Source organism: Tetrao urogallus, assembly GCF_951394365.1.
Source record: "Tetrao urogallus genome assembly, chromosome: 7".
NCBI classification, from domain to species: domain Eukaryota; kingdom Metazoa; phylum Chordata; class Aves; order Galliformes; family Phasianidae; genus Tetrao; species Tetrao urogallus.
In genome coordinates, this window is record NC_136820.1 from 1,700,270 (window position 1) to 1,988,627 (window position 288,358).

At 42.1% G+C, this 288,358-nt stretch overlaps 1 protein-coding gene across 2 annotated transcripts; it reads left to right on the top strand.

Annotated features, from left to right (window-relative positions):
- Positions 1 to 32,960: 32,960 nt before the first annotated feature.
- GLI3 (GLI family zinc finger 3) lies at positions 32,961 to 218,684 on the top strand (the record flags this gene model as incomplete). 2 transcript variants are annotated; one of them, XM_079538404.1, is made up of 14 exons in its annotated part: positions 32,961 to 33,084; positions 84,170 to 84,412; positions 130,906 to 131,011; positions 153,233 to 153,438; positions 159,634 to 159,780; positions 166,998 to 167,199; positions 181,087 to 181,303; positions 182,714 to 182,830; positions 184,088 to 184,228; positions 208,584 to 208,733; positions 209,303 to 209,467; positions 211,391 to 211,681; positions 214,866 to 215,193; positions 216,391 to 218,684. In XM_079538404.1, the coding sequence occupies 14 exons, from the start codon at positions 32,961 to 32,963 to the stop codon at positions 218,682 to 218,684; spliced, it is 4,731 nt and encodes a 1,576-aa protein (XP_079394530.1). The 2 variants fall into 2 exon arrangements, with proteins under 2 accessions (XP_079394530.1, XP_079394531.1); XM_079538405.1 differs by having other exon boundaries at positions 182,717 to 182,830.
- Positions 218,685 to 288,358: the final 69,674 nt, after the last annotated feature.

Here is a 288,358-nt window from a genome sequence, read left to right on the forward strand (position 1 = left end):
GCTTCTCAGTGTATCCGTTCAGGACAGTTACAGGCCTCTTCCAGTGGTATAGAGCACGATGAAAGCCACTAGACCATGTCTGTAAATTAGTCTCTGGTGTGGGAACAGTAACAATATGAGAGAAGTTGCTCAATTCCCTCTTTTTTTCCCTCTGTAATGGTTGCTGAAATGTGCTTAAAATTTTTAAAGCTGTTGCTGTTATGATAATATTTTATGAAGGCGTTTTTCTTTTCTCTAAACCTAAATATTGGACCTATTCTAAATTAACGGTGTCCCTTTGACATTCATGGTATTTATGGGCATGCATGGAGGGAAAATATATCCCTTTGCTGGATTTGAGTCAGGAGAATCCCAGAGGCATATACTGTACTTCTGAATTTCCTTCTGCTTTTCATGGCGGTAATTCTTGTGTCCTCTTTTGCATACATAATTGATTAATCTGTATTTTTAAGTCCTTAATACATTTTCTCTTTTTAATCTGGAGGCACAAAATTTCATTTTCATTGTACTCCCAAGGTCTCCTACTTCTGTTTTTGATTTGCCTGTCCTGATGTCTGTGGGAAGAAATGAAATGGAAAATAACACTTTTGGATTACTGGGATAAGGAGAGAATAATACGAGCAGAAAGAAGTGAGGAGAATCAAATGAAAGTTCAAAGATACAGACATGGGTTCCCTGAAAGAGAAGCAGGAAGATTTAAATTACACTTTGTTTTGCCAACATCTCTCTTGAACTGCAAGGAAGAAAAGGCATATTTCCATCAGTGCCCTGTTACCACAATTCCCACTGGGGACAGCTGAGTCTATGATCCTGCAAAATTCCCACTGGTAGAAGCCATACAATAAACAAATTCCTCAGATTCCCTGGCTGTACTTCCCTACCTTTTTAAGGTTGAAGGGAAGATCCATTAAGAGACTTAAGGGGTTTTCAGGTTAATAGTGTCCTTAGCATCCTCTGCTTTCTCCCCTGTGGCAGGTTTTGCAAGAAAACATGACAACTTTTCCCTGGATCATGACCCATACATCCTCTCTAATCGGTCTTCTTGACTTGCATATTGCATGGTTGAGCAACAAAATCCCAAAGCTCTTCATGGAATACACCCCTAGCAACTCCCTATACCTGGGTATGGAGAAAAGGCTGTCTTTGTGCCTAGATCCTCTCCTGGTGAGTTCTCATTTTGTGGGTTTCTGCTCTAACAGTTCACCATGAGCTCAGACAAAGTCTAGCCAACTCGAAAGATATGGCATAGTATTTTTCTAGGTATCAGCCCCCAATGTACGGAGAAAGAACAAGAAATTGAATGAGGCATGAGGAAACACAGAGAGGGCATTTACATCATCTTCCCACGAATGTGCTATGACTCAGATTGCGAAGAATCAGGTTCAACACTAACCAAGATACATTTTTTTTACATAAATTCAAAGTAATAATTAAAAAATCTAGTTTTGCAGTAATGTAAAAGTCAGAATCATAGATCATAGAATCACCATGATTGGAAAAGACCTCCAAGATCATCCAATCCAACTGTCTACCTTTCACCAATATTTTCCACTAAATCACGTCCCTCAGTACAACACCTAGACATTTCTTGAGCACCTCCAGGGATGGTGACTCCACGACCTCACTGGGAGAAATTTGAAACAAAAAATGCATGAATAGGACCCCATTTAGTCTTTATCACCATGTAACAATAATGTTTAGTCATCACAGCTGACATATATGGCTGGCTGTTCGGACACCATAACCCATAGAGGCCTTGGACTGTACTTTGGCCTACATCTTTCCTCACCTCTTAAAAGATGACAGCAGCAGCCACACCGAATAACAGCCCTGAGAATTTCCTCTCTTTTCCTTCTTACTTCTATTATGTTTGCACCTTCCTTCTACCTTCAGAAAACGTGCTGGTACAGTTTTATGGGGGCATCATGAGATGTATTGAACACACAATCTTCTTGGCAGAACTGGAATTGTCCTCACTTAACAAGTGCTGTAAATAAACCAAATGTGATGGAGGAGCACTGATGATGGTGGAAGAGGAGGTTTCAGTGGGAATTTTAGCAGGATTGAGGGACAAAGGTGACTGCCTAATCTGTAAAGTTGTTGACAGTTTTGGTTTGGGTTTTTTTGGCAACACCAAGTTGTAAACCTCTCTCATTGATTGATCTCTTGACTGTGATTAGCAGTTTGCAGGCCTCCAATATTACTGAGCAATTTTACTGACTGAGAAGTGGTCATTTTTTGCCTCCTAATGTTTGTGGTGCTGCTTGTACTTTCATCTAGTGATTTCTAAAAGCCAATGTATTGGTAGTCTCTGATAGATGAGCAGAGAGTAGGACAGTATGACCTGGGATATGGGATACAGAGGTGGCACATTGGTGTAAATATCTGTCCTGTGTCTTGTTTTATCCTATTTCCCCATTAAGGTGTCTGAAGGCATTAGTCAGTAATTTGTACTGTCAGCAATGCTGTCCGGCCTGTTAGCCAAACTGCAGAGCTCAAAAAGGAGATACTAATATCAATGGGCTTTGTCTTATGCATCAAGCTCAGCTAATGAAGACATCAGTATTTTTTTTTTTTCTAGCATGGATTTATTTGAACTGTTTAGCTACAAATAAACTTGCATGCTCCAAGGCAGTTTAAAATACTTCCAGGAACTTCTTCATGTTTCTCAAGCAGATTATCGAGTTACAAGTATTACATCATCAACAAATCTCTCTCTGGCTGACCGCTCTGCAAAACCCTGTCCTTTGGTTTTGCTATATAGGCATTTCTGAGTCGTGTGCAAGCTCTGCTAGCGTGTTCTCAGAGACTTTGTAATTCTCCATTGCACAACGCAGGGGTTGAATTCTGGAAAAGTTCTTTTCAGTAGTTTTTTCCCAAGTCCAGCTAAGTGAGCCTGCATCTGTCTGACTTCTGTGGTCTTCTCATGGATGGCTGGTGGTTTTCACTGGATGTGTTCCATTTCTCTATTATCTAAATGTAGAAGGAATATGAGCCAAGCTTTAAAACAAACGATTACTTAGTCACTCTAGAGGTGAAAGGAGGTTGGGGGAGGGCTGTTTCCCAATCTTCTTTAGTCTGACTTAAGTTATTTTTACCAACAGTAAATATCATTTCAGATGATTAGGTTTTCTTTGTAGGAAATGCCATAGTCTTTGCCCATGAGAACAAGCAAAACATCCTGCATTTTCTACCTGTCCCTCCTTATTGGTGTCAGTGGGAGGTTTGGGCATGGAACATGAACAGTCAGGACCTGAAGTTTAAGTCATTTACAGCTTCAGATTGAAATACGTTTACTGGAGAAGTCCAGCACGAAGGAGGTTATATGCTGGTTTTGATCTGCACATTAATCCCTCAAGCCAGCGACAGTAGGTTTCCATGCACACAGATGAATGGCGTATGACCTAAAACCTTAATGAAGAGCAGATTTCTGATGTTTTGGGGCTCAAGTAGGGACTGTGCAAGCCAGTCCTTAAACACTGACTGGTTTTGAACACAGTAAGTAGAAATACTGCTTCTTGCTGGTTTCAGTAACATTATCTCACTCCTAATAAGAAAGAGAAGGTGATTTTTGATCACATAAAGAAGTGTTGCTTCTTGTACATACTACTGAAGTAGATAGGGGCCTCAAGCCCAATACGTGTTAGTCCTGAGCTTCTTCAGGCCACAGAGTCTTCAGCTTGCATTGCCTGAGTCGCTTATTCATAAGTGAAGTCACCATACATCCTCACACAGACTTAAAAAGAGCAGTTGCTTTTCTGCTGCATCTGCAGAGCAGGTGGTTGAGGAGGGATGCTGAAAGAAGTGCTGCCTTTGCTGCCCAGCTACTGGCCTCAGCAGGTCACCTCATGTTGGTGCTGTCACCAGCAGCTCCCGAGCAGATCAGCAGCATGTTACTGCCCAGCTGCAAGAGAGGAGTTCCCGAGAAAGGAAACAGTGACCAAACGTTTCTTTCCCGTTCGAGATATAACAAACCTTTACACATTTTGCACTCATCTCATCAATTCTGTATTGCAAGAATTCCTCTTAGCTTTGCATGCCTAAGGGGTTTATCAAAGATTGTTTAGAAAAATGTTTTGTTTGCTGTTGTGGACAATATGGGGCTTCTTATGGAATACATATAAGTGTATAATATTTAATTACCGTGGGAAAGAAAATATTCTTGCAAGCAGCTCAGCCCCAGAGTGATTCCCCTAGGCTCTATCCTCCTTTCAGTGATGAAACTCAGTTGATTTAAAGTGGGACGCTTTCCTTTCGTGGAGAAGTCACACAAGACTACCCTACTGACTTTGCAAAGTTCTGTCTTTTGTTATCTCGCTATTTCCATTAAAAAGTTATCCTAATTGAATCACTCTACCTTTTGAGAGATTAATTACATTAAAAAGGCCCGGTGTTGCCAACAAAACAGAAAAATGCTTTTTTAATGTACAGTGGAAATCAATTATCCAGTATCTGTGGGTATAACTGAAAGAATATTACTGTAGTTTCATTTTGTTTTCTTGAGGGGAAGAAAGACTAATTGTTTTTTAAATGAAACGTTAAGCAGCACAGCTTACCAAGAAGTATAACGACAGACTGGTTTGATGTGTGTTGCACAGCTGGAATTAGAAACACACACACACACACACAAAAAGAAACCACAGAGCTATTAAGCTGAGACAGTAAAGTAGCAGTGAAATTGGCCTGGCTTTTCTTTTTCCACTTAAAGAAATTATTCACTTGGATAAACAGCACAGTCTTTGCAAATAAATAAACAACTTTTAAACAACAACAAAACAAACAAAAATAAAGAAACGGAACAAGGAAGTCGGAAAGAAGCTAAGCCAAACAGAAGAGTGAGAACACGGGGATCATTAAGTATGTGATTTCAAACAAAAATGCTGTTAATTAAGGGCAACGCCCAGCAGCAGGAATCTGGGAAAGAGGTTGAAACAAGAAGCAAATATCACGTCCTTCAAGTTTAATTAATTTCTTTGGACAAAATTCAAATAAGCATGAAAAAAAAAGAAAAAAGAAAAAAAAAAGGAACTTAAATAGCTAAAGGAAGAAAAATATTAGAAGCAAGAGTTTATAAAAATGCAAAAACTGGTAATGTTTTCTCCGGAAGAACTATAACTAGAACCTGACAGGTTAGGAGAATGAAGTTTAAACTCCTAGCATCTAAACAAAGGGGCTCTTTCAAAGTGTTTGTAGCAGCTGCACCACGGCTGCCTCTTGATGCGGCACAGAGTCATTTCATGGCAGCATACTCAGAAAAGTGGTATCTGTCTGTAGAAAATATGTGTTCTTTCCATGCATTTTAGTTGCCTGGGTCATCACCGTCTGACCATACCCCCAGCAAAGCTCTTCCCATCGGTTCAGCAATGCCCTCGAGCCTGTTTGCAGCTGGAAACAGGACCGGTGTAACCTGAGAAGAGTTGCACAGCGAAGTGCCCCTGGCAGAGCAAATCCCTGCCAGGACTTACTGAAAAAAGCAAAGGCGAAAGAAATTAGTCAAAGCAAAAGAATACGCATTCCCTTCCCACTGCGTTTGCTTTTTAAGATTAAAGTCTTCCAGTTCTTCATGCGCTAGCCCACCCCTTCAGCCCAAATTCATCCTACAGCTGTAACCAACTCATGAAAATGGGTCAACTGTGGACTAATGTATTTTTAACCTTTTTTTTTTTTTTTTTTTTTTTTTTTTTGCTTTAACATTTCCTGAGTTTTCCAACCAGATGTCTGACTCCCTTCTATTTCTACGCCTTCTCTCCTCCTTCCACCCCTAACACTTTCCATCACTCCCTAATGAACCCCTCCAGTCACCAGACACTTCCCCATCTCTGTGTTTGGAGCCGAATTTCCTTTTCTGGCCCCAGCAGTCGTGTTACTGCCCACAAGGTTTTAAGAGCTCTTCCCATTGTGAGAAATGGGGTAAAAGCTGCCAGGGAAGTAAGCAGACAGAGTGTGGAATATAAATGAATTAAGAAGCTCCAGATGTACCAGAGGTGCTGTAGATTGCAGGAGGAAGGAAAGAGAGAGTTTGTGTGAGCAGACACAGCAAACTCGTTTATGGTGAGTGCAAACCAGCATCTGCATGAAAGTGGGCTTCCTATAAAGACTGACCAGTTTCCTACTGAGTGTCCTCTGTGGATATTTTGGGCAGAATTTCATTATGCCTATTAAAATATTTATTAAAAAGTTTTTTTTTTTTTTTCTTTCTTTCCAAAAGACACCTTTTAAAGATGTAAAAAGAATGACTTTGACAGTTATGCCATTGTATTGTCTGATTGTGTACAACCATCCCTTAGACAGATTAGCTGCAATAAGTGAGTGCGTTGTGCATTAACTGCATAAATGAGTGCCTATTTGTGCCATGAGTTTGGCCATCCTCCCTCCAGGGTGCTCCTCTCTTCTGTAGGACTTAAGGATACTCAGTTTTATGGAGCGTTTGACTGAAAATATAAAGTGCTGATAATAAGAAAATATGAATGCAAATACAACTTTCTTGCCTCGAGAAAAATAATAGTGTAGTGAATTGCCCTGAAGATTGTTAACCAGATTCTTAAAAGTGCTTATTTGTATTTATTATTGTACACCCTGAATTAAACATCTGAGTAATGACACATCTTCATGTTAAAGAACATCCCAATGGTGGTATTTCTGTAGAAATGCTCACAGACTTCTAGAGACGATATTTTATCTCTCTCTTGTTTATCTGTGTTGCTTTTGATCTACTGTCTGACTAATACACCTCCTGAGGAGATTCTGAGCCAAACGTACTGCTCATGTACACGGATGCAGTGACACCGAAATCGGTTGTGAGTAAATTCTCTGAGTTTACTCATGAAAAACATCAGCTTGACAGTGACCAGTTACAAAATACATACTTGTTTTACTTCAAGTCTCTCTCACTGAAACCAGATTTATGCTGAGATAATTTCAATGAGTTCAGCAGAATTGTTCTGAATGCGCTCTGGGATTGCAAACACCAAACATACATCTTTCTAAAGAGTGCCTTTTTAGCACAAACACTCCAGAGAATTAAAAATAGTGGAGGAGGATCACATTGTTTTAGAAAAATTGAGAAATCTTGAACTTTTTAAAAGGTGAGGGAAAGTAAGATTGGCATTGAAATAGACTTGGTGGAATAAGTTTGATGTAGTAACTGATATCTTTTAGCTTCACAGCTATTGTGTCCAGCAGAGAGACACTCGGCTCTCAGTTGTACACTTAAGAAATTACTCCAGAAGTAAGGAAGAACGAGAACATTGCATTAATCCAATAATTCCACACCTTTACCAGGATAAAATTACTGTTTAATACATTTCAGCCAAAATTATGAAAATCACTACATGTTTGTTGTATAAGCAGGAACACACTCAGGCACTTCTGATGTTCCAGGAAAAAAAAAAAGCATAATTATTCCCTATAGAAAGGAGGGGGTTTTCAGCCCATGAATTGGAACCTCCATAAGCAGAAGCAGCTTCACCAGTAGTGTGAGAATAAGTGTAAGAGAGACTGATGGAGGCACAGTTCCATGTGTGTGCCCTCCAGCTCACTACAGACTTCACTGTGGGCCAGACCAAGATGTCCATTCTCTGCCTGACCCTAAATACACGAGGGTTTCCCATTCACTTTCGCCAGACCCTCTTTAAAGAATAAGTTTTTGTGTCAATCAGGCAGATTCGTGGGACTCGTGGGTTGCTTTTTGTCTTCAGTTTTGCAGATGAAACACAACTCTATGTTTTTGTCTTTTGCAGTTTGGCTAGGAGGGTTGATTGTCTCCCCTGGCATGCGAGGCTGGGGCCTGGAGGAAGGCCAGCTGGCTGCAGAGCCATCCAGATAAGACTGCGTCGCTGGTAATAACATGGGGAAAACAATCAGAAGTTATGGTAGGGATAATATCTGCCACTTTGGAAGGGTGTGTACCCATTTATTACTCATGTTCACAGCTTGGGTTAGCTTTCCATTTCTTGCTGTATAGCTGGAATTCAACACTAATTGAGAAGGACGTTTTCCCTCACATTTATCTCTGGTTACCTTTTCTCCAAAGCAGACCTCATTCCCATGATTCATCCATGCATCACCTCCAGACTCACCACCGCCTCACCCACCCTCACCACAGCCCTGTCTTGGACGATCATGGTAGCTGGCTCAAGATGCAGAGATCTGCTTGTGGCTTACACTGGGCACAAGGAGCTGGCATAGGCTTGCATTTGTAAAGCTCACAGCATCCTGAGGCTGGCCCAGCTGCAAGGATGGATCCCATGCACTGCACCATGTACAAGAGTGAGCTGCGTGCAGAGACCAGGGCAGCAGGGCCGCTCACATTCCTTCCTACCCCAGGGGCCCATGGCTGCCACATGCAGGACATGGGATGTTTTTCTCTTTACACACTTGGAAAAGAGGCCAGACCTCTTCCTTCCCTTCAGAAAAGGGCCTGTTTTGATCTTTTCCTACCTGGGACATAGGAAGACTTGCTGCTGCTCATCTGCCTCTGCATTTCAATCTATGCTGTTTGAAACTGGGGATCTGGAGAAGCTACAGCTTCATATTGTTACTGCAAGTCTGAACACATTTTGAATAGATAGCAGACCAAGTACAGGGCTATTTTTTGAAGTCTTTATTCATCTTTTCTGGCTGGAAGAAGCTTCCTCACTGATGTCTCCCAGACTTAGGCAGTAAAACACAGAGAGGCAACTGAACAAGGGCTGTAGAATATGGCCCACTGATCTTCACCCTGGCAGAAAGAGCAGAATGCAACAGTCAATCACAGTTTGATACCTGGGCTTATAAAAAGCTCTCTGGAATACTGCGTGTGAATGTATAATGCATCTGTGATTCTGAAGCCAACACATTTTCTCCCTGCTCCATGGAAATTGTCTTGGTTAGACCATAAAGTTACGCTGCTCTTTGTGTGGTATAAAGAATGTCAATACCAAAAGAATTTATGTACGACCCAAGAAATTCTTAATAAAGTGTGTGTTCTCTGGCTATTGCTTCTGTTCTTTACGAATAGAGATAAGGAGCGATAAAATTTCATCTCAGATCATACACCAAAGGTAGATTGCTAACTGTAACCTCCTTGCACAGGCTGAGCTGTGGAAGAAGGAACTTTGAATGGTTTGATATAGTGAGTGATATTAGACTGCTCAGATATCTGGGCTCAGCACACCCTCTCACACCCAAAATGGCAGACAAATTAATCATGCTTTAGCCTGCTAAATGGTATTTGGGGAGCACAACCATAAATTAAGCTTTTCTCTACTGCAGAACAATTCCTCCAACATAACACTGATAAGCACTACCTTTTCCAAGCTCTGTGGAGATGAGTAAACCCTGTTCATTGTCTTACTGCACACAGACTTTGGAGGTCTGCCTTGATGGGTGGAGGTTTTCTGCATATTTTGAACTGCTTGTGCTTCTCTTCCCTTCCATGTATGGAGATGGCAGGTAGAAGCTCGCAGCTTTGTGGTTGGAGCAGAAGACAGTGAAGATTGTTTTGCAGTGCTGCATTACCCTGGTTTCCTATACAAACAAAGTTCACTCTAATAGGCTCCAGAGTGTCTGAGGAGTAATGTCATTATTGCAGTTATCACTTCTGAGCATTTGGTAGGTTTTTCAGCTGCACTAAATGGAGGAATCTTATGTTCCTTGGGATTCTTCAGGAAGTAAGCATAGAAGACAAGGAACGGGCTTGTTGTGCTTGTGGTAGTCTATACTGCTGAGGCTTCATGAATAGGGTTCTCTTTATGTTATCATAGTAGGAGTATTGTATGGGGCACTTTTATCAGGCAGAGGTAAAGAGGGCAGATGCAAAAGTCACAGTCGAGGTCATTGGCTGCCAGGAAAGAGGCACAGATGCTAGAAAGCACTGCTAAGGTAGCTGGAAAGTCAGAGCCCAGGTGGGATTGTTCTGAGTGCCTGCACCTACCCTCTTCCAGTGAATTCCTTGCAGTCAGCAAGACAAAACAGCCCTGGATTTCCAAAGACTGATTGATCTACCTTGCCTTAGTCACCTGTTCCAGCAGGGGTAAATCACAGCTGTCAAGATTGTCGAGATGAGAAGTCCAACCTGAGTGATGAGCTTTTAGCTTCTTTAAGCGGAGTAAACATGAACTCTGCTACTAAGTATGAGTGAAGAAGCTCTTCTGAACATTGATCTGCACTGATCAAATGTTATCTGCATATACATGTTTAGAGGATGGAAACAATATCACAGCTATAAATTCTCCACAAAGCTCTTGTCTATTTACCAGCATTGTTTCTTTAGTTTCATGTTTTCCACACATTAGCTGATCTTATTTAAGCCTGGGCCACGGTGTGGGTAGTCATGAAGCTGTATATAGTGAAAGATAAGTAGAGTTCTCTCATCTGGTAATGATATGAATCTTATTTATATTTATATATATATGCTTTCTGCATATAAATTTCTTCTGCTTCATCTACAAAAATGAAAAGTACCCATCAACCTTCTTAAATTCACTTGTACAGCGTCCTCAGACTTTCAATTCTTCACTCAAACATTCCACTACATCGTATGGCTTTTCATGTTCAAAATCAAGATCCCAGAACCGTGTGAGCATTGGCTACCATTCTGCCTTTGCTGTATATTCCCTGCCTATGAAGCCATGAAGTAAAACTTCTTAGCCTAGCAGTTTCTATTTTTTGGCATTCTCTTCACCAAGGAATCTTTGCCATACTGAATAACCAAAATGAACTAAAGAGATTTAAGTTGTATTTTGGTTTTATTTTTTAAGCACATCTCATAAAGATGAGACACAAATTTATTGGTTGCAAACACCCTGATGTTACTTTATTATGATTATGCACCAAGCAGTACTGCATATCCAGAAAGCCATATTTAAATGAAAGTAGTTTAGATGCCCTTCTGCTGCCAGTCATCACATGGCAACAACATGCATTGCAGTTTTGACAGCAAGATCCAGATTCTACTGCCATACCACCAACATCCACCTCTGACATTGTGGGCCAACATAATAAAATAGGAGGCATTGCTTTTAGAGCAGCCCTCAATTAACTCTAGTAGTAATTGAAAGGAAGATATAAGGACAGAATTAATTTGAGAGAATGGGATAATAAATAAAGAAAAAGAAAAAGAAAAAGAAATCACTCATCCACACCGTGGCTACATCTTTTGAAAGGAAAAAAGTAAAGCTTACAGTGAACACAGAGTGGACATGCATTTATAGCACTTGTCATGCTTCCTTTAGATTTTGCAGAACTGATGAGTGTAAAATGAATATGTGAAACCATTCTGTGTGGCATGCATTTTTTTTTCCAGTTTCTCATATTCTTGATAACTTATTTTTTCATTTTGAGATATTCTGCAAGCTTGTTTTTTCTCTTTATTTGTGGTCTTTACTTGAAATGATTTTGATAATCATAAAACCATTGTTGGTCTCCATTGTTAAAAAAATTTAGTGCCTTTGAAGGAGCACTGATCTTACTGTGCTGGGTAAATGTACAGATCTTGAAGTGGTTCCTCCTGCCTAAAAATACTGTAATTCTTGTGATTTTTTTACAAAACCTGTGTTTGGTTTTGCTTTACTGGCCTGAAAGGCAGGACTATATATTATAGCACATCTTACATTGTTTTCTTTGTCTGGTGTTTCCCTGGTTGGCCAATTGCTGGGATGTGTCAGTACCAATAACAAGTTAGCACCAGCCTGAAATGTTTATTCAAGGAAAATTTCACAGACTTTCTGTTTGCTTGAGCACTGCAGGACTGAAACCTTTTAGGCTCAAGCAAAATAACACAAAGCTCTTCCAATCTATTAGGTATATTTTAGATTAACTTGCCAACAGTTGACAAATTGGAGACAAGTTGACAAAGTATCATAATTTCATAAAGAAAACGCTGTTCTCCTGCTCCTTATTCTCCAAGTAACTTCTTTAGGGAGAAGTCCTGCAAAAATACTGAACATGAATATCTACTTTAAATGTAAATTCAAAAGAATTAGCTACATTCCTTATGCCCATCCAAGACTATGGCAAAAATTCCACCAACTTCAGTGCTATGGAATGAAAGGTGAGAACGTTACTACTGACTGGAGAGACAAGATACGTACTTGACACAAAAGGTAAAAATGACTGCTGAGTCGAAATATGGTAGCTGCTCTCATTTAGGGCTTGAAAACTGCTATGAAGTTCATTACCTGGCAGCGTGCTTGACTTCAGAACACTAGTGATAGGGTTTGCCATTCACGGGATCATTGGTGCTGAAGGCAGCTGGTTTTGCACCACAGGACTCGTATACAAACTTCTACAAAGCACTTCTGTGACTTTGCATGGTGAGAGGTGGGTGGATCATAGCCTCCTCTTCCCAAAATCCCTGCATGCTTTCTTGTGTGCCTTTGCTCGCTAGATCTGGGGAGAAACAAAGCTAACTCATTGTAATATTGAAAACTGTCTTCTTAGTCTTTCAATTCTGGGCCTGAAATAATAGACAGGAAGAACAATAGTGTATTTTACAGAGTCTTTTTTTTTTTTAATTTTTGCCTAAGAAATTTTTAAAAGTAACATCAAAGAACTGATTATGAGGCTATTTTCAAAAGGGGGCCATATCTCAGGATCAGAACAGCCCATTCTTCCCAGGTTTTCGTGAACACTTTTTTTTTTTTTTTTGCAGGCAAGGAGAATGGAGGGCTCAAACAATCTGACGTAAATTACATGCAAGGAAAAATAACCATAGGAAAAATTAGAGGCTATGAAAGCATTTGTGTAGGTGCGTATGTATGCATATTTAAGCATGTGACTTTTGTCATCTGCAGTTACTGAGAGCTTTATGCAGGCACATATCACACCGGTGACAACGTGACCTGCCGTGAGTCCTTCGCCATCCCTCTGTGGAATACAGATATGCTGACTGCAGCTGAAGAGAAAATACCTAATCTGGTATAAATCCCAACTGTTCAAACTTGTTAGTGTTTCATGAGGTACTAATTTTCTACCGACAATAACTTTACATTGAAGTTGCATAGCATTTTTCATCCATCACTAGAAGATGTGAAGCTAGGTTTACTGCATTTCTGGGCCATAGCCTGATTCAGAACATGATACCAGAGGTCGTGGTGGGAATAAATTCACTGACAGTCCTTCCAAATTCTCATCTGGTGCGATACAGGCATTTTATTTGATCCGTTTGGTGGGTGTACAGCTCAGTGCCCCGTTCACAATAGGACTAAGCCAGCAACTGGTACAGAGAGATAGATGTGAGACTGGGAGATTAAGAGAGGTAGATATCGATAGATCACATGAGGTCTTGGTGGAAGAGCAATTCATGCCCCAGATTCACTAATCTCAGATGTTTCCTATCCAGTTATCATCAAATGTGTGTGAAATGTGTTGCACAGAATCTTTCTGCAAGGACAACTATCCACTGGGAATTGAAGATTAAGACCAGTAAACTGGCTTGGGTGCTGATGAGATTTGAGTCTGCACCCAGGTGGCCACGAAGGATAAACAAGCAGCTCTCAGGAACTTCTGAATGCATGTGGAAAGCTGTCTAATGGGCAGATGCTATTTTCATACTTTGCCTGGGACAACTGGGGATACCTGAGCAGTAGCAAAGCATTAAATCCTTACGAAAGAGACATTAAGAAAATAGTAAGCGTAGTTACGTGTAGCTAAAATGAAATGACTTGGATGCTCAGTTTTTCCTGTTGCAATTTAAAAAAAGCAGATAAATACCTTGAATTTGAACTATGAAAATGGACAAACCCCAGCTAGTACAGTAATTATTTAAGAGGCTGATGAAAAATCTGAAGACTGCAAGCTTTCCACGGTATTTGAGAATACTTTAACTTTAAAATATGGGCTAGTAGATTTAAGGCTTATGGGAAAAGAATCTAGTCATTTCCTAGGGGAGCGTCTGAATGCCATGTTTTACCTCAAAATGCGTATTTCCAATTCACTGCATCAACAACTGGGGAAAAAAGAGGGAAAAAAAAAGGGTATTTTGACAGATCCTTTGTGTTTGTGATATTTCCCACCCATGACTGACACAGCTACACCAGGCAGTGTTGGAGCAGGACTGGATATGCTAGGAAAACTGTCTTTTTTTTCTGATACAGATTATTTCATTCAAAGAACTGGTTTAAATTCTGCCAGGAGAAAAGTCTATAATCACCATCTCCTGCAGAAAGGCTTGTGACTTGCAAAATGCTGCTAAATTCTTTCATGTATAGCCCAGCCATGCAGTCTGGAGAGAAGCTGAAATAATTCCCTTGAGAGAGACTGAAAGTATCCCAGGTCATTTAGAGGGGATATTAATGATGATTTATCTAATTATAGCAATATAAATATCAGCACCATTAGCAATTCCTTTTCTTATTATAGTGTGGTAAAAAGGAGATAAACTATTTACGCTTGTTCTATGTGGATTTTTATGATTTTGGCGTCTTTACTGGCAGCAACTTGTTTGACAGACTTTGTTTTTCCCTGTGTGCTTCTTCTCTGATAATTTACACGTACATGTGCTCTTAAATAGCAAACAAAGGAAACTCCCTGTGCCTCTTTCTTGGATATATTTATGGTCACAGACTAAAAGAGCACACACACACAAAAAAGTTTGAGTTTCTTGGAAGAAGAAGAAAACATTCTTCTTATGAAGCTGACATTCGTAATAACAAAGTGCTTTAATGCAACTATATATTAAAATCAGAGAGGGTAGAAGTATATTGAACTGAAGCTTATGCTTAAGAGCTGATGGGCTCAGGCTTTCTCTGCAGCCAGCCCACAAGAACAGAAGATCCTGCAGAAACCAATGCTCTTTTAGTCCATGTGTAAGCCCCAGCTTTCCATTAGGAATCGCAGCAAAGCTAATAAGAATAAATAGAAAGGATATCCTTACATATTTAAGATTATAGGAGATAAAAAAATCACTGGGCCTCGACCCATTAATTTTATTGCAAGGCATTCAAACCTGCTGATAGCGAGGGTATAAACAGCTGGCTAGATTGTCTAGATTAAACAACCAGAGGAAGAGGATGGTGGATAAGAGATGATCTTCTACAGTGGAGAGACAATCCTGATCACTAGAGATCAGTCTTTCTTCCACTGAAATCTAGCAGGGTCCCTGAAGTTAATAGAGAAAGCAGACATAGTTTCCTCACTACGGATCACGGGAAATGATTATGTATGTTGTGGCCTGTGAAGGGCTATGGTGAGAAAATAGTGAGAAAAATGGAAAATTCAGACTCTTGAACGATGATTGCTATACTGAAAAATCCAGATATTTCCCAATAATTTTCCATTTTTTTTTCAATGCCAGTAATAACGATTAAAAAAAAAACCCAAACAAATAATGAAGTGAATTTAAAGCAAAACAAAAAATTGTGCTGAAAACTGGCATGTGTCAGTAAAAGGATTTTTGAAAATAATAGTCAAATTCATAGGATCAGTTTAATCTTAGAACATAATTGAAATGCAATGAATTACAAGCAAGAAAAAAAAAACAAAAAAACACAAAACTTTCCTGACTAATTCCCTGTCTAATAATATTTATGTAAGTTTAAGTGTGTCCCACAACATGATGATCTTGCAGTATTTTGTTATAAGTCTGGAAAGGTAAAAAGTTTCAGCCACACTGTAAGAAAAAGCATGATGTTGGTTCCAGAGTTTTATTTTAACGTTCAGTAGCCCATCTTCCAGTTTTCCTTCAAGAATGTAATAAATACTATACTGCCAAAGAGATTTGGTTTCTGCTGAAGAGCTGAATTAGATCAAATTCTCTTAGTCTGCAGTGGTACACAATACAGCTCAAAGCCAGGAGAAGAACTGGTTCTTCATTGGAGCAGAACTGGCTCTTTCCCTGCTTAAGAGCAATCTACCCATTTATCTTCCTTACATTTCCCTGTTTGTTTTACAGCTAGGGTTTTTACCCTGGACATTATATCCCTCCCAAATTCTGTGATCTCCAAATACAAGCTGTACATCTCACCTTTGGCCATGCACCCTTCTCTATGTCCCCAGCTGCTCCTCATGTAGATTTTGAGGATTTCCTCATGCTAACACCTCATACCCCTATTTTCCTTCCACCAGCTACCTCCTGAGACCTCTCTGCTGCACTGGACAGTCCTGCAACAAGCAGATTGCATGGGTGGGAGTGAGACATGCTGGTCAAGTTCTCGTGTAATGGCTACTGCTCCATGGATATTGCATAAATGCATAAATGCATAAATTGATGCTATTGCTCCGTGTCCTAGCACATCACTTGTGCTTCCTGGGGTTGCCTGGTAAGACTGTGGTAAAACACAGCAGATGTAGCCATTTCACAGAATTTTTCCCAATTTTCTTGTTGGCAAAACCATGTCATGATAGCTTTGTCTGCTAGGGGGTGACACTTGACTGGATAACCAGCAACAGCAGGCTGGGTGCCCGGCTGCCCATGAGGACCTGGGTGCCGATGCTTCAAATGATGTTTGTGAGGTGAAGTGGGGAACCAAAAGAATAAAAGATTCCAGCAGTGCTGAAGATCTCCAGAGGCTGAGTACTCACTGTCAGTGGAGAAGAAGTGGAGTGTGGTGCAACTGGGGGTGGTGTGAAGCTCGATTCTCGGTGTGACTTAGTATCAGGTCTTCTGCATTGAAGCTGCTGTCAGCACAACGCCTGTACATGATTGTGCTTTCCTTGAACAACAACTGCTGCAAAAAGGAAATACAATTGCAGAGCCTGGAGGCCTATATTTTTCAAGGCAGGGGCAGAGAAGAAGTGAGAACATAAGGCAGGCTGCAGAAATGCACAAGGATTGTAGGTGATGCTGTTTTGGGCAGAAATGCCCTGTGGCTGTGGTATCTTCTGTCAGAGAGATGGGTTTTGGCACTGACTGGCAGGTCTTCTGCATGAGGGAATTCCTCTTTGCAAGGATGCATCATAGACAAGTCTCACAGTTCTGGTTCTCTTGGAGGGCAATCTAGATGTGTGGAGAAGTCAATACATTTTATTAATAATACTTTTTGTCTTTGCTCTTCTTTCAAGTTTGATTCCTCTGAAGCAGACATGAAAGGTTTTAAGAAAGGCAAGTCTCTCCACAGAGCTGCCCATTTTCATTTTGTGGAGCTGAAGGGTCTTGGATGCTCTGAGCTTCTGTTATGTGCCTCATTGTCAAGGTGTTGAAACATTTACAATATGTTTCAAATGGCAAATGTCACCCTCTTCCCTTCATCTCTTATTTCCTGCTTGGTCTGACCATTCAGACAGGCGCAAGCAGAAAACTTGGTTGTTTTCTCTGTGTTTCTCTTCTCTCAAGACTTTTGCTGCTTGGGAATACATCGGAAATCTTTCTGTTCTTTTTGTTTTTATTTTTTATTTCTTTATTTTCCACAAGCAGAGCTCAAACAACTGTTAACTGCTCTTTAGGTTTTAACATTTCTTGACTGTCTTAATTTTGATGGGGGAGCTGAGGGTTTTCTTTTATTTTATTAAAATCATAAACCTGTGCCTTGAACTGTGAATCAGATTTTTTTTAAAAGGGCAAAATATACTTTTATGGCATAAGATGACAAAAATCCCAGGAAACAGCAGTTCTTTTTTTTTGAAAGTCTAAGAGTCATACCAATCCGAGCTGCTACCCTCAACTTCAGATCGTGCCCATCTGAACTTCTGTTCTACCTACTGTCAAAATTAACATCTTAAGATTATTAATTCCGAATGATAAATGGTTAGATGAACAGATTTTTCCCCATTAATTTGTTTCGAGTATATGGTAACACTTTTTACATAGGTTAATTTCCCCTGTTATTTTTGAAGGCTTTCATTATCCAAACTTAAAAAAAGTGTGGGGTAAAAAAAAAAAGAAAAAAAAAGAGACTGCAAAAATATGAAGGAATTGGCAACACGTAGGAAAAGAAAAAAGGGATCTGTAAGTTGAAAGAACCATATAACTCTTAAAGTGATACAGAGGTCTAACTAAAGATGCTGAGCCCTCCCCTTCTGTCCTGTTTATATGGCTATATCTAGGCCAAAACAGTGCAATATCACTATTATCGTACTTTCACAAGGCAGCTCACATTTTCCCAAGAGTCCAAAAGGAAGTCGCACGGGATGAAAAAGGTGGAATAATATAAGCTTTTAATGTCTTTGTTCAGATATGGCTGTGGCACATGCCTCTTCCTGTGTAGCCCTGAGCCTGTCAGCAGCATTGGTTGAGCAACCGTGCGCTGCTCATTTGGGGCAGGGACAGGTTTGCCCATTGGTATGCTGTGAAATCGCAGGCTCCCAGACTGCGGTCCTCTCTGCTGCAAGCCAGCACCTGTCTGCATCTCTCCGGTGTGCCCAAGAGCTTGGCAGGTCAGACGTCTTGTACCTGGCCATGAGAGCATCTGAGTGCCGTGTGTCTGTCCCAAAAAGTCAGGAGTACATCTGGCGCTGAGGAACAGATGCACAAATGTGCCCAGCACGGCCTGTGCAATCAGGGCATCTGTAAATTATAGGCGCTTCCCCAAAGCCATCCTTCTGCAGAGATTTCCAGGTGGAAAAAAAAAATACAAACCACTGAGGAAACTCAGAGATCTGGTGGCGTTGATAAGGTTGCCTTCCCTCGGTTTATAAAAAAGCTGTGAACTGAGGTGCCCCAAACCTTAACTACAGCTTTGTTTTGTAATAGGATGCAGAACGTTTTCAATGGCAATATTAAGGGGAGCTTTATCAAATGCTGGTGTCAAAGGCTGGTTGTTCATTTTCAGATAGTGAGCAGGCCTGTCTTCAAGTACCATTGATTTTTGTGGAACCTGTCAACTGCTTGGGGTAGCCTGAGCTTCTGGTACCTTGTTGAATCATCGACACTGGTAACAAATCTTTACTTGTCTCTGTTGTAAGCTGGGTTATGAAAAAGGTGTATATGAAGTATCTGACACTGTGATGGCAACAACTTAAAAACACACACTTTTCCTGAGAGCCAGACCTGCCTGACTTGATGCAAACTGGCTGCAATAATGCTCATACACCTTTTTTTCAGGCTTCTCTCATCAGGAGAGAGATCTGCATTACTGGAAGAAGTAAAGAAGGAGTCTTGTCAAGATGCAGGGTTTCCTGAAAGATATAGGAAGCATTAAGTTCTGTGCTCTTTGGCTACCTGTTGCTGCTGTTTGTGGACTATTCTGTGCACGGGAAGCAGGGATGGGGCACACTGGGACAACGAGGAGCTGGGGGTGAGGAGAGGCACCTTTCACCTCTGCCGTGGGCTCACGTTTTGTCCTCGGAGCGCTATTTGGTGGAGTGCAGTGACTTGGGTGAAACTTTCCTGCAAGTCTGTCGCTCAGGGAAGCCCGAGGTGCCAGGGCGAAAGTGAATCCCGCACACGGGGAAATCCCGCTCAGGGGATGCGTTTCCTCCAGAAAGCCCTGGTTTTGGGGCAGGGGAAGGAGGCCGTCCGGCTGGGGACGGAGGACGGCCCGAAGGATGGAACGGGAGAGGAAGAGAGAGGCTAGGGGAGCGATCGGCGCGGAGGGGCCGGCCGGGGGGGCCCGCCGCCGCCTGCCGGCTGTGGGCGGGCCGTCGCCGCCTTCGGGCCGCCGCCGGGGCGGGCCGGGCCGGGCCGGGGGATGGCGGGGGGAGGAGGAGGAGGAGGAGGAGGAGAAGGAAGGGGGAGCGGGGGTGTCATGCCGAGAGCGCGCCTCGCAGCCCGGCAGGCCGCGGCCCGACCCGCAGCCCCGGGCGCAGCCCGCAGCCCGCCGTCAGCGCCCCGCCATCCGCTCCCCGGCCGGAGCGAGTCCGGCCCGAGGGACGGGGAAGGCAAAGCCCGCCGGCTGCGAGGGGAGGGAGGGGGAAAGTTCGGTGGAGGGAGCGGGGATTACTAGGAGTTATCCCCAAAGAGCCTGGCCCCGCTCCGGGCCAGAGGGCAGCGCTCGGCGGAGGGGGCGGCGGGCGCTGCGAGACATCCGCGCGAGTCGGAGAGCGGCGGGACGGACAACTTTTCCGACACGTGAGTACCGCGCACCGTGCTTTCAGCTCCTTCTCGGCTGCCGGGCGCGGGACGGAGCGGGAGGTCGGGACGGAGCGGGAGGTCGGGACGGAGCGGGAGGTCGTCCCGAAACGCCGGACGCGGGGCGGCGGGGGCCGCTCGCCTCTCTTTTTTCCTTCCCTCCTTTCGCCCCGCTCTTTTTGTCGAACCAAATCAGAAATGTCAGTCGGTGCGAGTGAGTCAGAAGGGATCGGATTACAAGATCGCCGCGGCCGATGTCGGATCGGCGCGCACGCACGGGCAGGGAGGGCAGGGACGGGACCGCACCGCGCCGCCCCGGCTCGGCTCGCGGCGTGCCCCGCTGGCCCTGCGTGGGGAACCGCGGCCCGCTCGGGCTCGGCGGCGGCAGGTACGTACCCGGCGGGGCGAGAAGTTCTTTGTTCGCGGCCGCTCCGTCCCGCTCTCGGAGCACAGGGCTGGCCGGAGCCGACGCCGACCCCAACATGGCCCCGCGGCGGATCGCGGGCGTTCCCCGGCTCGGAGGAGGCCGGCCGCAAACTTTGCGGGGGAGCGGCGCGGAAGGCGCTGTCAGGCGGGAGGGGCGGGCGGCCGTTGTTCGCTGCGGGGCAGGGAAAGTTGCGTACCGGCCGGGCGGCGGCGTAAAGCCTTTGTGTGCGGGGGAGCGCGGGGCCGCGCTGCCGTTCTCGGGTCGGCCGGGCCGGGGGAGCCGCGGTCCCGCGGCTCCCCCGGCCCGGCCGACCCGAGAACGGCAGCGCGGCCCCGCAGCACGTGGCGCCCACTCCAAACCCCCACACAGCGTGAAAAGATAAAAAGAACCTCCCCTCCCCCCTTCCTCCCCCCGCCACAGCGGTCTGTTCTTATTACTATCATTTTTTTTTTTCTTTTCAACCCCTTTTGAACGCGATCCTCCGGTGTCCGTGGCCTCCTGCCAGTTTGAGCGCAGATATATATGCGTTTTCCAGCTCGAGTTCGCGCTGACGGTCCGTGCGGATGGCAGCGCCCGTAGCCGCAGGTAGGCGAGCTGCCCTGCCCCGCACGAAGGTCCCGCTGTGAGCGCTGCCCTCCCCACCTGACTCTCAGAGCTCAATAAAGCTCCTTTGTAAGCCTCAGCCCGCAGACTTGGTGTCTTTTGTGCGTCCTCCAGGAGCGGGATTTCTCCAAGACCTTTGAGATAACGTGGCTGGTTGAATGAACGCGTCTCTGAAAGGGCGCTCTGCCTCTGAGCGGGGTGTGAGTACCTGTTTCGGAGGCATTTTCAGTCAGCTGAACGACGGGAAATCACCAAGTTGTGCTGCGAGGTTGTTTTGAATTTGGTCTGCGGACAGATTATGGATTGAAATCTGCCAGAACTGGCCTTCAGTAGTTTGAATATTTGTGCATTTGCTTTGTAATTTGGGAAGGTGCCTCACTGATTGATTCCTATAATTATTTCACTTAGGCTCTTTATTAAAAATTAATAGTGATCTGACACTTTCTTAATTACATGTGTCACTATTATTTTGAAGGAAGACAAATGCTGCGTTTCAAAAGTAAAGTAACCTTAACATGTAGAAATTGCCACGACCGCAGCGCAGTATTTCAGAGGAAATATATATTCAAAGTAGTAGTGAATGAGCGTAGCAATGTAAACTGTAAGCAGCCTCCTGAGAGCTTGTTTATATAATGAAGCTTTGGGTTTAACGAGCTCCTGTGTAAATACTTTTCAGTTTGGTGTATAGCCCAATTTTAAAATAGCAACTGTGAGAGAAGGCTACGTTAAGGGGGAGGATTATTTCTTTTAAAAGCAGGATTATGTGATTCTGAATGAGTAAGAAGTATGCTCCCTTAGCGTATGTATATTCCTTTCTCTGCTAGGAAGTGGAAGTAAAATTATGGCTTGAGGTGCTGTAATGTGTGCACAGTTGCGTTCAGATAACTGCACATGCTGTTCAGCATGACACGCTGCTTTCCTGAGCATTTCCGTGGAAGTGCTACAAAACAAAGACATCACCTGCGTTTTCCTGCTTAAGTGGAGTAATGCTTTTGACTTGAGAATGCGTGCGGTGGCCAAGACAGCATTTACTGTTGTAAGCAACCTGCAGTTGTGAAAGGCACGTTGTGCGTTCTCAGGTGCAAAAACATTTTATAGCTGAGAAATTACTGGTTTGTATAAATCATCTCTGATTTGGAACTGTTGCTAGAGAAACCAAACTATTAAAGTTTTTAGATATCATTATGATTTGCACATCTTGTAGACTGCTTGTTCTTTTCTTTCTTTTTCTTCTTCTTTTTTTCTTTTTTTTTTTTTTTAACAGGACAATTGCATGCATTTGGTGGTGACCCTTAAAAGTTTAAGTAGTTCCAGTTACACTTCCTGCCTCATTTTTGGAAAGGCTATTTCATTACCTGTGCTCTGTAGCGTGTTTGAATTCCATACCATGTATTCAAGCAAGGAATGGCACTTTTTGTTTGTTTTGTTTTGTTTTGCAGACTGCTAGTGAAAAGTTTGTCATCCTTGCCAGATAAATAAGGAATCTGATGCTTATTAGAGCAGGATTTATTTGGAGTTATGGAAGGAAACAGTTTAATGATCAGCGTTGCGTGCACTCAGCTATATGCAGACAGTAATGTGCAAAGAAGCAGCAGACTTAAAGGAAGAGTGAATCAATGAGTCATGAAATCCTCAGGAAAACCTTAGTAATGGAATGTTAATGCTTTTAGACTATAGTAGATTATCTTAAAAGTCAGACTTTTCTTCTTTATGCAATTGTTGTAAATCCCTAGCTAAAGAATACTTTGAAGAAGGCTTAAGTTTTTCTGGCACTCATTTTCTGTAGTCATTCTGATTGTTTTGGAAGATTCAAGAAATTTTCTGCCAACTTGCAGTTAGGCAATTAAAATGCTAAAATGGCTACAGAGGAAGCTTTTTATTCAACAAAAGGTTCAGTTGTAATAATGGTTTCAAGTCATCTTTTAAGCGTAGGTTTTATAGACATCCTCCCTTCAGATTTTGTCGTTTTTATAAGGCAATTGATTTGTTATACTTTAATATCAAATAAAATGAGACAGAAATAAACAAAAATAGGGCATGGGTGCTGCTGCAAACTTTTCAAGTTCTCTCAGTGTATTTTTCATCTGTACTTTTATTTGATAGGTCTGTGGAATAGAGCTGTAGACTGGCAAAGACTTTAAATGAAATTTCACACTTTGATGATTTTTTTTTAACTTTGATATATTGACAGCAAAAGGAGCTGCAAAGCTTTTATATAACTTGAGCAGTAACGCCAAGCAGCAGTCAAACGTCTCTATGCATTTGTGTTTAACTGCAGAAGAAAAACATGTCCATGGGCAGTAGAGGGTTCTTATCAACTCCCTAATCCCAGATCCCAGCAAACCTTGAGGGCATGCCTCAGATCTTGCTGAAATCATTGTAGACTCTCACAGTTCGCAGATTAAATATGCTATGTGTTCCTGGCTCCAACAACAGTTTTATGAGCTCACTAAGCTTCCTGTTTTAAGATCCTTTTCTGAAGTTTTTAGGAGCTGCTAAGGGCAATGCTGTCTAGGGCAAGTGGTACTTGTTAATTTAGAGACACTTCAGATATTTCACTCTGTCTGTAAAAAGAGCCAGAATTACTGTTTTCGAATTGGAAGGTGAGCTGCACTGGAAAAAGGGACCCTTTAAAGTGTGATTCTGTTGTTTTAATGTGTTTGTCGGTACACAAGGTTACAAAGTTTATGTGAGGCTTGATTTGTTTTATGGGGGCTTCACTTGGACGGGGCTCTTTAAAATGAGACTTTTCCAGTTGTAATTCTAAGCACAATGTAGCTTTTAGTGCACAATTTCTGAGCCTCTTTTAACCAATTGTATTTGTAGCAGCTCATTAAACATACCTTTGAAGTTCTCATTCTCCTTTCAGTGTCAAAGAAGGGAAAACGTGTTCTGCCGGTGGTGAGTTTCAGGGAATCAGGTAGTGATCCCCGGAATTTGTTGGCCCTTAAGAACGGGTGGCATTGCACCTCAGCTTCCAGGTCCTGCCTTGTTTTCTAGCTGTTAAAGAGTTAACTCTTACGTTTTATTCGCTGTAATCATGTTTATGTATTTGGCGTAATAGTTTTAATTAAAAAGGAAAGTACTTATTGTCCAACAACATGTGTCATGTTTTTCCCAAGAGAACTTGAGCCAATTTTATGCTTAAAGGTTATTCAGTGAATGAAATTTTGAAAGCCCATTTGTCAAGGTGCTGCACGGTTTCTGTTAGTTTTCAACCCCCAAATTCATTGTCTGCATGGCCCAGTCATTAGTCATCAGTGTATTAGTGCTGCCTTCAGGCAATGCTGCCCAGTACTTCTTCACACCATTACAGCTCTAAAAGTGTGCTCCGCAGACTTGTAGAATTACTGCTCTGATTTCCGCTTGGCTGGGTTTGAGGTAAGTCCCCTCCCTACCTTCCAGCTCACTCTAATCCCTGCTTTCTTTTAAGGGCCGCTTTCTGCAGAGGTTTAGGGGAGAACTTTCTTACAGATTGCACTGGCACCATACTGCGGTTTTGTTGTTGTGTGCACTGTACGTGTAAATTAATTGAACCTGCGTTACCTTGGAAGCGTGTTAAATTAGCTGCCGAGCTGAAGAGTTGATTTGCTTTGTCTCTTTTTAGGAGCCAAACAAGAAACAAGACAGTACGTAGATCTTTTAAAAACACCTGCAATATCGTTTAGATTGCAACGAAGGACGAACTAATTGGGAAAGAACACATTTGTCTCCAAATAGTTGCCGAGTGTCAGAACTGATAAGATCAGAATCCACTGATAACCAAAGATCTAATGGAATAATTTGTTAGCTGAATTGGCCACTGTTATGTCAGTTATCTTCCTGCACTGATTACCTAGGCCAGTAATCCCTTTTTACAATGATGCTCAGATCGCTGCTGCCTATTTTTGGTGTCTGATATTTAGGTTAGGGCTTGAGGACCCAGCTACTTCGTTGGTGGTGTACAGCTGAACCATCCCCACAGCAGTGTTTCCTGTTTGGGATGAAATTCTTTTTCTATACGAATCTGTTAACGTCAAGAAAATCAACTGCATGTGAAGCGTGCTTCATCCAGCTGCTGAGAGAATGGAGCCTTCGTTAAATAAGATATGTGAATACCTGAGCAGTCAGAAACACAGATCAAGTTAGCGTCACTGCTGCGCAGCGTCCGCTGTTCTGAACTGCCTGTAATTAAAATGAAATTCTAGCACTACCAATCCTTAACTAATGGGTCGTGTGCTTTTGTTTGGCTTTTCAATTCACGGCCAATGTTTTCGCTTGGACGGTGAGACAGCTGCATAATTCTGTGCTTACCCGCTTTGAACATGGATGGTGGATTGCAGGGGAATTCACACTGCAGCAGGTCAGAGTTGTCCTGTTGTATTTTGTCAAGTTTCCAAAACTTGAAGGAATCACGATGCAGTTTGACTCCTACTGTGAGACAGGTGTAAAACCTAAAATAAACCATAAAGACTGAAGATAATGTTTTATAAAGTTCTTTTCGTGCTTGAAGTTCTTCTTGGCTATGGTGAGCTTTCCTCTCTCTCGTTAAAACATCTGTCTTGGGTTAGGATGTGAAATTCTGGATTGAGGTATCCCGTGAGTTGAAAGTAAGCTAAGTAGATAAATACTATTCCAGGAATGGGAGTGCTGATCACAGCGTAGGACTTTCATGAACATTCTATTGAACCTTTAATTTTAAGATGCTAATTTAAAAATATTGGATACATACAATCTTTTCTTCTCTCATTTGCATATCATAAGTTGGAAACAGAGGACAGATCTTTGCAGTGGTTGTATATGAAATATATTCTTCCTTGAGCTTAGTTCCCGTATGGATTGACATTGATATATAGCTCTAGTTTTGGTTCTAAAGAAACTTTCATCTGTTTGGATTGATGAGATAAAGCAAAAAGTGTGAAGAAAATGATCATGCCATTGGAATTTGTGTTTAAGTTTAGAGCTCTGAATTAGAGTATTTCTGCATTTTTCTGTGGCAGTTGTAGGGACTTCTTATTTGATGAACCAAATGAATCATAATGCAAAGCACACCCGCTACAGATGTTTATGATTTGCTTTACCAAGCTGTTTGTTGAAATATCAGCAAGAAAGAAAAGAAGAAAGCGTTGTATATCCTTACCATATATGCTTCTAATGCTAATAATAGTATCAACAGAAGAAGTCGTGGGGTTTGTTATCAACACAGCAAGACTTGCTGACTGTGTTTCTCCGTGCATACTCCTGTGCTTTCAGATCTTGAGCTCATGAATGCTCTAAATCAGGTTTCGTAAAACAAGTGTTTTACAGAGGGAAGCCGCTCTGCTGTACTTTAACTTTGTTTCAGAGTTGGTGCTACTGAATTCCTGAAGAAAGATACGGGCAAAAACTGAGTGTAGACCTAGTAGGGAAGCTTGAACTCTTAGTTTAGGCTATTGCTACAAGCAGTCTACAGGAGATATTTTTCTCCATGTTTATTCTTTCACAGCTAATTGCACTTTGACATAATCATTAGGGTTTCTCCTGCTCTGGACTTTAGAGTACAAGGATGTGTAGACCTGCAAAATAAGCTTACTCTTAATTTTCTACCAATATTGGTTTAATTGGGCAGGAGTTCTACTTTGCAAAGAGTATGCGTTAATGTTTTTAACCCTTATCTCGTCCCTTCCTCCCAGTATATTTACAGATTTGGAGGCTTGAAAAATGTGCAGCACTTTGTATTTTTTTAAGAAACAACATTTATTCTTTCTGTTTTCTGTGATCGTTTGTAAGAGGGTCAAAATTAAAATTAAAACCCACGGCCACGTAATCTAAATAACAACTACTTAGTTGCAGTGTTAACTACATGACTTGTTTTAGTTTGTGCTTTTCGTTGTAATTTTCGGTTACTAAATCCAAAGAGTCTCGAAGAAGAAATAGAATATAGATCTTAAATTTGAGGATATATTGTTTCTGAAATGAAAGGCCACTAAAATGTGCAGAAGGTTCTGGCTCTGAAACCCACAGCTTTGTGCTGCCTGTCCCCAAACAGCAGCTTCTGTGAGGTGGAGAGCTGAGCCGTTGGGCAGTTGGACCCAAATCCTTCAGTCCCTTTATCCATGACGTTCTACTTACTGGATAAGAAGCTACAAATCACTTTTTACCTTGTGGAAAGCTTGTTAGTTCAGATGCAGAGTTTAATCTGTTGAAGCGATAGTAAAAATATTTAATTGCACTCCTACTTAACAACAGGATAAATATCATCACAGGAGCAGAGATAATCTTGCAGGAGGATATGGGTGCTGTGTTTTAAGAACAGCTGAGGTGCTGCCTCAGTAGGAATTGTTACTCATCCTTACTGATACTACAGTATGTGTATGCTTTAAATGTTTTCATAACTTTCAGCAGTTCGGTTGATCTGCATCAGAAAGATGTAAGCAAATGTAGTTGGGAGCCAAGCAATTATTACACTTAATCAGTAGTTCAATGCACTCCATAGAATAATTTCTCACTTAGGATCTTAATCACGAGGATGATAATAGTACTGCTTTGCCTAGCTGATTGCCTTTGTGTTTGTGGTCCCGCATTATTGTTGCCACGAGCTATTTAACCTATCAGGAACAGATCAGATCATCATTAACCAGGCTTTAGGTCTGGTTGTTTTTCAGTCTTTAAGGGGGAAAGAAATCAAAGGAAAGTAACCTACAGGAAGAGACAGCGGATAGCAATGAATTTGGAAAGATTGCATTAATACGCGTGGTGCCCTATAACTTGGGGTATTTTTTAATTTCGAGCAACAAATCTGTCTGATACAATCATTTTGTTTTGTCTTTTTTCCAATTTTACTTTGCATTTCAAACAGATTTGGGCGAAGTTCACAACTGGCGCGTTTATAAATCAGGCATGTAAGTTAAACAGATAAATACTGTGAAGTGTAAGATATCTCTTCCACAGCTTATTAGTGACTCGATGTGTTTTTATACATAGTCAATGTAAGCCTATTTAATATCCCATTTATATCAGTCTTACTGTGACCGGTTGGCTCACCGGGGAAGAATCTGAATGAAATTTGCCCAGGAGTAGTTAATGAGGTTTGCAGAGCTCTGATTTAGCTCACAGGGAACTGAGAAAAGGTGAAACTATTTCAAAAATTTGTAGCATTTAGATGAGTTCCTGTAGCTGCTATAAAAACAGTGAAGTGTTCCAAGAGGTTAATATTGTAACTGATAGATATTTCTTAAAATATCTGAGTATTTTTTAGCAAGTGCTGTCGGGGGTAACTCTGTCAGGGCAGCTTTGCCAGCAGGTTTGGTGAAAAGCAGTGCTGAGATCTAGGTGGGTTTTGGAAGTTAAGTGTACCTGAATCAGGCCTGAATAAATCAGTGTGAAATAGCTCCCATAGAACAGCATGAAATTGTGTCGTGTAAATTTTGCGTTCGGATGGATCTGAACAAGACGGATTTTTTTTTTTGTATGCTTAAATAATCCCAAGGAACAGTGTAACCGGTTTTGATAAAATTGATAAAGGGTCCTTTATGGTTGAGAGAGGCTGTAATGGCCTGATTGTTCTTTGTGCCTCCCCTTGTGTTTTTCACTTTCATACAGTTGTGCTTTTCAAGATGTGCTGTGTCCCCAAAGACTACTTCCAGTAGTGCGGATCAAAGCGGTACCTATGAACCACCCTAAATACCCAGAGTCGTTTCTGAAAAATTAAACATGCTATGTTTGCTTGCACGCTGATTGGGGCACTCTGGTTGTTGATAGCAATCAGTCTGAGCTTCCCTACTGCTGATGTAATGATGATGAATGCTGTGACACTGCTATTTCAGACAGCTCTTCTCAGCGGATGCAAACCACTTGTTAATGAACTGAATACAACTGCAACGGCATCGAATGAAGCAGCGAGAAGCTTTTTTTTTTGTTTTTTTGTTTTTTTTTTTTAAACAATGCATTAAAAGGTACCTCCTCAAAAATGTACCTCATAAAGGCAGAGTTAAAACCAACCTAACATGCAAATTGAGAGTTTCAGATGCTGATTCCTGGCAGCTTATATGGAAGCAGGGTAGTCTTGTTAACGGTCATTGAGATTGTTTACATGCACAAATGTGTGCGTGATCAGGTCCTTCAAATGAACTTATTGGCTTAAAAAAAAGAAAACAGTGGCCTGAGAAGTAATTCAGGCAGGAGCTGAGCAGGGCAGAGCTGAGGATTCCTTGGAAAACCGCAGTGCAATGCTCAGAAAGGGTCATGTTTCCTGCTCTTCTGGGGAGAGGGCTGCTCCGCTCATTTCAGTTAGTTGACACTGTGAGTAAATGCACAGAGACTTTTTTTCCCCTCCCCGCTATATTAATACGATTGTTTTACTACAGTGAGGCACAGTTTTATGACCAACATACGTCGGAGCGGAAATTGTATCATTTCAAACTGCTTGAAAGAATTTTTTGTTCCAAATACATTGCCAACATATTGCCATTGATGCTCCATTTAGAAGAGACAGTTTTCCTTGTGTAATTAAGCTTGTTCGTGTTTTTTTTTCTCCAACTAAACATGCATTTGTGAAAGTTTGCATGCATGGTTCAAAAAAAGAAGAGACACACCTGCAGGCAGGTTGCTATTTTGGGAAGGATTCGGTTTAAAATGGGGGTCTGGAATTTAATTGCGCAGGGAGGTCAAGCTTTAGGGATATTAGAAAAGGTTCAGGCATGGTTGAATGGGGAAAAGCCATGAATGTTTGCTTTCAGAAAGGAATGTTTATCTCTCTATTTACTTATGAAAGTTCAGACTTTCGCCCATGCACCTTTATAGCGGTTCATTGCTATTCATATGCACATGAAGATGCTGGAGAGCCGACTGAAACTAGCTCTGCTTTTTAGAATAAGGAGCTCATCCCTGCTGAATAGAAGTATATTGTCTCAAGCCTAGGGGCAAGAACTGGGAAATCACTGACCCACGTGCTGGCAGGAGCCCTGTATGCTGTAAAATAAACCACATCGTATTTTAATGTGCAGATGAGGTCAGGCTGGCTGATTTTCAGAATGCTTTTTGATAGGGATTAGCAGCCAGAGTGGAAATAAATTTTCACATTGTCCCAGACTTTCTTGCTGTTTTTTGTTTGTTTTTCTTCCTTTTTTTTTTTTTTTTTTTTTTTTTTTTTTTTTTTTAGATTGCAATTCTCATATTTCTGTACAATTTCTGTAAGAAAATAAAAAACGGGCAGAATTACAACGATTCTAAAAGAATTGTCCATCTTGTTTGTGCTTTCGACACAGGCGTCAGCTTGTGTTTGAGACAAGAAGGTTTTTTGGGGCACCATATTGATTTCCAGTTGTCTGTCTCCGTATCAGATGGTGAAACACACCAAGGCACACATCTCAGATCATTGGTCCTGCAGTCTTTCCTGCCTTTACTTCTCCATCCATGCCTGTCGCCATAGAGTTGGTGCAGCACTGGAATGTAGCTGGAGCTGCTGGAATTCTTGCAGACACCTTGGAGCATAAGAGGAAGGAAAGCACAGGGGAAATGTATGCAGCACTCAGCCAGGGATGCAGAGAGTTGGACCAAAGAAGAAGGTTTACTTGCACAGCGTTCTCTCTTCAATGCTGACACTAATAAGAACAGTCTCCTGTATGTAAACTAAGCAGACATGAACCAGAACAGGTACCAAGAGCAGATGTTTATATTAGCACATTGCCAATTCTGCAATTTTCTGACCAAAAATCCACTTCAGCTGCTATTTTAGAGCTGTGTTCTGTACCATTGTCTGCAGCGGCAGCATAAAAATGGAAGTGATAGAGAGTGGTAGGAGATGTGGAATGCTGTAGACACCTGCCAGCCTTTTCATGAACTTCAGTAGTGCTTCATGCCACTGCTGGCCTGGTGAAATGGAGTGAATTATGTGGTGTCTTCCTTTCTAGTTAGGTAGCGAGTACAAGATTTCCTTTTGTGACTCTGAGCCAAAAGACAGAGTCCTGTGAACTCAGGGCTGAAGAAAATGAGGGCCACATTCTGCAGCTTTCTCCTCCGAGCTCTCACACAGCCAAATTCTTTGATGTAAGTGGAAGTGCTGGCTCAACAGATGCCTTGGCCCTTTAAAAGGCAAAGCAGAAGAAAAATAACCACAACTGAAAACGTAGAACTTTTAAAACTCCTTCAGAGGGAGCCTAGAAAACTGTTCTTAGGGAATACCTAATAACTCAGCTGAAGGAGGTGAGAGCATATTGAAAGACCAGATTGTGCTGTGGCTGGAGAATAGCTGCTGGCAGATTTTAATGCTTGTGTCACCAAGGCTGTAGAGAGAATGGTCATGTTCTGAGCTGGGTGAGAGGGAAAGCTTAGCAGTAGTACCATCTTCCCCTTGCATTGCAATGGTCTGAACAGCCTGATGTGGATGAGAATTGACCTTGGCTGTGCATTATCTTGCACAAGATGAAGGAGGGGAAGCATATGTGAAATTTGGAAAGGTCCTATTTATAAAGCTTGTATGAGATATACCCAGCAATGCTCAAATATTGAGGAGATAAGTGAGGACTGTTGTTAGCTCTGCCCTGCATGGTAAGGAGGTCACCTTCTATTATTTCTCGGGTCGGTATAATGTAGCATTTTAACAGGTAGAAGTACTCTTGAATGTGTTCTGTCATGGCAGGCAGAGCTTTCTTACTCCTGTTTTTAGCCAGAGAGAAGCTCAAAGGAGGACAAATGCTTTGCTGGAGGCTGGACCAGTAGGTCAGTGGCAGTGGGGCTATGCTATCTAGTCCAGTTCCCTGGCCGTGCTGCCTAGCTAAATAATGATTCATTTAGTGATTGGGCTCCTCTTTGATCCCTACTGTATAACAATGAGGCTTTGGAGTGTTTTATTGTGCTATTAAAAAGAACTCCTACTAGGGAGGTGGAAAAGGGGAAGGTTTACTAGACAGCTGTGTTTGTGGTGAATTGGCTTTGTAGCCTTTTTTTTTCTTTTTTTTCTGACTGTCAGAATTGAGGAAACAGGTTGCTAATGTAATTACGCTTCATTACAGTTCAGTTTGTGGCTTGTTTTGAAGCCTTTGTTATTTGAATTCTTTTAAATCTTGCTCTAGAGCAGCACAACTTACTTCCGTTTCAGACTCATTTAGCTAATGACTGCAGTGCTGTTCATTTATTTATTATTAATTTTTGTTGACGTTCAAAATACCAGAGCATGAGGACGTTAGCTCTAGGAACGCTGTGTGCTTGCTACCAGCTATTTATGTGCAGCTTGCTTGGGAAGATAGGTGTGCATTGGGTGAAGCTGCTGACGAGTGCTTGAAAAAGTGAAGTGATCCAAGGGATATAAAATGAACATATTGCTGGAGGTGACACTGAGATGAGTCCAGAAAGGCAGACAGGCACATCTACAGAGCCTTCCATTTCCAGAGTTTGCATACAAAAGAAAGCAATCTCATTAACTGCCACTAGCAATAATATTTGCCTTTCCCTGTGGTTTTCAGGGTGTTGCTCCAATGCACTTTTGTTTGAGTTAGATTTCTGAACAAACAAAATGAGAGATGTTTACACAAGTAGGACAAGAGCAGAGATAGACAGGATAACTGCAGTGTGTTCGGATAGTGTGCGAGTTGAAATTTAAATATTTGGCTACTATAGTCAACATGAATGTCTGCTTGATTTCTTCTGCATTATTCCAAAGTGCTGTGGACGTAAGTGCTGTGGATGAAGTCTTCAGCCCCCCCCCACTCCCTCCCCAGACATCTCTTAAAACCCCAGAAGTTTGAAAAAGAGGGCCAGCCCATCAAGCAGTAGAGTGGTTTGTGATGCTGATTCTTTTTAAAGAAGAACAAGCTTGTTTTTAGTGTTAGCTTCTCCTTAAATTTCTCAGGAATTCATGCATGCAAACCTGATTTGATGGGCATCTGGAAATGTCCTCTGGGCTGCTAATACAGCCGTGCTGCAGGCTTTTCTTCAGCTGAGAGATGTGACAGGTCTTGAGCTAAGCTTTCCAGTGGTATTTAAAGGGTATGACTTTCTTGTTTCATTCAGGTATTAGTACAAGAAGAGCTGAAGTAATGAGAAGTCACCATGGAGGCGCAGTCCCATAGCTCTACCACGACAGAGAAGAAAAAAGTGGAGAATTCCATCGTGAAATGCTCCAATCGAACAGATGTCAGTGAGAAAGCTGTTGCCTCCAGCACAACTTCCAATGGTGAGTAACAGCAGGAATTTACTAGCAGCCAAACCTACAGTAATTTTATGTTCACTGCATTCCTTGTGAATTGAGTGAGCATTTGCACCTGGATCAGTGTTTGTTCTAAGTAAAGGCTAAAGAAAACAAACACGGGGGGTGGTGGTGGTGGAAAAGTGATAGGACACAGTGAGGCCTGTTTTGGCATCAGGTGACGTCTTTTTCTTCCAAACGTTCTAATTTGAGATGTAAATGTGCTGAGTTATTTTTAATAGGAAGTTCCTGTTTTTGGCGTTTTAGAAATTGTCTTGATTAGCCTGGCAGGGCTTAGGAGTGCTCTGCATTTTGCCATTGAAATCTTTTTCACTAGTTAGATTATTAGTTGTTACAAAAGAGACAGAAGTAGCCCTGTCTAAATTTATGGCAAAGGATTTTTGTCTTCTCCTTTTACAAATAAACTTGCTCCTCACAAAGTGCAGCCCCAACCTCCCTAAAGTTCTTTAACAGCCAGCAATAAAACATTATGCTATGAGTGTATCCCTCCATGAGTTCGTTTCAAAATTGTGAACGTACAGCTTGTCAATTTGCAAAAGCAGAGTAGTTTTCTTAATTCTCCACAGAGATTACCTCACTTGAAAATTTTATGTATTTTCTACTTCTCCAGAGAATGTGTGAGCCCAATTCCAGCCCTTTCATTTTCCAGTTTAAGAGAGCTGAGAGTATTAATCCATACTAGTGAAAAACTCCCTTTGCAGGCTAGGAAAAACACTACTTGAAAAAATGTCATGAGAGTTTGGCCCTGTAGGTTTTGGATAGCTGCAGGTTAACTATTGTTTTTTTTGCTTTATTTTTTTTTTCTTTTCCTAAATTAATCCAATAATTGCTGAAAGTGGAAAATGGCTTTCTGCATATTTTGGAGAGTCCTCGTGGATCCCTGGCAAAACGTTTTCTGTCTACCCGTTCTGCTTCTGTCATTCTCACTTGAATATCTGGTCTTGTGATCCTGGTTAGTTTTTCACTTTGATAACTTGAAGAAAGGTTTGTACTCTCAGAGAAACATCTGTGTCCAAGTGGAGTAAAGTACAAAATCCACGAATCCTACAGCCATTCGAGAGGGAAATCTCTGTGGGTCAGTAAAAAATAGATGGCACAAGTCCCAGCATCCTTGTGTGTGACTGGACTTCAGATTCAAAGCAAACTCAGCACCTGCTGACCTAACAGTTTGGGTTGATCCCCACGAGAATATAGAAACTGTTGAACAGCTATGGAAAAAGTTGCATCAGTTTTCTAAGGCATATGAAATTAGATCCTCAGCTGGTGTAAGTCATTGTAGATCCGTTGCTGTCAATAGAATTACAGAGGTGCACATTAGCTGAGGAGCTCCCCATTGTGTTGTTGGCTTTTTTTTTTTTTAATAATAGGATTTTCCGCGTTGGCCCAATTTCTCAAACAGATGCACACTTAAACACATATGCATGTTCTTTGATGTCAGGGGTCTGTACTCAAGCTCAATATTGGCACACATCTCTCGACTGTTTGGGCTGGGTTTAACCGTATCATCAAGCATTTAGATTAGAAAGCTAAGAGTAAACTCTACCTAATTCTGACACTGGTGTACTGAAATCCTTTGGTCAGATCATTTTCTCTGTCGATTCTATCAGCTTAATGGGAGCATTAGTTCTTAACTACCTGCTGCATCTTGATGGTGTATTTTACTGCGTGTCAGGGTCATCAAACTCTCAGGAGTTGAAAAGATTCTAGATCTAATGAATACCATTTTTTTGTCACTGTGATTTTCTCCTGTTAATGGACTGAGATGCTCATGTGGTACACATCCTGGGGCCTGAGCTTGCATTTGTTTAAGGTAGTGTCAGTTACCTCTGTTTTCAGTGAGTGAGAGCCGATCTTGCAACAGTCTTCTTATATTTGGGGAAGTCACCGGAGTCTCCAAAGTTTGGGTTTATAATCTACTTTCACACATAACCAAGTAAACAGTTTCATAGGGATGCACAGTTGGGATTTAAAGGAATAAAAACTTCTATTCCTTCCTGGACATGAAAAATTTTCTATTGGTCTAAAGGCTCTTTGGAACACATACCAAAACAAAACCTACCACCAACGCTTTAGGAATTTAAGGATGAGCTGTATTGTTGCAATGTTTTGAAGTTCACTTCTTGCAGATGTGATTGTCGTAGTAATGAATTCTGGTAATAAGGGACCAATTTGCGTGAAAGCTTGAGCTTGCCTCACGTTTACATCTTTTATTCTTAATGTTGGAAAGAATATTACTACAGGAATACCATCAATTGATACCAGATGCCACTCCTAGAAAATATGCAGTTTTTGCTGATTCAGTGCCTCTTTTTTGTAGAGGGCTGTGGATTTATTAAATGGTTGTGATTTGCATTTGAATGCTCTGTTTAACAAGGTAAGATACCCTTAAAAGTACGAAAAGACTGAATGGTCTTTGCTGTCTTTCTCAGAAGACCACTATGCTTGCCAAGCAACATCTGCCTGTCATACAAATATCTCCTCACAAACACGTGTAATATTCATGCTCCTCCTTTTGGGCAGTGCATTAATTAGCAAAGTTTGCAAAGTAACTTACTTGAGAGATAGCTGTTGGAGACAGCTCTGCTGTTTCCCGGAGTGCTCAGAACTTGGATCATAGGTAAGTTGTTGGTTATGGGTTTCATGAAAAGCTTGTCATCATGAAAAGACGTACCATTAATTGCAAAGAAAATACCATTATTTCAACAGCGTCCACAAGTGGGTAATGCACCTTTTAGTAGAAACTATTTTGAAATGAATACTGGGCATGGAAACCTTCCAAATCTTACCGTGTGCAAACTGGTTATTGAAGAGCATGCTGTAAACCTATGTGCAAGGGAAATAAGTTGGGGAAGACGGAGAGAAAGGCAGTTATTGTTAACTCCAACTCTGCAACAAAGGTACGAGGCCTAGGCCTGTGGATGCCCCTTGCAAGGCAAGTTCACCCCGTAGGCTCGAACAATAATCAAGCTTGGCCATAGTTTACATTAGCCACTTCTGAGTTACTGTGATGACTGAATACAAGAAAGATTTCAGCTGTACTCACCTAACCGCACTCTTGCTGTATCACTAAGATGCTCGCGCTGCGTTAGATAAGGCTCTGCCAGCATTTCCATTATCAGCGCTTAATTTCAGAGATTTATAACTAAGCCATTAAAACGTGCTCCAGGCCCAAACATGTGGGGAAGGTCTTAGTGCTGGAGCAAATTAAAACTTCTTTTAGAACACATGTGATCAAAAAAGCTAAAAAGTACTGATCGTAACTTGTAATAACAAAAATCTTTGCACTTTGATGCCTGGTGGGACTTTGTAATTTGGAACCTCTCTTACTTTGTTTTGAATTCATCTTTGCAGGCTTTTGATCTTTTCTCCTGTGTTTTTCATTTTGTGTATCTTAACCAAACTGCTCATGGTTTGCAAAGAAACTTTTCTTTGCGAATTGTTCCTTTTACTGCTTCTTTGCTTGACTGCTGTTTTTACTGCTGGAGAAAAAATGCTGAAGAAAACTGCTAATGGAGATGGTCTTTCACAAAAGGCTGTACGAAAAATAGTTTTTGCTAGGATATAAAATGTTTGCTCGTGTGTGCTTGATTTGATATGTTCAGATTGATCTGCTTTGGTGAAGCAGCAATAACGAATAAATACTTATTTTATGTCATGGCAAAATTACATTGCAATAATGAAGCCACCATGCTGCCGTAGTGCAGTGCTGTCTGGCCTGCTCATTTCATACCATGTTTCATCATTAAAGGGCAGTCTTGTGGTATTGGAGGGACTCTGTTTCCTGTGATGTCTGTGTTTGATTTAGGTCATCATCCTGAAAGCTGTTGCATGCACAGAAAGGCTTCAATGTAGTTGTGCATGGATTGGCTTTCTGAGGAGAAGTATATGTGAATATGTTCATTAAAATTAGTTCTGTGCTCCCCCTGGGGAGCCTTCAGCTACTACTGCAGGCTATGAAGCCTGTCTTCCTGGGCCTGTGTTGGGTATTATGGTGCTTTCTTTAACATTAAGTAACCCTAATATTAAAAAAAGCAGTCTTAGCTGAACACATTCAGCACTGCATGCTGAGTTGCCTTGCTGAAGTGCTCTGGATGCCAGCAGTGCACGTTGGCAGGGGCGTGTTTGGTGTTGGCTGCTTGCGAGCTGGCTGGCTGAGCACTGTACCTGCTTCTCTGCCATCACTGCAGTCCCTGCAAGCTGTTGCTGCCATCAGCAGCATGCTTAGGTGACAGCAAGTGACTTGACTAAGGTCAAGACTCCAGCTCTACTCAGCAAGTCCTTGGGCAAATGCCTCATTTTGGGTGCAGGAATAGCCCCCCTGTCCCTCCTATGGGTATTTGGCCTGCTTAAAGTTAGGCAGGGATGTTAATGCTGTGTCATCTCCATACTACACTCCACTTTGTAACGTGTACGTATTTTGGTGTTGACCAAAAAAACCCCACGCAAATCCAACACAGCCCTTAGCTATATGCGGTTTATTTATTTTTTAAATTGAATTGGCAGTATAGATATAATTAGTTATTCATTTTATGTTCTGGTAAGTGCAGGGAATTACTGTGTAGGATAAATTAATGCTTTTACAGTGCAAATTTGCACCAGTAGCATTGCTTGGAGAACATTAGGAGATTATAATACTGTGTTCAGCCTTGATTTACTTACTGTTTAGCTTGTGAGCTTTGTCAGTGACTAAGATGTTTTCCTCTTTTGCACTTTTTGGCTCTATACTGATTTTTTTAATGTTGCATTGAAACAATGCAGTTACTGTGTAGAGGCTGGTTCAGTGTCTGACAGGCAAGCTCTTATTTTCAGTTTGATGTGTTTTGTCTAGTTTTTGACCCGTGAGCTCTTTCCAGTGTAATCTGATATTTCTTATTAACCTGTTACTCTGCCTTAGAAAAAAAGCTAATTATAAACGTATGTAGGTTGTGGACTTCACTACCTTTATCAGAGTCAGATAGTTATTGGGAACATGCTTTAAAGCAATAGAAAGCAGAAATTATTATCTTAATGATGATGTAACTTAAGACGGATCTTGATAGATGAATAAATGAGAGGAAGTTCATTCGTCCACTTTGATTCTTTCAGAAGAGTTGGCTATATCTAGGTCTCTTTTTTTTCTGTTTTTTTTTCTTTCCCTAATAGTTCTTCAAGGATCGAATGAGGAAAGTATGTGGCAGCCTGCAACTCCATAGGAATCGTATTTCCTGTTTAAACTTTCAGTTGGTTGCCCATCCTGCTGCTTGCTTTCAAGCTCACCTTTAAGTAGGTGTTAATCATAATGCTCATTCTTGGCCCCCTGGTTGGACTGGCATGCTCAGGGTCCCGATGAAAGGTCAGGGTTCAAAAGAGATTGTTGAGTATCAAGAAACATTGCCTGCACTACTTTAGCGGCCTGCAAACTGAGCCCCGGAGTGATTATATGAGATCTGATCCTATGGAGTGGTCAGGAGACCCTGCTTCCTCTGCTGGCATCAGAAGGTATGGAGGGGCCCTACGCAGGTCTCATTTTCAGGTGAGGGAGGAAACAACAGCCTTTAGTACATTCATATCAGATCTTGGAAGGGAAGTGACAAGCTTCAGTGTATAGGCAGCAAGGCAAATATTCCAGACAGTTCTCATCTGTAATGGTGGTGTGGAGTAGCATGAAAAGGAAGAGTAAAGGGCTCATACAGTAGTACTGGAAAATCAGGACAAAGAGCTGAAGTAAAAAGATTTTGTGTATCCTTCTGTTCTGTTCCAATAATTGTGGCCAGGTTCGGAGGTGTGCCCTGTCCTGGGGAGAGTAAGCTCTCCTGAGGCTTTGTAAGTATTGGAAGCTGAAGCTGTGGAGGTTGTAATTAAGTGTGGACCGCCTGTCTTGGTATATTGTAATCTGATGTGAGCGACTGATTAAGTACGTATTCATTCAGGGTAATGCATCCATGGTCCTTTATGCTTGCTAATAAAATTTTAGTCATCAAATTAGGGTTTGTCGTCAACTGCAATAACTCGTGCTGCCTGATGCTGTTTTCCATTGTTACTCCTCAGTGAGCCAGCCCTACCCGTACCTTATTCTAAAGCAAACGATCTGCAAATGCAGTATGGTATTGCTTCATTAATTCTGCAGAGATTTCCCTCCATTTTTCCCCCTTCTTTCCCCTCCCTTTAGTGGTTAATAGTATAAGGGATATTAAATGTCAGTCCTGCTGTATCCCTTTGCAAGTTCCAGAAAGAGATGATTGAGTGGCTTACCCTTGCAATCACTGTAATCAGTAAGTAATGACTTAACATCCTGCTGGATAACATGAGGTGGAACCGGCAGAAAACATTAGTTAGCACAGTCTTGCCACCTGAACGAGGTGAAGGTTAGATTTAGGGAATTACATACTAGGAAAAGTTTGGCTCTTTTTTTCTCTATTTTTCCTGAAGAGCAGAAAAAAAAAAAGCCACCAATGAAAGCCCACCCATACACCTAACCAACCATATTAGAGATGTACCTGGGTTCTGAAATAGATTAAAGAGAGGCAGCAGTAAAAAAGGTTCAAAATGAATCTGTACTGTATGGCATCAATGCTCTGGAGCTTGTGCTTTGCAGGAGGCCAGTGTTGTTGGGGAGAGCAGCCCAGAGTTGTTTTTTCTTTTCACTGGGAAAAAAGCTGCTGGAAGCAGAAGCTGCAGTGGTAGTGTTAGCCTTGCAGAAAAGGACTCTTTTCTGAGGGTTCTAAGAAGACACTGAACTTGGGAATTTGTGAGTGAAGGAGCAATGTGGAGTAGGTCTTTTTCATAGAGTAAATAAAGAGAATTTTTAAAATATCCTTCAAGTTGACTTAAAGCCAGGCAACTCCTCTGGCAGAAGCTGTATTTGGCTGTACAGTTTGATCTGAGTAAATTAAGGCAGTTGAAGTAATTAAATTACTTAACAGGCTTTAAAATGGCATTCATCTTTTCACTTCTAGATGATGCTTTCTGTTTCTTATCTGTCTCCAGTTAAAAGGAAATAGCCTGGCATCAGTGTTGCATTTTATTATATTCCTGCTCTGTATGTTTCTATTTATTTTGTTCATTTTCTTTTTCTTTATTCTTTTTTTTTTTTTTTTTTTAAGATATAAAACCTCAGCTTCTGCATACGTGGGAATAGTTCCTGCATGTGTGTGCCAGTAACTGGGAGCAGTGTGCTTAGGGTATGGTATGTGACTCTCTATATTAAAACTACACACTCAGCGTTCTTTCCAAGTCATATCTCGTTATTTTGGGTGGTGGGAAGTGAGAGAGGGAGATGCCATCCCAACTAAGGGGTCTGAGACAGATTTTATTGCTTTGTTATTATCTTATTTCACATTAAATGTCTTTGCCTTTGATGTATACTGCAAGTGGTCACAATTTAATTTGCAGGTTATGTTTTTGCTCTTAAGGCTGGCAGCACAGAAAAATGTTGTGTAAGTGTGATCTGGACCTACTGATGTATGCATATTTCAAGTGCACAGAGGCACTTTGAAGAAGAGAAGAACGCAGGAAATACTGGGTTTTGTTCAGATGATTTTAAAATTTGACTTGCGAGGCTTTAGGGGACAGATTATCAAAAAGCAGTTCCTAATCTTCTGCCTGCCATCAGCTGGAGCCTTGCTACGCAGGAGCTGTCTACGTGCATTCTTTGCACATGGTAACCACTTAAAATATGCTGCTTTCCATTCATTTGGTGCGACTTTCCGTGCATGTAAAAACTGTTCTGCTTCCAGCCATGTGTAAATGCAAAAACTGAAGTCCCGCACATGTAGAGCTGGATAAGATGTTAAAGATGTCTGGATATACCAAACCAAGGTGATTGTTTTTGTTTCCTGTTTTCTGTTGTATGGAACAGAACGGATTTGCACCGATGGAGTTTTTCCTGATACAAGAAGATAAATCATTAGAATGTAAGCCGGTATTATAAACTGTGCTCTCCCTCTCTCACCCTGTTGTGTGCTTGCTTTTCTGTTCTTTTCCAGCACAGTCTCATGCGTAGCAACAGAGGATTTTGCAAAACGTTTGCAAAAAAGTTGCTTTTGGTCCTGAGCGGTCGTGTTTTTCCCTCCTCTCAGTCTCTTTTTGTTCCTTCTTTCTCTCTTTTTTTCTTCTCTCTTTTCTTTTCCTTCTTCTTTTTTTTTCTTTTTTTTTTTTCCTAGTTCTTTCTTTTAGTTTTCAGAAAGTTGAGTTCCATCCCAATTATTAAATCTTCGGAGACCATTCCCACATGGTTCTGTAAATGGTAGCTTCATCCTGAGTTCTTTCATCTCTTTTCCTGCTCTCCTGGCTTGACAGTTGAAAAGGTCTGACTGTGCCACACAATGGTTTGATTGGTTTCTCTAGGGGAGGCTTTACCCTGCCTCATCATTCGCCAGGCAGGTGGACCAGAAAGTCTCTTGATTCTTTTGTTGCCTCTCAAAGTCCGAGGTCTTTGACTGAATAAATCCTCCGTCATGGGATAATTTGCTAAAAGGAGCCTGAAAGATGTGAGAGAAAAGCCTCACTACTTGGGTGCTGAATTAATGAAATAACTGGGCCTTGGAGTTTGCAATTGAAAAATCACCAGGAATGCAATGGGTGGAGACAGACTGCAGAATGCAAGGCTGTTGCTTCCCCGTAATAAACTAGGAGAGCTTTAACTGAGATTGTGGCGGGCAGCCGCTGGTTATTTGCATTTTTAGCCCCGTTCTGCAGGGGAAGCCCGAGCCGAATAAAAGCCGTTTTGGTGCAGCCTCTAGTTAGTCATTAGATTATTACGAGGGGCTGGGAAGAATTCCATATGACAGAACTAGGGTTGAGTTAACACAGGACGAAAAGTAATTTACAGATAGGCTGTCCTCAGCCATCTTTGTAGCCCCTGATAAGGTTTCATTTCAGAATGGATAGGCGACATTTCCACTTACGGGCCCATTCTGCGACACCTGTGATAACAGCTTCTGGATCCTAATTGAAATTGGTTTCAAAATGGATTTTCACTTTTCTCTGTCCGTGGAAAATATTGAATGGGCTCAGAGCTGCCACAGAGAATCCCAGGCCTTGGAAGATGGAGCAAGAAGCCGGGATCATCTTTCATAACTGTGTCGATGATATGACAGTTTTGTTATCTGTCTTATTAATGAAATCATTGATCACCTGATGAAGGAGATAATAAACTACATTTTGCTGGTGCTCAGGAAGATCAGTTAGATTTTTTGAAACTGTAGAAGGGGGGAAAGCCAAGCCAAAACAATGGAGGCATGATTTTAAGGTCTGTTTACAACTTCTCTTTCGTGCAGGATTTTTAGATGGAAGAAGTCTCTGTGACCATAGAATGCTGCCTGCATCTCGAGCTTATTTAAAGTACAAAGGAGGCAAGAAAGACTGGCACTTGTGTTAAGACTCAGTTATTGGTTTTTGTTTTTAACAAGCCACACTGAGTAAATAACACTTAAGTCCTAGTAAGTGCCATGGAAACTCAGATGAACTGGGAAACAATGGAGCTCAATTTTGGCTGAAGTGGGATTAGTGAGTCCTGAATCCCTGGCGTGGACAAAGGCCGCTCAGGCTGCGGTCGGACGCTTGCTGTGAGGGTGCTTCCCCGGAAAATTATTTCTTCTTTCAACGTGGATGTCAGGCTGTGGGTGTCATGGCCGCTCAGAAAAATAAGTTTCTTTCTTTTCATTTTGTACTGATGGGCATTAGAAGATTCCTAAATGCGGGAGAACGTACAGCGTGCTCTGAGTGTGCAGGCTCGGCGAATAAAATCGAAAAGACTTTTGTTGTGTCGTTTCCCTGCTTGTTTGCTAATTATTAGAGAAAGGGGCAAATCTGTTGTTTGTACTCGGCTGCTCTGGAATGCGTGCTCTGTTCCTCAAGGAAGGTGGGAAGGGGTGCTTTTCTGAAGAGGGGTGCCAGTGACTTCTCGGATTTCACTGTGAATTGTATCCTAGGTGTTTCCTCAGCCTCTGCTGGTGTGGGTCAATCCTGCCCCCTTTTTAAGCTTGAAAGAGTAGCTCTGATCAAAGGCTTTAATGATGTCACTGATCTCTGGTGATTGATTAGAAACAGAAGTTCTGGAGCATTTTGCATGTCCGCCTTTTCCTTATCGCTTCAGATCCATTAGTGCTTGCTCATTAGGGTACCTTTCAGTCGGGGGAAAAAATCCCACATGCTTATATTTATACGTGTGTGCATGTATAAAGAAAAGGAATAGCAGGGCTGACAGCCTTCACGGTCTGTCTGAGTTGTAAATGTATTTTTCTTTGTTGCATTGGTCTCTACTGAAACTAGAGAGTATTTATTAATTGTTGAACTCTTGGATGTAATTCTCCTCCGCGACTTCTCTCGCAGATTTAAGTATGTCTTCAGTGGGTTATTGGCTGTTTTACCTTTGTTTACACCAAATGGAACATTCCCTGCTTTTAATGTTTTTGCTGTGCCTGTGATGCACATTAAGATCCACAGTGTGCGCCAGTTAGGTATTTTCTAATTGAGAAATAGATAGTAACTAATTGATAAATATTCTCTAATTGAGGCTGAAAAATAAACAGTTTCAATAACACGTCTTTTGGAAGGGCAGAGCTGTCTGGAATACATGCTAAGCTGTTAGAAAGGAGAAAATCTGTAGTTCCTAAAGGAAGGTGGGTCCTTTGACAGTCAGTGGTTGTGGAATGGTTTTTCTCCGTAGGTAAGGGTGACGTTTGAGGTGATACAGGACGGAGTGGGAAGGGCTGAGATCTGACTTCCCTGTGGCACAGATGAGGAAAACGGGCAGCGTGAAGCTGAGGTCTGTTCCAGAATATCCTGTTTCTAACAGTGCATTGTGATTTAAATTAGGAACTTCAAAAATCTGCACTGGCTTTAAAAATCTTGAGATAATTAATCTTTCTGGCAAATGGAAGCTTTCAGTATGTAGGATACTTGAAAAAATATCAGTTATTTTCATGTTTCTCTTTTCCACTCTCTTTTTTGAGAGGTTGGTTCATTCCTCTCTCTCTCTCAAATCTCCTCTGCTTTCTCTTTTACTGTTGTGCATTTCACACCAGGAGATGACAAGTCTTGTGACTGCAGCAGAGGCAATTGAAAGAAAATAAAAAGAGAGTTCTTTTTTTCTGGTGCTGGCCCATGAACATACCGTAAAAATTGGATTAGACACACCTAGGGTTGGGATTGATTGCATCTTGAATGGGAAATTAGAACATCTGAAAAATTCCTTTTTGGATGGAACAGAAGCACGAGAAGGAAAAGTTGGATGGAAACCAGAGAAGAACTGTAAATCACTATTAAAGTTACTTCCTATGGTTTACCATTGGCTGTCAAAGAAAACTGCCTCGGGCTTGTTTATAGCTAATTCCCTCTATAGAAAATTTCAATTTGTGGACTGGCCTCTGAACGGGATTGATAACTCTGTTTATAGACCAGGATGAGTATCTAAAGATAACAGATAATGCAAATGAGCCTTTTTTTGATAAGCCAGGAAAGCAATTATGGATACAACTTGGTTGATGGATTTCAGAGTGCCTTTTCACAGATTATAGATTTATTTTTGCATTATAGTTTTCTTAGCAGTGTTAGAAAAACAAAATCAAAGTCATTCAAATAGAACCGAGAAGATGGAACAGAGGATACACCACCTTTCCTACCACATGTAAACACGGTGAATCAGATTAAAAAATAAACCAGCAGTCTTCAGCCTTCTCCGAAAAAAATGTGATTTGATAAAATGTGCGCTTAATATTCAATTTACAGTTTCATCCAAAGTGTGTTAACCTAGGAGTCCTAGTGGCATGCACAGCCCACTCCAAATTTAATTCAGGTAAAATGCTCCATGTGAACTGTCCTCCTACTTTATTTTTTGGGTTTGTATTACTCTTTGAGGGGAGGAGTGTGAAGTCTGGACCCTGTGAGTTACAGCCCGAGTCTTCTCTCTCAGAACAGAAGCTGGACTGTGGGAGTGACGGAACTTTGGTAAGTCTTAGTTTGGTGGGCTCTCTGAAAACACAGAGCAGCACAGTGTGTGCATCCAAAGCACTTCTATGTATCTTCAAACAGGAAGAAAACCACCCTCTGAAAGTTCGGAGACGGCCGGTTTTGAAGTTACGGTTCAAAACAGGCAGCATGAAGTTTAAGTGGTTCAAGTTTTGAATTTTTACCCTTATTTGTAGCTTTCAGTTTCTTTTCTCAAACCACTGTCTTTTATTTGGCTGCCTTTAGTGGAAGTTCTGATTTCCTGGCAGTCTTCATCAGTGGATTATAACCTCCAGGCTCTGATACAGGACCCAATCCTGACAAGATTTGTTCTGGTGAAGGTGTCTTGTTTTAAGGTTATTCTGTAGGATATGAGAAAATAAGTTAATTTTATGAGCTAATTACCACTCAGTTGTAATAGTTAATAGTAGTTCGTAATTTGAACTACTCTGTTTCAAGTATTTGGTAGGATACAAACTTTGCTTTTATCATGAAGTCAGGAGCACAGCCACCATTATTTCTATGGGAACAGCAGTGATGGTAAAATAGTGGCAGGTTTTTTCTTTTTCTTTCTTTTTATTTTTTTTTTTTTAAACCAGTATTTAAATACTCATTCAAAAAATGCTGTAAAACTCATCTGTTTTTCAGAGGCACTTTTGGTAGCTTCATAGGGGCTCACACCTCTCACTGGAAAGTAAGACTGAGAACAGCATCATTTTGCTTACAGAAATACCACCATAAGCTGTTAGATTATCTTAGGTCTTCTCTGAATGTGCTTGTGATGAATTATTGCTTATCTTCAGAGATTTTTGGCTGAAGAGTTAGAATGGGTATGGACATCTTTCAGGTGCAATGACAGGTACAGAATCACAGCACCTCTGCCAAAAAATCTGCATATGTGATTCTTCTGTGGAACTGGGATCCCTCGAGGGATTTCTCTCAACTTCACTCTCAACATTTGTCCAAAGTGAAGTCAGTGCCATGTTTTCCAAGTACTTGTTAAAGGAAAGTATTTAGGGTAGGTTTTCTTTCGTACTTTTAATGTGATGTGGGTGAGCATCCTCTTCAGAAAGTCTCTGTCCTTGAGGTCTGCTCTAAGGTGCTGTTTTGTTTGCTGACATGATAGAGGTTAATGTTGCAGTTATAAGAAAGGGAACAATTTAAAAGGTCTGTTCTCAGCTTTGAACATGTCTTTGATTGTTCAGAGGATACAAGAAGGTGGACTGGTTTTGCTGTTTAAATTTCCAAAGACCTTTTACTCCAGCCATCTAATGGAAATTCACTTTAAATGCTTCATACGTTTTCACTGGAACCACAAAAACTGCTTTTTTCTTTGTCTAAGAAATAGCCTCAATATGAAGGATACCAAAACATCTCAAATAATGCGAGTATTTTAAGGCACTGTGGTTTATTGCTACATTTATCTTCAAGGCTCAAAACAGATGATAAAAGGAAGCCCACTCTTGAGAAAAAATCCATATTATGTCTATAAGCAAACAGTATCTTTGACAAAAATATCAAAAACTCCACCAGGTGTTTCACAGGAGATAGAGAGAAAGGGAAGAAGAAAAGCAAGAAAGAAAGAAAAAGAAAGAAAAGATGGAAAGGAAGGCAAGAAAGAAAGAGACAGAAGTCATTGTTTTTCATGGGACCAGTAGTTTATTTGCAGAGGTGAAAGAGCTTGTGTGTGAGTGCAGAAAGGTTGAGACAGAGCAAGCTGGCATGAATTTGCATAGTAGGTAAATACCAAAAAAGGACTATTTCAGCCTCCTTAACTACATTGTAAAATGTTACCTGTAGGGGTTAATGGTGGGCATGAAGAGAATGCAGCAGTAGGTTTTTATTTCAGTACCTGACCATGATTTAGGTTGCTTCTTTTGTGTTTGCCTTTGGCCAAGCATACTGTGAGTGAGATGGGTTTGCTTCGAATGTGTGCTTGCTACAGATGTGATTGGTAGCCCTTGCACGTCCAGATCTTGCAGTGGTCTGACCATATGCAGTACTGCATTATGTAGTGCTTCTGGATTTTTGAGGAATCTGGACTGCTGTGGAAACCAAATCCAAGGCAGTGTGGCTGTGGGAGACCCAGGAATAATCTCATTTTAACATGCATCATACCTGACTGATGAGAAATTTTGAGAATGGGGTGGGGAAAATTTGTATCCTTAATGTTACTGGGTGTAAACTTTGTCTTAGCAATGTAGAGAACAGGGAAACAGCTCTTCCTTGGTTTTGCTGGCGAAGTTGCACAGGGTAACTGTGTGTGTATCTCAGGCTGCCAAGCTATAATTGAAATGAAGAATATTTAGATGTTAGCAACAGTTGGTTCTTCTTTAAAACATAAAGAGTCTTTGAAGCTTGGTGAACAGTAACTAATATAAACACAAGCCATAAGAAGGTATGAAATGATCTCACTGAGAATCTGTTTCCCAGGTTTCTGTTCCTTTGGGTTGTATGGCTTTCTTTCCCTAGCTCAGCAGGTCAGGTGAAGGCAGTTTCCAGCCTCAAGAAATGAAGCGTAGAAATAAAAGCATGTAGGTGCTTCAGGCAGCGTGGTAACGTTGCTCCTTCATCTGTTCCATTCTTCTTGACGGAAACAACCAGTCCAAACTTCCTGTTATGAGAGTGGCTGTGTGTGACTGCTCCTGCACAATCCCAATAATACCAGTTTATTTCCAAGAATGGAATTGAAAGGAAGAGCTGGAAGGAGGTGGAAATGAAATAAGAGGTTGCAGTTGGAGTTTCCAGTGTGGGTTTTGTTTTGTTTTTAAATTTCTGAAGTGGTTCTTTACAATTTTATTTTTACTTTTTAAATATTCCTAGAAGGCTTCTATTCATGAACACTTGTTTTTATTTCAGCACTGCAGATATCTGCTAAGGACTTACTGTGAAAAGGGGACCGTGGAGATAGTGGAAAGGAGAAGGATGTTTTACATTTCAGGCTCTATGGTTGTTATGTCAGGAATTGAAAACTGGCAGATGTGAATAGATGTCTGTTCTTTCCCATTCTTCCTTAAAATGCATAGGCTGTGTATCAAGTGACTTTATTCAGCACTCAGCATTTAAAGCACCTTGAGAATGGGAGGCTGCAGACAATTGGATAAATACATTGGACAGGTGCCCAGTTTTACTGCTGCTTATGTAAGCTTGCCTCTGTGCTCTGGAGAATACTGTTCTGTAACAAGTCATACCAGGATGAGTATTCCTGTGTTCTCCTTTGGTCTGGGATGCCAGAAGTAGATGAGCAGTGAAGGTATTTATGATGGCTGTCTTTTCTGGGGAAACGGAGGACACTTAGTAGGGACCAAATCTGTATGCTACCCCTCCCAGCTTTGTTATCATCTGGAAATCACACGTAATGTACATTACTCACAATAAGTAGTTATGGTTGAGTTATAAATTATTTTGCAATTGAATGCTTTTAGAAATGGCTGGATGATAATTAAAGCAACTTATTATGGAGCCAGTATAATTAAGGATGTGCAAAAGCCTTCCATATTAGACTGCTTTTTTACTGAGTTTCAAGAAATGAGGCAGCAGCGATTGTTTGTGTGCTGGTGTTTCATCTCTGCAGATGTATGTACATCTCTTAGTTGTTCTACATTTAAGATGAGATTTGAGGTCTGGTCCTTGCCTCTGTTGGATAGCTGCTCATGTCAGACCAAAAAAGCTGAGAGCTTGACAGTTCTGCTACCAGTAATTCACCATTAGGAAAGATGAGAATGTCTGTGAATCTTTAGTCAGATTCCCTCATGTCCTTGTTATGGTACTGGCTCTAGGAGACAGGCCTTTGTGGAGACTGGCCATTTCTCTCAGGAATGCACATATGAATTCCTCATTGGAGCCCACAGAAGAGCACATGTTAGTTGTACCTACACATGATCCAGTTTAGCACTATGTCCTTCTGCTTGGGTTACTTCATGGAGAATGGTGAAGTCATGTTTAGGTCTGTAGGTCTGTACCATTAGACAGCAATCTGACTTTATTATTTGCTGGCCTAATTCTGTGTTAATAATTGCTGTCAGCTTGGCAGTAAACTCTTACAACTAGATGCTGAAGCTGAATTTTTTGTGCTTTATAGGGTTTGTTGAGGGCTGGAATGCTCTGAGGACTCCTGTGAGATTCGGAGGGACAAGGGCAATACATCTGGTGCTGTGTTTCAGTGTAAAAAAAATAATCTGTTTGATTATCTGTGATCCACAGAGACATTTAAGATGAAGATTGTTTCGTGAAGAAATGCTATCCTGGCAGAATAAGTGAGGCTACAGTGGATCAGATCTGCTGTGGGTAGGGCAGAGAGGAGGCTGGGAATTAGGCTGGGTAATGGTGGTTATCACTGAATGAAGGTTACACAATCAGCTGGTAGGACTATACAGCAATTGCCATGGTTCTTAATTCCTTGCTGTTTCCATAACTGCTAGGGTCCATCCTTCTTCCCTGAGAAGTCCCTTTTGTTCTTTGCCTGGACCTGTTAAGCTGAGTGGAGAACGTTTTATTGTGTTGTGCATTCAGAGCTGTCACTAATCCAGCCTTTTACTGTAAAATTAACTTGAAACAGTGCTTGCATGAAGATAATGACCTGACCTAAAAATCTCAAATCCGAACAGTGTGATGCTCTCTTTGGATGCTCATGCTATCCCCGGAATCGTTTATACATGTGCACGTTGGCAGAACTGGAATGTTTCATGTAAAACATCCCTTTAAGGATAGATTTATAGTTAGATGAAACTTTGAGGAGAATTTTTTTTTTGCTTCACAGCAGATGTAAAAAGAGATTTCTTCTTGTGATTTGCAGTGTTGAGTGAATTAGAATAAAGCGGCAGGTGACATTCTGGACACATGAGTCTGCACTGGCCGAAATATTAGTTTGTATAGCTTTTGCATATTCCCTGGGAGTTATTGCTAAGTCAATATTTACTTCTCAGGGAGTAAATGTCAGAGTTGTGTCTGAGAGCTGCTACTACTGCTTCAGTGAAAGAGTTATTTGCTGTGTCACCGAGCATCCTACAGGGCAGGCTCCTGGAGTTGTAGAAGAGTTGCGATAAGTAGTAGTGAGATAAGCTTGTGGTAAGTAGCAACAAGCTACTTAACAACAACAAAAAAGGCTTTCTCAGTAGCTTTTTGTAACTTCCTGGATCGTTTATTTACAAAATTTTTATCAGAGCCTCTCTAATGTTTCATAAACCACTTGTTAAGTGCTTCTCTTCTAACATCTCAGACATCATCACTGAATTCTTGGTTAGAAGTTTAATTTTGTTGGATGAGGACAACAGGAGAGAGAATTCAGTTGTAGACTTCACTTAGAGTAGGTAGGGCTCCTTCATGGCTGAAAGGCAGAGGGCTTAGCTTAAAGTATAACAAAAATCTGCTTGTGGTTAGGATGTAGGAGACAAAAGGTTGCAACATAGTTTTGGCTGAATGCTGAAGAGCACTCAAAAATGCTCTTTTGTATCAGATCACCCTTTCCTTCTTTGGGAAACGACTGTACAGCCTTTCTGCAGATAAAATCTCCTTACTGCTCTCTACAACTACCTCAAGAGAGGTTGTGGTGAGGAGGGCATCAGCCTCTTCTCCCGTGTAACTAGCAGGCTGCATCAGGGGAGATTCGGATTTTATGTTAGGAAAAATTTATTCTCCAAAAGAGTGGCTTAGTGCTGGATCAGGCTGGTGGAGTCTCCATCCCTGGAACATTTCGATGCTCCCACTTAACCATGTCCCTCAGTACAACTATTGGTGATGGGTGGATGGTTGGACTGGATGATCTTGGAGGCCTTTTCCAACCTTGGTGATTCTGTGGCCTCTGGTAAGGACGATCTGTGGGTGCAGATGTTTGCTGCAGTAGTGCATCAGTGCTGGGCGCAACCTGCCATGCATTTCTACGTCCCTGCTCCCTTGCTGGCTTCCCGCAGAAGGTGGTCATCACCGCACGAGGCTGCGGCAGGAAATAGTGGAATGACACCTGGGAAAGAGGCTGTAGTGTGAGGCCGCCCCTCTGCCTACAACGCGAGGTGGGCTCCTAGGAAGGTGGAGACTTCTGTGGAGTTCAGGGCCTTATCCTCCAGTGTGTTGAGGTCTGTGTCTTTCTGATGAGTCCTGGCAAAACTTATAGAAGAGTAGGAGCAGTTAACTCACATGAGGGGTGCTACCTCATGTTCTGCGTTAGTGACTGCTGAATATAAGTGATTAGATATCATTCATCATTTAAATTACTTACTAGGGGTTGCAGTTTGTTTTTGCATAATTTAAGTGTTTCTACTCTCCTGCGCCTTAGTGTCTTTGTTCGGCATCCCTTAGCAGTTCCTCATGTAAAGGCTAGGGATTAGATCATAGAACCATAGAACAATTAAGGTTGGAAGGGACTTTAAAGCCCATCCTATTCCAATTTCTTCCTGTGAACAAGGACACTTCCCACTAGGTCAGGCTGCCCAGGGCCCCATCCAGCCCGACCTTGAGTACTTCAAGGGCTGGGGAATCCACAGTTTCTTTGGGCAGCCTGTACCTGTGTCTCACCACTCTGAATAAAGAATTTCTTCCTTACACCTAGTCTGTTTCTACCCTGCATAGGTTTAAAGCTGTTATCCCTTGTCCTACCACCATAGGCTCTTGGAAAAAGTCCTTCTCCAGCTTTCCTGTAGGACCTTTCTGGGTACTGGAATGTTGTGATGAGGTTTTCCCAGAACCTTCTCTTCTCCAGGCTGCACAGTTCCAGCTCCTTCAGCCTGACTTCATAGGACACGCGCTCCTGTGAATAATGAACAGATGGGCATTCGATTTCTATGCTTTGGTGTGGATGCTGGCTGCCATACAGACCCCTTGCTACAATCTTTAGCTTTGAAACAACTGATCAGAAAGTGTTGGATTTTCTCCTTAGTGCTTGGATTCAACCTACTGGCATTTTGCATGGAGTGGGATTTTAGTCCACAGGTGATGCACAGCGGAGTGTTGATAATTCAAACAACATGGCCTGTGCAAACATGCAACATGGTGAAATGTAGTAAAGCCAAGGCTTTTTCATTTACAGCATAAGGTTGAGTAAAGATCAACCAGCACATACTTCAGTTGTGGCACACCAACCATGCTCTTTTACATAACTGTGAATGTATTTTTTGACTTTGTAGATCACGTAACAAAAGGATAACAGATGAATCTAATAAATATTCCAGCAAGTGCTTTCATGTGGTGTTTACGGTAAAATAAAATTAAAACTTGTAGCATATGTTAGTTTTTCAGGGAAGTAGATCTTTAGAAAAAAGACAACACCTCAAAGGCTGGATGTAAGCATTTATATGTACCAAAGAAAATTTTTAACAGGCAAAGAAAAAAAATATACCTGAATTTGCACTTCAGAAATGGTATTGTCTTCATGCAGTTCATAAATGTGAAGCTGAGGTGAAACTACACAGTTAAACTCTGATGTGACAAAGGCAATGTATAACCTCTTTAAAGTCTATATAAATCAAACCTTTAACCTGCTGCCTTTAAAAGGGAATGCCTGGAGGATGCTTTTGTATAACACTTTTTTTTTTTTTTTTTTTTTGTATTCTATTTAAATGTAGATTTTTAAGGCCTTTAGTATGGTGGTGCATCTTTGGCAATGAAATGTTAATCAGGACTCTTTTGTAGCAACATGGTTGGAAGATAAAATATTTAGTGCTGTTTAGTGCTGTTGTATATTGAGCCCATATTCCTCCTACACATTCTCCTATTCCTCCTCCCCCATTCCCTAGCCTCTTTCCCTCTTTTTTTTTTTTTCTTTTTTCTTTTTCCATGAGAATTGTAAGGAATTATTTTAGCTAATATTTGGACAGCTGGTCTGCATTTCCATTAATAACCTAACTTGGTTACATTTCCAGCATGCTGCTAATAGGGAAGTGTAGTATCTTGTACTTTGGTGAATAAATCTAGATTATTTCCAGAATTATTCCCTTCCCTCCCATTTGTCCTGTGTTTCTAAGTACAAAAAACAATGATTTTAGCTGTTAGTGCTAGCTGAGTTTCTTTGAGAATATTTGTGATGATATTAGAAACCTGGGCCTTTATTTCCAGTGATTACACTAATACCCAAATAGTAGGGATGGCTGCATGTTCAAGATTATTCTTTGGGTTTTGTTTTCGGTTTCTGATGTTAGAAGCAAGATATTGCAGTGTTCTAGTTTAGGTATCTGTCCTGAAGAATGCAGACTTCCTAGAAGGAATTGGATTATCTAAGCATGTAAATCTAAGCATATGCATTGACTGTCCGTAGGGTGAGAGCAGAAATAATCAGATGCCTTAGTACATCTTTTTTAAAATTTGTATCTTTGGAATAAAGAAGAATAGAAAAATTAATTTTGTTCTTTTTAATGTTCCGTTATAGTGAGCCTAACTTGTTTTCCTCTGGTGTAATGGGGTCAGAGCTTGGTCCAAGAGTAAGAATTGTTTTACATAAATCACATTTTGTCTAAACTGTGATTGTTGATTTTTTGTCAGATTTTTGTTGTTGCTGTTTCTGTGATTATTTGCAATTATTTTCTTGATTACTTTGATTTTATACACATGATGAAAGCCATAATGATAATATAATGATTGTAGTTAAAATGAGATTTCCATACGCTTCACAGTCCGTGAGTGATCCCCCTTGACTTCAGCTGTGCCTCTGGTGTGTCAGCTTCCTTTTTTATTTTTTTTTAAGAAACAGAGTAATGATAGAGATGAAGAGTTGCTCCATTGTGGAATGGCAATGTTGGATTTAGGGCGCAGGGTCCATTTGCAGTGGAGTCAAAGCACAGATTTGGACTGATAGGGTGAGAGCAGCCAGGAAGACTGTTCAGAATTCTTGCACTGGCAGGCATTTAGCATGGGCTTTAGCATGAGTTCATGCTTTGCTTTGTCAAAACTCTTCTTCCACAGAAATCAGTGTGAGCTTTCTTCAGCGCAAACAGAACTGGATCAGTGCACACAACCTGATGTTCCTTCTCTGCGCTGGAAATAGTCATCACATATTTATTTTTCCCTCCTTCGTAATATACACACAAAGAAGAAGAGAAGCAAGGGGACTATCCTAAATTTTTTGATACCCTCCCAGGTTTTATCTGTTAGGTTTTTTTTGTTTAAATCAAGAACATAATCTTTTCCCAGGTGCCCCAAACGCCCCAGATGCCGTTTGCTGCAGCTGGATGGTACTGCGCAAATGCAAACCAATCAAAAATGTTCACAATCAAAAGACGGTTTGTATCGTTACACATCCCTTGGGGATGAGGAAGTATTCCATTTTGGGCAGTGCTGCCATATTCTGCCCATCTCACGGTATCACTATTTTACACAGGCAAATTAAAACCAAAATAATGTCAGGTTTTCCATTTCTTCCTGTACTGAGCAGGAGAGTAAGTTCACCTATTTTTCTGATGTCTTTGCCAGTCTCTCTTCCAATTCTGCCAAAGAATCACCAGAGTGTGAGAAAAACCACGTCTGTGGCTATTGTATGTTTGGACTACTCATCCCCCAAAAGAATCACTTCTGTAAAGAATGAGCAGGCTGAACAGAATGAACAATCCATTCTTTTGTGAGTTTCGGGTTGTATTTTATCCCTGTGAGTCCTGAGATTTTGGAAGGATCCATGTTCAGCAGCTCTATGAGAAGAAAGTGTGTCTTGCTCCATTTCACTGAGAGTTTAACTGGGAAGTATGGATTTAACTTCTGTTTCGTAGTGTTTCTATTACACAGTGCAGCTGCAGCTGCATTTGTCGGTAACAAAGTATTTTGAATTACATTTTCCTAGTTTTGTAATAAGGATTTGGTTTTCAGACCTGAAAACAAAACAGGCAGTGCTGTTACATGAAGGTACGGTAAGAGTCATCATGTTAGAATACAATAAAGGTCAGACTGGATGGATAGTGAACTCGTGGCATTGGCAGACTACTTAAGATTGGGTTGGCAACTATACAAGTTAATAGGATGCCATGGGAAGGCTTTGTTATGAAAATGGTTACTTTTGTTGATGAAACTTTATGGCACATAGAATCATAGAATGGCTTAGGTTGGAAGATCATCTAGTTCCAACCCCTTGGTCACGGGCAGGGTTGCTACCCACTAGATCAGGTTGCTCAGGACCCCATTCAACCTGGCCTTGAATTCCTCCAGGGACGGGGCATCAGCAGCTTCTCAGTGTAGATTGTTCCAGTGCCTTGCGCCTGTTGGAGTAAAGAAATTTTTCCTAACATCTAACCTAAATTTCCCCTTTTTTAGTTCAAAGCTGTTCCCCTTGTCCTGTCGCTATTAGTCTGTGTAAAAACTTGGTTCTCCCTCCTGGTTATAAACTCCCTTCAAGTACTAGAAGGTTGCATTGAGATCTCCCTGGAGCCTTCTCTTCTCCAAGTGGAATAAGCCTAACTCCCTTAACCTTTCTCCATAGGAGAAGTGCTCCAGCCCTCAGATCATATTTGTGGCCCTCATTAGGATCTCTGTCCTTCTTGTGCCTCAGGCTTGGATGCAGTACTGCAGGTGAGAACTGATGAGGGCAGAGTGGAGGGAGACACTCTCCCTGCTAGACGTCTCTCTTTTTGTAGAATGATAGAATCACCAAAGCCTATAAGGTCATCCAGAACAACCAACCAATAGTTCCCACTAACCCATGTCCCTCAGTACAACATCTACATGTACCTCAAAATACAGTGACTTCATCATCTCCCTGGACAGCCAGTTCCAGCTCCTAATCACTCTTTTGGGAATAAATATTTCCTAACGCACAGTCTGAATCTCCCCTGGTGCAACCTGAGGCCTTTCCCTCTGGTCCTATTGCTAATGACCTGGGAAAAGAGTCCGACCCCCACCTCTCCACAAGCTCTCTTCAGGTAGTTATAGAGATAAGGTCTCTCCTAAGCCTCCTCTTCTCCGGACTAGACAATCCCAGCTCTCTCAGCTGCTCCTCATAAGACCTGTGCTCCAGATGCTTCACAGAGAAGGGCGGCGAAGCTGACCCTGCTCCAGGGCCTTGATGTAGTGAGGGGCCCAAAACTGAACACAGTACTTGAGGTGCAGCTTCACCAGAGCTGAGTACAGAGGAACAATTACTTCCCTGTTCCTGCTGGCAACACTATTTCTAATGCAGGTCAGGATGCCATTGGTCTTACTGGCCTCCTGGGCACGCTGCTGGCTCATGTTCAGCTGAGCATCAATCAGTAACCCCAGATCTGTTTCCTGTGCACAGTCTTCCAGCCACTCTGCCTAAGCCTGAAGGGTTGCCTGGGGTTGTTGTGGCCAAAGTGCAGGACCTGGCACTTGGTTTTGTTGAACCTCATCCCATTGGCCTTAGCCCAGCATTCCAACCTGTGGTGACCCTTCTGTAGGGCCTCGCTACCCCCATGCAGATCAACACTTCCAGCCAACTTGGTGTCATCTGCAAACTTCCTGAGGGTGCTTTCAATGCCCTCGTCCAGGTCATCAAAAAAGATATTGAGGAGGACAGGCCCCAATACCGACCCCTGGGGAACACCACTCACGACCAGCTGCCATCTGGATTCAACTCCGTTCATCTCCACTCTCTGGACCTGGCTCTCCAGCCAATATTTTGTTCAGCAAAGAGTGTACTTGTCCAAATCACAGGTTTCCAGTTTCTCCAGGAGAATACTGTGGGAGAGATGTCAGAGGTTTTGCTGAAGTCTAGATGGTCAACCTCAACAGCCTTTCCCTCATCCACCGGGTAGGTAACTTGATTCTAGAAGGAGATCAGGGCCTGTCTTTCGTGAACCCTTGCTGGCTGTGCCTGACCCTCTGACTGTCCCGCACATGCCACGTGATCTCCTTCAAGATGTTCTGCTCCATAACCTTCCCTGGCACTGAGGTCAGGCTGACAGGCCTGTAGTTCCACAGATCCTCTTTGTGACCCTTCCTGTAGATGGGAGTCACGCTGGCAAGCCTCCAGTCCTCCGGGACCTCTCCAGTTGACCAGGAGCGCTGACAGATGGTGAAAAGCAGCTTGGCAGTCGCCTCTGTCAGCTCTCTGAGCACCCTTAGGTGGATCCTGAGGATGCAACCTGGGATGCTGTTGGCCTTCCAGGCTGTAGAAGCACACTGCTGGCACATGTCCACGGGGCCTCCAAGCCCTTCTCTGTATGTCTGTGTTCAGTGAGTTCTCCCTGTCTTAGACATATCTTACACGGGTTGATCGTAAGCCAGCCAAAGAGAGGAGGAAACTCCTTTGCCATAATCATGGTTTCTCAGACTCTTGCATTAGTTTTGTCTCACTTTTTTAGTTTTGTTGCGCCGCTTAATGACACTTCTTGATTTATGTTGGTTTTGAAGAAGGTTGGGAAGAAGTTTTCTGTGTTTAGTTCTATGGCACTTTGCATAGTGCACCCTCAGGAAGTGCTTTCTGGGAACTTCCCTAAGATTTGTTGAGCACAAAGTGAGATTCTTAAATTTTTTAAAAGCAATCATGATTTGCTCTGGCTGTAATCAACTCCATCCAGCCTTTCAGTCACTGTGCACAGCTTTACAGAGTCTGTAAATGCTGTTCCCTAATTGCTTCTGAGCAATAAAAGAAATCCTATAATAGCCAGATCTTTTTTAAAAATCGCTGTTAAATATTAAGCTGTCTTTTATGGTTTAAATGAGGCAGCCTTGTTGTGTGGGGAGCAAGAGCTCTGGACGAAACTATTTGCAATTTTAGGACGCATCTTGCTCTCTGACTCTGGATTTAATTTTCTGATCATGTTGTTTTTGTATGTAAAGGGAGGATTATATATTCAACAGCTTTTAGAGTTCTTAGATACTTCTGTGAAAGAGTACATGCATGGGACTGTCTAACATACACATCTAAGAGGGTGCCTCAGTGTGTATGCGGCCCACCGATGTGCATGCACTGCTTCCCTGAGGACATTGCTTTTGCTCAGGAGACAGCTATCTGGCTGTTCCACTTTATCAGAAGAATCTTGCCTACTTTTTCTTGCATTATCCATCTTTGCAGCAGAAGGATCAGAGGAGTCAGGGCAGTAAACCAACTTGGAGCCTTTTCTACTAGCTGTCTATAAGAGGGAAATGCTCTAGATGCCCTCTGCCTGGAGGTGCCCAGGGTTGTGTGCTGGCTGTATCCCCATAAAAGGCCAGCTTGAGATCCTGCTGCTCTCCCCCCTCCCTGGCCTTTTACCTCTGTGGTGCACTGTTTCTGTGGTAAAAGGCAGTAGAGTAGGTAGTACAGCTGGAGGTCTTAGCCAGGGTGACAGCATGGATCAGGCAGACTGGATCGCAGAGGAGCTGGCAGCATGGGGAGGAGGAGGTGGATCTTGAGGTCTCCTAAGGTGGGTCGATGCCCTTGCTCCCTTTGCCACTTTGGCTCCCAAGCTGAGGTCACTTTGCGGCTGTGCACCTGCTCCCATGTTTCAGAATAGAGAAAAGAGCAACACCAGGGAGCTGTGGCTCAGGGTGCTAACTGTTAAATGTGAGACGTCAGGCTGAAGCTGTGTTCACCACATAATTTGGTTCTTCTTCCTTGCCCGTGCTTCACAGTCCATGCTAGGGGCGTGGGTCCATCCTGGGCTATGAGGATGAAACTACAGGAGGCTGGGAAGTGAAATGTTTGATGGAGTAAGGCAGATACAGAAACAAAGGGAGACTGGGGAATTTAGCTTAAGTGAAATGACAACTGGATTGAAAAAAGCTAGAGGGAAATGTTTTGAAACTCATGATGGGTAGGAGGTAAAAGAGCTGCAAGAGCTACACAAGTGATAGGTGAGATGCCTAGGAGAAAGAACAAATGGGTAGGGGGAAGAGACAAGCTTACAAAGAAAAGAAATGATGAGCATGTGAGCATTTTCTTGAGAAAGAGGACATCTGTGGCTAATCAGAAATTAAATATAAATGACAACAGAGTAACAGAACTGAGGTTATAGAGAAGAAGTAACCAGAAAATCCTAGCTACGAATAGGTATTTGAAAGAGGGATCTTTGTCTAAACAATGAAGTAGTGCATAATGTGGAGACAACTTAATGACAGACTAATTAACATATTATTTAGCATTTTGAACCCAACTTCCAGTCCTACTCTTCCTGCTCCTCAGACTCACTGAGTTTCATTCTGATTAATGAAGTAATTTAATAGTGTGTGTGGAAGAGAGACAGCATTTTTACACCTTATAGAAAGAGTGATGTCATGTTTTGGTTAGAATGGCAAGAGTTATAAAAATAGTCTGCATGAGTGTTGTAAGTTGGAAGACATGATGAGATCACAGCTTGAGTTGAAATGCAAACATTCAGCTGAAGCAACCTCATGCATAAGAAGTGGCCTGGAGAGTTTTTTTCTTAAGGAAGCCAAATAGACCTGAAACAAAAATAACTTCTTTCCCGGATCTTTTCATGAGAACCTTCAGGCAGGCCCCAGCCGATGACTTTCGCAACAGGAAATCTCAGTTTGCAAGCATTTGGAGAGTCACTAGGGTTCTCATTATCTGAAGTCTACAAGTGATGATTGGTGTACTGCGTAGTGGTAAACATGGAAGTACAGCACCGTGCACAAAAGCAGCATAAGTCTACTGATATTGGCTTTTTGGTGGCAGAGTTTCCAGTGAAGTTGCCCAGTAGAGAATGGCAGATTTAGGTAGTGCAAAAGGATTTAGGTTAAATAGCATAAAGAATTCCTTTACTGAAGGGTCAGCATGCCTGGATGTGTTTAAAAACTGTCTGGATGTGGCGTTCAGAGACATGATTTAGAGGTGGGTGGTTAGAATTAGGGTAGTATGGTTGTGTTGTGGTTGGACTCGATGATCTTGAAGATCTTTTCCAACCTGAGCAGTTCTGATTCTATGATGCTGTGCTGCTGGTGGGGAGATAAGGCTACAGAAGTAGGAGGAAAGGGAAAAACAAGAGCAGTTGATGGATTTACCAGAATTTGGAACCATGACTTACAGGAGAGCACAGCGTGGACCAGGTACTGAAGATAATGGGCACCTGTTCCTGATCTTTAGTGTAGTTCTTTGGATTTGTTTTTTATGCAGCACTTTAGATCTGGTGCTGCTGGTTGTTCTTACTAGCTATTTTTTTTCTTGCTCTGGCAAAACTGGCCCTCTTTATTTCTTTTCTTCCCCTTCCTGGTTTTCTCAAGTTACCGCTTTGTCCACCTTTGATCAGGAAAGCAGAAATATTTTGAAACATTTCTTTTAGAGCTTTCTATTATTTCCAGCTTTTGTTTACTCTTTTTTTTTTTTTTCTCTTGCTCGTAGTGATTTTTCCATTCCCTCTAATTTTTCCCTTTCATTTTTTCACAGTATCTGATTTAAAGCTCCGCCTTGCACTTCTGAAGATACTGTAAGCTTTGCCCTTCCAGTGCTCTTTCTTATGGAGTTGTCTTGCATAATTTTCCTTGCATCTCAACCTGGCCGCTTATCTTAGTTTGCTGCTTTGGCAGCGTAACCTAATTTTGTTTCAGCAGTACCTGTCTGATGCTTTATTCACTGCTAGATATGATGACCAGAAATGACTACCTTCATCAATAAATAAGAAATCATACTCCTGCAGCTTTCTAGAGCTGCAGAACAGCTCTGTTTTGTTTACAGAAACAGGAATTCATGTTTTCTTCATGTGGATCAGAGATCTATCAAGAACTCACTTTTCATTCTCCTCATGTAAGTAAATTTTCATTTCCAGTGAGAGTTTTGAGCACAAAATTCACAAAGTTGCTCCAGGATGGAGAGAATGAAACGGAGAATGCTACAAATACGGTAAAAAAAAGGGGAATGGTAACGTATGTACACCAGACTTTCCTCCTTTTTATTCACTGTTTCTAAATACTTTATGCAACTAGGAAAATGAGAGCTCCGTTATTATGTGTCTTTGTTCAAAAATTGGTTGGGAAAGATAAGGTGATGAATAAATGCCTCGGGGCTGTTATGGAAAGCTATATTTACTTTCTAAAAAAGTCTTCCTATTTAATGAAAAACAGACACCGCAGTAGACATAGCATGCCCTCAATGTATGCCAACGTACACAGAACATAGAAAGACCTCTGAATCACTTCGTATAAATTGCTGCAGATACAGGTACTGCAGTTCTTCACGGAAGCATGATGGTGATGCTTACAAGCTGTTGTGCAGCTTCAAATTAAGGTCAGAAGCGAATGTGATAGAGATCTTACTGTTGCTGTATTTATGGTAAACAAACGGTATGTATTGGTAACCTGTAGCATTTATTGATAGAGTGTTTCCAAATAAAACAGTTCCTCTTTTTATTTACATTTACTTCAATTCCAGCTAGTACTAAGAACAGTGGATTTCTTACATGATGTTTAGCTAAAACTTGTAGAGCTTTGGTTAATCCTGCAAAAGAATCGTGGTCGTGACTTTGAAATGACCACAATCTGACATGTTGCAAAGGTGCCACAAAGTTTGGCTAATGGGCAGAGTATATTCGAATGTACAGTGAAAGACTGAAAGACTGTGCAGTTGTTGTCATCTTCTTGTCTGATAGTCTGCCTGCTGTCCTGTCCTCATCGCTGTTTATTTTGTGTGCTAATTGGTTGCTGTCTTTCAGAGAAAGCTTAGAGGGACATTTTTAGTTTCTTTCTCAAAAGTGTTCTGCCTTTAAGTTGGGAAATGTAACAGTAACATCCCCCATATAACACAGGCATTTCCTCTAAGACCACATTCAGATGCTGAACAGCTTCTCTCTCTCATTCCACCACCATCCTGGATACTGAAGCAGAGTAAGTCAATGGGAAGCTGCTGTTTTCAAGAAGGCTCCAAGACCGGACCGTGGCTGGTAGAACAGTTCATTTTATTGGCATGCCAGTGCAGTGAGCGAGCACCGTCTGCATGTACAGCAACGACAAGGGTCGTATCAAAGGGCTACATGGAAAGCCAGAATGATTAACGAGTGAAGGAATACGTGCTGCTGAACAGGGCCATAGCTGCCAAGTGCCTTCTGTAAAGGGCTGGTAGCAGTGATGGGATCTGCATGGTTTATAAACAGGAGTGGCAGAGAACAAATGTGTCATGATTCATCAACTATTACCACCAGATTTCTTTGGTGTGATGACAAATGTACACGAGTCTCATCTTTGTTTTTCTTGGGATAAAGCTCCAAGTAAGAGTCATTGATGTTCCCACGTTTCTAGAAGTGATGGAACAGTAAAAAAGTAGACCTTCTCTGATGTACAAAATGTGGAAACAGCTTCTCTCAATTGAAATGGGAATATTCTTGGTGGGATCATGCTGTAGTGTTTTGGAGATAGAACTGTTCATTTTGTTTATTGCTGAGATTGATCATAAGTTCAAGGAAGAGAGGAGAAACAGTTTCCTTTATTTTTAAACTTCTAGTTCCCTGCAGCCTGGGCTGGAATGTGTGGGTGGAGAACATCCCTGGGTTTTCCTTGCAAAAAAGGGAGGAATGATGTTTAGTGCTGTATGAGTTATTAGTGAGTATTTGCTGTGTCTGCTTGTTCGTGGCAGTATGTCTTTGGGAGACAGTGAGGCTGAAGACCTGAGCTCTATGAAACCCCATTGATACCCAGTAACTTTACTATTTCATAGCATTTCGTAAACTTCTGTAGATAGATCTGTATTTATAATTCAGATCTCCTGGGTTGCCTGTCTGTGCTCGTAACATTATAATGCAGATTCTATTGATATCTCTGTGCTGAAGTCTGTAAGAGATGTGGGATTGTGTGCTGTCCTCTGTGAACCTCTGATGGTAATGAGGACGTGGTACTCGTGTGTGTGGCAGCTGGAATGTGATCTACAGTTAAATGGGCAGGTCCAAAAATATTTTATTAGTTCATAGCAGGAAAAACTGCTGACCAGGTGTGACCTCACTGCTACTTTGCTGAATGGCTGTATGATATCTGCTTCCTTGAAGCTTCTAAAATGCGTTAGGAGTAGCCAGAAGATGTGTAATTATTTTCTTCTGGAGAGAGAATTTTTGCAATTGCTGTCATGGCATTTTCTGTAAATATTAAGACTGCTAGATTCGAAGTTGATAAAGTGATTACACTCATAAGAAATTGAATGTACCCTGCTGTAGTTTCCTTTGAAATGAATGATTTTTGGGGAGTGAGTACCTCTGTGTTTTTTAATACTCTCAGGCAGCTCTTTGGCCTAAGTCAAGTATACATTCTTTGGCTGTTGCCTAGATGGTGCTTACTGTGTCAAGCATAATATTTGCTGAAAGCATCCACTTTTAAAGGATCAGGTCGCATGTTTTCTTTTCACCCAGGAAGGTGGGAAAGTTTTCTAAGTGAAAGAGTAGCAGCGCAGATGTTAAATGTAGAGGTATAATATTGAACAGATTAAGATACGTGTTTTGCTTTGTTTCAGTGTTTAAGATGTTCTTCCAAATGGAGATCTCACTGGATGATGCTGTTTTACCTTGGCATATGTTAATAGCTGCCCTGAACCCATTTATGCTCCTGTGCAAGGAGAGATTTAATGGTGCATAATCAACTTTTGCCAGATGCTTAACAGTGCAAAGCCTTTAACAATTTGTACAGGAAAGGTATAAAACAAAACATTTGGATTTTGGATGCAACAACTCCATCTGACTCAATAAAAATTGAGACGAGAGCAGTTGACATTAAATGTAGAGTGTTTTGAACTAATATTGACCCAGTATATCAAGCTTGTATGTGTCAGAATCAGACATGCAAGGTCGCCCAGAGTAAACACTGCAGACTTCAAGCACTGCCTTTGGACCAAAGTTTCTTTTTGCTTTTAAGTTTGTCAAAATGTGTGTGCCCAGCTTGTTTCATTTTTACTGCCACAACAGAGGATATTTTGTGACTGCACGGGCTCTAGTTCTTCAAAGACCATGATGAGCATTTTAAGTGGGGTTCTGACCAGCTCCTGGAGTGTGAAGCCAGCTCTGCCATTGACAGTATCTCCTATTTGTTGTTGTGTGTGCTGCAAATTTTGAGCTGTGGGAACTGGATGCTGCTGCTCGTGTCCTACAGAGGCATTCCCTGGGAATGGCTGCTACTGTATGACTGGGGAAATTGAGAGGTCTTCAAGAACAGGGTGCTGTTGGTGAGAAATCTTCAGTGCAGAGATTTTACTATAGAAAGCATGTATTTTTATCTCTCAACATTAAAATGAGCTTTATTACTATGCAAACTTTCTATATCTCTAACTAGCTGACATGAGAGTTGAACTAAATATTAGTCTCTGGTTTTCTGTTTTGCAGTATTGCATAGTTTTGCTTGTTGGCACACTTCAGGAACGCTAGGAGTATTTTTTTCTACTTCTTGCTCAATTTCATTCACAAGAATTCCACATTTTTACAGTTGCTACTCATACTTCAAACAAACAACACTTTAAAGTGTTGTCCTTACAGATATTGTGGCACTAAATTTTCTTTTTTTTTTCAAATTTTGTCTCTGATGCTGAGAAGTGTTCATCTCAGCTAATGAGGGATAGATGTCAGGGGCTGTACAGAAGTCTGCTGAACCATGCCTCCTTTCTCTCCTTTCTTAGAAGCTACAACTTCTAAGTTTATAAGCAAAAATGTGGTTTGGATCCTGAGAACTAATCAGGGCCAGCAGCTTGGGAACAGCTCGGATCTGCTTTCTGTTTGCAGAAGGTAGTGCCTTTATTATGATGGGCTCCTGGAGCTGTCTTTTGTCTGGTTTAGCAGTTCTTGTCTCACTCAGTTTCTTGCAGAGAGCCATTCCAGTGTGCTGTTTTATGCTGCCTCAGTTGCCTGCTTGAACTCTTTCTTCTAGCAAGGGGCTGAGGGGCAGCTGGCCAGGTATTTCCAGCTGAAGAAAATCACAAGTGGTTTGGCCAGTAAGGGTCCTCCCAGATGTCTTGCTGCGTAGGCACAGCTCATTTGCTTTTGTTGTGTGCTTGTGGTCATCTATTTTGAATGAAGAGTACTTATTATATGGACAAGAGCTCTGATTTAAAAGGTTGAACGTAAAAAGTAAATGATGATAATGTGTGTGGTATACAGTTGTCTGTAAGCCTGGTAGGAATGTGGCCTTGTTTATTTGTATCTCTTCTGCGATGGAAGATGTTTGTTTGTAGCCTGTTTTCCTTGCAGAAAACAAGGATGCTGTTGTGATGCTTTTGTGCGTGGTGATGTCTGTGCAGCTCAGCCCTGGGAAGAGGAGAAGTGAGCAAAGGCTGGAACTATGTGCTGTGTGCTCCTATCTTGGATGGATGAGTGGATGAAAAAGGTTGTTAATGAGGGCTTTGGGCACGTCATTTATTATGTGCCTTTTGCAGGGAAAATTGGATGCTTTGGCAAAAGTCATTGTGATTGGTGTAGTAGCAACTCTGGAAATACATGAGTGGGAGGCTTTCAAAGGGCAGTACAATATTGATGCCAAGCTGTGGTAACAAAAGTCTGCATTAAGATGAGATAAATTACTGCTGTCCATAGTCCCGCATTACAGCCTCTCCGTGCCATGTTGTTGTCAAAGCCCAATTAGTATCAAATAACTAGTCTGTCAGAGTTGGGTGGATACGTTAGACCTTTTTGTTCAGAATTACTGGCTTGTAGCTGCCGTTTTGACTGCTCCCAAACTCACTGCTCTGTTTGTATGTAGTTGTCACCATCACCATGGCATGTTTTTCTCTTGCTTGCATATTTCTTGCTGTTTATTTGTGGAACATTTCAACACCCGCCTGGTTGTAGATCTGTCTTCTCCAGCACCCTTTTTGTGTTCTCTTTCAGGCTTGTGCTGCCAGTAGAGGACAATTCCACACGTACAGCTTGGTAGTCCACATGGTCTGCTGGGATCTCCTTTTTGCTGTGCACTACCAGACCCCCTATCTTGCTGTTTTCTTGCAGAGGATAGCATTTCTTTTACTCGTCCCCAGATCCTGCTTTCTTTCCACATCTGTTAGCTCTCATTTGCTATTGGGTTTCAACTAGACACGTTTATCTTTCACACTAGCATGATTTAATTTCTGAAGTAGTTTTGTTTGTGCATCAAAATGATGCACATTTCTTCTGTTTTCTTCTGTGTGCGAAACGGACAAATGGCATTATTGATAATCTGGACTTCAGCATATGTGCAGTGAGATTTAATACTGTATTTGAAGCCAAGTTGAGGAGGTTAGGAAAGATGTTACATTCTTTAGAGCCAGCTGGGGGAGTGGATGGACAACGTTGTGATATTTTGGAAGCATGAAGTGTGAAAACTGTTGATGTTTCATTTGCTGGCATTGCTTATAATTGCTGTCAACTTTCCTTTCTGGATTCCTTTATGGCCTTCAGGATGAAAGAGGAAGGGGTGATAGGACAGTAGGAAGGCATGATTTGCTCACATGCTAGCTTTTCATATTCTACTCAGCAGTGACTTTCTGATAAGGAAAAAAGGCAAGAAAGGAAGGGATGGTGAATAAAAGAAAAAGTGGAATAAGGAGAAAGGTGTGAGAGTAAGGAGCTTAGGGGGAAAAAGGTAATGCAAGTATTCTTCTCAAGTTAAATTTGTCGTCTTTGTCAAAGTACTTTTTGCCAGTTCCTCGAACTCGTGTTAGCTGCATAAAAATGAACACATTTTCAGTTTTATGTAAGCCTGTTTTTACCTGGTAGTTAGCTCCTACAAAGCCATTCTGTGCATGCATATGGTTAGAGAAATGATTTCCTATTTAAAATAAGCTCATTCAATCTACATTGTACATTAAAAGCAGGAGAAGTTTCGTTGTTGTTAGTTCTCATAGAATCCTTGATGTGTTTACTAACAGGAAGAAATGTAACTCTGTTTTAAAGAAAAAATAGATGCAAGCCATATGTACTGTGCACGGAAGGAAGCATCTAAAATCTGGTTTGAGTAAAGAGCTGTTCTGTGATCTCTTTGTAGAGCTGAAGAAGAAGTATTTTCTTTTAACAATTCCCTTGTCCCACTCCTGCCCTGTGCCTGATTTTCTCTCTGGATTTGTAAGCCATTAGAGATGGTAACAATTCTTTAAATGGGCTGCTTCAGAGAATTCTGAAGTTTTCCTCCTGCTTCTCACTTCTACCTGTGTTTCTTTAACATGGTAATTATCCAGACAGTGTAAGAAGATAGATGGGATGTGATTTAATTATTCAACAGCTTTAATAACTCATCTAGGAACAGTGACAATTAACTGTATTGTACAGTTCATCAATCTTTACTCATCCAGAATTAGGAAAAAAAGAAGTGTTCTCCTCAAGATAGCATGCATGTGCTTTTCCTTCTCCAGATAATCACAAGACTGGAGATTCCAGAGGTTTCAGTCAACTACTGTTCCCTGATCATTATTGGAAGTAGCAGGAGACAGAGGGGAATTCTCAAAAGATGTCAAGTTTTCGCTGCAGTGTTAACAGAGTCAAACAAAAACTGGGGGAAACCAAAGAGCCCACTGGAAACAGGTAGCCAGTATCACTGTTGTTCTGAATATCCTATCTCTGACTGTGTTCCTGTGCTAGAGATTGGATGAGGGCCCTGGAGGGGGAGATGGGGAATCATCAGGAACAAGACGCCCTGGCTGGTGTGCGCACCTGAAGATGAAGGAAGAGACATTGAGAGAGAGGTTGGAAACAGCTGAACAAGGAGTCACCCCACAAGGAACTTAATGAAGAGCTGAGACTGAGACTAACACGTATTGGCCATAAAGAATGGCTGAGATGAGAAGTTTCTGGAAAGGAATGTGTGTGCAGCAAATAGCACTGAAGTGAGGAGATAACAGTGGGAAAAGTGCAGCGTTTTAAAAGGAAAAATGTCTTTAAGAAGTCTTCCACACTTCAGTGGAAGAAACAGAAAGGTTGTTCTCACTAGAGCAATTATTTTGAAAGACTAAAGTGGGACTCAATGCAGAATTTGCTGTTATTGGCAGATGCCTTTGAATCCTTGGTGAGATATCCATCTTCTGCCCTCTAGCTCCTAGGAGAATAACTTAACACTGTTGCTAAGTTTTTTTGTGTGCTCTTTTCAAAGGGATTGATGGGTTGAATGGAAAGCACTCATTTCTTAACTGCTGCTGTATTCAACTTTATTTTATTGCTTGTTTATACTGACTATATGAAGTTGTATGCGAGGCATCACATTAAAAAAATATTTACAACACAAAATCAATAATGTTAGCATGGAATTCTGGCCATGCCAGTGTGTTATAGTGATATTTAATTATGTAAGTTGTAATCATACATACTTATGACTTCTTATTGTGAAGGCCTGAAGAAAGAGATCATGTCAGCGTAGTATTTTGCTCTTTCCCTGCTGTACTGTAATGACGTGTCATCCAACTTTTGCTGCATTTGCAGTGAAACTGAGGTCTCAGTGATAAAAATCCCTGTTTTCTTTCTTTTTTTTTTTTTAATAATGATAATTTATAACTAAGACAAAGTATCTCTGTGCTGCCATAAGGAGATGTTTCGTACTGAACTCACCTTCTTTTAGATAATAAAATACTTGCTCAGGAGGAGAGGGACATCTTATAAGTGCCTCAGAAAAGAGGAAATCTTCATTCACAACTGTCTGCTTTTAAAATGCATTAGCCAAGAACGTGAAAATTTGCAGGAAATGTGATGGTGGTGTTTACAGCACATGTAGAGCTCTAGTTACTAGGGACAAATCAATACCACCAATTGTTAGTGCGTTTCTTAGTATGTGCCTTGCAGCTCGCTTTCAGAAAGGTGAGCATTTTGTGTGCTAAGAATGGGTAATTCCAAAAATACAATCTGTATAGAATAGATGTGATGGTAAACACTCAAAAAACTTGGATTCTCCCACTAAATAACTACAGTTTAGGGACTCTAAGTGAGTAGTTTGTGTAGGTAGTGCTGATACCATCTCTCTACCTCACAGTTACTGTGAAATACAGTTTGTTAGTATTCATGAAGCATGCAGATATTGTTGTGATGAGTGCTACAGAAAGCCCAAGAGGAAGTGAATAATTCTATCTGGAGAGTTGCATTGCAGTGTAGTGCCATAAATGAAGCAATGGGGCCACGCACTGAACTTTTAGAGAACCAAGTAGTGACAAACTGCTTGTTAAACACATATATACCCAGTGCACTGAATGTAACTTTTCTGTGCATCTTAATATAGGTGTGGTGATCCACGGTCCACTTTATTATGGCCATGTCCTGTGGGCTTGATGCTACATTCAAGTTAAGCTTCTTCCTTCTACATCGTTTGTGTTCTGATAGCTGTGCGTGTTCATGTGTGCAATGCTCAGTGAAAGCTCCACCGGAGTTCAGCTTTACATACATTTGAAGCAAAAACGAATACCTACTTTCAAGTCATTACAAGTAAATCATTCCAACTGGGGAGAAGGGAGAAAAAATTAAGGGCTTACTTCTAGAAATGCGGATAGTCGCAGTCGTGTGATGGAGCTTCCTGAATAGCCTTCCTCATGTGAGAGGCTCTCAGAGTGAGGCAGCGGTGCTGGCTGCTGCTCGGCATCCCTCGCAGTGCTGGTACCCCACTGATCGGCCATGTTGGTGACGTCCTGTGCGCGCTGCATAGTGATTTAGAAACCTGCTCGCATTCCATTAAAATTTTAATCACTGACCTCAGTAATGAGACAACTTGCTGGGCATGGGCATTTTATTGGTTAAAGGTGTGATTTGTTCCCAGCTTCCTTTGGGCCCGCTACTGCCGTTGTTTCCTGCTTGTAACTTCCATTGAAGTGAATAGTGGTTTTGTCTTCTGGAGGAGTTTAGGGTAAGGCACTTTTGCCTATGAACCCTATTTCTGATATAGAAATTTAACATTTCTTCTAGAATACTTTCTTGCATGATAAAGATAAACTACTCTGCAGCCGTTGTGCTGGAGGGGCTGATAACAGAGCATCTCCACCACCTGTCTGCGTATTTTTTTCTTCTAGTTACCCAGTACAGAAGCTGCTGCCTCACTGGCATTTCCTCAGGAGATTACGGTAATTGGTGTGGGAGGAGAATAGTCCTTGTGAATGCAGCTGTGTTGCTCAGTGTTTCACTCCTGCATCGTAGTTCATGTCCTGGTGTTTTCCCTATTAATGCAGAATGTTTATATAGTACCAAAGCTGCTAAGAATCCAGACCCAGATGTTTCTCTGGGCTTTGTTTTGTTTTTCCTGTTTACCCTGAAGTTTATACTTGTTGGTTGTGGAGCTTAAGCTACCCTGGCTGAAGCCCTAATATGTTGTCACTGCTGAAGTTGTTTGACCTTTTATGTGGTAACATTTTCTGATAGTTTTGCATAGACATTGTAAACAGGAGTGTATTTAAGCATGATGGAAACATGAAAGTTACTGCATAGAGAAAAAAAACCAAGTTATTGTCCAAACATCCATCTGTATTTTCCTCCTTGGCTGCTGGAGTCATGTTAGCTGGAGCACATTAGCTAGGCTGTTGTAAGGTAATGCCTTTAAATTCAGGCCCAGACAAATCTCAATTGGAGCTGTGAAGATGATGCTGGAACTGACTTGGAGAGCAAGGCGGGAGTATGTGAATATTGACAAAAACCCAAGACAAGCTCCTTGTCTGAAGTCTTGGAGTACTGGAGGGGGACTGTTTTTTTATGCAGGTGGATAGTGATAGAGCAAGAGGAAATAGATCTAAACTGAAAGAGGGGAGGTTTAGGTTGGATGTTAGAAAGAAATTCTTCACTCAGAGCATGGTGAGGCACTGGAACAGGCTGCCCAGACAAGTTGTCAGTGCCCCGTCCCTCAAGGTTTTCAAAGCCAGGTTGGATGGAGCCTTGGGCAGTCTGATGTTGTGAGTGGCAGCCCTTCCCATGGCCAGAGAGTTGTAACCAGATGATCTTTGAGGCCCCTTCCAACCTAGGCTATTCCGTGATTCTATTATTCAGTCTCTGATTGAAATAGGTAACATTATCTATGAGGGACTTTGAAGATCTGTTGGGAATACTGAGTCAGACACGAGAGGATGAAATATATGTTGCTGATATCTGCTTTGTAATTTCTTTAGGCACTTGTATATTCGTTCTTGTTTCCACTTAATCTGAGGCTTCAGTATGCTCTGTGTCAGAGACTTTCAAAACTTGATTTTCTAGAACTTCCCAGTATAATTGCAAGTTTCATCTTTTAATTCAGAATCATAAACTGTCTCATGGTGACTTAAAAGTCGGCCCTGTTGGCTCATAAGCTTCACTAACCTCGGGAAGTCCTCTCAGCGATCGAGGTTGAAAGTGGAAGAAACAGCATGAAAGGTTCCTGGGGTTTCTCACAGGACTCCTATTTTTCCTAATGTACTTGTGCTGCTGAACCACAGAATGTGTCACTGGTGGGTTTGTGATGGGACAGTGCTGAATACAGATTGAAAAATATCTGAGATGGTAGATGTTCATTTTTTGTAAATCTGTCAGTGGTTTCCGGGCTGGTTTGGCCAGGTTCCCTGACTAATGGGGCAGGGGGATCCATGAACCCATGCATCGGGAAAGGAGAAAAGGGAAAATGGGCTTAAGAGAAATGCGGCGGGCGGCAGCGATCTGAGGAGCAAAGGGAATTTACTGAGTAAGATATCGGAATGCAAGATGACACAATATAATACAATACAGTTGGAATTGAGGGTAATAGATCAAATAAAATGAGAGAGGCTGTCCAAAAACCAAAGACCTTACTCTAATGCTGAAGGCAAGATGGCTGGGCAGCACATATAGAAAGACAAACAGAAAGGGAAAAGGGGCTCCTTGTGACCTGCGAACAGTCTTTTTTTTCCCTCTGCATGGAAAACGGAAATGAAACGGTGAGCAGTCCTCTGGGATATGTAGTTCTTCTCTTCTGAGAACCAGGCATAGCCGGCACTATCGACAAGCCACCAAACTCTGTAACTCCCAGCGCTGCATGGTGTTCTGATGTGGGATACCGATGATAAAAGTGGTAAAACCATGACAAAGTCAAAGTGGTGTGTTAAAAAACAAGTGTTTGTCCCAGTGAGAGGAAATCACTATGAATGGAGACGTAAAAATTGTATGATATATTAGATAAAAAGAAAGAAATGGAAGGCTTTATGTCCTCGGAGAGGTGAATTGCATTCCTGCTGCTTGCTTGATTCTGCAGTTGGTTGTAAAAATACACAGTGATACTGAGCTTTGAAAAGTCCGTGAGCAAATGCAGGCCTCAGTTCAGCAGTTTCTAAAATTACATAGGCACCACTGATTTGTGCCTGTTAGGTTGTTGGTTTCAGGCTTTGGTTAATATCAGAAGTCGTGCATGCACTTTGATGTTAACACTCTTTAATGTCCAAGTTTACATCTTTGTTTCCATGATTTTTGAAGATAAGACTGGAAAGAGTGAAGCATGCAGTTCATTGCAGCTGGCAGTGGTAACCTTCCTGCTCTCAAAAAGGCTTTTTAATTTTCAGTTGCAACAAGCAGACCTGATGTGAGAAGGCTGTAGTCTGTTAATCTTGCCATGAAAAAACTGCATATTCTAGTGGGAGTTTCTTCTTTGCAGTAACCTGTTTTGATGATACAACTGGTATGTTTAACAAGACTAATTGCATTTTATAGGATATTCTCTGCAAGCTTTTCTGCCTTAAAACAAATGGCAGTGACACAGCTGATATGTCATGACTATATTCATGTAATGTAAAGTGGTCAGGTTATAGGTTATCTTTACAGATATCTGCTTTATGGCTTAAAAAGGTGATTGTTGCTCTATAGAGGAGGGTGGAATTATTGATGGTGGTGCCAAGATGGGCCTTCTATCTTGCACTGGGGAAGAAAATACCATTTCTTCTAGTATTTAGCATGTCTGGAGAACTCTGGTAGATTGAGTGCATTGCTATTACTCATTTTTTTCAGGAAGCGTAAGCCATCGTTAAGAACTCAAGGTAGTTTAGATGTGAAGGGACAGAAGCAGTGTGTCTCAGATGAGATTTCTCTGATAACGATACAGGGGAGTTGGATAGCATAAGTATTATGAAATCAAAGAAAGAAAACTTGGAAGATTGATTTTTTTAATTTTTCTTCTGATTTTGTATTTTTTTCCTAGTTATAGAAAAAAATAGCTATTTTTTCATAGTTATTTTCCTTCTCTGTAGAGGAGCAGTTCTGTACCTGTGGACAAATTGCACTAATAGCAGACCACCACTTTACATCACAGAAGTGGGAGGCACACTGTGTTTTGCAGAATTGGAGCATTATAGGGTGATTTGTAGAGCAGCTTTGGGCTGACTCTTCAGCATATTCCACCTTCAGCTCTTCCTGGATCTTTTTGTAGATAAATCAAACAGACCTTCAGTGTTTCCGTATTGTGATTATTTGCTATGTAGGAATAACTTTTCTCTTACAAAATCTTGGTCATCGGTATTGTATCAGTTTGGTGAGTGAAGAAAACAAAGTTATGAGAAATTCAGTGGTTTATGGAAGATCAGGGAAAGGTTTGAAGAACAGAGGGATCTTCAAATCCAGAGCTGAATGTGATTTCTCCCACAAAAGTTTTACTTGTGCAAGAGCTTCAAGGTCTGGTCCCTCATGGTTGTTGGTGTTGGATCAGCCATGAGGCAAAATGTCTGTGGCCCATTCAGAAATAATGTAATAGTTAAAATCCTTAATCCTGCTTTTTTTTTTTTTTTTTTTTTTTTTTTTTTAATAGGTTCTTTTCAATAAAATTAGGTAATTCTCTTTTGTTCTTGGAATACTTTAATGGTCAGAATGATTCTCTACTCATAGAAGTGATGATACTCCTGGGCAGGGAACTATGAGGATTTTTGTACTTATCTTTAAATACCCTAAGCAATTTAAGTTTTCAAGTGGTTCCTTTCTTCTCCAGCCTGTATGCCTTAAAATTGTGCTTATTTAACTTCTGGGAGAGGAGGGAACAGTGTTTTTGTAGGAGTTAATGTTGCCTGAAAATCTAGGTGGCCAACCATAATAATGAAATACTGATATCCCCTTTCGCCAGATTGAGTATGGATGATGCTGCCTAAACACAATTAACAGGTGAAGAATTACTTTTAACCTGCCATAGCTGGAATGGTAGGAAAAGAGAGTGACTCTTCATTCAAATTGTTCTGAAACTTTTTCGGAACGTATGAGAACTAATCTGTTTTAGCTCTCTTTCTGATTTCAGGTGTCCATTGCATGATGATACACGGAAATATATAGTATTGTTGAAGATGGATATAAGTATTTAAATAGCTGAATGTAATTACATTGTTGAAAGCTTGCGGAAATATTTCAAGGCCTTTTAAAATCTGTTGTAGGACATGAAGGATAAAAAGACACAGGAACTAGTTACAAAAGTGAAATTGCACAAGTGGTTTTGCTCATCCCTAGAATTCATCAGGAAACATTAACAATCGACTCATTTTCTACCCATAAAATGATCTCTGTCACGTTTTGCCCACTCAGTGTGCACCAGTGCTCAGGAGCCAGTCTGGCATTGCTTTGCAGCTGGTGCTAGTTTTTTTTGGTGACCGGGATTTGAAGACCTTAACTCCATGAGGTAGCATGGCAGCATGCAGCTCTGAACATCTTCTGCAGTGGAAAAAACTGAAAGAATGGTATGAAGAGAAAGAGCTTGGCCTTTGGGAAGATTCAGCACTTTAAAAGTTTTAAGGAGGTGTTTCTGTTTGGAAAGGAGGGAGCTACATCCATGGTCCTCTGAACTTTCATACGTAATGCATCTTTCTGATAGACAAAGAGATGGTTTCAGGTCTTGGCTTTCTCAGAATAGCTCTTAAGGGAGAAACTGTTGATAAAAGGAGTGTAGGACAATTTCTGTGATATAGTAGCTCTGCAGTTTTTAATTAAAGGACTAATGTCTAGAATAACATTCTAAGCATCACGTCATAGAATCATAGAATCAAATCCTTTCGTTTAATAGGGCCTGAGACCTTTCTGAGGAGGTGTTTTTTCCTTCACTTTAAAACATCCTTAACCGTAATTTTTGCATTTCTTGTGCAGCATTCTTCCCCTCCTGCATTATTTAAACTTGTGATGAGGGATGTGAAAAGCTCATTTCTGTGTCCAGGTGTCCAGTGTGCCTGTCTGTATGCTTGTGTGTTGACATCCATGTATCATCTGGAATCTCATCTGAAATTAGCTAGATGTTATGGGAACGTGGTACAGCTGGATTTGTGTGTGCATATGTATGCACGTAAATGTGTTTGTAAGTGTGCATGTGTAAATGTGAATGAGTATTCTTCTGCACACAAAATATTTTCAGATCTTGCTCTGAGACCTTGGTGAGATCACTGTTCTCAGCTGAGTTTGCAACTACTGGAAGTCAGGGCAGAGTAACCCATAACATATTTTTGAACAGCTGATACGCTTCAGAGTCTGGAAGTGCAGAGATGTTATGGAAGCACTGACTCTTACTGCAACTGTGTAAAAGGACACAACAATAAATAAATTTTGTAATAAATAGGTGGCACCTGGCATTTAAACTGATGGGTTGCATGGCTTTGTGTTGTTACAACTTAGTGATGGGCTAATGACTGCATTTAGCAGTTTGAACCCACTGGAGGAAAAAAAGAGGAAATTAACACCAGCTCTATTTGTGTACAAAACATTAATGGCAGTAACTTTTCTTATTCTGTTGAGGCCAAGGTGCATGGTCTGTGGGTTTTAAAGTTGGGGATGATGCACCTAAGAGCTTATAATTCTTCTGTCCCTCTCTGCTTTTTTTTTTTCCTTCTTTTTGTGGCTTCTAAGCATGGCGAATGCAGTTTTCATCAGGCTACAAATGCCCTTGTAAAACAGCTTTGAGGCCTGGTGTTGCTGCTGGCTTGGTAGAAAGTGACAGCGCCACAGAATATCCCTCAGTGTCTACGAGTGAAATGAGCCAGTTACCCTCAGATAGGCATAAACGCTCTATTAGATGGTTGAGAAATACATTTTTCCCCCTAAAGCCCTTCTGGGAATTTATTGTAGCGCCTTTGATGTAACTAATTAGCTGCTCAAAGTAAGCAGTGACTAACAATCTAATAACTGGCTAATGGAAGAAACTTCATAATGCTTTCAAATCAGGATTCTTTGGAGTGTCTTGCAAGAGGCTGAGGAGCTTTTCCCCGATGAGAAATGGTTGCCAATAGTCAGATCCTGATGTCAGCAGTCATTTTTCCACTATATTTGAGACTCCTGGTACTTTGAAGAGCCTGGATGTTGGAGAGAAGTGATAATCCCAGAGATATTCTGGAAGTGTTAAGCTTGATTTTAGCCATGATCAGCAGAATTGGAGTGAACGGTTTAATTTGGGGCTGTCACACAGTAACTTGCAGGCAAATTTTATACAGTGGAACACGTTATAGAAGGGGAAATGAAAAAGTCAAGTTGTTTTTGCAAGGGGTCTTTTTTTCTCTCATGCGAATTTCTCAGTTTTTAAAAAAATCAGAATCTATTCTACCAAGAAGGGGAAATGCTTCCGTGTACATTCTGGTCCTGCAGATTTAAAAGGAGAAACAATACAGCCACTTGTTAATTTTGCCAATTAATTCTACCTTCAAATGTCTTCTTCATTAAGGCTTTCTTTTTTCTTGTCTACTGGAACTGCAGAGAGCACTACTGCTAGGAGTCCCTTCCTCATCAACCTAGTGATAGCATTTTTACCTGTGCTAGTAAACATCTCCGAGGTGTTTTCTGCTCACAGAGTGCTCAACCCCCCACCAGATAGGCCAGTTCCAATGCTGGATGTGGATCCCTCTTGCTCTACTTGCATGAGAAGATTTCCTGAATCTGTAGGATTACGATGCAAGTAAAGCAAGCAGGATTTGGCCTTGTAGGCACCATGAAGGTAAGCTTCACCACCTGCTCAATACCTGGGTATGAGGTTTAGTGTTTCTTCCGCAGCAGCCAATGTCGTCACTCACACCTAAGCCAGAGCACTGGGGGCTGTGCTTGTGAGTGGTGTTAAGTATCACTGCAATAATCCACTGTCTGTAATGGGAGAAACACGTAGCACTGAACTTGGGGAGGGAGAAAATGGCTTTCAGCTGCTTTGATTTAAATTGTTTGTTATTTTAAAGCCCGTGTGGAAATAGACTAGGAGACAGTTTTCTTTTTGGAAATGCGGCTCTGATTTCTTTGGAGCATCACCCTGCAGGCTGCTGAGGACTGGTGCCTTCAGTAGCTCCATTGGAGCTTGCAACCCAGAGGCTTGAGGCTGGGACTCCCTGTTTCAGAGGTTCAGGCTTCTCATCCTGACAGCCTGGCTACTCACCTGAGCAGCTCTGGGCATATATTGCCAGGATACTGCAGGAACATGGTTTACAGCAAACAGCTGCACTTCTTGATCTGGGGTCAGTGAAGTATTGAAGTCAGTGGGATGGCTCGAGTATCAGGTCAGTAACTTTGCTCACACCAGTTCCTCCTTTATTTTTTTTTTAATTTTTATTTTATTTTTTTTCCCTTATGTTCTGCAAAATACTTTTTTGCAGAACAAAATATTGCCTTGGTCAGCATGATACAGGATCGAGGCAAGGCAGTTTAGCCCTGCCTTGTGTCCTTGTTTGCATTTTGAGAATGAGAGTCCTGGGGCTGGCAAGGAGGTCTCTGCAGAGCACTCTGCCTTTGTGTGTGGGTAGCTGGCTGTTCCTGAAGAAGGATTTTTCAGCTTAAAGAAGATTTTTGGCATCTGCCTATAGGTCTGATGCTGGGGTTGTAGAAATAGACTCCCAGTTACACTCAGTAAGTATTTGCTTGTATAAAATGAAGGAAGGTTTTATTTTATATAGTTGCATATTTATCTGCTTAACTTGAGCCACTTTATTTGAGAGGACTTGGATGTCAACAAGCAATGTAAATTCACCTGGACTATTAAGGAATTGGTCCAAGAGGTATCAAAGCTGACAGATATATCTCCAATCCAGATGCCTGAAAAAAATTTACCTGTATTGTAAGCTGTTTCATGCCTTTAGCAGTTCTCCAGAAGTCTTGGGAGTTGTGTGCACAGCAGAAAAGACTGCGAGTCATGGCTCAGTAAAGCATCGCTGAGGTGGTGGTGAAGCAGCCTGAGTTCTGCACAGGCCTGCGTCTTGTCTTTTTCAGGTCAGTGGAAGCTCTGCTGCTGACCCAAAGGAGCGCAGGATCCGGTTCTCTTTCAAAAGTCATGAGAACTGCATTGATGCTCTGTGTTCTGGCTTCCTCCGGACTTTCAGAAAAGGAGTGTATTAAATTGTACTGTATCTAGACAGATCATTTGTATGAAATAACAGGATGGGGTATTCTGGCAGTATTTTCAGCACTGAGTCCATAGGTAGTTGTACTTTGTCTTGCTGATAAAAAAGAAAAAAAGAAAAGAACAGATTTTTGAAACGAACTAAAAATCAGGGAGAAGAGCTGTATATTTCTATTTCAAAGGTCACCAATCAGTTTCTGGAAAGTACTATACATATGGTAATGTGAAAATAACTAAGCTGGAAATCCATTACAAATGGGAATATAAATCTATACATTTTCAGTGGTGAGCTCAGACAACGTATGCTATTTATAAGCACAGAAGTCTTGTTCAAGGTATGCATAAGCATTGCAAAGACATTAAGTCTATGTACTTGTTATCTAACACATTTTGTAGCCTCTCAGATGGTTGGACTCTTACTTTCACAGCTGACTACAAGCATTGTGCTTTGTATCTGTGGTAGCCTTTCCAGAGTGTGTGCTTCATGCACAGCTGTTCCAAATGCAGGAAAGCGACAAACTTGGGACCAAGAGTGTTCAACTTCAGCTCCTGTACCCGCCCAAAACAAGGCTTTGGTTATAACGCACACTGTTTTTAAAGGCAGGCAAAGTCCTGCTGATGCATTTTTTTCCTGCTTTGCTGTTAAACTGACCAGAGAGTAGTGATCAATAGATGTATGCACGAAGCATCAGATACCCGTGTCTTGATGAGCCTGGCAGTTGCTCTGTTCCAAGGAAAAAAATGCCAGGTCGCAAAAACATAGACCTTAAAAGTGAGGGAAATTGCTTTCTTATTAGATACCTATTCTATTAAGAATCTAAGTAGTCAATCTTTTCTTTTTTTTTTTACAGCCTTCCTCCCCCTCATTCTGGTTCACAACAAGCTAAAATGCTGCTTTTCTGGGAAAGAGTGATATTCTGACTTCAGTTTTGTAATTTAATGATGGAGAGTTTCCTTAGTAAACCAAATTTAGAGTACTAGAATGCTTATCTTATATCCAGACCTTGAACATAAAAGGCATTTTATACCAGCAATTGTTCATTTAATGAGCAATTGCAGAGTGCAGGACGGTTAAGGGATTGAGCTATATGCACCATTATTGCAAGAAGTATTCCGAAATACCAGAAATAGGACGTAAGCTCTGATCAGGGGGACTGTGAGCACAATTACCTTCTTTTCAAATCCTTCTGTGACACTGCGGGAGGAAAAAGGACTTTGAAACTTGAAAGGAAAGAGCTTGCTTTCAACCTCAAAAGCTAGGAGGAAAGGGCTCTGAAATTTGCTCAGTATTCCCAATTCACCATTAGCCTGTTTCTTCCTTTAGCCTCAAGGCATTCTCCGCTTTTTGAAAAGATGTTAAGAAATTCAGTCACAATAGAGAGCCTAGTTTTGAACATGTTTCACTCTGTCCATTGAGGTCTGGTCTTCAGCCTTTGTGTGGGGTGAATTGAGCTGAGCAGCAAGCTGGTTGGGGAGAGGTGAATGAGCAGTCTCTGTGCAGTCACAAATTCTGGCAAAGAAAAGATTACCCTCTCCTTTATTTTACAATATGCATTCCTGTACAATCCTGCTAGTGGCAATATGCGGAGCAGAGCTTGTGCTTAGGTCAATATGGAGCACTTGGTTTATAGCAACTCTTGTTAAGTTTGTCTTGTAATTGAAGCTGCTGTTGACCTTGCTAGGAGACCATTTGTAAAACCGTTTATTTAGCATAAACTGAAATAATAAACCCTCCTTCTCTTAGGCCGATTGTGATAGGGTGACATTAGTTTGATTTAATGATTAGCCGCCTGACCCCTCAGCTACAGAGAGCTGCTTGAATAGGGAGAGTTCACTAGGAAGCACACAGGAAGAATACTAATGAGCTTGTTAAATTTAGCATGGCACCAACCACTTTTAATTCCTCTAATGAGAGAAGCACTGCCTCTGAGAGAGAGGGAGGGAGATGAGGAGGGAGAAAAAGAGAGGGAGGAATGTCCACAGCCTGTAGCCAGAGAATTTTGGGCAAGAGAAGAGCTTGGAGAGCGTGTAAGCCAGGGTCTTTTGGATTGCGTTGTAAGTACGTTGTCTCTTCTCTCACCCAGGTGCAGCGTGTTGGCAGCTCGCCTGCGTGACCATAATGTTGTTACCTATGAGTTGCGGGCAGAAATATGGAGAGGAAACTTAATGCATAGATGGATTTAGCTGAACTGCTGCGTCTCGTCTGAACGGGGGTATCTCTGAAGTGGTGGGAGTGATTTTTAGCATCCTCTATCAACGGATTTCAACTTTTTTTTAGTTGCTGGCTCTAAAAGATTTAGGAGAAGAAGCTTTGACTTTGTGTCTTGATGCCTGTGGAACTGTAATAAAACAAGCAAACGAAAGTTAACGGCAGAAGAAAGTTCAGTGGATTCTTGTGTTTGATTTCTGTTTGCCTCGATTTTTAATTTGCTTTTAAATTAGCCAAACAACTAGAAGCGTGTTTGTTCAGGCATACTGTCCTGTGTGAGTTCTCTGAAAATGCTTGCTAGTTAGAATGAGGTGCGCCTAGTTGCTAAACACTTCTAATAAAAACCACTTCTGATCGGAGTAGCAGTGCATGGCAGAATTCTGAATGAATGCGATTGTTCCAGACTAGGTGCTGGTAACACGTGTCTCTGGCGCCCAGCTTGTTAAGGCAGAATGGGGCACACATGAAGAAAGAGAGTCTTACGCAGATTGCTTTGGAGGCCTGATTATTCTTTTTTGTTCTTTTGCTCTTTTTCCCCTAAGTCTTCCTCTTAAACCTGCGGAAGACAGGGTGAACTGTGCTGAAGTCGGAGTACCACTGGTGGTAAACGGGCGGAGGTGGGGAGAATCGGTCCCCTTGGCTGTTATTTATTTCTGCAAGTTTTAGTACATCAGATGTTTCTTTTGACCCTAAACCAAACCACTTTTAAAACTTGAGGAGAACAGTAACAGTTGCCGTGCATTTGTCTGTAAGACTTTGGCAGATGCTGCCGGAGCAGTGGGCTGTTTGCTTACGTTTTTGCTATAGAGCTCCACTTGTTGCCATGGTGGACAGCATGTTTCTGTCAATAATTTGGCCCGGCACAGCTTGTCTGCGCTCACTCTCAAACTTTATCAAGTAATTCAGCTGAAACAGAACAAGATTAGACCGCTTTTGCCTTTTGGCTCACTGAAGTGGCTTTACTGCTGTTGAGAGACTCAGCAGAGTGACTGCAGGAGAAGTTTCCCCCTCAGTGTGCAGGAGGCTCTTCTAAACCTCCCAGCTATTTGTATTGTGCAGTGCGGGTACTGTCAAGCCCCTCATCTGCCCCCTATCAAAAGAAACTGCGGTTGGAGTGGGTAGTAGATGCTAAAATGTCAGTCTGTTGTGTGTTATTGCCGGAACGCCACCATGTTTGCTTTTTTTTTTTAGAAAAAGAAGTCTGGATGAAATTTTATACGGTAGGCAGTGTACAAAAGTGTTTGACTTCTAACAGCAAGCAGCATTAATGTAATGATGGGGGAAAGATGGTTGATACAGAGGAAAAAAATACTGATTTTCTTTTGTTTCCTTCCCATTATTCCTTCCTAAAAAAAAAAAAAAAAAAAAAGGAAAGCTTTTTAAAGCAAAACACATTTTTCCTTGAGTTTCAAAGTTACTGAAAATAGGCTTTGAATTTCATTCCAGAATTTAAAAAAAAATGTTCCATACCAGTCCCCAGTGCCTTGATTGATGACACATGCATGTTTGGAGAAGAAAAGAATAAAACTGAAGCCTGTAGACAGGCATTGGGTTTTTGTATTCCAGGATGGCAGTTTTAACAAATATTATCTTTATATGGAAGAGTAAAAGAACTGAAATCCTCTCTGATCCTCAGATCGATTATACAGCCACACAAATCACTTCAAGCTCACTGGCTTCCATACCGTGGTAGCACAGGTTAGCTTGCTACGCTTAAGGGTCTGTCAAGATTTCAAATAGAGTATAATCCCCTATTTTCACAAGAGTTTACATCTCATCAGTGAAAGTTCACTCTAGGTTGAAATTTAACATAAAAGATTCCAGCTAGGGAGAAATGCGATGGAAAATATAACTTCGGTTAGGGTGATTTATTTTTTATTTTTTCAGTTATACAAGCTGTTTTCTGAAAAACTTCGTATAAGTTTTAAAGTTTTAGGTTCACTTTTGCAGTTCTCTTAAGTAAAAACAGCTTTGGTGTAAAAAGTGGAAACCTTAAACCGCGCTAATCTAGAGCAGGGACCAGTGCCTGTGCATATTAATAAAAAGTAGAAAAGGGCAAAGGATTTAAACTCTACAGTGTTGTTGTCTGTTTCTATTAACTCTTTCTCCTCAGCCCCAATAGCAGAAGAGCTCTGTATGGAGAATTACTGCTGGCTGTTTAAAGAATTCAGTCCCTGGAAGATGCTGATAAGTCAGCAGCCCCTGCTTGCTGTAATACTTGGAGATAGAAAAATAATTAAGCACTCAATAGATTGCATTGTTGGGTTTTGTTGTTACGATTTTGGAGGAGAGGGGGCAGGGAAATGCCTGGAAAGCTCTGCATGAAAAGTAATGGTGTAGCTATTTGGGACATAACGCCCCAAATTAAACTCCGGGTATTTAATACACATGTAGCCTGTTTGTAACGTAACATACATGAAGGCAGAGTTACACGAGTGTCGAACTTGTGTGAGTAGTCGTGATCAATTGGTTGCTGATGCTTTTGCTGTTAGAATGAGTGCAGCAGGGCAAGTTGTAAGTAAAAATGTGGCCCTGACCTTAGCAATTCTGGCCCCTCACAGCTGAAGTGAAATCTTGACACTGTCATAAATGACCCTGTTTTGCCTGTGAGTTGTAGAATAAGTTTCCATGAGCAGCTTTAATTTCCTAAGAGTACTTTCATTTCCTTTGCAGTTACCTTTTCTGCACCCAATATTTAGTCTTCTGGGGCTCCTCATATACTTTTGAACAACTTCTGAAACTGTCTGTATTTATTGGTACTTCTTCAAGTCATATTGGTATATGCCCACGTGCGCAAGGTGTTTTATTGAGCTGAGCAAGGCTGCAACTGGAGCATAGACATCTGCCAGAATCCAGCACACAATTATGCACTTGTTTAGGGAAGCGCCTCTGTATTTTAATAACACAATAGCAGAGCCCCTTGGTGTGGTTTTTGAAGGCTGCCTGTGATCTGCAGGAATTGCTGGGCTCACGCAGGAGCCCAGGCTTGGCTAAATGCCTGGCTGTACGGCAAGGCAGGCTGGTGAAGCAATCATCAGAAGGCCTTTTGGCCCCTCCACAGCAGGCAAACGGGGTGCAGAGAGGGACACCGGCAATGAATGGGTGAAGAGCCCCAGCCTGACAGATGTGGCAGGGGAAAAGGCCTGCAGAAGCATTCGCCTTCTCTGTGCTGAAGTGCTCACAAGCAGTGTGGGCATAGGGTTTTTTACAAACTGGTCCTTGGGTTCCACTCTCCTCACTCGCTTTTGTTTTTCCTCTTGTTTGTTGAGAATTGAAGTGCTTGGACATGGGAGGAAGGGAAGGGGGGGGTGATCACCCCACATGTACCTGTGGCAGCACTGCTGGAGCAGTTGTCCCTGCTCCGCCTGTCTTGTGCTGCCGTGCCGTCTCTTGTGCAGATTTACCTATTTCAGCATCACCCACCTTGTCTTTCTACTAATGGCCTTTCTTTAAGGCTCCAGCCTTCCACGTAAGCAAGGTTCTGAGGGACTGGAGCAGCACTGCAGAGCAGAAGTGGGTGGCGAGGTTTGATTTAGGCCTGGCTAGCAGGCTTCATCTTCTGCTGTTTGTGACAAATTGTTTTCTTCCTCCTCGTCAGGCAGCCAAAACTTCCTTGTCCCAGAGGCAAGAAAACAGCGAGTCTCTGTCTGTTCCTGCAGGATTGATAGCCTTGCTGGTAAATGCATCAGGGCATGGGTGACGATGATCTACTGACCGAGAGCTGCCGGCTAGCGTGCTCAGCCCGCACCCCACAGCATCCTCATAGCTGCACGCCAGCTGTCACCAACCTGCACCCTAGCGCTGCTGGTGGCAGGGAAAACTTCTTGTTTTATTTGCTAAAAATGGACTAAAAGTCTCTCTCTCTCTCTCTCTCTCTGTCTTTCTGTTCTCTCTCTCCCTTCTTTGGTATTTTTTTTCCAGAGGATGAAAGTCCTGGACAGACCTATCACAGAGAGAGAAGGAACGCAATCACAATGCAGCCACAAGGTGGGCAAGGCCTCAGCAAGATCAGTGAGGAGCCTTCAACATCTAGCGAGGAAAGGGCCTCGTTAATAAAGAAAGAGATCCATGGATCTATATCGCACCTTCCTGAACCTTCTGTACCTTATCGTGGGACATTGTTTACTATGGACCCCAGAAATGGTTACATGGATCCTCATTACCGTGAGTATTTATTACAAGTTTGTTTCGGGGAGGGAAGTTGGAAGGCTGTTTGGGCTGTCAAGGTTAACGTCATTCTGTTTGTCACCTTGCATCATCTTGGGGAGAATTGCTTTCTCTGCGTGTGAGTTGAGATAAATGTGATTTTTTTTTTCTGTCTCAAATTAAAAGCTGGGAAGCATGGCAACTCAAAATTAGCACAGGCCTCTGCAAAGCAACTTCCACAGGATGTATCATCTGTTGCTAATCCTCCTCAATCATCCAGTTCTGCATTTGCTCCACCCCCGTCGTACACAAAGAAAAAACCTCATTAAAGAAAGCAGGGGAGGAAAATGAAACAGGCCTTAAAATCTTTTTAATAAACAATCTTTTTCAATAATGTGAATCTTTTTTTTTTTTTTAATAATTTGGGGAGGGATTGGAAAGTTTAATGCTGCTGGTTTTGTTTATTAATTAATTTATTTTTACTGTTCTTTGTTTTGTTGTTTTTAGAGATTCAGTTGCTTGTGAACATGGGGGCTGATGGGGTGGTTTTATCATTTTCTTTCCTGGTCCCCCTAAGATGTATGGGGTAAAAAAGGCAAACGGTTTCAACTTCTGAATTCCTGCTCAGACGTTAATAAAAAAGTAAGAAATTAACTGACACTTGAACACAGATGTGGAGTGGATTTCTCCACAGGCAAAATATGAAGGAGTTAAGCAATTTTTTTTCATCTGCTTCTAGTTTAAAAAAAAAAAAAAAAAAAAAAAGGAAAAATCATTTAGTTGTGTAGTAATGAAGTACATCTTGAGGTGTAAGGGCTTGTGCCTTTTGATTATAGATTTATCACCTAGTCAGGATACACATTTGCCATTTAACCTTCCAGTCTCCAGTTCCAGATGATGGGCTTAAGACCCACAGAGAGGGGCCAGTCTGTGTTGGCTTTTTTTTCCTCCACATAATTCAGAAATTTCAGTGTTTTAAGGCAAAAGGTCATTAGCCAGGCAACTGATTAGTGAGGACAGCTGATTAGTGCATGTTTTTTTGCTAAAGAAAGTGCCAGGGATAAAAGCTAATTTTATCCCTTCATTAGTTGGGCTAGCAGCAAAGGGGAATGTTCACTCATCAGGGTGCAGATCAAAGTATGTCTCACACAACCTTAAGTCTCACCAACCTCCTTAAAAAAAAAAAAAAAAAAAGAAGGAGTGTGATTGTTAATAAGGATGAAGGGAAAATGAATAAAATGAATACGTTTTTCTTTATATTCTACAACAGCACTTAGGGAAAAGTTTGCAGTGAAGCTTTTCAGCTCTTTTCCACATACACAGTCAGTTCAGGGACACTCTCCTCCTCTCTAGCTCTTCACAGCCTTGTTCAAATCCTGGAAGGGAGTTTTTCATCATTTTGCCTGGAAAGGTATGCAGCAGCACGCTAGTGGCAGACTTGTCTGCCAGAGAAGTGTGAATGTGCAGAGCAAAGTACTGATGGCAAGGAGCAGCACACAAATACAAGCTGTTGGAGACACCAACTGTAGCTTACCATTTTGAGTATTTGTTAATGCAAACCCCAAATCTCCCTTGGGAAAAGAAAATCCTATTGGGGAAGCAAATAGCTTCTGTGTGCCTACAGTATAGCTGGGGAGAGATAAAATGTGCAACTGCTACCCCCAACCAACCAAAAAACAAACATTATGCTAAATTTAGTGATTGCCATTTTGGCCATCTGACCAGCTGCCAACTCAGTCCTTAAATCTGGATCAAAGCATTACTGATACTGCTAAAGATTCAGACTGAGGAAAAAGAGCCATCCAGTCTGAATGAGCCTGGCTGGTTTGGATTTTGTTCATTTTGCTTTCTTTTATTAAATTTACCTCTTCTGACTAAGGTTCTCACGATTTAGTGTAGATAAAATGTCTGTATTGTGACCAATAACTCTAGCCAGTTAGGATGTGTCAGCTGCTAGAGAAGCACTGATGTCGGAAGCCGTGTTGAACAGCATAATTTTAACCCAGCCTATAACTACAGAGAAACAAGAGATGAGTTAGTTTTAAATGAACAGCAAGATCGTAAAGCAGGAGTCTAAGCCAGAAAATATCAGATGGGCAGACCTACTTCTCTGCTGCTGTAGTGAACTGCAGAGTTTTACCCACAGATCTGTAAAGTACCTCAAGATATTAATGTCATATAAATAGCCATCACGCTTTTATTTACCTTTAGTAGATGTGATACAGAAGGACAGCTAAAGAAACGATTTTCTAGTCAGATTTTTAGGGGATCAGGCAGGCTTACTGCAGTTTTCATAGCAATTGTATCATTTATATATGTAAGACATGCTTTCATCAAAGTGGTAACAGTATTTAAGCTGACAATTATAGTGGTCCATATGAACAAGATCGAATAAGGTAGTGACATCCCAGTCACCCAACAGGTGAGGAACCAGCATGTCTATTGTTCTCTTCCTTAGTTTCTTGCTAGTTTTGCTGGGCATAAGGATAGAAAATACTGTTTTAATTCAACATTGTCGGGTATGTAAACGCTCACAGTAATTCCTTAGTTTCCCTGTGGTTGGAAAATACAGACTTTTCAAGATGGCTAATTTGTGCTTCTATATTTACCCACTTTGTATTTAAAAGTGTGGGCAGGCTTCCTGTAACGCAGGAAGAGGGAAAATAATTTTTTTTTTTGAAGGAGGACATCTGTCTATTTTTATGGCAAGAAAAGAAAAAGAGAATTTAAGTCACTTGTGTGTGGAACGCATGTCTGCTCCAGGAGCTGCAGTTATTAGAAACAACTTGAATGTCTTGCCGTTCTACATGTAAATATGTGTGTCTCTGTGTATGTGCACTGCAGGATTTTTTGTTCTTATAATTTTTCTCCTAATTAAAACGAGTGATGCTGTAAATGTTGGGAATAATAGTTACCATATACGTGGAATAAGTACCTCATTGAAGGGGAGTTTGCTCTCCTACGGAGCACGGGGAGGGAGTATTGTTGTGTTTCAAGTGGACCAGCTTTTCAAACAGCTGGGAAGAAACATGCCATAGAGCCAGTGGCCCTTCTGCACCACCAAAGAACTCCTCAGCCATTTAGCAACCACGAATGAGAGAATGGCCTTGTTCTCAGTCCAGAGACCTCCGTCTTCCCAGAGAGAAAAACACATCCGGACCTAAAACAGGTTCAGACTTTGGACATTTTTGCAGTTGTGATTTTCTCAAGCATCACTTAAACGCTAGTCACAAAATGTGTTTTTAAACTTCTTTCTTTTCAAAAGCTTAGGCAGGAGATGACACAAATGCTGATGTTTCCCTTCATATGTTGCACCTTTCCTTCACAGAGGAGAGAAGATTTACTGAGCTCCGGCACGGATTTTTGCAGTGTTTCTTAGATAGATTTAAAGAATAGTGTTTCTCAAACACTGATTATGGTTTGAGCCCCTTGTTAATGTAAATTCTGTCTCCAGAGGTGGGGCTGAGGCAGGGATAGCAACTTCCTTTTGTTATTCTCTCCACAATTTTAATTCCCACGCAGATTTATGGCAGTGTTAAGACTGCCTGTCTCACAATTCATCCCTCATGGAAAAAATGAATCATTCCTGATGTAAACACTTTGATTTAAAACATACTGCTGGTATTCTTCCCTGCGTTTCACAGCTCATCTGAAAGAATTGTTAGTTCCTAATTAGTAAAGCCTGAAGAATTATCTTAAGTAAAAAGCAGTGACAGTTCAGTTGGCTCTGAGCTGAAAGTCTGTATATACAAAAATGGCCCTGGCAGGAATCTTTCTGGTACATACTTCATCTCAGAGGTTACGCTGAGCATAGCTTGAAAGCAGGAACTTGCCCTGCACCTTTTTTTTTTCTTTTTTTTTTTTTCTTAACAGGGATTTATTCCAGTTTAGAAGCTTCTGTATCTGCCTGGGGAAGTGGGAACTGCTTATTGCTTATTTCGTGGGATTAACCCTCCGAAGGTATTGATTGCCCTCAGTTCCCACCGACTGTGTCTGGACTTGCACCTCGAACCGATCGGGCCCCTTCTAGAGGTCCCAGTTAGATTACACAGTGTTAACAGCGTCATCTCAAAATCAATTTGCAACATGAACGAAAGACCAAAGCAAGGAAAATACAGCCTAGTTCACTAGGTGCACTTGTTCATTTACTGTTTTAATTTCTATTGACAAGAATTCCCCTTCCTTAATCTCCCCGCAGAAAAGGAGGAAGAATAAAAAGGGAAATTAGATTCTGCTTCTGCAAATGGTAACTGGAAACGCTGCTTTAAAATGCAGTAGCAAAGCAGTGACTTCTTATGGCAGTGTAGCTTGAACTCCGATGACCAGCTACATGTAGCACGTTGAATGATGAGATCAGTCCAACTGGCCTCCAGCTGATGGGCTCATGGAAGGGATCCCCATCTGCTTTGTAGAGGGGAGAGTCTGCGACTTCTGCTATCCTATCCCTGGGATTTTGGGGCTCCAGATGGAGAACCTGAGAGCCTTTAGGTTAGTCTCATGACACGCACTTTGCTGAACACACATCTAGCTTCCCAGCATCATGAGTTCGTGGGGGCCAGGGTTGACTCCTTACAGAGTGCTTCTCCCCCAGCCCTGCTGGAGAGAGGGAGGTGAGTGTCACTGAGGAATCCTGGCAGAGATTTAGGGCAAAAGTCTTTAAAGACATTTAGGTGCTCTTCAATTTCAAAGCGAGTTTGGCCTCTTAAATACCTTTAAGAGTCTGGGTCCTACTTCTTCAACCATTTCTGCTGCAGTTTGCAGAGGAGGGGTGTAAGCGCTTTACTAACAAAACTGTCCTCCGACAGTGATTTATGGAGTGGATTGTAGGTGTTGTTAAGCAGGGGTAAAAAGTAAAAAAAAAAGAAAGTCAAAATTTAAAGCATCTCATAAAACTCGTAGGAAAAAAGCCACTAATTCAAAAGTGAATGTCAGGCTGAGCAGCTGAAAGTTTCAGCTTAAAGAAAAAAATTGGTATGTTTGCAAAATGTTTTTTTGGGAAAAAAAAAATCTAAAATTTAATAGTGCATTTTAGCAGCTTCCAACAGAAAAACTGTTATTGCTCTCAAAACCAAGTGTAGGGTCAGAGGCACCTTCAGTCTGAAATTTTGGAAGGAGCAGCAGATCTCTTGAGATTAACAGCTGCATATAAATGCAGAGCTGTTGTACAAGATGCTTCACTAACCTTTCTGGCCATGATTGGGAAATTCTGCTCCCTGCCTGTATTTCCAGAGCCCTTCTGTGGAAGAAGCAGGAGCTCTTTAGAATCCTGGCAGAGCTACCCTTGCTTGCTCCTGTCATTTGGAAGTAGCAATTGCACTGTGAGATTTGCAGCTAGAAGCGGCACATAAAAACGTCCTTTTTTCTACCTGATTTTCTCTCTCCTCAGTGTGAGACTGCAGAAATGCCAGTTTCTGAAAGGCCTTGTAACGTAATGTAGTTGAGAAATTGGAAGATGATTTTTTTTCTGGCTTTTTCGATTTGCTTTAATTTCAAGTTTAGATTAGTATTCAAGGATATGCATTTGCCATTTTTTCCTTGTCATTACAGTTAGTATCAATTTTGACTGGAAGCTACAAGGGATGATCTATACGAAAGTGATCCTGTTTGGGCAAAGGGTGGTATAAGGTAATTCTGTGATCCCTTACTCTAAGTCTGTTGGACTTGATTTTTAAAATGTCCTTAGATTCAACCTTTGGGGAAAAAAAAAAAAAAAAAGTCATTCTTCTATGGCAACCTAAGAGAATTTACCTGCTGGGTTCTACTATAGTGGAGCAGATTGGTTTTCTTAGTCTCTTCTACTGGGTTATTTAAGTGCCTGTAAGATGAAGGTTTTTTTTTCTAGTAACAAATGCAAAAATACTTATTTCTTCCACGGATTTGATTTTGTTTGTCATGTAAAGCATTTTTGATGCCTTAAAGTTTGTATTTATTACATACTGTCTTCATGGAAAGAGACAAAGTACATTGCTCAGAGCTGTAGGGTCACAGCTAGAAACTCTGAAAAACAGCCAAGAAATAACGTAATCCATCTCTTTAGCCTCAAGGCGGATCAGCTATCCCTAAATCAGGAGAGAATGAAAAGCTTCTTAAAAGTTGCTGTGTCCCTTGATAAGTGGGCGTTCCTGTCTTTAAGAGCCTTGTCACAGGGTCTGTAATGGGCTGGGACTGATCCAATTTCCCTATGTGATATCCTCTATGTACCAGCAACTAAAAAGTGAGGGAAAAAAAAACAAACACGAAGAACGTCTCTAGAAGCCCAGAAACTGAGCTGAAAAAAAATGTGGTAGTTTCTGTTGCAGTCGCCTACTACAAGTTTCCTCTTCAGAGATTCACTAGTGTGAGGGAGTTGTGGGATTTGCCCTCATTCAGTTCTCTGAAGAAAAAAACAAAAACCAGGGCCTGACATGCAACTGTTGTGCTCATTTCTGTCGTAGCAACAGGCAAGATCATGAGTTTTCTCTTTTTCTTGGTTAGCAGTGATGTTCTTTGTGTTTTTGTTGAGGATGAGTAATGCTAGGGATTAGCCAAGTATGTTGGGTATGTAGAAAACTAATGGTCAAAGGAAGATAAGCATCATCTTTTGCAAGACTTGGAGCATCCTTAATACCTGAGGCTCCTGTCTGTCAGTCACCTTGTTCTGAGGTACTTCTTTCTGCAAGAATTTCTTGGCCAAGAACACATGATTTGAAGGAGTAGCCTTTTGGACTTGACTGCTTAGTGCCTTAAAAAACTTTAGCCAGAACTCAACCTCGTGCAGCTTTTGGTGTCAGATTGCCTTGCCTTCATGGTAAGGAGCTTTATGTCTGCAACAAGTCAAGTCCTTGTAGCAAAGGAAGGAAATGCTTCAGCCAGGTGATGAAGGTGATGAACCTTGTGATGAAGGCTGCTGGCACTATGTATGATGGCACTATGAATTTGTGTTTAGGCAGCTGAATACTCATAAGTGTTGTTACTGAGCGCTTCAATCACTGTGTCCAAATGTAGAAAATAAACGTTTCAGTTAGTTCTCTTTTATCCCCACCTCTGTTGCCATCTCCCAGTTCTTGTGAAGAAATCAGTGTCAGCAGTTACACTGTGAGATAGTTACGATCTGCAGGGTGCTCCTCTGTTACGGTTTCCTTGTGTTAGTGCCATTATTCCTTGTGATGGTGCAATCAGGTTCTGTACCTCCTTCCGTGCTGCTGCCTTTGGGTTTGGGGAAGAGCCCAAGTGTGTGGCTGTGTCCCAGGAGTTGCCCTGTGATGAGTATTGGAGCACTGTAGGCCTGCTCTTTCCACAGCACCAGCTTGACCAGGGAGATTTTAAAGGACTGTGTGGTGCCTGTTGATGCGGTGCAACTTCAAGAAATCTCTTAGCACCAACCTGTTGGAAGCCAGGACTGAGCACACCTTTATTTTCAAGACAGTTTAAATGCTCTATTCTTGAGCAATTTTCAGGAATGCTGTAGCAGTACAGATTTATTCCTATTGATTGAGTTCAATAATTAGGAAAGACTCTTAGCCATATCCTCTGCTTCCTTTTATTTGCACCTAGCAACCCAATTAGCTTCCTCTTAATCTGACTCTTGTGTAGTTTGCAATTTACTTTTTAGCTTCCTGTTAAAACAGTGCTCAAATTACTAGCAACTGGGGCTCTTGAGTGTGTTCACATCTGAGCTCGGAGCTCATTTCAGGAACACTTTCCCTTTCAATCAGAATTATTCTGGTTCGTAGAATCATCATAGAATCATATTGTGGCTTGGGTTGGAAGGAACCTCAAGGATCATCAAGTTCCAACACCCCTATTGCAGGCATGGCCATCAACCTCCTGGTTATCTTTTTTCATTTGTGGTGGTATAACTTACAGCCAAGGCATCAATCGGCAGTGTGGGAAACCAGTTCTGCACTAAGTGCTGGTGTACAGCTGCTGTAATGAGGTGTGGTTGTCAGCATATATGATGGTGGCATTGTTTGCAACAGCAGAAGAAAACTGTACTGGCATGGAGGTGTTTGTGTATGTACAGGTTTGTACACCATCTTCATACTTCCTTTTAAAAATGAGTAGTTGTTTCATAAATAAAACAGAAGAGTGTCTTCCAGAATTTGTCTTCCTGATTTGTTGGAGTTTGACACAGCTCCCCAGATAATGGAATTGCTTTCAAATTTAAATTATGCATGTTTCCTGTTTCACACTGAATAAGGTAGAACAGAGAGTCCCCCACTGTTCATTCTGTTTTCACTTTCACATTTCAGGGCTGTCCTGAGCCATCATTTTTTCCCAAACAGCCAAACAGCGCTGATCCAGAACCTGATGAATTCAATGAATCAACAGCTGCTGGCTTCAATGAACTTTGTAATAGTCCCCAGTTGCCTTATATTCTGCCCTTTCATTTTACCTGTTCCTCATGCTAGTTGTAATTTAAAATCCTAATTCCCAAGGATCTGTGTACCATTTCTCAAATGAAGAGCTGGACATTGTTATTCGTCTATCTACAGTCCCCTGTTGAAGTAACTTATGGTAACAAGCCAAAAGTAATGGCAAATGACATACTTTGAAATAAACGGCTGATTATGGTAACAGCTGAGTGTAACACCATACTAAGTGTTGAAGCAAATAACTAATGAGGTAGATGTGTTGAAATAAATTGCATTCCAGTGTGTCGTACTCTTCGGTGTAGAAAGGTGCTGCATTTGATTTGTTTGCTTTTTTCACCAACCTGTCTGCGGATACAACTGTTGAAAGCCTCTGGCTTTGATGTTGACTTTTGGTAGAGTTTGTTGTTGAAGTGAAATCAGGTTATTTTGTATGAATATGCTTTTTTGGATTGAGGCTTGTGTTATGTGTAAACAGCGGCTGCTTGCTTTACCAGGATGAACCAGCATGGTACAGTGATAGCAGGCTGTTGGCTCCTTTGCCATGTTTGTTACTGGGTGATACTTGGACTGGCATCAGCACCATTCACACAAATGAGTTAGAGTGCTTCTAACAATAAAATTGGTGCCAGAATTCAAAAACATTTGTTGCTGATATAGTAGGAGTGGATTTTCTTTTTATTTTCACTGGAAGAGGGAGAGAGGAATACAGATTTAATCACTGGCTTAATCACTGAGCAGCCCAGTGCTTGGAATGTTTGACTTAGGGAAAAGCTGATGTATGACCTGCTCATAAATGCTTCTGATTTGCTTGAGACTGGCAGTGACTGTGGCCTGTGCTTATTTTTACTCTAACTTCTTTATTTGTCAACTTGAGTACAGAAAAATTAAATATGCCTATTGGGAAATAAAGCCAACTGGAGGAAGGTCCCGTTGAATAAAGACTAAAGACCTAATCTGGATTTGTCCGCTCCCATGGAAAAAATAGCAAAGGCTGAATGAAACCCAAAATGTTGGATTGTGGAAGTGTTTCTCAGTTCATGTGGGAAAAATGGCACATCTCTTAAAAGAAGATACTTATTTTCTATGTAAATCACGGGTAGTAACACAAGTCCTCCATTTAGTAGTACCTTCTGTCCTCCAGTACGTTGTAAGATTAAGTCAGACAGGTTGAAGATGTTCTGCTGTAGTGGTACTTCCCACAGAAGCTACTGTTCTGTGTGGATATCGCTATAAAAGGGAGGTCTGTAGAGGCAGGTTGAAGCATCCCATGCCTCTGTATCCAGGCCGGCCTCTAGCTCTGCGATTTGCTCATAAGCAGCCTGTGTGACTGTTGTGCCAATGCATAAGGCTGTCCTGGGCATGCAGGGTCCTACTGGACCAGGAGGGTGAGGTACAAGTGCTGCTGAGGCTGTGCTTGAAGGCTGCAAAATGCAAAGTTGCCGTGTTACTTAAAGGCAGCCCTCAGACTGCTACCTTACAGGATGATGTAGATATGGGTACTGCTTGTTAGGGCTACACAAGGTGCTGACACCATTCCCCGAAGAGCTGACTGTTGGGTAATGACCACTGTATTTCCTTACAGACGCTGGTGCTAGCCTGACACTGCTCTGTGGTTCTGAAGCACAACACTCTTAGTGGGAGTGTGGGGTAGGAGGAAGGAGTCTCCAAATGGATGATAAAAAGTCTTGAACTTTACTTACAGCATGTAAGTAAATGTGCAGCACAGCATGTCTCTAGGCCAAGTTAATTTGGCAATGTACACAATAGGTCTTGGCTCTAGAAAAATGAGAAAATGCTGTGGTCCACTCTCTGGTTTCCACATAATGCCTTTTGAAAATAAACATTTAGACCCTACGTATTTGCTCCTTGTTTGCTGCAAACTTTGCTAATCTGCATGTTATAAGAAAAAACATCAAGCTCAGTATTTTGATACAGTCTTTCTGTTCGCGTGGTTGGTTGAATTCCTCCATCTGTGGTTTCCCATCAAGCTTCAAAAGCAAAAGGTGCTTTCTCTTTCAAGCTTCCATCATTCTGCATAATACTTCATGAGCCTCACCTGACTGCAACTAATGGCACTCTTTTATGTTGTCAGTGCAGGGAACTGGGAGGAGCTGCTGGCAGTGTCCTGTTCAGCCTAGTTATACTTGGCTTCTTGTTCTTCTGACAGTGCTGTGCACACAGAAGAAGAAAAAGACTTCAAAACCGGTTTAGAACCGATTGAGTACAAGAGTGGGAAATGAGAGGTGGGAGCTTTAGCAAGATCTTCCTTTGCCCAGCCTTTTCAGGACCCTGGTGGCTTATGAATTATGGCTCTTAGCTATCGGGTAAAACCTTCTGACAACTCCGTGCGTGTCTTCTAGTCTCTATAACTCTGGTAAGATGCCTCGTGAAATTGTCTGCCACCAGGAAGGCATGCTTGCCTTTGTGTCAGTCTGCAGACTGAAACACTGACTTGTGGCATTCTTGTTAACATCATCTCCTGTGTATGAGCTGAGTGAGTGCTTTGTGTACACACACCTCTCAGGTAGCAGAGCTGTTCTTTGACTTGGACTGGCCAGCTCTGTACTTTCACCTACAGTGAAATGAACATTGCTACGCTGTGCTGGACAGTGATGTTACAGGATATTTGTGCATAGTACAGTGCATGTGCGTACTCTGCAGTAATTTGTTTTCTCTGAGTCTTGTTGCTTCCTCATTATTTTCCTGCTCATTTTTGTAATGTGATTTTTCGTATACTTCTGTATTACGAATGTTTTTGTTTTTTAAGCTATCTCTGATATGCAGCTTTCATATCTTGGCTCCCAGCAACACTGAACCTCATTGTAAAGCCCCTTCGTGTAAAGCCCATCTAGTTATAACTCTCAAAAATAAGAGGCTTGTCTCCTGAGGACTACTCCATATTGCGGGTGGAGTATAATCCTTAACATTGTTTTTTTGCTTTCAAATAGCTGGGGACAGTAAGTCAAGGAGTGAGAACTCCCTTTGTTTCATGTAGCGTATGTTGCAGGGAAAGAATGTAACAGAGCAGAAAATGAAGAAAGACATAAAAGAATTTCAGCTCAAGGAGGTCAGACCCATCACAGGCTTAGCGTTGCCTTCAAAGATGCCTGGGACAGGTGGCAGTTCAAGACAATCAGAGGAGAAGCATTCGCTAGCGCTAAGATAAGGGATTCTTGCAGAATCCTGCTATCTGGTCCCAGTTTGCTTTGATGTAACTCTGCTAGAGAAGACTTGTGGGAGCAGGCTGTGCTTCCCTCAGTCATAGGCTGCTGTTGTTCAGCCTCTTAAGGTCTCATTACGGTGGTCCTTGAGGATTAATTCTCTGTAAGGTTTACACGGGAATGGTTTTGTCTGCAGGCCCAGACAGGGACCTTGGTGCCACCTGCACAAAGCATTATTGCGTTCGTTCTATTTTATTTCATTTTTTTCAAGTAGCTCATATTTAACGATGTTTGACAAAAGGTAAAACCAAACATCTAGCCTTTTTTTCTCTTCCCTCTTTGGCTGTTGCTGAGTTTTTGTTGAGCACAGCTTGAGCAGCCCTCTGCAGTCATTGAACCATTAGCAGTATATTGTCACCTTCTGGTTACTCCACTCAGCCTGCTGCTTTTGGCAGTTTTTCTTTCCTTCTCTTGCCCCTTAAAGGGGGGAAGTGATGATGTTTGGCTGGGGAATCATCCCACTGCTGTTTGTTTGGTGTTCCTGCACTAGAATAGACTCATCTGCATCTATTAGGGTTTGTTTATGAAAAAAGATTTACTTTTTTTTTTTCAAAGGGTAAAGCCTGCTTCCAGTGAACTAGCAGCGGGCAGAGCACTGCAATAACAAAGGTGGGAGTCATGTACTGAAGCCTGGCATGCAATAGGAAACAAGGGCTTTCCAGCTCCTTGATGCATTGTGTTAGTGGTACAGTTTCTGCCTAACTCTTAATTACGTATCTGCGTGTTGAAGCTGAAACAAGACACAGAGCTGCAATTCCAAACAAAGTAATGTATTAACTCTGAACCGGAATTTCTTTTACTTCAGTATCGCCTCTTGACTTCTTCACTGAAGTTGTAAAGTGTTGCAAAGTCAATTTGAAGCTAGGACTTCGAGGTGGTGGCTGAGGTAAAAGTAAGATGAAGGTTCATATAGGATGGGTGGAAACAGAGACCTTAACACAGAGTAAGCTTGCAGTTCTGTGTACAGTGAATATTGTGAGCAATTCATTTCTGCATCACCATGGAAGTCTTTACATTTTTCTGAACTCACACCGATGGTGTCAATTAAAACTATGAAAGCGGGTTGTGTGCTGTATTTTAAAATGAACAAACAGAAAAGATTTCTAGCAAAAAATGCCTCGATACCTGTGAGTCGAATCCTTCTGAGGTAGAACAAGGAGTTGTACGTCGTTGTTGCCTATTTGGAGATTTTACCTTAAATATCAATCAAAAGAGCACCTTCAGAAATGTTCTGGGCTGTTTTTCAAGTGCTCTGTGTAGAAGTTATGTGGTATGCTGAAGTGTGCTTGTATTACATACAGAGCATATTAGTTTTCTTTATATGTAGAAGTATTGCAGGAAACCTTATAGCTAATGCTGGCTATATGAAACTGTATTATTCTATTATTAGCATATATATATATAGCTATGACCTTCCTACACTCTTACATTTCCAAACTGCACATAATTTAAGAGTAATGCAGAAATCTAGTTCTAACTGTATCTGTGAAGGTAGTTAAATTCTGCCCATACGAACTGTTTCCCTAATAGCTAATACTGGGAGAATGGGAGGATGGGAGAAGCAGAAACTAAGGAAAGAAAGATTAAATGAAGGTAATAAAAAATGTCATTATCTGAAGTGCTGTAGATCCCTTCAAGAAGACCTGTCTTCAAAGAATTACAAGCAAATTCTTGGCAGCCTAACTTTATACACACAGACACACCTGTGTGATTTATATATAATCTCAAGGGCTCTAACCATCGTTTTGATACAAATATTGAATACATATATAAATAGAATAATCTATGCATACTGGCTCCAAGATTCAAATACGTTGAATAATATGATGTTTAATTTATGTACTCTTCTTTAATTTTACATTTTAACTAGTTGTCAGCAATTTGGACTTCTGTAGTACTACTCTGTAGGTTGCTGATGCATTTCTGACTTCATGAAATACAGGAAATGTGAGAGCTCTTCTTCCCTCACCACAAGACAAAGGCATGAACATTGCCTGTCGTATGTACTGAATTTATTGGCTCTTGTGTAATTTCAGTGTAAGGTGCCACGTGAAACATCTTTTCATGCTCAGTGTCAACACAGCAGTTTAACAGCAGTTTGTAATACGGCAAGCAGTGGTTCAGTGTTTCAGGCAGAAAAATCTGTTCAGCTAGAGTGAGCCAAACTGAGCCTTTCTGTAAACAGCCCTTGCTCTTTTGCTTTCTCATCCTAAGCAGAAGTGGGCTGAATGCGAGAAAGAGCAGAGATTTTCAGATAGCTTGATGGGAATGCGATGCTCCTGCCCAAGGATGTGTTGTCTGTAATGAGGCAGCAAGCGGTCTTCTGGGCTGTGATGCTGACTCCTGCACTTGTCTTTATCCAGCCTGTAAGGAATAATGTCTCCTGGAGACAAGGAAGTACAATGGGCAGCTCTCGTCTTATTAGTAAATGTTACCATGGTATATGTATGTAAATACATAAATGTGAGCATTGGTATTTTCTAAGTAACAAAAATACCTAGTAATCAGTGGGGATCAGCCATCCTGGAAGTTCAAACTAGAAAGTTCAGCCATTCTTTCATTGTGAGAGAAAAACAATATATGAAAATGAAACCTCTTTTTTTGTTTAACCCGCTGTTATATAAACCAAGAACTCAGTTGTTGATTTTGCTCAATAGGGAAACAAGCATGGAAAATACAACTCCTGAAAATGAAATTTCCAGAAAGTTATAAACAGCTGTAGAGTTTTGTAAGTCCTCACATAAATCTACTACAGCAGGTGCTACTAGAAGCCTGTATATGTCTATATAAACATACAGATGTGTGTATGTGCATACACACGCATTTATATTACATATATTAAAAAATTCTTTGCAGCTTTGGGGCTTTGCACATCTGGTTAGACTAAAAGTTTTCAGTGGTAGTAAATTCTGTATTTTGTATTATTAGCAGTAGTAGCATGTTACATTTTTTGTTAACAAGGAAGAAAATTGTAATTGAAACTGATTTCAGGCTAAGTAGCGTGGAATAAACTAGAAGTTGTTCAAGGTAGGTCTTATGTTTATATCAGTTTGTGTGAATTTAGAAAATACTTAGCCAGTCAGAAAGGGAAAACAAAAGTAAAAAAGCAGAACGTGTATTAAGCATTTACGTATGTATGTGCCATTCAGCAGCAGAACACTGCAGTTTGCAAATATAACTTCGTTTTTGAAGTTGTAGATATTAATGTTGAAATAGAAATTCATGCTCAAAATGCCTATTGAACGTATTGCAATCTGCCAGAACTGCAGGGTTTCACTAGTTAAATTGTTTTAGAGAATTTTAGTTACCACCTGGTGTGTTAATCACTTAGTATAGATTGAAATCATGTTAACTAATAATTTGACTAGGAAAAAAAAAAGCTGGATGGATTTCCAAGCCGCCTGTTCTGTTTCCCTGAGAAGTGTTTATGTTCTCCTCCTGTGTAACTCCTTTTCCTTTGGTCTTCTCTTTCCATCAAGCTCTTCCAATCTTTTTTGCCTTTTTTTTTTTTCTATGAAATCCTCCTCTGGAATTTCCCTTCCTTTCCAGTCTTGTTTTCATCCATGCTTGAATGTCTGCAGCTTTTTCTAACCTTTGTATTCTTTCCTCCTGGCCTGTCTTTTGGAGTTAGAGCCACATGAGATTTACTTTATTGCCTTACATTTGTGCTGCAAGAAACTCTTCACAAATTCTATGGTAGGTTTCTTCTATGTAGAGAAGTACATAGCAGATTCTGTTCTGAGTTCACACATGGTGTGAAGCTTACCAGTTAAGCAGCTCTTGAAAGGATTTGGACACTGAATAGCATCAGCTCAATTCTTCAGTATCTATCTGGGCACGGACTGACACTTAGGAAGAAATACAGGTCTTTGATATAATGTGGCAAAGGAGTTTTGCTTGATTTGGGTGGGTACGAAATGGCGTTGGCTCTGGGGTCTGGCGTTGGCTCTGCAGGCAGGTTGAAGTTTGTTCAATGAAGCTGAGGGTCTCATCATGTGAAGTGTGCAAACTGAGTGAGGGCCTGTTGGGCATGAAACCCCTTCCCATTCAAAACAGCTGAAGGCTGGCAAATATGTTCAAACATAAATGTTGATATGTTCAAAAACCAAGAGAGCAGACTTCCTAAAAACAGATCAACCTAGAAGTGATGCCAAAGTGATTTTGGTCTGTTGTCAGTTTCACAAGTTCTTCGTACATACCCTGTTTTTACAAGGCACAGTTTGGGAGAGAAGAAGGAAGTAAATCTTCCTGCTTTCTTGAGCAGTTTGCTAAGATACTAAAAGTCTTATCAAACATAATTCTTTATAAATAAATTTAATATAGCAAAGCTAGTAGTGGAGAGTGTTTTCATCATTGATCCACGTTATTAAAAAAAAACAACAAAAAACAAAGCTCCAGGGGTTGATTAAAGGAGGCTCCATGTCGTGTGTTCTGTATGAAAGATGGTTTGTCTGTGGAACAAGTATGCACAGACTCATTTCTCTTCTGTACCAACTGACAAGTGTAGCGGTTGAGATGTGTTGGAGATCTCCAAGGAAGTTTTTGGCAAAGCCACAAATAAGAATCTCTGTCTAATGTGCTAAATCAATGCTTTACCAATTAACTACGAGGGCTTTCAAGAAAGTGGGTTGCAGTCTCTGTTCCTAGCCTGATATTCAGGTTTGGTTACTGTTCTAACTCTCCAATTTATAGATACTCTTCCAAAGCCTTTTTACTGGTTAGAATTTTTTTTTCACCTGACGCTGCTTAGAATCTGAGATTGGGACTGTAATTTGGTAACTAACTACTTAAAGCAATGTTAACTACTTATGCTTAAAGCTAAATGTAAACACTGTGCCAGGAGCCATGTGGAACTTAATGCAGTGATGTAGATCTCTTCAGAAATTTTGCAGAAATGCTGAGCTTTAAGAACTTTTTTTTGGAAGCTCTTCAGGGCTTGGTAATTTGGAATTGAAGAATGCTTTCTTGAACAGTGTATAATTCTTACTGCATTTCTAGTAAGCTGAATATTTTTGAAGATTCCACTCATAGAGCCTAACTTTGAGTTCTGGTTTCTGAAAGCCTTGGCTTCAGCTTCTTGTTGTGTATTTGGGTTTCTTATTTGTGTGGATTTTGCCTGTTTTCAAGGTGAAAATACGCTGTGCTATAAAGCATGTGGGTAATTTTGCTATGTGATGAAAGTTCAGATGTTGCCATGTGGGCAGTGAATGGGGCAGGTCCCAAAGAAGCAATTGTCAGCTCTACTAACACCTGTATTTTAACGTGATGACCCTTTTTTCCCATTTATTGAAGTAAAAAAAACTAGTATTTTAAAATAACTAAATTTTCCTCTCAGTGTGTTGTCTTCTTTCGACATTTTCTCATGTCATTGTATTCCACAGACTGCAGGTTGTTACAATAAATGTCTTGAACTCAAGCATCTGCTTAATTGTTCTCCTTAACAAGATTTCTGTCCCTAATGAGGTGAGCTCACATACTGAGGCAAAAACGTTGGGTACCCAAACTGAAGGGAAAAGAAGGTTGCATGGAGAGAGTAGTGCAGGGACATCATGTGAAATTCCTGCAGGAAGACACTCATTCTAGTAACCCACAACAGGCACTAAGTGTCAACAGTAGAGTGAACCTGTCTCATGGTTTATGCAATCCCAACATTTATAAACATGAAAATTAGTAGTTAAGGCTGTCGTGTATCTTACAGTACTTAACATAGTAAATAAGCACATTCCTACCAACTTTAAACAACATTAACCCAACACTAAATGAAGTCTACTTGAAACTTTCATTTTTTTGGTAGAAAACAGGCTAAACTGTAACTGTTGGTTTGAAAACTCCACGATCTGCAGTCTTAGCTGTAATGTCAAAATACTGAGAACTACACAAAAGCCTTATGTGACAGAGTAATAAAACCAGTGTATTATGCTAAGTACTTATTAATGATATATTCATTAAAACCCCAAGTACGAACCATTAATTATGCATTGAATTTTTACAAATTTATAAAGACCTGTTATAAACACTTCCTTTTGAACTCTCCATACAGAATTCTACAGGAAAATCTTTTTTGGACGTCACAAGGGCTAAACGGAAATGTTTGCTTTCAGATAAACCTATGGAATGGAGAGTGTGTGCCTAAAAGCAGAACAGCTTGATAACGTAATGTAAGATAATTGTAAAAACTCATCAGTTTAGATAAAGCTTCAGGCATGTGGTGAAGTTTTACTTCTGTTTACCCAACGAGGATCAACGTGTGCGTTCATTACAGAGCGTCAAATTCATGTTCGCAGCCACTCCTTTCTTTGCTTTCAAGTTGGAAGTGATGTGTTAGGTAGGTACACTTCTGTCACCTAGTAACATTAAACAGACTTTTGAATCAAACTGATCTGGAATGGGCAGTTTGGACCAAGATCAGGTGGACAAAGTCTTTCTGGATATCTCCAGCATTCTCCAAAATCAAATACTGCTGTGTCTTTTCCAGGACCCTGGAGGTATTCCTTTGTTAGGAAGCATTTGGAAAGCAAGTGTCTTCCTCGGTGACAGAAGTTGAGTTCAAACTCGAGCTTTGGCAAAGCTTTTGGAGGTGCAAATACCACGATGGAAGATTTCTCTCTCCAAATTGCCCACCTGGGTTGCAGTTAAAAGTGTGTCTCACTACCATAGTAAATCAGTGGATCGTTAGTGCCATATTCACACCCTGAATGAAGCAGTCTCCAAAGTAATTACTGCCTATGTCAACGGTTCAAACCGTAGCAGTAGTGTTAAATAAATGGATATTTACATACCTAACAAGAAACACAAAAGATAGGTATTGGTAAGGTTGAACTGTGTTCTGGTTACTTTCCAGAGGCGCTTGTTAGTGAAGAAGCTTATGCTCAAATTTTTGTTCTTGACAAAATAGAGCAGATAGGTGTATTATTCCTGTCTGCTTATTGGCAGCAATTAAATTTTAGTTTTTAATTACTGGGTATTTGTGTACATTCTGACATCCATACACAGCAGCCATCAAGCAGTGCTTCTTATTTTCTCGCCTTCTTTTGTTAGCACTCATACCCAGGAAGAATAAAGGGAAAAATAAAACTAACCTTCATTACAACTCTTTGAGACTGGGAAGGGTATAATGAGCAGCAGTGTGCTGATATGTTTTTATAAATATTAGTTTACTGCATACCACAACAGAGAGCAAATACATGCAATTACTTGCAAATTTCTTCAGTGTTTGTACTTATAAATCTCTGCCTAAATCTTCCCAGCTGGGAGTTGGGGTAGTCTTTCTGCTGTGGAAGCAGGCCTTTGTTCTCATGTTCAGCTTCAGCTCAGTCTGGAATAATTCAGAAACGTATTAGATAGATTTCTGCTCCCAAAAGGCATAATGAAATAACCTTCACTCCCAGCCTTAGGGAAATAAGCACACAATCACAGTTTGGGCAGATTTCTCGATTAAACAAAGAACTAACTGTGCACAAATTGCTCCATAACAATTTGTAAAGAGTACACTTTATAAATTTCTTGCAGATGTAAAGCTGATATTTTTTTAATCAGAATGACAGGGCAGTTAAAGTCAAAATGTCTTCAACGTTTTCCCATTGCTCTATAATTACTATCAGAAATATTTAGATTTAAATGGAATTGCTAACACATCCTGGGTTACTTTTAATTTGTTTTTGGGAGTCAATGAAATGCGATGTCAAACCAAAGCTAAAATCTCCATTTAATATATACGGTGAACTTAATCCATCTGGAATGGGTTCAGGATAACTTTGTGCTGTCAATTTTTATTTTGTTTAATTTCATATGGTGTTCAGCAAAGGAATGAGAAGTTATTGCACTTAATGTTGTTGTGACTTAAGGTGTTCTCTGGTCAAATTATTCAATAAATCAAAATCAGGCTGCGGTTGTAGCTGTTAAATGTTGTTTAGAATAGGACATTTAGGAGATTTTTAGCAGCTTTCTATTGATTGAACAAGACGCACGTGTCATGCAAAAAGCATGCAGTATTTTGATGAATTAGATGGCAAGTCTAGGGGCCCAGTAAACAGAACTTCTTTTATTGGCCTTTGTCTTGAAATGGAGGGCTCCTGTTGTAAAAGAAAATACCACTCAATTATCATTCTGACGCCCTATTGCTTGTCTGCAACCCATAATCTCATCCTCTGAAATCTTCCCAACATTTAAAAAATTGTACCTGTTTTCTAAACATTAATTTGCCACTGATTACCCCGTCCTTTGGCTAATTAACTAATTCTAAGTCCTGCTGTCACCTAAATTTGCAAGGATATTGTTGCTGTTTGTGGAAATTGGTAGGGAATCCCAGAATGCCCTTTCCATGAAATGTCATGACAGCTTCTTGGTGGGTGTCTGCATCTCTGGCCCTGGTTCTCTTTTTGCTCCATATAGATTCCAGGGCTGAAATCAGCAGAGCTGCAGTCCTGTAACAGAAAGCAGGACCAGTCCCCCTCTGCTTCAAATGTCATCTGCTAAAGAGGAACTGCTGCATATGTATCAGCACAGCTATCAGCAGATGCCAATAGCTCCTATTTCTACAAGCTTGATGTTCAATTTCAGCTTAAACAGATCTGATTTTAAAAAGAAAAGGAAAAAGAAAAAACGAATGAGCATTTTTCTCAAAACATCTGCAACTCCTTGCCATGAAGTGTGCTGCTTTTCAAAAACAGCATTGTTTGAGTAATACACAGACTGCTGCTGAACTGACCTCAGGACGCTGAAGGTGTCAGTGCAAGCTGGAGAGATGCTCCTGCAAAGCTGTGAACGAGCCTGCAGGATCCTTGGTGTCCTCCCAAAAAGCATCATCTTCTGGGAAGTCCTGTGTAATTTCCCGTGCTGTCAGTAAGTTATGAATTGGGAATGTTATGGTTTGGAGGCTCTGCAGTGTTTTAACCTTAGTGGCTATTGTACTGGCCCAGCTGGCCTGACATTGCCTATCACTTTCAAAGGAAATGTGAGAGGCACAAGCAGGAAGCATGAAATCTCTTCCTGGATGCACTTAATAGCAGAATTGGAAATCGAAGTTGTGCAAGCTTAGCTGTGGTTTGGGTGCATGTTATAAACGGGGAGATAAGAATACATACATAAATTGTTGCTGAATGCTGCTCTCAGCACACATCTGCATGTGTGTTTACTCTGTACACCTGGACTGGTGTCTAACCTTGTATGTAAAAAGGAACAGAAAAATGCTAACATGGTTTCGGGAGGGAGGAGTGCTAGGGCTGCCTTGCTACTCACCGTGAAAGGAAACAGCAAAATGGTAACTGGCATCTTGAGCTACAGAGGAAAAAGACGCGACTGCATTTACTTGAGAATTCATCTTATCTTTTACTCTGCCTCATGTTTGACAGGACCTTCTGACAGCTTTTACCCATCAAGCAGATATATAACACTGCTCAAACTACCCATATTCTGATAGCTGAACCCCGTGTTTGGAAATGAACTTCACGGTTACGGTGGACATTTAATTAAATACGGTGCCGTGCTGCCAGTACAGTCTAGCAATTGCTTGAGGTGCTCTGCTTTTACGCCAGAGAATCTGCAGTGGCATGTTGAGCAGGAAGGCCCCAGCTTGGTTTTCTTTTAAAATTGCATTTAAATGTACACTAGATACACATTCATCACTTTAATCTAAACTCTACTGTAAATTAACATGTATAGCCTCTGAGATCATACACTTTCACAGAAGTACTCTAATGAAACTTGGCAGCTTTCACCCAGTAACATCATTTGTTCCATTCACTAGCAAAAGCAGACCTCAAACAAGTCAAAACTGTTTTCAGTAATGAGTTCCATTATTTTTCTTTATGTTTTTGGAGTCTCAAAAGCCTCCTGTCCTGTGTCTTTATTTTACAATAAGTCAAAAAACACGACAAGCCTGCAGCTGTATCAAAGGAAAGCTTTTACATGTAAGATCCTGAGATGTTTGTCATTTACAGTAACCAAGTGTGGGACTTCAATTAGCGTGAGTGACTTGTCAGTAAGGAAGCTTTCTTCTCTGAACTGGTACATTAGTTGCTTGATGTTCGCAGATGCTACTACAATGTTAAATTGCCTGTCATGTGGATGATTCAGTTGTAGTGTTTTGCATCCCTACTGATACTCACATAATGCTGACATGAAAGCCAGATGCTGAAGTAAGTTCATAAATACGTGTATAAAGGTTTTGTTTGAATTACGTATTTCTGTTGACCTCATACGGAAGTGCATGTAATTTATCATAGAAACACCACTGAGGCATGGATGGTGAGTGAGTTGGTCACAACCATATGTTATCATCAGGAAATGAAGTGATTGCTCACTTTTGGGGTGGAAAGTGGGGTGAAACTTGACATTCTGTCTTTCTCCTCTGTAGGAGAAACCCAGCATAATTCAGCTTTGGCCATCTTAACTTATGAAAAATAAAAAAAAAAAAGAAAAAGAAAATGTTGTAGGAAAGACCCATTTGTGCTGCCTAAAAATGAGCATATTTGGGGAAGTTACAGTAGAATTTCCATGCAGTTTGCCTGCTGTTTGAGCTATGACATCTGGTGTGGTTACTGCAGCCCATCATCCTGTTTAAATGGTGTGTGACCCACCTTTCAGGAACAAATCATTCCTTTGCAGAGCAGAGGCTTCAGTCCAGAGAGTTCAGAGTTCAGTCTCTCAGCTCAGAGCTCTGACTTGAGCTTAGAATGCGGTGGCAAAAGATGGAGAGAAAATGGCCTGCTTCACTGTAACTTGAGCTGCTTTGTTTAAACAGGTTTAACGTTTCTGCTAAAGAGGGTTTTTAAATGCTTTAAATTTATCCTGTACCTAACTGTTGTGCTTAATCGTGTAGATACACTAATAAGTAAGAGATACTTGAAAGTTATGGACTTCCGTATTTTCAGGCAAGTTTCTTTCTTTTGTTCTGGTGGCTACATATCCTGGCTGTGAGTCTGAGAATTGCAGTGGCAAGAAAGTCTATTGTAGTATAAATGTCTTGAAAACTATTGCTTGATTCAGCAGGGGATTTGATGACCCCCTGAAGTTCTCCACAGAAGTCAGTGCTGGTCTGCAAGTCATTGGTAGGTCAGTTGATATCTTTCACTGCATCTATATGGATTAGCTGAGCTCACCTTGTCTTCTGGATCTATTCTGATGAGTTCTCCAGTTCCATGTGTTTGGAAGCAGGATCAAAGAGGAAAGAATTTGTCTTAATAACATAACTTTTATTTATTAAGTACTTCTTTATGTGTATGTAAGTTCTTAAGTAATCAAGAAAAAGCCAGAGAACATTAGTAGAACTATACTGCTGTGATACTGGATTTGTAACGTGCTTGGCATTCCCACCAGTTGCCTGATAGAATGGTATTACAGACCCACTAAAAGCAGGGGAAGGAGATACGAAGCCTCTCAGGCGAAAGTGTCTTTCTGATAGCAGAAGAATGAGAAATGTCCGTTCCACTTTCCAGCTATTCTAGGCTTGGATTGCTTCTTTTCCTATTAATTTTTTCTTGGCTTGTGCACACTTTGTACTTTATTTCTGTCAGACCTTCTTCCTTCTTGTTTCATACAATGCCTGTGCAGCATACTTAGATATTGATTAATGGGAACCCTGGCTCAGAACACCTGTATACAACAAGTCTTTAATTTAACAGTGGATACACTTGGGGGCAGAGATCTCATGTACCTCATTCCTGATGGTCAAGTTTAAACAACAGTCTCTTATATTCAGTGCCCACCATGTAGTGCAAAAGTAATAATTTGATAATATTTGAGCGTCTGCTGTCAGCTGCTTTTGGCTTAGCTCAGCAGTTTCTCAAGGGTTCTATTGGTATGTCACTATATTTTTTCTTTACTTGCTGTGATCCATTATCCAGAGGTAGCTCCCTCCTCTGTTTGTGCAAGAAGCAGAAGGTGTCCCTTGTCTTTTATGTGGCTCTACATACGCTTAGATGTTTCGTCATGGAATTTTGAACCGGCTTCCTGAGGTGGCTGTATTTCAGCTGCCCTTGTTTCTGTTGCTCTGTACATGTACGTATATATCTTGTTTGGCAGAGCTTACATTACCAGGTCCAAATGCATATTTTTCTCCTTTTCTTTCTCCTTATAGAGAAGAGTACGGTTGGAAGATCAAAGCTAAAAATTGAGATGAGGGGAATGAGGGGAGAGCAAGCTTGGTGACTGGTGTAAAGTGTTACCATGGGTTTCCTATTAGCTGGAAAAGCCCAGAGAGCAGCCCACAGCACATAGGCCCCTTTATTAAGATGGTCTGACTTGGTCCTGTGTGACTAAAGGGCACACTAAAGGTCTTTGGCTTTCTGGGCATTGTATTAAAAATACTTTAGTGGAAACACTAACCATTTGAATGGGTGAACTTAGATATGAGTCTTCTTATCCAAGTACTTAGTCTAAGACACATGTAAAGCAGATGTAAGCAGCATTCGGGTAACAGAATACTCATCCAAAGGATGAAAATGTGACAGCAGTGTATATAAGCTGTCCTCCCACTCAGTGATTCACATTCTGCATGACTGAGGTTTCTTGTGGAGAACTTTTTCTATCTATTTCTGTGTTACCTATAAGCAATGAGCGATTCATCTGTCTTTGGGGTTTCATTTCAGTAAGTGTCCTTCCTGAGGGAATGGCCATAAGTTGCACCAGGAGGGCATCAGGTTGGATATTGGGAAAAACTTACCCAGGGGAGTGGTCAGGTACTGGAACGGACTGCCCAGGGGGGTGGTTGAGTCTCCATCCCTGGAAGTGTTCAGGAAATGTGTGGATGTGATACTGAGGAGCGTGGTTTACTGGGCAACATTGGTGGTAGGAGGGTGGTTGGACTAGATGATCTTAGAAGTCTCTTCCAAATGTAATGACTCTATGTGCTATGGTTTAAACTCTAGCAAATCATTCTTTTGCGTTGTTTTGAACACTTATTTTCAGTCCTTTTCTGTACTTTTAACAAAAAAGCCTGAATAATTTCCATCCACAGGCTGGACATTTGCTATGGCTGCGCTTGCTTCTGCTACACACACAGCCATAATTCCTGTTGCCTCTTGCAGGGTCATGCTGCTGGCATTTTGCAAGCTCCTTCTTGGAAGGTTGCTCCTGCTTGTCCCAACAGATCTGAGACTTGCTCCTGTGCTACTTTGTGATTGTTTTGTTTTCCCTCTAGAAATCCAGTTCTAATCTGGCCTTGTCTCGTCTGCTGGCTGGCAAATTCTCACTGTTTTTGTAAACGTTAATTATGGAGTGTTTTTTGGAGCATTTGATATTCTCCTCCAAATCTGCATATTTAACTCATCTGTCTGAAAACATCAGGAAATGAATGTAAATCCTTTCCCCTTAGGAAATTTTATAACTACTGGTATCTCTTAGAAATTTCTTAAGTTTCAGTAGTCTTTCTGCAGTACAGTTTTGTTCTTGCATTTCTTCACACAGTCATCAACTGTGAAACATACCTAATTCTTCTAATCCAGCAGTAGTAAACTTTGGTCGTAAAGATGTGTCATGGTGCTCGTGGCATGCCTGTGGGTCAGTGCTTAGGAGATGAGCCCTGTGCCATGATGAGCATTCGGATAAGATCTGCTTGTAGTTGGGAATTTGAACACAAGGCTCATCAGACAGCTCTCCTGTGGTAGCTAAATCAGAAAAAAATCATCAGCAGCAGAAGTGACCCGTGTTAAGTCTTGCAAAGTAGTGAAGCCCACCACTGAGTGGCAACATCTACTGAAGGTATTGACACAGATGGAGAGGTGCAAAGCCTTAAGAGAATGCCATAAGAATGTGATAAAAGGCATAATGTGTACTAGACCCAGTAGGTGAACAAATACTGTGGAAATGATACAGAAATAATAAGGAATTGATAGGGAAAAAAGAAAAGCTCTTAAAAGAAACATTCTTTGAACTTGGAAATGGGAGCAGAGGTTACATTCAGTAAGGAACAGCTTTCAGATGCACAGAGGCTGCAGTCTGTACGAACCTGGTGAAGTGACTGGTTTACCTGTAGCCCCATGTAACTGTAATGGTGTTTTTCTCAGTAAAATATCCATTTAATTTTAGAAGTGTGGAATCCTCTAAGACTAGCTGGCATCACCTTTTAGAATATATCACAATACAGCTGGTTAGCATGGAAAATCTGATACTGTGTGTTGGCATGAAACAGATTTATGCTGAACGAGAAAATAGGAGTCATTTTATTGGTGAATGATGGACAGCACGTATGTCATACCCTAGGTAAATTTGCACAGCCTACCAGATCCATCTGTACTAATGATAATGCTTATATGTATTTAAAACAGACAAACAAAAACAAACGATGCCAGAAATATCAGTAGCTATCAGGGGACTAAATATATATTTATTTCTAAGTAAGCTTGCTAGAAGGATTTTTGTTTTTCTTTTTCCTTCCTATGTCTGTACTCTTCCTTGAATATAAAAATAATTCGTACAAGGCGGCAGGGCAGTAACAGAATATACAGCCTATTATGAAGGGTAAAATATTTGAAAAAAAACAAATTATTTGTAAGAAATTCAAATGCTGAAGGAGCGATTGGAGAAATGCAAGAAGGATTTTGTTTGCACTGCGTGGCAGTTCTTGGGTTCTGTCAGCCAAGCCAAGGTGACAAGTTGTTGATTCAAAAGGCTCTGCAGGAATGTTAAATGGTTATAGTTATTTAATACTCACACTCTATTAAGTTACAGACTCTTTATGTAAATCTTTGAAATGCTTTTCAAGCATGCACTAGTTTGCAAGACTGCAGGCTGCCCTTTTACAGGTGAGCCTCAAGGTCTTACTTAAATCCTGTAATGGAGTGGAGCTGGGGAAGTTATCCAGGGGTTTCTGCACTGACAGATCTCTGCTTTTCTGCTGTGGTGTAGGATTGGTCTCCTGTAGGTTGACTAACTGTGGAGATCACTGGCTGGTGAACAGAAGTCCCCTTTTACCCACGATTACTGAGAATTGCTCATTTTGACAGCCTCGTACAAGACTTCCTACGTGAAAACTAAACAAATAGCTCCTGGAGCCCCACTGGGCAATCTGGCAACTTTTCTGCAGGTTAGAGGAAACCTAAAACCCCTTCATTTCAGGGAACAAGGCTGAATTACAGTTTGTTTTTGGTGTTCACTCCAAGTAAGTGCCATTCACTTATTTTCCTATCATGTTACAGGATTTACAGTTTTTTCCAAACACTTCCTAATGGCTTGTGTTAGCAAAGAAAATTAATTATCATTACTTCAGTGTTTCAGTAATATATAAAACACATATTTATTTGGAAATTGGAGGTGAAAGTTCAATCTTCATGAAGTCAAAGGCAATTCCTCTATGCACACGCATGCATGTTCACTTTAGGGAATGATGTCCTTTGGGAATCTCTAACCTTAACCTCTGCTGAGGAGCCTAACTTTAGGTCCTTCTCTATGTGTCGTAGCTCTAATAATTGCATACTGCACTGTCTTGAGTTTGGTCACTCCTTTGTGTTCTGTGAAGTATTCTGAATGGTTTTGCTTGCTTTGTTTGCCGCTAACTTTCAAGCTGCAGTACTCTGTTTTATGTTACATGATTGTTTCAGCTTACAATGTCTCCACCACACAGTTCACCTACTTTATAATTAAGAGACATCTGTAATGAAAAACTAGATCCAAACAGTGAAAGACAAGAGCAAGACTTGATCATGCATCTAGGGAGAAAACAGCAACAAACCAAACCTCGTGATATTGGAGCTCTTTTTTTTTTCATCTCTGAAGTTCATTCTTTTTGCCATCAGATATTCTTTCCTAACTTGTCTTGCCAGCAATGAAGTAGAATATTTATACTTTGAGTATACTCAGGAAAAACTGGAATTTTTACAGCACCTGTGAAATTGCCTCTTAGACTCCTCCTAGCACCCCTTGTTGTTCCCTTTACACTGTAAGAAGAAAATGTTAGCTTGGCAGAAATCAGTATGAGAATTCAAGACAGTTAAGATACATTAGAGCCTTCTATACTCATAAATTCAGACTTATTCACTTAATGGCTGCATTTTTTATGAATAGATACTTGCTGTATAAAAGTGGAATACATTCAGCCCAGGATGAAAAATAGCTTTGTTAAAAGCGAACCAGTCAGGCTGCTAGAAAATACCCATAATACTAGGAAAATATCGAATGATGTGACAGCGGTGGCACATTTTTGAAGCATGACCAAATAACATATCGCTCTGAGCATTTCCCTACCCTCTTGTTGTTTTTCCCCCCTGGAACTCAGAGGAAATGGATACTACACACCCACCCATTCACAAAAATCCTGGCTGCAAGCCAGCTTCCCTCTCTCTCTTCATTTAACGTTCCAAGCTCCGGTCTCCTTTCCCCATCTCCTTTCTTACTCTTTGCAGTTGCTGCCTGCCAGATTTGTACCTATTTCAGCAGCAAATGAGCTCTGTAAGGCCCTCCCAGAGGGGTCTCCTCATATTGCTCATTATCCATACAGATCTTTATCCTCAGCGCTTCCAAAAACTTGCACTTATGCGGGCCTCTTGCTTATTGGAGAATTTCTTTTTCGTTTTAGCTGTTACTTTATTTCCTGATTCTCCATTGAATTCTCCATGTTCTTTTCTGTCATTTTAAAGTGTCTGTATTGGCATAGGCTGCTGCCAGCAAGTGGGGAAAAAGAGTTAAGAAGTCCTTGCAGACATCCGTACAACAGATCTTTGCCAATACTTCTTCCCCACCTGGTTTGGCAGCAATAGGAATACCTGTTGTGGCAGCAGTGGCTCCTTAGCCCTTCCAGATGCCCTAGCTGGAGCAGTCTGGCAGGGTTTAAGTGCAATGCAACGTGCATCTGTGCCAGTACCTGGTGGCTTGGGGCTGAAGCTGTCAAGTGAAAAACAGTGTGTACTGAATTGTCCCCATAGTGATTCTCAACTGCTTGGGCAATGTGGATTTTGGAGTAAGTCCAAACTCTGATTTTTTTTTCCATGTTGGAGTTAACACCGCATGAAGAGGCACTGGGGTATTAAGTAGAGAACATTGGCTGGAAAAGCTCTTCCCAGCAGACACCTCTGTATTTTATTTGATTGGCTGGAAACTCCCTGGCCTGCTTTAGTCTTCAGTCTGCTAAGGGATGGGAAGGTTTGAGCCGCTGTACGAGGGTAGATGTGTCCGTATATGTCAAAGAATGCCTAACACAGCAGCACCCTGCTCTAGGTGCTGGCTCTGTTTGTGACTGCTGGAAGTGCTGAAGAACTGTCACTTAAGCATTAGTTTTGCATCCCGCCATGAACAGGCTTGTTCCCAGCCACTCTTAGGTGCTGGGGTCAGCACAGAGCCTGTGAGCCCATCGCAGCTGGTGTAGCTGTGGTGGGTGCTGGTGCTTGTGCCCAGCAGTGCCCCACCATCTCTGGTGCTGATGCCAAGAGTTGAGGGTGCTGTGCAGGCTGCTTCAGCTGCAGGCTTGCTGCCTGGGTAAAAGAGCCAGGGCTTTAGCTGTGATGCCAAAGTTTACGTTAGCAGGGCTGCACTGTTGTATCTTTTGTCTTTGCCATTTCTGGGCTGAGGGGAGCACACCAGGTCTTTGTCGTGTGGCTTACATATGGATGACTTAGCTCCTGATTCTCAGGAGGGCTTCACCATCTAGTGAGGTCTGCATGCGCTGGTTTTACCTCCCACATGCAGATCCTTGTTAGGCTTCTGCATGCAAGTAATGGGTGCACCTGGTTCTTACAGAAGGGCTTTCCTTAAAGAACTGCACGCATAGAATTGCACTGGACCAACACAAAACAACCTTGTCAAGTTCCTTCTCCTGACTGGCCTCCATCAGGCTCCCAAAACGTGAATCACATTTAGAGACTGCTTTGTGCCTTGATGGGCTCGTGTAAGTATGATGAGCAAACTGGTTCTGAATCAGATATTACAATCTTAGTGTGCCTACAGCTGGTCTGCAGTGCAAATCCTGTATGCCCCGTTAACATAGCTCTTGTTCCAGTGTCATCTTCACATCCCTCCTCACTCTTCAGCTCAGCACCAGGGAGCAAGGAGCTTCCCTGTGCTCAGGGTGCAGATCAACAGTGCTCATGTGCACGGGAGAAACATCATCTGCCCATGAGCCTAGTGCTTCAGTTAAGACAGAACACAACTGTGGATTCCTTCCAGCCCCCTCCACTCGCCCATTATTCTCTTCTTGGAAAGGGAGAAAGGAAAGAGCTCAGGAGCGTTGTTTTCTTTCTGAGCCCGTGTCTGAAAAGGAGACTCTCTGTTGAATCTTTTCTTTTTTTTCCAAAAAACAAGTTGTACACCAAATTTGTAATCAGGTACAAATCGGAATGAATGCCAGAAGCAAATGGAACTTTCCATCTTGACAACTGCTTTCCCACCTGGCCAAACAGTCCATACATGTGCCTGACATGACAGCCCTCCCTGAGCCACCCTGGAGGGCTCACCTAGTGTTCAAATTCTCAACTCCATTCATTCCTGGTTGTTGATGCCCCGCTTTGACCTTCCCCAAATCTTTCAGATGAGTGGGCAGAAAAGGCGTCTACCTCTTGTCCTGGGGATTTACAAGAGCTGCTCCGGAAATAATGCTTCCTATTTTACTACGTTTTGCCCATGGCATCACAGGCACATGTTGCTGTATGGCAGTAGAGACTGAATCTTCCCAATAATATTCTGTTACATTTTGCTGCTGTGCAATTGGTGCGAACACTGCGAAGCAGGAGGCGGTACATTTTAGTGACAGTGGGTAACCTCTGCTGGTGCAGAGCTTTAGGAGTGTGGCGTACAGGCTTTTGTCCATAGCTTACAAAAATGCATAGCTAATGGTTGTGACTATGTTGAAAAATAGTGTTTATTATTTGTGAGAATTTGCTCTATCAAATGGTGTTATTGTGCTCTTTGTATCTGTTATAGTTTGCATGGAAATAAATGGGAGGCATTACTTTCACGCTGACCTACAAACGTGCTACTTGTCTCTGAATTGAAGCTTGTAGCTTGAGTGTAATGATAAGTGGTTTCTCAGATTTCAGTCAGAACAAATCAGACTTGTTTGTGGAGGAGATAGTAGTTGCTGTTCCTTTTGAAACATCTTCTTTTGGTCTTAGCTTTTAACGTACCTCATCATAGAGTTGTTCACTGTGTTGCAGTTGTAGGTTAATTGTTGGAGATTGTCTGCATCACTGCTTATCCCCAAATTCTAACCATGATATATTAATGAATCTATAGGCATACTAACAAGAGTTTTCTTGGAAGACCTCATGTAAGCAGGGACCTCCAGCAGAATACCCTTGTCTCCACTGCCAACCCTTAAATGAGGTCTGGGAAGGAGTAGATCCTGACTCCACCCCTTCTGGTTACTCAGGTACGCTGCGTGCAGCTGAGCTGCCCTGGGTTGGCCCTGCCTTCCCACCAGGTGCTCAATCACTGTTTCAAGCTGTGACTTAGCATTTCTGCTGCAACTGTAAACATCAGCAAAGTGTTGCCATCTTGTTTGGACTAATGAGAATATGCCACCAAGAGGAATCCAAGAACACAGGCTACTGTTGATGCTGCTCATTCACATTCTGCTGTCAAGAGGGCTGCTGAACTCAAGTCTATTGAGAGCTACCCTGGGCTTGGGCATCAAGTAAGAGGTCATTTTCTTTAGAGATATCACTCAGGTTCAGTGCTTGAAAAATACAAGTCAAGGCAGTGTGGAATTAAAACAGAGACCTGAATTTCTTCACTAAATGCTTTGTGTATATTTCAGTCTTTAAGAGTACATTCATAAGAGGTTTACTTAAGTTGCCCTGTTTAGATCAGTTGAAGTGTTCGTTGCTGCAGTATGGGTAGATAAAATGAAGCTAATTACAGACTACTCAAATGAAGAAAACAGCCAAATAGTACTTGCTGAGAAGTTTGGAATGATGGGATTTTCCTGTGTTGCTGGGATTCTTTGCCCTATCTAGAGAATGGGAAAGTTCCTTACCTCAGGACTGGCTCTTGAAAGAACTTGTCCATTCTGAATTTGGAGGGAAAGCCTGTTGGTTGAATTCTGGGGTGAAACTTAGATTAATTCTGGCACTTTAAGCCACCAACTCACAAAACTGTGTGCTGTTCAGTCAGGGGTAACTTCTTGTGGAAGCTGTGGTCACACTGAGAAACAAAGTTCAGGATGTGCCAGTTAAATACCCAGTCAGGGCAGTGCATCTCCTCATCATGTCAGCTCATCAAACAGAAGGAAGAATATGGACATGTAAACCATTATTTGGCTCCCAGTAATATACGGAATAAGTATGTGAAGAAAAAAAGGAATTGGTGGTGGTGTTGTCTGTTCCATCTTGAGCAGCTTACTGTTTTTTCTCCCTTCTTTAAAGACAATGAATAGCCAATTTTCATCCTTGCTGAATGTGCCAAGGAGCAAAAAACTGCAGCAGAGGGCTGGCTACAAGGTTGTAAAAAAGTTACACAGAAGTGGTTTGTTTCAAGTTGAAGATTGGGGAACGATGTAATAAAAAATAAATTGTTTTTCTCCTTTTTGTATTAGAAACGCCTCAGGCCAGAAACATCTTGAAAGAAATTGATTTTTTTTTCTTTTTTACCCTTCTGAATGGATCAGTGTGGTTTGAAAAAATCATATTGTTTGAATGTAACCCACAAGAACGGCGGGGCTTGGACTCCTATTTTCAGTATGAGTAACTGTCAGCAAACTTGGTATGCTGGAAATCCCCAACCCCTGGCACCTAATGGTTAATATAATCAGCTCTTCAAGAACTGGTTTAGGAGATATTTTAGTTCTATTAGCTCAGCTCATGTTATCAGTTGTAATAATAATAGTAAATTTATTGCTTGTATTATCGTAGCCACTCAAAGGTTTGGATAAGACTGTTGTTTTCTTTAGTTCATGCTGCAACTTAGGGTTTTTTTATTCCCACTTTAAACCTAAATTCAGCCATTCTACCAAAGCATTCAGAAAGGATCTTTCTGCCTTGTATCTTTTAATAAACAATCTTCATGAATACAGATCATAGCCTTAAAGCACACTGTAGAAGAAAACTGAACAGAGAGGACAAATAATACCCTTTAACAGGAAACATAATAATTAAAAAAAAAATGGCAGTTGTTACCAAATTCTGGTATTGACTTGTGAAAAATAAAAAATAAAATAAGGGTGACCACAGTTAAAACCTGTAGATTTTGATGCCAGCAGATACTGGAAAAAATACATACTGTCTTGTCATCCACAAGTACCCAGGTGTTCAAAATCATTGCTTTTTGCATGTCAGCATGCAAAACACAAGCATGCTTGTTTGGAGATTCTGTACCAGCATGTGTGCTCATGTGTGCTTCTGTTGGATCTCACAGGTTTTGAAACCTGGGATTTTCTCATTTTCCAGCTTTCCTTTGCAGCCACAGCAGCTGTAAGCATGTGTGCTGTTTTTTGTGCCTGTGGGTTTTTTTTTTTTTTTTTTTTTTTTTTTTTTTTTTAAAAGAAGGCTGAGGTTCTTTTTGTGAGATGACTAAAAAGTCTGGAACTTTTATAAACAAAACAAAAACCAAACCAAAACTGAAAAGAAAAGCAAGATTCACAATAAAATCACAAAGATGATTTAGTCACTGTGTTGACTCCATTGAAATTAATGAGAAAACTTTGACTAAGTGGAACCTGAATTTCACTCTGAATATGAGGAAAACTGAAAATTATGTTTTGAGTCACTACAAGGTTAAATTTACGGTTTGAGCATCCTAACCTTCATGTTCATACTTTATAATACTTGACTCCCCTTAATAGTAATCTTACCTGTCCCTCTGCTCTTCATGTGATGGTTTGAATAACTTGAGCATTCTCTTGGTTTATGAAGCCTGAACTTCCAGTTTTGTACTGTTAGTCCCTTCTGACAAACTTCCTGAAAGGTTTTTAGATTTTTGGTTGCTTCTTTTTGCCTGAGAGTTGGATTCAAGTGTGCATGGGTAGTTGATAATTTATTCTTTGAGGCTGTGATGAAGTTCTGGGCTTTACCACTGATGCCAAGGGGATGCTGTCCCTCAGCTTGCCACGATTGCTCCAAAAAGGATGGTGATGATGACATTGAGGAGAGTTCTGGTACTTACATAGTCATAGAACCATAGAATATCCCCAGTTGGAAAGGACCCACAGGGATCATCATTGAGCCCAACTCCTCCAAGCAGTACTAACTAAAGCCATATGTACTTGTGTTTCACTCAAACACGCAGATGCCCGTATTTTGGTTAAAACTGCTCAGTTTGCAGTGGAAAGCAGCAAGGAGCAGCAGCAAACTCTCTCTGAAATGCTTTGTCCTTGTAGCATGCCCTGCTTGGTGGTGAGCACGAGGCCTGCGTGCCCAACAGGTCTCATGGCTGTGTAGAGAAGGGCAGCCTCCTGGCACTGCCTGCTGCTCGCCTGCCTTTTTCTGCCTCCTCCTTTTGGACTTGCCTCTTGGAGCTGAGAGTATGTTGCAATGAGCTCTTGAGGCATTCCAAACTCCATATGCATTTTGTCCAGAAAGTAACTGCTTACTACTTTGTCTAGTGAAGAGTTTTGTTGATGATGCAGCTCTCTCCTGCCTATAAGCCTCTGCTCTGGCCAGTTTAACAACTGGGTTAAATACTGTTGGCAGTGCAGTAACCTTTCCATTGCTAAGGATAAGATTTGCTTCCCTGTCTAGAGCCAAATATGCCAAAGTACGGTACCAAAGCAGCATCGTTTTTCCAGTTTAACAGGTTTAGCTTATATTATTGGATTACCACTGAGTTTATTGTTTCATAACTCAACGAGGGATGGCAATGAACATTTTGGTTTTTCTCTCTTTGCCCGTGCAGTGGCACTGACAGTCATGGGAGCTTTCAGCCCTGCAGATAATCTTTCCAGGGTTATCAGTTACTTACAAACAGACGTGTGAAGTATTTGTGCAAAAGCTTTGAAGTGGAGTTCCACATGGATGCTGCTGGGGCTACTGGCCAGGCACTGTTGACACAGAGGCAGAGGATTTCTCTGCCCGGTGCAGTTCCCCTCAAGTGCTAGTATTCTGTGGCTAAACTGTTTGCCTTTCTAATGAAGTGAACTGTTTGTTTGAAATATGTGGTAGAAGGTATTTAAACAGAGACTAAAGTAAACTGTTGGGCTGTTCAAATAAGCCATGCATATCTGGTTTGTGAAGTGAAGGAAAACAATTTGGCTGCAGCTTGCCTGTGGGAAGGGCAGTTAGGGGCTGTTTAAATAATGAGCTGGGCCAAGCGGATGTTGCTGCAGCCTCTCACAGGCCTGTTACGATAGCTGCTGCTATTGCAGGCATGCCTTGCAACGCTGCCTTGATGGAGAATTTGAAATTATTGTCATTATTTAAAATGGGGATTTATTCATTAGCTGTGAAGACTTGGGTACATTTTTATTTGATTAAAACCATCCCAATTAGACAATGGACTGTTGAGAGCCAACATATGCTATTGCCTTTATAACGTCATTAGTAACCCAGAGTCCCCACTTTGAAATAAGATCGTACCCAAGTACGCAGACATCTGTTTCTGCCTAGCCAGATGGAGGTCAGAAGCATAACTTAAACTGCTAATCCTCATCGTGGAGCGGGGAGCAGGCATCAGAGGAAGATAGTAACAAATGAACTTGGATCCTGCTTCTGGCAAGGCGTGAGGTATCGATGGCTGATACAATGCTTGGAACATGCACTGCAGAGATCTTGTAGTAAGTTGCTGCCTAACCACAAGCATGAGTTCAGAGAGCAGGGAATGGCTGGGAGAAGCGATACTTCTTGTGGTTACAGCTCTCGGGTTCGTCTCGGAGAATCTCACTGCTATTTCTGACTCTGCCACAGTTCTACCTAAAAGGATTGTTCGTCAACAATGACTGGCAAAACTGAGATCTTCATCACAGCAAATGCGTTTTGCCTCCTACCATAGCACAAAACAATTAAAATCAGTTGTGTGGGGAGTTCAGGAGCAGAGACTTCTAATGCTGTCCAGTAGGGACCATATGTTTCCATCCATAAACATCATTTATTTTTTTTGAGGAAGAAGAAAGCTCCAAGTTGGTTAGGACTACAGTGCTGCATCTTCTGGCATTGTTTGCCTGTGCATTCTTCTCAGGAATAAGGTTAGTCACAACTTTTGATTCAGCACAGAGATTAAAACAAACAGTCCCTATATTCCCAGAGAACAATAAATGTGCTAGAGTTTCCATAGGATTCAAAGAAGCAGCAATACTAGCACTAAGAGCTGGCAAACCCCTTGATGTTATTAACCAGAAAAGGACTGCTGTAGTCTCTGTCACAAACATTTAACCTTTGTGTCAAACAGCTTTTCCATATGGAATGTCGCTATACCTCTCCTGCTGCCACTGCACTCAGTGGAGCATCAGACACCTACCTGATGAGAAACTGATGCTTAATGTGCAGGAAAAGCTCCAAGGTTGAGTAGAACTATCTCCTCCTCTCCTCTTGTGGGTAAATAAAGTCACCTGTACATTTTCCCCATGTTCCTGTAGCCAGCCTGTGTCTGAAGTTTGCACAGAAAGATGAAAGGGAGGATTGCTACTCTGTGGTCAGGGGATACACATCTTAGTTGTTTTTGTTGTATGTACTTGCTGTTAGGTGTAGAACAAAGCCCTTCTTTTGTGCAGTGTGTTGGAGCAAGATGGAACGGAAGAATTCACTGTTACAGGCTTGGAAGATCTTGCTCATGCTTCTCAGAGCTGTAGAGGTCCCTAGAAGGCAAGTGAGAAGTCTACTGGAGTATTGGTTATGCTCTAGCTGAATATGAGAAGATGGGGTTTTATGGCTATCTCGGCTTTGGGGCCCCTGGAACATGGTAGGAGTTCACAGAGCAGGAGGGACTGTACTGCATCACCCTGGTGGTCCACCTAGCCCCATATCATTTCCATGCAGTGACCAAAAGCAGATGCCCCAAAATTTGTGTAAGAATAGGGCAGGTCCTTGTTCTCCTCTTTCACTTCAAGTACCCTACGAGCTCCCAGTCATTCCCGGAATCTCCTGGTCTGTCAGTAGTTTCTTCATACTTGGACCCTTACTGCATTTTTCTTCTGTGACTTTTCCCTCTTTCCCTTGAGGCCATCTAAATCTGTAGCACCTGTAGTCTCCTGAGGCAGGTGATAGTGTGGCAGGGATTGGTGGGCTGTCTGCCTGATCCCCATTTGGCTGTCTTTCCCTTGTCTCCTAGGAGCATCCTTGGCTTCTCCTGTACTCTGTAGAGATGGAGATGAAGAGTGGTGGCCACATCTTGACCACATGGGAGTATAGAACAGTTCTATCCCAGTTCTTTCATAATTGTGGTATTATGATCCACCTCATCTATACTTTGTCTCCTCTTGTCCCTCAGAAACTAAGATGAAGAACACTGATGGCCATAGGCAGGTAGTGTAACTTTATCTCCTGTTAGCCTGGTCTGGAGATTGGAGAAGAGGATGCTATTATAGTTATCTGCTAGCTCCTAAAAGCTCAGTTACAAACTAGGGCCCTATTGCAGCAAACTCTCTTCACTGAGATAGTTTTCAAAGTCTGTCCCCTTTTTTCCCATATACCCCCTGTTAGATACTGAAAGGCAGCTGTCAGGTCTCCCTGGAGCCTTCTCCAGGCTGAACAGCTCCAACTCTGTCAGCCTGCCCTCACAGGGGAGGTGTTTCATCCTTTGGATCACTTTTGTGGCTCTCCTCTGGACACTGTCCAACAGGTCCACGTCTCTCCTGTACTCGAGGACTCCACATCTGGATGCAGTGCTCCATGTGAGGCTTTACCAGCACAGAGTGAAAGGACAGGATCACCTCCTTTCACCTGTTAGCTCTACTTCCATGCCCTTCATTTAGATCCCCAGCAATGCTGCTACAAGTGGGTGACACTTTTGCACTTAAAAGCTTGGGTTAAGCACCACTCATTTCCCAAAGCAGAAACACAGGCCAGACCTTGCCATCAGGTCAGTAGAGAACAAAAGAGAGGAGGGAGTTAAACTGTTGGTATGACTTTGTAAGGAACTTGCCATAAACTGAAATGCCCTGTGGTGGGGATGAGGAAACGGGGGGATCTTCACAACGGTCCTAAAAAACAGCAAAAAAGCATCTGAAGCTGTTTGGTAATACGCTCATCTTGGGGGTGTTTATTAGGGAATGATTAGAAGTTGTCTGTAACGAAGAACAAACCTGAAACGATCATAAGGAAAACCCTAAAAAGAAGTGTGAGGAATTACAGTTTTGGGCAATTTAACTATTCTTTTCTAGGAATTAAATAATGACTACACAGAACATGGTAGTTTTAATTCTTTTTTATCTCTTATTTAGAACTTACCACCAGACTATGTCAGAGTGTTTCAGAAAGGATATCTCCATGCTAGCATTGATCAGACAGAAGCACAGACAAGGGACGCAATTTGACGAAGGCCCTGTTAAAAAAGAAGTGCCTTGTGGAACTTGACTTGAAAAACTTAACACAGATTGGCTTGAATATTGACAATCTGACATTCTCAGAAATGAGCTGAATGAGTGCTTAGGGTAGATGTCAATAGGGCAAATGAAGGGAATTTGCCTTTCCATCTTCTGTAAAGTTCTGAAATAAAAAAATTGACGAAATACACTGGGAAAACTCTCTAAGAAGCTGAGGGGGGACATAAGGGAGCAAAGAGGAAGAAAATGACGCAAAGAGTTTAGCAGTGTCAAGAGGTAATAAGCAAAGTCTATTTCTACTTTTACTCATCTTGAGCAATGCCAGTTTCATCAGCAGTGCCCTGGAAATTGTGGAGCAGGTTGCTACCCCATCATGAAGGTACTGTCCCATAGTGAGAAAATGAAAAACAATGATATATGAGAAACTGAGTAGAAATACATACTCTGCTGGAGGGAGAATTTGTAGAAGTAGGTGACTTGGATTACCAATTTCTAGGGCTGCTTCATCCTAGACGTGTCAGCCTACAGTGAAGACCTGATGCCCTAGAGTGCAGGCATGATAACTATATAGCTCTCCCAAGCTGGAAGGAACCCTGAGAGCAAAATGAAATGACTGATTAATTTAGAATATGGACATAGAGATTAAAGAAGGCAATAAATGCATATTATTGAGTGGCTTGAGAGCACATCTGATAACTATCTACTCATCTGCAAGAGCTTGAAGAGTGTAAACACCACAGAAGGAGAGTAATTGCTTAGGATGGTACAGAGAGAAGCTAAATAATTATGAATATTTGGTTGAAATTTAAAAAAAAATCAAGTTGAACAGCAGGGAAGAAAGTCTCACTGAGAGTTCATCTGATTGTGCATCCCATAGAATCTGCACTGTTTTAATATCTAAAAATAGACATAATTGTTCTAATTACAGTTTTCCCTCTCTAGTTCTTATCATGCCATAAATTACTCATCAAAGCTGCTAAGTATAAACTATTTCCAAGACTTTCACCCTGTGGTCTAGAACCTCAGCTGCTGGAAAGCTGTTGAGCTACAGTGATTTGCAGAATGCTGCACAGGTACCCAACGTTCAAGACCTGGCCTTTGGAATAGCGTTCAGACATGATTCTGCAGCACGGAACAGACAAATCTCCAAACTGTTATTTAAACAAGTAACTTTTTCAGATTGATTTACTCTCTGGAAGTTCTGTCAGCTTCTAAAAATGCCCCCTAAGGGTTTTTAATTACCCAGCTTTTCTTGATTTGTTCCTGCGTCTGATCAGCAGCTTACGAGGATGTGTTTGTTTCTTTCCTACGCTTTACCTTTCTTTTACTTCTCCTTAGCCACATGTATATTTGCATCTTGCACATATTTGTGATCCATATGTTAATACTTGTGGCTGGCAGCAGGGTACTCACATCTTCCCGTGTTCAGTGCTGAGGCATACATAATGACCAAGCTGCATGTTTAGCCTTTGCTTGGGGTTCGGTCCGAGTTGTGAGGTTTCTCCTTTAGCTCTCTCCCATGCAGATCAGGATTTATTTTTTCATCACCTCTTGCTTTCCTCAGTTTCCACTTTCAACCAGTAAGCACTTTCAACTCAGTAGCTCGCTTTCAACCACAAGAATTTTCCATGTTTACAGAAATATGTATGCATATGCATATAGGTACAAAAATATTTGCATGTATATGTACATATATACAAAAATATTTGTGTGTGCATAGTCGCTTTTTGTTCAGTTATTTGCTATCCTTAGGGTATATGATCATTGTGCACACATGTAGTAGAAGTGGGAAGTGTTTCTAGGCGTCTGGATTAAACCACTTGACTGGGGTTGCTGAGAGTTAAATGTGGGTTAGCAGCAGAGGATACATTAATGTGCAGTCACACAAGAAGTTAGGGGGAACAACAGCAAAACAGAAGGCATGCTTCAAGGCAGAAGATAAATTATTTTTTCACTGGAGAGTCCATTCGAGGTAATGGAGGGAGGGATTTCTTTTGTCAGTTTCCTGGCAGAGGACAATTTGTCATTTTCTTGTGGAGACCACGTTATTAAGTCTGTTAAGAAACGCTGCATGGGATCCAGAGGTTATAAAAAAGATGAGCTGTGCTGTACCCACAGCCAGCTGCATTAGATGAAACGATTTTCCCTCCCAGTAATGCGGTGGTGTTGCCAGGATGTCTTGTCATTGTCTTTCTGTGGGCCAATATACCATGCCAGCTGCATGCAACTGTTGCTAATGTTCGTGAGGATTTTCTAAGGTTGCTTACAAACTGAAGCAGTGCTGTTTGCTGGATGGAAGAAGCTACTGATAGTGCATTCTGATGCACTTCCACCACTGTATAAGTAGCATATTTATTATCCCAGAAGTCTTTTCCTTTCTCCTTTCTCCTTTCTCCTTTCTCCTTTCTCCTTCCTCCTTCCTCCTTCCTCCTTCCTCCTTCCTCCTTCCTCCTTCCTCCTTCCTCCTTCCTCCTTCCTCCTTCCTCCTTCCTCCTTCCTCCTTCCTCCTTCCTCCTTCCTCCTTCCTCCTCCCTCCTTCTTCCTTCTTCCTTCCTCCTTTTTCCTTTTCTTTTTTCTTCTTTTTTTCTTTCTTTTCCTTTTTCAGTTTGGGCAAAGGGTCCACTAAAGCAAGCTGAATGGACTTACAGAAGTTTAGTTAGCGTTCCAGAGGCCAGTTCTGCACAGACAGCAGAACTACAGTGATGGAGATGAATATTAAAACGTTCAAACTGAAATCCATCAAGGAGCTCTTCAGCCAATACCTGCAGCAAATTTGGCATATTAAAGACCTCTTGGTGCCAGCTGATGAAATTATTTCCAGCTACTTTTTTTCCACCACACAGGAAGCTGCTCCTCCTTTAAGTGTCTGGCATGCTGGTTGTTGTGGAACTACTGAAAACAATAAAACGTGTTCCCACAAGGTGTGTAAGTTTACAATCAAAGAAGGGATAAAGTGCATGCCAAAGATCTGAGATGCCCTGAAGTCTTAATTTTTGGCTTTTCAAAGGTAGAAATTAATTTTTCAGCTGTAACAAGAGACACAGAGCTGTAACTGTGTTCTGGTTTATGAGGTTTGGGTTAGAAGTCCTGTGGTTTATTTATAATACAATATATGGGTTCAGGAAACGTAAGTGGAGGATAGGGAGGGGAGTTTGGTCATCATTAATAAACACAGATGTAGAAGGGCCATGATCTGATTGGAAACTGTTTTTCTGTCAGTGATATACCTACTGCATGCTAGCAAAATTGACATATAGTGTAACTGAAGTGGAGAGAACTTAGCAATTAAAAAATATTTCTTTTCTTCTCCTTCTGTCCATTTCTCAGCTTTAACCATTTATTTGTGGGGTTTTTGTTTGTTTGTTTGTTTGTTTGTTTTTTGTCATGGCTTTTCTTCTTACAGACTTTGCTGTGTGAAGTCAGAAAGTGGGCAGTTCTGTTCATGCCAACACTGTGCCCGCCAGCATGCAGCCGTAAAACCACTGAAGGCCCTGAGAAAGTTGGCTGTAGTGCATCTAGGGGTCAGATGTGTTCAGATGGTAGCTAGCAGTGCCAGAGCAACAGCTCTGGTCACTGTAAGGAGGTTCTTCAAGTGCTCTAGGTTAAGTGCATGTGTTATCGTGTGGCTGTGTCTCAATCATTTTTCTTCCTGATGAAAGACTGTATAAGCATAATAGACAGCATAACTCACCCTAGTTTTTGAAAGGGAACTAAAAAAGTCCCCCAAAGACAACAGGATGTGCTCTTATTGAGCTCTAATGTAAGCTGTGATAAAAAAAAAATCCAAAATAATGGCTTTGCTTGGCAAAAAAAGCACTGGATTCTTGCCATAAAACCTGGCAATACCATTAAGCTCCGATCAGTTGAAATAAATTTGTGTGAAGAAAACAGTGATACCCCTAAGGATTCTTCAAACCTGAATGTAAGAAAATTCCCATCTGGTGATCAGCTTATGAACCAAAGGAAGTGTAGAAATTTGCTGGCAAACTCTTCAAAACAACTGTGTGTATTGAAAAGACATTAGTGGAGAGGCTGTATTTTGCTTGATACTGTTCCTTTACATCTGGTATGAAATCTTGGTACCGCTGAGTTCAGCATCAAAACCTGAATTAATTTTAGGGAGAAGATTTCACCTCAGATGAGGTGTTATATCAGGTTATATCTCACATAGAGTTTTCCCCCGACTTTGTTCTGACATGTATTACAGTGAGCTGATTGTTCTGATGACAAATGTGCTAAAAGACAATGAGCCCTTCCTGCCCTGTGCCTGAATCCCATGTTGTCTTGTGCCATGATGTCACAGTGCAGGTGCATACTTTGAGCCTGCACTGAATGCACTCAAGCTGGTGCAGGCATTTTCTACAGTGGAGAATGCTTTCTCGACATGCTGGGAAATGCAGCCTGTCGTTTCAGCAGCCGTCTTCCTCAAGGGTTTGGCAAGGATCACAAGGTGCTTGAGAAAATCAGCTGAGAACAGTCAGCTTTACTTGCCTTGACATTGAAGCCCAGCTTTCCAAATTTAGTGATTTCTTAAATGAGAGTCTACAGAAATGCTCTCTGTTTGTGAATGATCTCAGGGGCAGCCTGCCCTCTTCAGCATTGTCTCATGGTATTGCATGAAACCTTAGAGCCAGCATGAATTATCTGCCTTTCCACCCAAGCTCGCAGCAAACCGCTGCTGCATCTCATTAGACTTCAGATTCATTTTTCAGCAGCAAGGAACATACTTGTAACTTTTCCTTGCTTCTCTGCCATGGTGCTGCAGAAGAACCAGAGGTTTCTGACTTTCAGAGAACAAGTGGAGGGCTCTTCTCTTTTCCTGTATGGGAGTGATTGTAATTTGAGAGAGATGATCCTATTCACTTCCTCTAAGGAGCAAAGAAGGATCCTTTGAGAAGAAATAAAAAGGCATGTTTTGCACAACAAAAAGTCAGCATAAATTGATGTATTTTCCAGTAAGTCTCTCCATGTTAAGAGAGATTGGTTTTGAGCATTTTAGGCAATTGTATCTCCCGTTTTATTATGAAGAGACTGTTCACTACGTAGGAGACAGAAGAGCATCTAAAGGAAGCTTGTAGCAGTAGACAGCAAAGTATGTGGGAGCAGGCAGTAGAAACCAAATTCTGCAATGAGCGAGGAATGTTTAAGTGTGTTTCCATTACTTTGGCATGTCCTCAAGTGTTCTTGAAAATAGTGAGAATTAAGCACAGGACAGGATACTGCTGAGTGGAAGCTGAGGACTCCAAATACACAGGCAGCATCTGTCCATCTTGACAGATAATAATTCCCTGACTGTATGCTTATGTCAGGGAGTCTCTGCAAGAGTGTAAGGGTTTGTGGAAGTGTTTGTCCAGGAGTTCATGGTTGCCTTTGGATGTCTGCAAGAAAATTACCTGACAGATGCTTTGCTAGTTTGCATCTCAGCCAGAATTTTTTAAAAATTGTGAGTGGTAATAAATAATTCCATTGCTGCGTAGGAAAGTTACATTTTGTTGATTTGTTTTGGTGCGAGGAGTTCCTGTTTGCTAAGGGTAAGGGTTTTGTTCCTCACACTTTGGGCAACATGTAAATGTTGTTGCAGTCAGAGCAGCTGTCCTGACTTCTGCACTAAGTCACCCTCTGGTTCTTTGAACAGAGCGAGCACCAGGAACACCAGAGATTCAGTCTCAGCCCATGAGTAGACTCGCTCCTTTCTTAGCTACTGCATAAATAACAATGCCAAGATGCACTCAGTGTATGAAAAAGCACTGGAAAGCTGGCTGCAGCTTGTGTTACTTGCTTGGCAAAATTCTTAATCTGTATCTCCATTTAAATACGTATCAACCAATTACATTTTTGTGGAATTTCAAGTGCGCTCCACGTGAAGCCCTAAATGATGGGTGTGCTTGGAGGTCTCTGATGCAAGAATCTTTTCATGTAAATATTGAATGCTTTTCTGAATGGAGTAGTCTATGGCCACCAAAACACACGGTGTTTACTTCTTACTTCTGCACTGAGCATTTCCTGAGGCATGGCAGAATTTGAATTCTCTCCATAAACCCAATTCTGCTAGTTCTGCACATTACTCTCCCTGTCACCCATTTAGTCTGTTAGTTTGCTGGCAGTAGAGTACACAGCACTTAGCAGCTGGTTTGCGGAATCATCACTCAGGAGATTGTATGATAAATAGCAGATGGCCAGGTTTAGTGGCACTTTATTCTGCTCCAGCACTTTTAGCCTGACTTTGGAGAAGTCATCATGTGTTTTTTTCTTAAGGACTGAGACAGGAGATTCCTACAGTGTAGTAACTTGTCACATATAAGCTTGAGTTAGGATGCTCTCCAGTTGTATTGATGGTGTGTAAATAATAACAGGTGGGACGGATAATTATGGGGGACTTCTGCAGCTCTGCTCGGTCAGCTCAGGGCTGATGGGGATGGTTCCCTGTGCTGTGATGGAGCATGGCTGCTGCCCAGATGGAAATGGCAACCAAGGTGGACAAAGGAACTAAATGCAAGAGGCCTCCAAAAGGTGTTCTTGGGGATTTATATCCCACGTGCTAAATGCGGATTGGTGGTATGCTGTGTAGGCCCCACAGAGCGTTTTGATTCACTTAATACACATCTTCCATTCTCAAATAGGGGATGTTTGGTGATCATATTCAGCTTCAGCTAGACCTCAGGAGGGCTAACTGGGGTTTCTTAGCATGAAAGCTGACAGGAGGCTGGGGTGGGTGCTTGATGTGGGGAAGTGAGGAGGTTCGTGCTTACCTTAACAAGGAAAGGGTCTCAAAACCTTTGTGATCTCTCATCTCTTGTGCTCTTTTCTCCCTTCTATGTGTTGCTGGCTGGTGAAAATTGTATTTTGAGAGGTGGAAGCCAGCATCCTCTGGTCAAATGACAACTGTGTGCTCTCAGGGGTACTGATTAGCCAATAACTACCACCCAAGTCCAGCTTATCTAGCAGAACTGGAATGGAAGCTGCCATGATCAGGTTCCATTATTAAACTACAGTTATTCTTCATTTATATTGTCCCGAGTCAGAACATGGTAGAAATGTGCTGTGGCTGATTGCACACTAGCTGATGTTTCAAAAAAACAAGCCCTGAAACTGGACAGGCCATTTCAAATGTTTCCAGATTTCCCTGAAATACTGGAAATATGCCTTCAGAATTTATGTGATTTCCCCTTCAGCTCATCTGTTTATTCCCCTAAGGGCCATGATTTTTGTTGCTCTAGTCTTTCCTTCCTACTTCAAAATATAATAACAAACCAACCCAACTTTTGACAAATACCAAGGGGAAAAATCCTTCTTTCTTTTTTAAATCACAGTAGTTTAGATGAAGCAACTGTTTCCGTAGATAACATAATCTAAGAAGAGGATTACATTTTGCTGAATAAGAAGGGCAGAACATACAAAGAAAAGATACCTTAAGTGTCAGCAGGCGAAACTGAAATGGACTTAGAGATACAGGGAGGGTATAATTAAAGATTTTTTCTCTCTAGAAACGTTTTAGTAAATCCCTGACATGACCTAATGTCTGTACTTGTCAGCTTTTAGTGTTGGATAAACACATGACTTCACCCAAAGTGATGGTCAGGTAATGGGGCAGGCTCTGTTTTTGTGCCGCTGGAGATGCTCAGCACTTCTTGCATTTGGGATGCCCCTCAATGCAGCCTTGCGGAGGCGCTCCAGCATGGTGCTGCAGTGTTGTGGGGTGCTAACGGTGTCCCTAGCAGAACCAGGAACGGTTCTGCCTCAGACACAGCAGAGACGTGGAGCAGGCTGTGCTTGGGCCCTCCACCAGCGCGCTGTGGGAGGTGGAGCAAGCAGGGCTGGCTGACTGGGTTCCCCCCTTTGTCAGCCTGGTCGCTGGGGCTCTCCTGAGCAGTGGACAGGGAGGCATGGCAGCTGCAAGCCCTGTCCTTGGGGGAGGCGCAGCAGAGGCAGTGGCTGGGTCTGCTGCCACAGAGACAAAGCAGGCGCTGTCCCTTTTGAGTGCGGCGTGTGGGATGGATCCTCTGGTCCGCAGGCACGTTTCTTCTGATGCGTCTCCGTCTGTCTGTCGACGCAGTGCAGTTAAGCATCTCTGGTACAACCTTCCCCGATTGCATTTTGCTTTTAACTCCGTTGTCTGATTTATTTCAGATAGTCATTTCTCAGCATGCTGCTTCAGTTTTTCTTTCTGTTGTAGGACTGTTTAGACATCTCTGAGGATATGTATTTTTTTGTTTTATGGTATTCTCTGCCCAGCCTTTTCTTCTTGGGATATTTTTTCTTGTTTTAATAAAAAATAAATAAATCAGGAATGCTTAGGAATGATGGTCCTTTTGATCTGACACTTCACATATGGGCATGTAATTATTTATTAAAGATTTCTTGATGTCCCTTTCCATTTAAGCTATATAAAAAGAGAATATTAAAATTAGTAAATACATATTCATGCAAATGCTGTGGGCCAAATGCTCAGACAGTCCTGAGTGACTGCAGTGGGAAAGGAGCATTTGACCCGTAAGTTGCAGTGCTGTTGGCACAAGTTTTAGCTATCTGTTCCATTTGTATTGGTGGTATTTGTGAAGAGTCACTGGAGATACTCAGATCTGGGCACTTTGCTTGTTTTTTCAGATCCACCTCACCTCTTCCCAGCGTTCCACCCTCCTGTACCAATTGATGCAAGACATCATGAGGGACGCTACCATTACGAACCATCTCCCATTCCTCCTCTGCATGTGTGAGTATTCAGTATTTCCACCCTGCTTCAGCTTCCTGCGCTATCTTGAAGAGTGGGCAAGTATATGAACCTTTGCCATGCTTAAAACTGTGCATCCGGAGCACTTTGCCAGTTTAGCTGAAGAGTGAGATTTACTTTTAGAAGGCATCAAGGTTATCTGTCCATGAAGCAAAACCAGGCTTGTGCCTGAGAAATTCTTTTCCAATAGGTGGCTGGCAAGTGTTACCTATATGTTTTGCTGACATTTATTCTGAGTGCTGTCATTCTATAAATGCTAAATTAAAAAGTGCCAGACAAAACATGTATTCTGTTTGAATCAGGCTTGGGACTCTTGATGCTAAAATTCCCTCTTGTGCCGAAGATTCTTTTCCCAGTGAATGCTATGAAAGATAATTAAATTTTTGGTAAATTTTCATAGTCCCTGTAGTGTGCGTGCACAGGCAATCGGTTGATTGATGGGATTGTCACCCAAACAAAATGGCAAATGTGATAGAGCACATGGTTTACACAAAGATAAAAGAAATGAATACCAGTGATAACGTGCATTAGAAAAGTGTGGTAGTGGTGAAATCGTTTAGAAATAAATATTACCTTATTCTGTAGGGGGATACAAATATAAGCGTTGCAGTATAAAAGAGTTGTGTCCGAAAACTTGCTATGTGCCATTAAAAAAATGAAGCCAAAAAGCAGGGCTTAGTACTTCACTAAAAGGCTTGGTATATACATTTAATCATATCTACTAATCACCTCTCATACTGAGAAAATAAAAGAAGAAAAGCACAAGTAATACTTTGAAGAATAATGCGAGTTGTTTAGATGGCAGATTGCTTTGCTATGGCTATTAGTTACAGCTGTGTAATTACATATATGCAGAAGAAAAATGAAGTTGTTTTAAAACAAGTCCTCCTCTGTGAGCAGAATTAATTGATATTAACAATCCTAACTACATGCCCAAGTGCACAGACAATATTTTACTAACAATTTTTTTGGATCAGTCTCCTATTACTGAATTGTAATTTTAGAACAGATTTGCCTGGAGGTAAGTAATAAATCTGTGTTGCAGTCTTCTTGGGCGCTAGCAGAAAAGTGGGTATTTATAGAAGGGGAGAGAGCAGAAACATGTGATTTATTCCTTATTTCCTCTGATGCATCAGCATCTACCCCACAGTCAACCACGTAATAAATATACTCAAGTACACATTTAGGTTTGCTGCTAAAAACCATTGTAAGCTAAAGATGGCAGGCTCATACAGACTCATTATGGTCATCCCAGATGTTGCAGTGCAAATGAACATTTTGACTAGGTGTTTTTGGGCACCTAGTGGTGCCCAAAAGAAAGGAAGTGGCTAGGAGCTCAGGTCTTGCTTCTTCTGAAGCTGATAGGAAATTTGTCTTTAGTTAGAGCAAGCAGTTCCTGGGGTGCTGCAAACAAGTGTATCAGTTCCCTGGCTTGCCCAAACAAGGTTGAGTGTGCTGAGCTGATGAACTAAACCCAAAGTGGATCCGTGATGTATTTTAACTTGAATTATCAGAGGGACTTATTGCAAAATCTGGGCACCACCTGCGCACTGTTGCTGAGGCGTCTGTATCCTGTGCTGTGTGGGGCTCTGTCTGGCTGTGCTCACTGCCCAGAGCCGCAGCCCAGTGATGCAAAGTGCACAGGGTCTTTTGGGTGTGTGCATGGCTGTGTCCCCTTTGGGTGACGATGAAAATTTGGGGCTATATGGCATCCTATACTGACAAAGTTCCTTAAGATGTTAAGGATGCCCACTGACGGCCTCCTTCCCTCTGAAATCAGTGCTGCCCTGAACTCTGCAGTCCTGCCTCGGAGCTGAGGCTTTGCCAGGCCCCGCAGAGGCTTATAAGGGGCAGGGGGATCTTGGCACGTTGTGTTATGTATATAGCTGTAGGCAGTTGCTTTACACACTCTGACACCAACCCAAGCTTTAATCTGAAAATCTCCCTGATATTGGCTATTTGTTTTACTCCTGATAATTCTTCCAGTCGTTTAGTTTGTATCACCATTGAAATGATGAGCTGTAATAGATCTTGGAGCCATTATGCTCAGCACAATTCAAGGTAAATAGTCAATTAGGCAGTTGAAAATAACTTTGTTGGACTCTAAGGGCTTCTTTGTAAGTAGGTTCATCATGCTTTTGCAGGTTTCAGGAATAAATTTCAATTTTTGTGTGTGGTAGACACCGACGATTTTCTTGCAAGTTCTACAGACCCTCATGTAAGTGGCACTCAGGGAAGTTAGATCTGGGGCCTTTGGGAATGATTATTTGGACTGCTGTCTTAATACCATTGATATATTTAAAAAAAAAAAAAAAAGAAATAATAATAAAGGAAAAAGAAGAGGACATGAGAAGTTATTTGAGAATTTTGAGAGAAAATGACTAGAACACCAGTCAGGATCCAAGTGTTTACCCAACAGCTTTATCAATGACTGCATTGTATGAGTGGTTTTTCCCTGCAGCTTCGTAGTACCCTCAAATATGAAAAAAAATAAAAGTAATAAAATTGGCAGTTACCCAAGCTCCTAGAAGTGTGTTCCAGAACCTGTCAAGCCTTAGTGGAATTAGTTAGTAGTCATACAAGTGCAGAAAAAATGTAAGAGGAGGCCTTGTCCACCTGAAGCCTATAACATGCACGGTATTTTGAACAGTAGCCACCAAAAAAAAGAAAGAAAAAAAAAAAAAGGAGGAATTTGTAAGGTGTTACAGGCTTTTATGTACTTCCAGCTCCAAAGATATACGTGTGTTTGTGTGCATGATGATATCTATTTATGTGTGTGATATGTAGTTTAATTGCTGATGGGCAGAACTGCTGTATCCCAAATTTCACCCTGGAGCCAAATTTTATAACTGAGTTGTAAACCCCTAAAGTAGAGGTTTATGTTTGCGATGGAATTGCTGACAGATGCTTGTGTATACGAGGACTAGCAGACATTGCTGTAATTATGCTATCGTATCCTATCATTAAAGATTTCAATTGAAAGAGGTTTATAAATTGCTCTTCTTCTTAGATAAACCACCCTATATTAAGGCATCAACGATATGGTGCAGAATTAAATTAAAATCTCATAAAATGAAATATGTTCTGTATTAGCTGTTTGACACTTAATTTGCCTCTGAATGAGTGGAGGAAATCACAAATTAACCTGCCTTTGTTTTTCCAACCGTGGCTTATTAGGTGTTAGAACAACTGCAATTACAGCCCAATAATAAGCCCCGACCCTTATGAATATGTACTGAAATGTGTCACTTTGTGTTACCAAGACCTGTTTGTTAGCACTGCTTAGTTATTCTGGAATTTCCACAGTATGTCTTCAGTTTATACTTCAGGGAAGATGTATGAAACTTCAATCGTTCTTGAGCGAGCAGCAACATAACGACTCTATAACGAGCTGGAGTGTGGTTCTTTTGTGGGTTTTTTTTGTTTGTTTCTTTGTTTAATTGCATTTTTTTTTTTTAAATTCAAGGCATGAATCTTAGTTTTCAAAATATTTCCATTAAACCATAGTTCAGTTTTACTACTTTTCACTGAGCTAGCAGTCTAAATTACTTGTTAAATGTCATATGATTAAAACACACTAGAACAAAGCGTGTCTTTAATAATTGCACTGCTTGTTTTGTTTTTCTTTGTTGCTTTTCTCTAGCTCTTACCTAATTTTCAAAATTGATTTCCAAAGCAAGGTAGTAAAGCAGAGACTAAAGCTAAGCCATTTTCAGACCATGCCAATGCTGGGCCATCCAGTAAAGAGACAGCTTTTCTAGGCAGTGTCCAGTGCTGCTGCTGTGAGCATTCACTGAACATGGATTAATGCTTTAAACATGTTGGTTTTTTTCTTCTTGTATTCCTCAGGAGCCATAATTCACAGATTTGCTTTCATCTAGTTTTACAGTGATCTGATGTCTTTGTTGGCATTGACTGTGTTGGGATGAGAGTTCCTTGCAGTGATCAGAAGTGGGTTGGAGGCCTTTGAAGGTGACCTAGGCTGATAGTTGCAGGCGTTGTTCATGTGGCTGTGAAGGGAATATGGTCCTGCAGAGCTGAAGCACGGACAAGTGCAAGGTGGCAATGAATGTCTCCAGGGTGCTGGTCTGTGTGCAGTGTGTCTGATGGGATGTCCTAGGAGGCTAATACAGAGATTCAGGGTTGAACAGGATACACCTCATGTTCCAAAATGTTCATCCATTTAGTCTTCATCATTCTTTCTCTTTCCATCCCATCTTCTGTTATCCCTGGACTGTGAGTAAGGGAGAGCTAGGAGGTAAACCCGAGTGAAGGCATGCTGATGTTATCCACATGCTTAATGCCTGAGAAGTTTGCACTTGCAAGGAGGAAGCTGCAAGTCAAAGCTGCTGTCTTGCAGCTTCCTTGAATCAACAGTGCTCCAGGCTCATTTTTTCTAGTTGCTGATTGAGGCTTGTGGGGATCTGAGCTTGGCAGCCATAGGCTCTGAAATTATGCACACGCAGATAATTACCTAACACTAATCCCTCAAACAAATATTTTCAACTGCGTGAATGCACCAGTACTAAAGCAAAGCATGTGTTCTGTTTGCAGTCAGCTTTCAAGTTCATAAAAAGGGAGTTTGATTCTTGGCTGTGTTATTTCGTATCTAATTTATACAGACATCAGTTACATAAGGGTGAAAAGGAAAGGAAAGGAAAGGCAGGCATAGGTACTCAGCTTTCATCACCCTCTGAGTTTGGACCACGCAGTATAGTGGGAGATAGGCAAATGTGAAAAGATTAAAGGGTTGGCCTTGCAAAATATCCTTAATTATAGGAGAAACTGCTTGGCATACAGTTGGTAGAATGTTTAGCTTTTCTCAGCCCTATCACCACCGATTGCTTGATTTTTCCATCACGCTTTCATTCCTAAGCTCGTACTTCTTTTAAAAATGTGTTTTAACCTTTAAAATCTTCTACCTGCGGCTTTACATCACTGTCTGTAAACTGGAGGTTTGGCAAGGAACTCCGCAGATTATCTGAGCATTCCTGGATCATTTCGCCCCACCCAGTGTGAAAAACTTCACTGCTTGGATTGTCCTTAATTACTTTTAGGCTTGGAAGAAGCTCTGCGGTTTAGCCTGGAGCCGCAGTAGAAGAAAGGCTGGGATCTTGAAAAGAGAGCTATAGTTACAAGCCTTCCAAAATCACCTGTGAAAATATTTTCTGTAAGCAGGGAGAAATCTTGTGTTGAATGGGAAGCACCCCAAGAAGCCTGCCCAGGAAGTGGGGAAGGTGCAGCAAGGATAGAAGCAGCTGCAAATAGCCAGGGGCGTTTTTATAGTGAGCTCCTGAGAAGTGAGCACCGTGGTTCAGTGACTTGTTAAGGTTATTTGGTGTTAGTTTCATGCCACGAGTGTGCATCTTGTAGGCTCTGTAGGCAGCCTCTTGGTGACAGAGTGTTGTCCGATGGGGATTCACAGAAGTGAAATAGCAAGGCTGCATGCCCACACATAACTTGCAGTTGAGAGGTTTTTTTTCAGTGCCAGGCCTTTCACGAGTTGGGGAAAAGGGGGCCCGAGTCAAAGCCAGAACTGTGATTTCTCATGCAGGATATAGCATTGCCTCATTTGGAACAGTGAATCAGTGTTTTGTTCAGCTGTTGCTACTTCTTTAGTAATATTTACCGTTAGACTTGCAGGTCATAAATTCTCTTTTGCAAGAGAATTTTTTTCAGAACGACTTCAGAAACAGATCATGTTTTTAGAAAGGGCCTGAAACTGGGAAAAGTTTAAAACAAATTATTCTGTACTTCGTGGCACATACTGAACTGCAGGAAAGGATCGGTGCTTCGGCTGCGTTTGTGATACCGAGAGACAGCTGGAGGAAAAAATGCTCATGCAGTGAAATAGGAAAACATTTTTGAGTGTAGCTGTTTTACCTCGATTCTGTTACACTGCTGCTACTGTTTCTCCTTTAAAAATATGAAATTTCTGCAAACTCTGCCAGACTCTTTCATGGGTTTTCTGCATGTGCTCTCTTCCTACTAGAAGAGAAAGAGACAATGTTGAGGAAAGAGTATCTTATAGAAAAAATCTCCTATGTTGGCAAATAAATTCTAGATCAAATAAGGATTCACTGCTAAAAACTATCTCTGTTTTTAGCAAGCACATATGCACGAAAGCCAACAGAATTGCCTCTAACTGCACCAGATTAAATTTGATTCACATCATTCATCTGTTTCTGTTGTGGATAATACTTCGTGGCATAATCATTTTCTCTGGAGTAGCTAATTGTAATACCTACGAACCACAGATTTTTAAAGAAGAAACGGTAGCAGCAGATAAATATTATGTTAACAGAGGGTCTTTGTTCTTATGCAGTGAGCTTGTTTTTGGCATGGCTGGGGAACTTAAAGCAATTGAAATAAGAGAATATGTTTCGTTAAAAATTGCTCTGTAGAAACTTTCCCCCAGTTTTCTATTCCTCTTTTATGATAAGAAAAAAGCAAAGTCAGGTCTCATCTTTCTCTGTTTTTTTCTTGCTGTCAATGCAAGCTTCCGGAGGCTGTCCAGTGGTGCCGGCAGCCCTAGAAAGCAATGTGCGTAAGTAGGATTTAGGTCGCATTCCATCCTGCCCCATGGAGAACCAGAGGTGCTGGAGAAGGTGTGGTCCCCAGCCTTTTTGAGAAAGGCACGCTTTTGCCAGCAGGCTGCTAACTGGTCACCATTCACAGTAATACAGTCCTTGGTAGCAGCAAATTGCAGGACGTCTCATAGGTGTGATGCAAAGGGGAAAGAGAAAGGAAGGCCTTTGGTGAGCATTGCTTCAAGTCCACTTGTGGGCAGGCTGGCACAAATTCATCTGGGAGACCTAAATCCAACAAAAGGGATTCTTAAAGTGATCTGCGTGGATTATGGTGCTAAAGAGCAACGGCTTCTAGCTTTATCAGCACTGAGGTATTATCACTGGACAGCACTGCCACTGAGCTGATTTACTCCATCTGGGCTTGTAGCAGTACTTAGACAAATTCCTGTCTGCCAGTGAAAAGTTGTTCCCTAAGGCAAACTTTCAAGCCAGCCTAAGTTAAGAGCTGATGGAAACAAAGGGAATGGCTGCAAAAGTCTTGCCTGAGGACACCTCTGCATGTGTAACATTTTACTTCAGGCTGAGGAGTAAGTAGGCGTGCCTTGGAGCTTTTAGGATTCTCCCCGTGTGCAGATGTAAGTACAAGCATGTATATTTGTGTGCATGCTTATGCACTCCTTTTGTATAATAAGATGGATATAGTTGCTTGAATGTAGAAAGTGACTTACCCTGAGTTAATTTCCATTTTTTTTCATAAAAACTGATAGAAGAATCTACGCAGTCTGAGGAAGATGGAAAATTAGAGGGAAAACTTGAACAAAACAAGTAGGGAAAATACTCATGCACAGAAACATGAAGAACATACAGATTGGTTGGTCATTAATTTAACCTTTAACCAAAAATACACAGAGGAGCCTCGGTGCTAGAGTTTTGCTTCTTGAAATTTCTATTATCTCATTCTATTATCTGCTGCAAAGTATGCAAGCTCTAAATATAGTGCACATTCAGAGGCTCTGAGCCTGTGGTTTCTTGGACAAAATTCCTGTGTTCTTTGTGTTGTAGTCAGCAGTATTAGTCGAGTGAGCAGATATTGACTGTGGTATTCATGTGCAGTGAACCAGAAGCAAGCCAACTCTATAGAGGCTGCTGTCAAACTTGTTGCAGTGGCCTGTGAGGTACTGGACTGTGACAGACTCCTTTTTTTTCAGTACAATTCTTCCACTCACGTTAAATCTTGGTTCAAAGAGAACTGAAAAGTTACAGTCTTAGCATTCTTTCTTTCTTTCTTTTGCTTTCTTTTTTAAGTGTAGTGGTGAGATTTCTGTGTTGTGAATGAGAGGTCCCTAAAGTGTGAGCAGGCATTAACTGGAAGAAATGTGAGCAGTGAGTACATCTGCAGTGTAGAAACACAGAGCATCTTCATCATACTCTCACACAATCTAAGTCTGGCTTAGACTCTCTCCTCCTCCAACTATACTTCCTATAATGTTAGAATATGGATTGAATTTAGAATCAGAATTTTCCAAAAGGAGGACGAAACAGAAGTTAAATGCCACCTTGTTTCTGGTTTTACCACCCTTGGCTCGATTTAGGATATTATTTGTATGTATGGATGTGTCTAAATTGGTTTGCACATTTGCGGCGGAAAGCAGATGACTGAGCTTCTCTTGGATGTGCTTCTGAGGTGCAGGAGACTGACTGGCTGCCCCTTGACTATTCTCTATTATGTGATGCAGAAAAAAAGCAATCCACCCAAGGGATTGGGCGCTGTGAGTGTTTTATATGTGTACCTCAGGGTGGACTGGGTCCACATCTGTAACTGATTTTATCAGCTAACAGAGGAAGTGATTTGGAATGTCATACAAGTTGGTTTTTGTTCTTAGTTTACATGACCAAAGAAGGACTTGGGACTTTCTTTTAGAAGGTGCTTTTCATGGAAGCTGGGTTCTGTGTACTTGCCTTGTTTTTATTGCTTAGTCCCTTCCAGCATCGAATCTGTAGATCTGATCCTGCAATAGCTTACAATTGCATTTGTAGTTAATTTTGTGGGGGTGTTGGTAAGTTTCTGGAGACCCCACAAAGATTAGACACAGAGGCAAAAAAAGACATTCTGAAGAAATGTGCCAGGAATCCATTCCTTCTGGAGGAACAAACTGAAACGTCAGCTCAAAAGTAGTATTTATTAGATGCTGTGACCATCGGTGTTAAGTTTATCAACAGAAATTTAGGGAGTATTTCATGAGGGAGATTTTCTAAACAGATCAGACTCAAGTGGCTATCTCCTTAAAGATAAATATCTTTCTGTCCTGTATCTGTTGAAATTCAGCCTAGATTTATCATGGCTTTTTCTCTGGCCTGTGTAAGAAAAGATTGATAGTCTAGTCCAGTTTATAGAGGCCACCATCACGAATAGGCCAATTTAACAACGCTGTAGACACATTTGGCAGGAAGGGCAGGAGCTGAATGACCAGAGGCAATCAGGGGTTCTCTTCTTCTCTGTGGAAGATCACTATCAGCATACATCATCTGGACAGTACCAAGAAACCTTCCATAGCTGGCTTCCCCCTTGGCTTGCTGTTCTCTATCCAAGGACACCAGGCTTTTCTAGGAACTGCATTTCTACCCCTGTGATTAGACTGAATGTGTAGGTTACCTTGCTGATGTAGGTGTGCCCTGAGTTGGTGAGTTTGTTCCTTTTGGAGTTTTCATCTGCATGCGTAGATAGCTATTTAAGAAACAAAATAGGTTGCTCCAAAAGTAATGCCTCCTATTTATGTGCCTGGAAACTAGGACAGATACAGAGAGCATGATAACACCATTTGATTGAGTAAGATCTTAGCTACTAAACTGCTTTTTGATGTAATCCCCACCATCAGTAATGCATTTTCATCAGTGATGAACAGGAACCTGCATACAGCACTGCTAAAAGTCTGCACCAGAGAAGGGTGATCCACTGTCAGTGTCTCCATTGGTGGAACCTTAACAGCCTTACAGTAGTTAAAAGTTACTTTGCCCAAGGAATGCTTTTAACCTCCAGTGATACGCACAAATAAAGCAAGAACTGCTGGGTGAAGTCTGTATTTTGCTTCTTCTGATGGCCGTGGTATTTCAGTCATTATATATTCAGCACTTACGAGAACTGAACTGCAGTGCACATTGCGTGACATCTCAGTGGCTTTCAGTGCCTGCAATTTCAAACAGGGAAACAGACCTGTGTGAGAGGAAACCTCACCTGACTGGAGAGTCTCACTATGGTGTGGTTGCACCCCAGCCAGCCCCCACACCTGGACTTCTGAAAATACAAGAAGCAGCTCCCAGCAGAATCCATTTATCCATTTCTTCTCCCTCCAAACTTCGACTTTGCAGCATTCACCTTTGCTATGCGTTGTGCATCATCCAGCTGTGAACTCTGCTGCCCTGGTGGATGTTTACACTAATCTTTTGCTTGCATGGTATTTGCAGTGGTGCTCAGAGAGAGCTTGAATAACTGATAAAGCTGCTCACACAGAGCTGAAAAGCAGCTGTGTTTTCAGAGGATGACTCCTTGACTTGCATTCTTAGGTGCAGTGTCTCATACACCTGGTAATGCCACTGAGGTGCAGTAATGAGGACAACTCTCAAAATCACTTTTTTTCCCCCAAAGTAAGTGTCATGGGTTGCTCTGGACTGCTTTTAGGCATTTCTGAAGATACACTGTGCATCTCATACAGGCAGTAATTTCTATAAATCTATGTAATTGCAAGGAGTGCTGATTAGGGGAGAAATTCCAGCTGATATCTTCTGTATTCAGAAATAGGTACTAGTCTCTGTGAACAGTAACTGTAGTAACTGCTTACTGTCATTAGTACAGAGGAGAAAAACAAATTCAGCCATACCTCAACAGAAATGATTGATGCTGAACCTTCAGATCACTCTTTCTGTTCGGACTGTAGTATTTAAACTTAAAATTTTAGTCACAGGTTCCCTTCACAATTAAACTTAGGTAGCAAATGCAATGTGAAAGACACTCAGTCGCTGAATTTGTCTTTTATTATTGCCAACTTGCTGTTGCCTTAGCAGTTCAGATCTTATTTTAGCATATATGATTAGAATTGAAAAAAAAGCTTTCTGCCTTTCTCTTTCCCCAAATCTCTTTTTTTTCTAATATTGTGGACATGACCTATAGTAGATTCATGAGACAGAAGCAGAGGGTTTTGGTTTGCTTCGTTTTTGAATGTAGAAAAAAGAATGTTTCTTGGCATTACAGAACAGACACTGAAGGGAGTATTCACTTGAGGTAACATGAGAGGCTTTCCAGGTACTTCACCAGGCAGAAGAATGCCTCCTTTGCTGCCTCCTTTGCTACTGCCTTAGCAGAGGAGTTAAGGGAAGAAAAGAAACTCACATTTGCTGAAACAATAGTAAGTGTGACATTCGCAAGTGCGAGGCAGAGAGGGCTTATAAAAATCATCAGTGAGGGAACTAAATAATGAGGAGAGAGGTACTTACGGTTGGTAAGTACTGTATGAGCATAGATCTCTAAAAATTTCAGTACATTAAATTATGGCAGTAATAACCCATCAGCTGAAAACACTGTTTGTAAGAGAACAGTGTGTTGTGAAATTCAAATCTCAGTTGTATTCAAAATTTAATGAATTGTCACAAATTGCACCCATCACTGGCACTTGTGAGGTGGAGACCAGATTCGACCCCTTCTTTCTGGCCAGGCAATCCCCTGGTGCACACAGATCTGACAGAGGGGATCCTGAGGAGTTTTTCTCAGTGGGTTTTTGGTGCTTATGGGCAGGAATGCTGTTTGCGTGCAGGCTGCATTGCGTTCTGATCTGTGAACAGAAGTGAGATAAATCAGGAGTGATTGTCGAAACCAGTTCAGCTCCCTTCTCATCTCTGTGCCATTTGGATCATTTTCTTCTTTTCCCAGTCATGCATGCGCATACATATGTGTTCATTCTCTTTTGTACAATGTCAGGGTTTTGTTTTTTTTTTTAAGAACTTCAGGCATTTTCGGAGTGTTTTTGAACCAGTGCGCCATTCACCTGTGTATCTGCTTGGATAGAGGTCTTCACTGATGAGGTTTTTGTTGTATGCACCCACTGAAGTCTCAGTGTACTCAAGCATTAGAAAAGCCACTATTCGAGCGTCTTTGTTGTCTTTGTTGAGCTGTTTATTTTGCTTTCTTCCCACACAGTTCCCTGGCCTTGCTCTGACAACTGCTTTTCTGCATGAATTGCATTCCTCGGGGCCACAAGTCTCCTAATTCTTCCAGTCGATTTGATTCCTGCCTGTGTGATTAGTCCTGTGCTCCAGCACGCAGTCGGTCTTTGCCGAGCAGACTACTTGCTAAGTGCTTTTAACATGAAGACCAAAGTACGTTTTATAACCTCATTAGTGTGTAGGGCACTGCTTCATTCTGGCTTGATAACATGGCCACTATTGAATCATCACTTGCTCTAAAACAGGTTACGAAAAGGTTACCTAAGTTGTCTGGTTTTCTTTTCCTCTGACTGTGCTTTTGCTGGATAACAGTCATTCTCTTTCAGCACGTCCGGTTTAAGCATATAAGGCCATCTTGGAAAGGAATGCCATCAATTCTCTTCAGTTAGATTTGCAATGCTGAGAAATTTTTGTGTTTGAATGTTCAAAGAGATTCTTGGCATCTATTTGGAAACAGTGAACGTGTGTAATGCAACCTGTGGAAAATGTGATGTGGGGAGTAAAGGGCTTTTGGGGCTCCTAATGAAATGCTTGTATTTGTTTCAGCTTTAGAGTTACAAAGAGCTCACCTTCACCAGTTTCAATATGGACTTCTCACTCTTAACACTGGGTTTACAGCAAGGCTGCACTGGTTTGCTTTGTCTCACAGGGTCAGTTTTTGGCTGAACGTGTTGTCGCTGAAATTTAGATTTCAGTTGCAATTGCCTGTAAACTTGAATGGAAAAGCTATTCCGAGACTGTTAAATTCTGTAAATGCACTTTAAAAAAGAAGTTTCCTAAGAAGGCAGCCTCACCAGGAAAAGTAGGGAAAGAAAAGAGGTACTGGGTAACATGCCACTTGTGATGGTGCATTTGTGCAGTTGCATAGCACAGCAACTCAGAGGGTGAGACTTCATGATTAATGGTGTTTATTCTTGACAGAAGCCTCCTTTATTTATCTGCAATACAGTTTAGTGATTTTATCAGTCAGCTGAATGAAAAATATTCAGTCATACCAATATTGCAGTGTAAATTGAGTAGAGTCACTTTTTATTATATCTTTCAGCCTTATCATCTGCACAGTAATTTTCTAGCAGGGGTTTGATATAGAAAGGCTGGATTTAGCTGTACTTGACACAAAGCCTCTTCAATTTCCCCTAAAAGTTCAGGCTACTCTTAGAAAGCGTATAAATATATATAAAACGCTCTTATCCAAGCAATTTCAGGATTTGAAAGAATGAAGATAAAATGCACAAACCTGGATGTGAGAAATGTTGTTAATAGGAAAACATCTAATAGCTCTGAAGCCACTGGTGAAACGCTCGGTAGTGTTTAAGCTTGTGGCTCAGTGCAGTTCTTTTTGCATGGCTACGTAGCCGGACTTCCTTCTAATCAATCATCATCCAACTCCAATCAGCATACAGGCAGAGCCTATCGTTCATCCCGGGTGTAATTTCGGAGTTGAAGACTATAATGGCCACATACAGCACATTAGTCACCGCGATAACAGCTAGTGGCACTCCGAAGGAAGGGGGAGGATAGGCGAGAAGGGGAATAAAATTCTTCTCATTCTCACAGTGCATTAGTGAAATAGGAGCAAATGTTAAACAAATGTTTATTCAATTAGCTGACTTAACAGCATTAAGTGCGAGAAAGCTTCTGACTCTCCTTTGACCTGCTGCTTTGCGAGAGGAGAGGAAGGGGAAAGGGAAGGAAGAAAGGGGTAGCAGGAACACAGGCAGAATTTATATGTGCCCACACGTTCTTATGGTGGTGCCTGTGTGGTTTAAACATTTCAAGTGTGGCTGGCCATGACTGTAGCCAAGAGGAGGCTAAAATTTGAATGGCAAATGAGACCACCTCTGGAGCATCAAAGGAGAATTGCGGAGCGTGGAAGTTTGCTGTAGGAATGCAGTTGGTAATTTCAACGTCCAATCTGTTATTACTAACAACAGGTTATTAGCATGCTGTAGACATTTTAGATTTTCCTGCTTCCCTTCCACATATCTTAAAGAGGAAGCGGTATTTGGAGGTCCATGGCAGTCACTGGGCTCGTGTGTAGCAGGATATTTTCTGAGCTTATTTGAAAAACATTTACTTGGAATACAGATCTGTTCTGTATTTGCAATCAAGAGTTGTGCATCAAGTGCAGCATTGTTACGTAATTCTTGGTAAGATGGTGACCACAAATCAATAGAGTTGGAATTGAGTAAAAACAAGGAGGAAAAGTTTACCAACATGAGTTTTGGCTGTGCTAGATGTAGGATCCTACTGTATTTATACAGCTCATAGTCAGCGTGCACTGAGTGAGATAAGGCAATTCCTTGGTAAAGCTCAAACAGAAACAAGCAAAGAAAATTCTAGATGGCCAGATCTGGCTAGTGTTACTTTTATTTCATAGAAACATAGAATCATCAAGATTGGAAAAGACCCACAGGATCACTCAGTCCAACCGTCCACTGATCACCAATAGTTCTCACTAAAATAATTTGCTGTTTCCCTTGCTGTTACATCAAACGTCTCAGTGCAGGGTCAGCTTTATTGAGTGAGTGTTGTGCAAATACAAGGAACTCTATAAGCAGGAATTCACACTGAATCTGTTGGCCAGCTGGGGGAAACTGAGGGCCAACTGCAGGGAGCTTCAGAGGTGTGCCAGGAGGTAGGTGACAGAGATTGTTGGTGGGGTGGAAGGAACAGAAAAAGGAAAGGCAGGTTGTTACAATGAGAATATCATCATGTGAGGGTGAAAATATGAAGCCTGAGCTTGGAGAAATACTGAGAGGCAGTACGAGGTTTTATGCACATTTTGGAAAAAAATCAAACCAGTATCTTTGTACACATTTAAGAAACACATGAAAGGACTTCAAGCCAGGACTTGTGCAATGAAGAAATGAATATATCCAGTGGCATCAGAAGTACTGGTTGCTTCCTGGTGCAGTACAGCTGTTACTTTGGGATGAAGGTCATCAGTTACAGCTGACCTTGTGTAGAAAAAGAAGTTAAATAATGGAATGAAAATTCACTGGCTTTTTTGTTTGTTTGTTTGCTTGTTTTACAGCATAAACACATCTTGAGTGAGCACACAAATTCTTAATTGGGTTATTTTTGAAGTCTTGCAGGTGGGAGAGGAAGCTTGTAAAAAGCCAGATCTGCAGTCAGGCAGTCTGTCAATTGTAAAAAAGGAATGAATGCAATCACTAAGGATTCGGTGTGTTGATTAATGTGGCCAATTTTTAACTGTAACTACATAATGTTAACACTTCACATAAAAGGAATGGGAAACCAGAGTCATCTGCTTTTGCTGTGGGTCATCAGCTAGTTGTTCTGTGTGTTCCCAGCACCACAAACATCCTTTGTACAGTCACTTTTATCTTTTTATGTACAACTGTACGGTTTAATTTTGTGAAGTTATTTGTGTATTCTACGTATTTGTATTGCAGAACTGCACTGAACATTTTGTGAGATCCTGTCCTTGTCTCAGTGAGGAAATATTTGTAGCATACTGTCGATCGGTCTGACCTTGTAGATACCAAGTACTCTCTGAGCACTTTAACACAGTTTTACATCTGGGGAAACATCTGAAGACGTAGTCAGCATACTTGTCAAAGGTGACAGAGCAGATAAGTGGTGGAGCCCAGGATCTTGATCTAGCTGCTTTTGTGTGTAAGCTGTGTAGGCACTGACCCATTCATGGTTACAGTATATGTACCTACTGAGTACAGGGATGTGATTCTGTCACTTCCTCATACTGACTGTAGTGCTAATACGAATCTTGGAGTGAAAGAAGCTAAATATTGACCAAGCATTGAACACGGAAAGGAACTCCAACATTCTTTCTCACTTCAGTATTACACTGTTGTCAATTTTCCCTTTTCTTCCTTTCCACCATTAACAAAATGCACCGAACTGGGCTTAATTTTGGTATCATTTGGAGCTCTATCACGAGAAGAGCGCTGACATTTCTGTTTATTCAATTAACTGTCATTCTTCAAACATTCTAAATCATTTGCTTAGCTTTCCTGAAGGCAGTGAATGATTTTAGGGGAACGGACTGCCTATTTTAAGACATGATTTCTGAAGGAAAAAAAAAAGTAAGTACTAAAAAATATTATTGATTTCCCATACTGCGCATTTATGTTTTTGATTGTTTGCAAATTCAACTAGAAGTGAAAAGGGAAAAGGGGCTGTGGAATTGCATTTTAAAAATCGTCCATGCCAGCTTCACTGTTGTTATATTGAAGGTAGTGGAAGGTTTTCTGATGGCTCTAGGGGCAGCAGAATTAGGTCAGCATTTTGTGCTTTTGAAGAGTATATCCACAATCACTTCAGAACAAAATCAGTGGGCAGTTTCCCATTGATTTCAGTTTATGTACAGTAGCAACTAAAAATTTTGAGAAGCAGGATAATTGTTTGACTCGTGATCTTCCCCATCTTCATTCAGATGTGTAATTAGCTGCTGCAGCCTGATTTAGGAAAGATCAACAGCCGTGAATATACTTGTAACAGTGAGGAATAACTTGATCATTTGGTCTACTCACAGCTATAAGAGTTGTTCTTGCTTGAATTTTCAGGCTCATGCCTTACAGTCTTAGAGATGACAAGCTTTTTCTAGACATCTATTGACTCTTGGTGCCAAAGGCCAGTCTGTCCAAAAACGTATGATATCAAACAAGAATAGTCATTTAACATGGGAAATGTTACCAGTGGGATTCAGCTATGTGCTTTAAAGTAGGATTGTCTACCTAGCAAGAAAGCACTTAATACTAGTTTATCTCCCGTGATCTACTGGCAATTGCATGTATTAAAATTTTGGGTGCAGCCCAATGAAAAGAATTGTAGGCAGTTTAATGAGTTTAACATTTTTCAGTTCTTCAAGAACTGAATTGAGCAGATATCAGAGAAACAGCATGGGTATCATTGGTATGAAAGTTATGCCATCAGTGTTTGCTCCGCATTGAATAACGTGCCGTTAAATGATTAAATATCAAGGTTTGAACTTTGACACTTTCATAATATAACAAGATGGATGAAAAGGCAATAATAAATTAGGTTATGTTACAATATTTCATCCCTCTTCGTTGACAAGCTTTGTTCTGTGAGATAGATTATGTTCCATCTATAACTTCAGCTCAGTGTCATATTTACAGTGTTATAGTTACTAGTCACTTGCTGTTTTCAATATAAATGTATTTCTCAAGAGATTTGTGAAAGAGCCATTTAGTAACTTACCAGGACAAAACTTGGCAATTTCTAGGACAATTTCCAGGACAATTTCTAGTCCTGGAGTTTTAATTTAAGCAGGAAATGCTTAAATCACCGTGATTTTTTAATTTTTGTTTTAGGATAGGTTATGCTTTAGAAGAGTTTTTTGCCTGATCTCAACATAAAGCAGCTTGGAAACTATTTGTGACAAATGGCTTCTTTAACACTAGTGCATCACTAATTTTGTGATGTTGATCCAGACCTTCCTGTGGCACACACCTTTGTGACTGTCCTGAGTGGCTTTAATCTGCTTCCAGCAAACTTTGCTACTGCAGTGCATTCTCTGACAAGCGTGGAAGTACTGTACTTTTCACAGTTGCAAGGGATGCAAATCCAGAGATTACATGCACTGTGTTGATATTGTGGCACGTTTTAGAGCAGTTTAAGGACTCCAAAGGAGCCCAGTGTGGGAACCTCCAGACCACAGTTGCTTCAAGTGGCCTCACCCAGGACTTCTGCCCATACCCAGAAGCTGAGCCCAGGGCCTTCAGTCCCTGCCTGAGCTATGCTGTAAGTGTGTCTGTCTCTGGCCTGCTCCTGCATGAGCCTGGAGCCTGCTCAAGAGGTAGCTGTTCTACTGCGTGGACTCATCTGAGCTGTGATGTAGCTTATCTCCAGTTCTGTCTTTGGCTCTGTCTCCTATTGCACCTTCACTTTGCCGTGTCTCAGACTGATGCTTTGTTCAGTTTTGTGGCCGGGAACGTAGGGAATGTCCTGTGCCTTCTCCAGCCTAACACACGGAGCTGAGATGGCAGCTTTTCATTTCACCCTACTGCGCTGGCGCTGAAGAGCAGAGACTGAAGCTGTTCTCCTGACTCATGCCCATACGGCATTGAGCAGGCAGGGTGGCTGAAGGGCTGTGTAGTCAGCCAGCCCTGTGTTTGCTTACCTACCTCTGGATTTTTGCCTGCACCCTATTCCTAGCCCGAAAGCAGTATTTCACCTGCACAAATGAGCCTCCAATGAAAGGAATAGCATATCTGCTTGAATTCAGAGTTTCTGGTCTTCTGCACTTAAAACTCATCTCATGCTTGCGTACAAAAAGCAACCTAAAATGTGTGGTGTGAGAACCCCCTGCTCTCAGTGCTGATGTAAAGAAATATGTGATCACTTCAGGACAGTGCTAGGCAATGATCTGTGCATGCAGATCTTTTTGAAATAAGTGTAAACTAGCTTGCTACATCAGCTTCTAGTATCCTATAATTTCGCTCCCCCAATTAAGAAAGAGTTAAGTGGTCTGAAAAGGGAATTGTACTTTGTTTAGTTTTTGTGATGGCTGAATTCCAAAGCGGCGTTGGAATTGGTTGCTCTTGGCTGCAGTGGTTGGTCTTTTTGTGAAGAGTTTGTCTGCTGCAGCTGCAAGCGACAGAACAAAATGACTCACCAATTTTATGAATAATAGCTGAATTCCTACATGCAGCTCACCTACAGCTCAGCAATGGTCAGAAATTAAAAAAAAAAAAAAAAAAAAAAAAAAGCAGTTTAGCAGTTTCATTCATTTTGTGCTTTCCCATGCATCTGATTCATGCAGCTGCTGAACTGGTGTGACCATGTGAGTTTTTAAGGCTCTGTAGACACCTGTGTAACATTCATCAAGACAAGTGTCATGACTAACGGGAAAAAAAAATATACCTGCTTGCCTTTACGCTGATCTCACTGCCTTGGCACTTGTGTGCTGTTCTCCTGGTGAGAACCTGAGAATCTGCAGAGCTTGAGAGTCTGGACAGGAGCAGGAGGAAGGTGGCAGACTGCAGATGGGTAGGCAGTGAGAAGGCAGGTACTGTTAGGTACAGCAGTTGTGTGGCATTCACAGTATTTCAGTGTGTTAGTGATGAAAAGGAAGGCAGTCTGGACAGAAGGGAGGAGACACCTTCACATCTAGCTCTGCTTTCTGCTGCTTCTCTTAATGTCTCTTATGCATCTGGAACGTAGGTGTAATCAGTGTTATTGAGCATTGAATAAAATCAGCCTGATGCCCCAAATGTAGGAACCTCCCTCATCAAGTAATTGTTGGAAGTATCATAGGTATTTTATTAAATCTGAATTGAGTTTGCAGGATCTCTGGATGCAGACTCTTCTCTTTATGGGAAGCCTCAGTGCTCTAAATATGTAAGTCAGGAAAACACCCGTGTAGGAGAAAATGCAGAGCCTTCCCGTGGCTTACAAATGAGGCATACATTGACAAGCAGTGTAACTGAAGATGTACCTGACTTTTCTCATACTGAAGTCACTTTCTCTGAGTCCCATGTCGTAGCCTCAGACCCAGGCCAGGATTGAAACACATGTGAAATAAAAAGCCTGGGAGGAACTGCCACTCACATCTGGAGATTTGATTTGCTTGTCACTGACTGAGTGTCTGCAGAGCCAGTCCTGGGCTGTAGCGTGTTACTTGTGCATGAAAACAGTCATTCTTCATTGGCATGTAGGGAGGTTGCAATCTAAGATCAGATGCAATACTGGAAGGCAACAGCTAAGAGTAAGTCTGTTTGGCTGCACCCTTTCTAGAACTATTATTTTAATTTGAGGGAGGAAGTTAAACAATTCAAAAGATGTTCGTATTGAAGTTTATCATGAAGGGGAAGGAAGGGAAGGGTATGTGATTTGTCTTTGAAGAAATCTGAGAGACCAGGCAATGGGAGCTGAGAGTAGATGAAGGCAGGGGGAGAATGGAACTGTGAGGGAGATGAGGGTCCAGAAGCCCAAAGGAATGAGAAAAGTACAGGCTAGAAGCACATAGAGAAGATAGCAACAAGTTAAAATCAGATGCTGGAGTGAGATTAGTAAACATTGTAGTCCAGAGCTTGGAATTTTATGTGGGATCTCGTGACTCCTTCTTTCTGTCTCTAGCTAATACTGCTTATATGCCTACTGCCTACTGCTGATTGATGTGACCCAAAGGAGTGTCCTTTCTGCAGCGTCCTCACGGGAGAGGAGAAGAGAGCAAGAGTTAGTGCAGAGGAGGCAAGAATCAAGTCCCAGTGTCCTTGGATGGCTCCCACTGGGTCTGAAGCAAGAGGCTGAGAACCCAACTCTTCCTCTTGCTCTTGCCATAGCAGCTTGCTCTGGCCAGTTGGAGAGTGAATCACTAGGGTAACACAGACCCAGCTTTCTTCAAAAGCTGTTTTCTGCCCTAAATGCACCACATAGCTCCAGGGCTCATGCTTGTCAACCCTCTGTTTGGTTTCAGAATGGTTTTTGAGCAGATATGAGCTTAGAGGAAATGATTTGTAGAGTGACCTACTGAGCTTACAAAGTTAGTTTCTTTGTTAAGGTTGAATTTGTTACGCTACAATATTTTCCTCGTCACTGAGATGGAAGGAAATTCACCCTGTAATGTGATACCCAGCTGTGGTATTTTAGCTTCCTACTTCACCATGAATTCTAAGGTTCCTGCATTCCACCCTCAGCATGGCAGGAAACTGCAAGACAGCTCATGCTTCATGGCTGCTCGAGTTCCACAGCACCAGCAAGAGTAAGGCTGTGTTTCCAGCAAAGCTGTGTTTCCAAAACACAGATGCTTCAAAAACATGCAGAGAAAACCTCTGTGAGGAAGGAAGGGCCTGTATTGCACAGTGGAGGGAAACTGCTCCTGGTTTCTACTGCTGCATGTATTTTAAACATGATGAATGGTGAGCAGCCGGGCTTCTCGTGGGTACTTTACTGGACTGCCAAAGGAGCGATTCCACTGCTGATGCCTGTTGCTAACACAGCCAATGCAGCTTTGTAACAAGCTTTGGAGCAAGGAGATATTGCTTACATTGCAAAAAGCCTTGTGAGGGCAAGAAACACACAAAAGGCAAATAAGGAAGGAAAAGGGGGAAGAGTGAGAAAAGCGCAACAGGAAGAATCTTTATTCCATAAGATTTTATGAGCCTCTGTGGCTTTTGCAGGGAAACGCATGTCCTGCTAGGAATGCATAACTTTGATCTCTGTTCCATTCATAAGCTGGTGTTTCTGAGCTGATAGCAGGGCAGAATTACCTCCCCTGTAAGATCATGTTCCATTGACCTTTTAGGTGATGACAGCTATCTCCATTGATCATGGTATATGTATGTTAAAAGAAAAAAGATACATTTCTTGTTTTATTATTCTTTGTAAGCTAGCAGCATCAAAGGAACAGTCTGCTCTTGCTACTCCTGCAGCTGCTGCCCAAGTTTGTGCTGTATATATATGCTAAATTAATTGGGAAAATAGGGACAAGAAAAGCCATTTAATTCAGATCAGCCAGTTGGACTACAGCAAGTGCATGACGGGCTCAATCACTGATTTTTGCCAAAGAGCAAATCGGCAAGGGCAGGCACTCCAACCCCTGCTGATGAAATCTGAACTTCTTCCAGTGCCTTTGGAGTCTGGGTGCTGTGATAGAAGGGTCTCCATTGGTCGTCCTGATGCCGTCATACTGTCAGGGTGTGATGGTGGGGAAAGTTACAGAAGATTACTTCTCTTGCGTCAGCTGTGAGCTCAGCTTTCAGCCTTGGTTCATCACGGATTTGTACACGTGGACTGAGAAGGCTACACATGTTTCTGTTTGTGCAGGTGATAGAGTTAATTGCTTTGGGCTTGTTAAAGGCATCTGTCTCCTGTGCCATACTAAAAGCCAACATATGCAGCAGTCTACCATTCCTTTGCCACAAAGTTTTCAGCATCTTTCGTAGGAAGGGACGTGAACAAAAAGCGCTCCAAAGGCCCTGACTGTCTTTATGGCTTACAAAGTTTGGATGTTCTGAAATTATTTCTGTGCAGACATGCAGTCTTGCTGTTTAAAGAAGGGTAAGCTGGCAAATCAAGATAGTGGGCACTTTCTTTAACTCAAAACTTCTATCCAATAGACATGGTTCTGAGATGAAAGTGATTCAGCATCTCAGTATGTCTTCCATGTTGAGGCATTAATTAATATCTGGTATACAGGATGCATATTTCACATAATTGAAGTGATTATCTGCTGCACTCCATGGGGAAAGGTTACTGAGGGATGTAAAGATTAATTCATATATAAGCTTGTTTTAAAACTGGCCAGAGAAATGTTGCTAATAATACGTACAGAGAAGAATTCATTTCCTTTCCTTTTTCTTTTGGGGCAGTCGAATTCTGTGGAAGCTGCTACATGTGCAACACAATTGTTATTCTTCACGACAGAAGTATGTTACCTTTAAACTGTTTCTGTTTATCATATAGATAACTTGGCGTGTTTGTTTTCTTTTTTCCTTTTGTCTTCCAGGCCTTCTGCCTTATCTAGTAGCCCAACATATTCAGATCTTCCGTTCATTAGAATTTCCCCACACAGAAATCCCGCTGCGGCCTCAGAGTCTCCCTTCAGCACTCCTCACCCATACATTAACCCATACATGGACTATATCCGCTCCCTGCACAGCAGCCCATCCCTGTCCATGATCTCAGCAGCCCGTGGACTCAGCCCAACAGACGGTAGGTTAAGACAGGCTTCCTGTTTTCTGTCATTGTAGCAACTTAAGTTATATTAATCTTGTCAACATTTTTCCCCCTCATTCAAAGCAGCTTCAGCAGATTTGTCAGACATATTCATTATGTCATAAATGTTTCAATACTTCATCAGCCTATCGTGGCTCATTTGTACATCTCACAAATGTTGAAACTTCAGGGGAAAAGAAAAAAAAAGAAGCCTTGTCTCGTTCAGAATTTAAGCTGGAAGAGTGGTGTATGGCTTGTGACATCTTTTGTTTGTGGAGCAGATCCTGGGTGTGATTCCTAGAAATCCTGTGTATCTGCACTGAATCTAGCTAGATTCTTTGTGAGAATAAATTAGCGTAGTTCCACTAAGTTATTCGGGTGCAAAAGGCTTGTTGATTCAAATAGTATTTTTTGATTGCGTAAAGCATGCTCGGATTTGGTAAATTTATCCTGTAGATTTATGTGAGTTTACTGCAGCCAATGATATGGCCAAATGAAACTGCTGTTAAAGTGGCTAATGATCAGGACAAGCCACCGTAGTTAAAGTGGTGAGCGTACTTGAAATGTTGATACTTCGGGTCTTAGTGTGAGCATAGCTATTGCTTTCTAGGTTATTTGGGCTGAAGTGAACCTCCGTTGTAGGTTTTGTTGTTACTTTGACACATTTTCTGTTCCTATTCCTGTTTCAGTGGGAATTTTGGCAAAGTGAGCAATGAACAGAATTGCGAATGGCCTCAGTCTGTTATCAGTAGGTTTTTCAATAATAAAGTAAGTAATTTGACATTTCAAAATCATAATATTTGATTAAGAGAAATAAAATAAAACACACCAGCAGACAACTATGTAGAGTGGAGATAATTAAATTCTTAGTGTAACAACGGGAAAAGTCTTCATGCTGGTATCTGCAGAGACTTACCAAACAGAGTTAAACTGCTCTTAGGTGAATTTGAAAAATGAGCAGTGCACCCTATCCAAATGGATAACTAATTAGTCCTCACTTACAAGAACATATACCTTTACAGTTAATCCATTAGTTATGGGTGCATATTCTTATGAGAATAAATTTTAATGACCTACTGTCAGTCAAGCTGTATGGCATGCACATAAGACTTTTCTAGCAGCACTCTTGAGGTTGCATGAATCCTTACTAATTCTTTTAATTTTAACACAGATATTATCTTAATTTTAACACAGATATTATCTTAAAACTTAAACATATATATTCTGAACTAACAATTTGGATGCTTAGAAATACATGTTTTGACTCAGGGAGCTTTGGAACTTCTGATATAGGATAAACATAATATATCTGTTAAGTTAGTAAATATTTTGAAAAAAATATTGTTATTTTACCATTACTGTTTTTCTGTCTCACATCCAGTGAGATGCAGGTAGTGCAGTGTGTGGAGCCTTACAGAACTGTTCAGCTCACCTAAAAGCAGGCATTTAGGTTTTAGTAGCTGAATCACAGAATCACAGAATGGCCCGGGGTTGGAAGGGACCTCAAGGATCACGAATCTCCAACCCCCCTGCCACATGCAGGGTCACCAACCTCCACATTCAATACCAGACCAGGCTGCCCACGACCCCATCCAACCTGGCCTTGGACACCTCCAGGGATGGACAGGGCATCCTCAATCTCTCTGGTCAGCTGTTCCAGCACCTCACCACTCTCTCTGTAAAGAACATCCGACATCCAACCTAAATCTTCCCTCCCTCAACTTAAAACCATTTCCCCTTGTCCTGCTGTTCCCCTTGAATCTGAATCTCATTCGTAAGTCAAGGAAAATACAGGCCAATCAGTCTCACCTTTTTCCTGGAAAGGCAGTGGAGCAACTTGTTCTGGATGCCATCTCCAAGCAATTGCAGTAGAAGAAGGTTATCAGTTAGCAGTAGTCAGTATGGATTCATCAAGGGGGAATCATGATTGACTAACCTCATAGCCTTCTGTGATGGCATCACTGGCTGGGCACATGGGGGGAGAGCAGTGGATGTCATCTACCTTGACTTCAGCAAGGCTTTTTATGCTGCCTCCCATGACATCCTCATAACAAAACAGAGAAAGTGTGGGATAGATGAGTGGATGGTGAGGTGAGTTGAGAACTGGCTGATTGGCTGAGCTCATGGGGTGGTGATCAGCCATGCAGAGTCTGTTTGGAGACCTGTGACCAGCAGTATTCCCTAGGGGTTTCAGTGCTGGGTCCGGTCTTGTTCAGTATCTTCATCGATGACCTTGACGAGGGGAAGGTGTCCACCCTCAGCAAGTAGCTGACGATTCAAAGCTGGGAGGAGTGGCTGAGACACTGGAAGGCTGTGCTGCCATTCAGTAGGACCTGGACAGGCTGGAGAGCCGGCCAACAAGAAACCGGATGAGGTTTAACAAAAGCAAGTGTAGAGTCTTGCATCTGGGAAGGAATAATGGTGATACATGTATCAGTACAGGTTGGAGGATGACCTGCTTCTCCATCTGTGGAGAAGGACCTGGGAGTCCTGGTGGACTGCAGGATGGCCGTGAGCCAGCAGTGTGCCCTTGTGGCCAAGAAGGTCAAAGGGATCCTGGGGTGCATTAAAAGGACCATGGCCAGCTGGTCAATGGAAGTGATCCTCCCCCTCTTCTCTGCCCTAGTCAGGCATCACTTGGAGTACTGCATCCAGTTCTGGGCTCCTCAGTACAAGAAAGACAGGGATCTGTTGGATAGAGTCCAGCAGAGGGCCACAAAGATGATAGAAGGCTTGGAGCATCTCCCCTATGAGGAAAGACTGGGTGACCTGCGTCTGTTCAGCCTTGAGAAAAGAAGTCTGAGGCTGATTGATGTTTGTAAGTGTTACAAGTGTGGGAGACAAAGGGACACGGCCAATCTCTTTTCAGTGGTCTGTGGGGACAGGACAAGGGGAAATGGCCATAAACTGGAGCACAGGAAGTTCTGCACCAATATGAGAAGGAGCTTCTTCATGATGAGGGTGACACAGAATGGGCTGCCCAGGGAGGTTGTGGGTTCTCCTTTTCTGGAGATGTTCAAGACCTGTCTGGTCACCCACCTGTGCAGCCTGCTGTAGGGAGCCTGCTTTGCCGGGGGGTTGGACTCAATGTTCTCTAGAGGTCCCTTCCAGCCCCTATAATTCTGTGATTCTGTGATAACTACAATGGTGCTAAGAGCCACTTGTCTACAGATTAGGTGCTTGGTGTCAGTTGAAGTCTCTGGAGTATCTTACCTTGGCTCCAGCTGCCACCAGATTAAGTCTGTCTCATACCTGCCTGGCTTGTGTAGATGCCTTGGGTATCCAGAGGCTTTCAGAAGGCAGGAAACACTTAGATTTGCACAACACAGATTGAGTTAGTGCTCATGAATGCTTTGGTTACTGACATTTTACTCGAGTTTAGCTTTTCATTAGTACAAGCTACACAAGTTATACATACTAGCTAAAGCTTTTTTCCTTGCTCATGAAAATACAGTAAACTAATGAAGGCATTGGAGATATTTCAACATGCTTATAGAAAAACTGTTAAATCTATTCCCTGAAATCCATAGTTTGTCTTCTGGTTGGTGAGATAGGCAGTAAAATAGCTTTTTTTTCCAGTGTAGGTTCCTGGGATCAGATAGTCCAAATTATGGCTCGAGCACTGCTACAACGGAAATTAAAAATCCTACGATTTAAGGGGAGACTCACACATAGAGTACCATCAACATAACGAATATCACGGCTTACGTTGTATAGCATTTCAAAGTTGACAGCTTTGAAGTTGTTACTGTTCTTCTGAAAGTCCTACCAAGATTTCTCTTTCCACCCTAATTGCTTTAGGCCAATGTGATTAGGTCATTAGGTTCTATTGGACACAGTCTGTCGACTCAGATCTGGGGATGGCTAGGAGCCAAAACAATCCGTAACATAACTAAGAGCAGTTTCACGTTCACCACAAGTCTTGCCAGCTGTAACTAATGACTGCCATAGCAGTAGTGATGGTAGAGTATCATGTACCTTGTCACTTCACCTGGCTCAGCAGAACAAGGGGGCTGGGGTTGGCCAGAGATTCCTCTGAACAATACAGGTGTTCAGTGCAGGGCTAAGAACTGAGCCCATTATTCCTGTTGTGCGAGTGGTGAAATGAAGCTCAGCGATGCCCACAAATGCAGAAGCACAGAAGGAGATTCCTCCTCTCGTAAAATGAAAGGAACAAAGCTGAAGCTACCCAGAAATAAACAGGAGAAAAATTCAGTGCTGCGATCCTTCCCGTTTACCCTTCATTTACCCTTCATGCGATACATCATTTATTAGGGTAATTTTTTATGTTTGAAGAAGGTAAGGAATGATCTTTAAAGAGCACCAGAGCATTTCTCAGCATATGGAACACTCTCTAATGCAATTATGAGCTTGCCATATTTTCTGCAGCAGTTCATTTTAAATTTTGCAGCCAATGTTATTGTTAGTTAACCCAGACGCTTATGTCAGAAAGCTCAGGAAGTGTGTTAAGCGTGTCTGGAAAGATATGGTGGTTGCCTGCTACTGTAAAACTTTAAAATCAGTGATTCAGTGTGAGTTACTCTTCTTTTGAGATTTGGTTTGAATGTTTTTCTTGCCATTTCACAGAAAGTGTTGGTGGATGAGGTAGATTATATTGAATTTGAAAATGAACTTGTAATTTGGAAAAAATACTGACAATCTGTAATTTCTCTCAGCTCAGTTTTTACGCCATTTCTGTGCTTGCTCAATGCACTTCTATTTTTTGAAAGTTTCCTGAAGTTGTCTGTGTTTTCATTGTAACATCAAGAACACTTTCTTCCATTCTCCTTGATAAAGGCAGGGAGCACACTTCAGAAGTGGGGCTATTGAATTAGCTCTTCTCCATATTTTCCTTCTTTTAGTACTAGTGTTGATACTTTGCCTCTCAAGTTTGCATTTGGAATCCAGTTCTCTAATGTAAGCATAAATTATCCTTTTTTTTTTTTTTTTTTTTTTTATTACTGTGTAAGAAAGAATATTCAGGTAAGTCGGTAATCCACAAAATTCAAGCTTGAAATCCTGTTTCCCTTCAGGATTTTGTTAGTAGAATTAAAGAAAAATCTTAGTAGATACAGTGAAATGTTATGAAATGACATGGAAGAATATACGATCTGTCTGTTGTTGTGCAGCCTGTAACTTAAAAGTTTTTTAGGCAAATTTATGTACTGAAATACCACCTTCTGGTGAGCACGTGAAGGGAAATTTTAGCTGTTTTACAAGTGGGACAAGCAGAGATGGAAGAGAAAGTGCATAATGTGACAGGTCAGAACTGCTCATTTTATGAGTGCTTGTCACAGAAGCCCATGAAGTGACCCTCCAGAAGGCTGCTGAAATCAGGTGATATTAAAATGACATGGATTTTTGTGTTTGTCCATAGTTACCCATTAGTTGATGGTATACATGAAAACTACAAGGGAACGGAAAGCTCAGACATCATTTTTACAGGAGAAAAGGGCTAATGCAAGTCACTGTCAGAATCATCACTGTGCTCAATAAGAGGACGTAGAACCTCTCTTGTCTGAGGCTGACTGAGCAGAAGTGTTTTTATGTTAAGTAAAAAATACTTATGTGTGAATTCTGAAGGATGGGATGCGTGCATTCACCGACTTCAGCTTGTCCTCCAAAAAAGACCTGCACTGTACATGGACAACAGATACCTGTCCTGCAAGCATGCTTTGTCCTTGTTTTTTCCTAAACTTACATGAACACTGTCATGGTGAGTGTAATTCTTCTGGTCCTCCAAGCAAAGACTCCAGAAACTCGAATGGTTATTGAAGCTGAGCCATGTTGTTACCTTAGGAATGGATTCCTTTGGGCCAAGGATGAGGTAAATGAGAATAAAACTCTAACAGGGTTTTCCTTCAGGTGGTTAGCTTTTTATGTGACTGAATAAATCATACACTAGCTAACATTGCTGTCAGCCTGTCACTTCTTGAATCACTTCATAATAAACTTAAAAAAATGAGGTCACAGAGCTCATTAATGCTTTACATCGTGCTGGTTTTTTGAATGGTGTCTTTGCAGTATCGTTGATTGTAACACACTGACCAGTGGTGGCATAGTGCAGATGTTGCATTACGTTACAAAATAAACAAGCTGTTTTAATAGCCAGAGAAGCCAGCAATATGATAAAACTTTCCTTTGCATTTACCTTACGTCATTATAACGCTGCTTTTTATGTTGTGCTTTTAGCTCCACATGCTGGCGTCAGTCCAGCTGAATATTACCATCAGATGGCTCTGTTGGCAGGCCAGCGCAGCCCTTACGCAGACATCATTCCTTCAGCTGCCACTGCTGGAGCTGGTGCTCTTCATATGGAGTATCTTCATGCCATGGATAGTAAGTGACATTTTCTAGAAATAAAGGTAGTCCTGCGAAGGGAATCATATGGATCGTTCCTGTCTGGCCCCAGAGGTCTCCATGCAGGAGTCAGCATAAGTCTCCTGTTGAGGCTGGAGGACCTGAATGTTGGTTGCCGGATAAACAAGTGTTACATTAAGTCTGAAAGTAAACTTTGAAAGAAAGCATGGCGAGGAACAGGACTGCTCCTGAATGTGGGTTGTCGATTTTATTTCCGCTGTGCTTTGAGTGCTTTTGAAAAGGTCCTTTTCTATTCAGTCAGTAACTTACTTGCATCGTTAGGGTGAGTATTTCCCCTTCTGAGCTTTCTATTAATAAAAGGCTTGCTTATGTTTTCCCATTAGGAGAGCATGTTCCCCTTAGAGAGCTAGCATGCTTGCAATTCTGTATCATAGACTGATAGACTTTGAGACTGCTTATAAGATGAAGCAGATTGCTGAATTCTTAAGGATCCTGACTTAGTTTTCCCTAACGTTAAGAGCATTCTTTACCCATTTCAGCATCTTTCAGATCTTCAGTCTGTCTCCTCTCTGGTGAAGGAGGAAAACAGAGCATCCTATTCCAAATTGCTTGCTGCCACTTATTTGGATCAACCAGAATTGTAATGCAGAGTAATTAGAAGATGCTTTCGTGCTTATTGGGATGAAATAGTTCCTTCCAGAAGAGAAATAAAAAATGGTGACAACTAATCAAGCACTGATGACTCGTGCTCTCTTGTACAGAGCAGTACAATAGCATTACATCACCTTGTTGTCCAACTGTCCCACAGCTTCTTTAAATCTTTGTTAGCTTGTGGTTCCTTCTCACTTGTGTCCCACTTTTGGCTGCTTGCTATGCTTGCTGATCCAAGGAGTGTGGGAGTTAGGAGGTTCTTCTCTGAAAACACAGGAATATGGGTAGCTACCCCTCAGAACACATGCCTGGGAGGATGAAATAATCGATTGACCAGCAATCTTTACAAGATTGAGACATGACAGACTGCCATAGAACTGGCTGAGACAAACTATTTTGATTGTAATATCTTGATAGTGAAGGACTTTTTAATCCAGTTTATCAATCTCATACTGCACTGGTAGTGTGCATATACTGCGCTTGTTGCGTGCACAGTGATGATACAGTAAAGTAAAATACCTTGAACCCACTTCAGGAACATTATAAACCCACACATGGAGTATTGACCAGAACTTAATGTGCAGGTTTCAGTGCTTAAAAGCTTAAGAATACTTTCTGGTTTGTATTTCAAGCGGAATAGGGCAGGATGGAAACTCTTTTTTGCATAGTTCAGGTAATATAAATCTGCTGCTGTGTTCAGTTGCAAGGAAAAATCCCCAGATTTACAAATGGGCATTACTTCTTTGAAGTTAAGAGATGTTCTGTACTTGCAATGTTTTTAGTTCCTACAAGGATGGAGTTTCTGAATGCCTGCAGTTAGCAGTTTTATACTACTTATGTGGAAGCAGACATAATTTAATGGACTAAAGAAAGATGGATAGATGTGTGCTGGAAAACCTGAGAAAATCAGAAGACATTGCAGTACAAATAGTGGACCTGGATGTGTGAGTAGAGATTGTATATGCTGTAATCTCTGTAGAATTACAGTTTTGCATCCTAGAGCCTATTATCATTTCCCCTTCTTATTAAAGGGGAAGCATGTTGACCTTTGCCCATAACTTCAGCCCATTCATAAAATGTACCTAAGTATTTGCTCTAACAGGAGTGTTTGCTGTCCACAGCTTTAGCTGCAATGCATTTGAAATGTGCTCTTTAATTTGTTTAGTGTTTGTTTTTAAAAATTAAGATCACACGTCGGTAGTTCATTATAGCAGCAACTTTTCAATTAGGGATTATTTCAGAGTTAAAGACAAAAAAAAATGTGTAATGGTATTATGCAAATGGGTTATTTTTAAACAGTAAATAGAGAATTAAAATAAGAACCAATCCTACTGAGGTCACTCAGCTCACCTTCTGTATTTGATGAGAATGTGTTTAGTCAGGCAATAGCTGCTTTTATCTAAATAGAGTATGAAGTTACCCTTTTACTTTGTAAAAACTAATTAAAAGTATCTTAACTTGCATGGGTATACAGTAAATTAATTGTCATTAAATAGGAATCTGAATGTCCTATCATTCATCATGCTATAGAAAACCCCTTTCTTCTTTGTCAGAGTTTTAGATTAGAAAAGAGAACAAAACAATTAGCAGGAAGCCAATATTAAGACTTTTTTTCCAACAGTAACAATGACCATGTTTGCATTAAATAACTAAGTACAGTGATGAATGCAAAGCAGTGACATTTGTTTGGGTCTTTCTTTTTGAGGGTTTATATGGTTATGTTAAACGTACTCTTTGACCTTTGCCCAGTCTCGTCAAAGAACACAGATGAGAAATTGGTAGTTTCCCTCATTATCTGCTATCAAATTCTGAGCAAGCTCAGTCACTCAAAGACTCCTGCTCATTTATTCCACGCAACAACCAAATTGCAAGATATTGTTCTTATTTTCTGAAGCTAGTCCAAGTCTGTCTCTTAATTGTGTGTTTATACAGCATATAGCACAGTAATTTGGCTGTGGTATAAATAATAATTCCAGCAACAGCATACACTCCGCACAAAAGCACTTCAAATGCAGTTTGCACAGGTTTTGGCCTTTTGTTGTGCTGAAGACCGATTTCCAAGTGAGAACAGTTAACTGGAAAATCAAATGTTGCCTAAGGAGTAGAAAGTTCTTGAAGCTCTGAACTTCAGTGTCCGTGAACCTTCTACAGTGTGTGCTGTGGGAGGGTAAGGCCAGGATCGTGTGTGCTCTGTTGACATGAGGCAGCAGTGTGCGCCTGCAGCCCGGAAGGCCAGCTGTGTTCTGGGCTGCATTGAAAAGGGGCGGCCAGCAGGAGAGGGAGGTGATCGTCCCCCTCTGCTCGGCTCTTGTGAGGCCCCATCTGCAGCGCTGATGTGGCTCTGGGCAGCCTGGGCTGCTGGTTGGCGACCTGCACACAGCAGGGGTTGGAACTGGATGAGCGTTGTGGTCCTTTGCAACCCAGGCCATTCTATGATTCTGTGAGTGGACCACAATTCCCTTTGCTGCTGTAATGTTTTTCTGCTGTTTTGGTGTCCAGAATCCTTGAGTAGGTCCTTCCTGTCTTCTTGAATAATCTTAAGGGTTCATACATGTTAGCTGCAATGTCAAAGTAACTAGGGGAAGATACTGACAGTAGCAATGACTGTGATTCATTGTTGTGGATGGAAAGATGCCAAAACTGTCTTTTAAACACTTAGAAAATTTCAGAAGTCACAGGTTTTGGGTTTGGTGTCTACCTATTTCCCTTGGAGAGTGAATTTTACTGTGCTTCTATATTGTGTTTAGTAGAAGGTAAGCGCGTTCCTGAGGTTTCTAGATTCATTTACTGTCAATATTAATATCCTCACTCTGATTGGGCTTTGTCTCTCCATACTCAGAATGAACTTCCTATGTTCATAACCTTCAACAGAAACTATTGCTTTAGGTGAGTTCTAAAAAGTTTGATTTGAAGGGATGGAATAAAACAGGTTTGATGAAACTTGATTTAAAGAGATAGAATAAATGATATATGTCTGAAGATTGCCTTATAAATGATTAAGCAATGCTAAAAACTACAACTCAGAAATCAAATTCATGGGCAGATTTGCTGGATGGCATATTTCATTTTTGAAATTTATGATAGAGATAGATATCTGTTATTTTAGAATTGATCTCCATCCCAGGAATAAGCTCTTTTCTTTTGACACCTGCTGGGTTTTTTGTTGGCACACTCAAGTCTTCACTATCTACTGCTGGCTTCTTATAACTATAGTGTCTACTCCATAAAGGTGACATTCCTAAACAAACCTTCACTCTCGGCTTCCATTTGCATGCTTTGCCAAACTGATTTTTTTTTTTTCAGTACTTGCACAGCGGGAAATGGCTTTTCAGTGAATCACTGGTCCTGCATTTTTTGTTTTAAAGTATTTTATAAAGAGTGTGGAATGTAACGCTTCAGTGAGAGAATACAGTGAGCAGACAAACATCTCAAATTACTAAATAAATATTGAAGTGTTTGTGTTTAATATAAGTGCCTGGGCAAGGCTGAAAAGTTTGTTTTACTATTCAGAGTAATGTAAAAATAGCGATCTGTTCCTTTTCGTAGTAACAGACCAGCTAAGAATGATGTTATGCTAAATGAATGGTTTAGCAAACATTCTGCAGTGCAGTGGATGGACAGCTCATGCTTAAGACTTTTTAAGGATGTGAAACCTAATTACATGACGGAGATCAGAAAAAACAATAATTCCATTTAATTGTTTTCCTAGTGCTGAAAATCATGGCCTCCCCTGAAGCGAATCTCCTTCTCCTGTTGTCAGATCCTGTAGAGCTCTTGCTTGGCCTTGGCTGTCGGTTCCTGCTGTGAAGCAGGAATTTCCCCCTGTACACAAGAAAGCCTTTGACCTTAGGAAACTGGCCCCATCCCAGGTAGATGGAAAGCACTGTGAGTTCCTGCATCTAGGTGGGGGCAGAACTGCACTGCCTCAGGGAGAAGACAAAGCTGGAGACTGCTGGATGGTGCAGCTAATGCCTGGGCTATCTGCCATCCAGGCACAGCATCTCATCACAGAAGAAGCAAAACCCAGATGTTGTCCCCTGCTTTTATCACCCAGTTTAGCTTCAAATGAAAGATATTCAGGTGTTGGTGTTGTTGTAACCACTCCACTTCTTTAATCAGACCTATGCACCCCCTGTCTAGTCAGTTCGCATTTTGCAGGGTCCTGAGGAGTTCCCCAAGTGAGCATCAAGTACTCTGTAGTCGTACAGATTCAGAACAGAGCTTCTGATCTATAAGAACTAACTTTTAAAAAGTATTAGGTATGGAAACGCTCACTTGAAACTTCTTACATGCTGCCATTAGTAGCACGCAGTGACTCTCAGCTGTAAATTCATTACACTAGGTCCTGCTTATCAAAAGAGTGGCAGCTGTTTGCTTGTCCCCTTCTTAGTGTGCCTGCTGCCTTCTTGCTGGCACGGTGAGGTTTGTGCTAGAGGATTCATCTTTGCGTAATTATCTTCTCTGCCTGTCATATATAGCACACCGTTAGAATAGCTGGTAATCATCCATCATGTCTAAACAACATCTCACTTTGCTGGTCAGTGAATGTCTAGCAGGTCTTATTCCCTCTACTTGCTGCTTAACCAGAAACGCCTGTACTTAGCCATCCCCTTGTAAAACAGCAGTAGCATAGTTTATTCACCTTTAAAGCACTCCAATTGTATGCTCTGCTCAGGCAAATTATATTCCCCCCATTGACTTCAGAGGATTTGTTCTAATTGATGCTGGCTGAACAGTCAGCAGATGAGAGTTGTGGGTGAAGGATGTGTCATTTTTGTTTTACCATAGCATGTATCTTGTATTTTCTTATTAAGTGCATTGCAGTTTCTTATAGCTGCTTATCAGTGGTGGGTTTTATTTTGGCACAAATAAAACATCTCAACCTTTGAAAGATATGAAGGATACGAAGCACAGCACTAATGAAATATCAAGCAGACACTATAATAGCAAGCTTATAAAAAGGAGATAAAATAGATTGCATAAAATAAGCGTAGTAGCTCTAGGAAGAAATAAATGGCTATGCCTGAGTTTTAAATGATGAATCGAGAACATGAATTGAATCGAAAGGCTGAGCAGTATGGGCTAAGGCCTCTTGCAGAGATGGTGTACAAAAGAAAAAAACAAAACAACGTCTTAACCAAATGCCAAAAAGAACTGACAGCCGTGTTAGCAGGTGAAGCGAAACCCAGCACAGCTTAGATGAAGACTGTAAGCAGAGATGTGCTCATGGAAGCACAGCAGTAATGCAGTGGCAGCTTTTAATGCCAGATAAAAATCTTGAATAGTGTACACAGAAAGAAGGGCAACACACTTATATGCATAAGGAAGGCATAATGGCAGATTGTAATCCAGCTGTGTCCTTGGGATTAGTCTAGCTGAAGTCCATCCCAGTGGTTATTATTAGGCACGTGGACTTAAATACTCCATTGAGAGGTTGTCCAGAGCACCAAGAGATGAGCAAGAATCAAGAAAAGTAGATCCATAACGGAGGCTTGCTAACGTGTGTTAATTTTGAGTAAGTTACAGAGGAAATCAAAGAGTTGGAGAGAAGTAAAAGTAAACATTAAACCAGGGACCTGCATGAGCCAAGCTGTCAGGATTGTTAGGACTCAGTCCTTTACTGCAGGTTAAAGGGATTAAAAAGGTAGAAGCTACAGTACTGTTAAAGGAGATAGTTCAGTACACAGGAGGGAGAGTAATTCTCTCCTTCTCAGACTTAAGTGAGATAGAAAATAATTAAACAAAGGGAATGAATTTAAAGCAATCTGTCTTCCATCAGGACTGCAGACTGTTGAGATGATGTAGTAAAATAGACCAGCAGGGTTAAAGAATTTCAAAGCTGCACAGATGATTTAGAAATGTAATATTTATTTACTTGAATGGTGTCGCTTTCTCTTAACTGCTTTGAAAAGCTTAATCTCTGGTTTTAAGAAATCTGGAAACAGTAGAGCCCTGTGCACACCAACACTGGAATATCGGGGGATCCTGGATGAGTTCAAATAAAGCCTACTGTTTCTCAGTCTGATGCTGTGAATGCCAATTTAACTTCTGTTGATAGAACTGACCTTCACAGTGATTTTCAGTCCTGATTTTTAGTTTTGCGTCAAGTAGTGTCCAGGCAGAAGTGTGGTCAGCAAAGGAAAAGCTACCGCTTCATTTCTGTGCTGTATTTAACAGTTTTGGCTTTGGTTTTGTGTATTAAGGACGTGTGGGTTTGGGCTTGTTAGTAGCCTAGATCTGAATGACTGACTCCTTGCTTGTGGCTGAATTAATGATGTGAAAGTCTAAGAAGCCTTCAGATTCATAAATCACCAGAAATGAGAGGGATAACTCATAAAAGTCTTTTCCTTTTGTTTAGCAGTTAATCATTTTGCTTGCACATTAATAAACACAGCTCCACTGAGGTAAGCCACAGGAAGACAGATTTTTCATTCTAATTTTCCTCAATCGTAGCCAGTAGATCGCAAGTGGAGAGAGTGGGCTTATCACAGCACGTTGGTGTCTAGTGACTCCCTACCCATCCCTGATAAAAAATAAATGCAATTAAGTACCCTGGTGGATAATTATTTGTGTTTACATAACAGGCACCAGGTTTCCGAGTCCAAGATTATCAGCCAGACCAAGCCGAAAGCGTACGTTGTCTATATCCCCCCTATCTGATCACAGCTTTGACCTTCAGACCATGATACGGACATCTCCAAATTCCTTGGTCACAATTCTCAATAATTCTCGTAGCAGTTCCTCAGCCAGTGGTTCTTATGGCCACTTGTCTGCAAGCGCAATAAGGTAAGCACAGCGTTTTCTATATATCTGGTCTTTTATGTCATGGACATGCAGATGTGTGTACTTACAAATGTGAATTTTTATCTAACTGTTTTGTTTTGGGTGTATGTGTATTTGCAACTCCTGTCCTGTTTACTGGAGCCTAATTGAAGTAAAAAATACTTCTTTTTCTTGTTCAGAAAGGTAAACACAAGGGACATCTTGGTGTATTGTCGTCCAGACCAGACAATACTCCATGTGGCCAGCAGAAATTGTGTGTGTGTGTGCCTGTACTCAGGAGTCTGTATTCAGAGAAGAAGCTCTAGGATATGTTTTTGACTTAGGAGTCTCGTGTTCTGTCCATGTAGATAGCGGACAGTGAAATGTTCCTACGTTACAGTCATCAAAGATTAAAGCACAAATGTGGTGCTGTTCAATTAAAACAGTTTGCTAGAATTTCTTGGCATCGATGTTCAAGTTTTTTCATGTTTTAATTTGTATATTGAAATATTAGACTTTCTGTGGCTGAATTATCTTTTTTTTCTCTACCAATAAAGCACTGTTATCATCTCATATAATTAGAAATGAGGTGATTTTCACTTGGCCACTTCACTTCTAGAGCAAGAAAACAGCTAAAAATGCTTTTTCTGAAGACAGAAGAGCAGAGTAGCAAAGGACAATTGTACATTGAGAAATTGTACATTGCAGGGAAAAAGATGGGAAGCAAGCAGAGCACAGAGAGATGGAACAAAATTAGAAGTGCCAAAAAACGAGAGTGGAAGAAAGTGAGGAAAAGCAACATTAAAAATGGAGACGCGGCTTTGGAGCACGCTTGTGCGTGTGACACTGCTGTATGTTAACTGAGAAAAGTTCCTTTGGTGTTCAGAAAAAAAATCCCTTACTTCTCCAAAGTCTTAGGAAATACTGATTTTGCATTTATGGCTTTCGAACAAAGAATGCTTCTGATCCCTGGTTTAAGAATGGCCTTCACCTTTAGATTGGAATGAGGGAAAGGAGCAAGTCCCCACAGCGATTTCTTGAGATCTGAACGACCCATTTTTGGCAAGGCTCAAACATGCCTTTCCAGCGTAAATGACACACTTAAAACTTCAAAAAGTGGCAATGGGGATTTGCCCTGCTGGAGAAAATGGAGCATGCGACTTGTGTACAGGAAACCGTGAGCCTGCTAAACTTGGAATGTGCCAGAACTGTAATTTGGCATTAGCATCTTTGTTTATGTTTTTGTTTATTTTGTTTTTATTTAAAGTGTTTGTTTTGAATAGCCCTGCTTCATAGCTCTGATGTGCTTGAGTAGCTGTGTAGTATTTCACAGGTGTGGTATCATAGCTCTGCCATACTCTGTGACGTTTGTAACCACAGCCCCAGTTATCAAGCTTCCGAATGTGGAATATGATTTATATCAGTAGCTGACAGCAGTTTTGGACCACATCTGTTGAATGTTTTGGCTGTGTGAAGGTGTACTCTCCCGTTCTCATTCAGATGAGAAGGTACTTCAATTACTAACCTCCTTTTCCAATGTTTGTAACTTTGGTAAACAGTGAATGAAAGTCAGCATACTCTGGAGTCTTTCCTCCTTTTACTCGTACCCCGCAGTTGGAAATGGTTATCACATCTTTTTGATAAGCTGAATTACAAACCTAAGGGCTGCACCTGCCAAGCAAGCCTGATGAACAGTTTTGTTGAAGATGGTTGAGGAATTGGAGTGAGTTAAGTGTGGTTTACCAGCTGGTACAGTACGTCTTGTGAACTGCTGTCACTGGGGAGAGCAAGGCTTATGCACCTGAGTGTGTGCTTAGCAGAAGCTTTCAGCACTCCCTGGTCATGCTTTCCAGGAAATTCCAAGATTTCCTAGCCATTTTCAGTTCGTAATTTCTTCTTTTTAACAAGAATATTCATGTTCAACATGCAGAGTGGTAAGCATATCACTCCATTCTTCCAAATGGAAGGGAGGGAAAGGGAGAACTGCCTCTTTTCCCATGTTTGAAACTCATCTCTGTTGATGCCCTTTGAATTCTCTCATGTGAACATGTCTACGTAACAGTTACACCAAAATAAACAGTAACATAAGCTATTCAAACCAGGCCACATTTCATTGCTTTAATAAATTCAAAGACTAAATAGCAACAGGGCTATCAGTAAAACTTCATTTCTTGCATTCCACTGTCTTGTAAATAATGCATTCAGCTCAAGAACTTCTGTACTGAATCAAATGATTGTTCATCCTGTTTAATATCCTGTCTGCAGCAGTGATCAAAATGTAGAAAAAAGATAGAAAGAAAACCTTTCCCTAGTGTAAAATTCTGGAAACTTTCAAGTAAATCTCCTAGGAATTACAGCAAGAAAGTGATATAGTTCAGCAGGCCTGTAGCTAGTATTCCAAGATGGGAAGGATTTGTATTTTAGGAAATATCGATATCATTAACTGTACTTACTGTTACACAGTCCTTCTACTTTCAGATTGTGTTTCCAATCACTTTTAACTTAGCACAGATCATTCACACTTGACAGGAATTTTTCATGGCAGATATTAAAGCCTGATTTTTTCCAAAATGCCAGCAAAATTGTTAATTCCTAATAATGAAGTTAGAGGTAAACAGGCTTTCCTGTATGTGGTAAAAGAGCTTTTGCTACCATTTCTCTAAGATGCTAACATTTGCCAGGGATGTCATCTAAATACTACAGATACAGTCTTTGCTGTTCATGGGCAGTTATCCCATTCAGCCAAGCAGTAAGCCCTTAGAGCTCTCTATTAGCATGTATTAAATAGATGTTTACTAAGAATTCGAAGTGTTCCAGTCTGAGGCGCACAGAAAGGAAGGAGGACTTTCCCCTGCAGCTGCAGCTGTTGTTAATCTGGAATCTCCTTGGGAAGTTTTTGGAGTCAAAGTTGTCTGCCCAACCATAACAGCCTTCCTTGAACATGAAAAAGAAAGCTGTTTTCAGAGGTGCCAGGAGCCAGACCAGGATCTGTCCAGGCTGAACACGCTGGGACAAAATGCTTTCATGTAACACACAAAGTAAGATTGCACTAGAAGAGAGAAAAAGCTGCAAAATGAGGCATGCAGAAGCCAGTCATTAATGAGAGTGAAGGTACTGCCCCCTTGTGATGCTGCATTGATACCTTCTTTAGGGCTGTGTAGCTTTGTTTTTTTTTTCCACAGGACCCCTGCCTGCTTCAGTGCACCAGCTGAGCCTTCTCTCTGGGTCAGTCAGAGCTGCAGGCTCTGCCTCAGCTTTCCCAGGCAGTTGTGAAAGAGGAGGGAGTCCATCAACCTGGTTGTTTGCTGCGTGGAGAGCAGACCTTGCTCTTGCAACACGATCCCAGCCTGATGCTGAGCAAACTGTGCTAAGCAGAAGTGACCACCAGGCTCATACAGTTTCTTTTCTGGAGGCACTCTTAGTTTTTCAGAGAAGCTGAGCGCTCACAGCCATGTGCTGATGGTTATTTTGAAAATGTAATGTGCACTGTTATGTTAATTAACCCAGGAGATTGGGCCTCCCTATCTTGAAACTGGGCACCTGCAATGAGTGGCACTTCTTATGCTTAGTGCTTTTTTGATTCGTCTGCCTGTGCAAACAGGAGCCCTTCCCTTTCACCTTAGAGGGAGGCTGATAGCATTAATGTTTTGTGAAGTATCTAGATTCTACAGAGATGAGCACAGCAAGGAATCCAGGGAGGTATCAGCAATTTTGTATTCACAGCAAGTTTAAATACGGTGGAAGGAACACCCATGGGCAATACCCTGGGCAAGAAGAATAATACCAGTATTTATCATTCAGGAGTACTGTGTGTCTTGTGTCCTGAATGAGGTAGGAGTCCTGATGGGGCAAGGGGAGAAGAGGTGCGTGGTCAAATAATTGAAGACTGATGAGTGAGAGCAAGAGAGTACAGGCAGGTTTAGTTTGGGCATGTTTGTTTTTGCAGTCTCAGTGCCCTCTCAACCTGCTTTGTTTCAGAGGTGCTACTTGTGTTAAGAAAGTATTTCCAGGACCTGGTTGGTCTTTTCATTGGCTCAAAGATTACATCCCGTGTTTCAAACAGCTTGGACCCTCTGTGTGAGCACTGTGGGATGCTTAAGATGAAGTCAAATGAAAGGAGATGCATTTTGGGCTGTGTTTTTACAGAGTCAAGCATTAAAAGGACTCTGGTCCTTGACGTGGGCACTACTTCAGTTAGGATAATAAATAATAAGAGTTGAGCACAATCCAGATAGGGCTTGGCTTGGCGGGTGCTTTGTCACTGTCAGCTGGCAGTGTAATTCTGTATCCTGACTACTGGCTGAGTACTTGAAAAGAAGATGTTTCTCCTGCTGGCAGCTAATAGTGGATCTCCTTTAGCACGCAAGGTAGAGCTTCTGCTTTGTGCTTTTGAAAACACCTGGTTTAGGTATCAGTGGGAAGGACTGTGCAGAAAGGAGGCCTATGAAACAGCATCAAATGAGGATAATCCTTCATTTCGCAGTTACTCATTTGGTTACCTGCTTCAGTCCTGCACCCCTGCTATTCATCTTTTGTCAGGATGTGCTTACATGTTATATCTGCTACCTGTGACAATTATTAGACTTTGCACTTCACTGGTACTTCTTTTTTAAGTGGCAGTGTGGCCTAGAGTGAGTATAGAGGGGGTAATGATTTCCCATGATATTAAGGGTAACAGTTCAAAACCTTTGCAAAAGATTAGCTGATCTTTAATAAACACAGAAGGTTGGGACTTCTTGTTCTATATGATTAGAAATTCAGAACTCCTGTATTTTTCTAGTCCCTTGGCAGCCCTATGATATTAAATGTACGAAGTTCTCAGCAAATGAGCTGAGCTCCTTGTCAGCCTACAAAGTGTTTAAACCCAGTGCAGTTCTGCCTAGGACAAGATATTTTCTTTCTATATGTGCAGATGTACCTGAGAATATGCCTTGGCTATCTCATAACGTCCTAAAAATCAGTTTGTTATGACTATGGCAGCCCTTTGTGATCTCCTCTGAGGTCTGAAAGAAACTGAAAAAGCACAGCAGCGCTTTATTTTTTTTTTTTCCCTCCCAGATTCTTCCCCTGCATCCCTGATGTCATGAGAACAGGAAGGAGAGATTACGCAGCGTGGTTAATTACAGCCAGATCCTGGTTGTATTGGCTCCTATCACTTTGATCTGAAGCTGAACATCAGGGGAATGGTATTGAGGATGCATTTGCCAAGAGTGCTAGAAAGAGATAGTCAGGTTTGTAGGGGGAGCTTAGGCATCAGTGGATTAGCATCACCAGGGAAGAGTGATCTTTCCTGCACGCAGGTATTGGATTCTTAATGATTTCCTCCTGTCATATAAGCACCTCATGCAGACCTTTTGGGGTAGCCAGTGCCCTCCGCTGAACTGCTTTATAGCTACAGACAAGTGACAATCTATTAAATAGCAAACACAAAGAGAAGAGCGAAGTGAAACATGAAAACAGCTAAGATGCACAGTTGAAAGTAAGAAGTATTTTGTGTGACAAAGTGAAAATAACTTCAGCAGAGAGCCCAACAGACTGATTAAGCACTGTATAGACAAAAAAAAAGAGTATCCTTTTATCAAGTTTAAGTTATCCGATTTTTGAATTTAACAGAGCATCTCGTAGTTATAAGACAGGGAGCCTTCATGTTCTCAGCCTTCCTTCTTTATTCAATATTTTATGCATTCTTATTATATCTCCTTGTATTCATCTCCTTTCTGAGGCAAGTAGTTTTCGATCTGCTCTTTAAAGACTTCTCTTGTTATTTCTTCCAGTCCTCTCTCAAGGACTACCTCTACTACATGCAATAATATTCCAGAAGAGGACTAGCAATTCAAATGCACCATGATTTTGTGCATTCTCTATTTCTATTTGTCCTAACATGTTTTTGCCATGGTTTCACGTTGAGCAAATTTTCATTCTTACACTGAATTCTGCACTGGTCCTCACAAATTGACTCAGTGCCTCAGTGGCTTGGAGGCAGTGTCTGACTAGTTCAGACTCTCCCCTCGAATATCACTGTGCATCTGACTGTCGTGTTGCTTGTTCATCCAGCACATCTAGCTCTCTAGGTAACTCTTAACTCTTCACCATACTCCTCAAAATGATTTTGTCAAAGATACAGGTTTTGTTTTTTTTCATTGCTTACCTCTGCTCATAGAATCATAGAATGGCTTAGACCACCCTCTAGGTCAGGCTGCTTAGGGCCCCATCCAGCACAGTCTTGACAATTGCCAGACAATTGCAATGAAAAACTGAAGACACCACCTGAGAATTCATATCTAACTTATATTTACCAAAAAACCAAAATACTGCTTAATTCTGTGATTTCTATTTTAGGTTGTAAGGTTTAAGCTTTTGACTATTACATTGAATCTGTGTCAAAGAACAGAAATGCTGCTTGACGAACTGAATCATGTAATCTGCATGTTTAGAGTAGAACAGGTAGAACAAAATATATTTGGCAGTGTTTTGCCTGAAGCTCTGCTTGATAGGATGTACCAGATACAAAGTATGTCATTTCCTTTGGAATTAAAAGTGCTTTGTATTTTATTATCTGTCTTATTGGGATCTAAGTGAGATGCAACGCTGACTTTAAGTGGAGGCTTTTCTTGCATGAAAAGGTCTTAGTAATAGCACGTATGTTGTAAGTGAAGGTGTAATTGCAGTTCAGATAGATTCAAATTCAGACCAGGTGTAACCCCACTGAAACTGGTTATGTTGTAACTAGGTACATGTCACATATGGGCAGCACAGGGCTTTATTCTCTGTGGTCTCGTACCTATGTACAGTTAATCTGAAATAAATAAATAAATAAATAAACAATGTAATGTTTGGCCATTCCATAATATCTTCATTTTATATCCTTTTTCTAGACTTCTTGAATGGCAGGGAAGCTCTACAAAGCGAATAAGAATGAAATTCTTCAGTGTAATGGAATGTTGCATCTAATTCTTGCTCAACTGAAATGGAATTCTGCAGCTGGCCTCCTATAGAAAGTGCATACAGATTGCAGGATATATCTATAAATCTGATGTTCAGGGAGCCTAATCTGGAGATCACCTGCGTATTGCATTGGAATGTTGTAGATATTTTTCACCCTACACACACATAACACATAACGGCAAGATCTCTGCCTTCAGAAGGCATCTGAAAAGTCAAACAAAATAAAGAACAGTTGAATATTCAGGTGCATGCTGCATACACATTTACATATCCAGACACATATGCAAGTGTGATCATGTGTATGTGTGGAGAGAGGTATAACCACAGATCTTGTAATTAAAAATCAGTTTGAGGCAACTTGTTCCAGATTGATTTGATGCTACCAGAGCTTAAAGTCTTTAGACAAAGCATTGAATCCAGTGCAGTATTAATTCTGGGAAAGTCCTGGAGCTAAGAAACATGCTGGGGTTTAACACAGAGCTTGCTTCATTTGCAGACCCTAAAAAAATGTTAACTAGCACTTTCCAAGTAATTAATGATATTGTCTTTAGAAACTAACATGAAGCTTAGCATGAATTTGATTGTGACATAGGTTTTCCAGAAATGTCCTGAGCTTGCACAGAGGGAACACAGATGGGTTACACAAGATACTATTATTACGAAGTCCGGTTGGGTTACTGAAGATTTCTGAACGGGAGTAGCACAGTGAGAAGGACGAAGCTGTCAATGCTGTCTGAGCATATAAGGCTAATCCTTGTAGTCCTGTTGCTCTCTGAAACCATTCCATTTTACTCCAGCATACGGCAATGTATTCATGAAGAAAAATTTCACCTAGCCTAGCAGATAAAACAGAATAGATAATACGTTAAGCTGAAGGGATAGTGCAACCACAGACTGTTAATTTAAATTGGTAGTGGAAAAGTGAAAGAAGAGGCAGTGATGCATGTGAGTTAAATGCAATTTTAAGATGATGGCTATTATCTGATGAAAACTGAAAACATAGTATAACTTCATTAGATGCGTCTCTACAAATCCAGTTAGATGACTTGTCTCGAAGTTAGTGATTTTTAGTAAAATGTGTCAGTATTACAAATGCAGAGGGATATTCATGAAACCTGGTTTTGAAAAATGTGGATTTCAAGACTCAGAGCTGCCTTTAGAATCATGCTGTATGTCTGGTTTCGTAGTGACGGCGTGAAATTGTTTTCCCCTGTACTTAAGTGACAGGCCATTAAAACAACTGATCAGTTGTTTGTGTTATCTATGACTGCTGCCAGTTAGAAAGCTGAGGGAAAAGAAGACAATTTAAAACAAAAAATCTTCTTAGTACTAGCAAATGTTACTTTTGTTGTAGGCAAAAGGCTGCGAACAGAAGTGCATTTTTAAATTCTCCCTTCCTGTAATACCATTTGGTTTTCATTTTACGTCTAATATATTTCAAGCAGTAAGAATTTCACAAGTCTTTTCTGGGCTACAAGGTTCCTGAGTGCATTGTCACTTCAGTGACCTGAGCAATTTGTCAATATTCAGCTTTGCAGGCTGCTTCCGTCAGAAGGAGAAGTGGATGACAGATTTGGAAACTTATTTTTACTTGCTCCAGTTTGTTTACAAAGAACTTACATGAGTTCCTGTTTCCACAAACTCAAACAACAGGAGACAGTTTTATTACATGATATTCCTGGCTTCTTCTCATCCAATTCCATGAAGGACTCATTGGCTTTCTTTCTTCTGTATCTGGTTTGGAGTCAGAGTATGAGACTGTCATGCTGACCATCTACAGCTTTCCACATCTGACTATTCAATGTTCCTGGCTGCATATTAATGGATATACATAGTTTTATAAACACATCAGTTTTAGTGTTTGAAATCAGCTCATGCACTGCCACTTAGCATCCTTGGTTCAACTCCTGGCCGCCTTTTACTTACATCCCCCAATGTAAACAGTGGCTCTTACATCTCAGTTTACTGTGGGATGAGTGAAACTATTTCTTACATTAATCCTTTGAAAAAAGAACAACTGAACATGTGAAAACTATCACTGTTAACTTAATTATGACTTGGATAACGACGTAGTTCAGCACTGCCTGCAGACCCTGGACTTCGGGCAGTTCTACAGGACTTTCTGATTTTGGTTTTACTTCAGCAGTATGTAAGAGTTGCTTTTCTGAAGAGTAGGTGGATACGTTGTTGGAAGGGCATTTGTGAGGCCCTGTGAACATTCCTAAGCAATAAAGACTTTACAAACCTGTATCAGAAACTAAAGATGAATTCCTGGCCTGAAAAGGTTGAAAACTCCATTCAATTCCATGAGTCCAGTCATTCATGCTACATTTATTGCTGAATTTCTGAACCCTGGTTTCTCAATTTTACTTGCCTGAGGACTTCATGCAACTCATAAAGGAGAGTATGATGAAATAGTGACATCTGTACCTACTTAAGCATGAGCTAAAAGAAGCTGTGGCACTACCTGATGAAGCCCAGCTAATACCTGATGATCAGCTTCAGTGTGAAGCCAGTCCACTTACAAATTACCTGTCTTTTCATGAGCTGTGATCCATTTAGGAAGGACTTGGGTCTTTCTGTCTGCCTAGTGTCAATGGATGACAAAAACAAATGTTAGAAACTGCAGTGTATGCTGAGAGCTCCAAGGTTTTTGCACATGTTGGAAAGGTCCCATGTGCCCCCTTGCAGCGCGAGGTGCTCCTTACCTCAGCATGCGTGTTGTACTCCTGTGCATCAGGTCTTGCAGAACTGTGTGTTTCACGTTACAAGGAAGATATCTTCACAGTTTTTGTGAGGATGAGAAAACATTTGCGATAGAAGGAAATTTTTGTGATATAATGAAACTGTACTCCACTTTCACAAGGTCGGAATCTGCTCTGCGCTTTTGTGCCAGCCTGTCTGCTTAGGCACGCATGTGTAGTGTATAAGGAATAAGGACTTTTTCTGACTTTGAATACACAGCTGTTTTGTGGTAAATTGCGCAGCTGAAGTGGACAGAAATGGACAACCTTGTTAGTAGGACAGCCACAAAGCTCGGTTTTGATTATAATGTCTGTTTCTCTTCTTCTTGAAGTCAGCTCCTTAAAATTTGATGCGTTCGTGTAATTGCAGTGCAGTTCACTGAACTGCTTTTACCTCTGGTAAAAGGGAGTTTGAGTTTGCAGTGGAGGAGGGAAGGAAGACAGACTGACAGACATATGTAGATGCCCACAGTATGGAAAAATAAATGGCTGCTAACCTATTCTGTCATATATAAATATATATATATTCTGTTATTATATAAATATGAGATATTAAATGTTATTGAAAGTAAAGTAAGGACTCTTGGCTAGGGATATTCTGCACATGTCCTGTGTGCAAGAGAAACAAAGTTATGGAACAAAGTATGTTAAAAACTTCCTGAAGGAGGGCAGATGTCCCCATCCCTGCAGCAGAGCACTCTGTGCTAGCTGTGTTACAAGCTTTGATTTCAGCCCGCAGTTATCAGCTTCATTGTTGAGCAGCCTGAATGGTTTCTGGAAGGAAGAAAAGCCTTGATACCTTCTGTTCCTTAGGATCTTTCTGATCTTTTCAGATCAGAAAAATCGGCCATGCTGTCCTGTGTCAGCATTTTGCCTGAGGTTGACGTTAAATCCAGACAGGCCATCCTGCCTCATTTTCATAAGGCTTTCCAGAAACTCTTGGAATTACTTGAAGGCAGCTATCTGAGCTATTTAAGAAGCAGCCTGGTGCTTGAACTGTGGTCACCATTTCTGAGTACTGCTCGTGGCTGGCTGCTACTCTATTCTTCTGCTCCTTTTCAGTCTCCTTTTTTGTTTCAGTCTGAGGGGTTTTAGGTTTGGAGAGAATGGAGTGCAGGTTGCAAGGCTCCATGGGGAAATCCCAGTACCTCAATCAACCCTGTGGCGCTGAGTACTGGACACAAAAAAATAATACTGAAGAAATAAGAATTCCTCTTTTCCTTGGCACATCTATGCACCTCTGTCCCATTGCATCTGCTGCTGGTGTCACTGCTTTCCAGTAAGAACCATGATCTAACATCTGGGTAGGAGTCAGCAGGGCATACCTACTTCTGAAGGCTCCATGTGGTGTTAAAGCAAATGTAAAGAAAGAGGACATCTCTATGAGGTGAAGTCTATCCTTTTGACAGAAACTGTATGTATTTATATACAGGGACACAACAAATATGCTTACTCAACTTTTAAGCACTTGCACTGTATTGGCATAAGGCATATTACTACAAGCCAATGAAGCTGGCTTCTGTGTTTGTTAAAGCAGCACTGTTTTTGTCCTTTAGTTAGGAAAGTATTTTGCCATTGGAGGCATCAGCGCATTTTGTGTTGCTCTGTGCGGAGTAGAGGATGCAAGGCAGGGATGACACTAGAAACAACCCATTAGCACAGGTGACATCTCTGACCTCTGGAGGGATGGAGTAGAGAATACTGCCAAACTCCAGTATGTATCTTTCAGCTGCATTAAGTACAACTTGTAAGTATACATTGTGGTGCTCCTGCAGTCTTCTACTCACAGCCGGAGATTTCTTTTCACCATCCAGCTTTCCATGTCACTGACACTTTGCCAGCCCTGCTACTGGACTAAAAATATATTCTGTGCATGGCAGTTTCCTCCTGCCCCTCCTGATCTGTTTGGGAAGGATCTCTTGTACTCTGCATAGGTTCAGAAATTAATGTTAGATTCAGAAGCTCGTGCGTCTGTAGTCACAGCACAGTGATAGGTAGGAGCTACATCTCTGAGCTGAGGGCTGAAGTCAGTCACGTCTTGTAGATCAGTTCTGAGTTTGTCTTTTTAACGTGTAGGATCTGAAGAATGTCACCAAAATCTTAAACCGAGAATTGCAAAGCTAGGTATTGCTGGACATTCTTAGGCATCTGGAAAGGAAATAATAATAAAAGAAAGAAGACCGAGTTTCCAAGGGTGCTGCGTACTTGAAGCTCCCAAAGAAGACAATCCACTTATTTTTTTCTTTCAAACTGGTTCAGCTAAGGCTTGAAAATGTCCTAGGTACTAACTGCTCGCAGGGAAACAAAGTACTCTATGTTGCATTTGTTGAAGTGTTCGAAGTACACAAGATTAACTTACAATAATACATAGGATAGTCGCAGGGATGTAGTAAGGAGGCATTGTTTCAGCCTCATGTATGACATTGTAATTGTATGGTTTTTAATGAACAGACTGGAGTAGTTACACTTAGTAATGTTTGTTCACTAAAAAGGAAAGGGGGTGTTAAATCATTGTGTTCTTTGATGAATGGCTTGTACACTGAAGAATAAATTGAACAAACTGGCATAGAGCTCAGTGAACATGAAATCAGCTATTAGAAGAAAGCTTGTGAACAAATTCTGAGCCTGATATGCATCTTTTGATTAATGTCCTATCAATCATCCATAGTGGCTACCTTAGCTAAGTCGTGCTGTAATCATTCATGGTTGCTTACAGAAACACTAGCAGGGACTATAGAGCTGCAATAACTGAATATTATTACTGATTTCTCCCTAACTCTTGCTGTGAACAATTACTGTTTTCACTCCGTTTCTGCCTCCTTTTATTAAAAAGAATACAATGCAAAATGAAAAGAGAGTTCCTCAAAGACCAGTAAAATTCTCTCGGGGTATTCTTAATAATATTCTGTCCTAAGTGGGCAAACTATTGTAATACAGAGTTCTCATCAGGAATAACAGTAATGTAATCACTCTGAATCTGGCTCCTTATAGATTGTAGTCAAACAGACAAAATGTATAGTCAGATTAATGAACACAGAATTTCTTCAGAATTATTACTTAAAATGGTTGAAATGATTTTAGCCCTTTTTGTATCACGGCATTTTCAGTTAATGCACTTAAGTGTAACAGCAATTAAGACCCCGGACTGTAAATTTGGATTAAATCCACCCTTTTGCTGTTAGAAGAAGCCTTGATTCTGAAAAGGTTTTATCCTACATCCCTTTCTTTCAAGGTCTAATCTTCTGAACTGACCTTTTTAGAAGAAAATAATCCGTGCATACACTTCTTCTTCCTCTGTCTTTTTGTTACAGTATGATGTTATTGGCAGATGTTTACAGGACAATCCCATATTTCTGTGTTTGAAGATTCAGCCCCATGCTGTTTATGCTTCAAGTATGACACAAAGAATGTTTTGGCACTACCCACGGAGTAGGTCCTTAGATGGCAGTGTAATTTCCTCCAAAGTCACTGTAGTCTGGGAAGCATGGTGGAGTAATGAAGTGATGACAGGTATTAACATGCATAATGGGCTTTAATAGACATTTAATGTTGTTAAACTGGAAGAAGAAGTGCTTTCCCATTGGAATATTTCTACATTGAAAGTCATTGATCACCAGTTTCAGAGGGGAAAGGTTAATCCATCAGTTTCTGTAACCAAACGGCACTGATGGAAATTCTTTAGGTGACATTTTGGATGAACTGAGCTTTCCATCTTTGCAAACAAATGAGTGATATGACAAGCATGGTGTTCAGAACACATTTAACCAATTGATTTTCTCTCCTCTTGTAATAAGATCTAGAGACATATGAAAGAGTGTAACATAAGCCAAGATTAAAGGAACTGCTTCATACAGACGAACGTAGGGGAACTGCATTATCAATAAAAGTACTATAAAGCATGGAGGCACCCATTCTTTTTCTTTATATAAAGTTTGTTATTGCAATAAATAGCTGTTATTGAACTGCTTGCCTTTTATTTCAGTTTTTCTGAATTTTATTTCTGTCAACTTTCTGTGGTTTTGTGGTAAATGTTAGGAAAAATTGTTGTGTTTTGTTAAGGTATCGCTTTTGCACTCACTAGTAAATCCAGACCAACTCTGGGTTTAAAAGCAGGATTTATCATCCTTTGGGCATGATTTTAAGGGTTTAATCTGTACAGTGCCATACTGTAATGACCCTCATCATTTTCCTCCCTCTTCCCTCCTTTTTCTCCCAAATTCAGCCCTGCTCTGAGTTTCACATACCCTCCTACACCGGTATCCCTCCAGCAAATGCATCAGCAAATTATAAGTCGTCAGCAAACCCTGGGTTCTGCCTTTGGACACAGCCCTCCTCTCATCCATCCTGCTCCAACTTTTCCTACCCAGAGACCTATCCCTGGCATCCCCAGTGTCCTGAACCCTGTCCAGGTCAGCTCTGGACCTTCTGAGTCCACACAGGTGAGAGACAATGAAAGAAACCTTTGCACCCAGCTAATTTAAGAATGAAAAAATGAAAGAAATCACTTTGTCTTGTTAGCAGTTAATCACCACTGTCACCAAGACCCTTTGATAACAGTTTTCTTGCAGCTGTAGCGTTTGCTGTCCCATTATTATAAATCATGGGCTTAGATGCAGCATTCCTCATTGGTAGCATGCTTTTTAATCCTCATAAATATTTCAGTGTGCTGCAGCAGCTCCTTATTCCAACCTGCCTTTGCTGGACTGGACAGCATGAAACAGGTGGGGAGCAAAGAACAGGAAAAACATGTAGAAGCACTTAACATTTTAAAGCTTAGTATCTTCACATCCAAATCAAGTTGTCGAGCGTACCTCAAGACACAGAGTTGTATTTTGCTGTCCTGAACAGGTGTGAGCTGCTCAAAGACTGTGCAGAGAGTTGAAGTTTTTTTTTCTCTGATTCATGCCAAATTGAACGTGGTGAGTTAGAATTAATCATTTCACTAGCAAAGTTGTATTCTCAAAAGCTGGAGATGTGCAGCAGGGGATCAAGACAATAATGTGCACAGTTCCTGTTTTACCTTTTATTAACTCATGTTTGTTTGTTTCTAGATGACCTGGGATAGGTTATTCATCAGTCTGGAAGTTGTTTATCTTCTGGCTAGCTTTTACAAATGTAGATGCAGTATATACTGCTGTGGGCAGCATGCTGATTTTTGTGGGATCTGTGCAGTTCGGGTATCTTTAAAAGATCTCTGGATTCCTACAGGATGCATTTGCAGGTGTAGATAACAATGTTCTATCCAGCAAGAAGGAAAAAAAGATTCTGGCCTGTTTATGTCGGTGGTAGCTTTGCTGCTGACTTCGGAGAATCCAGGATGTCATCTAGGATTTTTCAGTTGAGAATCTCACATTAGTGTTCAGCTTTCCTCCCTATCCACTATTATAATGGGAAATGCACTAAAAAAGCTGAGATCTTGCATACAGGCATGAAGTGGGAAAACTTTTTTCCTCTAAGCGTAAAAAAGAGATCTTTTTTCTCCTGTTTATTCACACTGGTGCTTAGCAATTTGGCTTTTCAAAGTTGCCTTTCTGAAGTCATCGCTATGTGGTAATTCAGGGTCTCCCTGCCCCTCCCTGGCCTGACAAAAACAGCATTGGTTTGTAGAAAGGAATAGTGTCAGATGCCTTCCAGTTCCCTTCCTTCTGCATTACAGGGTTGAACGATGCAGCTCTTCCACAAGTTAATGCAGTGTAATTGAAGCACAATCTGATGGCGTAGCCAGTATAATTAACGGCGTAGCTTCTCCATATACAGTTGTATATACAGCTGCTGCACATTTCAGTTGGTAGCTGTGTATTTATCACAGTCTAATTTTGTCTTTTTTTGGGGAAAAAAACTGCCTGCAGCAGAACAAACCCACAAGTGAGTCTGCAGTGAGCAGCACTGGGGATCCAATGCACAACAAGCGCTCCAAGATAAAGCCCGACGAGGACCTCCCCAGCCCAGGTGCAGGAAGCGTGCAGGTACAGCTTTCTGATCTCAGTTATAAGCCTTTTTTCTCACTGCTAGAGGGAAAACACATCTTTGCCGTGTTTTAGCCCTCCTGCCTCTTACAGGCCTTCATCTCATGCACACACATGAGCTCGTGGTAGGAAGGGACTGAATGTAGAACTTGAGCGATGAGGGTTTGCTTTGTTAAAGGATGAGGACAGAATGGAAGCAGCGTGAAGGAGAAACCTCTCATTTGGTTCAGTGAGTGCTCAGCCCTCTGTTCTGTGTGGAAAAGGGAGCCAAAGATATTCAGGTCTTTATTGAGGACAAGTTTGCCATTCAGCAAGAATATCTACACCTTGCTGACTTCTGACGGATCTTAGCACTGTGCAACATTGAGGCCTTAGTACTGGCCTCCAGTCCCTTCTGCCAAGCGTTCCTTACTGGCTGATGCCACTGCTTTTAGGAGATTGATTCCTGATTTACAGTGATGAAAGGCAGGTCAAAATCAGAGACTCAGTCTTGTGAGCGAATCCGTGAAAAGAGAACAAGGTTCATCTAAATCCCTCAGCAGGCTGGAAATAGAGAAATAGCATGAGGACATAATCTGAACCAAATGTTTGTGCCAGCATCTGAGCCAGTACCAGCTGGGAAGGAGTCCCTTGGAGGAGCTAAAGGTGGCAAATCAAAAACCGAGATGAAGAGCCATCTTCCCCTAGTCACCCCCTCCATGCACGTATTACGGGCAAGAATGGGCTGACGTGTAGCCTGAGAATTACCAGTCTGCTTTTGGAAAGACTATTTATGTGAAAAACTGTCACTGGATTAGCAACATAAACACAGTTTGGATGACTGGTGATTTATGTCCAACCTTATTACTAAAAACAAATCCCAGTTAATTCAGCTATGTTCAATAATGTCTTTTTCACTCATAATGCCACTGAATTATTAGGGCAAATGTGCAAATGAAGAGCTGCTTTAGTATGGGCAGAGGGAAGCTGAGCATTTATGATCTGATTTTAACTGGCATGTAAATGGAGTTTTTTTAGAAATTCTCTGCATTGGGTACTTCTGAGGAAGAAATATATATTTTGCACGTATACTTGACGCATGCTTTTGGCTTACCAGGCCTGTTTTGAGCTTTTGTGTTCTGTAGAGCAGATTGAACTGAGATTATAATAATCTGTTTCCCTCACTCTGTCTTTCTTTAATGATGAAGTAATTCACTTCTTTTCCTCTGTTTCAGAATTTCCTCTCTCTTCACCTCTGTTTTTTTTTCATCTCTCCAGGAACAGCCAGAAGGTATGACCCTGGTAAAGGAGGAAGGGGACAAAGATGAAAGCAAACAGGAGCCTGAAGTGGTCTACGAGACGAACTGCCATTGGGAAGGCTGTTCCCGGGAGTTTGACACACAGGAACAGCTAGTGCATGTAAGTTAATGGTATTCAGGAACTGGGTTTAAAACTGCGTGACCTTTTTCACGAGGTCAGGTTCTCTGACCCTGTGCTGAGTCAAGTTTCTTAGCTAACAGCGCTGCAAACTGGAATGGGGTTTATGAGTTTCTGAGAATAAAGAAAACTGAGCCACAGTGCTTGACCTGTTCAGTCAGCTAAAGCTTAGTGTAAAATTCAATAAAGTCTTCAATAGAGATTGTAATGGCTCTGATCCTGTAAGCCAGCAAACACTATTTTGAGTTAGAGACTTTGATAGTTATTGAGTAATAGTAAGCTGGACATGAATTATTATTAACCTTTAGCCAAGTTTGATTTTTTCCCCAAAAGGGATTGTAACAGTAAAAATGGGTGAGGGGAGTCCTTCCTCCTTCCCTAGGGGTTTGAAGGGCCTTTTTTTTTTTTTGTATCAATTTACTGTTGTTCGGAAGCTGGAATGGGTTATTTAGATAAATACATGGTGGCAGTTACTCAGTCCTTCTAGCAAAAGCAAACTGTTAGTACTATTTATGCTATGCTATATATTAGCTATATCTTTTTTCTTCCTCTCCATTTTCCAAAGTGAATGGTTTTTAGTATTTTTTAGTATTGTAAGCTAAAAAATGAGCCGTGAAACAGAATGGAACCCGCCAAGTAAAATACCCCATGTTTCCAGTCACTTAGCTAGCAGGGCATCACATCAATTTCATAGAACTTACCTAAATATGCTGAAAAAAAACTAAGAAATTGCTAGTACATATTGGAGAGGGCGATCTTCAGCAAATTATATGTGTGTTGGAGTCATATTTATTGCAGAAAAATGTTGAGTACTCTTCTGAAGATTGTGCAAAATCTGTTGCACAGTATGGCCAATACTGCTGAAATAGATTGTTGAAAAATGTTCTTTTCTCCCGAAGTTAAATAAATAAGTAAATAAATAAAATCAAGCACCATGGATTTCTAAACACTATGCAGAATGGTAAGCTGATGGTGCAGAGGTGACTTCAGTAAATCAGTGCCAGCTTTCGACTTGCTGGAGTGTGACAGACTGGTGGTGCTGGAAATTAATCATCAAGAATTGTTGTTTTATATTATTGGTAAGTAATAACAGCAGTAGTGACAGTAACAATAGCAGTAAATGAAAGAAAATCACAAACTGAAATAATGGCAAGAATGTGACTTTTTAAATTAATTTTTAGACACTTTTTGCCCAAAACATACTCTAACATTTTAATAGGCCAAAATGAAATGTGAGAAGAGAGTCTTTTAATGTCGTAATATCTTTTTGGGAAGAGATTCCATATGAAAGGTTGAATGTGTTTAAAAGATCAAGTGTCGGTCTTGCAATTGGTTCCATGCAGTCAGACTGATTGACATCATCTGGGGCTCTGCACAGGCAGCCTTTATATCTGCTCATAATTGTGAGGCTAAAGCTTTATGGTGACTGAAAAACCTTTCTCAATATTCAGAAATGATCCGACTGATGATGATAAATAATTTACACCAAAATATATGGAATAAAAGAGAAATTTAGAATAAAAGTGCCTTTGGTAATAAAAAAAAAAAAAAAAGGAGGAGGGTTTTTTGAAGTTGCATATGTGAAACCTAATTGAATTCCACTGTGCCTGTTATTTAACGCTAATGTTTTATACGGTTTCAGGTGAGTTAAACTGACAGTGAGATTGTTCTTTTTTTGTTGTTATTTCTGATGCAAATCTAACCGTCTTACAAAGGTCAACAGCAAGACTTCTCTGAAAAAAGTGCATTTCTTACATTTTTGAGTGATGGCAACATCTGAAATGGGTTTCTCTAGCTGTAAAAACAGGTAGATAAAAAATGTTTCTGTGATACAAGGAGTTCTTTTTGACAGCGCTCAAGATTTGGATGTGTTATGATGGCATTCAAGATTATGAGGTACAAGTCCCAACTTGAAACCCCGAAGACAATAAAACCATCATCCTTGCAGCAACCATCACATTCAAGTAGCTCAAATCACACAGCAAGAGTCAGCCTTGTGACTCAGTGCTGCTTTGTGATTCTTCTGCTGCTCCGGCAGAGGCCTGCTGTGTGGACTTGAGTGAGTTATTTCTGTCCAGAATTGCAAAAGGCCTTGAGTCATCTATTTCTGTGTGAAAGGCTGGTTCTGCGCCATCTGCCTCACATTTTGTCTGCCCTTGATTGCCGCAGTCCCCTGATTGGGGCCTGTTGCAACGTGGGGAGTGAAGTCCAGATCTCAGTAGGGCTTCAGCTGGCTTTTAGGTGTGCAACTCCAGAAGAAAGCCTTATGTTCCCATGGAACAGCTGTGTCCTTGAATATCTTCCCATTGCTGTGGTCTGCGGCCTTGTACCCAAATATTCATGGGTGAATCCAAGCAGACACAAATAGCAGTGGCTACACTTTTCGCAGTCATTGCTAAGCTCTGATGAGTGCATGGACACCTGTGTCAGGTGTGTGTGACAGAGCTTGTGTGTCTGTAGTGTGGGTTCATCCTTTCTCAGCAATATTTACACTGCAGTAACAGCTGGAGGCCTCGTTACGCCCAGAGTACCGTGGTGCTACGTGCTGCTGAGACACAAGAGAAGGAACGGCCCTGGTGTGTGCATGGGATTGTATTAACCATGTGAAAGGTTTGTGAGGCTCCTCAGTACTGCCTGTGGGTCCCCGAGCTACCTTGTATATGTGTAGGCATGTAGCTACCATGCTATGCTTCTCAGCAGGTTGAGGGCTTTGCAGGATAATAGGTATTAACCTTCAAATCTTGCAGGAGTTTCCTGTGCTGGCTGCATGCGCTGCCGCTCTGCAGGTGCTTCCCAACCCGCTGGCAGGCTCACAGAGTATCAGATGCTCCAGCCAGGATTGAAGTGTTGTTTGAAATGGGATTCTGGTCTGTCACCCAGGACAACAAAAGCATGGGTAACCGTTCTGTTTGTGTTGGTTCTGCTGTAGGGTAGTAAACACCGAGGCAGGGGAAGCTGGCATAGGTGAAGGCAATAGTAGCTTAAATTGTCCTGGCAAGGCTTGTTCAGGTAACGTATGCCAGCATCCCTGTATTCCCTGACATTCAAGGAAGGTGACCAGTGTGAGCTAAGAGCTGCAGAGGTTGAGTGGACACCTACAAGCAGGAGCACACTGTGTCGTGTTGTGTACATGCACCTGCTGGGTGAGCAGGATGGCAAGGGAACTTCTAGTGAGACAGAGTGAGCTATGTAGACGTTTTCAGAGGATTGCAAGGAAACCCTTTCCTGTCACCGTTTCAGAATTTGTACATTTGACTTGGAAGCATACAGAACATCCTTTCACCTGTACAGCTCAGCTGCAGATCTCCATTCCATAGCCAGTTTTCTGAGCTTTGGCAATCTAGCTGGCAAAAGGAAAATCTGTAAAATACAGAGCTCCAGAAAAAGAGCCGTAACGCATTCCTGTACATCCTGATAAGGCTGAATTTTCAGAATCTGCATGGGCTAACTGTAAGTCTTATTATAAATATTCTCCCTCTCCCTTTTGGAAGTGGGAATAAAGCTACAGTTTGTAGCCACGTGTGTTAGCAAGAAATCAGACTCAAAACCTCCACTGGCACAGAACAGGCTTGTAACCCAAGCTTTGCATCCCAAAGCATTGAAATTTTAGAAGAACTGGAGTGTTTATGAAAAATATGGAAGGCTAATGTTTTATATGTTGAAGAACTGTGTACATGAGCATAAATTCCCCTCTCACTGGGATGCTTCTGGAGTGGAACTCAGAAGAGCTTTTTTACAGTATGCAATGCATGTTGTAGAAAATGCAGCTCACATTGTAGGTATCATTGCTCCCATAATGTACAGGGTGTATCCACAAGCACATGCACTTCCATTTGGAAAGAGGTAAAGATGGGGTTGCTCGTGTGTGTTCCAGTCTTTCTGTCATGTGAGAATAACATTATTACCCTTTTGGAAATGATGGGCTATGATTTAATCTGAAATCAAGAATAGGTAAATCAGATCCTAGCAATGTCTGGGATAGATAGTGGTGTGTAATATAGCATATGTGAAACAGTAAGTACAAACATATCTGTGACTGGATGTGTAGTACAGCTTTATAACAGAAACTGTTGTCGTGGGCAGAATGGTATCAGTATACAGCAGTGTTTTTCTGCTTTACTTTCTGTAGTGATGTCCTGCTGTTACTAGTATAAAATGTGGGTGCTACCAAGAGTACATTTAGGTCCCATGAGACAATGTTTTCTGACTGAATTTATGAACAGAACCTGCGCTTCTATGAATAAATAACTAAAAAGCTACATAAGAGAATCGTTATTGACCCACCCAGAAGGCTTTGACACTGTAATGATTTCGATGCAGCAGCTCTTGTTTTCAAGTGATATGTGCCACTTAGGATTCAGCATGGTTAAATTTTCATGATACATGCACCAAAAGGCAAGGTGTTAAACCGTTCACATTCTCTGCCTTATTTATAGCACCCATCCATCCTTCTTTTTTTTTTCCACCTCTCTTACAGTTAATAGAAAGATTCATGATTCTTCATGGTTGTCTATCTAGTGTCTGACAGTACTGACTGCCCTGCTAAAGCAAGTCACTATCTATAATTGATATCCTTCTATGGAATAGGGTACTGGCTGCAATTGAAGGGTTTTGCTGAAAGCTCTTAAATCTTGACAACTTCTGCCCTTGTTCTGGTTCAGTCGCTGAGCTTCACAGCTGGGATCCCAGGGTTATTTGAACTTGGTGCAAAAGGGGTGCGTGTGTTTCACATTAGCAAATCACAAAGTCGGAGAGCAGCATTAGAGCTGCTTCTGTGGACTCCCGCCAGGTAGTCTTATTTACAGCGCCTTGTGCTCCTGAAAAGATTGCTGGCATTACCGTTTGAGCATGTGTGCTGAAGATTCCTTTATTTCCCTTCATATTTGAAAAAAAAAAAAAAAAAAAATTATTTATTTTAAAGCCTCAGTTTGCTGCTGGGGCCTTTATCATTCAGCTGTTTAATTAATTTCTCTGCCCAGCAAGATATTATAATTGGGCTTAGCTGAGCTCAAGTTTGTTTTAAATATGCGATAAATGCACTTGAGCACCCAGAAGCTAATAAGATATTGTATATTTTTATAAATCTGCTTTTTGTTGCAGTTTGTCTTTTTTTCCCCCCAGAAATCAGGTTAAGAATAAAATATTGCAGAAGGGTTAGACTCTAAAGATAAAAGTTTGTTTAAGAAAATTATCCTTCAAGGAAATGACTGAAGTTATTGTTAAATATTAATACAATGGCAATCAGAAAAACGCAGTGCTGCCTATTTCTCATCCCCCTTGCTGTGTAGAGTTGATAATTATTTTTTTTAATTCAAAAGCATGCTTGAAGAACTGTAGAGCTGGTTTTTTTTGTTGTTAACATTTTCTCCTTAATTGTGCAACAATAAAATTCTCTCATTGTTGTTACATTTGATTAGATTAGATCAAAAAGCCCTAAACTGACAGCGATGGCTTACGATCACAATCCCATTTGCTGAAGTCTTTTTGACTGTTTTCAAGCCCTGATGACTGAAGCACACGGCTGGCAAACCCTGGAGCAGTCACCATAATGCTCCTCCAGGTCTCCCAAGCTGAGTTTCTGAAGGTTTTTGCCCTCCATTTCTGTAGAAAAGAGTGGGTTCAGCCTCGGCAAACAGAAGTTGGGCAGCGATCCTTGGAGGCCTCTGTAAAACATAGGCTGTGCCCACAGGCTACCTGAATTCAGATTCTGCAGCACCTGCAGTGATTTGGGGTGCCTTGGTCAATGGCATTACAAAACTGAAGAACAGATCTGGTCAGGAGTTGAGGAGCACTCTGCTCTCTGAAGGACCAAAAGCCTTTGGACACCCAGAAACAGGAACACCTGCAGTCAGTAGACTTTCAAAAGCCCTCCCCCCAGTTCTCCCTTTCTGATCTATGGCTTCTTCCTCAGCTCTCTCTCATAGAATAAGTGGCAGGAAAGCTCTGTAAGAGCCTCACTTTTCTGCATTAAAAGGCATCCAACTGCAATACAAGAAAAAGCTACTACTTTTGATGAGAGCAGTTCACCTGGTTTGCAGTGGCAGAGCCATAAATGAAGGCAGGAATCATGCTTTGCTCCAGCTCCCTGAGCTGCAGATGAGCTTGCGACTCGGTGGCACAGGTGAGGTGCCAGCCCTATGAAACAAGGCCTTTTGCCATCTCAAGGGGATGTAGTTAAGCACCCCAGCTGGCATGTGTCTGTGAAGATCTGCAGGGATTTATTATTGATTTTATTCTGCAGAGAATGGTTTTGTTGCATTTCCACTGTAGTTTTGGTTCTGGTGCAGTAGCAGAGATTCTTCAGCCCCTTCAGAGTCTCATTGCGACCAGTTATGGCAGCAACTGCCCTGAAAGATTCAGAAATGTCTCCTTTAAATTGAAAAGAGTAAGGAATAGATAGGAACATTAAATACATTATAGTAATTTTTTTTTTTTTCCTGAGAAAAAAAGAAATCTTTTATGTACAACAGTAAAGTTTATTTGGTAGTCATCTTTTTTTTATTTTTCATTTCGTGGGGTCTGGACCATACCCCAAATTTGGAGAAACAGTGCTGTGCACAAAAGGAGTCATTCTTCAAGTAACACAAGCCCAGGGCTTGGACTGAAGGCTGGGGCAGTGTGGAAAAGGAGGGCAGCTGCTTTGGAGGCAAGCAGGTGCTGTTCAAAGTTTTTCTTCAGCTCGTGTATCCCTTCAGTGCATTTGATCTTTGTAGCTGTGAAGGAGGAAGGAGGAGGAGAGAATATAGAAGGAGAAGCAAATAATTGTGAGAAACTCCTGTCCGGAAGTTTGGAGTGAATGTTTAGAGTTAGATTTAAGGCCAAGTTGTAATTAAGATGCCAAAGGTGCTAGGATAGAGGCAGCTGAACCTGTAGCTTTAAAATACACCATAATGGTAGCATCGTTTTGGGCCAGCAGTTTGTTACCTGCCATTCAAACACTAGTAAGCCGATCTCTGCCCCTAAGTGCATACACATTCTCTCTTGGTTTCCACATGGGTAACTAACACATTCTTGTTCCCTTGTAGCGTGTCTTTAACCATCTATCAAAGGGGTTTTAAGGTTAAGTAACCACAGACCGACCTCACGCTGTTCTCTCTGTGTTCCATGGAGCATCAGCAGCCCCTGGGGCCGGCACATCCCTGCTCCACGCCAGCCACCAGAATGCCCTCTGCCTTCCAGCAGTGTTAAAAGCCAGCACTGCTGCCTTCTGAAGAGATCTCATTCACTCTGGGCTTGACCCGAAGGCCAGCTGTGCTTTGGCTCAGGTCCTCTTAAGCACTCCTGCATCAGCAGTTCCCCTTCCTAGAGTCTGTCTGGCTTTCGATGAATCACAGAGGAGATGAAAAAAAATAAAGTGGGGATTTTTTTTTTTTTTTTTTTCGATACAGAAAGGTTTACGAAAAAATAAATCCACCCTAATCTGTGAAGTATTAAGAGGGGATTTAGAGAGAGAAATATAATCATTTTTTATTTTAATTCCTCTGTAATTAGTGTTTCTTTCACAGCATTAGTAAAACTTGCGGTTAACCTGCTGCTCTTATGGCTGCTGCTCATGTGAGTTGCCAAAGTCATTGTCTCTGAATTGGTGTCCCTGAAAGGAATTGCTGTACTCTGCATGCAAATTCAAATGGCGCTTCCTTTTTGCTGTGTAGTAGAGACTGATCAGTGCTACTGTGCCCAGAGAAGCTACTCTAGCAATTTAGATTGAAATCAGAACAAGTAGATACTCGAATGAGAAGGGCCATGCATAAAAGTAAGCAGGTTTTGGGTATCCCTATGTAATTTTTGTCAGAAAATCTTTTCAGATGGTTTGTGGACTGTATTATTTACTTAGCTTTATTTTCCCTGGCAGTGGAACTAGTGAGCTTCTCCAGGCTAGTGATGCTTCATGGATGATTTGCAGTTTTTTGGGAACTGTAGGGTTAAAAGCCAGCAGCCAATTTCCAGGGGAGACCGTGTTGCCTGAGTGAAGGTATAGGCACAAGTAAAGCTGCAAAGTGAGTTGACTCTTCAGCTTCTGACTCTTGTTGGGATATTGCATAGAAGAGAGGCAGTAGAAATCCATGCCTGCTGCTTCAGCTGCCTCAAAGCAGTAAGGAAGGTTGGGCTTATGCACTGATTCCAGAGAGCGTTCAGTCTTGTTCCAAGGGCCAGGAAAAGCATGTTCCCCTGGGCGGAGTTGCCATTTTTTTGTGGGTTTTTCCTTTCTTGCTGCTGCTCACTGAGTGGTTTGCAATTATGTAGCCTGTCTTACAATGCTGAACAAGTGGAACGCTGAACTTGAACTTTCTGAGGCCCTCTGTTCTTCGTGATGTGTTTCTACATTGCTTTTGTCTTCTCAAAAAGAGTAGGGCATCCACAGGGCATGCCATCTTCCTATCTTTGTCATGAGTGCCGTGTTCTCCCTCTCAAACGCCTGTATTGTACCCAAAAGGTTTGTCCATAGAAATCTGATGCCTGGAGGATCCGAAATCTGTGAGTTCAGCCCTGCTACTTTACATGGAAGGGCTTCCTGACAGACAGAAGTGGCAGACTGGCATGTTCAAATGAAGGCAGGATTGGGTGAGCTGCATAAGGGCTCAAGTGTCACTTCTGCATTTAATTCTGAGGGTTTTACAGTGTGGAATGATCTTTGCATTGTGTTTTGTTCATGTCAACTCTTAACAGAAAAAAAAAAAAGAAAAAGAAGACCTCACAAGCCTTATATCCGGGTTAAATAGATTCAGTGTTTTTCAGTGGTCACACTTGTGTGTGTGAATTTTTCAAGGCATTGGGTAGCTAATCTGTGAAGTAAACGGGTGGTGGTTTTGTCAGGAGTGGGTCCTCTGGTGGTTTGCGCTGTAGGTATGAGGTCTGCATATCCGTTCTTATGTGTATCACAGGGCTGAGATGCCACAGTTCTCTGTGAGATAAAGTAGTCAAGCTGAAAATGAAACAAAGCTCTAACTGTATCCCTCCTTGTGTTTAGCAGAGATAAACTACAGTGGAGTCTCAGTGCTGCTCCATTTGGCTTCTGGCAGCAGCTTTAATTGGTAAAATGCAGATTTTTTTTTTTGATCAAGAGAGGATTATTCTTGTTATCAGTCTGGAGCATCTTATTTCAAGATGAAAAGGCTTCGCTGAATTACAGATGCCAACATTTTTACAAAGCACTTGGCGATTGACATCTCAAAGAGAAAGTATGATTTATTAGCCTATAATGGCTAACACTGAGCACTGGGCTAGGTCCCACTGATTTGTGAAATTGCTTAATATGAATTGCCTTTTTGTGTAATTCAAGCCGTGGGTTTTTCAAATAAACTTAGAATATAAAGTGTATGAAATGCTACATTCCTGGAAAAGGGGAAGTGGAATGGAGCTGTGTAGCTAAAAAGAAAAGAAAGGGAAAGGAAGAAAGAGAAGAGGAAAGAAGGAGAGAAAGAAAGAAAAGGGGAAAAAAAGGAAGAAAAGAAGGAAGAAAAAAAAGAAGAAGAAAGACCTACTTCTAAATCCATCTTGGTGGTGTTTTTTTTACAGTACTTTGGTTGATATGTTGGCAGAGTAAAGATTAATAACAAGCCTTGTCGCTATCAGTAGCTGCTTGTCGATTCTCTGTAACAGGGCTGTCTGTTCAGCATGGAAATTATTGATTAAATAAAAATTGCTATTAGATTGTGATGTGATCCATAATCACAAACAATGGTGGACATTCCTCTTTCAGATCCCAAGCCATGCATCAAGTTTTTCCTTGCAGTAATTTATATTGTGCTGACACCCGCACCCATTAGGCTTTTATCCTCTCCTACATGTGTCAAGAAAGCACTAAAAGAAAGAACAGCAACAGCACAGCGGCAGGTAGGAGCTCACTAAATTTTCTGAGAGAAGCACAGCATAGCTAAGCCCATCCTTGGCTTCTAGTTAGAACCTTTCCTCAGCAACGCATCTTGAATTCACGGACCTTTTTCTGAGGATTTTCAATGAGAGCAGGATTTTCTCCACAAATATCTGTGCTCAAATTGCTCACTGCCCATTTTTGCTTCTGTTATTCTCTTGGCGCTGATTTTATCCATGATCCTTCTCAGGATGATGTGGAAGGGGTATGCATCCAGGAAGGCTGAATGCTTTCTTTCTTGCTTTTCTAACATAAATATTCCAGAGTGTGAAAGTCAGATGGGTTTCCTGTAGTTACTGAGCTCTGATGCTTCTTAATTTGAGGAATCCAGGATCAGAGGGCTTTGTTTAAGACTGCATCACTTTAGGCTGAATTAATTAAAAAGATAATATCTCACCCTTCTCTTCCCAGCACATGTGAGCGTGGTACCAACCTTCTGCCCCCCAGTGAGAGACTTTGTCTGAGGCTAATGGGAACTTAGTCAAGACTTTTTACAGAGTTTGGCTGTTTGTAAGAATTATGGCCACACAGCTTCTCCGTTACTTTGTCTCAGAAGACCTTAAAAATAAATGTGTCAAAACTGATCAAATCCAGCTTGCCTGGCTGCGAGGCAGAGGATTCCTGTAGTTCTGGCCTGCAGATTGCTGGCAGTGTCTACCAGCACTAAGCATAATTATTAGAAGAGTTTTGTATCTCTATACAAGTGCTGAGAAGATAGCAGCTTAAAACATTGTGGGCACATGGTAATTTTTTTTAGTGTAGTTTTTCTTAATGTTCATAGAATAAAGCTTTATCCTTCAAACTGTCACCAGTGCTCACTATATATTAGGTAGCTTTTGCATACCTTCCTTGTGTCTAAAATATTTCTAATATGGTATGTTACAGATAACCCAGAACATCCTACCTGCAGTATTTGACTGTTTGCCACATTATGCTCATGTTAAAAGAGAGTGTTTAACAGTAAGCTCTGCTTCCTTCACTGTGCAGAGTAAACACAGAGTTTCACTGTCACTTAAATTAAGAGACCACTTCGTTTTGCAACCGTTTTGCAACGGAGCATGTGCCTTGCACACCTCCCTGCAGTTCAGCCACTTTCTCTGTGTGGGTCAGAGCCAGGGGATTACCAGCCAGGAAATTAATTGCCAAGGTGATTCTGACACTTACTGTTAGTAAAAAAAAAAACCAACGTGAACAAAGAAGTGCATTTTATATCAACACTCTGAAGGCGCCAGGCTGTACCTCTGACAAGGGGATGGGGCAAAGATGCAGGCTTGTTGCTGGGGCTGCCCTTCGGTTGCCTCCTGCAGGGTCCTGGGTCCAGTTGTAGCACGTGTCAGTCCCATTCAAAATGGATTCACAGTGATTTATAGAAGAGCCGCATTTCTGAAATGAACCAGATTATTTAGGATTGATTTTTAGTTAGCAGAAGCAAATTGTCAGTTCTCTGCAAGTCAATTGAAGTTAGTGTGTGGAATGCAAGGCAGAAGGACAGCTTTGGCACTTTTTTAAGTGTACTAGGTGAAAGCCCCATGTTCTACTTGAAGGTCTTTCACGGTTTTCATTCCATTTGTCCCAAAATATGTCTGTTGTCTGGCTGTGGCACAATTGTCTGTGGTACATAACAAGAGAACAGAAAATGTTACCCCAGGACACAAGAGATGGAAGAAGCTATTCCTGCTGCTGTTCCCAGGAGCATCAATAATAACTAACCTTTGCTAACCTAGGATGGCCAAACCCAGCAGAGATGTGAAAGATAAATTTGAAGTGAACGTCCAGTGGAAAAAGCCTAAAGCTGTCTCAGAGAAACAGTAAACCTGTTGCACATGATAAAGCTTGCTAGAAATGTTCCTTAGAGATGTCAGAAAGGGAGGGCCCAAACTGTCTTCTGCAGTTGTCATTGCTTCTGTCACCCGCTGATGTATTAATTCTGCCAGCATCTCTTCTGTGATGGAACCTCGTGAAGGTTTTGATGATGCTTATCACTGCCATCATTCTTCTTTCTAGTTTCTGTGAGTAGTGTTGTGTGTTTTTACATCACTGTATTCCCAGCTTTCTCAGGGTTTCTTGTGCAATTCATTGCAAAACATGGATAAGGCATTGTCTCCTAATCTAACCTGCAGCTTTCATATATTACGTGTAAGGAGACACTAAGTGCATTTGTTGAAGAAATCCTGCAATTCAGGAATGTTTTTCTGCATTGATAATTGTATGAGTAACTTGCATGTGATCATGTAGTAAGCACAGGACTCTTAAAAAAAAGTTTAAAAGACTGATAGATGAGCACAGGTAAGTCCTGCTGAGGAGTATGTTTCATTTCAAGTGGGCCAGTGTTAGCTGTGCTGCAATCTTTAATCAAGTACCAAGAGCAGAAAAAAATGCACGGTAATACAAAACCTGATGCAAACTTGATCTAAAGGAAGTTCATACTGTTAAGCAGGTCTTGGCTATGTAGTCTGTACAGTATTCCTGCCCATTTGTTTGATACTTCTTCATTTAATTGTCTGACGTTTACCTTGCTAACTTGCTATTCCACCCCATTGGAAGCACATGGCTTTCAGTAAAAGAAGGCAGTGTCTTTTTTCTTTCTCCTTTTTTTTTTTTTTTAAAAAGGGATTGAGTAGTTTGCCAGTTCTTCTGTACCAGTTCAGCAGTTTGGAAGTCTTCAAAATCTTATTAAAATTATACTTTCTATCTTTTCCTTGTTCTGTCTTGCTGCTTTCAGAGATTAATAGATTGGCTCATGGGATTAATCCATGGTTTGTCCATGGTAATACAAAAGGGTATTAAGCTGCTGCAGTGTATGTTTATATTTTAACTCAAAGAGCCTGTTGGTACTAACATGCTTGCAATCTATTTCCAAAACTGGGCACTGAAAAGCATTATAAATTTTAACAGATTTTTGTCAGTAAACCATATAATTTCTATAAAACAGTTCTGGCTTTATATATTCGCTTTGTGCACTACTGTTGTTGGGATATTTTGCTGGTATGTTTTTAGTTACATTCTTTCTGCTTTAGGCATTTATTTGTTGGCTTCGCTGGGCTGGTCTGTGTAATGGTTAGAAATCTCTTCCCATTTTATTCTTTTATTCTGGTGAATGTGCTTTGTTTTAAAGGGAAATGTTATTACTTTGAGCATGGTTAGAACCCACTGCTCAATATCTTAAGTATAACAGCTGCTAAAGCCCTGCTCCTGCAGAGCTATGTGTTGGACCCAGTGGAATTTAACAAACTGCACTGCCATAAGAGCTCACGTGAGCAGAGCACCTCACAGGATCAAGATCTGCACATCTCACCTAGGAGCGATGGCTGGAATTTATCAAAGCCCAACAAATTGGAGCATTGTTAATTTCAGGTTTAATATATACAGCAGATCTGATTTCTATTGAAGTTGGATGGCTTGCTGTGGCAGAAAGGAAGACTGTAGATTTATGCCTTATGCAGCAATGTGGGAAATGTTCCAGAGGATTCAGTACTTCTACCTTGTGTGTGCTGATGTACCTTTTGCAAAAGCGAGGTGACATTTGCATACTTAATACTGTTTGCAAAGGCAAGGAAATACCTTGATGTAACATCTCTTTGTCATGACTTCTATCTCAGGAGGTGCTAGCAGGAATTCACTGTAATCTTCCTAAGCGAGAAACACACACACACACGCATATATATATATTTGCTTTTAAGCCTAAGTTGCACTAACACCTGTAGCAGTGCAAAGTGCTTGAGTATTTATTTATTCATTTAATTAATTTTAAGGCCTGTTTTTCTGATATGTTTTTGTTAAAGACTGTGCAAAGCTGTGTGTGGGTTCAGAATTGCAAAGCAGATAGTCAGCCCTGGCTCATGTTGGACATCACCCATGAGGCCTGTGAGGGAGTTTCAATGGATTTAACTTGAGTTTTGTGGAAATTCTGTAGCAGTTGCACGCAAAATCAATTTTTATCCCTAAATGGAAGATCATGAACCAGAAAATTTTGAATTTGAGCCTCAGGTAGTTTTCTGTCCTTCCATATTCAGTCACTCCTAGAAGGTATCAGACTTATTTTCTATTCAGCATTCCTAGGTGACTGTCAGACATCGTGAAGGGCAGATACCGCGTTTCAGGCCATTCTTTACCCTGTTCCCTGTCCAGCTGTAGAAAAATACCTGTCCTTGTTTGTACCCTACTGTTTTGACTGGACTGAGAGAGGAGAATGAAGCTCCATGTAGTGAGCGCTCCTCTTTTATAGGTTTGCAGCAGGAGGAGGCATCATGCCTCCCTGCTGTCATGCCATAGAGCTTTCCTGAAGGCAGGAATCGTTCTTGCCTCTCACTCCACATCATTTGGATCTATAGCCAGATCACAGCGCCCATGGGGAGAGCTTGTGTGCATGTGTGATGAAGAGAGAAGATGGAGAAAGGAACAAAGGAAAGCTGGCAGGGTCATCATTGCAGGGCTAGGGGTAGGATTTGGGAGCAGATGATCTTCAGTCAGTATCGCACTGTGAAGGCCAACTACAGATTCTTCATGTGGTCTTAAATCCTTTAGCAAGTGGCCTTTCTTCTAGCCCTGTCCCAGTGAGCCTCGTTTGAATGCTCCTTCACTGGTGCATGCTTTCTTCCTCTTCTTTTCTCTTAGTGAACTGTAAATCTTATGGTTTATATTGCAGGTGCCAAATAAATCTAATTTACACAAAAGACGGGTGACGCTAAAATGTGGGTGTAATTTGAGGACCTAAACGTGAAGAGCATAACAAATATTAAGTAAAGCGGGCCAAACACGAGTAGTTAGTCATTTTTCTTCAAGTGATTGCTGCACATGTGAACTCCTGATGAAGGTAAAACTTATAATGGGGTTCTTCCTTCCAGACTGCCTTATAAAAAAGGGATGACCCTGCAGCAAAAGGCTTTTTTTTTGCTCATGTGTTGCAGCTTATCCATGAGTGCTCAGGCAGACCTGTAATCATGCAGCCAGATGTGTACAAAAAGAACCAAGAGTGATGCTGAAGCTAGTGTAAGGTGAAGGAGTTTACCAGTATCTACACAGTGGATACCCCAAGAACTTGGTCATCCTAATGTCTTTCTCCCCATTACCAGCAGATTGTGGGAGAGCAGGGCATACCTTTGGAGCACAGGGACATATCCATAGCATCCCTTCTTGACAACAGCTGTCTTGAGTTTCTGCTTCATGGTTTTTACTTTCAGTTCATTCACTTCTTTGCTGCAGCTCCCCAGCACATATGCAATTAGCTATGTCCTTGGGAAAGTCAAAGAATGAGGACCAGGACGAGGAGGTTTTATTGTTTGTTTGTTTGTTTGTTTCTATAACATCAAAATATGGTAGCTGTAATACCTTGTTTCATCCACTAAGGCTGATGTAGGACAGAACATTGATGCTGGAGGAACTTAGAAGGCCCAGTTGTCTCAGCAGCACATTTTGTAAAATTACTTCCATACATTTGGAAAAAAGAATTAAGAAAGCTTCCTGTTATATGCCACTTTCACCTATTAATCTCCCAGCTACAAATACAAGGATGCAACTTTCAAGAAAGAGATAACACTTGATTTTTTGACAGTTATGGAAGGCAACATCAGAAAAGAAGCAAAGCTGAGAGTCATCAAGGCATCATTCTGCTGCTGTAAAAGTGAAATGATTAATGGCCACAACATTTGTCTTTTCATTCTGGCAGAATCTCATTTATTAAATTTTCACTTTTAGGAAATAAAAATGTAGTTTCTGCCCATTTCTTTACAGCTACATGCTCTTACACAGGAAATAAAGGGAGAGCTGTAAAACATTGCCCTTGATGGAGCTGCATGTTGCTGCTAACAGACTTAACTGTACTGTATATGTGAATATATCTATATTAAAAGAAACAAGAACAAGATGTAATGTTATTGAGAAGGAATCCTCACAATATCCCATAAGTTCTGTTCCCTCCACAAAATACCCTGAAGCCTACCAAAAAGCTGTCTAAAACCTGGAAACGTAGATTGCAGTCTAAGGGAATTGGTTCTCAGCCTGACCAGCAAGCTGTGTTTGCTCTACTGGTATTATATCATATCCATACTGTATAACTGCTAAATCAGAGATTAAAAGGAGGTCATGCTGTATTATGAACTGCTGCCATTATTTTTAGGATTAGATAACTTTTCTTTTTTTTCCCTCCCTGCTGATTCTCTTTATGTCCTAAGGGCAAATCCTTTCTCTTGGGTCAGGAATGTAATAAGGCAGGTTTTCCTCTCTCCAGGATATTGTGTCTGTCTCACTGTGTTTAAATTGCCACAGAAAGCTCTTCTGAGCAAAATACAGTATTTTCTTTGTACAAGAGCCAACGATTGACGTATCCTTGGGGACTTCTCTGTCTTTAGCATTTAAACACACAAGTTGGATATGTTTAACCTATTGATAGGCAGCAGAGACAACTATAGAATTTACTGCAGGAGAACAAACAGGGACAGAGAACGAAAATATATATATATATATTTTTTTAAATTAACTTACAGATTGAGAACTTTTATTGCTATTGTTAGTGCAAAGAGATGAAGTGAGGAAAAATAATCAGACCTATGTTTGGCTGAAACAGCTGAAAACAGGATGGTGAGTAGAAAATAGTCCTGCTGGATTTTGTCTTTTAAATTAGCATACTCCCATCTAATACAGTGTCACATTTAGAGATTAAGACTTCTCCATGCCCATAAAATCAAATAGCATTTGGAATCAGATGCCTCCTGCACTTGCAGTAAATTCCACTAAATGCTATTATTTCTTAATTATTACTAGCTTGAATTTTCTCTTTCTTTGGGCATTCCTGGCTTCTGGCTTCCAAAGTTGTATGCTTCATGGGACGAGAAGAGTCTGTTTTTGTGTCTTGCCCTGACCCCAGATCTTCAGTACATTTTTAAATACAGCTGTAAACCTGTTCTTCTTCCAGTGGCAGAGATGCCAGTCAAAGGCAGATACTGACCCAACTGGTTGCTGCATCTCTGGAAGAGGCATGGATCCTGTTGGTTCATCCTTCCCATGGACTGCTTTCTCATACATCACAGACAAAAAAAGCTGCATTAGAGCAGGCTGTTCGGACTGAGGCAGGTGAATAAGCAGGTTATGAGATACTGAGACGGTAGTGCTAAGGAAAGGTGGTGAGCTCTTATGGGGCAGAACAATTCAGTGTTTCCGTGCAACCAGAACACCATGTATCTCCTCTATGAAAGGAGAGGAACTGTGAGTTTTAGAGGGATAACGGACGTGTGGGATTTGTTATGGGGGAATATGTTATGCTTCATGCCAGCACAAGCACTCAGCACCAGTATCCTTGAGGCTGAATACATACATTGGAAAGACAGTTTCCCTACTCAGGAAATGAAGCAACTTAGCATTGCACTCCACATGTGTGTGGAAGCACTGCTTTGGATGAAAAAAGGAGAGGAAAAGTTTCTCGATTCACGAATCAAGATTCTTCATCAACTGTTCCAAAAACTTTTACAGCATAGGCAGCCATGTTCAAGTGCAGATGTGCAAGATGGAAACCGTGTTCTCTCTTACCTCTTTTCCTCACTTTCCTTCTTTCTTTTTTCCATCTTCCATTCATCGCTTTCCATGCTTTCCGTCTTCTAGTACCTGTCATCCCTTCATGTTTTCTTCTGCAAGCTGTCTTAAGTTATAAGTCATGATTGTTTTTCAGCTAGGCTTCTGATTTTGATCCCCCTCTTTCTTCATTGACTGCTATTGCCAGTTCTCAAGTGATGGAGATGGGAATCCAGACCAGCACAGCAATAAATGAGCTTCAAGTGTAAATTCGGCTGGAATGCTGGCTAACATGTAATTTTTCCATACAATGAAATATTAACAGTCACATACATAGAGTTCATATATTAAGTTTGTAAAAGAATATAAGTTATATTTCCTATTTTCCACATACCGTGCAATTTTCTGTTTTTATTTGGTGATTTGATTATTTTTCTGATTGGGATGACTAAAACTTTCCCAGTCACGCTGGAGTTACAAACACTTGTGGTACATATTTAGTTGTACTGTTAAAAACATCACACTCCTCTCATACATGTAACCTCTAAATACATGATTACTGACGTGGTGTGCCATTACTGCACATTTAGGTTTATGATCTTGACCAAATCTGAGGAGGAATGGGAGACTTTATTTATTCAGAGTGGAAAACTGAAAATTAAGCATTGAGGTTGAATGACAGGATCAAATACTGCAGGGTGAGGAGTGCAGTGTGCAGACTCAGTATTTAGTATTAGTGCATTCATTATACACTCAGGAAATTGCCATGGTTTTAAGATCCAGCCAATTTTAACTGTGGCTATTCTGATTTGGCAAAGGTGTTGAGACTGCTGAGGCACTGACCTACTTTGGGCCAGATCAGTGGATGGTATGAATTGTCATGTTGCTAATCAGCATTAGTAGAGATCTCTCACAGCACTATTTCTTAAATCTTCTCTAAATTATGGAAGACAGGTGCAAAAACTATTATGGAATAACAATAAATGGAACAAAGGAAAGGAAGCTGAAGTAGAGATAGCTATCTGAGCTTCTCTACAGGCATGTGCCTATGCAGAAGTGCAGAGTTTTCATGTATAGCTATAGCTTTGGCTTGGCTTGAGGAACTGAAAGCAGCTTAAGCATTTATGCCACCATAAGGGTTTATAGCTGCTTAAGTGCTTCTTCTGTCTTAGGAACTGTAAATGACTGAAATACTTATGTCACCCTAAGGACATAAAGTCAAAAGCATACTCCTGACTCATGCAGTAGGAAGCGGACATTAGTCTCTTGGGGTTGCTTAATCTGGTTGTGCCTACAAATGATCCTTAGTAAGGAAAGGACTATTTTCCAGGAGATTAAAATGCAGGCATCGTGCTGACAGGAAATCACAAAAGTTTGAGAGAAACTTGATTGCAGCAATGGGAATGCATTTGCGGACTCTGCTGGGGATCTTGGTCTACTGAGATGCACTTTTCAGCCTCCTTACAATAGGATTTCTATTGTGGGAAGGTATTTCCCACCTCACCAGGACCTCCTTTATATGCTGACTTCTTTACAAAGCTTTTTGTCTGTCCGTCTCTCCATGGATCATGGAGATTATCGAGATGTTAATGAGGCAGTAGGGGTGTGTGACTGATGTCATCTCCTCGTTGCCTTATTGCCTAAAATGGTAGCAAGGAGCAGTGACTAGCCCAGCATCACATCCCTGGGGAGCAGGCAAGCGGGGTATTTCCTGAAGTGCTGCCCTGTCACTTTTCTGAATGATGGTGCTCTTTTTACATCCACTCATCTAAGGAAGCTGTGTGGGTCAAGAACCTCAAAAGTCTGCATGCTACTCGGGAAGGGATGACTACTTTAGTTGGGAATCAGAAAGCGAAATACTTCAGTGCATGTGATTTAGGTCTTACTTTTTCCGAATCTTAAGCCCCCATCTCTACTGCAACTGTAGTAGGAGATATTATTTCCCAAGGTCTGTTCTTAGAAGAGATAAATTAACAAGCCACAGGGCACTCAGTTGCTTCAGAAGTGGTCTCAAGTGTCTACACAAAGAGAGCTGTACTTAGACCTGGGCAAGGATAGGTAAGTATGAAGGTGAACTCTTACATAGGACAGATGGGAAGAGGGCCAGGAGGACCTCTGAGCTGGAATGGGCTAGCACAGTCCTGAAAGCAACAATGAGGAACTTGGGGGCAAAATGACAGGCAGGGACTTCCACACCTCAAGGCAAAGCAGGGAAGGAGAGAAGGAGCAAGGACTTGGTCATCCTAGAGAGGACCAGAGGGAACCAGCTTATTTAATCCAGCAAATGCAGGCAGAGAGGAGAGTTATCCATAAATTAGTTGGGATGAGGGAGGGATACAAAAACCATGCAAGGAAACAGAGCTGTTTAAGCTGAAGGATAGTGTTGGCACAAGAACAAATGAGTATAAATTGGCTGTGAATAAATTGAAACTAGAAATGAGTTGCTAACCAACAAAAGAGCAAGTTCCTAGAGCAGCTTCCCACTGGGGACAGAGCAGAATACAAGTGCACTTAGAAGATGAAGCTTGTTTGTGAATGGGATTATGTGTAATGGGGCTTGCTGTAGTGAGGAATGAACTCGGTGACCAGGAGGTCCCCTTCTGTTTCTAACTGTACATCAGCTTAGGGACAAATCTACATCCCTTATGCAAAACATGTAAACAAGAGTGTTACCTGTGGGACTTGAGGTCAGGGACGACTGATCCCTTTCCAGGCCAGCCTCAGAGCTGTCGAGTTATTGCTGGCCACAATCTTTGCATGTTTCTGCTGTGCAGCTCCCTCGAGCAACTGCTGGATAAGCTGTGCTTAGCAGCTGTTGTGCTGCAATGCCTCTCCATGTCTCTGTTTTCATTTCCTATGCTGCCAGCCCTTCTGGTCTAGGGGTTATTCTGCAGCAACACAGGTCAGGGCAAGATTTGTGCTAGAAGGTGCTTTAAACACCCCTTCTGTTTGAAGTGTGTAGTGAAGTTTAGTGAGGAGACATTTAGCACCCCTGTTTAATTTATAGTTCCAGGAGAATAAATGTGAGAGGCTAAGAAAAGCCTAAAATTGTAATTATATAATAGAAATGAAAGCAATTTTTAGCAGTATGGACATCATGCCTCCTTAACCACACATTACCAAGGCAGTGTGGTTCTTTCCAGTTTTTTTCCTAGCATGTGCTGGGGTAGTGTGTCCAGAATAGAAAGCAGAATCAGGAGGTTTGCCCAATGATTTCTGCTTTATCCCTCAAATAACACTTTGTCTTTACAGATGTAATCGCAATTGCAGGTGACAGTCGTTCTTTTTCTCGTGTTCCTAACTCATTCCACTGATGTGAATGGTAGGCTTTTGTGCTGCTGCTTGACTCTGTAACAGCAGAAATGGCCTTTCTTTGTGAACTGAGTAACTAATGGGTACCAAGGAGTCAGCTTGGATATGGTTATACATTCCCTTTCCTCTAAAAAACGCACAGAGAAGGGAAATCAAGCATTAATTTATAGATCCCACCTCCAGCCTCATTTCGTCAACTGCTACTGTATGGAGTTGCACACGGTGTGCACTGACCATATAAGAACACATTTTTAACATGCTCCCTCTTTAAATTGTATTATTTCTTACCATGTAAGCATTTATGCTTCCAAGACACTGCAGGTTGTGCTTCCAGATGCCAGCTTCCCTAGTAGAAATGACACACCAAGTTCAGCCTTAATTTCAATGAATCTGTTGGTTTTGCTCTGGAATTGAAATCTATTTAAGAGCTTTCTTCTTCAAAGCCAGGGCATTCTAAAACCAAAATCGATATAGAGGTCAGCTCCCTCTGTTCATGTTGGAGCCAAATGTTAATAGCAACATTCTTTAAAGAAAAGAAAATGAGCCAGGACAGACTGAGGCTTGGTAATGAGCATTGAAATGACATGAAAGTGACTGGAATTCTGCAAATGACCCCTGTTTAGCAGCTTTTCAGAACTGTGTGCAATGGGAGATAGCTAGTGGAATTTGAGCTTTTATCAGGGCCTTTTTTTTGTCAGGTCACAAATTCTTAATAGTACAGAGCTGGTGCTTCAGAGCCTTGTGTTAGCAAGCCTGACACTAGGGAGTAATATCGTTGTCTTTCATGCTCCTATTTACTGTCATAAGGATTACCAACATAAGTAAAACTTGCAGGTTTGAGTCTATCAAATTAAAAGAACAGCCTTTTCACACCCTGAAACTGCATCAAAATTCAATTTCACTGGGAAAAAAAATATCCTTCTGATCTAGTCCCTGGAATGTGACATTTCATGGGTGTAATAAGGTTACAAACAGATTATAAATTGAAACCCTATAAATCCTCATTGTACTGCACCAAAGCTTCTGCTTTGCATAATACTCTTATTCCTGACTGTTCTTTGTTTTACAAGCCGAAAACTATTCACTTTCTCTCATAATAGAGACCGGGGAGTCAAAACCACCATGCAAAATCCAAACGTAATTATGTGAGTCAATGAACCTGAATGCCAGAGTTCACAAACTTCTGAACTTTTCTAATTGCTGTTGTTTGCACAGTGAGGCCTTCCTCTTCATTAAGCGTATTTTAGATATGGCACATTGTTTTCTGCCAAATAACAAACCTAAGCAAATCCCAGTGTTTTAAATCTAGTACCTGTTTTGTCGGTGTAGTGCTGCTAAGTGCCTGTAGTTGGCTGGTCAGTTCTCAGATCATACTGTGAGTGTGCAGGGCATTGGAATCTGGTCCTGTGCAATCAGGGTAATAAAGGCAGTGGGTGTTATTATCCCAGAGCACTTCTGAGTTCTGCTGTGCTCTTGTGCTCATTTAGTGTGGAACAAGATCTTTCTGGACCAGCCTATTTGTATTTAAATGCGAATACACTACACTATTTGGGGCACTTTTGTAGGTTTGCTGAAACACTGCTCCTATGTGAAATGCAACCAAAAAGCAACTGAGGTCATATGAGAGATAAAAATTACTCAGATTAGCAGAAGCTGTAGCGAGCTCATTTCTTCTAGGCTTTACCTGAAGATGAGGATCCTCAAAGGAATTAAACAAGAACAAGATGATTTGCAGGCAAGCTTTCAAAGGCTTCCTAGAGCATCAGTGCAGTGAGCAAGAGCCGTGCAAAGAGTGGTTTGATAGTGGCAAAAGCAGAAAGGAGTGACAGGATGAGGGAGCAGGGCCAACAACTGTGGAGTGACACAGTCGCGCAGTGATGTGACGGTGATCACAAGATGGCTGACAGATGAGCCACCAGAGTGACAGACAGAGGTCATCCTAGGGAAGCTTTTTCAGCAGCTCTGGTGAACCTGGACAGAAGAGGGGGTGAGGGAAGGAGCATTTTGCCCACGAGGAAGGACAGTTTTAGAGGATGCTTAGACTGATAAGTGTGAGAAGTCCAAAGGGCAAGGAGCAAGCTCATTTGGAGCGACAAAATTGTCCTGCAGGGAGTGTTTCTGAAGAAGAGAGTGTGTGTGTCCACTCAGGACAGTGGGTAAAGAGCTTCTGCTGCGGGCTGCCTGACCCAGCCATGGTGATTTTGAATCCAGGGGAAATCCCACGTTATCCATGCAATTGTGTATAATTTCTCTCTTGGCCATGTCGGTTCAACCACATAGATTATAGTCTGTAATATTTATAGGAAGTGTATTCAGTGTATTGAGGTTTGTCCCTTTTTCGTACAGAGGAGTGCGCGTTAATCTCACTGTACCGTTCTGATTCAGTTCCACAACGCTGGGCACTGCATACGTCTGGTACAGCCGTGTGTAATGCGAGGGGGCTACATAATGTAGATAGGCACTTGGAACATAAACTGCAGATTACATGCTGTGCATTGTCCAACACATCTTTGTTCTGGCCGTGTACTTTGTCCACCAGAAACTTTAAGAAATAGCAATGAAGTTTCGGAAAGAGAAAGGAGCAGTCATCTTTTATAGGCAACCGACATCTGTTTGCCATGGAGATGTTGCATAATTGTGAATATAAGTGATTATATTTGGTCGTCTGATTGTTTTCAGGTCTTCAGGGAAGATTGGGATTATCTTTTTCTTTTTTTTCTTTTTTTTCTGTGTGTGTGTGCAACTGAGTTTCTCTAGGACTGGCTTTTTCTGGGAGCTACTTATACACCAGATACTGATTTCATCTTTTGCTGTGATCACGTGTAAACTCTGGAAGCAGTTTTTCTTAATGGGAATAATCTCATTTGCTGTGAAATGCAGCCATCTAGTGGCACAACCAGAAAGCTGTGGTAGGAAGTACAGGAACGGTGATGTGTCTGAGGCAGGGTTTATCAAAGGGAGTTCAGGAGGATGAACTGCTGAAACTCCAACCTTTGTGCACCTTTGCAAGTCCAGGTATTGGATGATTTTGTTGCTTTCTGAAGCTGTGAAAAACAAACAACCATGAAAAATAATAACTTGAGGCTGATCCTGAGCAGCTTGTTTCTGCTCAGAAACATAATCAGTGAGAATTAAATTCTTTGCCAAACTAAATTTTGTTGAAGGGAACAGAGTAAGCTACTTATCTGAAAGAGTTAAAGGTAGACAGCCCTAGCCTGTCTCTGGATACACTCACAAACATGAGTTGTCTGGGACTACAGATCCAGGCTGGGTGTCTCTCCCAGAGGCTTCTGGGCAAGGCCATATTTTGCAGTAGCAAAATCTGTTCTGATGGATGGTTCTGTGCATGGAGCTTTTAGCTATTGGACTATGTAGAGTTCTGTCTCTTCTACCACAGTGTATATAGGAGGCCAGTACTGAAAGAAAATAAGGAGAATGGGGACCGGGAAGATCTGATCAAAACTTGGTTTAGCAGTTGTGTTGATTTCTGAGGTTGGAGCTCATTTTTTTAGGCCTGATTTTGTAAATGTCGTTTGTGTTGAGTGGCACTTGAGTACCACAAGACCAATGCTGTTTCAATGCAAATCAACAGGAAGGCTGCTGGCAAAGTTGTGTTTCTGTTAATCTGTAAACTTCCTTCTATCCAAACAGCATATAAATAATGACCACATACATGGTGAGAAGAAAGAGTTTGTGTGCCGATGGCTGGACTGTTCCAGGGAGCAGAAACCATTCAAAGCCCAGTATATGCTGGTGGTCCACATGAGGAGACATACAGGGGAAAAGCCACACAAATGCACTGTGAGTAAAGCAGGCTGAGCTCAGACTTTGACAGGGACCTGGGGCCGTGGAGGGAGCAGAGCAACACGGGTGCTGTGTGCTCTGACCTCCTGTCCATCAGACACTGCTACAGTTGACACTGCCTGTCTGCTTTGTTACCCAGATGGCCCAGATGGTAAGAACTGGATAACTTGGCCAACTTTCTCAAATTTAAAAAGCAAAGGCCCAAAAGGCAGTATTAAACCAGTATTAAACAGGACTCAATTTGCTTAAACTGTTTGAAAGCACTTTCTCTTACAAAGCTACATCTGGGTGTTACTGTGGGGCCACGAGACTCAATGACTGCCTTAGACAAAGTACATGAATGTTGTTCTGTCCTGTGAGAGAAGATTTATATGGTGCTGGAAGCATTTTAACTTGAATTGTGATGATTTTGCACGGGTAAAATTAAAACTAAAACCTAGCAAGTCAAAACAAAACTACATTGCACACGGTTATGAAGGCTTGGAATGTTTTTAAACAGGTCAGCTTTTATTGTTTCTTGCAAGTCCAAATATTAAAATTAATCCAGACATACTCTTTATCTGCAGTTTGAAGGTTGTACAAAGGCCTACTCCAGACTAGAAAACTTGAAAACGCACTTGAGATCTCACACTGGAGAGAAACCATATGTGTGTGAACACGAGGGCTGCAACAAAGCTTTCTCCAATGCATCCGACAGGGCCAAGCACCAAAACAGGACTCATTCAAATGAGGTAAGTAAACATAGCTTCCAAAATAAATAAATAAATAAATAAAATTGTGAGTCGAACAGACCTAGACTTACAATATGATCATAGCAGTTTGTTGTGGAGGACAGCCATAGAGATCCTCAGCAACCTGAAGGGAGTACTGGATAACAATTATCAGCACAATCATTTTAACATCAGACAGATCTAAAGAAGCTACAGGTCATTTTGTTAAGTATGAGAGGAGTGGAGGGACGATTGATGGGAAATCTAGTGGAAACATGCATGTTAACCAGGCGAAGATTTGAGCTGACATGCTGCAATCATTTTTCTTTCTGGAGCTGGTGGGGTTGTCCTGCCCTCAGAGGGTGTCACCTTGCCTTGCTGCATGCTGACATCTGGTGGCTGTCGAGTTACAGCTTGCTCAGGAGGAGAGGAACCACAGCCTCCTGCACTTCTCGCTTCTCAAGCAGAGTGGGAGCAAAGATTGCCCACCTAGGCTCTGCAACATCTTGTAATGTCCCTTCCAGCAGCTGCTGGCAGGCATAAAGAAGTCTCTGGGGGCTGGAAATTTTGAGTTGCCCTAGAAGTTCTGAGTTACATCTCTTCACTTTTCTCAGGACTATTACTATTCTTTTTTCCTTTCTGAATAAACCTCACAGAGTAGGGATGCAGTAGAGGGAATTTGTTCTTTCCAGGCAAACCCACTGTGGCAGTCACATCTGTCTCAACAACAGCAACATTCTTAGACAATATATACTGATATAGGGCCTGCCATGAATGCCACTGGAAAGCAATTTAGCAGTTCCTCACAGTGGCATTTCAATTGTTAAGTAAGCAAGCTAGATGCAGATTTAAAAGCAGCTCAGATATCTTGATGCAGATGTATTGTACAGAGCTTAGCTGATGTGTACATCTTTAGCATCTGGAGAAAACCTGCTTCAGTACTTCAGCATTAACTTCACGTTGTTACAATTGACATTTTTGCTCTTACTCAAGCCAGTGTGAGTGACTGACATGAGTGGATGGAGGCTCAGGCCATAGATAGCCATTAAGAAGCTATATTTGTCAAAGGCTCTCTAGTGCCATTTATAAACATAGAGAGAATGCCTTTAAGAAACTCTGCATGGGGAACTCTTTTTCTTGAGGGTTAGTGTAAATAAGACCTAAAATAGTAATTTCTTGGAAACATTTCAGTAATAAAAGTGAGTGAGTGATACTTTCTTTCCTGAGGCGATTAGAATGTTTAGGAAGGATTCAACTCTTCCATTCTAAGCTTCTCATTATATAAGGACAAAGAAAGTCTTGGCAAGATTATAAGGTAGTAAATTTACTTTTCTCTATATTGCTTATTGGACCAGAAATATTTGTAGATAAAGGAAGCTGTTTTTAAAGAAAATAAGTGATCAATTATGTTAGTAACAGTAGTATTACTAGTACATATATTGCTACAGTGTGAAAGTGCTTATGGAAGTGAATGCTGTGCTTTGACACGTGAACTGGTGATCTGAAAGGGCCAGGATTGAAATTCTTCCTCAGATATTCCTGCCTGAAAAAATGTCCCAGCATGTTGTGAAGGTAATTGTTTGCCTCTGAATGTCGAAGAGTAGGTACTGGCTATAGTGGAAATGAAGTATCAGATTGCTGAGAGCAGTGGACAGGATAGATAGGCCAATCTTCATCAGCTTCCATTGCTTTGCTGCTGTGATAAGTCAAAGCCTGTGCCAGTTCATATTATGAGAGACTCTGTCCTCTGTAAGCCATGCATCATTACTGAGTACCAAAACCAGGGGAAATCAATAGATTTGACTCTGTGCAGTCACTCTAGAGACTGTAAATTAGGTAACAAATTCACCATGAAAGGGTATAGTGCCAGCTGTGCTCCAAGGAGCTCTTCAGGACTCCCATATGGAATTAAAGTTAATTTGAGTGTTTTTCCTGGCATGGCAGAAACCGTATGTTTGCAAGATCCCAGGCTGCACAAAGCGCTACACAGACCCCAGTTCTCTACGGAAACACGTCAAGACGGTGCATGGGCCAGAAGCACACGTCACCAAGAAGCAGCGAGGAGACATCCACCCCAGGCCTCCACCACCCAGAGACCCAGGCAGCCACTCTCAGACACGATCGCCAGGCCAGCAGACTCAGGGTGCGACTGGGGAGCAGAAGGACCTCAACAACACTACCTCAAGGCGTGAAGAATGCCTGCAAGTGAAAGCAGTCAAGTCAGAGAAACCAATGGTATGCAATACACGGTGACATTTCCCTCGCCCTTTCTCTTTTTGGAACTTCCATGTTACTCCCGTTGTGAAATGCTCAAACCCGTAAACTCCAGCTCACAAGTTTGGATCTTTGTGAGGCTTTCTTTTTCGTTTACACTGTAAAATGTTTTTAAAGCCCGAGAAATAGCAAATAAAAAGATTACATCTAGTCTGTGCAATACACAGTAAGTGCAGTGCTGGCAACTCTCGCAATAATTGTTTCTCTTAAAACTCCATCTTCTGGAATCGTCGTATTATGAGAAAATCATAGCTGTCATTTTAAAAAGGCAGGTTTTTTTCCACTCTTCTGTTTGCAGAAGAGAGATAGAGTATGTGAGTCCTGCAGCCTCAAATTCTGAATGCAAATAAAACCAAGTCAAAATTACTGCCATGTTGATATTGGTGATGGTAAATTTTGGAGAACCTGGAGAAAGAGTCGGATTTTAGGGGCTTGAGGATTTCTGACAGATGGAATGTAACTGAAGCAAGGTGAGGTGACTTTCTTCAATGGCAGGAGGAGATCTTCTGATAATATTTGATCTCTACTGTGACTCTTATTAGGTTAATCTGATACTTACTTTAATTTGACCATGTTAGCCTAATTCAAATTTAAGTTAAAGTGAATTTAAAGTTTCATCAAGCCTTCCTCTGGTTTATCTCCAATGTACTGTATTATACCAGTGTGAAGGACCTCATTATTATTAGAGCTTGAGCGTAAAATTAATTCAGTTTTCTGACATGCTGTTTGAAACAAAAGAAGTCCTTCTTTCACGTGCCTTCCCTTAAAATGCATCCTATTCACAAGGATTAAAACCAGTAACTACCTCTGTACTGTTACTACCAGTGAACTACCTCTGAGTCTACATTTCATCTGGACACAATTCTTGGGAGCTACAAATATGAGGCCTCCAAACTATGCTTATATGGTTGGTCTTCATGCTGCAGTTCAGAATGATTACTCACTGAAGTACGAGCTGTTGCTATACTGTGCTTAATGCTTACACCCAAACTGTGGAATATCCCAAATTATATACATTAATCCCAAATTCATAAACATTCAGGTCCAGAGTTAACTCCTTTTGAAGTCCAAAGGAGATCCTCTGCCATCTTTGGTGATAACTGCCTTAAATTACAAAGGAACAAAACCCATTCCTCTCTTGCTTGTGTAGCTAAATCCATAGTGTTACTGAGGTATGCTGAGCTCTCAAATATAAATGGTTTCATAATAATGATTGCTTTCATGGTGTTAAATATTTATCTCTGGAAAACATCTTCTAAAAACAATTTTATGTTTCCTGTTTTTATTGCTTGTGTGAATTAAGATATATGCTCTGTTTTTTAACTAATCCTGTGTCTTTTCTGTCTAATGCTCTTAAATGTCTTGTTCTAACTTCCTAAGGACAGTGGGTAATAAGGTGAGGGCATTTAAACTTCTCTGTTTTTCTTACTGCAACATTATTTGTGTCTTTATTTTAGCCTTCTGCCTGTTATCCAATCATTCCTTTATTTAGTAATGTGCAATCCATCAAACTCATTCCCAAATGTAACGTGCTGTGAGTATTTTGCAACATTTGACATGTGAAAAATCTGGCATATTGGTGAAATGTCTTCAGAAATGTCTTTGAACCTCTCTCTAGCCCTTTTTTTTTAATTGCACACCTAGAAATATGTTTCCCATAATGCTGTTCTTCTGTAACCTACCTCACTGTCATCTTTACACGTGGCTACAAGAACAGGCTTCTAACCATCACTGCTCTTCTTCCATATGACATGGAGCTATCGTACAGAAGCACAAGCTCTCTTCTGAGTAATAACAGTCGTTTCTATTCTTGTCACCAAATCTTCTGTGGCCAGGATTTGGAAATCAGCTTGCTCAGTGTGGCCTCATAAATTGTAGGTATCATCATTCAAGTTAGAAGTAATGTAATAGTTATTGCATCTGAATTGACTCCTCAGGGACATATGAAGCTACAGTACTGCTTTCATTCACTCATGTTAAAAGTGAGAGCAACCATTGCTACCTCAGAAATTCTTGCTAGCATTTGTCAGTAAGAATGTGCATAAAAATCGCAGGCTGGCAGGAAAAAAAAACAAGGTGAAATTGTTTACATGAAACTGTTCTTGGGAGCAAAATGATACTGCATGCACAGACTTGACTTGTGATCACTCTAATACAGCCCCGTGTCCAGAAACTTCTGCCTGTCTTGCTACATGTTTTGTCTGTCAGTCAGTCAGTCTGTCTGTTTCAGTTTGTTTGAGAGATTTCCCCCATGCTTTTATAAGTACATTGTGCGCATAAAAAGTAAATCGAGCCTGTATTTCCCCACAGCAAGAATCCTGCTACAGCAATGGGGGCACCGTTAAGAAAGAAGAAGCTATTGCAGTGGGTTTACATTCCTTTAGATAGACTGTACTGTGTGCTTAGAAGATTCCATAAGTTCTAATGAAACAAAGGATTTGATTTGGTAGATCATCACCTTCGTAATGCAGGGCAGAGATAGAATAAGTTAGAGCGTGCTGCTAAGGTCCTTCAGGATGCTGATAATATGTTACAGTAGTTTGCACTGATGCTCTGTCCCTGTTTTATTACATGCCAACATTTCTGGCCAACCACTGCTCGTAACAATGAGCCTTAAGCATGGAAAGTACTTCAGTTCTTTAGCCGCAAGTCTAATTTAAAAAAAAAACACAAAACACAACGAATTCCAGTGTTGTTGGAATCTTGTTTGTTTGTTTGTTTGCTGCAAGCCTAGCATTGTAAATTAGACCTCTTAACGTGACTGAATTCTGCTCTGGTTTGTTGACCTGCATTTGGGAACAGTGCATACCCAACAGGAGTATACATACATACATACATTCTCTTAAATGGTATGAAGTGATACAGTTCCCACTTATGAGAATAACTGAGATAGATGAATGGCTCATGTAGATGTAATACATACAGTCAGCAAGATATTGAAGTGGATGTTAGTGCTGAGTTTTGCAATGACATTCATTGCAGTTGGTATTCCAGAAAGCTTCCTAATGAAAAATCACTGTCATCATTTAACATTAAACTTCTCTTTACGTTTTCCTTGGCTCCACTTAGATCTACAATTGTGTCAACAGATTAACATGGTCTGCTTAATCCTCACGTTCTTGTGTTGGTTCTTTCACTCCAACAGACATCTCAGCCAAGCCCTGGTGGTCAGTCTACATGCAGCAGCGAACAGTCCCCCATCAGCAACTATTCCAACAATGGGATCGAGCTTACTCTGACTGGTGGTGGTAGTGTAGGAGACCTCAGTGTCATCGATGAAACCCCAATCATGGACTCTACCATTTCCACAGCCACCACAGCACTTGGCTTACAGGCCAGGAGGAATATGACAGGGACCAAATGGATGGAGCAAGTGAAATTAGAAAGGTTGAAACAAGTTAATGGAATGCTTCCAAGACTGAACCCCGTTCCACCTTCCAAAGCCCCAACCTTGCCGCCTCTCATAGGAAATGGTAAGATTTGTGGAATGGAAGCCATGACTCTTTTTGTCCTTAGATTCCTTGGTTGCAGTACTTGCCCCAAGATTGCAGCACTGGGGAAAGATTAGCACAGCTAATGGAATTCATCACATGTGAGAATCGTCCATAAACTGATTACTTTTTGTTTATCCCCTCATTGCAAGCCTTGCTGCTCACCTTGAGGGAAGACTGATAGTCTTTTGTCTTATAGCAGGGGAGACCAGCAGGACAGTAAACTTACTGTGATTGAAATAGTCCCTGTAGGAGAAGGATTGGACCCAAGATCAGTTTATTTTTTAGGCAAGGCAGATAAATGAAATATCTAACAGTTGATTGTATGGAATTCTTTCAGATGAGACATACAAGACACCCTTTGCATTGATACATCGGGCTTCCTTTAAATAAACTGCTTCCATGAATGCAATTAATTTTATGTACAGATACCGCTGCTACAAAATGTAGATATTTATGAATGGGAGCAGGAAGAGATTTAGCCCTAAGGATCAATATCTGTTTTTGTATGAGATGGTGCTTATCTCTTGGTTGCCAAAACACGTCCTTGCTGTCTGTACATCGCCTACAGCATACCTGTAGGTTTATGCTCTCCCCCCAGCACGGACTGCCCAGCATTTCTGAAACACATTCAGTCAGAAGAAACCATGTAAAATTAAGAAACATATTCTGTTTACTTAAAAACAAAACAAAACAAGAAACCAGCAAAGATGTTTTGCAGTTGTTAGGAGTTATTTCAAGAAGTCTTAGAAATGACCTTGAATAGCCTCCAATTTGAGTATTTTGCCATTTCCATGCAAATGCCTGTCCAATTATATTTTGCCTATAAAAAGCTTTCTTATGACTGTGTCCTTCTGGCACATCAGTAAGCATAGCTGCACTGCAGGCTAAGGGACTACAGCAGCTGATGACAGTTTGTGGCTACGGCCTATAAATTTTGTGCTGGGATTCACACTGAAATTTTACCATTGAGTCTCTGAATTAGCTTTTAACCTAGGGACACAGTTTTTGTCCCTACTTACTTCAATAAAGAGCTCTGCTATGATTAGTTATGACAATGTAGACATTCCCACTTTTCTCTCTGCTTTCTTTACTTTGTGTTCTTTGGTTGTTTTGGGGTTTTTTTTTGTACTAGTTTTTGGTAATACATGTTTGTTTATCTGTGAATTTTACCTCCAGGTACCCAGTCAAACAGCAGCTGCAGTGTAGGAGGATCCATGACTATTCTGCCAAACAGGAACGAACTTTCAAGTACGGACATCACTGTGTTGAACATGCTAAACAGGAGGGACAGCAATACGAGCACAATCAGTTCAGCCTACTTGAGCAGCCGCAGGTCTTCTGGAATCTCACCTTGCTTCTCCAGCCGGAGGTCCAGTGATGCCTCTCAGGCTGAGGGAAGACCACAAAATGTGAGCGTTGCGGACTCCTATGACCCCATTTCAACAGATGCCTCTCGACGCTCCAGTGAAGCAAGCCAATGTGATGACCTGCCAAGTCTTCTCAGCCTCACCCCAGCCCAGCAATACAGGCTGAAAGCTAAATATGCAGCAGCTACTGGTGGACCCCCACCAACTCCACTGCCTAATATGGAGAGGATGAGCCTCAAAACAAGGATGGCACTCTTGGGTGACTGCAGGGAGTCTGGAGTATCTCCACTGCCTCCAGTGAATGCCCCTCGAAGATGTAGTGATGGTGGGGCAAACGGTTACAGCAGGAGGCATCTTCTGTCTCATGATGCTCTAGGAAATGGGACGAGGAGAGCCAGCGATCCAGTAAGAATGGTCTCCGATAACCTTTCTGTCCCTAGAGTCCAACATTTCAACAGTCTTAATAGCTTTAACTCTCCTGCTTTGCCTCCATCCATGGAAAAGCGCAACCTTGTCCTTCAGAACTATGCCCGTTCTGAGGGTGGCGTTTTCCGTGGCTTCAGTTCCCCCTGTCCTCCAAGCATCAGCGAGAATGTCACCCTGGAGGCTGCTACGATGGAAGCAGGTGGCAGTTTGAATGATGAGGATCTCCTGCCAGATGACGTGGTTCAGTATCTGAATTCCCAGAACCAGAGCATGTGTGACCACTTGTTGAACAACGTCCTAGACAGCAACAAAATGCATCACAGTGTGGTTTTAGGAAACAGCAACCCTAGCAGCTTCGACCGAGCCCCTCCAGCAAGCAGTCAGCCTGCAGGCTCAGAGGCGAGCAAGAGTGACTTACCCATTCAGTGGAATGAAGTAAGCTCAGGAAGTTCTGACTTATCTCCTACAAAACTGAAATGTAGTCAGCGCTCAGCAGTGCAGCAGGCTAGAGCCTTTGGACTGTATAACAACATGATGGTTCAGCAGCAGAACTTGCAGAGAAGCAGTGTGTCCCAGCAAAATGGCTATCAGAACCTGATGGAAAACAATGGTTCCTATGGTTTGCAGCAGAACACAGTCCTTGGCAGCGGAGCCAGCACTTCTTTCAGCGTGCAGCCCAATAAGCCCTACGGTGAAAGCATCAGCAGGCAACCAATGATTTCTGGGGCAATGGACAATTCCTGTGGCATGACAGTTCAAGGGCAGAAGCTAAGAAGCAGCAATATACCAGTGAGTGGGAACCAGCAAAATTTTGGTCATCCCATCGCATCCAGTGATCAGGCCACCAGTATGGCAAATGGGATGCAGAACAGGAATATGGTGGAACAGGAATATTTGCAAAACCAACTGGTCGGAGATGGCATTCATTACCAGGGAGTCAGTCAGTCTGGTCCAATGATGCTAGGGCAGGTTAGTCCTACCTCACAGAGCAGCCTCTATCAAGGGCCGCAGAGTTGTCCAGTGGTCTCTCATACCATTGGTAACCAGTCTTCAGGTTTGTCAGTGGCCAAGAATTACCAGCCGTGTGCTAATTACAGTGGCAACAGACGGCAAAATGTGTTGAGGAACAACCTGGCGCAACAGCAAGGACATGTAAGTGATGGCAACCAGACGTACAGGGTAAACACCATTAAGATGGAGATGCAAGGTCAATCACAGCAGTTCTGCTCTAATATGCAGAATTACTCTGGTCAGTTATATGACCAAACCACGGGCTTTAGCCACCAAGCTATGAAAACAGGTTCTTCTTTCTTTGTTTCGGAAGCTAACTGCCTGCTGCAGGAGACTGCTACTGCAAACTCCTCTGAGCTTCTTTCCCCGGGGGCTAACCAAGTATCAAGCACAGTTGACAGCCTTGACAGCAACAGCCTAGAGGGTGTGCAGATTGATTTTGATGCTATCATAGATGATGGAGACCATGTCAGCCTAATTTCAGGAGCCCTGAGCCCAAGCATCATTCAGAATCTCTCCCGCAATTCCTCACGCCTCACCACTCCCCGAGCGTCTCTTACATTCCCAGCTATGCCTGTAAGCACAACCAACATGGCTATTGGGGACATGAGTTCTTTGTTGACCTCACTTGCAGAAGAAAGCAAGTTTCTTGCTGTTATGCAATAGACATGAAAAAAAAAAAAACAAAAAGCCCGCTTAGGAGATAACAGATGAAAAAAAGACTCATATTTTTTAGTTGTGTATGTATTTTAGCAATCTCATCTCACCTAAATGGGATGTGTTTCAAGTATATTCCTTTTATGGAATAAGAACTCTGAAAACCCTAAAGTGTTCTAGGGAGAAACTGTCTTCCATTTCAGTTTTGAATCAGTATTGCTACACCCATTCCCTCACCTCTCACTTGCCTCTCTCTCTCTTCTTCCCTTTTTGAATGTCTGTATGCTTCTTTTTTCTTTTTTTTTTTTTTAATTGTAAACCAATGTAAACGTGTGAAGTGCATGTTTTTGTTTTGTTTGGTTTTTTTTGAAAGAAAGTTCTGATGAAACGGCTTAATTTTCTGCTAGTCAAAAGAAACTTGACTGTATAAAACAATTTTTTCCCTACATAAAGGCACAAAATAACCATGCAGGATGTAAAGCAAACATACAGTGAGGAAATCCTCTCTGGATGCATTGAATACATCACCCTGAGGTGGACAACTGATTTAGGAATGCACTGCCACGGTACCCCTAAGCTGTAGTTCCAGATTTAAGAGCACAAGAAATATGAGGTTCAAGCAAGTAAGAAATGTAAGCCCAGCAGCCCCTCGATACCTAGCAAATGTGTAAGATTTTGGTAACCACAGAGATGGATGTCATTGCCTTGCGTAAGGATACAGAGATTGTATTGTGCGTGTGTTTTTCAGAGGAGACAGAGGACAAGAAAGCTTTTCTTAGTATAACTCTTGTTTTATTTGCAGTATTTAGTATTCTGTTTTTCAACTTTTATTTGAATGACTGGATAGTGAAATTATGTGAATGTCTGCTGATCTGGACAGTCTGTAATCCTTTCTTTGCATACTACATTGATGGAGAGGTGATCAGGCTCTTGTGATGGATTATTTCATAGAATGAAATAATGAAACGCCAGTGTTCCAAGCTGGGAACTCTTTCTTTTTATTCTTTTTTTTTTCTTACAGTAACTATTCCTTTGCCAGAAGAATTGTCTTGCACATTCCTTCTGACACATACAGCTTTGTTAGATGGATTGTATATTTTACAGTAAGTAAATGCCTGTTGACATACCACATGGTTACAAATCCAAAAGCAACGTGGTCTTGGCATGTTAAACCAGTAGCAAACAGACTAGCCAAGCAAATTGAAGTGATGAGAAGCAACCCAATAGTCTTAAATGTTTTTCTAGTGTATCCAAGCTTTACGAAATTGAAAGATTGAAGCTGTCATTTAAAGTAGCAAAGAAACAACCTTGCAAAGAAGCAAGTTGGTCTGGTAGCCTATCAAAATGTAAAAATACTAACCCAGTCACTCTAAACTTGCTGACAGCAGTGTGCATTTCAGCTCGAGGCAGATCAGTGAGTCAATGCCTAGACTCACTCACACCAGCAAAAATCAGACCCATCACACTGTGAGCATGGAGTAACTCCCTGGTAGAGGTGGATGGAATTTTGTCCATAACAGCCAGCTCTTGTAGAGGATTTTTGACTGTATTGTGCACCCACACACACTGTGCTCCTGGATAAGCAATTGGGCAGAACATTAAAAAGAGCAAGGCTTAAGTTCACGCATTCGTAGAAGCTACACACAAGTGCAGCTCTTACAATCATCTCTGTTAACTCCTGACACTAAAATGTAGTTAATGGGATGCGGGTGGTGCCAACACTTACAGTCATGGGTCTGATGCCTGTGGGGAACTATAACTCGTATAGATGTATGATGAAGAGAGGTGATTTGGTCCATTTTGGACGACAAATACATTTTAGCCAAGTCAGAATTAAGAGTAGCACTATGAGGTGATAGCTAAAGCTCAGAATGCCATAGCACTCTTTTTTTTTTTTTCCTGCAGAAAAGGGTGAAATACCAGCTTGTTCAGGGCATAGCATTTGAGGAAAGTAAAGGAATGCAGCCTAAGTGCAGCTTTCTGACAACATCAATCTACTATCAGCTGTTACAAGCAGATGAAGAAGCTGTAAATCTGAAAGAAAACATTTGAATCCTTTGCTGAGGCTCTATTTGGGCTTATCACAGAACATATTAAATGTGAGCTGGACTGTCAGGGATCAAGACAAATGTAAATAAAAAGATTTCCTCAATATCCTACAACTTTTATCATTGTCCTGCTCCTGTCTTTCTGCATATCTTTAGCAAGCATTTCTTTTCTTGTCTGCATTACACACGTGTACTCCCTCCCTTTGTGCTCTTTACCCATTGCCAGTTCCCTTCCTGACCTTCTTGCCCACCTTCAGCTCTGACAGCCCTTCTGTAGTGGTCTTCAGCCTTCAGAGGGAGCTGTGCAGAGCTCATCAAGGCAGTTAGCTGGTTTGGATCGAGGGATGCTTCTATTGCTGCACTTCACCTTGCAGTGCAATTGTGTTGATAGCTCATGTCCCTACTGAGAAAGAGCATTAGGAAAGGCTTTGCTCTCGTCAGCTGGGATTATTTCAGATGGTTCATGGTGGCTAGTGGCTGGCTGTTCAATAAGCCATCAATTACATGTTTATAAACAGTTTCAATGGGGAGACTTATGGCTAGCATGAGAGGACGTGGCTGAGGAGACGAGCATTTTGTTATTATAGAGCGAATACATTTTAAAAAAACAACTTTTAAACTCAGTTTTCCAGTTTATAATTGTATTTGCTTGTTCAGTTGAAGCTGGGAAAGATGTGAATCGTCAGAGCTTAGGAGAATCCATTCACATTGCTTAAGACTGAAAAAGGGACTGAGTATCTGATTTGCCTTCTTTCCTTGACAGACCTTTGTCACTCACTTAGCCCTGTTTCAGGCCAACAGTGTGTCTTGGCCTAAACCACGTGTTCCAGACAGTCATCTGGTTTTGATTTGGGGATGACAAAGAAACAAAGGCTCCACGATGTCCTTGGAGAGTTTGTTCAAATGGTTTATCATTTTCACTATTGAAGCATACGTGCCTCTCTTCTTACATAAACACATCACTTCTCAGCTTTTACTATCCTGTCATACTTTTCTTTTTGATGCTAAAGAACCTGATTTGTTGATGTCCGTGAAGGTACATCATAACCCAGCTATCTTCCTTTTTGGTTTTGTTTTGACGAGGTAGAGTTGGCTCTGTAAGGCTGGATACTAGCATTAAGTTGGCAGCCAGCTTCTGGATGTGTGATAGTCTGGGGAAAATCCCACCAATGTCACTCACAAGTTTATTAGCACCCTCCTGGTCTTCCAGTCACAGAGCCGAGGCTTGATTTTGTATGTTTGATGCATTTGGCAGCTGGAAGCACACCGCTCACCCTAAAGTACTAGAAAATGCAGGAGTTTTTGTGATTTTCTCCTGTTTTTTAAAGCATTGCTGTGGTCACAGCCTGACTCTGAACCACCCTTTCTAACGGCTCTTCAAGGATCATCCTGATCAGCTACTATTGGCCTTGGGCACACCCGCCTTGCTCACATTTTTACAGACTTTTTTACTTTCCACAAATCTGGAGTCACCTGTGAGAGTTCATCCATGAGGATGAAAGGTATTTTTGCAGACAAGTCAGTGGGCTTCCAGCAGGGGAGTTGCTGGTACAATGGCTACTGTGTCCACACGACAGATAATCTTATTCTCTCCTTGGAGAATGGTTCCAGATGTCACAAGCATTGAAACCCTGGCTTGCTTGATTGCTTCCAGTCATTTCCTCCTTCTCCTCCCTCTCTCTTGATGACATAGCTGGTTATCTGGCCCACACGTGTTGCACAGTGGCTTGTCCTTCACAGTTTATATTCTCGCAATGTATGTGCCTTATTTTGTGTTATTCTTTAACAGAGAGGGACCAAGATATGTTGGCAAATGTTCACAATGAGGCTGTATTCTCCATTCAGCTGATAGCACATGCCACTGTTAGTAGTGTCTGAAGTGTCTTGTAAACCTCTGATATTCACGTGTTATTGTCCTTGGATTGATAGAATGTCTCCTACTGAAAAGTTACTGTTGTCAGTCCTGCAGATGTGTAAGATAAAAATGTGTTCATTTTTTTAACTTTTTTTTCTAGGGTTGTTTGTTTTTTTTTTTTAAATAAAGCTTGTAATCCTTTTTTCTTTTTTCTTTTTTTTTTCTTTTCTTTTTTAATAGTGTAAATACATTTACGTACGGTAGGAATAGTGTTTGGCTGTACCAGGCCTTAGTGGTCTTAATTTGATAAATCTGCAGTTATGATCTGGTATTTCTCGAGCCTTAGGTTGATCTGAAGGGTCTGTAGCACCGTGTACATATAAACTGTACTTCTGCTTTCAGAACCACTTAGCTCTTTTGTAACAAAGAAAAAAATGTTTCTTACAATGTCAATAAAAACACAAAAGCCTTTGTACTTAAGTTCTTAGCTTTCAGCTTTTAAAATATCTCCTTGGGGGAGGGAGTTTTTTGGTTGTTGGTTTTTTTTTCATTTCGCTGGGCAGATTGTTTGCAGTGAGCATGTATCAGTTCCACAAGATGTCCAGTCACTTTTCTGTTTGTGCTTACCTGCTGATTGCTTCATTTCATTCACATTTTAAATGTTGACGGGGAGTCAAGACCTTCTCTTTAAAGAAAAACCTTGGGGGCAGAGGGGGAGAGTCAGGGGGGTGCTGGATGGAGGACTACATGAAACTCTGGTGTCAGAAAGATAAAATTTTGAAAGGAGGGGAGGAACCAATGTGATTAACCTCCAGCCATGGGCATTTTTGAGGTCGAAGCCAAGCTTTGTTAAGACTCCGTCCTGCTATATAAAGGCTGCTTTTTCTTACTTCATTTACCAAGCATCTCTGCCAAAGGTTTGGTCACCTAGGAAGAAGCAAGGGACTGGGGAAGTCTGGCTGGGTTAGTCTGTACATGGTCACTCTAGTGGACCATTGGCGGCTTTCAAAATGCTTAAATGCAGTATTCTTCAAAGGAAAGATCTTGGACTGATTTAATGAGTGTTCCTGTTAAGTATAGCAGTTGTGTGGGCTTTTATGTAGTGTGCATCCAGAGCAAGCAAGGTCAAGTTACTTGATACAAACACTATAGGAGCTGTAGGGCTGCTTCACTGTAAGGTGATCAAGACAATCTCATTTCAAGACTTCTGTTTTGATTGCTTTTATCTCTGCAAGACCCAGACCACTCTGCTAGTGCTCAGCATCTCCCTTACACCTATCTCAACCAGAATTGCTTAGTAATTTCCAAGGCCAAGGCCTCGGTTGAAAAGGCCCTTCCATGCCTTTTGGCTGTAGCAGGACTGGGGTTTGATAGCAGCTGCTCTGCCTCCTCTCACATGCTGCCAGCTAAAACCTGCCCAGCTCCAGGAACGGCTCAAGGGTTGGGGTCTTTCTCCACCAATACGGTGTCCTGGTGACCACTGGTTACACACAGTTGCATGCTCAGCAAGCCGCCATTCCCCTCCACCATGCTTCTGCATCCTGTCCTGCTGTGGCCAAAGAAGGCACGCCTCAGGCACGGACGTGATGGAGCAGCAGCAGGCTCTGTGACATCTGGAATGCTGAAACAGTGAAGACTTGCCTGTTTGTGTGCAGGAGGAGCTGTGACTTGAGATGGCGCAGCTCAGCGTTGCGCCCAGCCCTCAGTAAACCAAGAAACAGCAGGACAGTCTTAGTCTGTAACATTCAAATAGTGGATGCTGTTGACCTTCAGTTAGCTGTGAATTATTTAATTGAATTTATTGAACGGTTTCTTACTTCAGAGGGGTGTGTGCTCTGGGGAACTGCTGTGTTAAACATCCTAAACAGATAATGTAAAGTTAAGACACCCAAACACCAAACACAAGGGCAACAAAAAATCACTAATAACATTAACACAGAGCTGAGACCTGCCAGGGTCATGAACAGAGCAGGGAGGAAGACGCAGGAGAAGCTGAAGGTGTTGGTGAGGTTACCGGGATGGCTGTAAGCTATGGCACCACAGGGCGAGCCAATGTCATTTTTTCCTTTCTCAATGTTTGTGGGCTTGACTGTGCAATCTTCATACAGTTTTTTTTCAAGGGGGGATAATGGGAAGGAGACTGCTTGTTCTCTGCATGCTGAAACATGAGCTATTTGTGTGAGGAACATAGTTTTGTTACATGATTAGTGGAATGGGAGCCCCTAGGCACCACTTCCCAGTACAAACAACCAATAATAATAACTCATGCTAAAGTCGTCTCCTATTTAACAACCTGGGCTTCTTTCCATCCAAGGAAGCACATAACCCATTTGCATTTCCACTGCTCTCGTTCCCACTGCCTTTGCCCATTTTCCCTCTCTGATTTCAGACTGGCCAAGTGGTTGTCCCAGGTAAAAAAAGGAGAAGATTTGGGCCAGAGAGAGGGAAGAAATGGCATTTAATGGGAGTGCTTGCACCTGCTGTCTACCTGCATGTGTGCTCCCACATTGACACCCTGCTGGACTCCATGCATGGGGTACAGCTCTATGGCTGCAACAGTGTCCCATGGCACAGTTGGAGCAAGGAGAGGTGGGCAGATGAGATGAGAATGAACTGGAAACAGGATTTTAGCCGGGGCTGGCTGAACCGCTCCAGCCTTGCCAGCAGCACTAGGACAGCCATCGGGTCTGCAGGGCTGTCTCTAAGCCACACTGCTCTACAGAAAATTATTGCTAATGTTCCCATGACCAGAGCAAGACAGAAAAGACAAGTAACTTGGACAGCAACCTAAAAGAGCGGCAAAAATCTGGAAGGCAGAGGGAGAGAGAACAAAAAACAAGAGGGTAGAAAGCTCTGTACTGACATAAGAGAGCCCCAGATGAATATGAGCTGAGAAAAAACTAGAGATAGAAATACCAGTGCTAATTAGACAGGCAGAACGACCCCACTGCTGCTGTGCTTGAGCATGCTCCACCACCCTCAGCCCAGTGCCACTGGCCCTGTGGTAGAGATGGGGAACAGGAGTGGGAAGCTACAGTGCCAGCCATGGGGAGGTGTGTGTGCCTCCCCATCCCACTTGTTACTCCTGTTGCAGGAAAGCATCCTGTTTCTGCATCACGGGTGGCCAGTCTTAGCCCAGTCATCCTGAACCACAGAGAAAATGTCCATGTGTTTGTCTTGCCTTCAGACAGTTTTTCTTGAAGATCTACCATGCACCCCACAGTGCCTCAGGGTCAAGGCAGCACTTTGGCCAATTCTTAATCCACCTAAAGAGCTGCTGCTGGAAAAAGGCAGATATGTCTCATTCTTGGCTGGGCTGATTGCTTCAGCCTCCACTGACCCGTTCCTCATCGCTCTCTGTTAACCTCCTTCCAGTTTGGCTGCAAGAACCCAAAAAGGTGTGGCTGCACATCCCAGTTGTGCTTGCCTGAGTTGGAAGCCATTCAGTGGTAGTAGTTGCAGTGGGCTCAATTTTCTGATGTCTAATGTCCCTCTGCAGCCTGTCTGCAGGCTACTGGCTGCCCAGCACTGGTGCATGGCTACTTATGCTTCCCTGAATCCTTTCCCTGCCTTGGATTTCATTCCCTTCTCAAAACTGGCTTGGGGGCACAGAGGAAAAAAAAACAAACACAACAAAAACATTTGGTGTTGTTTTTTCCTCTCCTCGGGTACTCCCCTGGAGATTGCTGCTGTTTTCTCCAAATTACAGAAGCAGTTTAAGTGCTTGAAGCCGTGAAAAACTGAGCCACAAAATTAGGAGGCAATGCCTTTTTCAGCTCTGTGGGGTGCAGTCTTGAACCAGCATAGCACTTCTTGCTTACCTTCATGTTCTGAAGCAGCTTGGGTTTCAACCAGCTCCTCACCCGAGCTCAGTTTGCCTTGGGAGAGTGCCCGGTTCCAATTCAGCTGCAGCACCAGTGGAGAAAGAGAGGGCTCGGCACTGGCTGGAAAAATGCTTCAGGGAATCCTCCTCTGCCTGTTGCTACACCTCAAATCAGAGAGCATCAGAAACCTGGACGCTGGTCTCAGTGTGCCCTAAAAAGTGGCATTTTTTAAGTACTGCTGCCACTGCTGTGTCTTTGCTGATCATGAGTATTTTGTCAAAGCCTTCTTGCTGGTAAACGCTAGGCCACTGCAGACAAAACATAGGATTTAACAGAGACAATAAAAAAAAAGACTGCCAAAACACTCGGTGAATAGGGGAACAGTCCCATTTTGAGGCAAACAAATGGCAAAACTAAACTCTGCCAGGGAAAGCACGGAGTGTTTCATCCCCACACCCCAGCCCCAAGAGCAGTGCCACGTTTCGCTCAGTTCCACACACGTGCTTTCATCACATGCAGCTTTCCTACTGGATTTAACTCTGTTCCAGCAATTCTCACTTGTCCTCATGGGCTTGGCAGGAATCTCTCTCCCCTCCATGATGCCTGCTGTAGCCTCAGCCCACGTCACCTGGACACTTCTCTGACTGTGATTGGCTTTGGCCATAGCACTAAATGCGCGTGTATCTTGGTCCCTGGTGCTGTTCATCTGCTCTCACTACCAGAGGCTGGTCCAGCTCCTGTCCAAACTCCTTATCCTGATGACACTGACAAATGCAGCAGGAAATCCCATCCCTGAGGCCAAGGTGCTGATGGCAGTTCAGTGCTGCAACGCGGTAGGAATCTCATCTCACTGCTGACCACTGCCACCCTCTGCTCCTCCCTGATGGAATGGCTCCAGAGCACTGACCCTTGGCCAAGAAGTGAGGGCCCTGACTGACCAGGTGGGGCAGTAATGTCAGTTACAGTTTCATTTCCATCCCCTAAAGTGTAGCACCCAAGAAGACTTCAGCCATGTTGTTCACTGGGGAGAGACCTCTCCAGTCACCACCACCGCTTTCTTTTAGATGCCCAAACACCAGGCAGTGAAATCCCTGCTTCAGAGAAGCATTGGGCAGGGAGATCTGAGAGTCTGACGGGGGACATGAGCATCACTTACCACAGGAGAAGCCCCGATAGCAGAAATGCCCTCAGCAGGGGTTGCAGCTCCACGCTTGGTCTCATGTCGCTGCCCTCAGGGGCAAACTGCCATCCACAGCCAACCTAGCCTGTGACACCTGACAGGGTGCAGCCTGCAGCCATGTGGAACTTCCATGGTCAGCCACTGTGCTGGCATGGCCAGCAGCTGCTATTATTAGCTGGCATATGAATCACCCGCATGAAATGATTTAGCAGCTCAGCCTGAGCTAGGTTGGCTGCTTATTGTAAGAGCCTCATTCACAGCCCCGGTTAGAGCTGAATGTGGAGAGGACGTGGGGGGACCTTCTGGGAGAAACCTTCTGCCCAAAGCTCGCTCAGCTGCTCTCAGCTGAGTGGCAGATGCCAGGGATGGCTCCTGTGGCCTCAGCTCCTGGCCAGGGGGTCCTGTGTCAGTAAGACACAAAAGAAAACAGTGGATCTAGTGCCCACAGGATATGTGGGACCCCAGGACTGGGGTTCTTGATATGTTCCTGGGATCTTGCTGGGTGCAGAGGAACAGGGGAGAGCTGGGAACACATTTGCTTTTCTAGAGGGGAAAATACAAACACCCTTTGAATCCTGCTTTGTCTCACTTCAGCCTGGAACTGCAAAAAGGCAGACAGTTGGCAACACCACTAGCAGGAGCAGCAGCTGCTGAAGTTCTCAGTTGCTCTTCTTTCGATGGATTTCACCCACGATGCTCCCACTGTACCTCCTGCAGGTGAGAGAGCTGGGTATCTGGGTCCACTCCTATGACTGTGAATCAAATGCATCAACAATAAAATTCAAGCCAAAATTCTGCTGTGATCTTTCCTTCAACCTGTGCTTTCCCTATTATAATGAAAATAACTCACTATGTTATCTTTTCACAGGATATGAAATATGACTTTCTGAGCACTGCAAAGCTCACACTAAGGAGCATTATGAAGAGCAGTGGAATACACACCATTTTTTATAGCATGACAAAGAAGCCTTTATTTAATAATGAACTATTACAGTTCAGTACAAAGATTTGCTTTGTTCAGTGACTAGAAATTGTTTGCAGATTTTTCTAGCCACTGGGAGTTGACAGTTACTTAGGAGATCAGTTCTTAAAGCAAGAGTGCATACATGCCTTCTTGACTCCAAGTGCCGCCGGCCTGGCTCTCCCTTTCAGAGCCATGGAACACGGCTGGGTGCACTTCTCAGTAGAGGATGCAGAGGCACGTTGTCCTCTGCTCTCATTCCCTTCCAGAAAGTTTCCAACTTCTTGGCCCAGAAGTAACACAGCACGGAGGGAAGAGCTGTCCTGATACCAGCCCTTTGGCTGGCTGAAGGATGCAGAGCCCCACTTCTGCCTAGCAAAAGGCCCAGTGTGAGATTGTTTTTCACTGTGCTGCTGAGGCTGAGAAATCAGAGTCTGTAGGCCCAGAAGAGGTTCTGAATTCCTACAGCAGTGTGAAGACCTCAGCTATTTCCAAAATACAGCCCATGCTTTTGTACACCCGCATACATACATGCACTTTTTTTTTTTTTTTTTTTGTCCTTTTGTTAGCAAACCAATTCACTTCCACTTCTCTGATGCTCCTGGGAGGTAAACTGAAGACCCTCATGGCACCAGCCCCTCTCTATCAGTCAGCTACCTGCAACAGGGAGCTGGAAATTTGGCACTTGGGCCTTCCATTAGTTTTGATGCTACTGAGTAGAACAATTTTCCTATCTGCAAAGCCTTCTCGCTCCTCTGAGCCTGCTCTGAGCTGTGGAGTTCTGGTCCATACCTCACTCATAGAACATCCAGCAAATGCAAGGACAGTGTTGGTTGAATGGGCTACTTGTGTCCTGGGACAGAGCAACAGGGCGCTTGCCAAATGCATGGCCCCATGACATCATTCGGGTTTTTGTTTGTCTTTCAGGAGTGAGAAAGGAAAAGAAAAAAGCGGGGGTAGGAGTCTGGCTTGGAGTAACTCCCTCTAACCATTTATTTACCTTAAGTGCATGCTTCATGCTTTTACTCATGGGTTACAGTCATGGGTGCACATAAGGTCTTGAGAGTCCTTAGCAGCAATCCCTCGACAGAGGAGTTGGGTCATTGCACACTCAAAGCATTTTTGTTTCATTGCTTTTCTCATCTGATAACAACATTCAGTAACATCATTTGTGCTTCTGGCAGCTGCCACACTGCCTTTCCCCATACACCACTGATGGCGTGTGTAGCAGCATGGGAAATGCTCCTCTGTTTCAACACCGAGCTGGGTGTGAGGCAGGGGACAGTCGATGCTCAGAGCTGAGCCACCAGGAGCTGCAGAGCAGGATGCAGGCATCCAGCATCCCTCTGAAAGATGCCCAAGTGTCTGTGGCACGTGGACTTGCTTGAGGCTTTTGGGTCCTCCACCAACAACAAACAGCTCTTACTGGGCCCTTTGGTCCCAAATCACTCAGCCTGGACACCAGGTCCAAGGATGGTCTCCATCCAGCTTCACAGACCCACTCATGGCCTCATTGTTGCAGCTCCTTTTTCAAACAAAGAAGAGAAATGGGCAAGATTCACCTGACCTGTCTTAGACACTGACCTAGGGAGATGAAGCACTTGCGTGCCTGTTTTCCACCTATTCTTCACAAAGAAGGGAGTCTGGCTCGAATAGCTTGGATCTAGCTTTAGTCAGATGAATCCCACCCAAAGAGACTGCAGCTGCTGGAGGAACATGAGCTTTCTCATAATCACTTCCCTTCCCCATAGTTTTGGGGCAGAGAGAACAGTCTGCTTGAACTGATGAGTCATTGAAGGATTCCTCGAAAATTGCATAAAATATGCTTGGAAGGATATGCGTCTGTTTGCATCAGGTCTCAACGCAGTTCAGAGGGATGTGGAGCCCCAGGCAATAGGGCAGGTGGAGGGCAAGCCAATAGTGGTGCTACCACTCTGTTAGCAGACACCCTGAAAATGGAAAAAGCAAAGATAGCAACAGAAGGAGCATCCAGGGCATCTCTTGGGTTCAGACCGCTACTAAGTTGGCCACATCCCAAGAGAAACAACTTCTGCTCTGTCCCCTAACTCCTGCCCTTTCCCCTGCCTTCCTCCTTTCCCTCTGCTTTCTTCGGTCATGTCCCTCCTGAATAGAAACTTTTGGGAGACTTATTTCCTTGCACCTGTTTCAGCTGTGATGTAACTGTGGTAATAACTCAACCACTGTTGGATGGAAGGTTACAGCTATTTCTTGGTTCCTGTATTTTTTTTATTATTACATTATGGTTATATTTAGAGATAGGCCTGAGTCAGAGCTGTATGAGAGGAGCTCTCTCACGATTTGCAAAGGTCTGGAGATGGAGCCAGACCCCTTCATCTCAGCTAGCCTTTCTCTTGGTAGTGTGCACCTCTAAAACCCGAGGTCCGTACTGGGAAAAGTTCAAACAGAAGTTGTAGTGCAAGCTCTGTAGTTCAGGTGGGTCTGCGACTGTAGTGGGACCAAGCAATGTGCAAAGACTTAAATTCCACCATAGCATGTAACGTCTTTCTGCAGTCCTTGTTGGGAAAGAAAGTCATTAAATAAGGTTGGAAAGCCAGCTGCTGCCTTGCTTTCCAGAAGTAGTAACTGAGACTCTTGACATAGTGATCAAAGTCAATGGCAATAATGTAGGACTGTCTCAGGAGCATTGCCTGTGTGGCCTCGGCCCCTCTCCATTTTAGGATCTCATGTATTTTGGTCACAGATTAAAACACAGTTTTCAACCTGTTATTCAGCATGAGTAGATACTTTACTCAAAGTGATGTTCAAACCTCCCAGCTCTCAGGGTTGAAGATGACCCTTCTACAGTCAAGAGATAGGACATTGTCCCCTTCACAGGGGATGGTCAATAACACCAATATTGAGCTTGAAGCCTCCAACTGGGTTGAAGCAGCACAGAACTCCAAAAAGCTTCACTGTTCTGCATCACAGGTGAAGATCAGGGGAGACCAATCCAGGAAGCCAGTTCATGCTCCATGCCTGATTTTGACAGTGATTAAAGATGCTGACCCCTCTGCCCACACCAGACCAACAAGTCATGGAGCTGGTTGAATGCACAGGTAGGACCGCAGCCAGGTCCCAAGGAGAGAGATGTACCATACCAGATTCTACCTTCCAAAGCATTTTTCCCCTAAGTTCCCAGTGCTTCATAAGAAGACAGAGAGAAGTCAGAAATACCCTACAACATGCTGCCACTTTTGCATGAGAGAAATCTTCATCCCCAGCCCTTAAAGTTTCAGCACAGTCACTGTCTTAGCACGGAGCAAATAGAAGACAATGAAGACTATTTTTTCTTTTTCTATCGTAAGGACAGAAAAGGACAGATATGAGAACTGGGAGATTTCTAGAAGATGATGATCCCATAAAACTTTAAGTATGCCTGCTGGAGATTTCATCTCTGGAAGTGAGATCAGGAGTGTCTGTGAAGGCAGCCCCTGAGGTGCTCTGCCCTCTTTTGCCGGGCCATCATTGCCAACTGTTAAGAAGTAGGGACTTATGTAATAGCTGAATCAGTGTAATTTCTGTGTCCCCACACCACGGTTCTGTGCTTCATTGTCACAGAGGAAAACTAAACCTTGCCCTCAGACAACTGACTTGACTGCATGTTTTAACCCTCATGCAACAAAAAGGCATTTATTTTCCCAGCCACTGGACCACTCCAGCAGCCTCCTCCACGTTACCATATTACAAGCTCAAAGAGGGTAGATTTACATTAGATATAAGGGGAAAATCTTTCTACAGTGAGGGTGGTGAGACACTGGAATAGGTTGCCTAGTGATGTGATTGATGCCCCATCCTTGTAGACTGCGAAGCTGAATTGGGTCCTGGACAACATGATCTAGCTATGGATGTCCCTGTTCAGTGTGGGGGAGTTGGATTACATGTCCTTCAGAGGTCCCTTCCAACTCTAAGGATTCTGTTATATTCTCACTAGAAGATGTGTACCAGGCATGACCACTGCAGCCCTGGGATGCTCCTGCTGATGCTTCTGCCTTCCAGGTTCCATCACTTGCTGCTGGGTTCCCACCGTCAGATGCAATGTGCCCTTATGCCCTGCTGAACCATCAGTGATTGCAGAAGTGGTCACTGCATCAATCCCATAATCCTGTTTTCCAAGGCAGTCTCTCCTGTCCTGTAGGTACTGCCTGAACTCTTTGTTCCCAGATGTATTACTTTTCATTTAGCTAAATTAAAACACATTTCCTTGGATTGTGACCATTCAGCCAGGCAATTCCGATCCCCTTGTAATAGTAAACTATCCTCTTCATTATTTACTAGGCTGCAGGTGGACAGACTGAAACACTAGACCTGCTTGGGCTGCCCCCATTCAGCTCAATGGGCTGTTGATGCTGTACAATAATGACAACTATTTCAGTGTCTGGGGAATAGATTAGTTCATAGCTGACTCTTTCGGATGAAATATTTGGCTCTTCTGAGATTTGGAGCACATTTGGGATCATGAAGAGTAGCATCCTTGCCTCCACAGCCTGTATCACTGCTGCACGATAACAGCCTCTCGCTGCCTCCCCCCTCTGCTTCCTCTGGTGGAAAATCACAGATAAGAAAGAAAGAGAGAAGGAAAACAGATTTGCTTTGTTAGTTTATACTCCAAGTCATGCAGCAGTAGGGCTGCTGAACTGACAGCAACCCCGTCTCCATCCACCCCGCCACAGCTGCATCCTACTCTGAGCAGTGAAATGGGGCCAAGTGGGGAAATCGAGGCACAATCACTGTCCTCCTACTGCTCACACGCAGGACCTTCTGCCACGAGGTTCTCCTGCAGGTTACATGCACAACAGCCCCTGTGCAGCGGGCTCCAATGTATAGCAGCCTGCAGAGGGGATGCAATGCCCTCTGTGTCTCCTGGGCTGTGAGATGGCAAAGCCGAGTGATGTGCTAGGGTCAGGTCTTCTCCTCATCTCTTAAGTATGAGCCACTGAGTCTGGGAGTTTGCCTTCTATTTGTGACTGCATGCTTAGCAATTTTCCAGGAAGACGTTCTGCAGTTACAACATCCAAACAGTGGCATTAGTAAGCAGCATGCAGAGAGGATTTGGGGTGACCACACTGCCATAGAGCTGTGTCCCACATGTGGGGCTGCAGTGGTTCAATGCTGCAGAGCCCACCAGGCCACACACGTACCTGCTGGTGCACAATGCCAGGACCCACTGATCCATGGCTTCCTGCATGCTCACTGCAAGACTGTGGGAAGAGGCACATAAAACTCCCTGCTCTCATTTAGCCCTTCTGTCAAAGCTGGAGAAGTTCTGGCCCGGCTTCAGCTACAAAACCATATGAAATATATCAGCCGAGGCCACATGGAATGGGAATGGATGGCCAGCCCGGATATTACTGCTCTCTGTGTGGAGGTTTCCTCCCACAGGGGTGCGGGTGATTCACCTCAGAGTCCAGGTGCTGCGGCACGTGCCAGGTCCAAGGCGGAGGGAAGGATGTCAGGCTCACGGTGACACACGTCAACCCTGTTCATAGGCACAGCTCGCCCATGGCTAAAGCACTGCGACAACTGGGAGCACACAATTCCTTCACTGGCATTTGCACTTTTGTTTTCTTTCACAGCTGCATCTTGGGCACTCATGGCGAAGCACGCAGGGAGCTGTGTGAAGCATGGAAGAAGTCCCATCTTGCAAAGGACTTCCAGATTTTGTGATCTGGCTTTGGCTCAAAGAAGAACAGAAAACAAAAGTGTCCACATACCTCTAATGGGGCCCGACTGAAAATGAGCAAACAGGCAATGAGGTTCCAGTTTCTTTGGCTTCAACTTGAAGCACTTTACAGCAGCCCAGTTGCAAGGAGTCAGCACACACCTTCTGGGAAGCAGGTTCTAAAAAGTGCACAGACCCAAGCTCATGAAATAGAAATTCAAAGAGCCAGTACGTGCTCATGAAAAACACCACCCTGCCTGGAGCTGTGCTGCACTGAGCGATGGCAGTGTGGCTCCCAGCAGCAGAAATATATGTCCCTGGTCAGTTCCCTTCTGGACAATAATGCTGTTGAGTTTTCATGTTCATATCAAGACTCATTTGCACAGAAATAACTTCAGGGTGCTGCTATCTCATTTTGAGAGAAAGCATCATCAACAATTTCAGTGGTGATTGTAAATTATGCACTACAACTGAAATGTTGTACATGGATCTAAATATCAGTAACACACTTAGTTATGCTATTTTGAAACAGAACATATGTATGGTTTCCTTTTACTTACAAGCTCATGCAATTAACTGTGGTTCTATTTGGCTAGAAGTGGTTGTTAAATAATAAATACAGGGCAGTCTTATTCCACAGCTGGATTAGTTTAATCATCCGAATTGCAGCAGGATGGGATCACCGTGCTAGAAAGAAGCCTAATCTGGGCTACGTTTTTAAAGATGTTAAAACGTTGAGGGTTGGTACTGTAGTGAGGCTTCCACTGCAGGGTGATAGGCAGTAAGACTATCTTCAGTATGGGAAGTGTTCTTGGGGTCCCACTGATCCAACAAGAGCATAGCCTGGATTTTCCAGAACTAACAGGCAAAACTCGTGTCGCAAAGAAGCAGTTGCACGGCATCACGGGGTCCCTCACTGTGACTGGCAATAGCTGTGGTTGACTCTTACATTGGGGGTGGCTGCTTGCATGCAAAATGAACCCCTGGCTTCACTCTACAGGAATAGAGAAGAACAGGTGATAGTGAATAGCAACAAGATCTCTCAGAGTTTCTGAAAACTGCAAGTGGTTGCAGGCAAAAACTCTAAAAAGAACAAATATGAACAGTAAGTTTGCAAGTGTAAACAAAATACAAGAGAAATGAACGGTCAGTGTCCCTCCCCACTCCTTCCACAAACAGGATAGGAGTTCACACTAAAAAGTCATCCAAATTCAGCAGCAATTTGAAATTGTCAAATAAATCACAAACAAAGAAGGAAAAAAATAAAGGAAAATGATGACATGAAATGAATAACTGAAGGAAGCTGCTGGCCATGGTGGAATCATCCAGCACAGGCGAATATCTGAAGAACAAAGAGTTTAAAAAATCATTAAGAGCAGAAAAGCAGTCCTAGCAGTGACAGAATGACAGCAATCACAGAATGGGTAACGTTAACTCTGTGTCAGAAAGGAGTGGCAAGGAGTTTATTTCCTATGAGAAGGCAGATTACACCCTGGTCCATCAGCAGAAAAGGGCAACTGTTTTAAGTTCAGCAGCACAGCCTGAGAGTTGTGCAAAGGGTGCATCCTGCAGAGAGCTCTGCTTCAGAACCATTGGACCCTGATGGTGGGCTGCAAGTACGAGGAGAGCCCTGGGCAATGCCCCTCTGATCTAGGCTAGGAGCAGAGGATACAGAAGTGGGGTATGGGAGGAGCGGGGTGCAGAAGAAGTGGGGTGCTATAGCCTTGCAGGAGGCCAGAAGCATTGGCTGAGGCTTCAACAAGCCATGCTTGCCCAAGGGGTGCAAAAACATGCCCCAAAGCCACACAATAAAGAGCAAAGCAGCATTTGAGTGAATGACTTTCCAAGATGAGTCTGTTCCTGTCATTGCAGGGAGGATTCAGAAGAGATGGAGATGGCCCCTCCTAAATCTTCCTCTGTCCAGCAGAGAAGGCTGTAACAACAGCTCAGGGAGAGTAACTGAAGCCAGGTCAAATGAGCAAGCTGGCACCAAGTGCTGGGAATGAGAGTGAATGAATTACTTATTGAGGCCGCAGACAGCTCTGTTTCTGGATGCTTTCACTAGCTTTGGCGAGGAAAGCATTCGGAGCAGCAGCTTCGGGCAGCCAGATCCCTCAGCCCAGCTCTCCCTTGGTGAAAGATAAACACTTTGGAAGAGGATCCAGTGTATCCAGTTGAAGCATCTGCTTTGAGGTTCCCTCTGGAGATACCATCTCTCTCTGCCCTAGGGACTTCAGAGGGACCTCACAAAGACCAGGTGGGTGCCAGGTACATGGTTCACCTGCCTGCGGCCAGCAGGAACCTCCTCCCTGATTCCCAAGGACAAGCAATGTCACAGCTTTTCCCCTAAGGTCAGTACTCAGGAGCTGGTGAGAGGCATGTCCATGGCTGTTTGCTCAGAGACATCAGTGATGTACACTGTTCAGATGTCAAGCACGGCACCTGCCCTGAACAGGTCACCAAAAAGCATAGTCTTGAATCTATGAGCTATTTGCTGAGTATTACGGGCAGGGAGCTTGCAGGAATCCACAGCTTCCAGCTTACAAATGGCTCACATCATAGAGCCACAGGAATAATTGGTGCCCACAGCATGGAGGGAAAACCATCCCTGCAAGCACTGTAGCAGGAAGAGTTTTTGCAGCAAATATCTCAGGCTGGGCAGTGCAAGGTCTAATTGCTCTAACTGTTTATTTATATTCCGGTGAGAATATTTGTTGTGTAGATTTGTATCCATTTTGTTTTGCTTTCAGAAATGAGGTGATGATACGTATATATTTTTAATTAACTCTCCACCAAGAGTGGTCATTTTTTTGCCATCCCAAAGCCTTCACCCAAGCAGCCACAAGCATGGTGCTTTCTGGCCACCAGTGGCACAGGTGAACTCAGGCACCTTGATGCACCCATGAGTGGCATGAACTGTGCCTGGAGGCTGTGGGCTGTGTGTGGCAAGGATGGCAAGGGAGCTCAGGTGCCTACAGCTACAGGCAGCTGCGCTCTGCAGGCAGGAGGTGACATTCAGACTGGTGAGCTTGCAGAGCTGTCCTTGCTTTTTCCTTCCCTCTGGTCTCTGCCTGTAAATCTCCTTTTCTTGGAGTTGCAGTTTAGCAGCATACAATCAAGCAGGGCAAAGGGCTTTGTGTCTGAGCGATGCTGCCTCAACCCATTTCAAAGCCGACTCAGTTAAACTGCTGAAAATTTCACTGGGAATCTCTTCTTGAGCAGAGCTGGGTCAAACCGATTGGATTCCTGGCCCATTAAAGCAACTCTGGAATAAGCGTGTTGCAAGTCCACACTACGAGAGCACAACTGGAGTTCACTCTGCCCTAATTGAAGTGCTTTAGTAGACCAGAGTGATTCATATATGCGGAAAAGAAATGCGACCTATTCCTATGTATATGCAAAGATGAGAGCTGCAAAAGGATTTTTTCTCTCATTGCTGGCCTCTCATTAAGGGCTGCGAGCTGATTATTTCTTTATTTCTAATTTAGCAGCAGCAGCCTCACAAATTGCCTCCTTAACCCAAGGTGGCTGCCAAAGGTTTGGTTCAGGACCAGTTTCAGTGCTACTGTAATCCTCTGTGCTGGAGAGCCGGGGCAAAGCCAAGCCAACCTGAAACTGGAGCCGCACGGATGGCGCCAATCTAATTAAGTTATGAAAAAGCGTTCCTCTGGAGAGGAGCCTCTTGCAGCTCACAGGCGGAAAGGTAGAGAACATGTGAATCTGGCCAGAAGCCTCAGCTGTTGACAACTCGACGTACAAAGCATCTGTACGCATGCCTTTTGGGAAGGAAGATGAGTGGTGCTCAGGGGAACCGTGTGGTTGTTTAACTCTTTGTTCCATATGCGACCAGGCAAGGAGAAAATGTTTCGTATTATGTTGAATACCATCTCAGGTTCTGGCAGGATTACTCGTCAATATTATTGCAGCCTCTTCAGTTACAATGCTTCAGCAGTAAAGTAGTTAGACTGGCTTTGAAATACAGAAATTCAGGCAACACAATCACGCTATGAAAGAACTCTCATTAGCCTTTGGCTGACCTTGAAAAATTGTGTTTCTCTCCAATTCTTCCACAAATTGCCTTTAAGGAGACCTTCTTAGTTCCACCAAGTCACAAGGTCTGGCTGTGTGACTCATGTTTTCAGCTGGTCTCTCACGATCACAAGGCGTACTTGCCTCTTGCACTCAGCCACAATTGCCACAAGGAGGATATGTAGAACGCACCGATGGCCTTATTATAGTGGCATGTTCTTATTTGTTTGGGATTGTTTTTTCCAACCTCAAATGTTTCATAATGAAACAGTTGGTCTTATAAAAAATGTCACTCATCGCATCAAATTTTATGGGTAGGTCATGGTAAGGACTCTGTCAGATTGTAAGCAGGGATGAAATCTCATAGCTGCAGAAGGTGAGCTAAGCACAGGCAGGCCTGCTGGGGGCAGCGGCTGGCTCTCATAGGATGCTCCCTCTTCTCTGAGAGAAGCACGCTGCTGCTTCCTTCACTACCTGACTGCTGCCGATCACAGGTCACCAGACACTCCAAGCCAGGAAATCACCTTGTGCCCCAATTCCTGTCCCTGTTACCTTGTGGCAGCAGCGGAGCCCTCCAGCTTAGCTCAGGGTTGTGTTGTTTTCAGCAGAACGTGGCACCTCCAGCTGCCATGGCCAGGGCTGGAGCCAGGGCAGCGCAGCTGTCCCGTCCCCCAGTCTGGCAGGCCAGGAGTGCCGGTCACAGAGGTGGCATATATGCAGTGCCACAGCCTCACCCAGCAGCAGGGGTGTGATTCCACCCAAAAGAGGGCAGTGGTGCTTGCGGCCAGGCTGCATGAAGTTTGCAGTCCAGCTGCTCCGCTTCCCCCAGAGGTTGACGGAGATCCTCCTCGGCTCTTGGCACCAATGGAGAGCCACGCTCGCGCTGCCTTGGCCTCTGTTCTTACTTCGCCCTCTTGAGTCATTGCCGTTTTGCCACCTCTTCTCTCGAAATTCAGCGGAAGGAACCGTGCAGATCTAGCCTTCTCAGCGCCGAAGCACCCCTGTCAGTCTCCTATCAGCATCTCACTGCGCACCCTTTGCTTTCAGACCAGCTGTGGCTTGAGCGTAGCTGGGAACAAAACCTTGGATAGGCCACAGCTCACAGCCACCCAGCAATGTCCAGAAGCTTGATGTCACAGGAAACCGCTGATACTGTGAATAATTAAAAGCAATTCAATAAAAAATCCCCAGCCCGCCTGTGTTCTTCCCCTGCCTTAGCAGCTGTGTGTTCTCAAGCAGCCCGTCTCTCCCATGGCTGCACCCATTGCCAGCAGGTGTGGCTACAAAACAGACCGCTGTCTCCAGCACTTGCTGCTGGCACTTCTCACAGTCCTCACGGTGGGGACCGTGCGTTTGCACAGCCAAGAGCCAGTGTGGGTCCCAGCGTGATGGGGAGGGACCCCACTCCTCTTCCCAGCATCTCTGGGCTGCTCAGCCTGGCAGCCACTGTCTGTGCAGTTAATGCTGTTTTCTTGGCTCCCGTGCTAAAAACACCAGACATCACAGCAGCAGCCAAGGTATTAACAACTAAATCAGCAGCGAAGACAATAGCAACACAAGCATAGCTCATGAGCTTAGCTTTGTTTAATGGTACAGAATCTGCACAGCCTCTGGGAGCTGGACCCTGCACAAAAACCACTGCCAGCTTTCCCTCCTCTGCTGTGCTGGGCAGGCTGGGAGTGACCCTGCTGCAGAGAGGGGCCAGTGCCATCCTTCCAGTGCCATCCTTCCAGTTCCTTCAGCAATCGGCAGAGCGGGGTCAGACTCACCTATGTCCTTGAACACAGACATACCTGCCCTGATGTGACTTTATTGCACTGTGTGTAACCCGTGTATTTCTCTGCAGGGTGAATCCCCTTGAGCAGCTCCAGCTGCCTTTGCATAGGTGCTGGCCCTGCTGATAGTCTGCAGGACCTCATGCCTCAGCATGAAGCTGGATCTGCCAGCACCTGAATGGGCAACACAGGGTGTTTAAATTGTGGCTCCATACTTGCATTTGAACTCAACTGTCATCTAAATAAAGAGCATGGCCCATCACATGCCTCAGGGATCCCCTTCTTTCCTGAAGCTGCCTGGATACACTCCCTTCCAAGTAAAATGTAAATCCTTCCCACATCTCTCTCAGGGAGAAGCCTTGCTTGCACCCTTACAGTAGCACTGTGGGGCACACTGCAGACAGCTGACCTGGTAGAGCCACTCAACCTGGATCCAAAGTGGATGCGGGGACAGAAGTGCAACTAGGGAGCCTACAGACAGGAGGGGAGTCAACTCTTTGAAAGGACTGATAACTGCAGGACCAGGGGAAATGGTTTTAAGTTGAGGGAGGGAAGGTTTATGTTGGATGTCAGGGGGAACTTCTTTACAGAGAGAGTGGTGAGGTGTTGGAACAACTGCCCAGAGAGACTGAGGATGCTCCGTCCATCCCTGGGGGTGTTCAAGGCCAGGCTGGATGAGGCCCTGGGCAGCCTGGGCTGGTATTAAATGTGGAGGTTGGTGGCCCTGCATGTGGCAAGGGTTGGATATTCATGATCCTTGAGGCCCCTTCCAACCCTAGCCATTCTGTGATGCTGGGCTTCTGTGAGCTGTTCAGTATTGCCACTTGGACCCTGATGGCTCTGTACGGCTCCAAGCTCTGGGGTCAGTGGCAGAGGCATCCACTGCACAATACTGCACTGCTTGCCAGTTCCTCTTTGCTTAGTGGCACCCACCAGCAGTGTCTGAAAGTAGAGCTGCAGCCTGGCCTGCAATTTTGAGGATCCCCACAAGCAAAATCCTGTGTTTGCCATTACTTCTCTGATCTCTATACGTATCTGGTTAGATGTCAGATTACTCTACACTTCGCCAGAGGTGGCTGTACCATAAAAGGACCCTCACAGATGACACAAAGCAGTATGGAAAACATGGGCTTTTCTCTCCAGAGGCAGAGAGAAATGTTAAATGTTATTGAGTGTTAGGAGAAGATGAGCAATGTCAGTGTTACTGCATTTGGGAAAAGGCAAACATGAAATTCTTTCCCAGTGAATAGTGACAGTACCGTGCTATGTAGAAATGTGGGGAATTAGGCAGTACCATCCCATGTGATTTGTACATTTTTAAAATGGAATTAAATCCTTGTGAACCTACCCAGCTTTACAGATGTTGAGGCCTGACTTGGCTTGCTAGTTTGCCAGCTTTACATGGAAGCAATTCCACTGAGACCTGCAGTGTCACTGAACACTGACAGAAGAGGCGAGCCTCAGACACTGCCACTCACACCCTGCTCACCATGCCAACAAACAGCAGATATTTGCATCCATTGAGTAAGAGTAGCATGGGGCTGCTCCGTGACCTGCTCAGCCCACTGTCATGCCCAAGTGCCTGGGGTCATCCCCTAGGACAGACAGTTTCGTCTGCACCCTCCTTGCTCTGACTTCCACACAGTACTGCAGGAATGCCAGCTTCCATTTGCATATCATCACCACACGCAGGCACTGTACCATTTGGTGCCCAGCTTTCCCTTCTCTCTTAAATTTCTGTTGCATCCCTCAACTGCTTCAGTGCTGTAGCTGGTGGTGCACCCTCTTTGTTGAGACACTCGCTTTCTGGTGCTGTAATTGTGATGCATGTCTACTAAGGGATCACCTCCCCACCTCCCACAGGGTCATGCATGCTGTCAGTCAGTGGCAATAGCTCCCATGACTCTTCTTGTTTGCATCAGCAAGAGACAAGCCAAGCCCAAGTGATGTGTTTGTGAGCAGGAACCTAAGAAGTGACATGAGGCATGAGTCCTTCAGCAAGAAGCCTCATGCAGAAGGATCTGGGTATGGGAAGCATCCCTCAGGCAAAGGGGCAGGCTGAGCATCCTCCTTCCACTCCCATCCAGGGAGGAATGGTAGAGAAGACAAGTTTGGGATGGGAATGAGATCTCTATAATGCTGCAGTGGCATCCACATAGCTACTGAATGGACTCATTCCACCACATCAAGTCTCTCTGTTCCTCATTCTTGGTGGTGGCTTTGGCTGCAGGGGGAAAAAGAAGCATGGGTGGCACTGTTCCTGCACCACATAGGCACGTTGCATAGAGTACCTGGGCTTCACTGGTGGTGGGTACTGACCCCAGGAGCCTGCTGGCAGCTTGATGACCATGCCATCCCCTGCAACAAGCCCTGAGTGCCATGAGAAAGGGCTTGATTCCTGTTTTTTGTTTTTTGCTTGTTTTTTTTTTTTATTTTATTTTTTTTTAAATTTTTTTTCTGACAAACCCACTCAATTTTGCAACATTGCAAAATGAAGGCTTTGCCCGTTAGTTGTTTTGTGTCCTGCTGAGGGGAGGGACAAAAACAGCCAGGCAAGATAAAGCAATGGAAATTGGAGCAGGATGGCATGGCATGAAAAGCTTGGGAGCTTGGGTTTTTGAACAGCAGGACCTAGCTTGGAAGAAAGAAGCCTTTCATGTAGGTAGGCACTGAACACAGCCACCCTATATATGCACCCTACACCAATCCAGTAAATACAGACAGCACAGAGGTAGGGCTGCTAACGGAGCCCGCTGAGACTTTGTGAGTGTTCAGCCTAAGGACAGCCTTGCCACTGGCTAAAATCTATCACATTCATACAAGCACGTGTGTAAACTGAACTATCATAAACAAAAACTAAAATTCAAAAAAGAATCCTGAGAGTAAAAGCAGCCATAGAGATCCCAGCAGATAACAACAGCGAATCCAGCCCACTCAGCATGTGCTTCGAGCGCAGCAGCACCCAGCCCTGCTCCTTCACCCCCTGCTCCCCTTGCATTGTCACGGGGCGATGCAGAGAAGTGGTTGGAGTGCAGCAAAAACAGAACGAGAGGTTGTTGTACTTGGCAGCCCCTGGAAAGGACGAGTGGGCGGTCAGTCCCTTATCTGCAAGTTATGTGCACGAGGGACTCCTGAGGATCCCACAAGATGCTCATCTATTTTTCAGCCACCAAAGCCCCTTCTGAAACAGCACTCTTATTTTCATGTTTTCACAACACCTCATTTACAGGCATGTGATTAGCTCTAATTAATGCTCATAATCAATGAATGCTTAACCGCCGCTGATGGAAAATCCTGGTACATGCAGAGTGCTGCTTGACTGAGTGCCACTGGATCAGCTAGTGGATCTTTATTGCTCTTTTAGATTCTGCTTGAGCAGGCAAAATATCTGGGCTGGTGTAAAACAATCCCGCATTGATCTCTCCAGCCAAGTGGGGTCCTTCCAGTAATTAGAAGGGTGGTGACAGGAACAGGCTCTGCTGGCTGCAGGACCAGGGGGACAAGAAAAATTTTTCAATTTTTCTTAATTTGAAAGCAATGTAGCAAATAGCGAGGAGAAGACTGGTCAGCTCTTCTGACTTTTTGTTGTAAAAAAATCATTTAACATTCCCTGATAAGCCCCTTGATTTAAACAGAGAAACAATTTAGCTCCCTGGGAGTTCCACTTGAGTAAGTCTGGTCCCAAAACCTCACAGGCTCCAATCTCTGGAACCAAATTCCAGGAAACATTCATATGTGGATGATGCATCTGTAACAGATACAAAGGGGAGAGGGGAAGCATTTGGCAATTAGGAGCTGGAATCAATTACGACTCCAGGTGGTACTTCTCTTTATTCAGGTGAAATGTCTTGAGGGGAGGAGGAGAACCTGTCGGTGGCGTGCTTTGCACTCTTCCTTGCCTTTTCTTCATATCACACTTCCCTCCATGAACTCTCCCCTATGGGGCCAGCTGCACAGGCACGCAGAAGTGGCACTGGACTGTGCTCTGCTCTTCAGTCGTCTGCACAAAGCTCTGTGGCTTATTCTCACCCATTGCTCCCAATGCAGACATAAGTGAGAGAACACTGTGTACAGGGTCCTGGTGCCCGTTGTCTGCACCCTTTGGGGCTCTGTGGCACTGAGCTCCAGGACTGGGCACTGCCAGGCACAGTAGTGGCACACACCAGGCATGGCATGGAAGCGGGGTCTCCACAGTCCAGCCTGTGCTCTCTTTGTGTCCAGACGCTCAGGCCTCTACTCCAACATAAATATATTGCCTGAGCTTCCCTCCCCCTGCGCTGGTCCTCTTGAGCTGTGGAAGATTATGCTCTCTAGATAAAAAAAAAAAAGTGCTTGTTTCTTTGACAAATGCAAGGCTTAAAGACCACCCTCTGTTTTTGAGCAAAATTAGCTTATCTTTGCCCCAAAAAATGTTGTTACTAAATATGAGCCGTCATTTGTGTGTGGCCTGAATGAGACGCTCAATTCATCTTATTAGAGGTTATCCTTTGAGGAGCTTTAAAAGGAAATGCATTGTTCTTAATTATTCTTATCTCAGCAGCTGTATAATTCCTGGTTTTGATTTAAAAAAGAATATCCAAAGAAAGATTACGCTGAAAGCTGGGGATGGGTCTGAACTCAGACTGCAGAGTTGAACTGCAGCTCTCGCTCTGCGCTGAGCAGTCTTCCCCTTCTCTCCAAGAAATGTGGGCCGTTTCTTTTCTACTGGAGTTAAACACGAATCTGAGCAGAAAATGCCAGAAAGCCTTTGAAGGGCAGGCTTTGTCTTTCTTTCTGGTTTTAAAGTTGTCCTAGCGATGTTCTTTCTTCTGTATCAGAAGACGTGTTCGGGAAGCACTGCCTTCCCCTGCCAGTCCTGCACCCTTGGCTCCCCTGAAAAATTTTGCACCAGAAAGGCCCAAACCCATATTTCTTTTCCATTCAGTGAAATCCTAAGAAATTTCAAAGCGAATTGAAATTTGAGTGAAGTTTACTACCAAGCTAAAAAGCCACTTTCTGTTGGTTAAATGTTTGCACAAAAAGTGACATTTGCTGTGATGCTGTACGGTTGTCACAAGCTGCTGCCCACTTTGAAGTGGAGCAGCACATAATGGATCAAATTCTCCGCAAAGCTTAGTGCCAAAGTTTCAAGTGCTTGGCATCTTGATTTGGTCCAGCTCCTCTGAAGTGGTCAGCATCCAGCAGCTTCTATTGTGACAGTAAGTGGCAAGATGTTTTGCAAAAGGACTGAGCTACCAAGCTGCTGAATTTTTCTGAAAAATCTGGTCCAGGATGGTACTGAAGGCAGTTTCAGCTGGTTTGATTGAACCAGCTGTTGAATCACAGTGGATTCCTTGAACTCCTTGTTGTAGCATGCCCCTGCCGCTTAATACTCCCCATCCTCAGCAGCTAGGTGCTCACACGGCCCGCTTCTCTCTGTGACCGTTTTACCAGAAGCATCAGCCCGTGCCCACAGCTGGTGCTGGGATGCAGATGGTGTATGAGGCCACAAAGCACCGCTGGAAGGACTGAGCATGAACCCTATGCATATCGAGAATGCCTGCTGCTGAAATTCCTATGATCAACAAGATGGACAGGTCTTAGATTTTACTGGGCTATTTTAGTGCTCATCATGTTTGAGAATCAGTGCTTTGATGCTACAATATGGAGCAAGACTATGCCTTTATCAAGTATTTGGAGCACTAGGAAATAGCCCTACAGCCTGGCTCTGGAAGCATGATGCACTTTAGCAAACATTGGCCTCACCTTCTTTATATTCCAAATAGTAGTAGGAAGGTTTAAAAGAAGCAAAGCAGCTTCCATGACTGTTTGCTATGCTGTTTTCCTCCTGGCCCTGATGCAGAAGGCTGGAGCAAGGGCAAACACCATGTTCACCTCACTGAGCAGCTGCACATCTCTCAGGGGCTGCTGCCAGCATGAATGGAGTGAAGCTCATACAGCCCTTGCCAGCCTGTCCCCGGTCTCTTAGCCAGAGGAACTGGATCCCTCACAATGAGATGCTTCCCATAGAGGATTCAAGATGTATTCAGAATGATGCAGGAGTGTGCAGAAAATGCCTCTGGAAGTGGGGCAGTCCAGAGGCCACGAGAAACAATCAGAGCACTGTGCATAGTATGTGATACGTGGCATGGGCCAGTGGATAGCAACCAAAACCAGTCTTAATCAGTTCTCCAGCTGACCTCACGGTGCAACAGCTGCTCTGTTTGCATCATGCATTGTCACCACACACAGATGAGGCTTGCTGGCATCTTGAGCACTCACTTCCCTCATGCAGAGCAGTGGCACCTCACCAGCACGTCCTCATGGCCTGGTATCTTCCTTTCAGGGACATTTATGGAGAGCTAATCCTGAACTGAACATGTTAAGAAGAACTTCTGAAGGTGTTTCATTACAGATGTTATCAGCTTAATCTCTAGCAGAAAAGAGCAAGTGACTGCTACCCAATACTGGTAGGACAAGTCATGGTTATTTTATTAAAAAATATAGGCAAGTGTTTCTTTAAAATCATCTTCTGTCCAACATCTAGAAATTACTGAAAGAGCACTAATGGCATTTCGCTGAAATAGGCTTACTCTTTTATTGGCATTAGCTGAGAATAACAAGCTCAGCTATTGCCTGTGGTGGACTTGGGTCCTCTGTCCCAAATGGCAGTGGCCATTTCTAATCCCCAAACAGTGATGTTTTTACTTTTCTCATTAGTGAGAGGCTACAGGAGGACTGCAAGATTAATGACTGCAGCAAGGCCACGCTCATTTCCTACAGCAATAGCATCTGTTACCTCATACAAAACAATATTTTTCTGCAAGTGCTCATTCTACCTACACCAGCAGCATAGATAAGGGCATTTACAATTTCCGAAAACCCTTATCTTTATTTCTAGACATTCTTAGTGAATGTGTAAAGCAACACTGTTAGGCAAGGAATGGAGGAAAAAAAAAAAGACAAAAAACCAAAAAAACCAAACACCCAGAGCAAAGATGCATTACAGCCAGATTTTAAAGAAATAGCACGGGGGTATGGCAATAGGCCATCTCCTCTAAAGCCAGCTCTGACTGTTATCCAGACATGTGCTTCACAAAGAGTGAAACTGCCAAACAGGTATTGATCAAAGAGGAATTATTTTTAAGTACTTATTTTAATAAATGAAAAGAAAGGAATTTCTACAGCTGTAGAGAATTTGACAGTTAGTGGGAACTTTAATGCACTATCCATGCATAAATAACATTTTGCCAATACCAGAGAGATCAGACGCACACACACACAAAAGTAGGTTGACTCATCCAGACAGTAATTCAAAGCAGGGAATATATCCAATCCTTCCCAAAACCCCACTGTGCATTTTCCACGTGTAAAGTAGATGGCTCCCCCAGGGAACATCTTGTTGTCCTGTGAACTTTCTGAAGTTTCAGTAGAGAACCTCTCCTCCACCAAGTCACACAATATTAATGGACAAATGGCCACTTGCAACACACATACCTCTTGTCCGTATTGAGCTTTCTTCATCTGTATAGTTGCCAGTGATACAATTGAATGGGGTCTTGACCTGAGGAGTGATTGAGCAATCTCTGTGCACATACTGATCTCACAAGGGGCTCAAGGAACCCATTACCTCTCACAGACAATGCTTGGGACAGTAGTCATGCACCCTGCAAAGCATGCAGCTGATTTATACCCACGGCTTGAACACAAGCTGCTTCAGGTAAGGTTTGTTCCCACAGTGCAGTCGCAGTAGTATCTGTTTCAGGCTTCACTGAAGACTTAATCCAGATCCAGCATCCTTCCCAAAGAGGCTGTGGATGCCCCCATTCATAGAGATGTGTGAGGCTGGATGGGGCCCTGGGCAATTTGGTTTAGTGGAAAGTGTACCTGCCCATGGCAGGGGGGTTGAAAACTGCTGAGCTTTAAAGTTCCTTCCATCTCCAAACATTCTGTGATCTTTGGTCTTGTTTTATGACCCTGGGTGAAGTACCAGGCTGATTCTAAATGTGTGTACTCTGACTACCATCATCCAGAATTGACCAGAACTCACACACTCTTCATTTTGACCCAATGCTTCTAGAGGTCAGCAGACTCTTTTAACAGGAAAGGAAGAACTGTGCATTTCTGCAGCAAGAGGATCTCTCACATCATAAACACAATGTTGTGAATGTAATTTTACCAGAGGATACAGTTTCCTTTCCATTTAAATTAGAGAGGGGTAAAATAGGTTGGACAAAATAAAACCTGATCCAGGTTGGACAAAATAAAACCTGATCCAGATTTCCTCTGAAGCTGTGAGATGGACTTAGCAGAGAATTAGGTACAATAGCCATGTTAAATAACTAGATCTCATTTGAAAACATCAAAGAAACAGAAACACCACAGGCCACATTTAATAACTGGCTGTCTGAACAGTGAAAGGAAAACTGTGTAAGCACCACCTCATATACCAAATATGCACTGATGTGTGTGAAAAAGGATACTCGTACTCCACCACCATTTCTCCTCAGGCAATTGTCCATTCCCTTACAAAAACCTGGTCTTGTACAGATGGAAAGTAATGAAATCCACATATAAGGACATTCTGGATATTTTGAAAATGTATCTTCAGATCATGCACTATGCCCAACAAGGACTGGTTTGCTCCACCAGCATGCAGAGCTGCTCCCAATACCAGCAGTCAAGAAGGTTCAGATTTCCATATGAAGCCAGATTCTAAGTATGCTTGTTTCTGAGTGACCCAATAGAAATGCTGACTTATGTAGAGCAGGTTTTCAGTGCTCTCTTTTTCCAATGAGCCCTGCAAGTTGTGTCTTGCTAGATCTCTCCCAGCATCTCTGTTGGCCATTTTGGAAAATGGCCATGCTTTAGCATGCTCCTCAATCAAAAATTTTCTGTCTAGCTCTGCTGAAGGGGCCCATGGTCCTCCTCAGGATGCTTCCTGGCAGAAGGAGCATTGCCGTGATGTTTCCAGGTACTGCATGGTGTCTAGAAACCCCTGAGAAAAAATTCAGCTTGGTGGCTCCTGCATTACAGTCCTGTTCACCGCCAGACCAGAGGAGAGAAGCAAAACCAATCTAACTGCATCCTCTGACCCTGCTATCTGCCTGCTGTCCTCAGCTAGCTCAGTACAGAGAGAAATGCATCCTGGAGGGCTCGAGGTGGGCTGGATGCTGCCCATTGGCCCAGCCACCCTGCCTGCAGCCCTGCTGGGCTCCCAGGGGCCTAGGCATGAAGTGAAGGAAAACGGCTCAGAAAGATGGGTGTGAAACTGGCTGAGCCGCCCAGAGGCTCCAGCCCAAGATTTGCAAGTCAGCTTTATTACAAACATTTGTGGCGTCCCAATGAGAGCACTTCAAAACACTGGCGCTCGCACCGCAGGCAATGACTGCGGGGCTCGGCACTTATTTATTTATTTGTTTGTTGCTATTTATTAACTGAAAATGAATCTGTTTCTACACTTTTAAAATTCTTTCGGTTGGTGGGGAGGCGTTGCTCAGCTCTGCTCCCTTCCCCGTGTGGCAGAATAAGCATTTTTCCAGAGCCTGCTGAACAGGCCAGTGCCCTGCTATGGCTGCAGCCCCATCAGGCTGTGCCATCTCAGCCTTGCTGTAACACTGGAGTAAAATTTAGGGCTGAGAGTGGCACAGACGGGCTGCCTGCAGCACCCTGTAAAGTGCTGGGTCACTTTAGCCATGTTCTGCAAGACACTTTGGCATCCCAGTCCCTAGGAAGTGACCCCTGATTTGATTCCTGGTATAGAGACTTTTCTACAGCCTGCGTCATCAGAATGCTGACAGGATCTCTGATCACAGGGCAGTGTCTTCTTCACATGCTGTCAGGCTGAACAGGCACATTATTCCCATTTTACAGATGCAGAGAAGCTCAAGCATGAGCTCCAGACTCAGTGTTTAAAGTAGGTGCAAGCAGAGCTTGGCTGCAGGACAGGGCCCAGCATGATGTGTGGCAACTGAAGGGCAACCTAGGGCTGCTAGCACCAGGGCTTCAAAAAAGCCATGGAAGTGAAAACTAGCACATCCCAAGCCCTGAAAACAGGAGGAAAGGCAGCTTCACTGGTCAGTCTATTTTCACATCCTGCGGGCTGGAATGGCCTGACAGATTGGTGCTCTGTGGAGAGGACACCTAGGAACATCACTTTTTAGCATCAGCGACACCTGACTGAGCAGCAATGCTCAGAGAGTAGCAAGCATCTGCAGAGCTTTCAGGTTCTGCTCTAATGTTTGTTTGTTGGGCAGAGGAAAAATATTCCATATTCCTCAAATTTCTGGTCTCTTTGAATTATCGCAGTTTTGAAATTCAGCAGTACCATCCATGAGCTTTCAGAAGGAAAGTTAAAAATAAATTTGAGAAAATAACCAAAGTATTGGGGTGTGTGTGTCTGTGTGTGAGTCTCTGAAAAACCAAGACTCCAACCCTGATCTAAACCAGACTGTTTCTGTTCTCCCCCTGTCTTACTCTCTTATTTAGAAAGAACTGGAAGGGAAAAGATGCCATCAGTCTCTGAGTCTGTAAACCTTTCCCCTCCCTAATGTCCAAGACAAGACTTAAAGAAGAATCAGTCTGGAATAGAACATGAAAAACCTTCTGAAAAATGACTAGAGGCCTAATGCTGTCACTGTCCCGTGTTTATTTTTCTTCCTTTGATGTCTAATGTCAAAGAGAAAATAATGTCATCTGCTGGAAACTCAAACATGTTTGCATTTTGAGGTAATTAGAATTAATGTTGGAGGGTAAAACTAACACCATGCCACTCCAGTCTTTCCCATGTGAGGAAAACATTCCATAATGACTTATATTTAATCTGGGAGCTGGCAGTCAGTCAGCAGCGGTCCAGATTCAGGCAAGAGGGATACGTTTCAAAAACGTTTTCTGAAATAAAATAAAATAAAAAATAAAATAAAATAAAATAAAATTAAATAAAATAAAATATAAAAGCCATCTATATGTGCTCTGACTTGTAAATGCCAGCAGGAGCCCACAGCCTGAGTGCCACTCCAGTCGCAGAAGGGTGCAACTCTGCTGAAAACCAACGGCTGACAGGGGTGTAAATCAGGGAATAATGTCAGCAATACTTCAAGACCACCACCGCTTCCTAAGTACTCAGCACCCACAATTGCCACCAGATTTTTTGAAGAGCTCGATCCCCCATTTGCATCCAAACAAGGGCCAAATTTTTGTAAAGCCCTTAGCACGCAGCCTCTCGCCATTGTGACATTAATGGTAACATGCTGAGCCCTTTCAGAAAATTGGTCATACGTCTTTGTTTTGAAGCAGATCTCATCGCCCTCATACCTGTTGAGCAGCATGTATCCAGAAAAGAATCACACTGTGCCTTGATTTGTGAGTGATGCTGCAGGATTCCCTCCTAAAAGACAGCTGCAACTGCTCAGTGCCCCACTGAAATATTATGTTCTTACTAATCTACATAAAACTGGTCTGAATATGATCAAGCTGAACTGAGTAAGTATGGGTTAATGCTTGATGCCTAAGGAACTATGTTTGGTCCTCATAGGACAGAAATAAATTAAGAAAAGGCTATTTCTGGACCAAGGAGTTTCATTTGGAATAGTCAGCTGTCTTCAGGGGTTAAAAATAGAAAATAAACCTTTTCTAGTTCAAAGAAAATAAATGTCTACACTTATCTACGTGGATAATTAAAAACAGCTAAACTCAAAGAGCTGAAACCTTCCACACAGCTAGTTCCCACTGAGGACCAGCTTCCTAGCAGCATTTGACATATTAGAGAATAATGTCATGATTAAGGATCACTCTGGGGTAAGTGCAATGCTGCGTGCTGCTACATACAAAGGCAAGTTACTGGTGATGGTACTACAGAACAGACTAAAACGTTTGAAAAAAAACCCCCAAAAATCTTTTCAGGCAGGCCCACACCACCTCTGCTGACCCTGTCTGTTGCTCAGAGCAGAACAAATGCTTCATTTTCCCTTCTGCAGCTGTACAGAGGTGTGTGCCCTGGCCCTTGCTGTTGCATGGATGCTGTGTCTATCCAGGTGACTGCAGCAATGATTCCCATGCTGCTGTCCTACGTCATGGGTTCTCCAAGACTCACAAGGGCATCGCTAGTGCAATGACCATCTTCCCATTTTCGTGTACTGCCATCAAGCTTCCCATTTTCTGCCTTTGTTCGCCAAATCAAGTGATCTGACAGATCATGCGGTCTGGCAGAAGTACATGAAACCGAAATGATGATGCAGAATCAGTGAGCTCCAGAGGAAGGACAACGTGGCAAAGAGGAAGAAGCAGAGCAGACGTTCTCACAGTGAAACTGCTCTGCTTCCTGTGAGCACATCACATCTCCTTACCCCCTCAGACTCCACTCGACTTGAAACTGACAGGCAGCTATCAGCTGCAAGGGCAGCTGGAGGAGTCAGCAATGTCTTTCTGCACAAAGGACTTTTTAAAGGCAACTCTTTTTCATGTTTCATCCAAGCAGCCTACAGGAATATGAAATCCCAAACTTTGATTTTTATCCAGACAATCGGTCTTTTTAAGCCTGCTAAGCTGCAAGTAGATACCTCTTATATTTGCAACGTATTTTCTTTGTTTGTTTAGCCATGGCCAAAAAAAAGTAAATCAATAGCATATTGTCCTCTTTAAAGTTATATTGGGCCATACAGTCAACTCCGAAGACAATTTCCCAAATATATGACTGCCTTCCAGGCCTGAACTCTTTCAGGCTGTTTCTCATACTGGCGAGACAAAAGCATCCCTACTAACTTGCAAATATCGAGGCCATACAAATTCCTGGGCCCTGAGTGCTGCCTACACATCAGATGTGCTCCAGCCACAGCCAGGCAGGAGGCAAAAGAAGGAGGAGGACCATGGAATGACTTCTTGCTGCTTTCTTCAGCCCTTGCCTTCTCTGTTGCTTCTCATCTTCCCTACTCACCTTACTCCATTTTGCTCCCTGTCTTTGTGATTAATACCATTTTCCTCCCTGTCTTTCAGGCAAGGGATTGGCTAGGTACACAGATATGTGAAGAGCATGTTCTCATGCTGAGGAAAGTCAGCACAGCTCCACATCCTGGGGTCTTTTTTTATCTGCAAAGGAATATTTCCCCCAGCTTTCTTCCTTCCTAAGAGCAGTGCTGCTACCACAGCCTGCCTACCCATCACTTCTCCCCTCTCCCTAGCTTGTTGTCTCCTCATTTCCTCCATTGATTCTCAGCTTGGTTTCCTCGTATTTCTTTTTTCCCCAGCTTCACTCCATTTGCAGGAGCTGGGGTCTGCACAGTGAGGGCAATGTGAGATTAATCAAGTTTGGAAAAATTGTCTTTTCTGTGCACACATGATGCTTTTTTGTTGTTGTTATTGTTGTTTTTTCCCTTCAACTCTCAGTGAAGATAAATGTGTCCAAAACTGCTGTGAAATTCCTCAGAGAAGAGCTGACAGAGCTCCCAGTCAGAGCTGTGCCATGCCTGTTTCTGGCATAGGAACCCACATGCATCTCACAGCAAATAGAACAGCAACCGCTGATAGGAATAAAACAAGTCTCAGCACAGCACATGCAGGTATTTTAATGGAAAGAAGAAAAGAGAGCAAAATGAAAAGAAAGAATCACATACATTCAAGTCTTTCATTGCTTAATGCAGACGTACTGTATCACTACATCATTTCACTTCATTTGGTGTGAAACTGCGGTAAGCCCATTAAAGCCGAAGGAGCTGCATCTGCTGATCACAGTGCAGTTCACTGCATCTATTGCTGCAATATCATTGCCTCCCATATGGTGCTGAAACTACTCAGTATGCTGAATTGGGCACTGCCTAATATCTGTGTGTCCCAAAGGCTGCACTGATCTTACCCTTACGGAGAGAAGATCCTATCCTTTTCCCTGCTGAACACACCCATTGCCATCAGGCAGCTTAGAAGTTTGAGTGTGTTATGGAGGATTTGCCACTCCTCCTCTTGCACTGCTGAACACAAGGTACTTGGCTCAGGATCTTTCAGCACAGAGCACAGCTGAACCTCCTGAGCAGAGTCTATGCAGTCCATCACTCTACTGCTTATGCCCTCCTCCTTCCCCAAGGGTAAATGTGAAGTTTATCCCTGTGAAGAGAAAGATTTCTTCCTAGGATCCACTCTTACAAATAGCCACTGTGTGGGTTTTCCAGTGCTGGTTAATAACAGCTATATTTTATTACTTAGAAAACATCTCTGCGCCAGCATCCCACATTATTTCACGCTTCACTTCCTTCGCATGAGTACTCTGGGGTCCCACTGCTTTACTGAAGTGTCGTTCCAAGTTCCTCCAGCCGTTGTCTTCAACCCTGACTATCTCTGCAATGGGAGCGCTGGAACCAGGACCAACCAGATGTATTTATCTGCTCCAAAATTCTTCTTTGTGGGCACTCAGCTGATATACATGGCATTCAACAAGCAGCTTTTATCACTGTGCTCTGATCCTCATGTCCCCTCAGATTTTTACCTGCTGTCACAGCCCACTTCATTCTCAAACTAAATCTCACTTTGTAATCACTGTACACAATTCATTTGGGCAAGATATTTTGTTTGTTTGTTAGCCTTTTAGAGTGGGCTGCAGCAGATTCACACTCTTTTCCTTATCTTTGCTTTCCAATTGATACTTTCTCACCAAACCTTCAGGTTAAATCTCTTATCTGAGAGGGGAGGGATTTACTGCTGTTCTCCTGCACTTTTTGCCCTGCTGGAACTTTTTCCTATTTATTCTAACCAAGTTCCCTACTTTTAAAATATCTGATCTAAACGGGCAGCGATCAGCACTGCCCAGGGGATCATGTACACTCAATGTCTGTATTAACTCCTGCTTTTTTCTTAGGGGTAAACTGAACCTCCCTCAAATACGCATCAAAACGGCTTTAAATAGCAGTCATCTGTGGTATTAATCAAGTTTCTTCTTAAAACCATCCCAGATGTGCCATTCAACCAGCTTATACTGGTTTCTGTAAGAACACCCACTGTTATTATTGTACCAACAGATTTTGCAACTTCCTTAATTTCGTTTAACACATGAAGGTCTTAAGTCGAGATCTTTCTGCAGCAATGAGGGTGTGCTAACAGCAGAGGGTTGCAGAAATCTGTGCAGCAGGACAGCTGACAGCGAGGGCTGTAGGCACCATGTGGACAAGGGTCTGGAAGCAACCAGGGGCCTGACAGAGGAGAAGCTAGATGCAAGCGCAGCCTGACACAGCTAAGCTGTGAACTGGACCGTGTTCATTCAGAGCGATTGCCTGATTTCTTTTTTTTCATCGACTGAAAGGTGGAGAACATGTCAGGAAAAGAGTCAAAATAGGCCCGTGGATGAGCAGGGACCCACCGCCACCCCATACCAAAGCTGTGTGGAAAAATGGTGCTTGGCAGAGGAAAAGGATCCTATAAAAAAAGCTCTCCGTCTGGGCCTGGGACATTCTGAGCATTCTTCTGACCTCCACCCTCAGGCAGTGAGAAATTACTGCCTCTTGTGCGAGTAGGGAGAAAACAACAAGACAGACTGCTTTTAGCATGCAGGAGGTAGCTGAGTCACCTGCTTGAAGGGCTGGCTGCCTATAGTTGACCTCAACTGGCAGGTATTTCCTCTCTGGCCATGCTTTGGGGTGCACTGCCTGCACCAAGGTTTCTACCCTTGGTCACCCAGAATCACAGAATTGTAGGGGTTGGAAGGGACCTCCAGATATCATCAAGTCCAACCCCCTGCCAAAGCAGGTTCCCTACACCAGGTCACACAAGTAGGTTTCCAGGAGGGTCTTGAATATATCCAGAGAAGGAGACTCCACAACCTCCCTGGGCAGCCTGCTCCAGTGCTCCGCTGCCCCACCTCTCCTCCCAGGGAGAACTGGGATAGTGGTTCCCTTCATTAAAGATCCCACGTGCACCCCATGGGTACCTGAAAGAAAGCAGAACCCAGAGTGCTCTCTGCAGGAAGACCCAATTCTCCCTGGATATGGAAGTCCAGCTACCTATTATCCTGTATCCTTAGTCTGGTTTATATTGCGTTTCCCACCCTGAAAATCAGAGATTAACTTACTAAACTCAAAATGATGAAAGCAAAGCCCGAAGAAGGCCGAGTGAAATGACAGCACACAAGACTGGAAAACACTTTTGCTTCAGGCCTTATTCAGTTGTACCCCTTAATACAAATGACCAAGCTCAGCATTGTAACGCCAGGGAAATCCAATAACATTTTCTCATGCAATGGGAACATTTTTGTAGGGACTTATATTTTATTTGCAAACTGGCTATCTGTTACAACCAGCAATTCAAATCTAAGCAATGGAGTAATGTTTCAGAAATGATTAGAGCAAAACAAATAATCACATGAACGGTATTATTTTGCAAAACATGCGGGCCTCGGTAATTTGTGGGCTTTGGTGCTAAAATTGTGCTGTGCCTTTAATCAAGATAATTATGCAAACCTCTCTGAAGGTCATAAAGGGTTCAGGAGGAGGCCTTTTGATGCTGGGATTCAGACCCAACACCCGTATTACATTGTTCTGATTAGAAATGCAGCACCGTTTTCTTCAGTTTCATGCTGTTCTTGAATGTGCAGTGGGAAACACCAGCATTTCTGACTCGCATATCCTGAGATTGCTTGGCACACTGCTGCAAAAAATCAGCTTTCTTCCTCCCGCTCTCTAACATGGAACATGGAAAAGAGCCTTCTCTTTCCATCGCCATGCCTTCTAAAAACATTACATGAGAATTACAGCATTTATTTATTTTCTGGAAGGCAGCCAGAAGGGAAAAAAAAAACAAAACAAAACAAAACACATAATCCTCTTTCAAAAATACCCCTCCCTGTGAATTGGATTATGTTGTAATCCGTTCTGGATCTATCCCAGGCCTGCTTGCCTTCTGGGGTGCAATGACAATGTTTTGGACGGTCTGCAGCGCTGGGTGGAGGGGGCGGACCACCGGCAGTCTATGATACAGCCCAGGTTTCTCTCCCACCTCTGAATTTTACAGCCACAAGGAAAAAAACCTGTACACAGACTGGGCTTTGTCCATCTGCAAAGCACACGCTTAACCTGAGTTGCTGCTGCTCACGAGGTCGCGGACATTGGCGCGTGACGATCTGGGGGCACTTCTGTAGTGGGGCTTTTCCCTCTGTGCCACCGCTGATGCTGCTCTGCTGATGTTTCACATGGCTCTTCCCCTGCAAACTGTCACTCTTCTTTATTTCCTTTTTCTTCCTGAGTGGTCTCCGTGGCCACTCGTCTCCATCTGACTTTGCGGCAAGCTGGGGATTGCTAGCGTTCTGGAAACCCGATCTCTGTGTCTCTGGCTGCAGTATAGGGACCAGACCTCTCTTCAGCTCAAATTGAGGGCAACTCGATGACAATCTGAAGGGACTTCAGAGAGGGGAAAAAATGATCCAAGGCTTAGATGTGGGCTGAAGGAAAATGAAGGGAATGGGCTTTGCAGTATCTTGGCTGGATGATATCTAAGTGGGATATGATAATTCCTCATAAGTCTTAGGAGGATATAAACACTTAAAGGCAAAGGAATTGATTAGGACTGGAGAAGGAGGTATAAGTGGGATTAATGAGATGGAACTGAGAGCAGGAAAATTTATGCTTTACAGCAACATTTCCTATTAGCGAGATCTACTACAGCGTCGGGTAGGATTCCAAGGAGAAGCAATGGAAACACTGTTGCTTAAGCTACTTCAGAGAAGACTGGACAAACACTCAGGAACACGCTGTAGGGAACAATTCCACAGTGTTGGGGGGATGGAAAAGATGATCTAACATTAGCTGTTCTCATTTCTAATTTACGTGGTGACTTTATATTAAAGGTGGTTTTTATTATTATTGTTATTATTGTATTTCTTGAGATGCTAGCCAGTTATCAGCAGAAGAGACGTTCTAAAAAGTTCCTTCTGCTATTCTGTAGTAGTCCTGTATTTCCCTGCTTCGCAAGTCTTATCTATAATACATAAATGCATACAGGGCTGATGATTTATAGCAGGAACGTCATTCTCCATTCATCCCATTTTGCTGGGTTACTGTAGGATCTCTGACCAGTGGTTATCTTGTGTGCTTCATGAGCTACAACACTGAAGCACAGCACAGCACAGCAAATTGAGTCAGATGATTCAGTACGAATTTCCTGGCTTTGGAAAATTGAAAAGCCAGATCTCCAGTCTCATTTGATAACTATTTCTTTTTCCTATTACTTTTTCTTCACATGTGCAGGCAGTTTCATAGAATAATACTTACAAAATCTTTGAAAATAGGACCTTAATAGGTGAAAGGCAGAAACAGGCATTATTTAGCACAAAGAGAAGAAGCACCACAAGAACGAGGGAATTCTTGCTGAAGACACATTTACTCCTGTAAGTGACTTTTACTGACTTTGTAATGTCATTTCAAAAGGCCTGGGTTCTATTTTTTGGTTAATTTACATCGTATACGTGAAAGTGCCACACTCTCATTTCAAAAAGGGAGAGCAATAAAGCAATAAAGGTTTCCTTAACGTCTAACAATGTGAGTGATATCACAGGTAGCTCTGGGAGGTCCCTGAAGCTGACTGACCTGCTAGGAATGATGTAGATAAAGCCTATCCTGGCGTAGGTGAGGATAAAATAGATGCTTTCTCAAGCTTCTTTCCAGCCTTAATTTCTAGTTATTTTTCTTGGAAATTTTCTACACATCTAGCATTTGTGCAGATGCATATTAGGTCAGCTAAAACCAAACACTGATGGAGTATAAGGTCAAAACGGACTATTCAGCTTATCTTGTCCAGCATTTCTGAACAGTTTCCCAAGTGTGATCTCATAACAAAAAAGAATAATAGGCCTTTTCCCCTCTTCTCAGCTGGAAAGGAGGGGCAGCTAACCTCTCATTGAAGATCTTAAGACCAGAAGGTTGAGAATAAAGACTGTAGTTCAGCCTCCAAATGGAGCTGTGTACAACGGCTCCTGATACAAATGGGAGCAGAGCTGCGTGACTTAAGTGTGCAAATGGCAATATGCACAGACAGGACACAAGGCATGTCAAGAAAGGGACACGAGGTTTGCTCTTTGTCACATACCAAATTGATTGCCAGTGGAAGGTGCCTGATTTTCAGGGACTCCTCCTAACACTAACACTGTTCAGAGACTCACGCTAGCTAATGCTGACTTCATTAGAGCTCTCTGGTCAATGAAAGCAATTGTGTGTTGTCTAGCGGCTGGACTGGAAGACAGGAAAGGATTTGATTCAATGCTAGCTGTGCTCCTGACTCATAGCTTACCCTCCAAGTAAGTCATCTGACCTTTCTGCAGTTCAGTCAATCTGGCTGGAAAGTTGTGCGGGAAGAAGGGAAAAGCAGTATTCTTGGTGAAAACCACAGACGGAATCTGAGCTGAGTTTTCCTAGGTTAAAAAAGAAAGAGACAATATCAGAACGTGAGTCAGAATCGGAACCTCCCTGGCCTTTTCCACTCAGGACGTCTGGTAGTATCATCATTATCATAGCAGAAAATCATTTACCTCAAGTCTTGCTTCTAGCTCAGAAACCTAAAGGAAATACTCGGTGCTTGTGCCAGGTACACTCAGCTCCTGAATAGATTGAAGGACTATCTGAACAAATTTAATAACTTTGGACTTCTCTACATGGATCGTATTTAAAGGGTATAAATAACTACAGCAAAAACTGGAACAGAGATGGATTTATATTACTAATATATTTAAAAAAAAAATTTCTGATGGGAAAATGGAAAAAAGTAGGGACTTAAAAATACCTTTTTTTTTTTTTTTTCCTTGTGTTATGCTTTCTGTCAGATTTTGTACTATAGAGACCTAAAGAACATTTTCTGGCAAAATACCAAGTCAAATACAACATGGTGTAAGTTCCTAATAATGGAAAGAAAGTTGCGGTGGGAAAGTGTCCAGAGCAGATTTTGTAGACAGAAGGTCCCTGAATTGGCTGCAAAAACAATTTCTTTTTCAGAATGTCTTCCTCATTTTGAAAATATAAATAGCTCTAATTAAGTGCCCCAACCTTTTTCTTTTAGTATAAGTAGGAAGTGAAGTTGTAAAAGATTGATTTTGGCCAGCGCTGCCATAAAGTGTTGAAAACAATAACGACCTGTAAGGGAAACCAAAATTCAATGGGGGCTGGATTTGTGGTTCTGAATATCTTGAAAATGCTTCATTTTTTTTCTTTTTTTTTTCTTTTTTTTTTTTTTTTTTGTGAGAAACCTCTGCTGGACCCATGAAATCAGACCCCCCTCTGGATTTCAAGAACATATGAACTAGAGCAAAAGAGCCTCACTCTGACAGATTGCTCATGTGGAGGACTGTTGTATGAAAAGTCCTATTGAAGACACGTCCATGCACACAGCCCCATGGGATGTGTTTCTGCGTGTCTGTGACTATCAGGAGGATAATAAGAACCCAATAGCACTCTGTAGTGGAGGAACCATGCAAAATGCAGATGTTGAATGGGGCTGCTAGTATTTTTAGTTCTCAGCCCCTGATGGAAGCCTCCTTCCAATTTGATTCCAGGAGAAATATTGTGATGCTTTGATCTGATGGTAGAAATATCAATGGAAACGAAGTTTTTATATTGTTACCATCACACTGCTTGTCATTTTTTAGGGGTCTACAAAAGACCTGCCATACAAAAAATGGTTAGATATTTTCACAGTTCTACTTAGTCTTCTAAATTTCTCTTTGGAAGTCTAGAGAAGTATTTAGGTCTTTGTTGCACTAGACAGAGGGATTATCAGAACTTTCACATTAACTTGATCCAGTAAGTATAATGACAGCATCACCTAATGGGAGCCATTAGCAGGAAGAGGCTGGAACATGGAGATGGTTTTCCCAACCAGAATTTTTATTGTTATAAGACATGATACAGATAGTACATTTTTATGAGTCTCAGGGACACGACTTCTCCATCAGCATCATGGAAATACAAGAACCCTCTTGACTTTATTTTCAATTAGGTGGTGAAAAATTAGCAAGAAGCTCCTTGTGGTCTCCTGTGAATTTATTACAGGCACTAAGCTCTTGCATTAAAAGGCATAGAGAATATAACAAACAATAGAGATCCGGCAAGATTTCAAAGTAAACAAATCTGGACTGAAATTTTAGTCTCTGAACTCAGACAGGACCTCGACCCAAGCAGGATTTACATGCAGAAATTGCTCTCTTGGCTTACACACACAGCATCAGAACTGCACTACTAGATGTGAAACGCTGTGAGCTCTGATGCTCTGGAACATGGCCAGGCAATCTGTATCACCTGGGAAGTTAAAAATGTTTGGGTGTAGAGTTTGATAGGAATTATCAACGCCGTGGGCACGTCTCATCTATTAGTGTTCAGAATAGTTTCAGAAGTGTATCAAACTGCGTAGACTTTTAGTTTTTACCTCTTCTTTTTAGTTTTTACCTCTTCTTTTTAGTTGTTACCTCTTCTGTGTTGTAAAAAACTTATTTCTCAAATGGCTGCTTTTATCTCATGTGATGCAATCTGGAGGTGAACGTCACCTCTCACATGCTTCTACCTTTTTAGTGCATTACCTCTGCACTATTAGATCACATGAAATGGCTAACTTCAAGGAGTTAATCATTTAGTCATAAAGTACAAGCTATACTACAGGAACAACATTCATGATACAGCACTCCCTGCCTCCCTAAGTTTTCTCATTTCTTGAACCCTGATTTTTACAGTAATACTGCAAAACTTACCTTACATTGCAACACATAAAAGCAACAGAACCAAATCCAGAGGGACAGATGCAACAAAATATTTCTTTTTCCCATGTGTTGAGCTGTCAAATGCAAGCCAGCTGCACTCTAGAATCATAGAATCACCAAGGTTGGAGAAGACCTAAAAGATCATCCAGTCCAACCGTTCACCTATTACCAATAGCTCCCACTAAACCATGTCCCTCAACACTCTGGAAACAATGTATGCATGGCAATTACACATGAGCTAAACATGCCCTGATTTCTCCATAAGCATGCAGCAGAATAAATAAATCTACCTGCACATATGGAGACTTTGCCTTACTCTCATCTTGAAGGCCAAATCTTTAAATGGAGAATTGCCTTTGGAAGATGAAGCTGCTAGATTAACTTTTAATTTAGCATCATAATAGTATTGGCTCAAGTACAGAGCAGTCAGAAGGCCCTAAGATATCTTGTGGGATGCAGAATCTGGTATCGACTGTGCTCTGCCATCGTGACTCAACACGCCTTACAATACAATTACTACAGTGGCTGTTATTCTGTTCACCTACAGAAATCTGGAAGACGTGAGACTGTTGCTGGCTTTTGTACTTCCCTCTTTCCTGTTCTCTATGTGAAAGCTTTCCTACCTCTCACTCAGGCAGGATCAGGGAAATAATTCTGAGAAAATTTCTTCCCTACTTTTCCTTTATCGTGGAGTTCATCAAGATGATTTACAGACAGAAGTTTACTCCTGTTTTCTCCTATTTTCTTTTTTGAATTAGTTGGTCAAACAGCCAGATAATTCTTCTAACTCATCTTTCCGTGAGGTCTACTGAAACCATGGTAATATGCTTCAGAAACACAGGGCCCAATATTGTATGCTAATTTAATTATATAGATGATGTAACAGAAAGCATTTATTTAGGCATTCTGTTCTTAAGCTGAGCAGAAAATGAACAAGAATGAGAAAGAAACATGAGAAGACACAGCAAGTAAAGCATGTGGAAGTGAATTTATATGAACTCCTGTTCTGGATACAGATGCAACTTGCAGTACTTTATGAGATTTAGCTCCTTCTATTGAAAATTGTTCATGTAAATATCTTGGTACACCTAGAAAACTCTGATTACTCTTGGCAAACTTAGAGAGTGAAGTTTCGTTTTCTAAACCATACATAATGAATGAAGGATGGTCTTTCAAATCAGAAGGCCAGTTTGCTCAAGCGATGTGTCAAAATAGCATTGCTATAGTAACAGTCTGGCATCTTTCAGTGTGGTAGGATTAGAGCACAAAGATGTTTCCAATTGGAAACCATGGTGGTTTCTCTTTTGTATAAAGCACCAATCTCTTTCTAGGTAATGGATCTCCATCCTGTAAATAAGCCAGCAACATACACCATTCTAATTTGAGAACTTCACATTTGGAAAGTAAAAAAAGTTCCTTCCTTCCTTCCTTCCTTCCTTCCTGCCTTCCTGCCTTCCTGCCTTCCTGCCTTCCTGCCTTCCTCCCTGCCTTCCTCCTTGCCTTCCTTCCTCCCTGCCTCCCTTCCTCCCTGCCTCCCTGCCTGCCTTACCCCCTTCCTCCCTTTCTCCCTTCCTCCCTTCCTTCTCTCTTTCTCTCATTTTTCTTTCTCTTTCTCTTTCTCCCTTTCTCTTTCTCTCACTCTCACTCTCTCACTCTCTTTTCTTTTAAATAGCACATATCTGGACTACATGTTGTAACCCCAAAATCTATTTAGTCTGTGATGGACATTTTGTCATATCAACTGTCAGTTTCCAGAAGGTTCACTAAAAAATGCTTGTAGAATTGTATCTTATGTTCCTGAATTTAAAGCTATTTTCTGTCATCTTGCTATTCTCATTATTTCCATAAATTGGAGAAATCCTCTCCAGAAATTTTGTGTGGAATTAAAAAAAAGAAGCTATCAGATTAAATACTGATATCAGAAGGAAGTAATTTTCTACATCGCCTTGAGGACTGTTTGTTGGCAGAATAGAAAAGGGAGATTCCTGATTTTCTACAGAAACCTGTTACTATGCTTGGAAGGTCCCAAGAAATCAGACTGGAAATTTGGGTTGCTTCCAGTCACATCACCGCACAGGTATTTTTAGTGACTTTTTTAATTCTTCAAAATCCCCCCTGAAGCATAAATATTCTACAGAAGACTTACAGGTAGACATACAGGAGAGGATTTCCATTTTCAGAAAATGTGTTTGAAACAGCTGCCCAGGAGAAACATAAAATTCCTACTGTAATTTATGAATAATCTCAAAACTCATGTCAATAAAAGATTTATATGCAATGCTACGTCATCTTTATTTGCCTGAGTGTCCCCCTTTACTCTTACCAAAAGAAGTGAAATCAAGATTAATCAGTAAATTACTTTGGCCTCAACAGAGTTTCTCATTAATTCATGGTTTCTCATTTCCCACATCCCCATCACTGCTTAAAACTTCCCTTTTTACAGACAGTTCACTGTTTACATGATAAACATACTCCCCACATTACCCTTCTGGACTTGTATTGCTCAAGTGTGAGAGCTTCAGTGCATCCCACTTCCTTACCAGCCTTTTGAAACCGCTTTGATGACAGTGCTTGGTGACCACAACAGGCAGTGAGTACTAATATTGCAGTACAGCAAATTTTCCCAATCAATGAAGCATAACATTCAGTTTCTCCAGCTGTTCCCATTCCTGGAAACCTGCTGGAAAAAGCCACCATGGAGGTAAAATAGGCTGTCTGGGAGCAGAAGGCTCACTCACATCTTGAAAGGAGTGATGGAATGGGATGGGGCTCTTGCCCTGAGACTGGGCTGTGGCAACTCCTTTTGTTGTGCTGCTCGGATAAAAAACCAAGCAAGCAACCAACACTTCAAAGTGTGTGCAGTATCTGGAAACTCACCAAAGGGGAGGCAATTCCTCTGGAGGGTTAGCTGGGACAATTGACTCCCTGCAAGGGCTGGCATGGAGGGTGTGTCTGCAAGGAAAGTCTTCATAGCCAAAGTTTCCCCTTGCTCCAGTCACTTCACAAAATGCTGTCTCACATCCGGCAATCAAAGCCCTTCCCCAAGCTGCAGCCTGCACCTACAGCACAGCAGTGAACCCAGATGACCCACTGCTCCCGCTGTCACAGAGAAGTCCATCACCGTGGGGTTATGTGGGTATTTCTGTCCTTTTTTCTTTCTGTCTTAACTGTGCATGACAGTTCAGGAAGCAGCCTCAGAAATTGGACCTTTAGCCTCACTGACACAAGATAGAATACTTTAATGACTGCTATGGAAAAATATACTTCACCAAGCCAGTTTTACTCAGAGGAGCAGCTAGAGCTGAACCTTACTGAGATACTTATTAGTTAGTGCCAGTAACATCACCATCCCATCAGTTTTGCCTAACTAACAAAACTCACCACTTCTGTTACAGATCTTTTAGTAGTGTCCTTTCAGAGTTACTCCTGCAAAACAATAGGCAAGGCCCAGGAGAAAAACTCTAAAATTTAATATTAACTTACATTATACTCATCATTTTACATCAGTATCAGATTTAAGCTGTCTACAAAACCAGAGGCTTTTATACCGCATTCAAAATTTACCAAGTTAATTTGTATGTGCCTCACAATTAATTAACTAAACAGTTAGAGCCAGGATCCAGTCTCAGATCCAGGGAAACCATCTGTCACAACCTGGCTCAGTCCCATCGTGTAAGGTCACCAGTCTGCTGTGAGTGGGCTCCATCCATGGTATCCCACTTACTTCCAACCCCAACATTCAAGTCAAATAGTCTCTCCTTGTGCTTCTCATGATCCAGGGCCACCTCTGACTTCTTTCCAGGGTGGTGAACCTCAATAGACATCCATCCCTTCCACACTGAGTGGGTCTCACGCACAGCCCTGGGGCTTCAGGGGCACTTCCATACATACCTCCAGTTTAACAACATGATGGAACAAGGAGCAACATTTGAACAGAAGAATGTCTGATCACAAATGTGGGTACTCTTAAAAGGAATTGAAAAGCTCAACCCTTCTGAAACAGGATGGAATCCTCACTTAGTCACCCCTCCTCTGAACACAAGGGCTGGGCTGAGCAGGTGAGCCCATTCTCTTTTCCACACACTCAGGCACGAGTGATGACTGCTCAGCCTCTCCCCTTTGCAGCATCCCAGTCAGGACCTCTTGGCTGCTTTCTTTCTGCCTTTCTTAGTAAAAAGCCACATCCCACGAGAAAGGCCAGTAGCTAAAGGATACTAGGTAGCTTCCCGTACTCAGCATATGGAGTCCTCATTTAGCATCATGATGGCTTCTCCTAGCTAGTGCCTGGAAAGGTCGCTGAGCACATTTCTGAGGAAGAGCCAACCCAGCAAGTTGCCTTGATGATGTCTACATATGTGTCCATGAAAATACAAAACAGGGCCACACTCCCTGCCCCAAATACACACTGAGCACCTAAGGAGAAGGCTCACTGCTTGGGCAGGGCTGTGTGCTGTGATATGACTAAGCAGGAATATCAGTGCAGATAAAGATTCTCACAACCGCAGTGTTGATTAGAGATTGGTGCTGTGAGGCCCTAGCACCCAAAAGAAGATAGGAGTGATTTCTCTGTTGTCAGAGTTAAGAGTCAGATCGCCCTCAGAGCACTTGCACCTTGCAAGAGCAGGACAGGGATGCTCAGGCTGCTTTGACACCACCTGAATTATTATATTTATTTCTGAAACCTCATTGCAGTTAACTGTCTGAAAGTGATCTAGACAAACCAACAAAACAACAACAAACAAAGGGCCAACAACGTAACCATCAAAAGACGAGAAAGAGTGATTTCTGATGAGAAATTTAAGTGCAGGTGGCTCACCCAATCACAAAAGAATACATTCTTTACAAGAATATATTCTCAAACAGCTGCTTGTCTTTTGAGTTGTGTTGAATTTAAACATACCTCTGTGATGTCTATATGATGTTGAAATGTATCTGTTATCAATATTACAAAAGACAACTGTATTTTAAAGTGTATTTTTTTACCACGGCAAGCAAAAAATTCATAGCCCATAAGTGTAATCACCTATGCCATAATTATGGGTGCATAAGGTTGTGTATGGGCACGTATATTTCCACTATTAAATATAAAAAATGCAAATAGCAAATATGAAAAGAAACGTTTAGGAGAGGTCAAGGAATAGTGAAGGAAATCAAACCCTTCTCAAAGGAGTATTTATCAATGCACCCTAAATCTGAAGTTAAAAAGATGAAAGATGCAAACTTACCTAGAGAATAATACATATTTTGGGGGGCGTCTGTACCTACGGAGAAGCAAATGGAGATACAAAATAGATTAAAAACAAATAAGGATTTTAGGTGCCTCCACTTTGACTGCCAAATTTTATTCACTGTAATTGCACCTCACTTCTGAAGGTGAGTTGCCTAGCCATATAAATCAGCCCTTTTCAGTGCTGAAGTTCAGCACTCCAAGCACACACTGGAAGAAACAGATGTGTGAATTATCTAATTTCCATTGATGTAAATGGGAGCTAAATGACTAAAGAAGGAGTGAACCGCCTCTTTGCTACAGCCTCGTGCCTTAATGGATTCTGCAGAGACTTTAAACTTGTGCCAAAGATTTACAGCTAACAGAATTATTCAACCAAAATCTCCAACGACTAATGAATAAATAAAAGCCTCTATTGTCATTCAGGATGATACTTCCCTTTCTCAGTGGTATAATCCTTTTATACTTTCCAAAGGTAGCTTAAGATATAGGATATTTCTCTCGTCTGCAACCTGGGGCAGAGCTGTGTGTGCAGCATCATCTTCTCATTTAGGCAGAGTCTGGGATTACACTGACAGGCACAGCATGGTGGAAGGAAGGGGCTGAGAAAAAAAAGTCCATGAGGATCCTTGCTTGGTCTAGACAGGATTTGCTTTCAGGGCCAGAATGAAACTCAGATAAAAAATGAGACTATTCTTCATCAGCCCACCATGGATTTGAATATATTTCTACTTGGGATTTTTCCTCTCTCCTGTCAGTCCAGAGGGTCATTTGGACCTCTTTCTTCGTGCTTAGCAATACCAATCTTATTCACTGCTTTTGAGAATGTGAGAAAAAAAATCCTATGGGTTTTGAAGGCTGAAATGAAGCAGAAACCTTTTGCTGCTGGCTGAAATGCAAGTACATAGAGATGGCCCAAAGCCCAGGCCATGACTTTTTTTTTTTTTTTTTTTAAATTTGGGACCTTGCATTTTGGGAAACCTAGACAGCCCTACAGCTCGTTAGTTTGGTAATCCCTCTGCTTCAACAACAGAAGCAGAGGGAGATGTGACTCATTTCCCAGTCACGACTACCTCTGGCAGCTGAAGACAAATCAGTGCCCAGTCTCTGGAACAGTGAGTGGGTTATCTGTAAGCTCTGCATGCTCAGCCACACCAAGCTGTGCATAAAGGTGATACCAATTCTGCATGTGCAACAACCATGGCCTCTTCCCTCAAGACTTTCCATCAGAAAACAGGGTGGGGAAAGTACCCAGTTCAAATTTATCAGGGAGATAGTTTCCTCTCAGCTGTAGGGAAAGAAAGGTCAGGAAAATCCTTACATACATAAACAGCTATTGCATTTGAATTTCCTTTTTTTCTTTTTCTCTTTTTTTTTTCTTTTTGCTCCAGGCAGAAGCATGTTTCTTATTCATATGAAAACATCCTGTTCACATTTAAGATTTTCTGCGGTTAGATGCAGTTCATTTTTATCTGTTCCCAAAGCAATCAGGACAGAGACAATTTCTGATGAGTGATCAATGGTGAAAATAAAATAAATGAGGAGAGAATGGGAATGGGGTTGCTGGGCACAGTGTGGTTGATGTTACGATCTATTTTTGAAATGGTATAGGATATGGAGGTTGCACTAGCACTTCTGAGAAAATCAGCTAGCTAACCTGGTATCTGCAGGACATCTGTAGGGCAAATATATCCACGAGTCCTTTTTTGATTAGTAGGCACTGCTGCACAGTGTAAGAGCTCTGTGTCATGAAATAATCTGGGTAACCTTATGTTCTAGTTGTTAGGCATGACGTGCCTGGTGCCTTTCCCTGGATGTATCACACAGATTTTTAATTGGGAATATATCAAACCAGTAATACTTTTCTCTTACGGAAGATATTTCCACATCTGCTTTGCAAGTGATCTTCAACATCGAGTTGAGCAAAACATCCTGAATCCAAAATCTACAGTTCAGGTTTCTTACTCAGATTCACGGAAAGTTTGAAAACAGCTCTGTGGAAATACTGACTGTCTACAAATCCTACCTGAGGTAATGGAAGCAGCAAGGTGTGCATAATGCTTTGTTTCTGCTCCTGTAACGATAAGTTTTTGTTCTTCAGCTGGGAGAGGCTTGCTCTGCGTTGTGAAGTGTTGCCACAAGAAGAGGGCTGCGAGAGCCACGCTGCACTGACTTTTTGTTTTTGTACCCATAAATCAACCGTAGACCATAAAACACAACCTGTAATAACAATCACCAATATTTAATACGTTTCTGACTAGTTTGAAAACCTGTTCAAATACTTTGTACCACCCACAAAAACATTTGTAATAAATTGCAAGGCAATAAAAATCTCGTAACACGTAATTACTGGCATTATTGTATACTTCACTTTTTTTTTTTTTTTTTTTGAGTAGGAGGAGCTGGGCAGAGAGGAAAAGGCTGTGTTTAAAAAAAAAAAGAGAAGGGAACTTTTCAGTTGTATTTCATGAGATAATCTGTTATGCTATTTTTTAAATAACATATTTTAAGCAGTACTAAATATGGAAAAGGATTTTTTTTTCAAACAGATCACAAGTTCTGTTTCTGAATGAGTCACTTCTGATCAGTAGGATTCTCCTTAACAGGGGATTTACAGCAGAGGGACCAAAACCTATTTCCATTGAAACCAAGCAAGCTCCCACTGACTTCAGCAGAGGATTGACCCGACGTGCACAATACAGCCAGGGGTGGAAAAACTTAGAGAAGCGTTGTTTTGTTTTATTTTAATAAATCTGCAAGGACTCTTCCAGTTCAATTTCCACAGCTTTCGGCACATTTTATCCGTCCTCTAGTTTGCACACAGGATTGAGGCGCAAATGTGTAAACGACTTGCGCACGTACAAATACAAAATCAATGTTTATGTTTACACTGCTGCAAGCTTCTGCCCTCTTACCTGTGGCTTGTGATGAATTTAGCCAGGAGCTGGTTTTACCAAGGGTTTGAGTTAGTGGTGGCTGAAGGGATATTCTGTTTGTGATTCAAAAGAAGCCATTTCTACCAAGCAAGGAAGAAAAATGAAAATCTGTGTAACAATAATAAAAACAAAACAAAATCCCCAAATAGACACCAACAAATAACTGAAACCAAGCAACAAACTAATTACAACAAAAACCAGAACACTGGTTTTCAGGTGAAAACACAAGATTTTGTGCTTAAAATAAGCACTCAGCTGATTGTTGCACAACATTTCATTGTTTCGGCACTTCAGATTTTATTTTTATTTTTTGGACATCTAGTTTATGGGAAAAAAATATGTGTGATTTGCTAATTAACAAAATTGATTCTGAAGCATCATTTTTTTTTTTCTTTTTTTCTTTCCCTTTTGGTTTTTTAGAGTATCTAGCAAGCCTAATTCCAGTACAAAGTCATGGGAACCTAGGAACTTACCTGTGGGAAAGAGATATTCAGATTCTTCTGAATATGTTAAATGTGAGATTTTAGACATTTGGGCATTTATACAGAATTACTTATTCAGATTTGAAAATATACCAGCTAGAAGCTTTCTCCATGATCCTTTCCCAGATTCCCTGGTTCACGTGGATTCACTGGTTGAACCCTGCCATGAATGTCTTTGTCCATGGCAGATATTCCAGGCTGTCAATGGATCTCAGAAAGGCTCCCACTTGTTAGAGAGATTAACAGGCAGCTCCTTTGAAGGGAGGCACCTTCAAATCTGTTTTCACACCCCTAAAACCAGCTCTCGCTCACCGAGGAAGTGGGTTAAAAACATCTCAGCATATGGAACTCTGCAGTTTCCTTCCTCCTTCTTCACTCCATCTAGCATATTTTCATCCTTAAACCAATGTTTTGAAAAACGCATTTTTTTTTTTTTTAAAGCAACTTGTGCAATTAGAAAAACATTATTTAAATACCGCTGAAATGCTTTTCCTGTCTCTCATTTAAAGCCCTGCAGGTGAAAATGTAAGAAAAACAATTTGGGGCATTTCCACACGCAGTCACAAGACCAAGACAAATTGCGGACTGAGGAACGGCCTCTGCCAACTGCAGCAGCTGAGTTAGAAAGTTACATTCTTCCACTGAGTACTTTTCCCATTGTTAACATGTGTACCACGGCATCCGGAGATGATATGCATGCTCTGCACACAGACAGTCACAGGATTAAGCAGGGCCACTCACAGCATACATTATCCTCAGCCTTAATTGCACAAACCTTCCAACGCTTCGGTCACACCAGAATCTCTTCTAGTTTGCAAGGATTACAAGGAGCAGAAGATGGTATGCAAAGAGATTAAAAAGAAATATTGGCCTTGGCATCAGGGTTATATTCATCTAATAACACACACAGGACACTATTTGTGGATCATGTTGGGCTCACCAATGAGCAAGCAGTGTGGCTGAAGAGCCAAGGAAAAACTGCTGAATGGTATTAATAAAAACATGGAACAAAATTTTTAACAGACTGAGACAGAGGAAGCAAACTGGAATTTAGTGTACACTTGAGATGCAAGATTAATGCTCCCAGAGCAAAAACACTGAGTTCAAATGTCTAAGCCAGTAAAAGCATATTTAGACACCTAGACAAAAATGGCCTGATCTGCTGTGTTGCTGAGCACCTGCACTTTCCAATGAGTTCAGTGGGTTTTACAGGCTAACTTTAGGAACACAGGTTTGAAATTTGTGAGTGTGAAATGGAATAACAAACGGGGAGTGCAAAAGCTGTGCGAGCAGATGCACTAGTCTTTGCCACAGTAGTGTCCTGCAGATGTTAGAGAGACGAAAGCAATTTTCCACGATAGATGATATGTTCAATATATACACAATTAAAGTAATGGGAAACAAAACGAAAAAGAGGGTCGTGCTCATCTGCTCTTTTGAAGATGTTTTTTCCATAGAAAGAAGCAGCTGAATGCAACTGTCGTTTAGTTACATCAAAACAACATAACATGTGTGAGCAAGGGAATTCTGGCACGTTAATTGGCAGTGTAGTTGGTAATGTGCTGTGTGCTGGACACTGATGCCTCTTTCTCTCTCTCTCTCTCTCTTTTTTTCTCTCTCTTTCTCTCTTTTTCCCTTCTTAATAAGAAAAGTAAACTCAAGAGAAGGCTTCCAGAAAACAAATAGGCATTGTTGCCCAGATGGTAGATATGTGGGATGTACACAGCAGATTTCGTTCCACCAGCTATGGGAAGACGAACAAGTCACTGCAGGGTAAGCCAGTATGCTGGATTTACAGCACACAAGCTGCTCTGTAGTAATAAGCCTTATGCACCCTGCAGGACACTACAGTAAATGCAAAATACTTCACTTCTCAAAGGACTTGGATGCTTAAAAGACACTCTATCTCCATGTGCCTAACCCACGCTGAAATCCATGAGAATCTGGCACACGAGTGCTTTTGTAAACATCATTAGCTGTCCACCTGCAACTTTATGTACCTAAAAACCTTTGAAAAACCTGACCCCGTGACACTGGCAGGTAATGAACCATTTTCATACTCATTTCATGGGATGCACACAGAGCATGTAGGCCATTAGGAGAACTATTAAGTTGCTCACCACCAGCAGAGGTATGGGTCCTTATGGCCCCTGCTGCTGGGAGAGGCAAGCAGCTGCCAAGTGGGCGGACAGGGTCAGCGTCCTATTGCACTTGGCAGCACAGACCTTCCACATCCACCTGTGACCCGTTTCTCTGCCAAAATGCGAGCTCTGCTCTTTTCCTGGTCCAGTTACATCTCCCAGAGGTCAGGTGGATGGGTAATATAGTAGAATGGAATTCCCCCGAGTTCAGCTCTAAAACCAGTACGCTTCAATTGTACCTTAAAAGGCTTGAGTTTTGAAGATGAGCAGCTCCTGCTGAGGTCAGAGGACTGCAGGGCAGTCTGACAGAACGTCTGAGATACGAAGAGCAGCAATTCGGTGAGTCGTGCAAATTCAGCCCTCTTCCTTTCATGGTAAGATCGCAGCTGAGAGAGCTAGAGCCCCTGGCTGCTGAGCCAGCTCTTTGCAAATGTGTCCTCTGGCTCTTTTGCCACCGGTGCTGCCTATGAGCTTCCTGCTCTTTGAACAGTGGAGCATTTCTTAAGAAATTATGGACATGTATTCTCATAGGAGGTGGCCGACACGTGGTATTTTCAGGCAGCTGTTAAGAAAAGTCTCATAAACTCTACTGCAAGATTTGGGACTGACAAATCAGGAGAGCAGTGTGATGGCACTAGAGAATTCAGAAGTGTATGTATGTATGTGTATGTTTGGTGGCCCTGCTAGGCAGGGGGGTTGGAACTACATGATCCTTGAGGTCCCTTCCAACCCGGGTGATTCTGTGATTCTGTGAAGTTTGAAATCAGCTTATTCCTTCTTTCAAATATATTTTGCCCTGATATTGTGCCTCATCCAGCTCTGACACCATACTTTCAGTTTAACACGGTGTGATATTAATATTAACATAATAATGTAATATGAAGATAATAAAATTGTCAATGTTGCATAAATTAAAGACTTTGTAGGTCTTAAAGCATCTAGAGCTTATCATTTCCACTGGAAACCATTGGAAACCGTGAGAGATGTCAGCCTGATATGTATCTGCTTCTTAATTTGTATCTTTCACAGCATTATTAAGTGAATTGGTATCGATCTCCTATGCATGTAAGCTCCATTGTACATAGTTCCAGACCAACTTTAGAGACTAAATACATGTAAACAAGGAAAAATAAAATACAGTGACTAAGAAGCTACTAAGCACAATGAAATCATGGATTTAGCATGGAGTCTAGAGAGTAGAAGCTTTCACTTCTGCTGTAAAAATATGACTTAGGTCTGTACAGCTCCAAGAGCACCAAGAAAAAATGCTGAAAGCTGTGCTCAAGGAACAGCAGTATTGCACAGGTTATTTAGACCTGAGTCCTACTGCTAAATGCACCTGTGGTAATGATACGCTTCATTTCAGTTGATGGGATGAGAAATATGAGTACAAGAAGATAGTAGCTTGTTAAGGGCCTTACAGACTTTCTCGTTACCAGGGGAATTTTCTCCCTGAGCAGTTTGGCACTGATAAGGAAAAAGGGCCTCCTGTCTCCCATCTCTTAAGCCTGCACTTTAGCCACACATCCTTTCCCTCCCTATCTTTGTGAAAGCTGGAAGACCGCAACGTCTGGCAAAATATTTAGTGATAATAATACTAAAACATTTCTCACTGACTGAGGGAACTACAGAAGTAACACATAGTGTGTGTAGGCCTCTGTCCAGGAATAATAAACTATAGGTTTCAGTCTTATGTTGAGAAAGAGCTCAGATAGCCGTGAAACAAATACATTTATCCTTATAAGACTGAAAGATAGCTGCACTGGGCCAAATATTAAGTGATAATTACCAGGGATAAGCAAACCCTGTGGAGCTGGCGGTTTTGTAAGCAGCTCGGACTCTTAATATGTTTCAGAGTTAGAGTTTTGTAAAATCCCAGGCATTGAAAAAAAGATGGAGAGAGTAAGAAGACTCCTAACTCTCCTGTTATGTTCCTACTCCACCACTTCTGTTGGAAAAATGGTCATGGTGATGTCGGTCACAGGACAAGGGGAATGAAAACACTCCTGTTCCTCCCATACCTCTGAACCTCAGCCACCTTACAGGACAGTGTGGCAAGAATGCTGCCTGTCCCACATCTGAACAGCCCCGAGGGAAAGCTCTTCCTCCAGCTAAGCAGGGAGAATTGCTGGTAGGTGCCAAGGTTTTTAAGCCTCTTGCTTTTTATTGCACACATAGTGTGCAATAAAGGTAGCTGGTGCTTCCCTCTCAAGGACCTGGCTGCTGCAACTGGCATATCGTGTATAAATCTTCCGTTTCTTTTAGGAAAAAGAAATAAAAGATAAAGAAGATAAAACAAAATCCAGCTGCCAAGGCTTCTGAAAGAAGCTGTCCTGAGTCGTGACTTGTCAGATCAAGAGGTTTGCATTGCTGCTTGCACCACAAATCTGCAAGACACTATGATGCTACCTAGGGTAGTATGATTAGCTTGTGGTTGGACTCCATGACCTTTAAGGTGTTTTCCAACCTGAGCAATTCCATGATTCTTTGATTCTAGAACATCAGCCCCTGAGATGCCGCTCAGCTTTCTGAACACCCAGCAGGGAAAGAGAAAACGATCACAGGAGAGCAGAAACGATGCTGGCAGCTGGGAGGGGGGAGTTCCTGCTCTCCACAGATATCTAGCTGCCCTCCTCCTCACCCACCACTGCCTAGTTTCACCGTAAAGCTGCAAGGTCCTTGCTGTTGTCAGAGAATCATAGAATCATAGAATCATAGAATGGCCTGGGTTGAAAAGGACCACAACTCTCATCCAGTTCCAACCCCCTGCTGTGTGCAGGTCGCCAACCAGCAGACCAGGCTGCCCAGAGCCACATCCAGCCTGGCCTTGAATGCCTGCAGGGATGGGGCATCCACAGCCTCCTTGGGCAACCTGTTCCAGTGCCTCACCACCCTCTGGGTGAAAAACTTCCCCCTAATATCCCACCTAAACTTCCCCTGTCTCAGTTTATACATTCCTTTCAAGTACTGGAAGGCCACAATGAGGTCTCCCCAGAGCCTTCTCTTCTCCAAGCTAAACAAGCCCAATTCCCTCAACCTTTCTTCATAGGAGAGGCTCCAGACCTCCGATCATCTTAGTGGTCCTCCTGTGCACCCGTTCCAAGAGCCCCACATCTTTCACAGAAGGACAATGAGGTGCTGGAGCAGGTCCAAAGAAGGGAAACAAGGCTGGGGAAGGGCTTGGAGAATATGGCCTGTGAGGAGAGACTGAAGGAACTGGGGCTGTTCAGTCTGGGGAAGAGGAGGCTGAGGGGAGACCTTATTGCTCTCTCAAATACCTGAAAGGTGATTGCAGCAGCGTGGGGCTGGTCTCTTCTCACTGGTGACAGGATGAGGGGAAATGGCCTCAAGTTGCACCAGGGTAAGTTTAGGTTGGATATCAGGAAAAAATTATTTACAGAAAGGGTTGTCAATCACTGGAATAGGCTGCCCGGGGAGGTGGTTGAGTCACCATCCCTGGATGTGTTTAAAAACCGCTTGGATGTGGTGCTCAAGGACGTGATTTAGCTGAGGGTTGTTAGAGTTAGGGTAGCATAGTTGGGTTGTGGTTGGACTCGATGATCTTGAAGGTCTTTTCCAACCTGAGCAATTCTATGATTCTATGAATCTTGTGCTGGGGGCCCCAGGCCTGGATGCAGCGCTGCAGATGGGGCCTCACAAGAGCTGAGCAGAGGGGGACGATCACCTCCCTCTCCTGCTGGCCGCCCCTTTTTCATGCAGCCCACAACACAGCTGGCCTTCCGGGCTGCAGGCGCACACAGCTGCCTCATGGCCAGCTTCTCGTCCACCAGGACCCCAAGTCCTTCTGCGCAGGGCTGCTCTCAAGGAGATCTTCCCCCAGTCTGTATCAATACCTGGCATTGCCCGGACCCAAGTGCAGCACCGTGCACTTGTCCTTATTGAACCTCATTAGGTTCACATGGGCCCACTTCTCCAGCCTGTCCAGGTCCTTCTGGATGCTTCCCTTCCCCCTGCTATTGACTGCACTGCTCAGTTTGGTGCCATGTACAAACTTGCAGATGCATTCGATGCCATCATCTGTGTCATTGATAAAGATGTTGAAGAGCACCAAACCCAAGATTGACCCCTGGGGGTCACCACTTGTGACCAAGCTACTGTTGTTGCAGCTTCAAGTGGCAGCTTTAAGTGAAGTGGAGGGGAAAATGGTATGTAGAATTACTGCAAACAGGCAGAATTCTTATAGTGTGGGCAGCTGCAACAAATAAGTAATCTAAATCATCACATAGGGAGACACACAACCCTTTCTCCTTCCAGAATATCTTCATCTGTTGGGAAGACAGTAGTTTGGTATGGTAAGTGGTGCTGTACTCACTCAGAGAAGAAAAACTGAAAGAAAATTAGGCTAGCTCTGCTATCCATTCTGAAATGCAGCAAAAGTGAAGAAACAGATCAAAGTGCAAAGACAGCAAAACTCAAAGTATACCACCATAAACAAATCTACATTGTCTTTGCTCCAACACAACCAAGCCCCTTATTTGAAGGACACAACTTCCCTAAGGAGCCTAAGAAAAAAGTTTTACACTACTGGTGTGGCTAGAAAGATTTTGCCTAGAGCTGCAGCTGAGTTTTTGCCATCCATACTCCCTCCAGCTTCATGTACCCTGCTTCCAGCCTACACTAACGGTTGCAGTGGTAGCAGCAGCAGACAAGACTGGGACATATTTCTTTTGCTCAGTTTCTCTCACTTGAGTTGCCTTTGCTCTGCTCCAGGTTTCCCTGACCCAAAATGATGATGACAGGGAGTTAATGATTTGTAAAAACAGACCTTTCAAAGCAAAGAAATGCAGCAACTGCCTTGTGACAGATTTCCATTACTTCCCCCTTCCAAAAATGAAAAAATGCATGTATAGATCCACAGCAGGGATTATGTGTGAATGAGGGCAAAGGACTGCAATTTATGTACTGAGCAGAACTGCTTCCTAAGAGACTGGGAAAAGTGGGAGAGCTTTCCAGAAGTCACAGAGTGTGGCTGTAAGAAGTGGGATTCTTTGAAAACATGAGACTTTTCCCCTCTCCGTAGGAAGAGAGTCTGGCCACAGCCAGGAACTTTTACGTTGTTAATTCAGGACTTCCTTCTCTTCACAGCAGCCCAAATTGGCAGTTAGCCCCCTTTAAAAAGAAAACAAATCTAATCCTGTTGGATTTCTGTTCCTCATTTCAGAAGTGTGTGAGTGGGTTTGAAATGAAACAAAATATGTCCCCCTCTTCTTAGTAATGCCAAATTGCTGGAAGTGATTGGAGGAAGGAGAGATTGTAGGGCACATTACATGAACTCTGCACAGATTGCAAGAAATAAACCTCTCTCTATAAAACAACACAGTTCAAGGACCAGTGAATTGAAAATAACATCAAGCCATGAGAGAAACATCGAGCTAAATACATCACTACAATATTGCCGTTTTCAAAGGAACCAAAAGATACAATCCATGTATTAAATAGACAGCCTGCTACTCCCCTCGGGTGTAGCATTGTTTGGATCAATGATCAGATATCAGCAGAAATCAAATCCAAATCAGGACCAGTCTGGAAACAAACAATCTACCAGCTCCACGATGCTTAACTTTCCCTTACCCCTGCTTGTATACCCACATCCCAAGTTGAATCAGAGAACTCAGTTGCATGGCATCTTGTTGCTGAAAAGCTAGCTGAAAATGTCTTCTGCTGAGCTAGGTTAAGATGGAACGTAACCCTGTAGCCCTATTACCAAAAAGAGACGTGTAAGCAAAATTCTTCTAGCTGAGGTCTTTACTTAAGACTGTCTCAAAAGGGTGCAGAGTGTACCAGTAATTGTGTAGATTGCTTCAGTCATTCTCTGGAGATGTGGCAATATGCATGGAGTGCGAACTAGAGAAGAAAGTCTGGAGGAGGCAACAGTCTGTTTGCATAATGTAGTCATCATGCTAGCTGGATTTGACACACAACATCTGTGAACAGACTTCTAATAATGAGCTTCTTTATCTGAAGGATAATTAAATCCTGCCATTTCATTACCTAAGGTAGAAGTGATGAGGGAGTGACACACACTGAGAAATGGCGCATGTGTAAGAAGTGCATGAAGCAAAATCTATGAGAGAAGCAATACAACTCCACAGAAAAGCTCAATTTCTAAACAAACAGCATTGCATAATCACAGCCATCATGTGAGAAAAAAATAGATTCTGAGTACAGAACTGACCATAAGAATTAATAACACAAGAGTTTGTCCTTATAACTAGTGTTTTGGTTGGGAAATACAGGAATAACTGAAAATTACACAGGATTTTAGGCAGAACACTGTGAATAGGAATTGGAGTTAAGATGGAGGTGGGGAAAGTACTTTATTATTACTTGAAATAAGGAAGAAGGTTACTTAGATACGTGAGGTACACAGTGCAGAACTCTGATATCCACAAGCAACTACAGAGATGAAGAAGATTCTCTAATCCGAAACTGCATCATTTTTTGAGACTTCAGTTTTTGTGATTTCAGTTTGCTCGAGAATATGTCAAGAGAAACATCCCCAGCGCTGGGGAAACGCATACAAACGTCAACAGCAAGGAGCTGTCCAAGGAAAAGACAGCTCTGGGCAGCCTGCTCTGCTGGTTGGCCACCCTGAACATAGCAGGGGGTTGGGACTAGATGATCATTGTGGCCCTTTCCAACCCAGGCCATTCTATGATTCTGTGAAAAAATCAAAACAGCGACAGCCAGTAGTGTGCAGAACAAGCACGTAGATACATGATAGAGAAGACAGTGACTCAGGACACAGCCAGACTGAAAATCATGGCTCAGTGTACATTCTGTGGGAAGAACAAGAAAGGCAGAAATTAACATTCTCAGCCACTGAATACAAGTACAAAGAGTGTAAGAAATCTGTCCCAGGGTACAGTCTGTTGAGGCAGAAAAACTGTGTTCAGCCGCGTAAGACTTGAACATTAGGAACATAGGACCGGTCATAGAGAGTCAAAGCAAAAGTCTATATGGCTCTGGGAATGATCATAAAGAAATGCCTAAAGTATAAAAAAGAGAAAGCCTGATAGTATGCCCTTAATATTCAGACTTGGTTTCATTTTCATGATCTTGTGCAGTCTCACTTAAAGTCCATGTAAAAACTCAGTATCCACAGCTTAGGAATGCTGTGCCTTACATGTATGACCTGCAAAGAACCAAGTTACTCAGCATTTCTAAACATTTCTCATTATAAGCTCATCTGATTACTGTAGCTTTTATATTGGAAAGGACAGTGGGCAAATTAGTCCTATCGATTCCCTCCATTCTGTAAATGATTTCACAAACCTTCCTTGTAACCTCCCCTGGGATGTGCTCTCTAAAATAAAAATGTCTGCTCTACTCACATGGCCCTGACCTTCACCTTTCAAAAAAGTACAAGAGTTATATTGGGTTTGCTTTAAAATAAGAGGATAGCATGCTACTGCTAGATCCTGTGAAGTCCACCACTGCCAGAAAGTCTATAGTGAGCTTCTAAGATATGTGTTGCAAAGAAGAACAATAAAGTGGAGGGATCGATTTACCATTACTTTAAGAAAAAATGTCTCCCATTAAAACTTCAGCAGGTGAAACAGCAAGAGCCAGGAAGGACATTTTACCACACACCGAATGCTCAGGGAGAGCTGCAGCAGCCAATTAGAGTTGTCTCCATGAAGACCAACCCTGGCAGGCATTTCAATTTCACCAGCCATGTGCACATGAGTTGCTTTAGAAAACTTCACAGCTTCCCACAGTTGCTCACCTGCTGCTTTGCCAGCACTCACTGGTCTGCCTGAGGGCATAGGGGAACAGGGGAACAGAGTAGCACAGCAGCACAGCAAACTTCTTCTGGCAAGGGCCGGGATCAGGAAGCAAGGAGCTGCTTTCCTTCATGAATCTTGGAATTTCAAATGTGTAGCTGAAGGACACAGCTTAAAAATGGGAGTTTGCAATGGAAAATATGTTTGTACGTAAAATGTCTTCGGTTACTTTGCATTCAAGCTAGAGTAAGGGTCAGCTCACAGGTTGCAACTTTGCATAAGGAAATCCAAGGCAAGACACAGGCTTGAATCTTCCAGGCGCTGGTAGAAAAAGAAGAAGGAAGTAGAGTGTGACTGACTTTTTTTCTCTCTAGCCTCTGACTGGGCTCAGAATTGATATTACAGTTAGGATAAGGTTTTAAGAAAAAAATGACAGCACTGGTTCTAATATAAAACCTTAAAATTTCAACTTTACTGGAGTGTAAGCATTTCTTTCAGATGCTTAGGGTTTGTAGAACAGGGAGTGGAGAAATTTAAAATTATATTTATTTCCAAGACATGTAAGTCTTGCTGTGATAAAGAGGAGAGATGAAGTTAGCAGTAAGACTTAGTTCACAATTAACTGCATTTTTGCTGTAACTGTGATTTTTGCTTTGGATTATGGTTAGTAACATGGTTAGGTGTACAGATAGATTTTCTTTCAGAAAAGAAAGAGTAACCCTAATATTACTCCTGAATTTTAGTATTTGTGTCAGAGTCATGTATTTATTTGGCAGAAATGATTAAGGCTTCTGTAAAGAGGCAAAGCTCCCTTTCAGAGTTGCAGCTAAGGGGGGTGAAAGTCTGAATACTTTTATGCATTACTTAGCAAGTAATGACAGGTAAGATAAGGGACCCAGTTAGCAGGAAAAGATAACTGATGAGTAATTTCAGCATTTTAAGAACTTGTCTTTCAAAGCAGAAGTAAGATGAGGAAGTCTAGAACTTCAGGGACTTTTCTTATTCTGGGAACTTACCAACATGGCCAACATGAGGTAAGTAGCCTGCAGGCCAAATAGTTTATGATTAATTTTTTGGTTCTTATAAGTTGCAGGTTGTTTAGTCCTACTCCATTTTAATATAGTCACGTCTGATGAGGGATAAGAAATTAGTCATAAATTCTTTTTCCTTACTAACTTCATCCAACATCTTACCCTCTCAGTGGCTGTATGATTCAGAAATAGATTTAGTTTTGCAGTTTTTGCTTCCTAAACCCTACCCTGAAGGAGACGTCTGAATGTCTTAACAGAAATCAGACTCACAGTAAGACTTCTGCCTCTGAAAGCTACATCTTTGTCTTCCCTCACTGGAAGCTCTGAGTTTCAGTAATAAATCTAAAGCCAGGATTCTTTGATCCCAAACCTTGCTCAACCTGAAGAAAGATTTGTAACACTAGGCTTACACTAACGATAAGCAATTTGCCTGCACCCTAGACATCCTTTGGCTTTCAAGACGTAGACCAGTAGAATTTTTCTGTGGACTAAGTTTCTTATTTCCTGATGCTCCCTGTAAACCTAAACTAAATGCTAACGTTCTGAATAAATCATATTCAAATCAAAATCAGATGTCATATCTTCTTGCTAGCACAGGAAAACTGTTGGGTAAGGCTATAGCACAGTATATGTTCACAGTATATATTCAGTATAGCACAGATTGAATATTTTAGGTAGCTATTACAGGACTGTAGATTTGTCGTGGTCAAAGACCAAGTGATAGAGAAGGAACAAGAAGGGTCTTTAACTTTGTTTTATATTAGCATTAAGTCACCAGCATTTAGAACAGGATAAGATTTCAAGCAGGAGACACAGAGGGACAGTTATCTTTCTTCATTCTTCACATTCTGCAGGAAAAGGGTGATAGACAGCTCAGATATCTTCTTGAATGTAGAGTATGTCAGGTCTAGTGTTCCTGTAGGTTGCAGAGCAGAAGACTGTTTTTCTGTAGGTACTGGAATAAGGCTCAGGCCAGCATTAAGTATTTAGATTTTCAGGTTAATTTTGGGATCTGGGAAACACGGCAGCATCTTCCTTAGTGCCCATAGTTCTTTTCTTTGTTTCCAGCACTAGAAGATTTTCGCTCCAGACTTCTTTCTTGCCTCAGTGGAGAGGAAATGATCCAGCTGTAATGCTAATTTATCGGTTCCTCATTTTCTTTACTCAAACCTGCTCCTTATTATAACCTGCCAACTTATCACAGCCACAAAACAAAGCATTTCTGCCAGCTAGTTTCAGTAGCATTTCAAACCATAATAACAAGCAGAAGTCCTTACTCATTCAGGCTTCCTCTTATGAGTCCATGGGCTAGCACTAAGTATTCCACAGCAGCTAGCCCAATTATATTTTTCCTGTTTCTGAGGTCATCAGCACCAAGACTAACCAAGAATTTCTTCATTGTGCCACAGTCCAAAGATTTGTGCTTAATTCAGTCAGATACTGGTTTCGAGGTTCGGCTGAAAGTTAGAGTTTGGGTTCAGATTAGTTCTGAGACAGCAAGGACTGAGACAGTTTAATTGTTGGGTACTGCATGACCTGTAGGACTAGAAGCTGGGCTATCAGAGACAAACGGCTTATGATTAATCCTCTTGCTGTTAGGGGTCTCTGGACCATTAACTTTAATTTTAAGGTCAGGGTTCAGAAGATCTGGGTCATCAGAGCTAGATTTATTGCTAGATTCTGCAAAGCCCAGAGGGCTAGACTGATGGCTTGAACAGGAATGAGCAAATGATTTGTGGTTTGGGGCAGTTAGGGATGACTAGGACATGGGAATAAAGTAGCAAACGGTTCGCACAGATGCCAGTCTTGGCCTTAAGAAATATTTGGACAAATATTTGGTAGAAAATAAGAAAGTGATTTCCATTCTGCTGGTAATACAACATTGCTAAGCAAATAACGCAGCAAATAACGCCGGGCACAGAGAGTGGTGGTGAATGGAGTCAAATCCAGCTGGCGACCGGTCGTGAGTGGTGTTCCCCAGGGGTCGGTGCTGGGGCCTGTCCTCTTCAATATCTTTATTGATGACCTCGATGAGGGCATCGAGTGCACCCTCAGTAAATTCGCAGATGACACCAAATTGGCTGGAAGCGTGGATCTGCCTGGGGGTAGCGAGGCCCTACAGAGGGATCTGGACAGGCTGGAGAGCTGGGCTGGAGCCAATGGGATGAGGTTCAACAAGGCCAAATGCCGGGTCCTGCACTTCGGCTACAACAACCCCAGGCGACGCTACAGGCTTGGGGCGGTGTGGCTGGAGGACTGCGTAGAGGAAACGGACCTGGGGGTATTGATTGATGCTCGGCTGAACATGAGCCGACAGTGTGCCCAGGTGGCCAAGAAGGCCAATGGCATCCTGGCTTGCATCAGAAACAGCATTGCAAGCAGGAGCAGAGAGGTGATTGTTCCCCTATATTCAGCACTAGTGAGGCCGCACCTCGAGTACTGTGTCCAGTTTTGGGCCCCTCACTGCAAGAAAGATATTGAGGCCCTGGAACGTGTTCAGAGGAGGGCAACAAAGCTGGTGAGGGGTCTGGAACACAGGCCATATGAGGAGAGGCTGAAGGAGCTGGGAATGTTCAGTCTGGAGAAGAGGAGGCTCAGGGGAGACCTCATTGCTCTCTATAACTTCCTGAAGGGAGGTTGTAGTGAGCTGGGGGTCGGCCTCTTCTCTCGTGTCATCAGTGATAGGACCAGAGGGAATGGCTTCAAGCTACGGCAGGGAAGATTCAGGCTGGACATGAGGAAGTATTACTTTTCAGAAAGGGTGGTCGGGCACTGGAATGGACTGCCCAGGGAGGTGGTGGAGCCACCGAGCCTGGGGGTGTTCAAGGAAAGACTGGATGTTGTGTTGAGGGACATGGTTTAGTGGGAGCTATTGGGAATAGGTGAACGGTTGGACTGGATGATCTCTTAGGTCTTTTCCAACCTTGGTGATTCTATGATTCTATGACTGGATTAATTATTCAGAAGAAACAGCTAACGGTGCAAACTCTGAGAATGAAAAAATCCCATACACATACATGCACACCTATGCATACACAAAAGCAAACCAGTGTGCAAAATCTGATGTCACTGACACACCACATCACCAATAGCAGCAGGTCAGTGAAAATCATACAGCTAATCAGAATTTTTTCTCAGTATGAGACAGGAACAAGAATAATGGCTCTGTTCAATAATCTCAAGCATATAAAACCACATTCTAAGACCACACAAGACAAGTTGAAGCCAGAAATGACTCTCCATATGCAGCTCAAAATGCAGCCATGATAAATTCACTGACTGTAGTTCTACAGTAACCATTACAGACAGAATTCAGCACAGAATAAAATTCCAGTCTAGTCATCACAAGACTTGAAAGCAAAATGGAAGGATGCTACATAGCAGAATGCTGAAAAGATTTGCACCCCCAGTGACAGGGCGGTTACTATCAAAATTGTTTTGGGCCAAAATGCTCTGTTCTTGATGCCAGTAATGGTTTGTGTCAGTGGAATTATTGCCAGTCACCTGACTATTTGTCACTGCATTTGGCATTTAACCCTAAGCATAAACATTGCTGTCATGAACATAGCTATCCAAGATTTTTGGTAAGTAAGTACTAAACCTCTCACTGACTTGAGGGATTCAGAAGCACCAAGTGTGTAGTTCACCACAGCACTATTGCAATAGCCAAAGATAACAAGAACTGGCTATCCAGTTAATTACACAGTAACAATCACAACCATTTCCCAAGCAAGTGCTAGGAGTGGAATATATCTGAATGCAGAGAAGACGAAGCCAGACATCTTTTGATCTCTGAGAGGTACTGGTCAGATCTGAGAAACAGAGGGATAAAAGCAAAGACTAGACCAGGGGATGAAAGAAGGAAACCACTGATTTACATTCATGGTCAGCTGATTTTCTCAGCTTTACTTCCCCCTAGCTCTTAGCCTTAGGCACTTAACATGAAATGATACCACACAGGAGTGGTCTTGAATGGACCCTGAAAAGAGTAAGACTGTCCTAGAGTTCCTCATTCTGAGGGGCCAAGAAGGCAGCAGCTCTCAGATGGAGTAGCTCACTTCCGTGGCCTCAAGACAACTGCAAGAAATAGCAGGGAAAGAAGTAACTGAGCAAAGCTTCTCCTTCTCCTTCTCCTTCTCCTTCTCCTTCTCCTTCTCCTTCTCCTTCTCCTTCTCCTTCTCCTTCTCCTTCTCCTTCTCCTTCTCCTTCTCCTTCTCCTTCTCCTTCTCCTTCTCCTTCTCCTTCTCCTTTTCCTTTTTTTTTTTTTTCTTTTTCTTTTTTTCTTTTTTGTTCTCCTCGTAAGCTTGCTCCTCTTCTCTGACAGGCACTTGAAGATGAGTGTTTTCACCCTGAGCCAGAGATGGCACGCAGGTAAGAGGCCAAAAACTGTTTCTAGGGTGAAGATCTCTCAATGCAGCTACTGGATGGCTGCCTACTTCTTTCCATACTTTTCATTCCCTGTGCATTGGTGAGGCAAGTTGGGCTGAAGGCATGAGCTGTGCCTCCTTCACTGGCGGCACACATACATTTTCATCTTTGGGGTCAATTCAAGATCATCAGCTTCAGGAAGACTGCTCTGGGGTATTCCCAGAGTAACAGTTGAGGAGAGGAGTTGGAAGGAATCTACAGAGTTCATTGCGTCCAACTTCTTGACTACTTCAGAGCTAGCCAGAAGTTCAAAGCACATTCTTAATGGCATCATTCAGACGTCTCTTGAACACTGAAAGACATGGGGCATCAACACCATCAAAGTCATGACAGGTACACCAGGGAAGTTAGCACACATACAGAGTGTAAAGCAGGTGACAACAAGGATGAGAAATTCTGGAACTTTGGGAGTAGAAATACAGAGAAAGTGACAATACGAAGTGACAATAAACCAGGAACTGGCATGCAAGGGTTGGGGAGAGAGATTAGATAAGACTTGACCTGATAATTCTACACTTGTCAAGAAAGATATTTATTTTTTGGAGATGCATGTGTTATACTTTGGATGCAGGGACTCAATGTGTCATTAAAAGAAGGATATGCAGAAGGCCAGAGAGGATGAATGTATGAGAGAAAGAGAGAGGGAGACAGAAGTAAGGGAGGAAGCACTTTGAGAAAGATGACTCAAAACTGTCAGCTCAGAGAACTGCTTTGAGGAGTGGACAGAGACACATTGAAGTCTTCAAAACCTAAACGCGAGCTGACTGAGCTCTTGGGAATTCAAAGGTGCAATCAGTACACTTTTTAGTAGAAGATGGACATGAAACCCCAGTACAAACCATCACAGGAGGAAACTACTGTCCAGTACATCTAAACAATCAGTAAAGATGGTAAAAACCCAGGGAAGGATGACATGGTTGATAAAATGTACTAACTAGCTTCCGTATGTGGAGTAATTAAACAAAGACTCTTCAGCCTAAGGGATAACATGATAGATGCCTGTAAAATCACAAGCGGCATGAACATGGTAAATAGGAAATAACTACACATTATTTGTTTTTGTATACAAGCAGGAAGGCATCGAATGAAAAAACAGGAAGCATTTTGCAAGCAAATGAAAAGGTAGCTTTCCCCTTTCTTAACTCATAGTAAAGTCAGCTAACCCCTAGCCACAGGATGTTGTGGGATACCACAAGTTAACTTGCATTTAAAAATTCATGAACGAATTCACAGAAGAAAAATCCATCAGAGCTATTAAAAACAAAACCTCATCTCTGGCTCGGGAATTACCCGAGCCACAGATTCCTGGAGGCTGAAGAGTGTTTTGAGGAAGTCTCACTACTTCTGCCTTCTTCCCACACCCATCTTAAGTCATCTGGCCTTGGCTATCCTACAAAATGAGATACTTGGTTAGGGATGGAACTTCAAGCTTAACTCAGCCCATGGTTGTGTGGTAACAGCAAATATAAGACAAAGAAAAATGTGATTAGAGTCATAGAATCATAGAATCCTTAGAGTTGGAAGGGACCTTTACAGGTCATCTAGTCCAACTACCCTGCAACGAACAGGGACATCTACATCTAAATCACATTGATTAGAGCTCCGTCCATCCTGATCTCCAATGCCTCCAGGAACAAGGCATCCACCACATCTCTGGGCAACCTGTTCCAGTGCCTGTCCACCCTCACAGCAAAAACCTTTTTCCTTATATTCAACCTAAATTTACCCTCTTTAAGTTTGAAACTGTTTCCCCTTGTCCTGTCACCACAGATCTTGCTGAAGAGTCCATCCCCTTCTTTCCTGTAGCTCTCCTTTAGATACTGAAAGGCCACTATCAGGTCACCTTGGTGCCTTCTCTTCTCCAGTCTGAACAGCCCCAGCTCTTTCAGCCTGTCTTCATGGGAGGGATGTTCCATCCCTTGGATCATTTTTTGAGGCCCTTCTCTGAATGTGCTTCAACAAGCTTATGCCTCTTCTGAAGTGATGACTCTACACCTGGATGCAGTACTCCAGGTGAGGCCTCACCAGGGCAAGTAGAGGGGCAGTGCCTTTCAACACTCAGCTTTTATTGGTAGTGGGGTTGCCTCTACCCAGGTCCAAGACCTTGCACCTGTATTTGTTGAACCTCAAGAGGCTCTCCTGGGCCCACTGCTCAAGCCTGTCTAGGTCCTTCTGGATGGCATCCTGTCCCCTGGGCATGTCAACTGTACAACTTGGCAACATCCACAAACTTCCTGAGCGTACACTTGATCCCACTGTTGATATAATCAATAAAGATATTAAAGAGTATTGGCCCCAGCACCAACCCCTGGAGGACACCACTTGTCACTGATCTCCATCCAGACACTGAGCTATTGACCACCACTTTTTGGATTCAGTCCCACAGCCAGTTCTTCGTCCACTGACAAATCCACTCATCAAATCCATATTTTTCCAATTTTCCCAATTGTGGGGTACTGTGTCAAAGGCCTTACTGAATTCCAGATAGATGACATCAGTGGCTCTTCTCTTGTCCATTGATGCAGTTACATCATCACAGAAGTCCACTAGGTTGGCCAAACAAGATTTTCCCATGGTGAAGCTGTGCTGGTTCTCTTGTATCACCTCTCTGCCTTCCATGGGCCTTAACATAGCTTCCAGGAGGATCTGCTCC